General features: G+C 38.0%; 6 protein-coding genes and 1 long non-coding RNA gene across 39 annotated transcripts; 4 read left to right on the forward strand and 3 right to left on the reverse strand.

The window, feature by feature from the left end:
• Positions 1–12210: 12210 nt before the first annotated feature.
• USP33 (ubiquitin specific peptidase 33) lies at positions 12211–61001 on the reverse strand. Of its 4 annotated transcripts, none has more exons than XM_065673622.1 (25): positions 60470–60933; positions 50248–50311; positions 49710–49815; positions 48615–48668; positions 46474–46536; positions 43906–44058; positions 41540–41639; positions 38873–38942; positions 37051–37164; positions 36242–36320; positions 33789–34209; positions 33229–33369; positions 32021–32133; positions 31228–31400; positions 31022–31116; positions 30417–30450; positions 29556–29601; positions 28641–28821; positions 27287–27413; positions 25101–25270; positions 23564–23645; positions 20773–20881; positions 16738–16840; positions 15913–15981; positions 12211–13423 (listed from the first exon to the last, which is right to left on the reverse strand). In XM_065673622.1, coding segments are annotated over exons 2-25 (2763 nt in total). In that variant the 5' UTR covers positions 50250–50311; positions 60470–60933; the 3' UTR covers positions 12211–13265. The 4 variants fall into 4 exon arrangements, with proteins under 4 accessions (XP_065529694.1, XP_065529693.1, XP_065529695.1 ...); XM_065673621.1 differs by having other exon boundaries at positions 60460–60933; XM_065673623.1 differs by having other exon boundaries at positions 31022–31092; positions 60460–60931.
• MIGA1 (mitoguardin 1) lies at positions 60821–102914 on the forward strand. 4 transcript variants are annotated; one of them, XM_065673627.1, is made up of 16 exons: positions 60821–60884; positions 61975–62145; positions 64813–64990; positions 65533–65669; positions 65928–66054; positions 66518–66654; positions 67385–67508; positions 84466–84566; positions 94306–94424; positions 94608–94680; positions 94978–95064; positions 95188–95286; positions 95622–95756; positions 97189–97242; positions 99330–99446; positions 99804–102914. In XM_065673627.1, exons 2-16 carry the CDS (start codon positions 62047–62049, stop codon positions 100020–100022), a joined length of 1806 nt encoding a protein of 601 aa, XP_065529699.1. In that variant the 5' UTR covers positions 60821–60884; positions 61975–62046; the 3' UTR covers positions 100023–102914. The 4 variants fall into 4 exon arrangements, with proteins under 4 accessions (XP_065529699.1, XP_065529698.1, XP_065529697.1 ...); XM_065673626.1 differs by lacking the exon at positions 60821–60884 and adding an exon at positions 60904–61105; XM_065673625.1 differs by lacking the exon at positions 60821–60884 and adding an exon at positions 60904–61039.
• A 1600-nt stretch (positions 102915–104514) lies between these two features.
• Positions 104515–128512, forward strand: NEXN (nexilin F-actin binding protein). 10 transcript variants are annotated; one of them, XM_065673639.1, is made up of 14 exons: positions 104519–104634; positions 112325–112406; positions 113572–113763; positions 113905–113983; positions 114066–114214; positions 115577–115618; positions 116710–116904; positions 116983–117156; positions 119216–119401; positions 123853–124053; positions 125355–125576; positions 126636–126821; positions 127257–127617; positions 127717–128512. In XM_065673639.1, exons 2-14 carry the CDS (start codon positions 112380–112382, stop codon positions 127728–127730), a joined length of 2028 nt encoding a protein of 675 aa, XP_065529711.1. In that variant the 5' UTR covers positions 104519–104634; positions 112325–112379; the 3' UTR covers positions 127731–128512. The 10 variants fall into 10 exon arrangements, with proteins under 10 accessions (XP_065529715.1, XP_065529720.1, XP_065529711.1 ...); XM_065673642.1 differs by having other exon boundaries at positions 123856–124053; XM_065673641.1 differs by having other exon boundaries at positions 112329–112406.
• On the reverse strand, positions 117986–154548 carry FUBP1 (far upstream element binding protein 1). 13 transcript variants are annotated; one of them, XR_010611428.1, is made up of 23 exons: positions 154340–154548; positions 153004–153094; positions 151984–152046; positions 151091–151129; positions 150698–150737; positions 149772–149821; positions 149607–149678; positions 149279–149336; positions 147632–147794; positions 147434–147532; positions 147241–147342; positions 146477–146579; positions 146292–146392; positions 145644–145785; positions 144266–144426; positions 143108–143262; positions 142941–143020; positions 140081–140209; positions 139405–139479; positions 134206–134351; positions 132512–132609; positions 131597–131644; positions 129025–130659 (listed from the first exon to the last, which is right to left on the reverse strand). XR_010611428.1 is itself a non-coding variant. In XM_065673631.1 (22 exons), exons 1-22 carry the CDS (start codon positions 154451–154453, stop codon positions 130654–130656), a joined length of 2037 nt encoding a protein of 678 aa, XP_065529703.1. In that variant the 5' UTR covers positions 154454–154548; the 3' UTR covers positions 129025–130653. The 13 variants fall into 13 exon arrangements, 8 of the variants coding, with proteins under 8 accessions (XP_065529704.1, XP_065529703.1, XP_065529705.1 ...); XR_010611427.1 differs by lacking the exon at positions 132512–132609 and adding an exon at positions 117986–118675 and having other exon boundaries at positions 130520–131644; XR_010611425.1 differs by lacking the exon at positions 132512–132609 and adding an exon at positions 118591–118675 and having other exon boundaries at positions 129156–131644.
• A 258-nt stretch (positions 154549–154806) lies between these two features.
• DNAJB4 (DnaJ heat shock protein family (Hsp40) member B4) lies at positions 154807–179630 on the forward strand. 3 transcript variants are annotated; one of them, XM_065673650.1, is made up of 5 exons: positions 154811–154912; positions 162100–162209; positions 172038–172323; positions 175060–175634; positions 177126–179630. In XM_065673650.1, the coding sequence occupies exons 3-5, from the start codon at positions 172113–172115 to the stop codon at positions 177357–177359; spliced, it is 1020 nt and encodes a 339-aa protein (XP_065529722.1). In that variant the 5' UTR covers positions 154811–154912; positions 162100–162209; positions 172038–172112; the 3' UTR covers positions 177360–179630. The 3 variants fall into 3 exon arrangements, with proteins under 3 accessions (XP_065529721.1, XP_065529722.1, XP_065529723.1); XM_065673649.1 differs by lacking the exon at positions 162100–162209 and having other exon boundaries at positions 154807–154912; XM_065673651.1 differs by lacking the exons at positions 154811–154912; positions 162100–162209 and adding an exon at positions 168805–169005.
• A 7197-nt stretch (positions 179631–186827) lies between these two features.
• Positions 186828–213643, forward strand: GIPC2 (GIPC PDZ domain containing family member 2). Of its 4 annotated transcripts, none has more exons than XM_065673654.1 (7): positions 187161–187225; positions 189079–189162; positions 195388–195573; positions 199528–199708; positions 202729–202838; positions 203577–203658; positions 212125–213643. In XM_065673654.1, exons 2-7 carry the CDS (start codon positions 189127–189129, stop codon positions 212277–212279), a joined length of 750 nt encoding a protein of 249 aa, XP_065529726.1. In that variant the 5' UTR covers positions 187161–187225; positions 189079–189126; the 3' UTR covers positions 212280–213643. The 4 variants fall into 4 exon arrangements, with proteins under 4 accessions (XP_065529725.1, XP_065529726.1, XP_065529727.1 ...); XM_065673655.1 differs by lacking the exon at positions 189079–189162 and adding an exon at positions 192226–192296 and having other exon boundaries at positions 187204–187225; XM_065673653.1 differs by lacking the exon at positions 189079–189162 and having other exon boundaries at positions 186828–187225.
• Positions 213644–222634: 8991 nt separating this feature from the next.
• Positions 222635–223498, reverse strand: LOC136011608 (uncharacterized). The gene is made up of 2 exons (XR_010611430.1): positions 223417–223498; positions 222635–222729 (listed from the first exon to the last, which is right to left on the reverse strand). It is a non-coding gene; the product is annotated as an uncharacterized LOC136011608 (long non-coding RNA).
• Between the last annotated feature and the right edge of the window lie 63657 nt (positions 223499–287155).

A 287155-nucleotide genomic window follows, 5' to 3' on the forward strand; every position in this document is an offset into this window, starting at 1 on the left:
CAGCGTCCTGCTGACTGGAAGCGCTGCTTGCCCGTTCCTGCGCGGCTGCGGCTGCTCCTACAGCCCTACGGGTTTGTGCCACCGCGGCGGGGTTGGACTCCCGGACAATTCCCGGCGCGCTCCCAGCAGCGCCTCAGGCACAGGGTCCGCGGGCACTCCGCCCCTTCGGACTTCGGCTAAGAATTAGCTAGTCGGGCTTTCCAATGTGTTATTTTGGTGCCGCCCGGGTCTGTGCTAATAGCAATGTGATTAACATGAGTTAACACACCCAGCCCGCGCTAACAGATAGTTACCTCTGCACTGCGGAGGGGAACGCTGTGTATCTCTTACTATCCTGGTAACCTCTCGTTGTTTTTGTTCCTCACACTGACGCACCAGTTATAATGCATTTTGAAGAGCTTCGCGTAGCCAAGAAACACAAAAGACTAAAGTTTCCTGTTAAATGCTTGTGAAATTCAAGGAGATTTCCACTCAGAACAATCAACAACTTGCCAAGTTGCTAGAAAATCCTAGGCTAAAACAGTTTTTTGTAACACGATGAAGACCAAGTACTAAGGAATATTCTCAACTGCGTCTAAAAGGAGTTACTGACTGTATGGTAATTCAACCGATTGATACATTTATAAAGAAAGCAGATTTAATAAAGTCCTAATTGCTCAAATTGGAAGTCTAGTCATACAGACACTCTCAATGCCAGAGTCTGCAGGAAAACCTCAGTAGTTTTTCCACTTTCCCAAGCAGTTCTCTCTTTTCCCCGCATCTTGCTGACTTGGACGTCTTCTGCGATCAGAGTCAAAACAACTGAAATCCCACAAGAGGGGGAAGGAAATTTTTGTTCTTGAATCTGTGCCACTGTTCTCATGCAGTCAGTCCTCTGTCAGTGTGCCCGGATCTGAATGAGGAATGATGCTTTTTGCAGGAGCACCTGTAAGCACTAAAATGCTGGGAATCACAATCCATTTAGAAATACATTCATTTAGCTGAACAGCTGCAGTGGCTGAAGATACCACTGCGTTTCAGACAAGGGATAGTGCTTTCACAGTAAAACCAAGGGTTCTTCTTGGCTGCTTCAGTGCAAAAACAATGGTTTCTTACATTTTTAGGTTTATTTCCAAATTCCCAAGGCTGTTTAAAGGTGCAATGGAGCAACAGAGCTGACCTAACCCGATAGCCTCCTGACAGGAGCCAGAACTCTTTCCCCCCATCTTTCCTACCCCACAGTCCCTGAGCCCGCTCACCTACACACAGTAAAAACCAGTCAGACTTCTGAAACTACCAATAAACTGTTCGTGTTCCTGGTGCGCTAGAAAATAAGCTGCATTGGCTCATTGTGGAGACCGACAAGAGAGCCAGCATGTGAGATGGAGGTGATGGAGCTTTGCCAGGAGAAGGGAGGAACAGGACAATCCTCTTTTGGCAGCAGTAACCTTTTGGCAACATTATTAAACCCCTGGAACTATATTGTCTAACCACACCCTGCACCAGGATTTGCCTTGAATTCACTAAGGAGAACTTAGATACTATGTTCTGCCATCTTGCCTCAGAAGCAATGATGTGTAGTTACGGGATGATAACAAAGTGCAACTGTTGTTAATGGTGTGGTGTTTCAGGCAATGGCTCCTGCTAATGAAAGGGATACTCCCGGGGCCCTTGCCCCACCTCTAGGTGTCCCCTGCTTTTCCCTGGGTTGCATCCAGCCATTGTGTATCTACAGGGCAGTTTGGCTCAGCTAACCTTGCAGGGGAGCATTAACACTGCAAAGAAGGAAGTAAAAACAGTAGTCCATGTGTAGTAAGGTCTGAGTTCAAGCACGTTTACTACAACCTCCACCCAAGAGAATTTACATTTAAACCCGGAGAAAACAGCTTTGTTTTAAGCTGGCTGGGGCTCTACATCCACTCTTTTGTCTCCACAGTTCAAAATCTCTTTTTCATCCACTCATGCTATGCTGCAGCCCCTTCTCCATAGTATCTGATAGCAGCTTTTTAATAATTCCTAAGTATAAAGGAATATGCTTCTGCCTAGCAGCACCACATTGCTTTCTCCAGTATATTTTCACTTGAGTCAGTCTTCCTTACTGCTTACACTCTACCCAAACCACATTCCTAAATCTCATAGCTGCAGTTCCCTCTGTGCTATAGCACCTATCTTGTACCAGTAACAGGTAGTTGTATTTATTGTGGGCAGCCTTGAGTATTACTCATAGGGCACTAACAGTTTCTCTGACCTCGTTAATGCTGGTAGCAAAACAAACCCCAAACCACCCACTATTCTGATCAAAGAAAATTGGTCTTAATGACAGCTTTTCATCACGTTACAATGAGACAAGCTAAAAACACTGCATCAGTTCCCCTCCCCCAAGTCAGTATTTTCTACAAAATCAGGAGCTGAGATGCTTTATATCCCTCCACATCACTGAAACCTCAGCTCATGTTTGTGCATGGAGAACTGCCCAAAACCACGAAATCCAGCTTCATGAAGCTGTTGGATGGCTTATGCTTTCACTGGCAGCATCATGTTTCTACCTATATCAATCCATAATCACCCAGTTGCTTCTCCTGTTATTAAATGTGTTTTGTTGTTTTCTTTTTCTGACCAAAGATTAACACAACTCAGCACAATTGAGATGTTAATCCTAAAGACAATCTAGGTTAGTTCTGTGACAGCTACTCCGGTATCATTATACCATGCCCCAAGAACAGCATTAGCAAGCTATCACTGCTTGCTACCCAACGCTGCAGTTAAAACAGGGCTTATGTTCTTGGCTACAGCTCTAGATCCACAGTGGCTCAAGAAAAGGGCATGCAGGGCCAGGAAGATTATAGATGAATTCATCTCCAGAGTTCAGCTCAGGCTCACGTTTTCCGACTCAGGGGAAGCGGTATTGGACGAGCTGGTTGTGTGGAATTACTCGAGTGGCTGCACAATAAGGCCTGACAAGAGCAAAGAGAATTTTCTTCAAGCCAGATTCGGTTCAATAGGGTCAAACTTCCAAACCTAATAAACCATTCTGGACTGGATGCAAGTTGGCTCAGTACAACACTCAAAACTCTCTGCACTAATTACCATCTCAATAATTGTTTGTAGGTATTTTGTTAGTGGTGCTTTGGATCTTGTATTTACATATTTCTGAAAGAAAAAAAGAAAAAGCATTTGCATTCTTGAGAAGAAAATTCCAACAACAGCTAGCTACACAAAATAACTTAAGATTATAAAAGAGAAGATTTTCTTGAGCTAAAAGATAAAGTTAAGACCATTTTTTGCTTAAATGCGCATCCTTAGCACAAAATCCTGTCATGTTTTGTTACAGGTCCTCTGTTTTGCTGCTCAGTTCTGCCTCTCTACTGCCTGGAAAGCCCTAATTATTTTTTTTTCTTTTACTTCTTTTTATTTTCTTTCATGCTGCCATATGTAAATAGCAACTATGAGAAACACTAGATTTCCCTTAAGATCATCATCAGTAACAATGCATTTTCAGTGGTTTTACCTAGATTTCCCTTAAGATCATCATCAGTAACAAAGCATTTTCAGTGGTTTTACCTGAAGCAAAATGCTTTAGATGAACAATTTTGTTTTGTGTTTAAATGTGAAAAAGAAAAAACCCAAAAAATTCTGCCTGAAGACATCCCGTACTGACTCACCAAGGTGTGGCTTCAGTAGCCAGTTTGCATCAGATTTACAGGCTATTTGCCACAGCTTTTATTAAAATTTACAATACTATCAATTCAGTTATATAGTAACAAAACACATGTTTTTAATAATATTTCCACTACTTCAAATACTACTTGGACAAAGACTTCACAGTAGTTATGGAAGTTGGCATGTAAAATATAATTATTTAAAAAATACTAAAATCATTATCGACAAATGCAGTTGTGGTGAATTTGATACAATCATATGTGTGCAATTGAATACCTAATATCTGATCAAAGTAAGTCCACTCCAGGCAGAAGCTTGGAATGTCTGGTTTTATGAAACTTTTTTTTGGTGGGACAAGGTTGGAGGGAAATCAAACTTTTAGCTCCATTAAACAGAAAGATGATTTAGGTGTCTTGCAACCCGCACAGACTACTGTAGAGTGGACGGTAGTTCTGAAAGATGTGTTGTTGAAAAAGCAAGTTGCCAATTACAACAGTTAAACTAATAACTTCCTAAGTGTGTTTGTTTCCATTTTATACCTGTGTGTTTAGAGTAGGGGCAATCTAATCCAGACTGCTCTAAAAAGTTGTGGTTAAGTACATCTGAAACTTACCTTTAATTAGATTATATTCAATACAGTGCACAACCACTCCTAGCATGTGGCATATTCCCATTTAAGTGGCTTTTTCTGGTTTCAGTAGAGGCTTCAAAGTCAGGTAGATATGAAATGATAGCTAGACTGGAGTGCATTATAAAAAAAAAAATATTCCAGATTGGAACTCATTAAACATAAAAGTATAGCAGTAGGGAAGCTCCTTGGTTTTCAGAATGTACTTCATTTTTAATACTTAAGTGAGGTTTTATATTTCAAAACTGAAATATTGGTGTCTAAAGTATTTTAATTAGCTATTTATGTATTTCAGTTACTTTGAGCATGCCGTTATTCTACTGTATAAACTTTGACTCAGACTTCAAGAAAACAGTCCAGGGACTTCCAGATTCTGCAATATTTCACGTACGTGAGACAGGGAAATTTTGATTAAATGGGATTAGAATGGGAGCTGGATCTATATGGGCACAGGGTGGTTTTGCCTAGGGCTACTGAAAAACCAAAGTCCGTATTACTACCTGCCTTACTGGAGTGTTCACATCAGCACTAACTTTAAGAGTTAGCTAGCTTCCTCTAGGAGTTTTACCCCTTAGAGATGTTATGGACACCTATCCAATCACTTTTATCTTTCCTATCACCTTTAGAAACTTCCCTTTGTTACTTGTATGGCACGCTCCAAGGTATTAGTGGTTCTCCGTTAATATTTTGAACTGTGTACAACCTACACAAAGATGTTAAGTCATGGAATATCCCCGTTAATGTTTTGACCACCTTGCACATTCCTTCAGGTCCTAGACTGCAATAATGAGCTCTGTTGTTATTCAAACTGAACAGCATGTAGTATGTGCAATGTAAACCAGAAAAACACAATTACAAGTTGAAAAAAGAAAAGAACCTGGCTCCTTTCTGCCTGGCCTTCAGACACATTTATTTTCTGAATAGGAAGGCTGTTTAAAAGGCAAGGCTAGGCTGTGATTAGGACTGTCTCACACAGGATGTGAAAGCTGTAATTTTTATTTAAACCCAACTGCCATCACACAGGAGCAGGCACCCACACCACTGACCATTTAAGAAGGAAACATCCATGTTCAAGGCTCAAAGTCAGAGCAGAGGGTTGGCACACTTCAGATATAGGAGTGCCATCAGGAGACATAACATCTTCTGGAGGAGGCATGCAGAACAGAAACCCAGACAGTACCTGTATCTTTTTCTAGCTACAGAAAGAGACGAGGAAGACTAGCCTCTGCACTCGAATAGGCAAAGTAAAGGTCACACATGAAGTTGAGATCGCTACTGATTTAGCTTAAGAGATAGACTTTCTCTAATACCCTACTTGGCTGGAAAGCAGTTCTACTACAAACAAATAAGGTAAGAGAGAAAACATTTCCCTTACTAAAAATTATTCGGAGAATGGGACACCACAGAACAGTTCATAGCTAAAAAAAATGTCTCATTTCTTGCTTTAACAGTTAAATTGTGAAGTCAGTCTAAATATAAACCCCCCAGTACTAGACTAGAAATTTAAATGAAAATATTGTTCAACTGAATTAATAGATGCCAATCAATTAGCATTTTGGCATGTATGAATGCATTTCTTGTGTAAAAGCAGAAAAAACTTCACGTAATCTTACTTCTCGTGCTAAAGAGAAGGTGTATGCACTGGTGGAAACAAACGTGCATTCACAGCATGAGCAAGTGCTGCATCTCTGTTCATTTGAGTTTGGCATTTTAACAGACACCCGGGGGGAAGGGGGGGGGGGGCGGGGGCAATGTATCACCATGGTTACCAGGACATCTTGTTTTAGCATGTACATTAAAAAACACACTGGACAGAATAAAATCAGTCACCTAGAAAAATACTAATTTCTGGGCAAAACTACTCATGAACAACCAAAATTAAAAGGTCTTGGCATCGTCCTGTGAGATAAGAGACAAAAATTGCTATTTTTGACAGCTGACTATTTTGAACTAAGGTGTTGGGTTTTTTTCTTTCTTGTCCCCTATTTTTCTCAACAAAATACTTCAAGATTTACATTCTCATGTGGTAAAAGTTACTCCAAAAGGAGATCTTACTAAAGCTCTTAATGTATAAATAAGTTCTTTGTGAGTTCCAAGTAGGAAAGGAGAAACATATCTGGAAATGAAATGTGCTCAACTTCATTTATATTATGAAAACACTTTGTGGATGGTGACTGCTTTATTTTCACACCTCCCACGCTGCTGAAGAAATGACTAGTAAAAAAAGTGATTTGAGGTTCACTAGCATTGTATAAAACCAGCATAAATAACCAGTGTATTCCTGTTACTCCAACTTTACTTTTTCACTGACAGTTCATTTCATAATGGTATATAACCAGTAAGCCAAGTACCAACTGTATTTCCTCATGTCCACTCATTTCAGTGACGAGAACTTGTATTTTATACCCTTTCAGCTAATTAACTCAATCTTGAACAAGTCAGAAAATTAAATTTCTTGCTTATTCATGTTATAAACATCCTATTTGAGTGATCAAGTTTCTATTACATTTTCTGAAATCCGTGCATATTCCCATCTATGACCTTTATAAAGAAACTTGTCATCAAGTTATTTGGCATGTACTATGACTAACAATCCATAAAACCTATCAGAAACATCAAGCAATATGTTTCTCACAAATAGACCTTTTTCTAGCTGGATGTCTCGGCTGACAAACATTTAGAAAAGTTTTGTGGCACAGTGAATAATACCAGGTCTCTATGGAAAACAGGAGTCTGCTATTGTAAGCAAGCATCTGTAACACTAAATGGATTATAAACAGATGACTTTATCTTACTGCATGCCAGTATTCACACTTTTTTATATGGAGAAACAGCCATGTCACCTTACTGAACAGCTGAAAGCTCGGCTGAAGCTATTCTTAAGACAAGTGACATGTTTTAAACAGATATATATATTACAGAATATATTCAAGAAAACAAGTTATACTTTTCACTGTTAGTGACACTTTTCACTGAACAAGGCTATTTTCTTCTCTGCTAATATTTTGAAGGGTAATATAAGCCAAGTTTGTTTTCAACCAGATAATTTCTGTGAAATAACACTGAAAGTGATGTCTTTCTTTGTGACACTTCAGAAATCTAGAACTCTTATTTTGCTTCCTGCTACTAATTGTCAGCTCTGGATGGCTTAAGTATAGAGGGAAGCCAGAAAAGCCATCTGTTTGGAAGAATGAAGAAGCCTAGTTGTTTTACTCATTTCCTGGGCAAAACGAAGAGCTGAAAGGTTTTCAGTGAGAAAACTGCTTAGACTGCACTAAGCCAGATGTATATACAGAATTCAAAAGGAATAAATGGAACAGAATTTTCTTAGTTCAGTATAAAATAGCTGTAAGGCAAATACGAAGAGACCTTTAAGCAGATAATCCGTAAGCTTCCCCGCAAATTTTCCACATCTCAGGTTTGCTTTTCCAAATGAACTTAAATGATAACAGGGTAATCTCTCAAAAAAACCCCAAAAGTTAGCAATATCATTATAAATAAATGCCTACAAGAATAACTTGAAAAAAACCTCATTGGCTTTAGCCCTTTTAAGAAAGCCTAGGGTATCTTGTGTTAGAAAAAAACAATCACTATATACTTTTTGAATCTGACAAGCAGGATTCTTATATAATGCATTAGCATAGCACATCAGATTACACCAGATTTATAAGATGGCATGCTTAACTTTTGCTCCACAAATGAAAATTGCTTCATCCACATGATGTATTTTATAGCCAAACACACTTCTAGCATTTTCTGCTGGTATCCCACTGTCAGTGGTACATACTGCTAACTCAACACATACTTACATGAAATTACCATGCTCTGAGGCTCGCTTTACCAAAATATGAGACTATACAAATTTACAAAAGGCTCTAAATATAAATTCTTCCAGATGTCACCGAGTGTTGCACTCTGTTGGAAAGATAGATTTCTAAGAATACATTATTATCTAGCCTCCAGAGTAATGAGTAACGTAGTAAGGAACTACTTGTATAGCTTGGTCAGAAGTTAACTCTTATCAACATAGCTGCCTTGATAGAACAGTAAGTATTCCCACATGATTCCCAAGCAAAGCTAAGCAGACTAGAACTTTCACATCAAATACAATATCATAGGTGAGAAGAAACAGGTCAATTAAATAAAAAATCCTAAATAAATTAGCTTCCAGGTAGTAGGTTTGCAAGTCATGGTGCCGTATCTGGACAGAGCAGTAGAATTCAAATGCAAGAGCTCTTTCCCACTGCCAGGGATCACAACAGCGGGTGTGGCTGTCTTCCCTTGAATTCAGATTTGGCAGATCTGTGGTGCCTCACCACAGACAGCTTACCCTACAGCAGTTTTTGTCAAACAGAGGATACCTTAAAACATGGTTTTAAGGATTCAGGCACCTCAAGAGCTGAACATGACAATGTCGTTCAAACAACATAAGCAGAGTTATGAAAATGGTTCTGAGTTTGTCTGATTATTAATGAAATTAGCTTTTTCATCTTCTCTTGATACAGCTTTTCAAACAGTCTATGAAGCTTCTAACTTTCACTCCATTACCAATGGGAAGGCTGACACCCATTACAGCACTCAGCTGAGTATCATTTATCTATCTGAAAACAAACCCCAGACTTTATCGGATATATCTACTTAAGATCACTATTCCAACATAGAGCCAAAAGAAATTACTGTAGTGCCTCCAGCCACAGTTCAATTAAGAGATTAGAGATACGGATTATATGCATTTCTCTCTATGTATATATAGGTATCTATCCCTAGTCACAGAACTAATTGAAATTATACTTGCAGAAACAGCATTCTGGATTACCCAAGCTAAACAATAAATTTGCAACACAGAATTGTCTTCACAACTTCCTTAATTTCCTAATGTTCCAGTCACACGAAAGGAAGAGTCAGACTTAAAGGAAAGGCCTTTAAGTCAGTAGAACTTTAACACAGGATAATTTTACAGCTAACAAGCAGATAATTTTATTTGCTTTATAAAGCAGATGGACTACTTAACTCTCACCACTAAACACCTTCTTTTACTAATGAGAAATTCAATAGCTCCTCCACTGATATTTTTGCCTCCAATTACAATGTTCAGCTACATCACATTGTCTGAAGCCCTATCCTTGATTTTAGAATCATAGAATAGTTAGGGTTGGAAAGGACCTCAAGATCATCTAGTTCCAACCCCCCTGCCATGGGCAGGGACACCTCACACTAAACCATCCCACACAAGGCTTCATCCAACCTGGCCTTGAACACCACCAGGGATGGAGCACTCACAACCTCCCTGGGCAACCCATTCCAGTGTCTCACCACCCTAACAGGAAAGAATTTCCTCCCTGTATCCAATCTAAACTTCCCTGTTTAAGTTTTAACTCATTACCCCTTGTCTTGTCACTACAAAATTTTGGGGGTTCAGATAAACAATTAGCTATACTACTTGCAAAAACACTTCAAAAAGTTAGAGAAAATAAGGCTTTGAGCTAGTAAGTTTCCCATACGCTGCCCCCCCCCCCCCCCCCCAGTTTTCTCCACAAGACGGAATTAAAAGTTACCATACTGAACAGCAGGCTTCTAACAGCTCAAATCAAGATTCCCAGGCCTAAAACAAGGACTCTATTAGATCTTTTCCTTCTGAAATGACAGCTTCCCTGGCACCCCAACACATTGCTGCGTTTCCTCAACTGGAAACAAATGAGCAAAGAATCCAAATAGTCTGGTGAAAGGCTTAAGGAAAAAAATAATTTCCACAGCCTCTTCCTGAGCTGCGAGACAGACAGCTCTTCAAAGGCCTCTCCTTTACCTATTCTCCAAATTGTTACCTTCCCTGCAGCATACACAAGCCATCCATCTGGAGTTTTCCCACACTGTCTTAGTTTAAAAGGCTAGTTCCATTTCTGTGGCATAAAAACCCTTGTAGAGCTCTCAAAGGACTAAAAGCAAGACAGTCATCCCTTTGGAATAGTCTGTCTTAAAAACAAACACATCTACTTAGCTTCTGCAAACTCAGGAGTTTTTTGTTGTTTTGTTGGGCTTTTTAAAGCAAGACAACCAACTGTAGTATGAAAGTGCCTTTTACCACTGTGACAGAGGCATTTCGCAAACTATGTGCTTCATGGTTTGAGATTGTGCCTGACTATGGATTCCCAGACACCCAGTGGAAAAGACTGACAAAACTGCTAGAAGATTTCTAGATTTCTAATAGGCTGTGTAAACCCAGCACAGGTCACCGATGCTAAAGCTGAGGCAAATATCCCTACTCCTCTAGGAAAAATTGTTCACTGTTATCCAGCAATTATGTCCACACTGGTGGTCTTGGACCTTCACTGTTCTTTTAAGCAAGAGAACAACTTTTGTTTTCAACACTGAGTCTTGTTACTCTATCTCACCGAAATAACCTCAACTTGTATTTATCATCATATAGCATCCAAAATAGGGAACTGTACAGATGAGATTTCACAACAAACCCAGCACCAAGTAGAGCAGAATAATTACCTCCTGTGCCTCACATCTGATGCTTTTGTTACTACCACCCAGAACAGGTTTTGTTTTGGTTATCACTGGATTTTAACTCAGTCTGATCTGCTATAATATCCAGAATACTTAGCACAGAACTGCTTCGTTCCCTTGACAAGCTGATGTCCCTAACATTCAATCCATTTTTCTCTGGCAAGTTTTACAGGGGCAGTCTGTTCCACCATCCAGATTATTAATGAAAACATTCAATACATCGTTAAATCTGATCACCATACAGTGCTTTAACCAATAAAGTATTTTCCAAGTTTCCAATTAAGAACAGCATGTAAGAAAAATTCTTCCTAAAGCATGCAGACCTATTCACTGTTACTTAGATTTAATATGTTAGAGAACCTTAAGAATAACTTAAATGAGATAAAACCTCAGCAAAAAATCAAAACAAAAACACCCCAAACCAAAAAAAAACCAAACCCAAACCAATAAACATCCCCCCAATAAACATCCCCCCCAAAAACCCCACAACAAAACAAACAAAACAAAAACAAAACCAAAAAAAACACCCCACAACAGAAAAAAAAACAAACACCAAAGCAAAAAACCCCAAACAACACAGAGTTAAAATCAGACCGTACAAACCCAGGTTTAGTTTAGTCACTCTAATACCAAAAAAGAACCAAAAAATTTATTACAGTTAGAGCAGCCTTCCAACAGGCCAATGCTGGCAAGTTACTATTGACTGATGATAAGGCAAGTTACCCTCACCTTAGTCAGTAAGACAAGTGTGCAGTAGTAACTGATGAGTTTACCTTACATACAGGGGTAATTTGGTATTAAATTTCAAGTGTCTTATCTACTAATATAAAATTGTCCAAATGCATTGTCAGACATTTACACCTATGTACATGAAAGGCTTCTCAGCTGCAATGCCCAGTGACTTCCCATGGAATGTAAAGAACGCTTACATAAAAATTCAGAAACTTAACTGGTTGGCCAAGAGTTACCTGCAATAGTTTAAAATTGAAAAATGTTTTCCCTATGTTCCAGCCATATAATCATTGACTTTATATTGCTGTCCACTTACCCCTCTTATTTGCACTGCTGTATTCTTAGGTCTAGTTCTTCTCAGGTAGACTGAGGAAAATACTGGGATATACATTCAGACAGAACCGATTCCTCAGTACAGTGCACGTTAGAGGACACTTTCTCTAGGACTTTTGTAGGTGGCTTTTTAACCAGAATGGTTTTAAGTGCTTTACAAAGTTAAAACCAATTTGGTTTCCTACTAGATAGAAAATTATCCAGAAGAATGTTATGTCAGCATTTTCTTACTTTGGAGCTAGAACTCACATCACACATAAAGGGGCCAAGAAATAGTTTTATGGGTGTGGGAGCAGTACCACAGCATTAGTTCAACAGTTTCTGTATTGATGTAATAAATGGAAAATGTTTAAGAAAGCTTCCCCTCCTCCTCTTCCACAGTTTCATTTATTTTCTTTTTTTCTCTTTTTATTGATCCAGCCTTGAATAATGCTGCTTATCTGGTAACAATATCAGGCAAAAACAAGAACAAGTGCCATTCCGCATTCCATTTTGAATCATTCCGTTAAGTTTTGCAATATATACATTTTATCCAGCTTCTGACATTATAGGTCATCATGCCAAGGAAAATTTTAACAATACAATAAAAGCCTTCAAATGGAACTGTTTATGAATGTAATTCAAGAGACCAGACAATTTAATTTCTGAAATTTATATCACTCATGTCCATAATCTTTTTACATTTCACACTTCATGCTCTCAAACATTACCCTAGAGAACACTAAATCTTTTTGTCACATATACTATTAAAGATGCTAGCCAGGTTCATAGAGTTACAGAAGACTATAATAAGATGTAAAATTTAGTAGGTAATAAGTTACGACATTAGCTGACTAAAACAATATTCAATCTACACTAATGTTTGATTCATTCAAATACAATAAGTATTTGGATATTATACACTACTTATTTCATATACTTAACAGTGCAAAATAAGTAAGATTTTTTTTCCTGAGCATTTAGGAGATTAATATCCTTTATCATTGGTTGCAATCAATTTCAAATACACTTCCCATACACTTAGGTTTGTCAAGACTGTATAATTAAGACAGGCAAAAGTTTGTAGGTATCAGAAGCCAATCAGAAATGAAAAGGGTTACTGAACATCTCTAGGATTTGTCCCCATTTTTTGAGTCTAGGGATATTACAGGACTTTGACTTATACCAAAAAGTTCTGAAATTACAATTTTTTTTCCATTGACCAAACACTCCAAAATGTACAAACCACATGCCTTCCAAAACAGAGAAACAGCCTCTTATTTAAACAAATTGTAATACATATTTCAACTTACTATTCTGTAGTTAATGTAATGCCCAGTGAGCTGTGCCTCCAACAGATATAAGAGAATAAACTTTTGGGAATGCATTTTGGGCATTTTGTAAGGAAGCTGGATTCCTTACAAGTTGATCTTTTTCTCAGTAGCTACAGACCACGAGTTTCTAATTCAATCTTCTCCTCTGTTTGCAAGATATCAGGTTCTACTGGAGGAACAAGTGGTCTAAGTATAATCTCTGGACCTCCACCATAGATTGACTGAAGGAAATTCCATGTTTCTTCGGATATTTGTCCAGAATCTGCACCTGAAAACATTTAAAAAAAATGTGATTACTATTTAAAACAATTATTTCACTGAAGTCCATAATAGATGCAAAAAAAAAAAAAACCCAAAAAACCCCACAAACAACAAAAAACCCCCCACCAGAGTCAAATTTAAAACCCTAAGCTGAATTTGTGCTTTATTTTGCACCAACTGCAAAAACCAATGACATATTTGGTGTTAATTTTGTACTGTGATTCTTACAACTACCTGCTCTAAGTTACCCAGTATTTAACATAAATCAAGCATAAAGCACATGAAGGTTCTATGATAAATACTTGGTATTTATCAGTCAAGCTGGCAAGTGGTATGGGTACACAGGAAACAACAATTCATATTAATATAAGAATATGCACTCCCAGTAATTACACAGTAAAGTACAATGACTCAAGCTTCCTGTTTTACCAAATAAATTTATATTGATGGTAAAGAAGAAATGTGCAAGAACCGCAGTGAAATTACCAGAACCCCTGACAGAAACCACTACTAGGACATTACCAGCCCTACTAATGGTCCTTCTATATAGCATTGATGGGTCAGCCTGATGTGTTTTCATTCACTGTTTAAAGTCATTGAACCAAAGAATCATAGAATAGTTTGGTTTGGAAAGGTCTTTAAAGATCACCTAGCTCCAGCCCCCTGCCATGGGCAGTGACACCTTCCAGTAGACCAGGTAGCCCAAAGCCCTGTCTAATCTGTCCTTGAACACTGTCATAGATAGGCCATCCACCGCTTCTCTGGACAGCTTGTGCCAGTGCCTTGCCACTCTCACAGGGAAGAATTTCTTTAAAAATACCTAAATCCACCTTCTTTCAGTTTAAAACCAAGTCTTTAAAAAAGTCTTTGCTCATGATTCCATTCCTCTGGCTGGAGGTCCCTCTCCTGTCTCAAGTCAGCATCCAACCATCATTTCTAATTTCCTGGAACATTTTATAGTGGCAAAAGGCAAGGGAGCATCAGCATGTCGCCCCTTTTGGTTTTCACACACGAATCTGGTCTGAGACAGTTACACAGCTGAAGTGATTTCTTCACACTAACCTAAGCAGAGGACAAATTTCTATTCTAGCAGAATAAACCCCCTCTTCTTTAAGCAACAAATTAAAAACCTGTGCTGGAGCAAGTTTCCCCCCAATATCTTTAATCAGAAACGATTAATCTGTCTTGTTAAGGGTACAAAGAGCTGCACATTCGATTACCTACATGAACTCAGCTATGTAACACTTCATCTGAAAGTCATGATGCAAATCCTATACCAGTACTCATGACATTATGCCTCAGTTTTACTCATTTATGTTCAGGTTCTCAGAAAACAATTCCCATCTCTGCAGACACAGGAGTAGATTATCAACGTTCCAGGTCTTCTAACCATCAGGTTTAACTGAAATAATGCACTGGGACAGGACCATGGGATCACAGAAGTAATACTGTACACTATTCAGTGGTACACCCACCTCATTTTTCATGACTTAAGAGACAAATTTTCCTCAGCCTATATGCCTTAATTTCTACCCAAGTTTTAATCTGAACCAATGTAGCTGAGGGTAAGTCAACAACTGGCTAATGTGTTATCTATTATTAATTCCAAAATTATTTTTTTAATATGTCAGTCATATGTTTTATACCTTGTATTTGAATTCTACATTAGCATTGAAATCATTAAAATGTACTGCAAAACTCATCAGTGCAAGAACCCTTTTAAATGAGCTCCTGACATTTCAGAATGGTGAGGTTTATGCAGGGCCTAGTGGCCTCCAGTGAACTGCCAATAGTAGGTCCACTGTATGCAGAGGCATTAAATTGGGAAAAAAAAAAATCCAGTTAAATAAATGTTAATCTTAATAAAGCTATTTTTTATTTTAAGCTGAGCTACAATAAATTTAAATATTCACAGAAAGTCTACATCTTCATAAAGCAGGCCATGTTAGAATTTCTCTGTACCGATTAATTTTAAATGAATAGTATTAAGCATCTGACTGCAAAAAAATAACAAATCTGTATCTTTGCATGCTAGAGGAGTTTTTGCAATATATAGTGGAAAACAACTTGCAGGAAAATGAGCAACAGCATCTTACTGAGGTTTATTTCCCACTGTGAGAGAAGTAGCTCTCAACTCAAATTATGTTAAGATTCAAATAACTACAGATATATGACAGTCTAAAAGCCAAGAATCTCGCAATTTACATTGAGAGAATCCAAATCAAACCAAGCTATACAAAGCCAAAGCATGCTTTTGCCATTCTGTAGTTACTCTGCACCTTCTTTCACACTCTCATCTGCATTTGGATTAGTTTATTATAGATATTAATTATCTATTTAAAGAATAAGCTGATCCCCCCCAAATGAGTACAACATAGATTCACTAGGAATTGCCATTTTACAATAACAGTTAAAAAAAGAATTTATCATAAATTTCCCAAACTTCAGCAAATACATCACAAAGACCCCAGAGCTGCAGCAATACTGGACACCTACCTGGTTTTAGGACAGCATTTCCACATTTTGTTAGTGCAATCTTAGCATTATCAATAGGACCAGGAGGATCTAGTGTGACACAAAGATGATTAAAATTGGGAGAGCTGAAAACAAACAGCCGGTTGGAGGCTCTATTTTCAAATGGAAAGAAAAACAGCTTGTTTGTTTACGACTTGTTCTTATACTGCTTAACAGTATGTTCCACGTTGTTAAAAGTGAGTCAGGATGTTAATTAAGAGCAAGTTTTTCAAAGCATTCATTTTACTAAGTCTTAAGCAATGTAAACCACAAATTAATCCTAATTCTTACCCCTAGCAAAGTCTTCCTAGAACAGTCAGACAAGACTGTAGAACATTTTATCAGTGTTTCTATTTCAGAAGTTTAGAGGCACTTAAATTAGGCTAAAAAGATTTTATTACAGTAGTTAGTCAGTTATCTATGAGTTTAGATTGTGAGCAAGGTCACATCCAGAAGCTACAGTATTACCTGTCAATTTGCACACCAAAATCCACCCCTCCGTGTACTTACATCTAATTTTCCTGCTGTGCTAACAGCCAAACCCCTGTGAACAAGCAACATTCCTTCCACAACTACCTCGTTATCCATTCTTATGTATTATTTGACTATATTCTGTAATTTGGTTCATGGATATATTTGTAATCTATACAACTATTGTCTTAGATGTTTAAGAACTTTCACTGCCTTCTCTATCTGTTCTTCCTACAGCCTTCTAGCCAAGCAAAACCAATTTATTTCAACAGTACCACTACATGACAACAAAAAAAATAAAGGATTACCGGTATGTTGAAATGGAGCACAACTTACCACTGTCTTTACCCTTTACAAATCCTTCCCATTCTCTGAACCAGTGCATACTGATGCAGTAAAATGTTGATGGAGATTCTTCTTCCTGGAATGCTCTATTAAGCTGAAAGGAGAAAGAATCTATGTTTTTCTGCCTTTCCCTCCTCTCCCCCTTTAAACTACTGAATTATTTTAATCACTGTAATTATTAACAGCATAATGTTACATTCCTACAGACCATTTTAAAGAACTACTGACCATCAGAACAGTAAATATCTAGTGAATTCCCGAGGTGAGATTTTGATGTAGTGGTAGCCTTTGTATTAGAAGTTTATTTATTTTTTCCTGAAAATGGCAGTTTTTAAGTTAAGCACAAGTGCTTATCCCCATTAAGCACTACTGGATAATTACAGTGGAGGCTGAACTTTGAAGTAGCTGAAGCAAGCAGCCAACTTATTTCTTTTAAATTAAAAGAGTCTTTTGAAAGATTTGGTCCATAATTTTATGGAAGGTTCTTTGTGTGATGACCTATATCTTCATCTATGCTTATTTTTTCCTTAATACATTGACCAGATGCCGGTATGATTTCAGGCAAGGCACTCACTCACACACTGGGACTTTTCTTTGCTTTGGTTTAAAAAGCATGGGGGAACAAAAACAAAAAAACCCCAAACACCCCAAGCCCCAGAATCACATCCTGGTTTTCTGAGTTTTTGTTGCACAGCAATGTAAGTGAAATTATAAATTCCCAAACAATACCTAAGTCTCAGTTGTATTTAACTAATTTTCATTCTATCATTGTAAAAAAAAAAAAAACAACAAACTAATTTTCATTCTATCATTGAAAAAAAAAAAAAGTAATATTTTTTATAATTAAGATTTTAGGATTTTATTAAAAACCTGAATTAAAAATCAATTTAATCCTAATTAAAAATTAAGACTTTTAACATTTTATTCTTTTTCAGAGACTACAGATCTTTTCACAATGTTATTAAGAAACATGCAAAAAGTCATTTAAGCCTTTAAAGCCACTATCTTTTAGCTCTGTAATAGTACAGCTATACTTCCCCCTTGAAGCCATGAACCTAAAGCATCAATACAACCCCTTAAGGATTCAGATAGAATAAGTTCTGCAATCACTCCCTAACAACCTTAATACAGGATAATAGAAATTTCTGTCTGTAACAATACTTACACAACAGTGCACATACAATCATTGTTTATACTGAAAAGATGTTGATCATTAAAACACGAGGCTGACTCCATGTTGTTAATAATAATAATTACTATCCAGTGGTAAACCAGTCTAGAGAAAAGTCAATTACTGAGAAGCTCAAATAGCAGTTAAAACCTGGAAATGCTGACACAATCTCTGAAGTACAATTAAAGCACAGAGAGAACTAAAAGAATAGCTGCAATTTTGTTTTTCCTCCCTCTCAATAACTGAGGTAGCATAAACAGGACTCCAACCTCTCTGCATTCATTTTCACTGAAAACTTGAAAACACAGTTTTGTTTAAGAATTACAAATTACTAGTTATTTTACCAGACTCACGCATATAAACTCTTAACTCACAGAAAATATACTAGCTGCTTGATATTAATTTTACAGTTGTATTAGAACATGCAGGTATTTACTTCACACTGAATTATTTATGTTTGTTTACATATGTAATGATATTTTTGAAATTAGAACTAAAGATTATAATCAATGTTTTGCTGGCACAGCATTATTGCATTTAAACCTTATCAGACTGCACAGAACAAATCACTGGCAGTGTATAAAGAAAAACTGATCATGTGGCTGCACCGTTTCTATACTATAAAAAAAAGCAATTTAAGAAACAAAATATTTTCTCTAAGTACATTTCCATATAAAGTTATCTGAGATATGACAAGAATCCTTGGATGGATAAGGAGCTGATGATGAAAATTCAAAGGAAAAAAGAGGCTTATAAAAAGTGGAAGCAAGGACAGGCAGCCTGGGTAGAGTACAGGGATGTTGTCTGGGAAGCTAGGGACCAGGTTAGGAAGGCTAAGGCCCAGTTAGAATTAAACCTAGCCAGGGATGTTAAGGATAACAGGAAGGGATTCTACAGGTAAGTAGCAAACAAAAAACAGACTAGGGACAACATAGGCCCCCTGAGGAAGCTTTCGGGAGAACTGGTTACACAGGATTTGGAGAAGGCTGAGGTTCTGAATAACTTCTTTGCCTCGGTCTTCACTGGCAAAGGCTCTGACTGCACCACCCTGTTCTTAGAAGGTAGACACAGGGACTGTGAGAATGAAGACCTTGGGTCCACTGTAGGAGAGGATCTGGTTCGAGACCATCTTCAAAATCTGAACGCGCACAAGTCCGTGGGACCTGATGGAATCCATCCGCGAGTCCTGAGGGAGCTGGCGAATGAAGTTGCTAAGCCACTGGCCATCATGTTTGAAAAATCATGGCAGTCAGGTGAAGTTCCCGATGACTGGAAAAAGGGAAATATAACCCCCATTTTCAAGAAGGGGAAAATGGAAGACCCAGGGAATTACAGACCAGTCAGTCTCACCTTTGTGCCTGGCAAAATCTTGGAGCACATTCTCCTGGAAGGCATGCTAAGGCACATGAAAAACAACAAGGTGCTTGGTGACAGCCAGCATGGCTTCACTAAGGGGAAATCCTGCCTGACCAATTTGGTGGCCTTCTATGATGGGACTACAGAATTGATGGACAAGGGTAAAGCAGTTGATGTCATCTACCTGGACTTGGGCAAAGCGTTTGACACTGTCCCACACCACATCCTTCTCTCTAAATTGGAGAGATATCAATTTGATGGATGGACCACTCAGTGGATGAAGAACTGGCTGGATGGCTGCACACAAAGAGTTGTGGTCAATGGCTCGATGTCCGGCTGGAGACCAGTAACGAGTGGTGTCCCTCAGGGATCGGTGTTGGGACCAATCTTGTTCAACATCTTAGTCGCTGACATGGACAGTGGGATTGAGTGCGCCCTCAGCAAGTTTGCCGATGACACCAAGCTGTGTGGTCCGGTTGATATGCTGGAGGGAAGGGATGCCATCCAGAGGGACCTTGACACGCTTGTAAGGTGGGCTGATGCCAACCTTATGAAGTTCAACCACGACAAGTGCAAGGTCCTACACCTGGGTCAGAGCAATCCCAGGCACGGCTACAGACTGGGCAAAGAAGAGATTCAGAGCAGCCATGCAGAGAAGGACTTGGGGGTGTTGGTCGATGAGAAAATGAACATGAGCCGGCAGTGTGCGCTCGCAGCCCAGAAAGCCAACCGTATCCTGGGCTGCATCAAAAGGAGCGTGACCAGCAGGTCAAAAGAGGTGATCCTGCCCCTCTACTCTGCTCTTGTGAGACCTCACTTTTGGAGTATTGTGTGCAGTTCTGGTGTCCTCAACATAAAAAGGGCATGGAACTGTTGGAACAAGTCCAGAGGAGGGCCATGAGGATGATCAGGGGACTGGAGCACCTCCCATATGAAGACAGGCTGAGGAAGTTGGGGCTGTTCAGCCTGGAGAAGAGAAGGCTGCGTGGAGACCTCATAGCAGCCTTCCAGTGTCTGAAGGGGGCCTATAGGGATGCTGGGCAGGGACTCTTCGTCAGGGACTGTAGTGACAGGACAAGGGGTAATGGGTTGAAACTTAAACAGGGGAAGTTTAGATTGGATATAAGGAGGAAATTCTTTCCTGTTAGGGTGGTGAGACACTAGAATGGGTTGCTCAGGGAGCTTGTGAGTGCTCCATCCCTGGCAGTCAAGGCCAGGTTGGATGAAGCCTTGGGTGGGATGGTTTAGTGTGAGATGTCCCTGCCCATGGCAGGGGGGTTGGAACTAGATGATCTTGAGGTCCTTTCCAACCCTAACTATTCTATGATTCTATATTACTGTTACCAACAGGAAAGAAGGGATTCTAAATAGGTATACAGACATATAATGAAGTCCATTCATTTCAGGGATCACCTATGCACTTCTCATAACCCTTTGGGTCAACTCATGAGTATCAGGTGATGTCAAAAAGCAGAATGAATAAGTGTTTACTTTTTTACCCGAATAAACATTTCCAATTCATTTTTCCTTCTTTTTTCAATTCTTTCAGCCTCTATTTGGCAGGTGTGACAAACATACAGATGGTTAACAGCTGGTCCTCCTCCATACCTGCAGTACATGTAAAAATACATTAACCTTGTGCAAAATACCATGTGAAAAGATCATGCATCTGTAGACAGAGCAAGTGTTTTCTTATAATATCTAACATAAGTCTGATCAATGCCAGTCACACTGCTATTTGATCCATAAATACTATAATTTATTTTCCTAGTAATATTTTGTACTCTATGCTAAGACATAACCATCTCCCAAGTCCCAACTGCCTACAGCCGGTAGAAACCATCCCAAACTACTGTATCACATACTTCAAAAGGTGTTACTAGGGGAAGAATATGACAGTGAGCAAGTATTCTGTTTTATATACACCCTGTGTGATTTTATTAAAGGCCTCCAAGAAACAACTTACGGAAATGTTCCAGCCAGTTTTATTTTAAGCATGTTCCTCCATTCCACTGCAGGCTCATCAGTTCACTCCCTCCCTGACACCAGCCTCTAAACTTGCTTATTGTTTTGTTCTTAAAAAGTTATTCTCCACGACCCTCCCATCCATATTTTCCATGTGTGAAACAAGGAAAATGCATGGAAGTCTGTAGGTACACTGTTACTGAGAAGCACAAGAGATAATATACATATGTAGATGTGTGTGTGTGTGTATAGATATATCATTATGAACACAGGCATCATTTACTAGCCCGGAAACTACAAGCCTGATAAAGAAAATATTCTTGTATGACTAGCAGCCTTAAGAGATGCATTTACCACAACAGAAAGGTCACATATTGAGATAAGGATATTCTAGGTTCTACTTCCTAGTTGCATCATTATTTTTGAGAGACCTGGGGTCTCTTCCGGTTTTGTTTCCCTTCCAAAACTTCCTATTTTGTTCCAAAAATCTTACTTTAAATGAGATAAAAGAGAGTGCTCTTAAGCATTTACATTTAAGCATCTCAACATTTATTATGTGGCTTTCTCAAGTGCAACATGAATTAAAGTTCAAAATATGAAAGTCTATGTCTTAAATAAGAGTGAAAAACAACTGTGGTTACTTTGTGAATAAATTGAAGAAAAATCTGCCATGGAAGGCATTACTTCCCCCTCCTCCCCGCCCCCCCACTTTTAGACTTTGTGTTTGTCAGTCCATAAAAATAATTTGGGATGCTATTTTTCCGACCCCCAACCCCTAACAAACACAGAAGTGTTATATTTTAACTGAAAATTAAAGCATTATTTCAGTACAACAGCACTTGTACATACAAGTTTTTTTGGTATGTATTCAATCCTCCCAACTTAAAGGCATGTTTTATAAAATGGTCAACCAACACTTAAATTGCATCTCTGAATATGACACTTTGTCTTTGAACAGCAGTGATCATTTCATAGCTTTTTAGTTGAAATAGATCAAGTATGGATTATACTATATTATCCCAAAGCAACTTTGACCCCAAAGTATTCGGAAATCGATAGGAGCAGTGCCACATGAGCAGCAAAATAAACATGTTTCGGACATCAATTGGCAATTGGCATTTTAGATGAATATCTCCTTTTTCATAACATTATCTCAACAAAAGACAGCTTCCATGATATTTGGCTTCCTCACCCTAAATTCTTACCCACTGCAACCATGATATTCTCCCATAATTCCCAGATAACAGCAAGACAAAAAGCAAAACATGGGTGCTTCACAGCTACTTTGTGTTAAAGGGTGCATATGCCAGTCAGGAAGCCAGACAGAGCACATTTAGCAACAATTCATTCCTCTACCTAATAGGAACCTATCACCTCTGGGACTTCAGCTATCTACTGAACTATTCTATCTAACTATTGAACTATCTATTCTAACTATTGAAGTTGGTTGAAGTTGGACATCTTGTCAAAAAAGTTCAGAAAGAAGGAAAAACAATTAGAAGTTTAAAACCATTTTTCTTCAGCTTCAACAAATCTTCCTGAATACAGAAAACAAATACTGCCTTTGTCAGTTGGAATTCAGTACATCTACGAAAGTAGAAATAGGCTGGAAATAGAATTGTTCTATTTTTCACTTGTGTCTATTGAAACTTTAAAAAAAAAAAAAAAAGCCCAACTCTTCAGCTATATTGCTTAGGTGGCAGGAAATTAACAGCTAAAAATATTTAATGCAAGTGCAGTAGAGTCCTTAAGGTCATCAGCAAAGCTCTTCTACATCTTTTTGTTACTTTAAAAGGAGACACATCTTTTAAGAATCCCTCCTTTATAAGTAAGCACTTAAGCCTGACCTAGATTAAAAAGCACTGAGTAGTTATAAGGAACACTTAGATATAAGTTATTTTGAAGCAGCACTGGCAGCTGAGGCTATGGATTCAAAGCCAACATAAAAGAAAAGCTGTCTCCAGCCAACAAGAGAACAGGAAGCTGATACAGAGAAGTCTTTCAAAATACCTCTTCAAAGTGTACTTTTGCTGACCTACTTTGTGTCATTCAGTACATACCATACTTTTTATTGGTTTAATGCTCAAGTATTCTCACAGTAACACACTACTTTGTGTGGACTTTTAGCATAACTTTGCAAAAGCAAATTACATACATCGCCTGCTTGAAATCCCTTCACTTAGTTCTGTGCCTAGAATACTTTTTTTAATTTTTTTGTTCCCCTTTTCCTGATCCACTAAGTCTGAAGTCTGATGTTGCTGCTTGACACATACTTCCATGCAGATCATACCACTGGATTTTTGCCAGTTACAGAATAAACCTTACCTGCTGTACAGATTATCCCATATATTTTGAGGTAGCATTACAACTAAGTCCTCTATGAAGTTAGCTTTGTGTGGAGGAACACCTGCAGAAGCAACAACAAATGAAACAAAAACAAAAAACAAAACAAAACAAAACAAAAACCACAAAGAGAAGACAAAATAAACAGAAGAAAAAAAAAAGAAAAAAGGGAAAAAAAAAGAAAAACAGGAAAAAAAAACCTTGCATATTTTATTCAGGACATGGAGGGAGAAGACTATGTTAGAGGTTAGAGGAATTAAAAATATAACCTTTCAATGAATTCAGAGTAATCATGTGAAGCAAGTTCTACCACAGTATAATCTATTACTGTATTTAAAGACACCACTCTAATTTTAGTCTTTCATGAGGCTGAGAAGTTTATAAAAAGCAGAGGCAAACTACATGAAAGATTAAAGGGCTAGAGGCCTTCTTAGATACCAATTGCAAAATGCTTCTTAAGGTATACAATTAAAATGTTAACGAGGGATTAAATATTTTGTTTATGCCTGCAAACACATTAGCAAATGGTCTATTCAAAATTCACTTATTTGCTGTAGACCCTTTTGAATTACTTCAAGCAACACTAATGCTTGTAAGTAGGGAAATTTTGAGGAAGACAGAGGGGCTTCCACGATCAGATACATTGAGTTGAAGCACACAGTAAGCAGGAATGCTTTGAAAAAGGTAAAAATCTAGTCTTTTGGGCACTTGTACAACAAAAGTCATCTGCTGTAACCCTGTAAAAGGAAAGCCACAGCCACAAGGGCTCACATGTACACCCCCCTCTGCACATTGTTACTGGGCACAATATTCTTACGTAAAAAGTTTGTTTCAGCAATAGCAGCAGCACCTCTAACTGCTGATCTAACACAGCTGTATTTTTTATTAGAAAACAGGTGTAAGAACACCACAGTAATGATTTCCCAGAACGTTAGCACTCAAATATGGATAGTTCCCCAATGTTTTGCTTAACGCAGTTCTCTCATTTTTATTAACATTTAGCACAAAGTAAAATTTTTATGCTCCCACACTGAATATACAGGAATACTACTCTATTTTTACACTGCTATGCACTGGCTACTCTGCATCATACCAATTTCCTGTTCCATAGCTTTCAAACTTTCTTGTTGCTTCTAGTGTGCAGCTGCAAATAAGATTTAGATTGGCAGAACAAAGTATCAAGGATGATGATAAAGTTACATGATTTTTGAAAATTGGATACATATGTTTAGGAAGCAAGTAGATAAACTGTTCCTCTTTAAGAATCAAGAAAGCTTATAAACAAAATCAATGTGCAGGGAAAAGAGGAAAAAAAACCAGGAGATCTTCACATGGTATAATTTTCAACTAGTCAGCTACTAAAATGACAGAAATCATTGACTTAGAAGTTACAGTTTTAATTTACCTAAGAAGTTACAGAAGTTAGTTATAATACAAATTTACTACACTCGAATTCCTTTAATTAAAACAAGTGCACATCCCTGCACAGCTACAAGTCGCATGACAGTTACAGTCTCACCTCCGTGCATACAGAGAAAGTCATTATTTGAAATTGGTCCTGGCTCTGCAAAAGTCTTGAATTTATTTAACCACTGTCTGGAAACATAGAACTGCAGAAGGCTTGGTTCCATCACATTCAGTAGGCTTGATATTCTCCGTCTCTCTCTCTGTGCTTCTTCACTGCTCTTTCTATTACCAAAATAGAAATCATTAAACAAATATATACCCTTGTGTACAATACAGATAATTTACTTTGTGAAAACTGTACTTTTAAGTAAATTACCTGGGCCATGGCTATACGTCAAAGTTTGGTAGTATGAAGCAGTTGACTTAGCCTGTGAAATAACTTGCACCTTTTATGAACAGCCTGAGCCACCATCTAAATGTGTGGTAGGAACCTGGACCGTCACATTAGGGAGCAGTGTGTCACAAGAGTCAGAACAGTTCGTACACAGTGGGAAGGGCAGCAAAGACTACTTGCTCTGTTAAAGGTGTGCTTGTCCTTGGCACACCTTATGCTTGCAAGGCAACCTTTGCCTGCTTAGATCAACAACAAAGACCCCTGGCAGTTCCCATGTAACCTAGCAGCCTGAGAAAGCAAATAGTTTGTAACAGACAGCTGGCTATACTGCAGAGGTGATTACTACCACAGGAGGAGGAGATAAGGCTCTGCTCACCTCCCATTTCCTCTGTATCTTTTGCGATAAAAGCTTTGCAAGCTGGTCCTTGGGCAGATGTTCCTTACTTGCCTTATGAAGTCAGGCTGAACAGTAACTAGACTGGGTAATCCCCCTACTTTTCCTGTATCCCCCTATTTTTCTCATTGAGACTGTTGCTGCTGTCCAACTGAAAGTATCTCTGCTCTCTTGGTTTTAGATTGAATAATCTCTCTTCTCCAAAAGCAAGTTTGAACAATTCGTTCCCTGTCCATGGCAGGGGGGTTGGAACTAGATGATCTTAAGGTCCTTTCCAACCCTAACTATTCTATGATTCTATGATTCCATCCTCCAAAACCCCGACCCAAAACTTGACTCAGCATCACACAAAAGCTGGACCATGTCAGTTAACTTACGGTGTCAGTTACCTCAAATAGCTGACAGAAAAGCTTCAGGTAGACCTAATGGCCATAGCAACAGGACTATTTATAGTATAGCAAAACAAGACTAAAAGAGTAGGAAAAAAAAATTTGCCATAAACCCAATTAAAATACATTACCCATTTAAATTCAGAATAAAATTCTATAACAAAAGCCTTTCCAGCTGTTAATGTAAAAATTTATACATTATCTCCAATAAGCATTCTAAAAACGTGCTGAAAGAACATCTATTTTGTGTGTGTGGCAGTATTTTGTGGGTATATTCTTTTTTTAAAAACCAAGTTTTATGAATGCTGTTCTTTTATTATTTAAATGTTTGCCCACAATCAGGTACAGTGTTCTTCCTTGGCAATACAGCATGACTTCCACATTCCTTTCAAAAGGCCTGCTGACCCAGACTCACAGGCTTAGCTCAGACAGTGGCAGGTACAAGTGTTCCTAATGAAAGTTAAACCAGAACACATCTCATTTCTCGTGCAACAATGACACAATCTGTTTTGCAGTAAACTTGTAGAAATTTGATCTTTGTACAAGATCCTTAGAATCTGAAAACTGAATTGTTTTTATTATTTCAAGTACAAAAAATTCCTTAGACTGAAGATGATAATAACATGACTTCTCGTCTTTCATTTCAACTTTCAGGAAAGTCTAGCCTCTAAATTCCTTGAAATTAAATTACAACACAGTAAAACATCTGTTGATCTACATCCCATCTGCTAAAGACTTTCCACTCTTCCCTTTAGAGCTCTAAGAGTCTGTGTGCAAAACCTACCATTGTGCAGCATTCTTTTCCTCTGACTAAAAAGGAGGTAATTAGTGGCTAATTCTAACAGTTGTTGAAAGTTCTCTTTCTAGTCATCTTACTACACTTTATTTATGCAGATTTAATTTTCATTTCAAGTTCCATACATGCTTTAGCAGTGACAGAGCAAGTGTTAAAAACGCAACTGAAGGATTCAGTCTTTCTCCAGCATAGGTTGTTCTGGTTGGGGAAACTCTTCCACTATAATTCTTTTTTGTGACAGCCAATTTCTGAAAGCTGCCCAACTGCTTTAAAGTTATTTACATACCTGACCTACATAGGCATGATTGTACTTTCAATTACTTACCTGTAGAAGAGAACATAAGCTTCTGCATTTTGCACTGTGGATTCTGATACTTCTGTGACACTCTGGTCATCAAATTCATACCACAAATTATTTAAATTGTTGCGACAATAAGCTATATAATGTCCACCTGGAGTGTAAGAAGCAAGATTTATTAAAGTGTCCAGTGCTGCCCATTTTACTGTGCAACACATGAAAAGGAAGTAAGTGCAAAAAAACCCCCACAATTCTTAAATGGGAGAAACATCAAATCGTTAGCAGACATGATCTGGATAGTAAGTTCTCCCAAACTCTGGATCATTTCCCACTTCCCCTCCTGAATTTCCATCAGCTAGTGGCAAACTGAACACCGTTTTCAGCCTATTCTTAAACTTTTCCAGCAGCTTGATGTTGAATGCACTCTTGAACTATGAAACTCGAATCAGAGTAAGAATGACTGAACAATTTACCCTAATCAGTTTTCACAATGAACTCTTTTCAAACCTTTCTAATGGAAATTAGCATAGATGTGTAATGGCTACATAATATCAATATGAAGACTATCCATAATATAGTTTCAATTATTACTATTTCTAAAACACATATTCAACTGCCAACAAATAAATAATCAGATGTCTACTAAAGTGATTATGAAAAGCATCACCCAGCAAGTACTGAATAGAAAATGAAAAAGCATCCAGAAAAGTGGAAACAACTTCATCTGAACAATGGACACCTCAAGTTTGGACAATATGAGGTGGTGGGTAACCTCTATAAAATTCTATGAAGTTTCTGACTTCAAACTTATCTTTGTCCTATTTTCCAAATCTAGACAGAAACAAGCTTGACATAAAGCAGTAAGATGTTTATTCAGATACTCATCACTAGCCATGAACAGCAGATACTGCCTGGTTTGGGGTTAATCGGCAGTGATCAACCAAAAGAACAACTTTTAAAACAATTACTGGCATCTTTATGGTGAACTCTTTCCAAAAAAGTAAGTCATACAAAGCATTAAAACTGTAGACAAACAGCACCTATGCAGAACAGCTGATCAATTGATCATCTGCTGGCATGTAACATTATTTGTACATTTATATTGTTCACTTACAATGGTATATATAGTTTACTTAACTTAATATTGCAGGATCTGTTAATTTTTTTCCACCTACAATATTATTTCAGTATGCCATGCAATTTCAAAGATGCGTCAACTCTTTAAGAACAAGCCATCTCATGGTTCAAGGTAAAAATCACAGCATTTATCCTTCACAGTATAATAACCAATGCTTATCTATTTACTCTTCAGTATATGAATAATCTTAAACAGAAGGGCTGATGTGAATATCAGAGACAGAACAATGAACCTCATACTTACTGCTGGCAGTTCCATGATGGCAGATGACAGACAGAAGATCATAGGTCACAATTTGAGCTGGACTGTCCTTTGCAAGGAAAGGCTGAAGATCAAGGCCTTCCAAGGGAAAGGACACATGGGTCCCAATTTTAGTGGAAAACATAAGTTCATGTCTAAATCTTTTCAGATGAATGCACAGTATCTGTAAGAAGGATCGACAGATTCACTCAAGAACTTTACATGGTACTAACTGACATATAATAACTGCACTGTGCATGCCACATTTTCCTTTTATCATCCCAAAAAGATCACTTTACTCTATGGCGTGAGGCAACCATCACAAGCTCTGTGTTCCATAGATTTTATTTATTTTTTTTAAATCAACCGTGGCTCAAGGAGTTACAAATGCATTTGTAATTATCTAAGACTTATCTTACTAACAGTATAAAAAAACCCCAGTCCTGAACTTACGCTGATTCAGCAATGAGCAACATACCTTTTATCTTCTTCAATGCACCTATTGCACAATCTTGTCATGAGGGACATTAATTCTTCCTGATTGTTGCACCCATCAACTCATGTTTTGACGCGCAAGATTGGATTACTTTTAAAACGTGAAGTTACAAGCATTACTTATGGAAAGCATTCCCATTCTGGCTGTGGTATTTAAGTTCTACAGTATAAATAAGCTCTGCAGGCTGACAGTTATAACATAGTAAAGTTAGAATAATGGGGTTTTACTTTTCATGTACAAGGTTCACTTTCTTACAGGGTGAATCATCAAACGTTGCTCAGCTTTTTAAAACAAATGCCGATAAGAGGATACACTTTCATCATGTAATATTATAAACATGACTTACTTCATGCAATTCATTAGTCTTACCACATTCCTAATCATGCAGAAAGAGTGTTTTAAAGTGCATGTAGTAACAGTACCTCAGGAAATTTTTGCACCTTGCAGAATTTCACTCCATTTCTTAACCTAAGCAAAGGAGAAAAACAAACAAACAACAAAACAACCAATACTTAGTTCTGAAAAGGTTTTTGTCTTTTTTTTATTGCGCTAGTCAGCAAGTCAAAACTGAGCATTACACATTAGTAAACACAAAATATTTCTGGAATGTAGACTAGACATGGAGTAGCCAAAAAAATGCAAACAAGGATGCTTTAGAAGACGAGAAAATCTGTACTGCTGAAAAATTCAAAGCAGCAAGTATAGACAGTCAAGCTCCATCCAGCTAACAATTTCTCTTAGCATAAAGGAAAGAACTTTAAGCTTTGTTAAGCTGATTATTCAGCAAAATAGAAAAAAAAAGCAGCTAAGTTTATTTTTAAGAAGCGATCTACAGCAGATCACCAGTTACATAGCAAGCAATAAAACTCCTTTTCCATAAAGGGCAACGAGCTATCTACAGACCACTTCTTTTTCTCTGTTCTTTAAGGCCACAATGTATTTATTTGTGACACACTGAAGGACCTACTGCACATCAGTGAAAACCTACTAGTTATATAGAGGGCTAAAAGCATTTTTTTCAATCAAAAACGATTTAGAAAGGTCTAAAATTATAAGGAACATGAAAAAGAACAAAACACAATTTGACTGCAATTTGGTACGCTGAGTCAGTGCTTCCTGACTCCTGCACCTTTGTAATAGCAAAATTCTGACAGTCAGAACACAAGGTAGTGTTGAAAGATTTATAGCACTATGACATATCCAGCAGAAATAAATACCTCTTGACTAACAAAAGCATTAGAGCACTCAAATTAAGACAAGTTAAAACAAAGGTAAAAGCTTACTTTTTACATCTTCCACAGCTGTACATGTTATCACCTGCAAATATCATGGAGAAGACAAACAGCCATTATTCTCTTAAATCCAAACAGCTATCCTTCAAGCACATACACTTGATATATAAAAGTCTCAGGAGAATTTATCTTTAAGTTGCATTGAATATTTAAGCCGTGAGAGTGTTGACATAGCAAGTAAATAGAAAGGTTCTTTGGTTTTATGCTTGCCACTATGAAGCAGTACAGCATAACGTGAAGAGATGAGGATACATAATTAAAAAAGAGAAGAATTTCACTAGGTCAAATTAAGTATTAATATAATGGGGTTTGAAATTTTTATGACCCTTCAGTTGATACCACTTCATTAAACCGAATTCAGATTTACTTGAAGTTTCTAAAGCAGCTTTCCTGGGCATTTCTTGCCTCAAATATTCCGTTGAACAAGAAGCTTACCTTTTTAAAATGAGTGATCCCGTAAGAGCAAGGAATGACTGTATTACAGTCTAACAGGTGGCCTTTGCTTAATTGCGTGAAGCGAAGAAGATATTAATCATCTTAGTATGATTAGAGGAAAAAATATCAGAAGAAACATGTTCATGTAATTGACCTCTTACCCTTGAGCTCATCTCTGGCGAAAAAGGCAGCAAGACAATCTTGTAAGGTTACAACTGGACCCCAAAACCAGCTAGGAACACATGAGACAACAAACCTGAAACATCATTGATAGAAAAGAAAGAAAAACAACAAATGTTCTGCCAGAAGAGCAGAAACTGGAATTTCAAAATAGATTAAAAAATAAAGCAAGGTAAATATTACTTACCTTTTGAAATATTCCATAAAGAAAGCTATCCATCCCTGGGGGGCATATGCTTCTCCACATGACCCAGCCTTGACTAGAGATGTCTGATGACTTGCAGAATGGAGTTTAGCAAGATCTTCCTTACCTGGAATAGGCAAGGACAGATCCTGAAAGGTCTCCAGGGTTACAGACAGCTAAAGAAGAAAACAAATGAAACAAAAGAGAGTTAAGACTGAAGAGAAACTGAATTAAACTGACTACTGTAAAGTTCACCAGTAACTACTAAGTCACTGTGTAGTTGAAAATTCCACTAGGTTGCAAGTTAATTATAAATAAGGAGACATAAGAATTAATTTCTAAAAGAGGAAGAAAAATTAACATTTTAGAGTGAACTTGCACACTGTTATCACTGAAACTCTTCAAGTCATAATTAATTATTTGTCTTCCTAGTAGTCACAAAAAGCACTATGAGTTTTGCCTCAGGCTCTTGTTATACAAGCTAGTTTCAGAAAGCTTCGTCCCCTTGTTTTGACAGTATCTTACTTTGGTATTATCTTAACCTAATGTAACTGGACCTGCTGCAAAAGAAACTCAGCTATGCATTTTCTTGCTCCCATCCTGGATTTTAGTGATCACATTTGCTTTTGAGCTCCTATTACCATTTGAGTAAAGAAGTATGAAACAACTGAAACTTCTGAGGATATCTTTCACAAAAGAATAAAGTTACCAGAGCCTCACTGTATTCATAAAGCTTAAGTATTTGTACTGAGGAAAAAAAACATGTTAAAAAATAGAACTTCCCCTTCTTACTCACCCGATCACAAGTCAGGCACTGTACTGAACTTATTATAGTCCCATCAAATATATCAGAGATAACACTCCTGTACTTCTTGCGCTTCTTCCTTTTTGGCGATGATACAGTTGCAACTATAAAATGACAAATATTAAATGCTGAAAGTAAATCAAGATAAAGTGGGTTCCAATTTCCTTCAACTTTGCATAATATAATTAGAGATCACACATATTTAGGACTTGATTTTGAACCAAGCCCTATTTTCTGTTTACTAAATATTTCTTAGAAATTACACAAGCAGATTACTGCTAGTACCAGGCAATTCACGTAGGTTCCTCAAGCGGTTTATAGTGGAAAAATATAGGAAAATTTTGCCTAAGTTTAAGTAAGACTTAAACTGCCAGTCTTGAAATCTACAGCCTCCTGCTACGAGATTCATCTTGGCAGGAATCCCCCAAGGTATAAACTTTAAATGTCACATTCTGACATTTCATTTGATCACATCTTCCCACAAGTTTTAACCATGTTGGGATGAAAACCACATACACAAGCTTATTGTATCACAACACTGGTGACAGTGACAGGATTGAAATAGACCTAACTACTAGAGTCCAGCCTAACAGCAGCTTATTAAAAAGTAAGAAGAAAACCCCAACTCCAAGCATAACATGCGCACCCCCTCCCCACCCAAATCCACTATTAATTAGGGAAACACACCAAAGCAGTCTCTCAGGCTCTATAAACTACCAGCATGGTATGCTACAATGAAGACCACAAAACCTCTTTTGGAGACTGAATACTACCCAGGAGATAACTGAAAAGTCTTGTAGGAGTCAAAGTCTGTCAAAATGCTAACAGCCAGTAACAAGCAGTGAGCCATGGAAATAGTGACAGGAAATTGAATTATCTTTCTAACTAACTTCTCATACATTTCACCTCTTTCCAAACTAGAGCAGTTGAGAAAGTTTTCTCAAAATACTATTCCATCTTCACAGAGCAGAGGCAGATACTGTTCAAGCATGCTTTGAAAGAATCAGAATTCTACAGAAGGAAGTCTTATTGCATGTCCAGTTTACATAATGGTCCCTTCTCCCCAGTAGAGATAGAGGATTAAAAAAAATACTGAAGAAAAAACACTGCATTGGTACACAAGACACCAGAAACAACAAAATGAAAACTGCAATACAGAGCAATTCAGTACTAGGGGGGAGAAAATAAAGAGCCTATACCTTTTTTGTGGACTTGTGCCAGTGAAGAGCATGATGAGAATGATTTTGGTGGACTGCTTGATAAGCGAGTGTTCATCCCTTCATTTGATGATGGGGTTTGTGCTGCAGATATATCATTCATGTGTACATCATTGATGTATTCTGCAATTAATATTTGCATTATTTCATAAATTCTACCAAAAATTTAATGCAGAATGAACAGACACAATAGTCATGCAATTAATTTAACCACACTGTCAGGTCACAGGACATTTAGGAATGCAGCACCATTTCAAGTCACATATGTTTTTAATTGAGAACAAAATCCAAACCCCCCATTATCTTCTGGGTTATCTGAAACCTTACCCAGTATAAATATTTAGTTTTTCAAGGAAATTCAAGTTGAATTCAGAACACTTGAACTGAAAAGTAAATAAGGGAGGTGCATTGCCTGAAGTCAATCAACCTACCCTATTTGACCTGTACCTCTCTACACTATTTGTTCTACAACTCTTTTCCACTCACATAGATATTCCAGCTAAGAATTTGACTATTTCAATTGCACATTAGTAACGTATTACCTGAGAATCTGCTGTGTATCTGTACTTTGACAGTTCCTTGATTATTTAAAAATTCAGTGGTCTCTGAAGCAGTATTTGTGTCTTTTTCAAAGTCTTCTATAGAATTTGCTCGTTTAAGCTTGCTGCTTGATATTTTTTCTTTCTGCCAGTCTTTGGATGTGACTGAGTTGTTATCATCATCCTGAATTAGCATAGTTGTCTCTGCAGGATCCTCTAAGACAGGTTTGAAAATAGTGTCATTTTCTGTTTTATCACAGGTACCACAGGATTCACAGGGCTGAAAGCCTACATCTGACTGGCTCTTGTCTTCTTCCATACTGTCTTCAACACTTGTAGGCTGGACATCTTCCAGTTCTATAACTGGTTCTTTAAGTTCTTCGTGAAGCAAATCCATTAGGCAACGCAAAAATTCTTGTGCATCCTAGGATTTTAAACAAGTTTTATGATATTATTCCATTATGTTTGGAAGAAATTAAAGTCATATCAGGAAAAGATACAGGTAACTAAACCAAAAGCTGCAGCTGGCTTGTTAGAGAAGAGTAAGTTAAATGTCTCTGTCTCAGGTCTGAAGTTCAAAAGAAATTTCATTTCCAGATCATGTTTGTTTCCTGTGTCCATTTCCTGCATGTAATCTTATGAGTTTCCTCCAAAACACTTCTATTCCCAAAAAGCTTATTTCAACAAGTGTAACTCAAGCAACTACCAACACTGTGGTGAGACCCCAGCTCTGCTGGTTATGGAATAATGTTTTCAGGACAGTTTTTTTTAAAACCTCATGCAGCATCTTCAGGCAAAGCAATCTGAGCCTTGTTTTCACTGGGAATGGCAGGACTTTATTAAGAAGTGTTATGTTGTACTTATCCTGTCTTTCCAGTAGTATCACACTGGCAACAAGATTTTAATTCTTCTCAAGCCTGGACAAGACTCCCCCGCTATCAGTATTTCCCCAAAAAGCTGTGAAGATTTACTACAAGTCTAATCTGTGTTTTGAAGTATCTTAAGAGGCACCAAATTTCAACAATCCACATAGCAGCTTGGTTCCTGGCACTAGAGAATATCTAATAAAACAAGCGTGGGAGAAAACAATAGCCTCTCCTTGGCAACTACTACTGCTTCTGTTTTCTTCCATTTTCCTTTCTGTATTTTGGTTGTTCATAAAAATAATTTCTGCTGCTCAATATCACCATCCAACACACCAATTACTAAGCTCACAACTGCAGACTAGAAAACATTCTTTTTCTCAAAAACTAGAACTATCAGATTCAGTTTTGGGTTTTGAGTAATGAAAAAAAACCCCACAAAAAACCCTAATATGCCTATTTGCTAGTAATACTTTTACACCAAAAAAGAGACTCAAACCTTAAGACACAGCTTAACTGATAAACATTCTCCACTGAGCAAAAGAATTCCTTTTTCTGTCTGAAGATTGGATTTGGCTGCCCAACTGGCTGCCCAATTTGTGGGGCTGGGCAACAGGAGAATGTTGGTCATGAAAGACTTGCTTTGTTTTAATTGTTGCCATGAAACATACTAAACATACAAGTGAAGTGTGATCCAGGCAGAACCTAAAAGGGTTTCTCACTAAGTGCTGCTCTGCATGGAAAAACATATTCTCAGTGTTCAAAGCTGTGAGAACCAAGTTTCCATACAGCTTCTCTTCAGTTATCAGGATTGATTTTCTGCTTTTCCAGAAATTTACATGGCTCTTCAGAAGCCCAAGAGTAAACTAAGTCCCACTGAGATTACTATTTAAACATTTACTTTACAGCTACATGCAGTATTTGAACATTAAAATGTATTCTAATCCTCCGCTTCACAAATATGAAACATGCTAGCAGAATTCCTTTGAATAACAGCAGATTCCTGGAAGATCTTAGTAAGCTTTTCTAATTAGAGGGTTTAAATTATTCCTCTGGCCAAAAAGCTTTTAACAAAGTACTGCAAAATGTATGAATAGAGCAAGATACTGAAGGATAATTGAAGAATGCCTTTACTATATAATAATCCGTATCTATTTAGCAAGTTGCAGACCCGAGTTCGTACAATACTGCTTACGAAACACAGAGCAGTGCATTTGTTTTTTTAAAAGATAATAAATGAAAACTGGATACTGTGTACTTAGATTTAAAAGAAGCCATAACTGGTAACAAATATTAAATATCTATTATATCTTTTTTTTTTTTTTATTTTTAAACACCTTTATTTTGTTTTCTGGGACATAAATTATTCTCAGAAGCTGAAGGCCTTTAAAGAATTTGATATCAATGAACATAAAACCTGACTTAACTGCTGCTGGTTCCATTTTCCATTTCAGATGATTTACATTTGAAGCATATAAAGCTTATGTTGCTATTGCTTTTAACAAATATAGGAAGCATGGTATCTCAAGCATTAGATTTCAAAATAAGAGAGAATTTTACAGCTTAGGCAGATTTTAAATCAGAAGGTTTTACCTGTTGAGAGTAGCCTCGAAATGTAGGATTAACAGTTTTAATTCCTTGAAATAAACCAGTAGGAACAACAGAACCAGGTCTAAAGAAATAAAAAGTTTTAAATAAGTATAAATAAAAAAGCATATGGGATCATAAGTTTGCCTGCAACTCAACTGTAACATGTATAACACCAGTAGTATTAATCTTAACCAATATAGTACTGGTATTGAATTATTAACTATACTCTTAAAAAAAAAACAAACACAAAAAAACCTGTCCTCTAACAGAAATAGAGACTATATCAAGCCTTTTAGGCCACATTTCTTACTAGAGAATTAGGTGACAGATCAGGCATACACTTGGCACTATGCACAATTACTGTTTCTCCATCTTTGTACTTATATTTTGAAGTATTTTCTTAGGCAGAGATAACAGAAATTCCATATAAAGAAATATGAAAAACTGATAAAACATTGAGACAGAATGAAGAACACAGAGATAAAGTAGTTGAACATTTTAGATGTATTTCTGGTACATATAAACATTTTTTGAAAGCTTAATACTACTTTGCATAGTGTTTATCATCTACTTCTTGTTAGAACTTCCTTACTAGGAGAATGTACATCAATTATTTGTACTATCTTTGGCAGCTATGGAAACAAACAGGTAATAAGGAGCGTTTTAATCCTGCAATTTAGTCTCTCCTTCCTTAATTTATAAGAGTAATTCGGTGATACAGAATAAAAATTAGAACCCTGGGAAGGATGCATTAATCTGTCCTGACTCTGGAGTTTATTTATAACCATTTAAACCCCAAAAGGATACAATACCTGCTTTTGTGCCAGAGTTCTGTCATCAGCTTGAGGTAACTTTTACAAATTGCTGGTTTCTTATCTGTCCGGGCTAAGCCTCCACAGTCAAGAAAAAAGTGTGTCAAAGGTGGACTGATTAAAAAGAAGAAAATAGGGTGGGGGGTTTTCAGGTTGTTAAAATACAAGATGAAATCTGCATTTCACATAAGATTATTGGGGAAAAAAAAAATACTACTGTAATTGAACAATTCTGTTTCCTACATCCTTAAATGTTACAACCAAACATTTCCCAGTAGGACAACTTCAGCAATACAGCAACACTGTTCCTCAAACACATACTGACATCTATTAGAGCACCAGAACTGTGGGATTCAAATGCAAGGTGATTTTCCCTGTCTACTCTGCCCTCATGAAAACCCCACCTGAAGTACTGTGTTCAGCTCTGAGGCCCTCAACATAACCAGGATGTGGACTTGTTAGAATGAATCCAGAGGACAGCCACAAAGATAATGAGTGGGCTGGAGCACCTCTCCCAGGAATACAGGCAGAGAGAGCTGGGGTTGTTTAGCCTGGAGAACAGACAGCTCCAGGGAGACCTCAAAGCAGCCCTTCCTTTACCTAAAGAGGATCTACAAGAAAGCTGGAGAGGGATGTTTTTTTTACAAGAGCATATAGAGATCAGACAAGCAGGAATGGTTTAAAATTGAAAGAGGGTAGATTTAGATTAGATATTTGGAAGAAGTTCTTCCCTGTGAGGGTGATGAGACACTGGCACAGGTTGCCCAGAGAAGCTGTGGCTGCCCCACCCCTGGCAGTGCTCAAGGCCAGGCTGGATGGGGCATTGAGCAACCCGGTCTAGTGGAAGGTGACCCTGCCCATGGCAGGAACATGCAATCAGATGAGCTTTAGGGACCTTTCCAACCCAAACTGTTCCTTGATTCTATGATGATTCTATGTTTGTAGGTCAGTAATTTATACTTAAATGACTTATCCGTTTTCTTCATACAGTTTTGCCAACTCACATACCCTCTCCATTCCCTTCAATCCCCTTTTGAAGTCACAGTGCATCAAATAGATTGGACCTATTTTCATCCAAGAAAAAATTTCCCAGAATAACTGCAAAATTTGGAATTTCTCAACTAAGTAACTTCCTCATTCTTAGATGCCTTGTCTACTTTTTTTACCTTCTAAAGAGATTTTCTTTAGTTCTCATCTCCCTCAACTAAGGATCTCAGTGAGGTCTACTTAGCCCTGGGTCCTGTCATGGATTTCAGCCAAAAGCAGATGCACAAAGTATTTATGATATATATTCAAGTGTATTTCTAGTGTTTTTATATCTTCAGCTTTTGTAGATTTCTCCTTCATGAACTTGTCTGGTACCCTCATGGATGACAAGATTTTGCATTCTAGCAGTTCCTGAGATGATTTACCACAGAGTGTCCCAAATGTATTGTTTGTAAGGACTGAATTTGGAGCTTTTGATCTTAACATGTCTCTCTTTTTTTTAATTAGGATTTATGTTTATGCATTTTCTTTGATTTCTTCTCTAACAGAAAAGAAAACCCAAGCTTTTACCAGATTTTCTTATTTGTAGAACTGCATATATTTTTTATTTAGAACAGTGAAGAACTATAATGAAACAGGGAAAAAGCTGAGCAACCCATATGCCATAATGCTTTTTTTTCCCCATCAGTCAGTAACACAATAGTACGATATGACTGAGATTTAACAAATACATGGGCTCTTCCGTAATAGTGCAGCCCTTCAAATTCATTAAGTCCATCCTTACCAAATGCATGAGTAAGCAAATATAAAATACATTTACAATAATTTTCCTTACCAGTTGGAAAGAGCTTGTAAAGCTGCATTCATGTAACAAGTGTTTCCAATATTTTTTAATCCTGTTAGACCTGAGAAACAGAATGAACATTCAGCAAGTCTGTTAATCCAATACATGTTAAGGAAAACACTTCCTAGAAAATATGTACTAATTAAAATACTTGTGTAACACTTCTGATGGCAATTATAATGCAGAGTTGTAACTAAAAGAAACACAGGACTCCTAAAGGAATATTAATCTAAATAGAATTAGTAATTAAGTGCTTTGATTTTGGCTGACTAAAGCACTTCAGACAAGTAGATTATATTTCATTTTACTAACTTTTGATGTTTTATGACAGCTGCAGATTGCAATTTGAAACTCTTATCAATATTTATGTTTTACTTGAACTTAATGATTTACCTGAACTTAATAATTTACCTGTTGAATAAAATTGTTGCTATGCTTTATTTGTAGCCATACTACCAAGAGCTTCTCAAGATTTAATTCTCCTGTCTCTAGTTCATGTGAGCAGTCAGATTAGTAAACATTCAAAACCTACTCAGCATGTGATTATTCCAGAATCAGAATTACCTAGAATCAGTCTTTTTCTATGCCAATTACATATGCGTACTCTGAAACACAGACTGCTCAGTTTAGCCTTTCCCACAGAATTTATTTTCAAGCCCAGATTGTTTACTTTCTTTACTGATACACTCATGTAGTTTTTCCACACACGTAAAAGATACAATTCATGTATATTCTTGCAGTGATTATGGAGTCATGGAAAACACTCTCTAAATATTTGAGGAGAGACTATTTAAACAAGTCATAATTATTACATGATCTCAACTTAAAAAAATGACACTGAAATACTTGCTATTTGTAGCTACAGAGGTGTTTAAATAATCTAAAATAATTACAAATTTCATACAAATTTCATACAAAATTGCTTTTGTATGAAAAAATGTTACATTTATAAGCAAAGAATCAACAAGACTGGAAAACAATATATTCAGCAGTCAACACCACTGGCTCTATTCAATCCTTGAAGTATAGGACCTACCCCAACCATTTGAGTCCGTGGCAGAAAAATAAAACATTGTAAGACAAATTATATGTATAAAACAGTTTGATCACTTCAGCTGAATTTTCTAAAATTGAAGATTTTAGAATCTTCAAATTAATCAATCTTCATTTTCAAACTTAAAAATGAAGTTTTAAAAGATTCTTCTATCTGTCTGAATGGAAATATAGTCCTGCTTCCTACATTTGAACTTGCATTACGCCCCTTCTGATTTCCGCTACAAAAACGATGGTCATTCTTACTGAAACTGGAAAGTAAGAACAGTTACAGGATTTTTTTATTTTACTTAACAGCAGAAGATATATCAGAAGCACACTCTCACTGCAGTTCTCCAGCCTGCTGTGCTGCAAGTAAAGATTTTTCTTGCAGAAGTATATTCTAATGTTTGCTTCATAAAAAGCATTTCAAAACAATTTCTAAAAACAAAGTTAAAATGGAGCTAAAGAATTTTTTTCCTTTAATTTGAAGTATGTATTAACACAGTCTCACCTATATTACTGGAACTTCGATGCAATTCTACTTGCAAATTACTTTTATACAAGTTACATTCCCGAAAAGATTAATAGGACAAGAAGATACACAAATAAGCACACTGGCAGGAGAAACTAACTAGGAATAAAACACATGGTTTAATGATCCAAGAGCAGATGGCAAATAAGTGGGGTGGTGACATATTGAGAAAGACCGTGCCAGATAACAGAAGGGGCAAAGTAGTTTTTTTCTGGCCAATGCCAGCAGGTTTAGGAGAGGTAAAGCTGGTAATAGAGCTTTAGGTAGTAAAGGAGAAATGAGATCCATTGCTGTGGTTTAACCACAGCCAGCTATTAAGCACCACACAGCTGTCCGCTTATTCCCCCATAGTAGGATAGGGGAGAAAATCATAACACTAAAAATGAGAACACTTGTAGGCTGAGATAAAAATAGTTCAATAGGTTACACAAATGCACATATACTTTAAAAAAAAAAAATCAATAAAAATCTGAGATTTATAAGAAATAATAATTATTATGTTCTCTTATGAATTAAGAAATTAAGGCTTCACTGCTCAGGGTTTCATCCACTCTCGTTTTCATCTTTACAACAGTTTAATATTAGGGTAGGGTAACATTTTATACCAGGAAGTTTGGCAGTGCATAAAATCCACCACTGAAAGGAAAAGGGGAAAAAAACCCAAACCCACAAATCCAAAACAAAACACCAAAAAAACCCCCCAAAACAACCAAATAAAAAATCCAAGAAACCCATACCAGGATACTACAGTCTCAGAAAAGGGTTAGCAAAATGCAGGACAGCATTCAAATCAAGAACCTTTTAGGACAAGAGAAAACATTTTATATGTTTTATAAAATAAAAATACTTTTTAAAAAACTACTTTCACCAGTGTGGCTAGAACACCAGCTACACTGAAAATTACTCCAACGTGCATTTTTGTTTTGTTGCTGCTTGCCCAGGTGCACTGCACTTATCACCGCACCCCCTGTTCCGAAGGTAAGTGAAGATTGCTTCCACTTAGAAAAGAGTTAATATATAACTGGAGAAAAGACTAGGAGACATATAAACACAAGAAAGGTCAATAAAGCACTGGATTTTGCTTTTATTACCTCTAGTCTTTAACTCATCTTCTTCCACTTCTATATCCAAGTCATCAAATACAGCTGCTAGTGGAATCTTCAGTGTGGGATTACTAAGTATTTTAAAATCCTTATGAGGAAGAAAAAAAAAAAGTATATTTACTTGCATTTATCAATTTTCCTCTTCATTAAAGCTCACATATAATTTCATCAACAAATCTAGGAGCTGAAAGTTATGTGAACGCATTTTGAAATCTCCCTGCACATAAATAATAGGATTTCACAGCTATCCTGAGAAAGTTTACTAAAGAAAACCACACATTTTTGTTTTCAGATTAGCAGTGACAACACTGCATGATTTTATGCCAACAGCTGAAGAGTCAAAACAAAGCAAATTATAGTATTTCTTTCCCTTCAATTACATACAATAAGCCAGCACTGAAAAGCTAATACAGCAATCATCACATAAAAGTCAGTGTATATGATTTTGATGTGCCACCAGATGGCTCACTACATTTAAGGAAGACAAATGAAAGCACTTGAAGCAAAATGTACAAATAGAAGAACAAAGTATTAGGCAGGCAGACATCTACTGCATGATAAGCTCTTTGTAAGCACATCAATAAAATTTCTAAACAAAACGTTTGACAGACTTTATAAGTTCTACTGAGTTTTTTCTGTATATTATACCCATTTCCTTTGAAGATTGGAACACGTTAAGTATAACAGAAGTTCAGACTTCTGAAGGCAGCTTTATATCAAGTCACCAGAAATTCTGGACAACAGATATTAAAAAAAAATAATATTCTAATGGAACTATTCCAAATGAGCTGGTGGCATTTTATGAGAAAATTATCAGATAACATTCATATTAAATACTAAACTTAAAAGTGAAAATGTTAAAGGATGCCCCTTCTACACACATTGAAAACCTGCCCATCTTTCTGTCCAGCCCTAGTCTGTTCATTATGGTACCTCTTCCATAGCTCAAGCAAAGCAATTTTAGAAATATTGTACTCACACTTGTGTCAGTTTTAAGTGTTACCTGCCATTCTTCTATAAGTCCATTAAATATGCGATAAAGAAATAACACATTTTTTCCAGATTATTTGCATTATGACATTTACACTTAAGAAATTGCAGCCTAACTATCTCCGTGACAGCACTTTCCTACAAAATAAACTACCAGAGTGAACAGTATCAATGCTAGTAAAGACTAGGGGAACTAGAAGGTAACAAAATAACAAGCCAAACCTAAACATTGTTGAAATTGGAGAACAAGATAAGCAAACAGCATATTTCAAAGCACTCTGTGTAAGTCTGCTTTGCTAAATTTTTTTCCTTTAACTTGTCTCCAATACTACCTAATCCTTTATTCATTATTTTACTCATCAGTTACCATGTTAAATGTTAATAAATGTGTAGTTAGGAACAGCTAAGCATTTTTTATAAAGTCTTGTCTTTGATGCCATAATCATCTAAAACAGTACAATCTTAAGCCTGTGTTTTAACTAATTTGAACACCCCTGACACTGGACGTATTTTCCTTCTTGGCACTGTTCTAGTGCCACAGAACACTAATAGCATTCTCCTAATTTCTAGCTTGATACCTATTTTTCCACATGTATCTAACACAATATATTTGTCATTCTATATCGAAATTACACACACATACAGAATATACACAGGTTTCTACTGCCTTCTTAGTAAATTCTTGCATAGTAGTTAAATTCCTAACTATTCAGGAGTGTTTGTGTATAACACTGCACCAGAAAAACTCTCCCACACACATATACATACACAAAAATCAACACCTTTTCAGTAATTTCTCAAAACTAAAGAATAGACATGTTTAAACCTCAGAAACTAAGCCACAGGAATCCCTTTAGAGTGTCTTATAAGACTAGCTGAATCAGATTAACAATTAGCATATATTTCACTAAAAATACTCTTGGTTGTATGAATGAATTTGTATCTTAGGCAAGTATCCATAGACACGTATGAAAGCATTTTGTTGCTCCTTGAAAGTTAGCCAGCAATTACTGTAGTGACCTCTGGAAATAACATTTTCAAGAGGTGGAAATGAGAAAGCACAGGTGAACTGTTCCTATCTTGTGACCTTAATTTTAACCCTATGCTTTTTCTGTACCTTACAGTTTAATGTAGATTACAAATTATTAGAAAATAAGATGAAAAAAGCATTTTTAGGAAGTATGCAGTACACAGAGACAGAACATAGAAGCTGGACACTGTCTTTTTAAAGAAATTTTATGAAAATAGAAATTAATAGAAGTTCATCCACAAGAAAGGAGAAAAAGTCAGTTTCTCATTTGGGGGAAGACACAATGCTTAATGCAAAGCTACAGGTGCTTCTGTTTCACTGGATTAAAAAATACCTGCACACTATTTTCTTGTGCTTGGTGAGACAGTCTTGCATTTGGTAGAGGAGAATGAGATCCTAATTTTCTATCCAGGAATACTTCCTTACTACAGGCATAACACCAAACACGGAGTGTAGTAAGGTTGACAGTTAGACAGTGTTTTGTCTCCTAAAACAGAACAAAAATCAAAACTTTGATTCAGAAATTTAGAATAATTAAATACTGATACATGCAAGCTAGAATGGAAGTATTAAAATTCTACATCTTTCAACAATGAAACAAATGTTAGAATATTAAAAACCAGCAATCACTGAAATTGTAGCACAAACTCTCCAACACTCATTTTTAGTACAAGTCACTAATTAGCAAACCACAGTCAGAATTTAGAGCCATTGTCATATCTGACATGCCTCTGTGTAATTACAAAAATAAGAAGAAAGCCTATTGTCAGAAGCGTTACAATTCACAACAAACCAGTTTTCCAGGAATGTCTCCTACTGGTCATAACAGCAGCTGCCTCCTCTATAATAAGGGCAGTATTTGTTTCTACAGGTTCGTTGTAGAAAATCCAAGCTATTTAACAATCAATCAGAACAATAAGGTAAGAATCTTAGTTGAGTTCCAGTACCAGGTGTTCATATCGAAACATATGTTCTAGACTCAGTTATCTGTTGACAGCTTCACACTGTGAAGCAATGTAAAAATTTGACAGATGGGAGAATATTTTTATTGTTCTAATTTTCACCTTTCTTTTTTTAACCTCTTTGCTTACTGTAAGACTGTATACTCAGTTGCTATGATTCTCCAAGTATTTCTATCAATCCTTCCTGTATTTCTTCTTTATATATCAGCACCAGCCAGATTTAAAGACAATGAGGGATTTGCTAGAAATTAGGAAAATATTGCAACTGCTGCAGGATGCCCAAATTCCTCCTCCCCTCATTTTATACGGCCTTGTACAAGAACAGTATTTTTAATATAAACTGTGGGCTACAATTTCATTAAGTAGCCCTCCCCCCACTTAAAACCATCACATTACATCAATATCTCAGACAATTTTGATAATGAGAATATGCTTGATTCTGCAGCTTCAGCTGCATAAATAATTACAAGTCTTCAGAGCAACAGCTTATTAATTTTCTTGAAGTGGGCAGAATGAACTGGTTCATGTCAACCTTTTTTTCTCTCAGTGAGTTTATTGAGCTGTTCACTGGGGGGTGAGGCAACCCAGAAGAGGGCTCACTATTCAGAAATTAAGTAACAGGATAATCAAGAAAAGGATGTCATCAAGAAAACTGCTCAAGCCCTTTCTTACCTGGCAAGTAAGTAACATTCTAAAACAGCACATAAAACAGGAATAAAATACTGTAGAAAGCCAAGAGGTATAAAATCATCAGCAAGAAAATCAGGGACCATCTGTTCTACAACTGAACTACAAGCAGCTCATATATGTATCTATTGTAAAAGCCTTAGAACTGTAATTCAGCTTAAACAGTTGGCTAAAAAAAAAAAAAAAAGAAAAAGATATTATTTAGATAGATTTATATTAATGCGCTATTGATTTGTAGAAAAATGTACTCCTCTCAAGGCCCTGCCTGGGGAAAAATCAGGAGTGGTGGTAAAATGCAGACATAAAACATATTTCTGGTAAACCCCTGATATATACCATTTGTTCATTTTCATATTCAAGGGGGGGAGTGTTGGCATTTTTAGGGACCAAAAATTTCTCAGTGTGGAACCTCAGACGTATTTTCCAACCAACAAACTGTAAGTAGAAGTAAGAATTTCATTTAATTGGAAAGTCAGCAATTGTGAAATGACACATTAATAAAACTGCCATCCTTTTGTCCTCAGTGTATTTATCAAGAGAGAATGATACATCTCCTTTGCTTCATTTTGGCAAATGTTTCGCTTGTACATGTGTGTGCACAGAACAGACAGCGAGTTTAACACCCAAACAGATGCACTCAAGCTGTCCAACCTTGCCAGAATTTGACACGCTAGGGAACTTAGTGCACACACTCCACTGCTTCCACCAAGCTGGATCAAAAAAATTAGGGAATAGCAGGAAAGGACATGCCTGGCTCAGTCTAAAGTTTCTTCATCTGTAGCCACTGGAAAAGGGAACATAATGCAGAAACAAAGCACCTGTTTCTGGTAATTTATACTTCATTACATCTGTTCAGCTCTTATCTTCATTAATCCAACTGCCTTCTATCAGGCAGCCACAACTGTAAAAAGTTAGACTGGAGTGAAATACTTCATACAAGTGGAAGTACTCAAGAAATCTTTTGCCTATGCATCTTGAAAATCATCACTAATTGTTGTTGCTCTTTTAATTTTCACCATGTTCTTTTACAGAGTACAATGTCAGAATTACATAATAACGCAGCTGCAAAAAAGCCTGTAAACTCGCATGCTCCTACATTAGCAAGACCTGCTTTTATAGATGAACAACATTCGTAACAAATCAAGCTTCCAGTTACATTAACACAGGTTACTGACTTTACCAAAATGAGTAAAAAAGTTCTCCAACTCTACTTCACTGCTTCAAGTAACTGTATTACTAACTAATGTACATACCTGGGAATGGGTAGTACTGTGATCAACATAGGATTCACCACAGCCAACATATGTACATCTGTTCTGTTGAGTAAGACATGAGGAAATACACAGAATTAAAAAGTGTTGTCAGACAGGTTTACAGAATAGGAATATACTGCCAAACCCTTTAAAAAACTCATTCATATTTCAAACTTGCAGAGTCCTATACAAACCAAGAGGCATGCACACTAAGTGTTAAATATCACCTAAAGCAACTAAGAATGCTGCAAGATTTAACTCAACTCCTCTCACTGGTGGGCGGTGTTAGATGTTTAATGTGTTTGGAATACAATTTTTTGCCCATTTTGATATATTTATTAAAGTCAACACATATTTGTTACAATTCATGATTTGACAGAGATAAGTTACAGAAAATAAGTTAGCCCAGTGTCTAAAATACTGAACTGCAACAGCCTCAAACATGACACATTCACACAAACATGCCTGTATGCCCCTATCTGCAGTGCCTATATTTTCAAAGTATTAATTCATAATTTATTAGTTTTTTCACCTTTAGGTATGTTTGCAGCACTATATGGTTAAATACTTACTACATTCTAATTATAACGTGCAAAATAAATGTTGATTTTAATTGTGCTAATTGCAAAATATATTTGGCTGAGTTGAGTGTGGAATCTTGCAGCTGCCAATCTTCAAGCAATTTTCATTAATTCCTCATTTGCATGAGTCAAGACAATCAGATATGAGGGTACAGCATGTTATCTATATAATTAAGCATGTTAATTTATACAATCAAATAGCAGCTGAACACAGTCAATTTTCTATATTAAATAATCACAGATATTTGTTAAGTTACAGATAATTAACATGCTGGGATCTCACCATGTTTTTCTACTGACAAAGGTGAAGACAAGATGGCAATTCATCCAAGAGGAGATACATCACAGCATGACACTAAGTGTCCTACTGCAATTACAAAACTCTCCTATGGAAATGTTGGTATTAAACTGAGTTTTTCAGTAACAGTTTAAGGGCTCTAAGTGAGAAATACAAAATATGTTTTAAGCTTCACACTGTTTCCCCACCTGTCAGGTTGATGCGTCCCTGAACACCTCTTCCTACTCCCAAGAGAGTTATTGTATGTAATTAAAAACTTCAAAACATCTAAGAAATACACATTAAACACTGGTTCTTTCCTCTTTCATTTCTATGTCTCATTGATAAAAGCAGCAATATAATCTGATCTCTTAACTCTTACCATACTCCACTAAAAGGAAACTAATGAAGTAGATTTTTAAAAATCCTCATGCATACACCTAAAGGTTGGCATCTCAGCCTAGAAATCTTCATGACACGACTTAGACAGTAGTTGCCAATATATTAAGTCAATCCTATGAGAGCAGAATTTCAGTCTCTGGAAACAGCTGTATGTCTGAAGAACTCATGAGACATTTACGAAATAAATTAGCTACATATTTTCCCGTTGGTATCAGATCAATCAGAAGCAACATTTTCAGAGCTGTTTTTTTTTTTTTTTAATACACTGAAAACTACATGTTTTGTAGACAGTGAGAAGCGTAAGACAAAAGCTTATTTCAATAAGAACTAAAGAACTATATCCATTGTAAAGACTGTAAAAAAAAAAAGCATACAAAGTTTGAAGAATGTTTATATAAACGACAAATTTTAAAATAATGTGGGTTTGTTTTGCTTAAGAATACAAAAGTCAGAATGTATTTTTATGCTAAAAAAAAAAATCAACATTTATTGCTAGATATTATTATTACAAATGCTAAGAGACTTACAGAAAAACTCTGTACACTAAACTTTGTTTCAGAATAATATCTTATTCTTAAGATCTACATACATGGAGAAAAGAGTAAATATATTCTTCCGGTTTTTAAAGAGCTAAAAAATATCGTAACTCAGGAAGAAACCTTAAAGGTTACTCAATATTGTTAAACTACAAGAAATAGGTACCTGACAGAGGGTACATAATTTCAAAAATAAAGAACTGCATAACAGGTTTTGCTTTAAAATAATAACTTGAAGAAACTAAAGAACTTCATTATAGTTGTTTTCTTTAAAAAAAAAAAAAGCTATCAACTTTATCTACAGATTACTAGAAAAGGATCCTACTATAGAAAAGGATAACTTACCTCTAAGCACGCCCAAAGGTTGGGTCCTCTGACTTTACAGTCCTGACAAGTGCCCTAGTAAAGTTACACACACAAGCAAAGTATTATGTAATTTACTTTCACTAGTAAGCCACAACTTCTAGACAAAACAAGAAAAAACACTGAAAGCTCAGTACCAGTTGAATAATTCAAAGACAAAACAAATGATGTATTGATAGCCAGAACAATTTTTGGGTTGCTTCATAATCCTAAAATGAGCACATTTTTCTACTAACAACTTAGATCTGAGTTTTTATTTTAAACCCAAAATTGTTCTTCTGAATAAAGCATAAACATATATCATGCCACATTATTATAAAGAAAAATAAAATAAGAAAAAATCAAAACTGGTCTTTCCCATAAATTTTTTATAAAAAGAAATGGCAGTGATAGAACTTGTAACAACTGCATATTTCTGTTTGCAGAAAGTCGACATTACCTGCAAAGCTTTACAAAAAAGATGCAACATTAGAGAAATGCTATACCCCTCGGCAGCAAATTCACTATTACACTTTTCAGATAAAGAAATTTAACGCCATGGACACCTCCCAGCTACTAAAATGGGTTACAAGATCTTTAATTGTTCCATTTATTAATACTAGTTGGAAACCAAGAGTTCAAGGAGGGGCAGTTTCTCAAACTGTGGCTCCTCCATCAAAAAGTGAACTGCTGTCCAACAAAACTTAAGCATAAATTTCTTTGTTAGAGTTTGTACTTGGAGCCAATTCAGTTATACTATATTACATTAACATTCCAAATAACTGATACGTCAGTGTCTGAAAATAAAGCTCATCTTGCTGTTATGCTAACTCTTTTAACTAATAATTTCATTAAAATATTACTTGCTCTGGAAAACACTGCTGGGACAGATAAGTACCAAAAAATATTTTTTCAGTTTTATCAAGACCATAATTCTTCCTGCACTTCATTTAAACCTTGCTATTCTAGTAGAGAATATTTTCTCAATGGTTAACACTTAAATGCATCTTATAACTAATAATACATGACAAGATATGTAGCTAAAATATATGACCAGAGTTAACTGTGTTAGGAAGAAAGTAAGCTGCTATAACTCACATGAGATTTCTGTATCAACTCCTCTTTTGTTATTTCACCAACTGATTCCAAGTGTGGGCAATTGCCACTGGGTGATGACATTTTAGAAGCTGTATTTTCTATGATCCTGTAGACAGGATTTGCAAGAGCAGAGAAACACTTGTCAACAGAAGAAAGAATGGGAAAAACCCAATCCTTACAGTTGGCAGCAATATTTGATATCTAACATGCAACATACACATAACTTTTAAAAGAATGCACCTTTCTAAAGTAAGTTAGTATAAATAACTTCATTAACAGTAAGATAATCCAATAGTTGAAATTAAACACAGCTGACTTCTAAATCCCCAGAGTGGAGCAAAGCTGGTTTGGATTAATTATTTAACTTCCTGAGATCTTATGCAACGCTCCTGAAGGGTGCTGAAGCTGTGAGGGCTAAAATGCACTACTTGTTTGTCAAAGGAGAAGGAAACTTTATCTTGCTTTTATTTATTTACAAAGGCACATTCTATACCCAGGTATATGATATACCAAAAGCAAACTGAAACTTGCAACTCACATGTAGCACTGAACACTGGGTGAGCTCTTCTTTTGTTTGAGTTCTCTCTCTCCATACAAGGCCTCTGAGGCAGACAAAGAAACTTATCAGAAAAAGAATGCTAAATACAGTCAATTTGTCATTACCATTTTGATAGTTGCACAGAAAGCCATGACGCTCTACAGAAAGAAAACACAGAACTCAGTAACATTGTCTTTGCATAAATACTCCAATTGCCACATGCAGATAAGAACCTTCCAAGAACTTTGTTCGTTTTATCACTTAATTACTATTGATATCTCAACCTCTCTAAATCCCAAGAAATCTTGAGCTTTCTTTGATCAATTATTATCTGCCCAATCTATCATTCTTTTATCAGGACTTGCACCTAAACTTCTATCCTAACTTAGTGAAGCACACTCCGTGATCTATTTATAGCCTTCAGCACCATTATCAGCACCCCTTTCCACTTCACCTGCTTGCTTTGGCAGGTTTAGGTTTGCTCTTTCCACTGTATGACCAATAACACCCTTGATTATTAAGTAACATGGGGCTTTGACAGCATGTGGGAAACCAAACTTAGCCTACTAGATAACTAGGACACACTTCCCAGTAAACTTTCAATCTATCTTTGACTTGGTCTTTGCTTTCATTGCCTTGCAATAAGACAGCTTTGAATCAAGAGTCATTTCAGTTCCCTCTGGTCATCAAATGGGGATGTTTATATATGTGCATGTATATGTATAAATAGTCTACATTATTCCTATAAACATTCCTTTACAAATAATATAGAAGTATTGTGTATTATTTGTATAGGAGTAATATAAAATATTTTTTATAATTTATTATAGATATGCATGTATATAACTGCATCTATATACTTAAATATATTTTATTTATATATTAAAAATATATATATCATCTTGTGCATTATACAGAAATATATATATACTCAATTATGTGTGTGTATCTTTCAGTGTTTTTGAATATCATGTTGACAGCTGTTCAATAAAATATTAAAGAACTTATCTCACAAGACTGGAAATATTACAGTAAATTAATAATTCAGTATTCTTTTCAAGATGAAGTCTAAATTCTCTTCCTGGACCAGTGGTATGACATTTAGAAAGCATTACTCAAATATATGCTGCAGATGGAGAAGTATTTCCTCAGTTCAGTGTCCATGTGTAATCTATGTGAAAGACACTTCAAATATAAAAACTACTTTTTTTCAGGCCAAACCTCCTCAACCTCAGTCACATCAGCATGTTGCTCTGCACTGTAAAGCTCCTTTTCAGAACAGAAATGGAAACATTAATGCATGCTTCTTTTTTCACATTTTGCAAGGCCTGTTAAAACATTAAATATGTACAAGGGAGTTTCAAATAAAGCCCTGACAACCTTGAAAGAAATTCAGTGTGCATTAATGCTGATTTAACACAAGGGCTTTAAAAAGACTTGTACAATGGATTAGGAAAGCTTTAGGCTTACTTCTTTTTTCCATGTAAGAAGCTTTCTGACTGCATTATTCCAAGTACTACAAAGCAATGAATGAAGACTTTACCTCATGCTACCAGATTTGTATTTAATAGCTACTTTTCACACCTGGAACTACACAAATCCAGACCTGCAGTGCTGAACAAACCCAGCCCCAGGACTTCTGCCCATAGCAGGTTCTGTTTATTGGTGCAGTCTGCATCTCACTTCTCATAATAATGATGAGAAAGACCAAAACATGATGAAACTCATGCCGCACAGATGTGGTCCCTATCCCTGTCCATATGGCAGAACATCCTTTGTAGAAGTCTACTTAATGTTACTGATTCTTTATATGTTATTACATTGGCAAAGCTGAATGGCCTTTCACTTTCTATTAACAGAATTTTTACACACTTCCTTCCACCCTGTAAGCGACCATGATAGCTCAGTGTACTGCCATGACCTTGGCAGCTTAATATACTTCGCTGTGGTAACACATTTTGTAAAACTTCATATTAAAGCCTTAAACTGTATAATTAATTTCAAAACCATGATTCATCCTTCATCTCTGAAAGTCCTAGCAAGCCCAGAGTAAGCCCCTCCCTTGCTCACTGCCCTTCCTTCATTTCACCACTTCCTACTCTATCTCAAAAAGATTGCTTATCTTCCTCTACCCATGTATCTCATTATCACATTCTCTTTTTCACAGGCTTCTGCATTGCGCTGACCTCATCCTAAAGTTGCTTCTTCACACATGCAGTAATTAAAAATAATCTACTTATGTAGTTTCTCTTACATTCCATTTTAGACTCCTCTTCTGAAGCTGGAGCATAACCCCATTTCATGCCCCCAGTGATACGTGATAGTTTGCACTGGTAAAGTACCTAGATACCTCATATGAACAGCTCTACTGCGTCAGATGAAAGGTCTATTTAGCCCAATATCCTATTTCTGCCACGGACCAAAAGAAGACATCCTGTTCGAGAAGGACAGGGAATTGCTTGAAGGAGTCCAGCGCAGAGCCACAAAGATGATTAAGGCAGTGGAACATCTCCCTTATGAGGAGAGGCTGAGGGAGCTGGGTCTCTTTAGCTTGGAGAAGAGGAGACTGAGGGGTGACCTCATCAATGTTTACAAATATGTAAAGGGTAGGTGTCAGGATGATGGAGCTAGGCTTTTTTCAGTGATATCCAGTGATAGGACAAGGGGCAATGGGTGTAAACTGGAGCATAGGAAGTTCCACGTTAACATCAGGAAGAACTTTTTTACTGTAAGAGTGACAGAGCACTGGAACAGGTTGCCCAGGGGTGTTGTGGAGTCTCCTACACTGGAGATATTCAAGGCCCGCCTGGACAAGTTCCTGTGTGATGTACTGTAGGTTACCCAGCTCTTGCGGAGGGGTTGGACTAGATGATCTTTTGAGGTCCCTTCCAACCCTTGGGATTCTGTGATTCTGTGAAGAATAAATATTTTACAAGAATAAATAATTTCCCTGAGTACTTGGCAGTTCTGAGGCTTCCTGAACCAAAAGTTTTTATATTACAGAGAAAGCCTTTGGAAAGGATCTATATCAGTGATTTCAGCCTTTCTCACATTGCAGAACTCTAAGAATTCCTGTCTCAATAACAATTTTCTAGACAGCAATCATGTGTCCAGTGGTCACTTCAGAAGCATTCTGTGGTCTCACAGGAACCTTAGAAAAAAATCACAAGCTGAAAACCATGGACCTGCATTATACAGGATACAAGAAATACTCTTGTTTCACTGTGAGGCTAACAATGAAGTAAAACTTGACTGGGATTAGAACTCAAGTTTTCACACTAACGATTCATTATCGTATTCATGCAATAAGCTTCTCATCAAATGCTTCCCATATATCTGGGAGAGAACTCTACAATCTATTGCCAGCCTCTTCATTGTCTCCACTGAAAGGTTTGTTTCAGCCCACATAACTCAATGCATCATACTACATCATTCAACTATAACAGATATTCATACTACATATATATAATACATACTACATAATATGCAGTATTACTATACATACTATATATAATATATATACTATATTACTAGAATACTACATTACATAATATGTACTATTACTACATACATACACATAATACATACTACATATTCAACTTCAAAATAAGGACTTCTAGCACATTTTTGCTTACCGCATGCCTACACAGTAATATTTCAAAGGAAAAAAAAAGCCAAAAACACCCCTGTAACTCTTATCTTGAACTTCAGTTTGGGGGAGGGGGAACGGGGGAGGGGATTGTTCCTGTTTATTCTCTCATTCACCAAGAAAAAAAAACCAATTTGTCCCCAGAGAAATGTGAACCGTAATTTAAAGCATCATAGAATAATAGAATAGTTAGGGTTGGAAAGCTGGAAAGGACCTTAAGATCATCAAGTTCCAACCCCCTGCCATGGGCAGGGACATCACACTCTAAACCATATCACCAAGGTCCAACCTGGCCTTGAACACCACCAGGGATAAAGCATTCACAGCTTCCTTGGGCAACCCATTCCAGGGCTTCACCACCCTCACAGTGAGAGATCTTCTTCCTTATATCCAATCTAAACTCCTGTTTAACATTTAACCAGTTACCCCTTGCCCTTTCACTGTAGTCTCTATTTAAGAGTCCCCTCCCCAGCATCGTTCCAGGCCCCCTTCAGATTCTGGAAGGCTGCTATGAGGTCTCCACGCAGCCTTCTCTTCTCCAGGCTGAACAGCCCAAACTTTCTCAGCCTGTCTTCATACAGGAGGTGCTCCAGTCCCCTGATCAGCCTCGTGGCCCTCCTCTGGACTCGTTCCAACAGTTCCGTGTCCTTTTTATGTTGAGGACACGACAACTGCACACAATACTCCAAAAGAGAGGTCTCACGAGAGCAGAGTAGGGGGGCAAGATCACCTCCTTCGACCTGCTGGTCACGCTCCTTTTGATGCAGCCCAGGATACGGTTGGCTTTCTGCGCTGTGAGAACACACTGAAGCTGGCTCGTGTCCATTTTCTCATCGACCAACACCCCCAAGTCCTTCTCCACAGGGCCACTCTGAATCTCTTCTCTGCCAAACCTGTAGTTGTGCCTGGGATTGCTCCGACCCAGGAGTAGGACCTTGCACTTGGCATGGTTAAACTTCATAAGAGTGGCATCAGCCCACCTCACAAGCGTGTCAAGGTGCCTCTGGGTGGCATTCCTTCCCTCCAGCGTATCAACCGAACCACACAGCTTGGTGTCATCAGCAAACTTGCTGAGGGAGCACTCAATCCCACTGTCCATGTCACTGACAAAGATGTTGAACAAGACTGGTCCCAACACCAATCCCTGAGGGACACCACTCGTTACTGGTCTCCAGCAGGACATTGAGCCTTTGACCACAACTCTTTGTGTGAGGCCATCCAGCCAGTTCTTTATCCACCAAGTGGTCCTCCCATCAAATTGATGTCTCTCCAATTTAGAGACAAGGATGTTGTGTGGGACAATGTCAAACATTTTGCACAAGTCCAGGTAGATGACGTCAACTGCTCTACTCCGTCCATCATTTCCATAGCCCCATCATAGAAGGCCACCAAATTGGTCAGGCAGGATTTCCCCTTAGTGAAGCCATGCTGGCTGTCACCAAGCACCTTGTTTTTCACATGCCTTAGCATGCCTTCCAGGAGAATGTGCTCCAAGATTTTGCCAGGCACAGAGGTGAGACTGACTTGTCTGTAGTTCCCCGAGTCATCCATTTTCCCCTTCCTGAAAACTGGGGTTATATTTCCCTTTTTCCAGTCATCAGGAACCTCACCTGACTGCCATGATTTTTCAAACATGATGGACAGTGGCTTAGGAACTTCATTCACCAGCTCCATCAGGACTCACAAATGGATTTCTCCATTTCTCATGGACATGTGTACATTCAGGTTCTTAAGATGGTCTCAAACCAGATCCTCTCCTACAGTGGACCCAAGGTCTTAATTCTCACAGTGCCTGCATCTGTCTTCCACGACTTGGGCGGCGTGCTCATAGCATTTGCCAGTGAAGACCGAGGCAAAGAAGTCATTAAGAACCTCAGCCTTCTCCAAATCCAGGGCAGCCAGTTGTCCTGATAGCTTCTGGAGAGGGCCCACATTGTTCCTAGTCTTTCTTTTTTTTGCTACATACCTACAGAATCCCTTCCTGTTATCCTTAACGTCCCTAGCCAAGTTTAATTCCAACTGGGCCTTAGCTTTCCTAACCTGGTCCCTAGATTTCCGGACAACATCCCTGTTTTCTTCCCAGGCTGCCTGTCCTTGCTTCCACCTTTTATAAACCTATTTTTCCCCTCTTAAGTTTCCTCAGCAGCTCCTTCTCCATCCAAGGAGGTCTCCTGGCCCTCCTGCTCACTTCCTTCTAGTCAGGATGCAACACTCCTGAGCTGCAGTAGGTGATCCTTGAATATCAACCAGCAGTATTGGGTACCCCTGCCCTCTACGGCTATATCCCATGGAACCTTACTAAGCAGGGTCCTGAAGAGGCCGAAGTCTGCTCTCTTGAAGTTCATGGCGGTGAGATTGCTGCATGCTCTTCTCACTGTCCTGAGGATCTCAAACCCAACCATCTCATGATCGCTACAACCAAGGCTGCCCTGGAGTGTTACATTTCCAACCAGCCCCTCGCTGTTGGTGAGCAGGAGGTCAAGCAGGGCACCTCTCGTTGTCGGCTCCTCTATCACTTGCAGAAGGAATTTGTCTTCCACACAGTTGAGGAACCTCCTGGATTGCTCATGCCAGGCTGCATCATCCCTCCAACAGATATCAGGGTGGTTGAGGTCTCCCATAAGGACAAGGGCCTGCGAGCATGAGGCTGTTCCTGTCTATCTATACAGCGCTTCATCCACAGAGTCCTCTTGATCAGGTGCTCTGTAACAGGTCCTCACAGTAATGTCTCCCATCACTGTTCTCCCTTTAACCCTGACCCACAAAACCTGTCCCCAGACAGAGTTCCATACTCTCCAGCCTATCCCTAACATAAAGGGCAACTCCCCCTCCCCATCTGCTGGGCCTGTCTTTTCTAAAGAGCCTGTAACCTCCAACACTCTAGTCATAGGAGCCATCCCACCATGTTTCTGTGATACCTATTATATCATATCCCCATAGGCACACATCTCTAATTCCTCTTGTTTGTTCCCCATACTATGGCATTTGCATAGAGGCATCTGAGCTGAGCTCGAAATGAAGCCGGCTCATTGGCTGGAGCGGCTAAAATATCTCTGCATTGCTCCAAGCATTTATTATAGGTGCTGGCAACTAACTGGGAGTGTTGGGATGGAATGATGTACCCCTCCCCCAACACATCTAGTTTAAAGCTTTCTTGACCTGCCTGGCAGGCCTCCTACCAAAACCTCTCTTCCCCTTCATTGTCAGACCAGCTCCATCAGCCCCCAGTACACCTGGCCTCCCAAATTGAGTCCCATGTTCTAGATACCCAAAACCCTGACTACAGCACCACCATTCTAACTATTTATTAACATGCCAAAAACACCTAAGCTTTTTAAGGTCCTCCCCTTTATCCTGGAGAATTGATGAAAAGACTATTTGAGCACCAGAGCCCCTAACCACCTCTCCCAGGGTTCTGTAGTTAATGTTCTTCGCGCTACTGCTGTCTAGTCAGTAGCACCCACATGGACGACTAGAAGTGAGTAATCGTCAGTGGGACTTACTAGATCAGGCAGCCTCTCTGCAACATCCCTGATCCAAGCCCGTGGTAAGCAACACACCTCCCTTAAGACTGGGTCAGGCCAAAAGATGGGTGCCTCTGTGCCTTTCAAAGTAGAGTCCCCTGGTACTACGACCCAACACTTCTTCCTAGCAGCACCAGTAGTGACCTTCTTTACCAGTGCATCAGCCACTTATTCAATGATGCGAGTGTGTTTCCTCATTAGCTCCCTGCAGAACTGCAAAGCTGTTCTGGGTGGGGACATCAGATTTAGGAGGAAGCCCCTTGCCTTTAATTGTCCTCTTCCTCCTTCTTTTGTTGGTTTTTTTTTTTGTTTGTTTGGTTTTTTTGGGTGTTTTTTTTTTTTTTTGTTACTAGTTCCCAGCTTCCTGGGTTAACGGCCTCCTTCTTTCCTGCATGAGCTATGATGGACACTTGAGACCCCCGCACAGTCTGGCCCTGTAGCAAACAGTCCTGCTTCTTCTCAGCTTCCCTGGCATCTTTGAGCCTATTGACAGCGTCCCGCAGCTCAGTCCCTGCTGCACGAGGGCCTCCACCGAGCTCACCGAGTGCAGCCCTGCCCATCGCGCACCCTCCCCTCACCAGACCAGTGCAGGCACCCTCTGCACCCCGAGCGCTGCACTGCAGCCTCCCCTCTCATCGGCTCTGTCTGGGTGCCTACGCTGGCCACCACGGGGCAGCCAGAGCAGAGCTCCCGGCCCTGGCCATGAGGCGAGTGTTCACCATCCCGCTCGCCCGCCTGCACAAACCGCTGCACCACGTCTGCACCCCGTGCTCCCTGGGGCGGGTTTTTACCCACTCAGGGCTGGTGCCGCTGCTCCTGGCTCCGCCCCCTGTGAGTCCCCGCTCGCGTCACGGAGCTGCCGGCTCCGGAGCAAGTCCTGTCGAGGGCTTGAGGCTCCCTCGGTGGCTCCTCCTGCTCCGAGTTGAGGCTCCTGGGCGCTGAGCTTCCCCCTGCTCAGGTGCTGAAGGCGTCCTCCCTTGAGCTACTCACCTCGGCAACGGAGGTGATCAGCAACCTAAATTATTACTCAGCAGAATTCCACAGCAGAGACTTACGTGATGCACACCACAGAAGACCTACCATCCATGCAGAAAAATCCCATTAAACACTAAAAGAATTCAACTGATCTTGCAAATGGTATTAGGCTCTTACAGGGAGCATAATATTTCCTAAAGAAGCATAACAGATTTTAAGTTATCTGCCTAGTTACAGTAATTAAAATTTCAACAACTGTTGAAATAGACAAGTATGTATCCTTATTCCACTGATATCTCTAATATGAAGCCATTTTAACAGACCTTTTTTTTAGTTCAGTAAGCAAATGCTGGTAGATTATTTTAAGAATAAAAGGATTATTGTGAAGGATTATTGTGAAAGCAGCAATTACTTGAAGCAGTAATTGTATCTTCATTACAGGCTTTTATTATTTTGTCTGTACGAGTCTGAATAACAGCATATCAAACCAATAAACTAAGTTCAGGATTATTTGCACTCAAAGTTATTTTACAAGCTATGCACTGGAAAAAATTAACAACTATATTCATTTTATGGCAACAAAGTCGTAGTGACACAGAGGTGCAATGTTGTTACTTGGAATACTAAAGAGCTCTGGAACTTCAGTAAGTACTTATCATATAGACATTCTTCACAATTCAGATAAAACCCACCAGCACTTACTCCATACTGTACATGCCCATTGAAGATACACCCTCAGACCTACCTATTCAGATTTTTAAGCTGTACGTTTTCCTACCAATTTTCTGAAGAACTGTGTTGCTCTTTAAAAACTTTACTGGATTGACAATTTATTACAGAAATTAGTTCTGCTTAACAATGCACATGAGTAATACTTTTGCCAAACTTGAGAACAGTCTTCTTAGGTTAAGAAATAGAATCATAGAATAGTTACAGTTGGAAAGGACCTTAAGATCATCTAGTTCCAATACCCCCACCCCCACCCCCCAAAAAAATATATAATATTAAGGTTAATTTCACATACTAAATTCTTTGGCATTCTGTTAATCAGTAGGTGGTTTTGATCTTCATCTCTCATCCCTCCCTATTCCTATCTTTTTTAAGTCTATCAACTCTAAACAAGAGTATCATATTTAAAAGACAGCACCAATCTGGTAGGAAGCTTATTTTGTCTATTTAGAATAAAACCTGGTATTTCCCAGTAAACGACAAAAGCAGGCTCAGCAAGCTGGTGAAAGACACCTGGTCCTTCTCTTCAGGCACCAACAGCTATCCACTGAAGCAAGACACAATTTTTTTAAGTGGCTTTCATTAGAGGGTTTTGGGGTGGTTTTGCCTGTCACAAAATAGTTTCCAGAAGAACAGGATATACAAAAAATACTGAAGTTAAAGCTATGTTCTCTTACAGGGTTAAACATTTTTCAATTTATACTGCCTTTCAGAGCATACAGACTGTCCATTCGTGTTTTTCTTCCACGACTTTAAACCCCAACTCTAAAACCCATTAGCTGACCTTTATGGCCGTAAGAGGATTTTTCCTAACCCAGGCTCGCAGGCGAAGTCCACAGTGATTTTCCACTGAGTGCTATACCAGACTTTTTTCTCCAATCTATTTCATCCCTCGTACATGGTGATCTAACCGTGTAGATACCTCACGGAAGGGCGCAGATTACAAGTAAACTACTGGTTTTCGGAACTGCAACCTTGAAGCCGCACGGCTTCGGCTTTAGCAGGTATTTGTAGAGGTCAGCTCCGGGCTCTCCGGCCTCTGCAGGCTAGCGGGAGGTCATGTCTGCCGACCCGCTGACCCGGAGCGGGCATCCCGAGCACCACCGATCCACCGCCCCGCGGTCCACCAAGGTAGGCAGCCCAGACGGCCGCGCACCTCCCCGGCCCCCGCCCAGCCCTCCGGGAGCGCGGCGGCCCGGCCGCTGAGAGGACTCCCGCCGGCGGCGGCCATCACCGTGCCAACAAGCCCAGAGGGCCGAGCGGAGCCCGCTGCGCTCCTGTTCCCCTCACGGACACCGGACGCGACCCGCGTTCCCCACCGCCAGCAGGACTTACCCCCTCTTACCGGAGTAGCCGGGAGAACGCACTGTGCGTGGAGCCCGGAGCTAAGACGGGCCGCGGCTAGCTCCGCGGCTCGCTCCGATGCCGAGCCGCCTCCGGGAGCAGCGCTCCGCCGCCAGGTACGCGGCAGTGCAGAAAGCCGCCGTGGTAGAGAAACTGCGCGCCCAGGCTATGGCTCTGCCAGTACCTCCTCACAGGGAGGACCAGACAGACACCAGCCGCAGCAACGCCAGGACGCGCCCCGCACAAAGATGGCTGCGCGCAGCGTCTCCGCCGCTCATATGAGCATTGCCCCGCACAAAGATGGCGGAGTTAGCCTCTCACCCCGCTTTACTCGGTCGTCCGCAGGAGGAGATTGCCCTGTGTAAAGATGGCCGACGCGCACTCCTAACGGAGTGGGTCACCCTCACGTGGCAGCGGTAAGGGCTGCCTCTCGGTCGACCTCAGCCGCTCCTCGGTAGCCCGGAAGCAGATCGCCGGCCGGTCTCTGAGCAGCTGCTGGTGCGGGCAGGGAGGGAGCCGCCCGCGGGGGGCCGTGGCTGCTGCCTGCGGCCCCTGCCCCGGCGCTCGGCAGGTAACCTAGGGCGGCAACTGTGGGGCGGGACTCGGCTCACGGAAGGGCGCGCCCGCCTGTGCCTCGGTGAGAGCGGGGGTTACGGGCCGCGCGGGGCTGGCATCTCGGCTGTGTCCGTCGCCAGCCCGAGGCGCCGCAAGGCTTGGGCGCCCCTACCGCGGTGCCGGGGCTGCAGGGCCTGGGGAGGGGCCGGGCAGAGGTGGCTTTGCCCACAGTGGGACCAGCTGCAGGAGCGGGGTCCGCTATGTCTCTGCGCCCGGCCGGGCCGTGGTTCTTGTCCCGCGGCGGGGAGAGGCTCCTGTCCCGCAGGAAGCAGCTCCGGGCAGCGCAGCCTGGCAGGGTCGGCGGAACGGACATAGCCCGTGGGCAAGGCTGCCGGGGCTCTCGGCGTGCGGGCCCGCCCTCTGCTTTCAGCTCGCTCCGTGCCACGGTTGCGGTCGTGTACGTTACGGACAAAAGCGTAGCATCAGGGAGTAAGGGCGAATGGTCCCTGTTAACGGGGAGATTATGTCAGGGTGTAGTATTTGTTCCTCATTGTGTCTGCAAGCAAAAGGAGTCTTTTGAATGAGGTAAACTTCAGGATGCTCTCAAATCTTTTAACTCCCTTAGCTGGCAAAAGGTTCTTCCAACAGTAGTGAAATGGGATTGTTGTCATGTATGGATTTAGAGAATATAAGAAGTGAGCTTCCAGCTGATAAAAGCAGGCTGAGTTCTCTGTAGATCCTGGTTATACATGCACAGGTGTCTGCACAGAGCAGTGTGAAGGAATGGGGCCTAAACTGAATCAGCAAATTCACTGTCTCCTCATGAAGCACAAATCTCTAGTCAGAAACATCAAACAAGTCATATACATGTTATTTAAGAGATCTGAACTTGTAGAAGAAAGCTATCTGAGCTTTTATTGCATAATTTAGTATATATCCTTTATTTGACAGAGTATTCTGGAGACCACCTGTGACTGTTTTCAAGACAGTGCCACTTAATGAGGTTATGGGAGAGAAGGAGCCATGTCAGAAGAAGCTGTTACTGAGGCACGATTTTCTCTGAAGACGGTAGCCTTACGGGTATTTCATCTTCCCCTTTCTTGGTATCATTCTCTCAACCAGGTAATATATATTATTGAAATATTGTTACTTTTGATGTACATTTAGAAGTTTAATACCTTTAATTGTAATGTTATACTTGCTCTTCTGAGCCTTGTGTGAGTTAGATTTGTACAGAATACATTGATTTTTAGTTTATTTAGAGCATTGAACTGAAGCAGGGTTTTTTTTTCTTTTTCTGCTAATAAACACTTAGTGCATCATCATACATTAGACTGAGGAGGTTGCTTTATCTTCAATGTCAATGTGTCTTCATTTTGCAACAGCACAATAGCTCTCATCAAATCAAATGCCAAAATGCTCAATTTGTCTTTTTTTTTTTTTTGTAGAAGCTTTTAGATATTTAAAAGCTAAACATAACTATCATTAAATATTGAATAATAGTATTGAGTGTGGTCTGAAATACTTTGTAGGTTGCCAGTGGCACACGTCAAATTAATCTGAATGGTAAGTGGCACATTACTGTGTTTATTTGACTTACAGAAAGAGCTTCTTCAAATAAAATGCTAAGGCTCTACTAATCATAGTATTTCCTTTTACAGACGGCCATGAAGCGACTTATTCTTATTTTCTTTCATTGATATTACAGGCTAGTTTTCACTAGCAGCATGAAATGCAGTAACTCAAGTCTAGGTGATGAAGAGTACCTTATGAGCTTAGTTTAAGGCTGACAAAAGCTGTAAGTATTGTGAAGCTGATACTTCTTGTCTGCAGGGAATTATAAAATTTGTCCCTAGAGCACCTTCATGTCAAAGGCAGAGAGGAGGAGCTGTAAGTTGTGTAGTAGAGGTTCAAAGAGAGGTGTTAGTTGCCCATGTGATAGGCAGCTATGTGTATGCCTAACCACATACGTGATAAACAACAGACTGAAATGTCAGAATTACTTGACGAAATATTAAGTCTTCAGTCATATCCCTCATTTCTTGAGGAGTGAACCACATTCTGATGCCATAATACACGGGATGAAAAAAAAAGTTTCTAGCTGCTTATACAGAATATGATTCAGTAGATTTTTTTCTATTCTTTGTATGATGAATCATTGCCAAAGTAACTAAAAGAAAAAAATGTTTATGATTAGGAATGCCAATAATAACTTTTAAAATAGCTATTAGCAGGTCCTAATAAACTTCTGCCTTTAAAACCCATGTCTTTAATCTGACTATTTAATTTTTATTGCAGTAGATGCTTGTAAGCAACAGCTATGTCATTTTTCAGATTTGCATGTAAATGCCTTTCAGAATTTTACATGCATATAAAACCACAATGAGAGTCTCAGCTGCATCTGATAATTTTCTCATTTTTCTGTTTTTACTTTAAAATTCTCACTGCAAGATCACAGATTTCTTTTTTTACATTGCAGCATATTCATGCCCTTTCTAAATATCATGTGCAACTCCGTTATGAGCATCTATTAGCTTTCCTCTACTTAGAGGTTTTCATTTCACTGTTAATTTATTCATGAACATGTTTTTAGGCACAAATTAAAAAAGAATCCATTTGCAGTTCTATGAAACTTTAGTTCTAGCATTTAATTCTATGAACTTTGAAGTTTTAATCTTAGTTATTTGGTTATTAACTCTTTTCTGTGTTTGTGCTGCGTGTGAGGGGTTTCCTTGCAGAGTACAGTGCTAGGTTTTTCAGCCTCAGTAAAGATACAGTACCACTAAGGACAGGGCTCTCAAGTAGTTTTGGCTTGTTGATTGCGAGCTCCATGCGGAGCAAAACTTTCAGTGCTTCTTTTAAATTACACAACTCTGATAGTATTAATCAATTGCACAGCAACTGGTGACTGCCAGAGTGCAGTGGTACTCTGTGTGGCCAGGTCTCCTCTTGTATGAGGAAACATGTTTCAGAAACACCATATTAGCCCCAAGGACTGTTCTCTCCCAGCAGTCTGTTTCTCAAGCAGCATGGATTTCCTAAAGATTTTGGGAATGTGGACTCTCATTTCCAGTTAAATGGCTCTTTTCTTGGTTTTATAACTTGTAACTTTGAATTTTATAAACTTTGTTAATGGCTTTTCATTCCAGTTGCTCATATATGTGGTTCTATATTTACTAATTTAAATGTCTGTAAACCCATGACTGATCTATATCCAAAATAAAATGTAAGAAATAATAAAAGACAAAAAAGCTTCAGAGAAATGTCTTTAAGTACATGATCTTCCCAAATTGAAACACCATGCAAATATTAGCTTTTGTATCTTTACTCTTTTACAGTGCAAGTGATAGCCTGGTTGTGAAGGATGAGTTTCTTCTCAATACTTTTTTTGCTGTCAGAGAATTAATTGAAGCCCTGTATTGTCCTGACATTGAAAATAAATCAATTAAATTTAAAAAAAACATAAATCTGAAAGTTACTTACTTAGATCCCTGTAGTTGCATGGATTTACACCTTATAGTTTTTGGTGCTGCAGTATGACTCTCAGGGCAGCCACTCGCTTTGTCGTGCCAGCCCCTTTGTAAACCCTGTCACCTACTGGCCATCACAAATTTTGAGGAGCAGTTAGTTGTGTCCTTACTCAGTTGCTTCACAGTCTGTGTGAGAGCAGCATCTCTTGTCTCCCTCAGATGAGCTATAGCCTATGTTGAACACTGCCAAGGGAGAGTAGGAAGAAGGTTGGGAATTAAGGGGCATGTACTTCTAATGAAGTCACACTCTTTTTTTCAGCTAAAGCTCTCACCTGGGTTAAAGAAGCTTTTCACGGTAACAGCAGTGAGTGCGATATCTGTTATTTTTCTGGCCCATCACTTTAAAAGAAGACGTGGAAAGAAAAACAAGAAAGTGCCAGCATGGGAACCAAGTCATCTGGTACTAGAGTGTACTAAAGCAGCTGCATCAGAAAAAGGTACATGAAGGAACGCGCAAGTATTCTTTTTTTCTTGGAGGGGAGGAAAAGGGGCGTGAGGGGAGCGGTGTGCATAACTCTGTAGTAGTAAAACAAACTATTTTCATTTAATGATGAGTAGGTTTGAATTGTTAAAGTAGAAAATGTGCAAATTAGGAGCAAAATTACAGGGTCTTAAAGTAAGCTGGTCTTGTTCTCAAAGGTGAAGCTTTAGTCATGAATTTGAATTAAAACTTCTTCTATTGGTAGTGTATTAACAGTCCAGTTTGCCATCTTGTGGATATACCTCAATACTGAGAAAAGCAAATTTAATTTTTTACAAGATGGGAAAATAAATGTGCTCAAATGCATGGTTATTGTTACAGATATTGACTGTTGTAATTTATAGTTTCTCACGTAGAAGTGTAAATAAAAGAATAATTGTTGCTTGCTTCTAAACTGTATTTTGTTGAAAAGAGTAAATGCAATTCTTAATCAATCTTGCTAATGAAAAATATGTTATTTTGAGTTTGCAGCAGCTTTAACATCAGTGTATCTCTTAGGTTCTAGTTGTTCCAGTAGTCGGCAAAACTTGACCCTTTCTCTGAGCTCTGTGAAGGAAAAAGGATCTCAGTCTTGTATCTATGCAAATGGAGGGCTTTTCAGTAAATGCTCTGGTTCAGTTCAAAGCCTGGCCTCGGTAAGCAAAAGCGTTTTAAGGTTCTTCAATGTCTACTAACCTGCACTGAGTATGTACCTAATGGTTTCACTGGGCTGAAACAACTTTCTTGAGCATGCTATGCAGGTGACTAGAGATGGTGAGAAGGCCATTGTACTTACTAGTTAATAAAAACAGCTTCTAGGCAGGTAGCTTGGATATACTGTGCTCTGGCAGGAATGTAGTTTTAAGGACATTCCGTGCAACATCATTTCAAATTTTGTTCATTTTCTTTTTAAGGTTCAGAGTGCCACTTCTTGTCACAGTTGTGCTTGTGGCAATTCGAATTCCTGGGATAAAGCAGATGAAGATGATATTAAGCTTGTCAATATTCCAGTGACCACACCTGAAAATTTGTACTTGATGGGTAAATCATAATAAGAATATTTATTATCTACTAACAGTGAATATAAACTATTTCCTGGGTTTATGGCAAAGTGACACACATTATTAGTGTGGTATCCTTTCACAGTATCCTGTTGGCATGTGTTTAAGAACACTTTCATAAAATAATTATATCTTACTGGATCTAGAGAATAGATACTGTTTTATTCCTGTATTTGTACTAGTAATCCATCCAATTATTTTAAAAATAAATAGGAAAAATACATTGAATGTTGTTGCTTTACTTGTAAACTCCTTTGTCTTATTAAAAAGGCAGTTATATTTTTTCATTTATTTTTTAGACTGGAAATCAGTGTTGTTTTGAAAGCTTACATCTCTGCTATAATCATGCTTATTAGCTACAAAGTTTCCTAATGCTCTAAAATGCGCATACATATGGAAGCTGTGTTGTTTGATGGAACGGAGGTATTTGTAATCTTCCCTAGGTATGGAGCTTTTTGAAGAAGCACTGCGTCGGTGGGAGCAGGCACTAACTTTCCGTAACAGGCAAGTTGAAGATGAAGCAAGTTGTGGTTCCATTAAGTTGGGAGCAGGAGATGCAATTGCAGAAGAAAGTGTAGAAGTGAGTATACTCAATCTATAATCTACTGCTGCTGCCCTAACAATTCGTTCCACTTTGTTACCTGAATCTTTTCAGCTTCTGATTCAATTACCGATACTGAGAACGGATTAAAATTAGTGGTATTGCATTTAAAGGAAATCTGGTTTTGTTCCTTTTGATTTCTTTGGTTGGTTATTTGGAGGAGGGTGGGGGGAGAGAATTAGCATTATTTATTTTTTGGCAATCGCTGTTGCATCAGTGTTTGCTTCTGGATGGTATTAACAAGCTACCAAGTATACTAGTTTTCTCCACAAAACCCCTTGGGTCATCCCTTTGTTTTATGGCTATGTGAGAAGATATCTGCTTAGCAAAGATAAAGGTCTTGGCAAAGATGATCAATTTATGTGTAGTCACAAATGATATGCATGAACTTTATTTATATTACTTTGTTCTTATGAACAAAATGCTAAAAATGCTTTGAAATAAGTGTACACCTGTGTGGCTTTCGTTATTTCTAGTGCATTAAACATCACAGGTAAAGTATTTTAAAATTTAGACGTTATTTCTATTGAACTAAGTAATACAAATGTATGTTTCAAAAAGTGTGTATATTTTGGATGTTGAAGTATTCATCTGTGCCAGTGGCACAGTCTGATCTTTAGAGGCTTAATAGTCTTAGATTTTACAAAGGAATTTTACAGGCTGTAAACAAATAGGAAATATTCTAATGTCTGTGTCTGTGCACTTGCAGGATATCATTAGTGCTGAATTCATCCATAAGCTCGAATCCCTTCTTCAAAGAGCTTACCGTCTTCAGGAGGAGTTTGAAGCCACCCTTGGGGTCTCTGATCCTGCTTCTCTAGCTAATGATATTGGTGAGTACTCCTATTTTTCATTTTTATTGGTTGTAATAATAACTCTTGGGGGGGGGAGAGTCAATGAAATATTGAGTCATCAGAATTTATCGGTAAATGAAGAGAAAAAAAATCAGGGTCTTTACATTATTAGGTAATGTTTGATGCAGTGCTTCTATTTTAGATAAGAATGAATTGAGAGAAAATATTTTTCTTTGTGGCTTGTCAGTATACTTGAGAATTTTCATAATACTTCTCAACTTTCTGAAGGTTGTGACCTGGGTATTTAAATATTAATGCAGTAAGAATATATAACCTTTGAACTGTCAGACTGTATGTACGTACTTTTTTTGTTTGTCATAATTTTTTACAAAAAAAACAACCCCAAAATCAAACCAGAAAGAGTTTGTCTAAAGCTCTTATCCCTAGTGATTGAAATGTATCACAGTTAGGAGCGACTAAAACCAGGATTTTAAATGGCAAGTATGATGAATGATTGCTACAAGACATGCTGATTAAGTACAGATAGTTTGATTATTTTTATTTAGAAAATTGTTTTAAGGTGTTCTTAAAGACTGATACTATTATGCTCTTTCATAATTCAAGATCAAGCATCTGATCTCAAATAACTGTCGGACTTTACAGGCAGAATGTGTTCTGGGGTTAGTTTTAGTCAGTAGTTTTGTTTGTTAGGCTTCAACTTGACTGGCACGAGGTGGCAGCACTCTCATCTTGTAGCCCTCATGTTATCCTGAAATTCCTAAATACAGCTCTAAGTAAGGTAGGAATTAAATTCAGGTCAGAGCTGGCTTTCTGCTTCCAAGCACTGTGGAGCTTGGAAGATTTAATACAGAGGATGGTTTTGTTCGAAACAAACAAATGTTCGAAAAACATTTCATCACTCAAAATTTCTCAGATAATTTACTTTCCTGTAGGATATGTCACTGAGTGTAGGGTATGAATGTTTGAAGTAGGATGTTTTTGAGATTGACAGTTTTTCGGTAGCTGTCCTGAGAGAGAGATGAAAGTACAATTAGGAGAATCCTAGGGGTTGTCGTATCGGTCTGTTCCCTTCCCCCTTGTTTTTTGATTTTTTTTTTTTTTTGTGTGTATTTGGTAACCTAGTTAAAGAAAATGAAAGCTGCTGTCAAGAGACTTTCTGTTGCTAACCCAAAATGTATATGTTCACATGTAATACTTACTTTGTTTCACTTTCTTTTATTTAAAGCTTTGTATTACTCTTTTAGGAAGTATCCTAGTAGTAACTCTGATCACCTTTTTTCCTTTTTGTGTGTGTTCACACATGTGCATGTGTTAGCAACAGTAATGGAAGGATTCAAGAGTCACAAAAATAAGAAAGTCCAAGAGAATTATGAAATCTCAGTGGGCAAATGAAATAGTACTACATTCTTTACTAAGAAATTTTGAAAAATACAAATGACGGTTCTGAGCAGAAACAGAACTGAAGGTGCCTCTGCTCTGTAGGAATGAATATAATTTGTTGCAAAAGAGGCAGCAGCAGCAGCATCTACTAAATCAGAATCAGTAGTCCTGGGTGATTTGTGCCTTAGAGAAGCTAGATAAAGAAAGTAAGAAATCCATCGTTTACTACTTACTGCTCTTGGAAAGTAGAAAATATTCCAAATTGCTAATTTAGTTACAAATCATAAAAAAAAAAAAAAAAAAAACCCAAACAAACAAACCAAAAAAAACACACAAAAAAAACCCAACCAAAAAAAACCAAACCCCTCAACCAAACAAACAAAAACCAACAACTCCAGAACTCCAACAGCCAAGTTAAGCATTGTGCCTGTGAAATAAAGAGAGTTGTTAATTTGCTATGAGTACTGCCAGTTGATAAAGTTTTATGGTAGATAGTTTTTCTTGGACTGTAGGTTTTTGAGAGAGCTACAGTTTGTGGGATTATTATAATAATTGGCTCACTGACATGAACATTTGTTTATACTTCTGTTTACTGTTAAGTGAAGGGTTTGCTTCCTTAGAGGGGAGATGTTTGGTCAAAGGCTGTAATTTTATCAGCTATGTAGTTGATGATAAAGTAGAGCTGGAAATTGATAGAAAAAATTCATTTAGGGCATTAGAAGCACTGAATTTATGAAAAGGCAAGGTAAATAATACTGATCTGAATTATCTGTTTAAATTGTTACAGTCAAATCACATTTGAATCCAGACTAGTACAGATTGTACATAGAGTTGAGAGATCTTGAAAGAAAAATAATAAAGAAACACTCTTGGGATGTGTTAGGAAAATTATGTATTGCAATCAGTCTGTGTTCTCAGCACATTGCTGTAGAAAAAAGACAGTTGCTAATCCTTGGCTTTGTGTAAAGGACAACATCACCATAGAGGCAGAGATACAGTTGTGGGTTTTTGTGGCTTTAAAATGCTGTGTCCAGTTCTATTTGTATTCCAGAAGATATGGAAATACTAGACGGCTCAAAACAAGCCATAAAAATGATCCTTGTTTTGGAAAAACTTAAACATGGTTTGATTGCCTATGACTAGCTCTTTACTGAAGAAAATACTGAGAGGTGACTTACTTGTTTTGATTAGTTACTTACACATGGAAAAGGTATGTGGTGCTGGGGGATTTGTAGACCTTGTTAAAGTTATAACTAGATCCGGTTTCTGGTTGTTCTAGTGTCACAAGTTGAGTGCTGAAGTAAGTTGCCTCTGAACTGTGTTGAGGGTATTTCAGTGTTTTAGACAGGTTTTGGTTTTTTTTTTTTGGTTTTTTTTTTTAATGTTTTTGTTCCTCTATGAGAAGAAGAGATGGACTTGAGGGTAAATTGTCATTGGGGTCTTTCTTGCATATCAGTGTTTCTCCTTAGTACTGCTATTTTTTCTTCTTCAGTGGGCCTTGGCGAGAGCAAGAAAAAGCGTTTGTTGTTCTTAATAGGTTCATAAGTCTTACAGCTTGTCATTAGAGTGCTTATGATGTTTTGCAGTGTTTTTTCAGTTAGACATGACAACACTAGTTTGTGGATTTTTCTTCCATTTTCTCCATCTGAAACACTTGTGGGTAGCCACAGCTGAAGGCACGGCTCTGACAGTTGGGCAAATGCTAAAGTGTTATCAAAAGATTTGCTACGTAAATGTCTGACTGGCACTTCTTATTCAGAAATCGGTCAGGAAAAAAACTTACAAAGGTAAAAATTTTCATCATTTTCTGGTTTTCAGCTATGTAAAGTCTGTCAGACTTCTGAGGCTCTTGAAAATACTCTCTCCTCTGCTTGTCCAGTAGTCACAGATGTTGCTCCCTCCTAACACTATTAAGTGTTATTCTTCCCTGGTCACCATTTCTCTCTGCCTAATCAGATTAAGATCTTAGTGCTGCCATTGATCAATCATACCACAAACTAGCTTTCACTTTATGATCCCACTTACTAATTGAAGTTCGTTGCCAAGATAAACAATTTGCCGAACAGCTTTGAGAAACAGCCTTTGGGAGGAGACTATGGTAACATGCTACATGGGAGAGTCAGGAATGAGTTACCTTATGTGTTGTGGTCTAATTTAGCTTTTGTTTTATTCTTCTGTAAATTAGTACTTCCAAATGCTTTTTTATTTCCTAGTTATATGTAAAGTAAATATTTTCTTTTCTTGATATTTCTAAATATTCAACTTTTAGCAGTGCAGAAGATGCTGGTATTAATAAATACCTTTTTACCCTGTGGGTATAATTCTATTAATAGTAATAATAATGATTATTTGCAATTGTTTTTATTATTTCAACTCTGTAACCTATTGTGGTATCATAAACAATGAATACAGCCCTGGAAAAGAACATTAAATAGGTGAAATAGTGGAACAAAGTTGTGCTCATTGTTGTTGCATTCTCCACTGGACTTTCAGAATTATATAAACCAGCAAGTTAAAATAGGATTTCTATAGCAGAAATATTTCTGGACATGAAATTAAAATAAATATGTAGGGCTGCTGGGTTTTTTTATGCTGCGAAACAACATGGGAAACCTAAGAAACAGGCTTTCCTGAGGCAGGCATAAGCTGGTAGGATCAGGAAGGAGGCAATTGGTAGAAAACCGTGAAACAAATAATATTCATCTTACTATTTCTGAGGGGTTAGAGGGTTAAAAGCTCCCAATACTTTCTGTAGTCTCTCCTTGAAAAAAATTCTCCTTTTTTTTTTCTTCTTTTTAGATCTTTTCTAGCAGACCGAAATGTTAGTCGAGCTAACTTGTGAGGAATGCAGAGTTAGGACAGAAACAATTGCTTTACTTACAAGCAGAATTGCAGGTCAGAGGGGAAAATTCTCAAATTGTAGGGCTCCTTTTCAGTACTGAATTCCTAATACATCGTATTATTATATTATTTTCTACTGCAAAAAGGAATGCTGGCACTCAAACTAATGGTGATTTGTGTACACTGGCCCTTACACTTTTTGGTAATAATAGTAAAACACATGCATTGATAACATTTTTATTTAGAAATATTTACTTTTTATTTTATCTTAATTATACAATTTAAAACAAATGAATTGTTTGGGCTACTGCGGTAAAAGATCTCTCACAAAGGTCTGTGTTGTTGGACGCCTTTGTTGGAAGGTTTGTCTGTTTCTTTTTTTAATTTTCTTCTCACACTCAGAGATATGCCTGGCATTTTGGAGAGAATATGCACAGCCTTTAACCTAGTGACAGAACTCTTTGGAGAACATATTTGTATATTAGAAACCTTTTCTCCAGCTGCTTCTAAAAGGAAGAAAAATCTTTGCATAATCAATGAAATTATTGAAAGCTCATTTTTATGTACTTTATTAGACAGACTTTTAGAATGTTTTACTGTCCATGGACGAATATCTGGGGCCTTTCCTTCCTGCCTCTGAAATGTAATATACTCAAACTAAAATTTTTTCATGAACATTTTATTTGGTTATGCACAAGAAGTGTTTGTGCTTCTAATTGCCAGGCTCCAATGAGAAGGTGAGCAATTCATAATAATTCAGATAGGTATGCTCTAGTAGTACATACTATAAAATAATTTCAAAGTCACATAACTTTTTATGATAGCTTGATAAATTTTGCTTGCTTTGTGATCTTTGAAGATAAATGTGCATTAAATGATTTCTTCATTTCTTAGAGAAGGGCAAAACATTTTTCTAGTGGCTGAAACAGAATTAAAATCAAAACAAAAGGAAACAATAACTTTTTCTCTAAGTGTGGAAATAAATTCATCCCAAGAAATGCTCTCATAAAGGAAAGAAAACAATATTACTAAGCCTGAGGAAAAGTCCAGGAAAATTACCCCAATTCTATTTTTAAAAAGTCAATATGTATTTTGAACATGATTTAGCTATTACAGTTTGTGGAAGTTCAGTAACTGCAGAAGCTTACTGCATTTTACTGTGAGGCGTCTTGCAACTTATTGCCACAATCCCTTATTTTTGGCTTACCATAGATACTCAAAGGGTAGATATTTGAACTGGATAGTATGTCTTCTATAAATAATATTTAAGACTTTCTTATAAAGGCATATTTGTCCAATATTAGTAGCACTTCCTTTCTAAATTGTCTTCAGCAAAATTCTTTACTGAAAAGCATCTATGCAATGTTGGATAGTTGAGTTAAGACTGGTAGTTAAAAGGTCAATTTAAAACTGTAAATAAAAATATATCTGCAAATGTTGTGTCTATGAAAAGATTATAATGCTTGGCTTTCTAAGTCATAATCTCTAATTTTGTCAATACAATACCAAACCCACAAAATAGCTTTGCGTGGACCTGCAGTTAAGTTACTTGTACTGAAACAGATTAGTATTTGATGATCTGTATTTTTATGTTGGTATTTGATAAACTGGAGTGTATGTTTTTGTCTAGTTTAAATGCTGATGCTTAGGTGCCATTTCATTGTGAAGCAGATTAGTTGATATCTTTTCAGCAGGGCTCAAGATAATCTATTTCACTGTGCACAGAACCAGCACTGGAGAACTCAAGGTTGCTTATTGTGTGTTAGCTGTTGATAAAAATTTACAAAAGCACTTTTGATAAGATCAGAAAGAGAGTATGTTTCTGATTTGTGAGCACCCTTGTTTGTATTTGCCCAACAGCTTTCCTCTTGGATTCCACTGTGCAGGCTATTTATACACCTTTTTGCTTTTCCTTAAATGGCATCCCTGAAACCTATCTTCTTTCTGTCCACACCAAAACTCCTGTTTAAGCCCTTGTCTCTCTCACTTCTTGACTCATGCCATGTTCTCATGTCTTGCCTTGTCAATTTAAAACTTGCTTCTCTCACATGGACTTAACTGTTATGTATAAAAATCACCTTTGCTTATTTTACTGACCGGATTATTCCTTAAGCTGTTTCTCTCGCTCAGGAGCTTCTCTTAATATGAAATACTAGCTCGTTTTAGCTCTGAAGTAGCTTGCATGCTGTAATTCATAATTCATTGTGGCTCAATTCGGAATTGAGCCACAATCCACCTACTTGATTTAATTTCCCATACTGTGCAGTTAGCTGTTCCTGTACTTCCCTGCTTAATCTTCCTAACACAAAGTCCCTCTATTTCTCAACTGTTTCTGCTCATTCCTTACAACAGGTGAGCAGTCATCTCTCCCCATGTCTCTTGGTGTGAGCTTCCTTGTTCCACGTACTTACTTGGGCAAACTCTTCATTACTTCATCCCTCTTTTTCCTTTCTTCTCTGCCCATCAATTTTAAATCACTGATAAAAAGGGGGAAATATAATGAAGTTGATCCATTTCCTTACATGAGTGAGGAACATCTGCACAGCAGTTTATGCAGTTAGTGTCCCACAATACTACTCAAGTAGGACTAGGTAATGCATGCTTTTTATCTGTGTGCTTATCACTTAGCCCACAACAGTAAACACACAGGTTTAACACTATTTTAAAACATACAGTTTGAGTGTTCCTTTTGCATTTCTTTTGTTGGCCATTCTGATGGTTAGTTTTAGTCAGGAGCTTCTCGTTTTTTAAAAAACCTGCTAGAAAAAGTCCACATATTTCCACATATTTACCTTCTTTTAGTGTAAAGTAAAGGGATCATTTTCCACACATCTCAGGGCTTGATCTAATAACTTCTTGCCTTCATTTTGAACACTTTTCAAAAGTCATGTGTGGAATAAGTGGAAACATCCTCCCTTTTGCATGTTCTTATCATGGAATCATAGAATGGTTAGGGTTAGAAAGGACCTTAAGATGATTTTGTTCCAATCTGGTATATTCTTAACAAGTTACAGTTTACAAAACTTTTTTTCCTACTAAAAATGATGTATATATACTTAATTTCTATGTGTTTATGTATATTGTATTATACACTCACCTTCAATGTGTTTATATACATTGTGAGTATAAATGTTCCAGAGGCAGGAAAAGTTCATACCAGGCAGATGGCAAGTCAAGAGGGCACGGTAAGTGCTTATTTTCCTGGCTGAGTATCACAGCGTGAGGTTATATAAACTGATGATCAAGAACATGTTTTGGCCCATGGAACTAATTCCTGTTTTAGAGCTTCTACTAAAACAATTTATTCTTGCATTAAGGTCCGTTTTTGAGAGGCTTGACTGAAACATTCTTGGGCAAGATGAAGGTGGGAGAGCCAAAATAGGGTGGGGGAGATACAGACAGTAATAGTTTTGAGTTGGAGACTTCAAAGGTAATCAGCTCTCATAGCTTGGTAGTTTAACCTTGAAAGTGGAGAAATTGAGCTTTTCCAATTGCTTTTGAGTGCATTATCTCAATAGAATAATGACAGAATTGCATGAAATCAGCAAATGTAGGTCTATATACACAGCAGTTCCTTTATCAATTCAGTAATTCAGTTAGGACTAAAATAGATAAACTTCTTTCTGCAATTTATTTTCACAGGCTTAAAATGAAAACATTGTGTCTCTGTGCATGCATGCAAAAGCTAACTCTTCTTAACTGATGTGTCTGCTATGTTTAAATCTTGCTGCCATTTAAGTCAAAGGCTCTGACTCATCAGCCTGGCATAAATGGTCATAGTGTATCCACATAACACTGTCCAGCGATTACTGTTTACTGGGCTTGTTATTTAGCACTAGCCATACCCCATCCTTACAGCAATACACATTTATTCACCAGGCATATAGTTAATGGTTTAATTATTTACCCTATAGCTGGGAGGCTCGAGTAGCTTGTGAAAGCATTTTATTCCTAAAGGCCTTTTTGTATCGTAATTTTCTTAAACCCTAGTTTCAGCTTGAAATGTTTCAAAGTTGAAACCGTATGTGGAAGTAAATCAATTTTTGTGCAAAGTTACAGCAAAGGGTTCTGTGAAAAATAACAACAGAGGAAGTAAAATTCATTATTTTTGTGTCATTTTTCTCTCATGCATATGTTTATGCAGTTAATAAACCTGTTACAAAAAAAATACCTGGGTTTAAGATGTGCTTTATTTTGCTTTTGATGGCTCAAGCTAAACTTTTTAATAAATTACTGTCAACTCTCTTAATTCTTTGTGGCATATCTGGTCTGTGCACTGTGTCCCACCTTACCTAATAATCGCGCTTATAGCAAAGTGCTGTAGTGTAGCTGATTCAAGAGCACATGTCAATCACACCAGGCTTTATTCTGTCTACTGCTATTTAAAGCTGCCCTTGTTCTACATGCAGACATGCTGCAAGTATTTAAAGGTAAACATATAATTTCCAGAGAGCCTAAATTATGTGCATTCTGTATTATCCAAGCTTTGCTTTCTTTTACTTTAATTTATCACAGATAACCAATATATTGACTAGAAAGCAACTTTAACTACATTAGTTTGAGTAGCTGCTTAGCGGTATCAAGCTATCTTTCAGGATCAGGTTGTACTAACCGTTGCTTCCATTATAATTTGAGTATTAATACATGTAATTCAAATATTAATAAATACTAATGTATTTAGCAACCTTATAGTGTTATTAATTTGGGGGGTTTTAATGTAAGTTTAGTAACTGGTACTGTTTAGTAGGCTAAAAATCCAGAGGAAGAACTTTTCATTCAATACAACTTTATAAGGATTCTTATCTCTTTCTTTCCTGCTCTGGGGGGCAAGTGGAATGCAAGCAGGCCCCAATCAGTAGGGCACTTAAGATATTCTTTAAGTCTTATTGTTTAAAGTTAAGCATGTGTCTTGCTAATTTAGGTTCCTAAGCTGTATGCTGTGTGCAGCTGGGTTTGCAGAAGCTAGTCACATTCCTAAGAGTTTCACTGGAGTCTGCAGAATTCCATAGAACAGTTCTGCCCTGAAATTCAAGTGAAGACTATTATTATGCTGTCCATGCAGAGTTTGCCTATGTCAAATATGCTAGATGCTTCATTCTGAATACAGAATGCAAATGTTAGTCTAAATCAAATATATGTATTTGCATCTTTTGATCTTTTTTTTTTTTTTTTTATTGAGGGTCACCAGTTAAGTAGTTGTTCTGTCTATCTGTTAATTCCAGCGATAGAAAGGTATTGATCTTTTCTGATACTGTCTTCATACGTATAAGTGGAATTGCCAACTGGTAAGCAGTGTATGGTTGTTTTTATTAAAGGAAAAAAAAATGAATATATGCGTTCCTTTTGTCAGTCTGTCTCACATGCTTTGAAATGTCAACATCCCTGAAGGATAATAACACTGGCTAAAGAAAAACATTTCTAGCAATCTCGTATTTAAAATCTTACTTTGAAGAGAGCATGTTGGATGGTCCCATACCCTTGTGCTATATCCAGCAAAATAGTGTATATGCTGGCATACTGAACTGTTTACTCTTTCCTTCTTTTTTTAATATTAAAAAAAATAGGAAACTTTATAAAGCAGCAAGTTTAAGGAACAGAGCAACAGTTGCTGGCTCTTCTTGTCCTTTTTCATTACTGTATGTGTCTGATCTTCTGTGAATACACACATAGTGGGAAAACTTAAGAAGGTGGCAGTGAACTGCCTTGGAAAGAAGCAAGGGATACTGCTAGTAATACACTTGCCTCTACATCTTGCTTTAAGTACCCACTGATTTCAGTAGATGTGCACAGGTATAGTAGAACTGAAGCCAAAGAGATAAATTCACTTTTGAGACTCAAATCTGGTGAGAAGACTTCTGTAACCTGCTTGTGGAGGCCTCTGGCTTAGGAAGGGTGTTAAAGGAGCTAATTCTAGATTTATCAGCTTCAAAGTTAGCCTTGTGCTTCCTTCTCTTGTAAATATGACATTGCATTTTGAATCTGCTCTGCATCACAATGAGTTAACATACTGTCACACTGAATGTGGTTGAACAGACTATTCCATTGTCACTAGAAAGTGTCTGAGCAAAAATAGCGGTAGGTTGCCCTTGTTTTTAGGATGTGAAGAACTAAGAAAAGGCGGTGACGTTCAAATCTGATGACTAAGGTATCTGGCAGCCTTCATAGTGCCATGATATAAATCCCCAGTGGACAGTCTAAGTTTTAAAATAAGCAACACTGGAATTCAAACTAGACTTCGCTGTGGACAAAATAGATACGATGCTTTCTGAACTGAAGGAGAATGGAGTACCCCTGTGAAGAGGAAATGGTGACAGCTTTGTGTTGCACATTCAGGGACAGCTTTCACAGGTCACATTCTTTATAACAAACTGATATTTCTAGCCTTTTGCCAGTTTCTTTGCTTAAAAAAAAAAAAACTATCAGAATATATTCCAATTCAGTTATCAGATTTATGGAAGAGTTGTTTAACAGATTTAAATCTTGAAAGGATTATTTGGTTTATCACCATTCCAGAGTATCAAAGCTATATAATATTTCCTGGTAATCTTGAATTATTTAATGTAACTGCATCTATGGATTATAGGAAATATGCTTAAATTCTTTTAGTTGATTTTTACTTGGGGAGACTAAAATGATTACTGAGACACAAAAATTTTGTGCTGTCTTTACCTTTGCTGGATGAGAGCATTCAGTTTTCTTGATTTTACTGTTTTAGAATAAAAGAGCAATAGCCACTTTGTTGTGTTTTATACATCATGCAACGTGGTGCTCAGCAGATAATATAGCTTTATGGACAGACTCAGTATCTTGGGGGTCTGAAAATAGCTAAATTACTATAAACATTCCAGAAATCGCTGTTATTTCTTTCCAAAGTATGTGGAAATTCTCTTGAAGATTATAAGGTTATTTTAGGCAAGTTGCATGTTTTTCCAGATGACATATTTTGAAAATCATTACATCTCAGTTTTCAGGTGGATTTTATTGTTTATGTATGTAAACTTAATAGATTGTACTATTCAAATTTTATGTGTGTTCTCTACTTATTTATATTTAATCATGAAGAATTTATTGCTGTTATCTCTACACATGCTTTTATGTCGGCTTTTTATCAGCTGGACTCCTTTTGAATTAAGGATAACATCAAAGTAATAAATATAGAACACAGTGTGAATGAAGAACATCTTGTGTTTTGCATAATGATAATTAGGTGAGCATCCAGTGTCTTGGAAAATGGGCCTTTTTATTACCTGTGTTAGAGTATTGTAGTGGAAGGCTTTTAGTGGACTTATAGTGGATTATTAGTGGAATTTTTTTAGTGGATTATAGCTATGCTTGGAAGCAGTTATGAAGCTTGGTTGAGTCAGCTTTTACTGAGGAGGTGAGACTTGGCCTTCTATTTGCACAAAACCAGAAGATTATTCTCTGCATGAAAACTACTGCAGTATTTGCTAAGGATGTAATTTGAAGGCTCAGCGGTTAGCTTAGCTAAAGCTTGCTGTAAAGAATGTCTGTGAGTACTAGGAGGAAGATAAAATTGCAAATGATAAGTACTTGTTGCTGTCCTATACTCCGTTTCCCCTAGTTGTTCTTTTACGTTAGACTGCAGCTTTGGTTTCTGTGTTCCTAGTCAAATACTGCTGAGCAGAAGCTGTGTGCTCAGGAGAGACCTGCTGGAGGAGTGAGCACATATGGGCAGCCAGGCTGGATGATTGTACAGCACTGGAGTATCTGCTTGTGGGTTTGGTGGGGGAGTGTTGTTTTGTTTTTTTAAAGGAATCTATCACTTCAGTTTTCATCAGAATGATCTCAACAAAGACCCATGCAACATGTTTAACTCGTGATACATGCTGATGTACTGGTAGAGTGCAAGATTTATAGATATTTTAGATATATTTGAAAGATCCTAACCTGAAATAAATTTTTATGCTGAAGGCAATAATAGCTTTGTTTATACAAAGTGGGGTGAGATTCCTCCAGCTATAGGCACTTTCTTGAACCCAGGTATCTGTGTTACTGGAGAATGTAAACACATAATTTAACAATAGCTGTTAAACACAGAATGGTCTGTGTGGACTCCCCACTCCATTCTTTTTTATCCTGTAGCTGTACAACCCAGTCATCAGAAAGTGCTGTCTGAAGGTTGGGATTGTTTTATTTTTATAAACACAACCTACAGTAAATTCACTGGTTTCTAGGTGCATCCTGCCAGACTTCATGTAATACATTAGTAGCCATTTAGTAAGACTGAATATTCAGTCAACACTCTGAGTTATGATTATAACTATAAACAAATAAAGCTGCTTTTGGATGCTTCAGCAACAGTGATGACAAACCACTGTGCTGCTTGTGACTAGCTAGAAGACTGTGACACATTCCCTGGAAACTGAATTATGTAGTAATTCATACTTCTGTGCTCTCTGAACTTGCTTATTGTAATTCTTTTGTCTAGGTATGAAGCCACACATCTAAGGGGCCTGATTAGCACATAACACAGTTGCTGGCTGCATGGTAGCCTGGCAGAATACTGGGACCCTGCTGCTCTTGGGGTACCCTGACTTTTCATAAGTGCATTCCTTTGCACGGTTTTCTCTGCTTTGGAGTCAGTCAAGTCTCTTCTTTCTCATCTTCCTTTCCTGACTGTGATACATTACTGCCATGATGTTCCACTGAAATGTTGGGGCTGGAAAGAATAGGAAACCATGGCTTTAATGGTGGCACTCAGGACTAAATTCCTTAACTCCCAGGGAGTTCTTTGCCAGTGGGTAAGTGCTTTCCTTTTTTAACTGCTGCACATAAGTGCCAAACTCACTTGTGAACTCATGCCATGTTTCATTCAGGCATGGAGGGAAGATGATCTATAAACAGTTTTCAGAATTTTAAAACATAATGTGAAAGTAAATGCTTCCTAATTGAATGCTAAAAAGTTAATTGTGTGCAGTTCTATCTCTAAGGTCAGATTTTGCTCTAAGAGTTTAGAGGGTTAGTTTTATGGTCTGTTTTACCACACAAACCTACCAGGGCAAAGACAAATAAATATTCTAGATTAGTACTCTGTGAATAAATGTGGAAGTAGCTTCATTTTGGTTTGGTTTTGTTTTGCTTAGTTTGAAATAGATAGTTGCTTGCAAAATCTTATAAAGCTAGGATTAATTTCACAAGCTTTAGCAATGCACCATATTCTTCCATTTTTTCAATACCCTTCATCTAAGTTTAGAACTACATACGAATTTTAAGGCACCACCACCAAGAGTTCTAATAGCAATTACTGTTGTCAGTGTCACATTTGAAACTCTAATTCATCCACTTTACAAATATAAATGAACCCAAAATAAATCCCTGGCTTCTCAGATAAGTCAAGTTTATTTGAAGCTCACACACTCGCTAGTATTCTGTTCCTGAAGGTATTAGACAACATAAGAAGTAGGGATGACTGTAGGAGCAGTTGTAGCCTCTGGTGGGTGGGTTCTTCTCACAGCTGTTCATTCCAGAGTCTCATTGTGCTGCTCTCTCCTTTTTTTTTTCTGATGTTCTTGTGGCTAAGAATGTTCTCGGGGTACTCACATGGTATGTACTCCAGCCATAACTTCATTTTCAACCCTAACATTTCCATAATAGTGTGCTCTCTGCATAGTGTGGGTATCGATAAGCACCTGCTTGGCTAAGGGTATTTTAGGGCGATAGGATGGTGGTAGCCAGGAAGTCAAAAATAGCTGACAAGACTGTTGTGCTTTCTTTGGGGAGGCTGTGCATTGTATGCACTTATCACTTGCCAAAGGTGTTATTTCACTCAGCATTACCAATCTTTTTTAATCAAACTTTTCGTCATAACATGCAAATTTTGAGCCTTTTTTTTTTTTGTAGTAGTAGTAATAAGAATTTTCATTGAGTGAAAACACACATTTCATATTTGACTAACATGTTAAAAACATCTTATCTAGGTGACAATTTTAGGCCCATATTAGAAAACTTGGAATAATGACTTCTTCAGCAAATATAGCTGTACTCAAAATCTTATTATCTTGAGAGCTTCTTGTAATCCGTAGCCAGCTGAATGCAAACTCTACGAAAGACCCCCTGATTCTCTAGTGTTCTGGGCTGGAAACTCTGTGGTTCCTTCATTTGCACCAATTATTGGCTTACATATATGAAGAATAGATTTTAGTTTAGTAGCATTGTACCCACATCTATGTAATGAACCGCATAGCCCATGTTAAATAGTTCAGTGTCAGCTGGGGGATATGTTGTTGTCATTGAGCTGTAGAGTCACGTATAACAGCAGCACAGTCATTATCAGACAATACCCAAAGGCTTTGAGTCTTCAGTCCATGGAATTGTTGGGACTTCCCTGTAAGGGTGGTGGAGGTGTTCTTGGATTGTGAATAAATTGATCTGTGAGATTACTTCACAGCTGTGCTTTGTGTACATAGGGATTGGGTCCTTACCTTAACAATTTCATTGAAGACATTAGTAAGATCTTTAGAAGTATCATAGAATCATAGAATGATTTGGGTTGGGAAGGGCCTTAAAAATCATCTTGTTCCAACCCCCCTGCCACGGGCAGGGTCACCTTCCACTAGGCCAGGTTGGCCAAAGCTCCATCCAACCCGGCCTTGAACATTTCCAGGGATGGGGCATCCAGAATGTCCCTTGTAACATTGTCCAGTGCCTTACCACCCACACGGTAAAGAACTTCTTCCGACTAGACTGGACTGGACTGGACTGGACTGGAATGGTTAGGGTTGGAAAGGACCTTAAGATCATATAGTTACAAACCCCCTGCTATGGGCAGGGACACCTCCCACTAAGTAGGTAGTCTATGTCCCTCCTGTGCTGAGCACTCCACAGCTGGATGCAGTATACCAGGTGGGAACTCATGAGAGCAGAATAGAGGGGGAGCATCACCTGCCTTGAACTGCTGGCCATGCTTCTTTGGATGTGGCCCCTGAATTAAAATAAAGTAGTATGGTCCATGCTTTACTGCCATAGGAGTTCGTAATTTGCATTGCTACTTGTGACTGTAGCTGTTTACTTCTCATGAAGTGTTACACGTGCCTACAGACTGGGAGGATCAGGAAAATAATTTCTTTGGATTGCATTTGAACCAGGTGCTAGAGGGCTTTTGTTTTAATTGCGAATTTATTATGGAAAACAACTTATCCAAAAGGAGAGGTTCAGTGGAAAAATCTGCAACCAGGCTATACATCCCTGTACTACCCTCTGTTTAGCAGTATTATTGCAGTTTCAGCAACTGCTTCTGTGAAAAACTGCTGTTAGAAAAGCATTTAATATAAAATATGAAGTGGATTAATGCAAATTATGAGCCAGGAATAAGAAGGAAACATCATGTTACTCATGTGCTCTTACCAAACCTCAAGCAAATGCTTTACAAACCACAGTTCAGTTTTCTGTTCCAGCTTTTCAGATTCCAGTATGTGATTGTTTCTCAACCAATTTGGATGCTGCTGCACTTTTCCTCTTGGTTTTAAGAGGTCAAAAGAAAGAAGAAACTAAGAATGATCTGAAAAAATTAGACTTTCCTGTGAATACTGGTGAAGTTGTGATTACAAGTAGAAATCTGCCTAACTCAATCTAGTAAGGTTTTTGTGTAAACTTTTAGTAATTTTTTCCCTCAGTGAATTGTCTCAAAGACATATTTATTGTTATGTGCAGTTTTTGAGCTGTCATTCCAAGTCCGCAAGTAATAAAACCATAACAACCACCGAAATAATAGTTATGTGGATTTGTAGCATTTCAATTGATGAGTAAACCATTCCAGTATATTGGCATTTGGCCACTTTGCTATGTAATAGTGTTTCTTATGAAGTATTGCCATAGCAACAGATCTGGATGACACTGAGTAGCTGGTTGCTGCTGACTGTTGGAAATAAAGCAGACTTTTAGCAACACATGTGTAATGTCTGAAGGTAAAGGAACCCAAAATAAATGCCTGTGCTCTACTGAGAATGTATGGGGTACATCAAGCCAAAGTCTGACTTACTGAGTTATGAATTGAATCCTTCTGTGAAAGTGTTTCTGTACGGTAAAAACAAACTCATGTATGCTAGTAATATGTGCAACAGTTGAAATCTGAGAATAAAATAAAGGAAAACTGAGAGAAATTGTATTGCAGATGATTTTAAGCAAAAAATATCAGTTCCTTTAAAGGCTTTAAGACTTCTAGTACTATAGGAAATGCTTCTGGATGGGTAATTTCAATGGAAAAGCTTTTTGGGCAAAGAGGATACAGTGAAGATTAAAAACTTCACTTGCTCTCCTGAAAAACCAGCAAGTGAAAAAAGGCATGAGAAGCAGAAAATGCAATTAATTCAAATGAAGCTGAAACCTTTTTTTGATTAGTGGACTTTTGTTTAGAACTGTATTTCTTGGTTACTAAGACATTGAGTATTTGTTATGTAACACAGCCAGCTTAAAAATTTAACAGAGGGTTTAGATCAATATAGCGAAGTAATATCTTTAGATGCAGGGATTGTCACAAGTCTAGCAAAGGCAAAGCCTCTGGGGAAATATTTTTTCTCTCTCTGTTCATAAGTCCACTTCAGAGAGAGAAAAATACAGTCACTGTATGTATCTTTGCAGGTCATAGCAGAATTTACTCTCACAGTAGCATAATATCGTGCCTTCCAAATGAAGTACTTACATTAAAGTGTAGAAGAAACACACTTTCAAGATTGAAATTTAATTTTCTGATAGTCTAATAGTCAGTTTGTCTTTTTTTTTTTTTTTCATTCTAAAGATAAAAATACAGACATTACTGTAAAGGATAACATGGATGATTTCGGCCTTCGAGATACATTAAGCATTGCATCAACAGACTCCTTTGTTTCCACAGCTGAGGTAAGACTCTTAAAGATTGTTTCTTTAAAGTTTCATTGATCTGTTTGAACAGTAAATAGGCAAATTTATTTTTTTTTCCTAATTATTATAAGCAGAATATGTTTCTCTTATGGGGAAAACCAGAAATTTTCCTTGCTTAGCTGTAACCAGCTTCTGAGCAGTTTGAGTTACGAAGTTGGGATCAATTTGCCTTTTTTTCTTTCCCATTTTTCTTTTTTGCTTTGTGCACTGGCAGGATGTTTCCCCAGCTCCTTCTGAAAAGAAGTTGCTTTTGAAAAACAGATTTTCATGAGTGAAGAAGCACAATCAGTTGAGGCTATAGTAGTTCCTTTCACCATGAATTGCATTTTTCTATTCTCATTTTTTTCCAGCTGCTTTACCCTAACATAAGGATGTGTGAAGAACACTTTGTCATTTTTGGAGTTTGTTTTTTTCCCAAGAGGAAATAGTTAGAAATTGACAGCTACCTATTTTAGTAAGTGCCATGCACAATATAATACAGTAAATCGAACTTTCACTAATCTTAGATAAGACCACAAAGGATGCATAAAGAAATAATCTTGGATTACAGGGCATTGTCTATCAGCTGATATCTGCTGCAGCTCCCTTGAAGTATTTGAAAGAATTTTATATACAGCAACAAACTTATTTAAATGAGAAATATCTCATTTTATAGTCTCTCAGGAGCTGGAGTGATCTTGAATAGCACTCTTTTCCAAATTGCAGGAAAGGCAATTGGTCTCAATAGATACATTTTGTGTTAGATATTGCTTTCATATATGCACTACAACTAAGCTACTAAACTTAGTTGTAAGAAGAGATGTGCATACATGTTCTTTGCAATTACCGTTTTGGCTGTCTATTATATGGTTTGTTTTTTCCAAAACACAATTACCTTGATTTAGTAATTCACATTAACTTGTGATTATCTTAACTTAGTAATTCACATTAAGTTGTGATAGTATGCCTAGCATTCATTTCTAAGACTGTGTCTATAGAGACTGGTTACTCTTGCCTGTCATTTGGACAAGACCACAGTTCAAGCTTGCTTCAGCTCTTACCAGCTCTTGGGAGGAGTTGTAAGCAATTAGTTTGTACACTTGGTATCTTTTGTGTTTTCTTTTCCCCATGAACTTTCCTGGTGTTTTTGCAAGTACATGAAGATGAGAACAATCCATTATGCTCATTTGTGGGTTTTGGCTTAAAAAAAGACGAAATAAAAAACAAAGCCCAGAGTGTATCACCTCAGTATAATCACCATCCTGTCCCAAAGCTGAATTGTCTCAGTGTTTGATAAAGAAATGTTTGTGTCAAAATTGGCAACAGAATTGTATTTACATATCCTGAAAAATATTGTGCACATTTTGATACCTCAATGCCACTTCTGTCAACTCTTTCTTCCAGAGCAAAGTTATGAGGATTTTCTCTTTCTTTCCAGCTGTCACAGCCTTTGCCAATAGAACAAGCTCTCTGATCTCCTTTCTCAGATTTTATTGAAGAATCTATTAAAATTCTCAGCTGATAGGAGTCCTGAACATTAAGAAAGCTAAAAACAACTTGAAGTTTAGTGTTCAAACCAGAACACCAGCAAAATTTTGGATTAAATATGAATCACTAGGCTTAAACTACAGGGCCAGTTAGTTCTCAGGTAGTAGCTACTGAGGCATCGTTCTGTGGCACAGGTAAAATAAAGCTGTGAATTGGTCTTCTTTTATGAATATAGTGTTACATTGATGTAAAGTTTTTTCCATCCTCTGGGGGAGAAAATGCTTTGAGTTAGTACTGCAAATAACTGTGTCAATGAGAGAGTAATAACCACTTCCCAGTGTATTTCAGCTATTAGTAAAGAACAGTAATTGCTTTAATGTAACTGGATTAGAATTGACATACTAGATTTTTCTGTTCTAGACTTGATGACAGGTAGCTTCTTGCTTATCTACATCTTTCATTTTTATTCTTTCATTTGCAAAAAAGTGGAATGTTTCAGGCTAAGAGGTCTGAGGCTTTTTCAGCTGTGGATTTGTCTCAGCTCATGGACCAATAGGCAGTTGTTCTTCTACCCTGTGCTCCCTGATTGCAGTTACAATTTTAGTGATCTCCTGAACTGTTGTGTGCTGATAGAAATGTTTAGCGAAGTTTTTAAATCTGAAATTCATACCTGTGTGTATGCTGCCCTGTGATTTTGCCCTACGGGAATCATTAGTGATTTCGCATTCTGGGAAATTACAAAGTAGCAGCATTTTCTGTGGTCACATTGTCTTCCTTCTACATTGCATCCTATCCCCAGCAGCAGGGCTAAGACTCCGGTTTTTGAGACTGGAAGCCATATTCATGTTTCAGTGCTGACACACAGTCAAGTCAAATTTAGTTCACTGCCCTCAGGAAAGATAACAGCAAAGATACAGGGAAACCTAAAACAAGACAAGGATGTTTTGATGGAAATTAATAGGAATACAGCTTAGGAGGCAACAGGAATGTTGTCCTGTGTTATGTTAGGACAAAACATAGGAAGATGGCTTTCAAGAAGAGAACTATGCAAAACTGGGACAGTTGGCAGAGTTTAACTCACATGCCCTTTTGATGAGCTCTACAGGATAGCAGCAGGGTATTCCAAAACTTCATCTTGGCTATGGATAATAATCAAGAGGATTCTGAGGATCATTCACTTGATGACTTCTTAAACAGAATTGTGTCAGTTGGACACCTACAATACCCAGGTGTCTGCTGAATCCTTATAAAGATGAGCCAGGCATACAGTTGCCATCCCCAAGCCCAAACAGATTTGTTCCTGAGTACATTTGAGGCTCCTAGAAGCACAGCAAAAGGGATGGAAAGCACAACCATTTGCCCTAATTAACTTACTGATACCATATACTGTGATAAATAATTGTATTTTCTTCCCTATTTTAGGCCATCTGCCATCAACTTGTGTTTGAGGGTTAGTATTCTTTTCATATTCTTGCTATCTCATCCACTGTGTGATCAAAATAGCCACCACCTTTGGCGAGAATACAGCAGTGAGTGTGCCAGATAAAGGTCTCCACCCTCTCTTTCCTGGCTTCTTTTCCATCTTTCCAATAGAAGCTCTTTCCTGCTCACCCTGACAGTGAGCTTCATTGCTGCCTCTCCATTGTCAGTGCAGATGCATTTATCATGTCTTATTTTCATATCTTGACTAGAACTGAATCAGTAGTTCTATTATCAAATAAAATTTGCTTTCTTTATCAAAATGTTAACTCAGTCCAAAGTGAAGGAGATTTTTTGATTTGTGAATAAAGCCTTAGTTTCTCCATTTTTTACAAGTAATTCCTTTACTAAGGTTGTCTTTTTCTCAGTTCAAATCTATTAAAACAGTGCAGAAACAAGCAGGCTTTGGTAACAGGGAAAGAACACCAGTTTCCATATGCCTGTAATTATTTGGATATGGCACCAAAACCGTCAAAGTGTGTTATACCGAATTTTAGATTCAGAAAGTACTCAAAAATAACCCTGTTAATGAAAAGTAGGGTTACCCTTTTCCTGGTTTCCAGGTAGATGTTTTATTCCTTTCCTGAAATAGGGACCACGAGAGGGAGTAATGCAGGCAAGTAATAGTAGAGTGTGTTCCTACAGTATTTTTAAGTGAGATTTTTGGTGGTTTGGGGTTGTTTTTTTTTTTTTTTTGTATTTCACCACAAAAATCAGAGAGAAGCCTTGCTGTGTTCTGACTGCCCTCAGAATTGTGACCATGATCACTGACTGGATCTTCTCAGGACTTGCTGTTCTCATCCTGGTCACTTCCTCCATGTTCATGTCACCTGCCCAGTTTGACATGAATTATTGTCTTACCTTAGAAACAAATGAAGTACAGCAGTTCTGTAGTCGTAGCATGCCCTGGGATTGTAAGCAGCTCCTTATTGTAACAACTTTAATGAGGTATTGAGCTGCCTCATATTTATAGCCTTAAAACCTGTGAAGAGAGGAAAGAATTAATCCCAAATTCTTTCATTCTGCTAACAGTAATACTGCTTCTTTGAAAAAGCTGTACCTGAAGTGCTCCTAACCACTGCCTACTACTTTGGCCAAACTCAAAAGATTTTAGGGTGTCCGCTGAAGCTTGATATCCAGTAATAAAGCTTGTGCATATCATCATCAGAGACTTTCCACCTCCCAATAATGTCAGTGGTGTTAGAGGCAACAGAAAAGTTCTGCTCTGAGAAACGTCTCCCATTCCTATGTCCTGTCTAACAAATTCCTCAAACTTCATGCTTCATTTCTGTTGGATTTTGGGGTAGTTTTTCTATTATTTGTCTTGTGCATGCTTATAGATGTTACTGCTGTTGAAAGGATTCCATTATGGAGAAAAGTTTTCCAGGTGGCAATGAAGAGTGGTCAGTGGGAACCAGGTTCCTTTGATTCCACCAAGGACAGCTGTGCTTGCTTTCTGTATGGCTATGAATAGAACAACTTAGATCAACAAGTCATTAAGTGATGCTCTAAAAGCTTTACAATGAATAATAAAATTTAAAAATCTAGGGTTGATCCTGAAATCTTAGCTACGTATGGTATTTACATAGTATATTAAATGTTTTCATTTCTAGGACATGCAGGAGTTTCCTCTAATAACCACTGTGTTCCTATAGGCTGACTGCTCATACTGTACAGGTTTTATTTCTTAGAAAATATACGTAACATTTGTAACAAATCCCATGTATTAGCACTGAACTAATTGTTGTACCATGATACCTCCTTGTAGGCAATATGTAGGCAAGTGCCAGACACAGCACATATCCCAGGATTATTCCACGTGGCAAAGAGTAGTACCGCCGCTGATGCACACAACATAGTGAATTCACTTTCTTCATTATGCTTAAAATTAATAAAGTTGCAGTAATAATTCAGATAAAATAATGTTCTGGATGTGTGTTTTCCTCAAAAAAAAAGGTATCAGGTGTCTTGTAATATATACAAGTAATTATAGAAATTTGTGAAAATACATTAGCTTCCTTCCTGGTTTATTCCAGATAATAAGAATGCACCACTTTATCGTTGAAGTTTATCGAAGTACTGTCTCAAATGTTTTAGTTGGCAATCACCGTCACATGTTTGAATTCCTAGAACATGTTTCACACTCATTCTGCAGCTGATCATGTTTAAAAATATATATATATTTTAAAGGATATAAATGCCCAGAGAAAAGTGATCATCAGGCTCTTTAATATAGGATAAGCATAGTTTCTCAGAATGCAAGGAATGCTGACTGTGCCAGTAAATTGACCTTTTTATTAGTGGGAGCAAGGAAGAATTCCAAAAGGTCTAGCAATGTTTATTTTTGTTACATTCAAGTGGGTGGTTATTTTGGTAGCCAACAAGATCTTGATGCACAGCTGAGAATTTTTTCTATTTATTAATAAGCAGCTTGTGGGTGACAAATAAGGGTGCTGAGTCTGTTCATTAGACCAAAGCAGCCAGGGAATCCCAAGCTTTAAAACTATAGCAAGTTCAAGAGGTTTCATGCTTTACAACAGTGGTTGCAGCATCTCTTAACTAGCAGATGCAGCTGTAAAGCTGAGCTGCCCAGAGAAGACTGATCAGCATCTGAACAAAACCAGCCCATGTTGTAATCCTTGAAGACTGTTTTCCTTCACTGTGTGTAGAGGCACAAGTTATCACTACAAGCTTTGAAGTTTTGAAGATGTACATAGTATTTCAACATAATCACAGAATCACAGAATCCCAAGGGTTGGAAGGGACCTAAAAAGATCATCTAGTCCAACCCCCCTGCAAGAGCAGGGTAACCTACAGTACATCACACAGGAACTTGTCCAGGCGGGCCTTGAATATCTCCAGTGTAGGAGACTCCACAACCCCCCTGGGCAACCTGTTCCAGTGCTCTGTCACTCTTACAGTAAAGAAGTTCTTCCTGATGTTAACGTGGAACTTCCTATGCTCCAGTTTACACCCATTGCCCCTTGTCCTATCACTGGATATAATGAAGTTAGGTATCCACTGGATGTCATCATAAATGTCCCATGCAGTGGTCACCAGCTACTGCCTTTCTTGAGCCTAGAATGGATGGAAGTAAACCATTACAAGACTAGATTGCCAATATGGATAATTCATTTTTTCAGCTCTTCTTTGAAAGCATTTTCATATTCTTCTTCATGTATGACACTGAGGAAATAGCAGACATTTAGAGGCTGGCACATCAGGTCCATTATCACAAGCCTTTGTTACTTGCAGCTACCAGCACTTTTGGTAGCTATGCGTGGAGCCCTTTTTCATCCTTAGTGGTGTGTTAAGAATTTCAAAATGGTAGTGGCTGTGCAAAATGTTCGCTACAGAGTGGCAAGAAAGGACTCAAGGAGCTCTCAAGAGTCCGACTTACCTGTGGTGACAGGATGTGGGATGCTGGGGCTTTCTGCTAACTTCTGATAAATTCTGAACCGCTGTTGAGGAAAGTTATGTGGTTCATAGGGGAACACAGTGCAGCAAAAAGCACGTACTTGAATATATACTATGAAGGCATGCCGATTGGTACAAGGTCATTACAAGGAACCACCTCTTTCAAAATGTACCTTTCCACATTTTTTCTCAAAGGTAACAAGTCTTTGGAGGCTTTTTCAACAAAGAGTTAATTTTCCTTTTGATGTCAGCTTGAGAAGCTCTTATCTAGAAAATGTTGTATGCTCTGCATGTTGTTAAACACTTTATGTTAAACTCTGCTATGTTAGTAACATGGATGTGTGTTCTGAGCATTTTCAACTAATTTTGTTTTGAACCAGGATGCTTTTGTAGCAAGCTTTTGCCTTATTTCATCTCAAAGAGAATAGCCATTACTGAATGTTTGCAAAACCATTTAAAATATAATACTGTATGTTACATATATATATATACACTGTTTGTATCTACATATAAAATATTGATATATGATATATTTTTTAAATACTAGAAAGCATCAGAAGAAAATCCATGATGACTCCAGGAGCATTACGATGCAGCTTCAGAGCTTGTCTGGAAATCACCTTTTGTAGTTAAACTTAGAGGTCACTTTAGTTTCTGGTTTTCGGTTTGTTTTGTTGGGTTTTTTTCCTTTCCTCTTTTTGCATGCCCAAGTCAGTGATAGAGGAATTTGCACCCCCTTTCCAAATGTTGCTGGTTGGAACTAACTTCGCTGTGTAATCAAAACCTCAGTGGAAGAACAGTTATACCCTTCTCTGTTTAGTAGCCAGTTGATTTAACTGCTTTCTTCACTTGAGCTCAGTAATATGCATTTCAACAGTTACACAGTTACTTTATTTCATTTGCCAATATGAGAGGAAGTTTTAAAAAGAAAAAAAAAGGCTAGATATAATCAAGGGCCTCACTCAACTCTCAGGTATCAGATTCGATGCTAATCTGTAACCACAAAGGCTGCAATCGGGCATCTTCCTGTGCTAAAAATGTTAGCATTTTCAGCTTGCTGGCAGCAGATGAACATTAGCTGCATCTGACTGTGGAAATCACGAGTCCTAATTTAGTCACAGTCAGTTTGCCTAAATGTCTGAAGAAGGTGATTTGCCAAAAGTTCACTACAGAAAACAAATATAATCCCTTTTACCACAGAAATTATAACCTCCAAGAGAGGGACAGCTGTTTACAAAGTGCCTGTGTGTGCACAGCTGATTTCTTCTCATGCTTTGCAAGCGAAATAAGGTAAATAGAATGTTTTATGGCTTCTCTAATAGCCGGATCAGGTAAGAAATAAATTAATATCCTTACTTGTATTCTGGTTTGGTCTTTATTTTGGAAAATTTATATGTATTGTTACACAGTTTCCACTTTTTTAACCATAATGTAGAAAACCAAATTCTGGAGAAAATATTTTCCACTTTTTTTTATGTTTTTACCTGTTCTAACTACTGTACTATATATACGTGTGTGTATATATATGTGTGTGTTATATGTGTGTGTCTGTATAATGATTTCTTATATCTGAAAGAAATCAATACATTCCTGTTTCTTCCACTTGATTGAATTATTAATTCCTATATATTTCAATTAAAAGCTGAGTGGCTTCATTTGTTTAAATTTGTTTAAATAAATAAAGAACATCAATTTTCAGGTTGGCTTTTTTGAATCAGTAAATCCAAAACACAGTTTGTTGCTATGATTAATATTGTTAAATTGGGATAAAAACTTTGGTCTTCATAGTTGGAAATCTTTCGTAGGAATTCAGCTTATTCTACTCTATTCTTCTAAGCAAAACAACTGATAAACAAATACATACTTTCAAAATGGAAATACTTTCAAGCTAGATGAACTCTAAAAGCATACCTTACTCATTTAAGTATGATATTTTGCTGACCTTAAAGCTTTTATTCTCATCACTAGAGTCTCAATTTGAGAGCTCTGGAGAAATCTGTATAGGGATACAGATGTTATTTTTTCTTACCCAAGCAAATCAATTTAAAATGGGTCCTGACAATTTTATGAAAGGAATTGTATGTATTTGCACAAGTGATTCAAAATGTCTGGGCTGAAATCTCTGTAACACGTTCATGTGCTTAAATGTTTACATGGATGTAAGCAGGTACTGGCACTTGTTTATATTCTTCCCTTTAGCAGGCAAGCCTGCTTGGCTGAACTGCTGTTGCTGTAGTAGCCTCAATTAAAGTCTGTAGAGAAGACACACTGGAAGCACACTTATTAATATCTTTATGAAGTCTCATGCCAGCACTTGCCTGTATGTCCTCAGTGACAGGAAAAACTTTTCAGCATGTATTTATTTCAGAATTTCAATGGAAATTTAGCATCAACTTATATTTTTAATCTGATTTTTTTTAATATTTCTAAGATATAGGGTACCTGGTTTTATACAGGTCAATTACTGCGAGAATTTTATCTTACCAGGTCTTTCTAGGCTCTGTTGTGATAGCCTAGAAGCACAGGTTTGTTTCCCCCACGCAGGATATTTAAAACTAAAAAAGAGGGGGATGTTAAAAGTTAGAATCCATTTTCTGGTCATTAACTAAACTGAAAGATGAGAGACTTTTTTTTTTTTTTGATCCTTAATAATATGATGCCATGTTCGTAGTGGAAATTGTAGCTAGCCATTGTTTAGTGGATTAAATATGATATCTCGTAAACAGGAGTTCTCTATATTACTTACATGCTTTGATTTCGTAACCTGATTCTGTTTTTTTCTCGCTCTAAAAATGTCTGTGAGTTCACATTATTCTATCTTGTAACCACAGAATTAAAACTGATGAAAATGAACACATTTCTGAGAGCCTGTAGCAGGATGCTGAATGCTCGTGCTTCATACAATATGCTTTGGTAACTAGCAGACATATCTACTAGCGAGACAAAACCAGGAGTGGAAGGATGTTACTATTTCCATCTTCCTAGAGGTCTGCGTGGTTGTTCTGTACTTTGTGTCCTGACTTCTGGTGGGTTTTAGCAGCTTTGAGACCCATTAGATTTAACTGGGCAAATTAGAAATGCAACTAGGCAAATTAAAATCAGAACTAAGCTGCCTCCATTTAATTAATTAAACTTTTGAAACTTAAAACCTGAAACTGTAGGTTTCAGATTTTAAGTTAGGTAATAATTGTGGTGTTTCTCTTCTCTTTGCTGGTTGAGTGTTCCCCTTTTGTTTTAAGCAGATGCAGAAAAGGATATATCTTTCAGTAGAATATCAGGAAAACTTCTTTGCTTTACCTTTATGAAAGTTGTGTAAGCAAGCTCTTTAATGAACTTCAAAAATATTTTGTTTCAGCTTACAGAGCACAGAGAGATTCGTAATACATATGGTCTTGATTCCCTTTGCCATTGCCCATTGTATGAGGAAGCTATGCACTTAGCAGAAGAAGGCAAAATTTATTCACGAGTGTTAAGGTACTGATTTATGTCTACTTAATTATTTCTAAGAAAAGCAAGAATTAAATTTTAATGTACTATACAGAACTCATTTTTTAGAAGTTACTTGTACGAGGTATTTTTCTCTAGAATTAGACTTAGTTGAGTTTTCTTGTGCTTCTCTTTTTTCATGGCATTTGAAAACTTTTCTGTTTTATATAGGACTGAAATGTTTGAATGTCTAGGAGACAGTGACTTCCTTGCTAAGCTTCACTGTATTCGACAAGCTTTTCAGGTAAAGGAGAGTGATTTGTCTGTCTGTCTTCTTAAGCCTGAAGGATGTGGAGGTTATCAATGCAATTTTTATAACATATGCTGTAATTAATTATTTTATTGTTGCTATTACATTTCTGTCATTCTAAAATTTGCAGAGGAGTCCCAGTTTTATGATTAGCTTTGTAACCTTTGCACCAAAAGCTGATGAGGAATTGGCCTACTATACTAGAGGTTATATTAAATTTGATTGAAGTGCTTAAGGTCACTTAGTATAACCTGTGAATTAGTATGTCTGGTTTTTCTGAACCTTTTCTAGGTAATTCTTTCAGAGACAGCAAACAGAATATTTCTTGCTGAAAGTGGAAGAAAAATTTTGTCTGCTTTGATTGTGAAAGCACGAAAGGTAAAAGCCTTTTTTAACTAACGTTTTATTGTTAATGCAACTTCTACTAGAACTCACTTTCCAGTGAATATAAACCATGTCTTTTGTTAAGTTTGCTTGAAACTCACTGCTTTTGCTTTACAGAATCCAAAGAAATTTGAAGATGTGTTTGATGAAATGATATATTTTCTGGAACAAACAGATCACTGGGATAATACTGAAATGGAACTTGCTGCTACAGGAGTGAGTCTGAGTTTCTGAAAAGTGCATCTAAAAATAAGTAACATCTAAAAAAAATGAAAAACATCTAAAAATGAATTTTTACAGTTCAGAATGGTGGAAAAAGCAACTTTTTTATGTTTACATTGCTGATTTAGAGAAATGGCATCCACCACTGTAGTTTCGTACCAGATAACATGTAATATTTTATCTTCTCCTTTACTGACAAAGTATGTTTAATATTCGTTAAAAGCAATTATAAATCTGCGTGTTAATACAGAGTTAGAATGTGGTGCATGCTGAATTCCACTGCTGAAAGAGAAACTGGGTTACTTAGGTCATGTTCTGATTTAATATAGGTGAAAAACCTGAATTTTTATGATGTTGTTCTGGACTTCATATTAATGGATTCATTTGAAGATTTAGAAAATCCACCAATATCTATACAGAATGTAGTAAATAACCGCTGGCTAAATTCCTCTTTTAAAGAAACAGTAAGTATTTATGTATCATTTTCATAGTCACTATTCTATAGACATTACAACAAGTAGATGGTATGATAAATGTAACATTAGTGTGAGCATTCTGGTATAAAATTTCTGTATATACCAGAACTGTTCTTATGGCAATCTCTGCTTTATATTCGTAAAGCACATGTAGAAATGAGATTAAATCCAGTAGCTGCAGGAATCAGACTGTGTATGTTGTCTTGAGAATTAAATTAATAATAAAAGCATTAATTTTGAAGCAAGAAACTACATTGACCTTCACTGTGAAGTCTAGTGCAGCTTCCAATACAACTGAATAGGTACCTGAAGTATTCCTCAGAAAAAATAAGCAGGTTGTATTATCAGGTTATTCATAATAGCAGTTTAAAAGCTACAAATCTGAGCCCAAAATATATAAAATGATTGAATGTATTGGAAAAACACACTCATTTTTGCAGGACAAGCTATCTCTGAGGAAGTAGAATTTTAGAGGGGAAGTTTTTGTTAGCTGTATTAGAGGTATTAGAGGTTTTGATTCATATAGCAGAGATTTAGCAATAAGGCACAAAGTTGCAAGCACACAAAAGTACATTTATGAAATACAGGCATTCAAATGTTGATAACATTTCACACTTTCAGGTGCACCTATTTGCCAAAAAGATCTCACTCCTCTATTACAGGCGTACAGGCTACTGCCATGGTCAGCTAGTAGCGTAACCACTCTCATTTCACCCACTTATATCTGTAAACTGACATTTTTTCCTGTATTTATCTTTCAATTGAAATATTCCCTCTAAAGGAAAAAAGAGGAAACATGCATGTACTTATTTTTGTAATTATGTGATAACACTGTTTTGTAAGTAGTAAATTATCTTGCAGTACTGAAGGAGGATCAGATGAGAGGAAAAAGCCTAGTACTGATATCAGTATATTGTCTTGCACAGGTCCATATTTGGACAAAACTCCTTAGCTGAATCTGAAGCTATTGCAAGAATGTTTTTGCTAAAATGAAAAAGGACATTGCAATGTGTTTGCATGCTACTTAATATCTAAAATAGTTACTTATGTCTGAGTGCACGTTTGGGTATATGAGAGACTGGTCCTCAGTTGAACCCCGTGAATGTTCCTGATTGTTGCAACTAAAATCAGTCAAGGATGCCAAGTAATATTTGAATTAAATGAAAGAAAATGTTGCAAAATAAGATCTGAAAATAACAAATATGAACTACATATAATGTTGTTTCAGCTGATATTTTACAGTTTTAAACTTTGTTATCACAAGATTGAAACTGAGGAAATTAAAAATCCCCAAAGTATAGAAATGCAGTATTTTGCAGCTCACTTCTTTTTGAGATGAAAATAATTTCTTTTATAGTGAAGTTACACACAGTTTGGAGCGTGTTTGTGTGGGTTCTTTTATTTATTTATTTACATTTAGGCTGTGGCTTCAAGCTGTTGGTCAGTCCTGAAGCAAAAGAGACAGCAAGTGAAGGTAAGTTGCCTTGCAAATTATGCAGACCAAAGTTGCTGATCAGCTCCTAAGTATCTGAAGTTCTGTAGCTTTGGCAAAATAAATTACGTTATCAATTCTGAATCCTGTAGGCATGTTTGTTTAAACAAGAGGCTGTCAGTTCTAGTTTAGTTTGTGGAGTCCTAATGCCAGATTTTTAGCAACAAGTCTTAGCTGAAAGATTTTCAGGCTAGTTTAGGTCCAGTCAGCAATGGTGACAGTCACTTCTCTGACATATAGCCCCATACATGCACCTCAGATTTTTGCAGACCAAGGTCATTAATCTAGTATCTTGCCTGCTTACACTGGGATACCCAATCTCCCTGCATCATCTCCACAGCTAAATAAAATTCAGTCCTGTCCCTTTACCTACCTGAAGTACCATTTACCTTGCCAGTAGCAAGAACACTATTGCAGCCTCCCTCAGCCCCTTTCTGCATCCCAACTTCTCAGTGAAGGAACTCTGAATGTTTCGAAGTAGAACTCCTCTTTGCCAGCAGCGCCTCACTTCCATCTGTGGAGGATTTTATTAGACTTAGGAGGCCTATCTCGGTATTAGCCAGTCTAAAAACAGAGTTGAGGCTTGCTGCAGGACATCCATAACTACTAGAAGTGGTTTTGCATACAGCAGGTGAAGAATCTGCTCAAGTGATGGGCACTGACACCTTTCTCTGGTTCTAAGAATAGCTATTTGCATGACTCCTAACTGCTAAAGACATATTTCATCATAAAAAAAAGGTACTTCCAAGGGCAGTTGATATTTTGTAAAAGATCCTCAGCTACTGCTATATCTTGGGAATTTTATACATATATCTTTCAGCCTGGAGAAGAGAAGGCTGCGTGGAGACTTCATAGCAGCCTTCCAGTACCTGAAGGGGGCCTATAGTGATGCTGGGGAGGGACTCTTCATCAGGGACTGTAGTGACAGGACAAGGGGTAACGGGTTAAAACTTAAACAGGGGAAGTTTAGATTGGAGATAAGGAGGAAATTCTTTCCTGTTAGGGTGGTGAGGCACTGGAATGGGTTGCCCAGGGAGGTTGTGAGTGCTCCATCCCTGGCGGTGTTCAAGGCCAGGTTGGACGAAATCCAACGGATGGGATGGTTTAGTGTGAGGTGTCTCTGCCCATGGCAGGGGGGTTGGAACCAGATGATCTTGAGGTCCTTTCCAACCCTAACTATTCTATGATGCTATGATTCTATGATTAGTTTTATATAAAGGGATTATATCTCCAAAATAGATGTTATAGTAACCTATTACTTTCATCTCTATTTCAATGCACAGCTACCTTAGTCTGTAGTTCCTTTGTGTATTGAAGTCTCAATATTTATAAGTCTGTAAATGTGTGAGTAACTTTACTCCTTGGGACAAGTTTCATCAATGCTGCTGGAGATATTCAGAAGTGGATAAAGTAAAGCACCATGGAAGTCTTTGTAAGGGAGAGATTAATTGTCACAAGGAGTTTGATGAACTTAGATTGACTTACAGACAGTTCTTCATGTATTATTTTATGTTTTAATTTATGATAATTTTATTTTTACGATTTTATAAATATGTAAAATAAACTGTACATCCATACGTGAGACATGAATTTATAGTATATTTTCCGAGTACCTGTAGGTTGTAAAGGTAACAACAGGATGGACATTCACAGATATTTTGTGGTCTTCTGTAGACTTTAAAATGGATTCTTACAAGGGGTAATTTTTTTCATTCAAAACTGTGCAGTTTGCTTACTTTTTTGCAAGTTTCAGCTATGCATAGGGTATAGGGGCTCAAACAGGAATAAGTGACTATAATTATCTGTCATATGGGAGCCAGAGTAGAGTGTTTATGATGGTTTTGGGCTTATGCCTATTAATCTTCAAATATTTAAAGTACTTTGTACCACTGAAATAAAAATCTTTTCTACCAAAAATCATGCCTCTTGTTTGGTACAATTGCCCTATAACTTAAAGGTTACCACAGCCCTGAAGTAGTAGGCATTTTAGGCTTTTCTGAAGACTTAATTCATAGAGACTTGTGCTATATTTACTGTGTAACTTTTATCTGTAATTTTTACATCACCAGGTGCCTGATGGATTTTTTGCACATTTCTACGCTATATGTGAACATATCAGCCCTGTTTTGGCATGGGGCTTTTTGGGTCCTAGAAACTCCCTTTATGACCTATGCTGCTTCTTCAAGGTTTGCAACTTTTTTTTTTAATTACCATTTATCTTAATTAAAAAATAAATAAATCTTCCAGATTAAAAGAAATGAGGATCCTACTTGTAGGCATTTTGTGTTTTCCAAAACACTTTGTGTTTTCCCAAGATTAAGACTAACTGTAAGAAACCATGAAAATAAACGTTATAAGATTGATACTTTTTAAGCCTAGAACTGCTTTGTAAAGTCTATTTTAATGCACTTCTATTTTAGCACCAGAAGAATACATAAATGGATGGGTTTAGGAAATGTGTAAAGGAAATAGCATTGCATACTTTTTTCCTTCTTGTAAGTGAATACAAATTTCTCCGTTTTTTTTTTCCCCCCCCTCACTAGGATCAAGTGCTTTTCTTCCTCAAAGACATTTTTGATTTTGAAAAGGTGAGATACTCAACTATGGAGAGTTTGGCTGAAGATCTTATGCAATTATTAATCCGACACACTGAACTTTTAATGGCCTATCTTGGAGCAGATTCACTGAGACATGTCAATGCTTGTGCAAGTGGTCCTGGGCATGTCGTAACCACTGGTCTCTTAGAAGCTAAAGTACAGTAAGCTTAAAATCATTGACAAATGAAATGGAGTGTTCCTGATATACTCCTTCCCACCTTTCTCTCTAACACCGAAGTTACCATTGCTGTTACTGAGCAAGCATCTGAAAATGTATCATGTTGCTAAGTATGGAAAAGGACTCAGGGAGGTTAAATGTACATCTGTGAAAAGAACTGGTGAGCGTATTGTTGTATATACCTAAATTAAATTTGCAGCTCCACTGACACTGTATTTATACTTAATGTATCCCAAAGCTTTTTTCTGTAATATTTGGGTAAAGTTTATTTATGAAATACTGTACTTTTGCACAAATAATTTGTAAGTGAAGCTGATGAAGTTGTTTCTTTAAGGGCTTATAGTGCAGAATGCTAATTACAGAGTCCCCAAATCATTGTGTGTCTAGATCTAGAAAGTGTTTTGACTGGGGTATGCGCAGTCTCTAATTCATGTGACACATGCAATAAACTAATCACACTCACAAAACTGAATGTGTTGCCACTGGCCTGAAATTAGATTTGTTGTGGGTGTTAAGCAGTCATTTTGTACTACAGTGTAATGGAGGGATGCAGGTGCCGTTAGGGCAGGAATGACTTCCAGTATGCATTTTTCACTTTATTTTGTTTTAAAACAGCCAAACATCATGAAGGTGTTTGAAAGCACTTATTTATATTCAAAAAGCTGTGGTAGCTTCACCAGTTAATTTAAAACTTTTCCTTTTTCTGCAACTGTTACTACTTTATATTTTGGTGTTAAACAAACGCCATTCTCAGTTCATATGTAGCATTTCAAAATATATTTTTAAATAAGGATGTCTGATGAGATTTGTTAATCATGAATCAGAATTGAAGGCAGTGTTTTATAGTTAAAAGCATTTCCATCTTCCTCCCTTCCTTGTAGGAAGTCAGGTGTCTTATTTAAGAGGAAGTGTAAGCAGCTGTGGCTATGTATGTGCAGTGTAAAACTGTGGCTCGGAATATGGAACCCTGAACTTTAGGTAGGAGCACAGCACAGTAAGAAGGCATGTGGGAATTTGCAGTAACGCTTTTTCCTGTGCTAGAGGTAATAAATAATGATGATCTATAATCTTTGAATGTCTGTAAACTGAAACAATATATCGTAGTTAGCTTATGCTCTTTAACTACCTTTGCATATGCTTTGCCGTAGAAAGCCAGCCCACAAGTCTATCCTGTGTCAAGTAATGAAGAGTAAGTAATAATAAAGTATTCAGATGCTTAAGAAGCATGTTGTTAAAATGGAGCATATTGAAACACGCTTTGATTGGAAACATTCAGACTTTTGTTTGAGCACAACCCAAAAAGATGATATTTGGAAAGGAGGGTCTATGTAATTCCGTAGAGTTCACTGCAGCCGACACATTTTCATCATTCTTGTATGTATCAAATGAATATAACAAAAGAGCAAAATGTCGGCTGCAGTTTGTTTCTTCACAAAGTGCGTCTTCAGTACAGAATGTGAAGTTTTCTGACCCATCTCACTTAGCTTACGCACACTTACCTGCTCAAAAGTATCTGTATTTTAGCAGCATTTTGCTAGTCTATGAATGAATTTATATGGAACAGTAAAGTGTCTCATTGGGTTCAGAATCAATAGGAATAGCTGGAAATAGTGGTGGAGTAAGTGGCATATTCTACAGCAAATGTACTACCTGGAGGTTGCAAGCTGTCAAAGGAAACTGTATGCTGTGGTTTGTCTGTTCTAATAAAATTATATGAAGAAAATTACACCTTAACATTCATCACAGAAAACCAGAAATGCACTTTTCCACAGAACTACATAGTTAATTGAGAATTTTTTGTATTATTTATATAAAGCTCATGAAGAAAGTGCAAGTGTTGCACATGAGATTAGAAATGTTTCCAGGTGATTTAAAAGTCCATCTTCTGTTGAAACTGAAAGGATTTTCTTAAACAGAAGAATGAAAAAGGTCCGATGGAACACCAGAATGTCAAAAAGTGGGTAAGGACCTGACAACATCTGGCTTAAATAGACTTATCCTTTTAAAAAAGGAGCACTTCCATGCAGTCATGGAGCTCCAAAGTCCATTGAATCAGGTTGGAAATGGAAATGATGTATTTCCCATCCAAAATAAGAGTTACGGTATCTGGTTGCTGCAGGGTGCCACCAACAAATACTTCGTTAGGAAACAGTTAAAGAAAAAAGAAATAGGGAAAGGGAGGAAAGGAGAGAGGAAGAGGGAAATGCACAGGTATGCATGGGCAGGCTTTTATCTCCTCTGAGTCTTTTTGGACCTTTTCCCAAAAAGCGTTTATATGTTCTACCCTTCCTAATGCCAGAGACAGCTATAAATTCAAATGGGGGAAGGCTGCCTCTTTGTAACACAGAACTAGAATCAGTTCTCCTATAAATCCAGGTTTGTACACCGCTGAGGGAAGGGGTGTGAAGAATGTCTGTTGATAACCAGCCATATGGCTCAAGCAAAGTCCTCCACCTTTGAAAATGCAAGTGCCAGAGCTGCACCAATGCAGTGGCACCAGGATGCAATTGTACTGCAGAGAATTCATGATCAAAATCAGAATTTAGTTTATAATCTCTGAATTTTTAAGTAGTGTTGAATGCCCCTTTCTCTGCTAATAAGAGTCATCCTCTTCTGCTATAGCTGTGCTCCTACGATCAGAAATGAATGTTGAATGTGTTGATTATACAAGAATCAAGTATTTATATAATTTGTAATTTAGTTGTAAAAATAATCTCACTTTAAATGTGTTCTTGATTATTATACTTCATTTTTGTAGTCTTTGGTTTCATCAAACAAAACATGTCAATTCGAGTGTCAGTTAAGCGTGTTTGTGAACTTTCTATTGCCAAAATGAACTGCTGCTGTGTGTATTGAATAAAAGGTTTCAGTGAAACAACTGTTGCTCGTACAACTGCTTCTACAACTTGAACTGTTTAAACTGCATCAGAAATCAGCCTGTGTGGTTTTTCTTCTGTGAAATGGTCCACAGCATTGATAAGTTTTCATCACATAGGCCAGTGATTCACCAAAAAGCCAAGTTTTGCTGCTTCTAGTTTTGCAAGTCAGAAAGTGAGATTAAGCCAGAGACCTTAATCTCCTGGGCGAACAAACCCTGGACTCAGGCTGGCTGTCATAGGCTGACAGTGGTTGCCGGTTGGCGCCATCCCTGCCTGTGGTACTAACCAGGCTGGTTTCACTGCATCTGTCTTTCTGTGCCAGCTGGTTGTTTCTTCCCTTGGGTTTGGGGAATGGGCTTTCTCAGGATTATTTCCAAACCCAAGGGTTACAGTGAGCTCCAGTCATGGAGTAAGATTTCCATGGTGGGGTAATATAAATGGAGAACACGGTGTCTAATGCTTACTGCTGTAGAATTGTAGAATCATAGAATGGTTTGGGTTGGAAAGGACCTTAAGATCATCAAGTTCCAACCCCTCTGCCATGGGCAGGGATGCCTCACTCTATACCATGTCTTCCAAGGCTCTTTCCTACCTGGCCTTGAACACTACTTAGGATGGAGCATTTAACACTTCTTTGGGCAACCCATTCCAGTGTCTCACCACTCTCACAGTGAGAGAACTTCTTCCTTATTTCCTTACATCTAACCTGAGCTTCCCCTGTTTAAGTTTGAGCCTGTTACCCCTTGTCCTGTCACTAGAGTCCCTAATGAAGAGTCCCTCCCCAGCATCCCTGTAGGCCCCCCTCAGATACTGGAAGGCTGCTATGAGGTCCCCACGCAGCCTTCTCTTCTCCAGACTGAACAGCCCCAACTTCCTCAACCTATCTTCATACGGGAGGTGCTCCAGTCCCCTGATCATCCTCGAGGCCCTCCTCTGGACTTGATCCAACAGTTCCATGTCCTTTTTATGTTGAGGACACCAGAATGACGTGATGCCCTCAGAAGGGCAATGTGTATCTGCTTTGATCTGCCCAACTTTATGTGTAACCTGTGTTCATCTGCTGAAAACTTACTTTACTGAGAGTGGGAAGCCCAACACTTAACTGAAACCTTGCACCTTTGCCTCAGAAATACGGGTACGGCTCTTTTGAGGGTGGCACTGTGGGACAGTTCCTGCACTGTCCTTCAAACGACAAACACATTTCGTGTTTTAATTCTGATGGCTGTTGCTCAGAGTTTGTAAAGCTTAAAGCCGTGTGGTTGTCATCCTAATAATCCATCTGGAAGTTAGGCTCCAGCATGATAGACACAGTACAAGTGGGACAGGAAGAGGAAAGTTCTGCACTGGAGACTTTGCAGTTGTACGTGTAGGAAACAAGTCATCTTTGAGCAGGAAAAGGAATGTATTCTGATGTAATAAAGTCATGTTTCTGCCTCTAAAGTTTCCAGAGAAAGGCTGTTTCAAAGCAGACAGGCTCTCCCTCTCGCCCGTCTGGCACTAGCTAGATTCCTCTCCGCTCCATCAGCTAACTGTCACATTACTATTATTAGTCGATTGCTCTCCATGTGCCATAGACGACCCAGGACCAGGCCACCGGGGGTATAAAGCCTGCCCGCCGGCAGGGCAGGGCAGGGCAGGACACCGCGGCGGGGGAGCGCTCTCGGCGCGGATCGCGCCTCTCGCCAGCTCCGGCTCGCGGCCGAGCCTGCGGCGGCTGCAGGTACGTGCTGACGGCCGGCCGCGGGGGACGGGGCGCTGCCGCCGCCCGAGGCGGTGATCCCCGGGGACGCGGCCCGGGAGCAGCCGCGGCCGGGTCAGCTCTGTTCTAATAGCGGGCTGCGGGGCTGCGGGTCCCGGCTCGGCCGCTGCCCTGCGGCACGGACCTTGCGGCCAGGGGCGCGCTAGCCGGGAGCGGCCTCCGTGCCCCGGTCGTTCATAGCTCCGCGGTGCTTCCAGCCCAAAATGAGCCTGTTGGCCCGGCGGCTGCCCGCGGCGGGGGGAGCGGGGTGGCGCGGCCGGGCTGTGCGGTGCCCCCCACCGCGGCGAGGGGCCGGCCATGGCGAGCCGCGCCGCGGGGCCGGGCCGGGGCCGAGCGGGGCCGGGAGCTGGGGCAGGGCAGGAGGGGACGGGACGGGACGGGACGGGACGGGACAGCTGCCTCTGCGCGGGGCTCGCCTGGAATGCGGGCGCGGGCCGCGCGTCGCGACTTTTATGGAAACTTGCCTCGCCGGAGCGGCGGCCGCAGCCAAGGGGCGCTCCGCAGCCGCCAGCCCGCCCGCAGGCAGCCCGCCGAGCCGCAGCGGCGGGGCAGCGCTCGCAGGTAAGAGCGGCTCCGCCGGCCGCGCCGGGGAGCAGGGCTGGGGCGGGCTGCCCGCCCCGCGTCGCTCCCTGAAGAGCCCAGCCCGGCCCGCACCGCTCCTCGCTGTGCGGCGGCGCGCATTGGCCGGACCCGCCGCTGGCGGCCGGGCCGAGCCGAGCGGCAGCCCCGAGGTGCCTCGGGAGAAGCGGCCGCAGCGGGCGGGGGCCGCCGGCAAGGCCCCCTCGGTCGGGGCGGCCGCCCGGGGCAGCGCCGGGCTGAGGGGCAGCCGCAGCCCCCTGCGGGCGGTAACGGGATGCGCCGAGCCGCGCTTGCGGCGCCGCCAGCCCCGGGGCGGGGGGACCCTCACGGCCGTTGTGGGGGGGGGGGGGGCCGGGGCTCGGCGCCGCGGCCGCTGCGGGCGGCTCGGAGCTGAGGTGAATGGAAACGACCGCAGGGGGGGCTTGTGCCGGGCAGCGCTGCGGAGCCGAGCGGCGGCGGCGGGGAGCGCCCGGGCCGCGGTAACGCTGCGTGCGAGGGGCCGGGGGAGCGGGGCTGCCTCCCGGGGCCGTGCGCTTAATAAAAGTCGGCGTGAACCGCCGTTTGCTGGTGAACCGCGTCTGCGCCGAAAGGGGCTCAGCTTTGGCGGTGGGGTCTTCCGCGGCGAAGGCGTGCGGATGCGTCTGTGGGTTCTGCTCCGTACTGAGGTGGTGACTGCGGGACAGCGTGGCTGGGGAGAAAGTACTGGCTCTCTGTGGCAGCTTACAAACTATGTATTTACTTGTGTTAGGTAAACAGGGCTTGTGCTGACACAAGGAACAGCTGCGGGACCGTGTTTAATGAAACGAGTTAGTAATTTGGAAACCAGACAAGGCGCTACTCAAACCTCCGCGCTCAGGTCCTAAAGAGACCTCAGATCTCTCTGTCCATTGAAATGAAATTGTAAAATAGCAGTTAGGCTTTCCAGAGGGCCACGCGTATTAAGGAACATACAGAAGCATGAGAGTATGTCCAGTGGATGCAGAAGCACAGCCTGGTGAAATACAAGAACTGGTCAGATGGTTTAAGACGTGCCTAAGAAATACCCTCTGTAAGTGCATTTGGAATGTTTCAAATGAGTAGTTTCCTCAGCGGAAGAAGTCAAACAACCTGTCATTTGCCATGCTTGGATATTCACCTTTGAAACTCCTTTGACAAGGAACAGTGCCATGGTGAGCCCTCTAGAAGCTATGGGGGAACAAAGAGGAAGGCTAAGGGCAGTGGAAGAGCGGTTTGGGAAGCAACAGTAGAGTGACCCTCTGCTGTGCACCAAAGGCAGCCATACCCGCTCACATGAAGGTGTTACACACGGTCTGGCTCTTGCAGGCATCAGCATTACCAGGAGAGTGGGGCTGGTCAGGTGGAAGCAGCTCCAGGAAGCCAGGAGACGGCTCCTTTGTGGCAGAAGCACAGCGCAGGCACAGTGACCACCACAGCGTGCAGTCTGAGCTGACCGTGGGGATTTCGGAGAAGAGGCAGATAGGCTGTGTCCTGCCATTGCAGAAGGGAGGAGGCAGGCTGCAGTAGCTCTTCGTGTCCAGCATTTTATCCCACATTTCAGTACCCTGGTTCCTGCAGCCCTGTCAGTGGACAGGAGATGAGCTCAAATCACACCGCTTCCCTTCAGCCGCTGTGACGCAGCGGGGGATGGAGGAGCTGTGGCACGGGGCAGAACGCTGCTTTTCTTGGAGACCTCAGTGCACAATTTACTGTCACCCATGATTAGGATCAGTGGATATCTTGGAATGTGGTATCTTGGGCCAGAAGATCTCAGCAGGGCTTCCCTATAACCGAGCAGTGTTTCAGCCCCACTATGTTTGCTCTGGAGCCTATGTACCCCATAATAGTACCTGAAGAGAGTGAGAAATTAACAAACAGACCTTTTCTACAGAGAAAGATGATACAATTTTTTAACAGAGCAGTTGGACTGCCCGGCTCTGTACATTAAAAGTATTTCTAGTCATATAAACATAGACAAAATCCTTAATAATGAATGCATTTTAACAATGACATCATACCTGCAAGAACTATTCTGAGACTCTCAATAAATATTGAAGGGAAATAAAATTAAAGATTGAAGAAAATATTGTGCATAGAATTGAATTATGTGGGCCAGTGCTTGGTAAGCAGTCTAGTCTGTAACTAGAAAGACTTAATGAAGGGAATACAAGCGAGTGGAGGTAGCTTTGTATCTTGTGCTTTACAAGACGTGAAGTTTAGGCAGCTGGTGTTAGTTGTCCTCACTCCTTGGCTTCAGTGGAGCTGACGGTTCATGCTGGTTCAGAATCTTCCCTCATGCGTGATAATTTTAGTATCTACTTTAGTATCTGTAATTTAGTACAACAACTGTTGGTGTCATTCCAGACCAGTTACGGTAAGGACATAAATGATGGACATGGCTCTCTTTCCCCTCCTCCTCCCAGTTCTGCTTAATATTTTCTTAAACACTTTAACACAGCAGGCTGTGTTTTCCTCTCCTGAGTGTTTTGGCTGCAAGTAGTGAGTTTCCAGCTCTCACAATATGGTTTTCTTATATAATGGAGTCTTCCCTGCAAGTAGATTGCAAAGAGGAGACAGATGGTAAACGTAACTTAGGCTGTGCTGCGAAGGGCTTATTTATAACTCACAGTAGCTATAGGACAGCAGGGGGGCCTCCCGAAAGGAGAAACCGCAGAGGAACTGGACTTTATTTAAAGTCCTGACTTCGCACTCCTATTGTAAAGGGTAGTATTCAGGAAAATGCTGGTATTTTTCCATGTCTTGTGTGAGGATGTTAATCATCCTACTGAAAATCAGGAACTTCCATGATTTCTAACAAAGGGGGATTTTATTATTAATGGGAGGAGGTTTTGTCTGATTAAAGCTGTACAATGGTTTTTGATCAGCTGAGGACTCTGACCTCCTTTCAGAATGGAAATAATTCAATTTAAGGATACGGATTTGGGGACCTGTGCATCATCGAACGGTCTGTCCCCTTCATGGTTTTCTTTGTTTGATTATTTTGCCTGCAGTAAGGTTTGAGGAAGTCTGCGTGAAAAGTTGAAGAAGTGCTATGACCATAACTCATCAAGACCTGTTGAAAGTGACAGCTCACTCGTTTACAGCAAACAAATAAGATGCTTGAAACCAGTCTGTTTTCTTTTGCAGGGTATTTCTAATCTGTTGCCCGGTTTTCTGCATGTTGCTGGTTTTGTGTTAAATTTTCACTTGAAACGTCTTAGAGCTCACTCTCTGTGTTACAACCAGCTGAGTCATTTGAGTAATGTCATTTTCTCTTCCACTCAGTTTCCGAGGTAGGACCATTGGTCAAAGGATTGGAGTTTAAACTTCTCTTCTAGGAAAAAATCTCACTGTAGACCTCTCTTGAAAGTCAAACTGCAGCCTTTTACTTTCAGTATTAACATTATAACCCCAGACTAACACTTCCTGAGATATTTCATTTCATTATGGGGAAGGTGAAATATGGGGAAGATAAAAAATAAGGACTAGTGTCAGGCGAATGTTAGAGTGCTGAGACAGGCAAAGAAGAGCCTAGTAACAAGCTGAATTAATTCTGTGATCGTGGGTATGTCTGACATTGTAATCTGGGATTTTTCTGGGTGGGAGCAGTCAGTGAGGAGCTCTTACAGCTTTTACTGGGGTATGTTGATCTCAGGAAATTAAAAGAAAATATGAGAATGAATCGTCAGACTGGACAGCTTCATAATAGGACAGATCTCTTTTGAAGTTAAGTACATATACAAATAAACTCTTGTTGCCTCTAAGAGTAAGCATTATTTGTATTAGATGGGAAAATCTGTACTAGAAACCACGAATATACATGTATGCAACTTAAAAATACAACTAGTTCATCTCAAAAGGGAATTAGTCAGTCAGGGTTTCTTGGGATGGAAAATTTATGACCACATACTTCAGGCAAAGGTATTGGTAGATGATGAAGGCCCTGTTCTTTCATGACTGGTAGGTGTCAGGACGTGGCTTAGCCATTTCAGTTCTCTCAGCAGCAACAAATTGACTGTGTGGATCCTCTTCTAATGCTAAGTCAGATACATAACAGGCTCAACCTGCTTTTGTTGGTCCTGAAGCAGTGATCCTTGCCTCAGGACCCAAGCCAAATCTGAAGGAGTACTTCTTCTTTTCATGAAGATTCTGGATTGTCTGTTGGAAATCACTCATCTGCCTTGAAAGGTGCCTGGGGCAGGGTCCTGCTGCTGCTCAAGGTTGACCAAAGTGCAAACATGGGTGGTGCCATGTTCAGTAATGCCCTATTGCTTTATATCCGTATCTTTTAGCATCAAAGGTGGAGGTAGAGTGACTTGCAGATGCAAAGTGTCTTAGAGCCAGCTGGCAAACCTTCAAGCATATTAAGAGGTAGTGGTGCCAAAGACCTGGAAAGTAGCCTAAAGTAATAGCAGTTATGGCAGTATTCCAAAAGGCAGAAATGTATCAGCCATCTCTATGGCACACAACCTGTTGGACTGGCACACTTTTGGGAGTTCAGACAGCAGGAATTTGCAAAGAAAATTTCTTGCAACATTTGCACTTTTAAAGAAGCTTTCAGATTCGTTGTGTGAAGGGGGGGGTCTCGCTGCTGCCAGCGATCTTGGTGACACTGTCAAGGGGTTCAGGGAGTTGGAGCTATCAGAAGGGTTCAAGACAAAGTTGATCCAAAAGCTCAAAAGCTAAATTGTGTTCTTCAGCTCTTTATCTTCTTCCTACAGTAAATTGCACATAATAAGCAAATCAGACTTTAGAATAGTAATTTTTTACATTACTTTAAGATGAAGTCATATAGACACAGGGTATGTTCTAGTGAAGGTTAGCAGCAAACTCCACTTGAGGTGTTTAGGTGAAATGGAATTCCTTGTGAAAGATGAACTTTGGGGCTTACTTTTCTGCTCCAGCCCTGTATGAAGGCTGGAAAGTCTCTATGTCCCTGGCTACTTCAGTGCATGAATTGTACTAGCGCCTGATGTTCCTTTGTCTTCTGATGGGTTTGTGCAGTAAATCTCTTATTCAGCTTCTGCATTTTAAGTATAAGGCTATGGGCTCTCAAGCCACATGTAGTGAAGAAAAACTTAAAGAAGAATAGCAAAAGAAGAGAACAGAAAAGAACTTCTCTAAGACCTGCTTAGAAAAATGAAGAGGTCAAAAGGTTTTAACTAGTTTTAAGGTTATATTGAGCAGTGGAGATTTTGCTTACACACATGAATTAAGCTAAAGTTTACAAAGTGCAAACCCAACTGCACAGTATACAGATGCATGTTAAAGTGTGTAGGGACCTTGAGCCCACAAGGATGCTAGTTAAGTTATTTGCCTTTCTTAGACTCATAACTTTCTTCCTGCAATTAATTGCACGTAAGCAGATGTACAATTATCTGTCTTTCTAGACACAACAGGTTTTTAACATGCTATTGCTAGTCTGAAAGTCTAAATAAGAGCTAACACTTAGTAATTTTATGTTCATGTGTTCGTAAGTGATGAACTGTAATGTCTTGGATTCCTGTCAGTCTAGAAATTAGCTATTTGTCACTCTGGTTTGGGGGGAATGACTTTTTGTACTCGTTTGTTGAAAAGGAACATCCAAGTTTTACAGAACATCTCTGTTGAAGCTGAATTTGAAGAGTTTGAAATTTATAAGCCAGGGCAGGGACTGGTAGCTAAATGCTCCTGTTTTATATGTTGCTACTCCTTTCGTTTGGAAAAACATCCCAAGGTATCTAAGAATCTCATTCAATCTGTACAGCTACAGCAGCACGAGTAGCATTTATGATGTTGGTGCTTTTGAAGAGCTTATATGAAAATAACTTTTAATGATAATTATTTTTAACACCACATAAAAATTACAATGTTTGTGATCAAGAATTAGAGAATGTAACGGCCAAGGCCTGTTAAGAACTTAACTTTCCAGATCATGAGATGCCCTGACTTCAGTTCCTCTAAACCACAAGTGAGAAGTTCCTTCCTGTAGCAAGCTACTTTTCTAGCCTTTTTACTTTGAGCCCTTGAGTTTGTTTGTCTGCACCCAGAGCCGTGGGCGACATGGTTTATAGTGTGAGGTGTCCCTGCCCCTGGCAGGGGGTTGGAACTAGATGATCTTAAGGTCCTTTCCAACCCTAACCTGTTCTATGTTTGGCACACTGACTTTTTAGGCTTGCCTGGGACTCAGGGCATTGGTACAGTACAATGACAGCAATGATTTCCCTCATCCCACAGTCTCTCATGATCTAAAAAAACCCGGGGGAAGGCAAAAGGCTTGTCCTGACCCTTAAGTGCCTTTCTGTTGGGTTCCTAAGAAAAACAGCATAATTTAAAATCTGTAACACTTTTCTCTTTAAAAATGCGGTGCCATTTCCAGCCCACAATTAAATGATACAAATTCTTTAAGGTATGTATGTGGCTCACCTAATTGATTTCATAGTTTTTAGCACTAGTGTTTCCTAGAGTAGCCCTAGGAGAAAAGAAAGCATTATTCTGTATTCCCATATTGGGTGAAGAGAGGTGCCAGCCTGGCTGGGAGTCAAGCAAGAGCATTCACCCAGGCGGGAGATCCATCTGCATCTCTGATATCCAGGTAGGTTCCCCCAGCCATGGGCCATCTTTCCTCCTGCCAGCTGTACAAAGGCAAAGCAGCATCTCCAGGAGGCCGTGGGGGTTTTGGCCTGAGCACTCTGCAAACGTCGTGGAACCTGAGCTCACTGGCTCACAAGTCAAACTGGAGTGGAGCGGCAGAGGTGCAGAGCACATTCCTTTCTGCTAGCATGAGCACTGAGAAGAGTTTTGCAACACATCAGCCAGGGCAGCCAGAGCTTGGCTCAAAGTCTCCTTTATAAAAAAGAATAACTGGAAATTAAAACCCAGTATCTAAGATATGTAGCATGCGTAGAGAATCATAAGCTTGTTCTTTTAATTACTGTTGCACACTTAGAACCTATTCATGTCTTCAGAAGCCTCAAAGGACCAAATGAAATTGTGATACATTGGTTTCAGCCTGTGCAAACTTATTTACTGGAAGATGGTTAAAGCATCATTTAAAAGGAAAAGAAAGGAATATAACTTCAACTGTTTCTTTCAGGTAGAAACCCAAAGCAATCTTAAACAAACTAGGTGCAGAACACAATACAGTAGCCATGAATGACATTGCACAGAAAACTGAGGTATGTACCAATTTTAAAGTAATTGAAGTAATGTAGTAATTTACAGCTAATGCTTGCAAAAAGAGTAATTATATGCAATTGTAAAAGACAATTATACTGGAAATCTGCTGGTATTGCTGTTATTTTAAGATAATGGAAGGGCACTTGGATGTCACTTAATGAGACTGTCTGATTTGATGGAATCTGTGAAATATATTCTTAATGCTATTAAAAAACATAAAGGAGAAAGGCAAAAGAAAGGTAACACAATATTAAGATACTTTAAACGTTGGGGGGAAATTCTGGGCACATTCACATGTAATGCTAAATTGTAAACATTAGGCTACTGAGCAACAGGAACAAAACCTATCGGTTTAGATGGAAAATATGAAGCATGGAATGTTTTCGGCCGTTTATTTCAGCACTGTTATATTGAGAACATTCCTGGAGTCATTACAGTAAGAAGAGAGAAAAATTCACAGTAGTTCTGAAAAGTGGGAACTTCGCTTACTGAACTTCTTCTATTTGGGCATGTGCAGGATAAGCATTGGCAAAGAAGCGTCCATTAGCTGTCTCAGTGTCAGAGTCCTGCAAGTCCAGTGATCTTGGCACTTTACAACATAAAAGTGATGGATTTCCAAGTTTCTCTAAATATTTGAAGAAAAAGTATATAATGCATTGGAAATTTTAAATTAACAAGTACCACTATTTATTTCAAAACCATATGGCTGTTGAAATGTTTCAGAAGAAAACGTACATACTCTACCATATGTCTGTCTTTATAACTGTTTTAAATATTAGGGGTAGAGAGGCTTTTCAGTGACTGCTTATGATCAAAACCAGCAGTATAAATCTGTATTTGAATACAGATTCAGATACATGGTAACTGAAAATGTACCTTCACAAAGTTCATATGCTTAATTATTTAGCTGTTCATTACAGTTACTTACAGCCTAAGATTAATACAAGGCTAAATGTTGTTTTGGGATTTTCAGTATTTATTACCGTTTATGAATGAATAAAACCCTGCTTAACTGATGACAGCTAGTGGCACAAAGTCCATAATTCCAAATGCACTTCTGTTTTACGTTTTTACATTCTTCCTAATCCAAACTATCAGAATATTTCTGTCCATCTGTTTCAATTTTCTTTTTCTTATCTTCATTTCTTCTTTATCTTCACCAAGATTCTGCTTTCTTCATCTAAACCCGTCCAAAAGTCCTATGTGCCCAAGCTTCACAAGGGGGATGTAAAGGATAAATTTGAAGCTATGCAGAAAGCAAGGGAAGAAAGAAATCAAAGGAGATCTAGAGATGAAAAGCAAAGAAGAAAAGAACAATATATTAGAGAGAGAGAATGGAACAGGAGAAAGCAGGAGGTTATTTTCTTTGCAAATACTTTGTGTTGTTTTAATATTCAATATTATATGTGAAAATATTTTCACATTATTTTTAGACAGTAATATCAGAATTTTATTTAAGGTCTAAAGACAATTTACTTTCTGTGTTTCATCAACTAGATGAAGGAACTGCTTGGATCTGATGAAGATGATGATGCAAAATCTAAAATTGAAAAAGGTTATGTTCCAAAGCTGATAGGTAAGAGAGACCTGCCTTTAAAGGCCACATAATTCACTAGATACGTGATGTAACTACTGAACTGTGCATTTCATATTCACAGGAACAGTTAAAGGCAAATTTGCAGAAATGGAGAAGCAAAGGCAAGAAGAAGAAAGAAAAAGAATGGAAGAAGAAAGAAAGCGCAGAATTGAACAAGATATGATTGAGAAAAGAAAAATCCAAAGAGAATTAGCAAAAAAGGCGCAGGAGGTATGGTCACCTGCTCACAACGGTCGGGACATAACTGTAAACAGTCACCACAAGAAAAAAAGTTGTCTTGATCAGAAAGATCCAATCTTGAGATTTCTGCTAGCAGTGATTTACACAGAGATGTTCAATGGGATGGAAGGGGGGGATAATATTCAGAGAATCTTCATCTTCGCTTCTTTACAGTAACTATTTTTTAAAGCACTAAATTTGAGTTACAGATGAAACCAGGCAGGCAGAAACCCGATAGGAACGAGAATCAGGCACAAATTTTGGTGTCACAGGCATACAAGGGCTTATAGAATTTTCTAAACTAATTTGAAAATGTTTCTTGTATTTTACCAGTCCTTAGACAAATTTTGCTCATGCGTCAGCGAGTACAGTTCAGTGACAGATGAACTAACGCAAGCAATAGGAAAATTGTACTGGCAGGCAAAAATGAGGAGGTACTAATGCACTACAAATCATAAATCATGAAGATCCAGATCATGTTTTACTTGTTCGCCAGTTTGTGAATTTTTATTGCGTATCTATGTATACATGAAGAGAATCCAATTTTTGTTAATGCTGAGAAAGTAAATCTTGCCTTTTGTAGAAGTTTGCATTGGGGTATCCTATTTAATTCCTTTTGTAAATTTTCCTCAGTGCTGTGAATACTGCTGTGAGTGAGCATCTAAATGATAGACTATAACCATAAGCAGATTTTTATTTAACCAAAAGACAGCAGTTCTTAATTTGGCTTTGGTTTCGTTGTAAGAAAAGAAAGAGGGTTACAGGAGGAGCCAGTTTCCAAGAAAGACTTGGACAGTATTTTCTACTAAGACTTTTAACATTGCTTACACTGTACTTTTAACTGGCAATATCTCTAGCATATATTTAATCTAGTCTGTAAGGCAGAAGTACATATGCAGAATTTTAGAAAGTATGTTAGGTTTAGACACTAACATGCAAAGAGCATATAAAGCGAAGACAGTAGGCTTTTTGCAGGAGCTGGGGGGATGACAACATGCCTTGGATCAGTAATAATCGATGAGCTTGCTTTAGCTTTTTTCCTTCTTACACAATTTTGGAATGCTTAAATGAAGAATGGACATCGAAAGTACCCTTCTAAGAAATCTTAACAGTTCACCACCAAAGAGTTAAGAATGCTTTAGCTTACTTTCTGTGTGATGTTTTATGTTCCCTGTTCCTCAACAAGCTAACCTATGTGAAGTACTCCAACAAACGTTCAATCATGATCATCTCTATGAATTTAAGTGCTACATATGTATCACTGGTGATACAAAAAGAATTTCCAGTTCTGTGTTTGCAAATCTAAGGCAAAGAGCCAAAGTAATGTAATCATATGAAATTCTCATTTAATAGATTGATGACTTTAACAATACGGGAACTGAATCAGCAGCTGAGGTAATCAGATTTTTTTAAGAAATGTTCACCTACATTTTTATTCACTTTGTGTTATTATTGTAATTTGGGCTGGGAAAACGGCACACAAATACCTAACTGAAATCCAACCAAGGAGCTAACAAATTGTTGAAGTATATGGAATCGTGTCTGCTTTAAGTCAATTTATTTCAGTTTGAAATAGAGTCTGCACTGTGAATACTTTGTGATTAGTTAAAAACATCTAAAATGTAAATATATTCAAAGCTACCAGAGGGAATCTGAGGTATACTGGCAGGGATACTCCAAGTCCTCTGGCTTTGGAAAGTACCATCTTAAAAGCTCTTTGCCTTAAACCTGAAATTAAAAGGGGATCCTGTCCATATACAGGTGCTCGAACACCTCAGTTAACATTTTTTTTCTTTTCAATTGACTAATTTACTGTATGTGTTTGGATTTTAAGTCTTGTAAATGTTTGCTTTGAAAAGCTAGGTCCAAATGTCCTACTGTCTTTCACTAACACAAGAAAATCACATTCGTACAACAGCTTTGGGGAAGAAAAAAAAACCCCTGTTAGTTTTAAGTTCAATATCCCTGTCAATCATGGTATTTGGGGGGGGGGGGGGCGGGGCAGGAAAGGGTAAAATGTATTTGGCAAGTAAGTTGTGAAAATAGCATTGTAGCAGCAACATCCTTCAGAAAAAATTACTCTGCCTGACAAATTACATATTGGCCTCCAGAACTACTAGCTTACTCCAACCACAGTGTTTCCTTTACATATTAAATGTAAGGCTGGAAGTAGACTGTGGCTACAATTGTGATATAATCAAAATTCCACCTGTTCTTCTGCAAACTATGAATACTGTTAACGAAAATATGTAGAGATCAAGGAGTTTGCCAGCAGTTATGTTTAAAATGTAATGCAGTCTTGATACTCTTCAGGAATTTCAAGAAAACTAGCGACTGTGACAGGCAAATGGGTTTATTCTTGTGGTTAACACTCAATACAAGTAATTCTTTTGGAAGGTATGGTGCACACAGGTGAAAAAAGTTTTAGTAAAAAATGAGTCTGAAGTCAAGCTTTATGAAAATTAAATAAATATCTTTTTGGACAGGAAGGGGATGAATCACTACTGGTGACAGTAGTGCCTGTAAAACCCACCAAAACACCTGGGAAGATGAAAATAAACTTTGAGAACACAGGAAAGGAGAGAGCAGAACAAAGAGAGAGACAGGATGAAGAAATGAAGCTAAAATATGAGGAACAAACCCCATCCCTTAAGGAAAGCAAGTGCCTTTCAAATGTCATGGTAAACCACTCATCTAAAAATATGTAAGAAATAAATATCTGTTATTTAAGATATAACAATTTTATTTTCCTTATACAGGGTGAAAATGAAGACAACAAAACTCCAGAGTCTCTGTCCCCTGGTAAGCTGAAAGTGACATTTGAAGAACTTGAAAGACAAAGACAGGAGAATCAAAGGCGGCAAGCAGAGGAAGAAGCAAGACAGCGTTTAGAAGAGGAAAGACGTGCCTTTGAGGAAGCTAGGCAGCGAATGGTAAATGCATGCTTTGTTCATGTAGTTACACAATTTTTACATTAGGATATGCTTTTACATTCTTTATCTGATTCTTCTTTTTTCTTACTCTTTACTATATTGCAGGTTTTAAGAGTCTAAAAATATATTTCTGAAAGATGTATTTTTGACCTTAGCTCTAACTCAGTAACCACGAGATAACACTTGACATTCTTTTAGTAAATCCACGAAATTCATGTGTTTTAAGTCTGCCAGCAACCTTAGCAGGTTTTATGTCTACACTTTGTAGTACCCCAAGCAGTAGACCCTCAAGAAGATAACCAGTTGTCTGTTTTGTTTGTAACTAATGCTTCAACTGTGTCAGTAACCAGTTTTTATGAAGACATTCCGCAGTAACAGAATACTATTTCTTATTCCCATATTTACTTATGATAAATACATCCATTACAACCTTGCTCTTATGAAGCAAGGTAAAAAAGACAGTCGGCTCTCTTGTATGTACCAGCATGAACAACAGTGTACCAGAAATTACTAGATTAAGCCCCAAGTTGTCAGAAATGTAGCCTACAGATCCTGTTTTATATTGCTTGCAAAACTGCCTCTATATGTGTTCTATATCATAAACCACACTTATTTTAGATCAATTATAAACAGATCTCGCTATAGTTTGTTCTTTGATTATACCAAGAGTTACGTACTTAGTCTTAATGTAAGATATACCAGGTAGTTTGTTCTGTATTTCCTCACTTCACTATATTCCAAAAGCATTTTTAAAGTTCTGTATTTAAATATCTTTCCCGTGTACAATTATGATCGTTATGACTTGGTTGTAATTCACATACAAAGAAGATGAATGAGAAAAGAGATTTTATTCTTTCATTACATCTTTGAAAATATTATTTTTACAAATTTGCAAACTTAAACAGAGTATAATAACTATGATTGAACATTCTTGGATAAACAGCTCAAGATCACTATGCTGACTACATTTAAAAAACATTCTAGACGTTTATATTCTCAAAAAAAGAAAAAAATATAATCAAACCACAGAACCTTGAGAAAGCTGAAACTCTGAAATTCCCAACTTGTCCAAATAGAGAGAGTTCTAGGTTTAGGTAGGTACCTAAATTGTAGTTTACTCTTCCACCCCCACCTCGAATAAATCATTTAACCATTCCACACCAATAACCTTGACAATGTCAATAATGCACTTGTTTATTTGGGGTTGGACAGGGGATGCTGGTGAAAGAGATCAGGGAAAAAAATGAAGAAGAGAGAACTTAATAAAGTTGCTGGCTGTTCTTACTGAAGTTTTGTTCATGTCTCCCACTGTATCTGCATTTATTAGCAAGTAATATAATTTACAACTTCTGTACTCCAAAAGAAATCCAAGATGTCTTCTGAAGATGGTTCAGTCTTTTGTTCTTGATTGCAGTTTGCAAACCACAGCCTTCTTTCTGCAGATAAGTGTTATTGGAGACAAGCAATAGTGAAGAGATCAGAGTATCTCAGTTCCCTTTTTTCAGTGATGATTAAATGTCTAAAAAAAAAAGAAAAAAGAAAAAAAATTTCAGTCTGGGGTAATAGCAAAGTGTTAATTGATTTAGTTTTGCTATAAAACTCTACAGCATTTTTTTAACTGGTAACTGCAATGGTGAAAACAATTTATATGCAAACAAAAAGACTTGACAGCATAAAGGTCTATTAAAGAGGTGTAAAGAAAAGTGATTTAGAGTAAATTATCCATCCCAAGACTGTAAAATACATACTTAATTGTTCAGCCTTTTCATTATAACACATTATTCTTTGAATTAAACACTCAACAGATTTTTAGGAATTACAGAAGCTACATATAGGTTACCAAAATGTTTCTTTTCTCCTTCCCCTGGCTAAAACCAAGACTAAAATATTTCTTACGGGAACCAAACTCTCAATATACACACCCCCCACACCCCCCCCCGGAGAAAAGTATAATTATGAAAGGTCAGAAAAGACTGAATGAAATATCTATTTACTATAAAGAATATTGTCATGTTTGGGTAAAGTCCTTTCTATTTATTCCTCTCCCTTTTCTCTGAAGATAAATGAAGGTGATGATGAAGAATCTGAAAATTCCGTTAAAGAATTCCGTCCTGGTAAACTCAGACTCAGTTTTGAGGAGATAGAAAGACAGAGGAGAGAAGAGGAAAAGAGGAAAGCAGAAGAAGATGCAAGACGACGCATTGAAGAAGAAAAAAGAGCATTTGCTGAAGCAAGGAGGAACATGGTATGGCATTTGTGTTTAGTATATAATTTAGTTTTTACCTAAGTAACTCTAAAGCGGCTCTATGGAAAAGCTCTAACTACAGTTAAGAATGCATGTTTCAACTCTTCAGTAATTAGTTTACCTCAGTACTTACTACAAGGTGGTGGGGTAAACTAATCGAGTTCGTTTACCAAAAATCACAGAAAAATCCTTCCTCACAGCAAGCCTAGAAAGGATTTCAAATAATTTAGTCAAAACCAGATATCGTGTCCAATGGGTATGATTATGGTAAATACAACAAATTTAGAAAGCAGACTGTTTTCACAAGTAGGGTTTGGTTTTTTTTTGGGAAAAGCAATTCCTCTTACTTCCCCAAATTTATCTCTGTGCCTTTATAGGGTAGCCACCAATGAGCTCTTACTAGCTAAAGCCTAATTAATGGCATAGTAGAGAAATGCCCACTGCAAGTACGAATTTTCTAGACATCTGTGGTCCTTTGGGAAGGAAAAATTAAGAGGCTGAAGTCAGCTGATACTTCTATTGTATTTTGTTGCTTATTCAGAGAAACAAAAAACCCCTAACTTGTAGCATTTACCATTAGAACAATTTGTAATATGGATCTTCCTTAAACACATTCAGATTTCTGTGATATGCAATGACTTCTAAAATTTGGGTTAAGATTCCACTGAAGAAAAATTTTCAGGGATCTAAGACTGAGATACTGGCACCAGCTAAAGCAGAGAAGGATGCCCAATTTCAGAAAGTGGCAACATTATTATTCTAAGAAATAACGAGCATGGAGTTTTTCACTGTATTCTTCATGCCTATTCCAACAACTTCAAGTTGTTGAAGACTTTTGGATATAAGCCAGTTACTTACTGGTGGTGGTTAAGAAACACAGTATTAAATTACACAAATACCACCTAAACCCAAGTATTTGCTTCAAAAGGAAGGGCAAGACCCACCATACAGAACTGTGGAATAAACCAGTCATCTGGCAGTGTCTTCCTACATTCCTCTCTGTGGTTTTATTGGAAAAGATCAGCTGCCTAACTAGCAGCATTTTCTTCATCACTCAAAGCAATGCTTGTGAGACAAAACTTTATATGATTATACTGGACTTCTGCCATTCAATGACATTATGAAAAGCCAGCAGACAAAGAAAAAAGAAAAGCAAAGAAAGAATGTGTCATCCTCTGTTTTCTTCCTGCTTTCTTGAGAACCTCTTTTTTCTGCCTCCATGTAGCAAGAACCTAAGCTCAAGTGTCCAGTCAAGAAAAATATCACCGATTAAACAGGGTTTAATCTGTTAGATGCAACAGAGTCTATGACTGCACTCTAACTGCAGACAGTGAAAATGCTCAGTGATTTAAGAAATTAACTGAAAACGTATTTTTACATTTTCATGTTTGAAGTTTTCTGTTAATCAGCATCTTGAATATGAACAGTGTGTTACTTATAACAAAAAAATGTAAGACCATGCTTTCCCTATTTTCCACAGCTACACACTGTAGCAGCAATACAGATTTAAACATTTTAAGAACATATTAGTAATCTCTTTCAGAAGTAGCAAAATATCACACAATTTTTATTTAAGCATTTAAATTACGTAGTTATAGAACCTTTTTCATGTTGATTCATTTTAGATTTGAAAGTGTACACACATAGAAGTAGCAATACTGTTACTGGAAAACCAACCACCACCTCCTTTCAGAAAGATCTCCCTCTTTCATGTTTAGTTTTTCTGCATTCATACTTCCATGCTTCCCACCACCAAGGCGATCACTTTCAGACTGAAGCATTCATCTTTCACCCCTGACAGTCTGTTAGAGAATGCATAAAGAATCTGTCTTAGCACAGATAAAAAAAATATTCTTTTTTTTTGGCAGTCACTGTTTCCAACTGCAAATTTGTTGACTGCTGCAAACTGTGGTTGGTACAGGACCATTCCTCACTGCCATCTGTTCCCACTTCACAAAATACAGCTAAATATTTATTGAACCAACAACAAGGAGCTTGTACATCACAAAATTCAGCTGATTTTTTTTCCTCCTTTTTTAACCAGGAATAAGTTGGGTTGATGCCTTTTTGTAACTCAGTGATTCAAAAATACAGAGCAGACAGCTGCTAGTGTTTGCTCACATACACAGCTTTTTAACGCTTACGCATACATGCATTGGTAAATTTTGAATTAATGCTTCTCCTGCCCACCTAGGTTCCATATCTCCTTGAAGTGATAAGCACATGAGCTAATGCATTGTAACAAGAGACAATTTAGCTGTGATTAGCCTCCAAAAGCTACAGGGCTATGCACTGTTTTCATTAAAGGAAATAGTTAACAGCTTTGTTTTCTCGACTCCATTTCTCCATAATGCAATTGCAACAAATCTGCTCATATTATGCAAAACAAATGAAGAATGGAAGGAATGGGGGCTGAAGTCCAACTGTAAGCTTACTCAGAGGGAAAAACTGAAGGACATCTATAGTGAATAGCAGCAGTATTTGAGTGGGATTGAGGCAAAAAAAACGACCTGTAAAAAGTAAAAAAAGATATGGGCAAAACAGGTCAAGACAGACATACAAACTGAGATGGCACAAAGAGCAGTGAAAGGTGTTAAGTTACAATGGCAGTAAGTAGCAATAAGGAGAAAAAGGAGTGCCAAAGAATATTTCTTTTAGAAAAAGCTTGTTTCTTTATAAAGCTAGTCAATACACTTTCCCGAATAAAAGATTTGCTCCTTTAATTCCTTCTAGCATTTGACTGATGACTGCTGGTGGGAATGCCTACAGTTTAAGGAATGTTGGGCTCTTCCATATTTGTAACAAGGCTTTTCAAGCATGCACTGATTAAATAGTGCCAAAAGCTACATCACCATGCAGTTCTGGATCAGCATCTGACCTAATACAGTCATAGAATGTTTTGGGCTGGAAGGACCTTAATGGTGATCTAGTTCCAACCCCCCTGCCACAGGCAGAGACACCTTCCACTAGACCAGGCTGCTCAAAGCCCAGTCTAACCTGGCCTTGAACACTGCCAGCAATGGGGCATCCACAGATTCTCTGGGCAACCTGTTCCAATGCTTCACCTCCATGATTTATGTCACAATTTACACACTCTCAAGCTCATGATTTACACAGTCAAGTTATACAGGCCCAGATATCCAGAGTTTTCCTTCAGGAGTTCTCCTTCAGGAGAACTCAGGTAGAACTAGAAAAAGAAGTATCAACCAGAGCTACATTTCCGTTTTTCCTCTTATTTGATTCTTGACTTGGGATTTTTTTTTATTTTTTAATTTTGTATTTGAAGAGCTATTATTAACATCTCCCAGTGTCTTTTTTGGGTTCACACTTCTCTTTGGACTTGCTTCCGGAAACTGTATCCCAACACCTTATAACTAGCTATTTAGTTCGAGCAAATGCAAGACTTAATGCAACCCAAGCTTTGCTTTCCAGAGACAGCAAATTAGAAAGATGGCAGAGCCCCAGACAAGAAATTACATTATTCTTGGAAAATGCAGAGAAAAAGACCCCACAACGTTGCATCAAAGAACGTGACATGAACACAGTAAACTGAAAAATCTCACATTTATCCACAGAACATTTCTGCCGAGTCAATCTCTGTTAATAAATTTACATAGTTACATGTGCAAACATACATTTATATATGTTTTATCAAGAAGTTAACTTTGCTGCTTAAACTTAAGAGACTGTCATGCTCGCTGGCCATTTTTGTAGCAAAGTTTCCTGTTTTGGTAAAACTTTGTTTCAACAAATTCAGTCTGATAAAAGTATTTTTTCTTACACTTCCTGCTTTTCAAAGTAGTTAAATTCATCTTTCCTAAGCCCTACCATCTTACAAATTAGCTACAAAATAAGCAACTTGCTCAGGAATGACTATGAAAGCCTAACCTTTCCTGAGAAAGGACAGAAACGAGAAAACCCTTGCTGTTGGTTTGTACAAACCAATGAACTGGAAACGCAACTTTGTATAATCAATTTGTGCACAAGAAGACTTTCTTGTAGAAAATTCTGTTCAGTTCTGGTTACTGGGAATAACAGTATTGCTTAAGCACAGGAATTTAATCCGGTTTGCTTAAGAAAAGATTACATGTACTTCAGTGTTAAGAGCGGTGACACTGAAACACAAGCACTTTGTGTAATGATAGTCTGGGAAGTACATGGGAACAGTTTCAGGTCCCAAAGCTGCATTAAGGGGACATCCTCTCATCACCTTGCAAAAAGACTGCATTTTAATAATCACCTTCACCCTCATTATGAAAGTGTAGCATTGTAATAAGACCTAAAGTCAAATACCATTCCTGCAAACACACTCCCTCCCAAAACATTAGAGGAATACCCACATTGCATTTTACTGTGGCAGATGTGGCAAAATACTGTTTTCCTTATGTACTAGAGTGCCTGAGCACTGCTGTGATTTCACCACAGGTATCATTAATGCTCTCAATTTCCAGCAGGTGCTGGATGATGAATCACCAGCAATGTTTAAAACGTTTTCTCAAGAATCTCTTGTACCTGGTAAACTGGAAATTAATTTTGAGGAGTTGCTGAGACAAAAAATGGAAGACGAAAAGAGACGCACAGAAGAGGAGCGTAGGCAAAAGTTGGAAATGGAGAAGCAAGAATTTCAGCAGTTGAGACAAGAAATGGGAGAGGTTTGTATATCAAACGATATGCTATGCATATTCTGAATAAAAGTAAATAGATAATTTCAGTTATTAAAATCTTAACGTTTAGGAATGTAACTGAATATTCCCTTAGAAGCAATTTTAAATCAGTACTTCTAGCATTATATGAAAAGAATGAAAAATAGAAAAACATATATATCTTATGCAACATTTTAAAAATATTTTTATCACTAGTCTACCAGGAAAATGCTTTTATCCCTTGCCACCCCAAAAGTAAAAACACCATTTCGAACTTGTTATTTTACAGTCACTTCTGAAAATTCTACAGCATTACTAAAGCTATTATGTAATATTTGCAATAACAGAAGAGCAGAAACATCTAGTTCCTAAATGAAAATACAAACTTGAAATTAAGAAAGAGCAAAATTCTTGCTTTTCCTCAAGGGAATGCGATGTTAACTAATTAGGAAAGATTAGAGTGGCCTCAACTTATTTCTAGTCAGTGTATCAAGGGTCTGAAGACTGTCACACTTGATCTTAAAAATCACACAAAATTTGCTTTGCATACCAGATGTTTAAAACATCACGTTCATGAACTTTACACTTCAATTTGGTTGTGGGTGGCAATTTTTTATTATTCTCTTTTGAATGTTAGAGGACTACATTTTTGTTAAGCTAAGCTAAGCTAGTGAGTAATAAAGGCTCCAGCTTACATTGGAGCCTTTATGCACCTAAACTTTCAAAGTAAATTTCATATTACATGCTGGGGAAGAAGGGAGAGACAGGGTCCTCCAACTAAAATGCATATACATCTTAACTGTCAGTCAGAGGTCATAAAAGGAGGGTGTAAAATAGCAACAATATCAGCTTCAGACAGGGTTTGACTACAAGATCCAGAACTGACATTTCTTTTCCAGCCACAACATAGTGAAATCTCATTTGCTTTTTACTGAATTAACAAAGTAGCTGTATTTTAGAAAGTTATTTCATATCATATTGCAAGTAAGACAGAGAGGTAAATTTTTGATCCAAGATAACTAAGTTCTTTGTATTGCTAGGTGTCCAGTTTTCTGAGTCTGTGAAAGGCAGTTTATTGAAAGCAATTTCAAACAAAGGGTACATTTAAGCAAGATACTGTAAAATCTGTATCTGGTTTAGAGAATCACAAAGGAACAACAAAAAAAAACATATAGAGAAAGTGTCTATGCTGATTTCAAATAATTAAGAAAACTGTTCAAGTGTATTAAGTTACACCTATCTGGGGGAGAACAGGTAGTAAAAATACCTATGGCATTTTTCATCTTAATCGTTCTGCAATTTCTGAACAGCTGGAAGAAGAATGTGAAACTTTCGAGCTAAGCAAAGAATATGAAGAATTAATAAAGCTAAAAAGAAGTGGTTCTATTCAGGCAAAGAACTTAAAAAGCAAATTTGAAAAAATAGGACAGCTGTCTCAAGAAGAAATACAGAAGAAGATTGAAGAAGAGCGAGCAAAGAGAAGGGCGATGGATGAAGAAATAAGAGAAAGGGAAGCTGAAAAATTTCAAGAGGTAAATAGCATTCTCTTTATGTTAATGATGTACTTAATTTGCACACTGATAATCCAGGAGTTGACAGTGCTGCTGCTTTGAAAGTTTGCCACATTTCCAAAATTATTTTCTCCCTTCCTGTTCCCACCTCAGCATCCCTGATGGAAACAGCACTAGTTTATTATCTGGTCAAGCAGACATCTGTTTTCTGCTCAAAGTCCTCAATTCAGCATATTAACAACCTAAAACCTGCCAGCCTGAGGGTTTGGAATATTCATATTTGAGAATTACTCTGTTAATCATCACTAATTGCTTCTCCTACTGAACTCTAATTCATTCTCTACTGTATGAATTAAAACCAAAACACAAAAAACAATACCATTTGAAGATCAAGTCTTGCAATCTTTACTCATTTCTCAGGATAGAGCAGAAAAGGAAGTCTACTTATCTATGCCTCAGACTGGAATCTCTGGCATTTTTCAGAGGGGAAGAACACAAAATTAAGCTATCAGTCTAAGCAATAAATCAACCCAAAGCTCTGTGACCCAAAACACTAATGTCAGCTTTCATGACTATCACAAGGCAGTGCACAAAACTTTTTACAGCAGCAAGCTTGATCTGAGCCTCATTCTGAGGTTCCCATTCACAGAGGTCAGTCACTTCAGTATCAACTCAACACCTACCTTTTATTCTTGAGCTTTTAATGACTGACACTGTAATGATTTTTCTATAAGGTCAACCTGTGTTAGCTGTTAAAGCTACCCCAAACATTATGGCATAAAACTCAAGTCACTAAGGATTTACCATTGCCACATGACAGTATTCAACTTTCATATGAAAATAAATCCTTAGGAGTACTTTTCTACCCAACATTTTTGAAATTATTTTGCCAGTATTTTGCTCTGTTTCTGGGATAAGCTATTAAGAGACTTGATCTCAAACCGAACATCAAACCTCTGAGAAAAACAGGACTCTGCATGGCTTTGTTCAGTTAAGAACTACTGCTCTACAAAACTCAAATTTATTATTACACATATTTAAAAGGTAATAAGTCCTATTTTTTAATTTCCCCTTCAAAAGGATGATGAGGTAGATGTGAGACCAGCTAAGAAATCTGAAGCTCCATTTACTCACAAAGTAAACATGAAGGCCCGTTTTGAGCAAATGGCAAGAGCCAGGGAAGAAGAGGAACAGAGAAGAATTGAAGAACAGAAGTTACTACGCATGCAGTTTGAACAGAAAGAAATTGATGCCGCATTACAGAAGGTACAAAGTGCCTTTTCCTCAGTCCTAAGTGTCATTTAACTTAGCTTCTGATTACCACTGATGGCAACACTGCCAGGGGTATAAAAGGAACATTATGCTGTTTTAACAGCTGCTGTGAACTGCTGCAATAATGTAAAATTGCTTTTGGTGTTTTCACATATTCTTGACACGTTCAGAGATACAATGAACTCTTCTTGCAGTATCCTCTGAATAGTCTGAAAATGGGATTTCTTTCTTTTATGCTTATATTTTGCCATAAAATTACAGCCTCGCTTGTTCCGTATCTAGATTAAGTGCATTATGGTATCTAGTGGGATAGGTGGTCATTTCACCTTCTCAGAAATGTGGTAACTTTCTGTAATCAAATATGTTATCACTGGCAGGCATACTGCTATTGCCACTTTAAATGTTCTAAATGAACTTATTTTAAAACAGAAAAGGGAAGAGGAAGAAGAAGAGGAGGGAAGCATTATTAATGGTTCTACTTGTGAAGATGAGGAGGATCAAGCTAGATCTGGAGCACCCTGGTTCAAGAAGTCACTCAAAAACACATCGGTTGTTGATGGCGAGCCAGTGAGATTTACAGTTAAAATTACTGGAGAACCAAAACCTGAAGTTACATGGTGGTTTGAGGGAGAAATGTTGCAGGACTCTGAGGACTATCAATATATAGAAAGAGGAGAAACCTATTGCCTTTACTTGCCAGAAACCTTCCCAGAAGATGAAGGGGAATATATGTGTAAAGCAGTCAACAACAGAGGCACATCTGCTAGCACTTGTATTCTTACCATTGAAAGTAAGAGTTAGCATTTTCATTTGCTTCATTCTCATTCTTCTTGCACCTTTCCTATTACGGAATCTAATTATCTGTTTCTCTTACCCTTTTCTTTTCTAGCTGATGACTACTAATGCTCTGCTTTAGCTGGAATCTTTCTTCCCCTCAAAACTTTCTTACTACATCATCTCTTTCTCTGATGGGGCCAACTAAAGAAAGCAAGGATATGCATTGTCATTCCTGCATCAGATAAGAATAACCTTCAGTTGTGAGAGTGTCCAGGTTCCTTGCTCAGTACAGAAATTGGTATTAAAAGACTAAAAAGAAGGAATCAGTGTATGAATGATGAACTAAAGAAAAAAAGCTAAATTTTTATAGTGCTCCCACATTTGAAGACCAACTGTTGTGTAATAGTATAAAGCTAAGTACACAATCTGGAAACTTGTGTAGCAGTGTAAATCTTTTGGTATATTTTGCATGAACACGGAATATTTAAGCTGTTTATCTCAGAGGCACTGAACTGGCCAAAGGAAATACTTGTTGATGATTTTCAAAAACTCGAGTGTACTATTTTTAAAGAATAAAAGATTACGTAACTGCTCGCTTTTGTTGTTTTGTTTTAAAGAGCATTGGTTATTTTAAAATGGGCTTCCTTGTTGATGCCACTGACAATCCAAAACTAAAAACAGTAAAACAGTCTCAGTAAGGCTTGTAGTAGTCTTCACAGTACCAACATTTGCTTGTAAAACTGCTAATGTTTTCATTGCTTAAATAATACAGGAACAGTTGGTGACAGCTATGGCAGGCTCATATTTTAAGTTGATGGGAAGCAAGCTTTAAGAAAATTATTTTCAAAAAGTGCCTAACTTCTCAATCTTTGTTCTTTCTTAATGCAATAAATTGCTGCATCTCTAAACATTGTCTTCTTAAGGCTACTGTTCTTTCTTTCTAAGACCTCTTGACATCAACACTAATGTCATTCAGCTAACACCATCTGAGTTTTTCAGCTTCAGCTTCTGTAGGAGTAATTTTATGAATAGTCACATTTTAAATTAAAGAACATGTGTATAAGCCTTAACAGAAAGACAAGGTAGCTGCAGCAAATTAGATTTATGCAGTTGTTTCAGAAAGAAATCTTCCTGTGGTTGAATCTGCTGACTGCTCTTTGTACAGTCACCTATTGAAAATTCCTCTTTTGCATCAACAGAAATTACAAATTCAGAAATGTCTTGGAAAAAAAAAACAAAGGGTAATAAGCTGCATGATGTTCTGAATAAATATTTATCCTACTAGCCATATATTTTATTTCATTTCATGTGGGTGTTGTTCACAGAAGTACTAGTTAATGCCAGAATCTTTACTCTGAAACTGTTATCTTAAACTAACAAAGGCAAGAATGGGAGCATAAAAAACACAAAAACATTGCTATTATTATCCATCAGTTTACATTTATTGAGAAATAAACATACAAAAACCATAATACAGTTAACGTGTAACCCATATTACATACAATGTCAATGCAAGCTCAAAACCACATTTTTGTAAAGCATTCAATTTACCTCAGTCCAAGCTGCATCTCCCTAAGACACTGTTCCCATCACAGTTGCCTTTTAAAGCCAATCTTCTTTTTACACACGGGTAGTTTCTGCAGAGAACACTTTTCTCAGGACGAAAAGGCATTTCACATGCACGCAAGAGAAATATTTGTGCATACATAAGAGTTTTATAAGCTATTACTAGGGAAGAGGGAATCCTGTCAACTGTATGCTTTCTGAAAAGCCCAGACCTCCCTTTCCTCCCCCCTCTTCCAGAAAAAAAAGCAAAATAAAAAGCTTCTAGCATGCAATGGAATAACTTAAAACATTACTTTAGAAGAGAACAGGGGAGAAACAATTTCTATCATCCCGTAAAACACCACTAGCAAAAGGACAAAATACTTGAAGATAGGCTGAGGTTGTGCAAGTGAATAATGATCCTCTCTGCCTGGACAACTTAAACTAGAAGACTTATGATAAAGCTAGACTGAAGATTATCCACCTGACATTTTATTTCATTTCCTATTAAAGTACAGGCTACAGAAAGTGATACGAAAACACTTTTACTACTTTGAACATTATATTTTCCTTTTTAAACTTTCTGTACTCTTCACATTCTAAACCTGTGTGACTCTTAAGGGTGGGGAGGAAAAGCAGGAAACATTTAGACACCTTCTGGACAAGTTAATTACATTTCTAAGGAAGGCCAGTCATGTTTTTGGATCAGGATAGCTCCAATAATCTGTTCCTGTTCTCCAAGAACCATGAGCTTGGAGACAAACTTGAAAAGTAAACACTATGCTTAGCAAGAACACCATGCTGCGTAAGCTCAGCAGTGAGAAAGCTGCAAGTCAGTACACCTCAAATGCTACACACACAAGAACATCTCACTTTCCACACACTAGCAACATCCAGCTGGCATTTTCTTATCTCCTCCCCCGTCTAAATTTAAAATTGAAAGACTGTTCAAGATATTTTAGAACAACAGTTGAAGAAAAAAGTATCATGTAAAAGGAAGTAAATAAGTGACTTGCCCCAACACTAAATTCACAGTATCAAAATCCAAATGGTACACACCTAACCTTTTCTCACGCCAAAAATGAAGTTACATATTAAACTACAGATGAAATATTGGCTTGAGAAATTGAAGCACAACTGGTTTTAGTTCAAAAATTCAGTATATCTAAGCTTGACTGTTTAGAAGAATATAAATTAAAATAGATGGTTTATATTATTAAATCACAGTTTAAAAAACTTAACAGATTATGGAACATTTATGGTCAAACAGTAATACCTTAAAGAATGAAAAGTGATCAGAACAAAAATTATACCCTACACCATTATGTATGGGATACATTTCAAATCTGTTATGTTTTTGCCAATTTTACCTTCTACATGGAGCCCTTCTATGGTCCATGCTCATCGGCTCACCAATGGCATACACTCAAAGGATTCCTCTTTACTGGTAGTAACTATCTCAGGACCTGATTCTATGAGCTATGATTTGGTGCTTGCAGCATCTTCAGCACTGTGTGTGAAAATGAAGGCAGTATTTTTGAATATTTTTCTTTGATGTACAGATAAGCAGGACTTTTGCAAAAGCAGCACATTTCAGAAACAGAATAATCAACAAAAAGCCCAAACAGATGCTGCTTTACATTAAGCTAAAAAAAAAAACCAACAAAAAACACCCCAAAAAACCAACCCCAACCAACCAAAAAACCCCAACAAGACCCAAACCAAAAGCCTGTACCAGACCATCTATAAGACATACAAACATCTTAAACTATCAAAATATACAGCAATTCGGTTAAAGTATCAAGAAACAGGATACACTGACTGCTATATAGATAAAATATTATTTCCTGTTAACATTTAATTGGTGCACATGCTTTTTCATTTAAAATATACTAATCTCTGAAACTCCAAAATTTGTTTTCCTATCATGTCAAGTATGAATAAGCAAACTAAGTTATCTAAAAATTCCACTAACACACTATAACTGTTAAGACAAGTTATCAAGTTCAGTGATAACAACAAAATGCAATAGTCTTCATATTTAGGTCTCACGAGTTTATGTGGGAATAGTGCCCTATTATAAAAAGCATTCGTGAAGGCTGTTGACGTTTCTAACCAAAGCAATTCCTGCATATTTTAAAGATTTGAGTCTTTAATTGCAACAATTACCTATTTGAGGAACAATAACAAAAATTACTTATTCTGATCAAGTTTAATGCAATCTACTAATCTTGTCTAAAAAAAAAAAATAAAGAAAAAATTACATATTTACCTAGAAATATAAACAGTTGTTTAAAAAAGACTTTCCACTGAAATGGAACCGTGAGTAACAATGCATTTGGGGAAGCAGCAGACTGCTTTTCAATACACAACCACAAAGATCTCACAGGGACAACATTAATGTACTGAAATATATTAATTTATATACTTCCTTAGGTTGTGCTTACCTGTTGCTTTTTTGCAGCAGAACCTAAGGTGGAAGGTCTGGGAAGGCACTGTGAAGTATAAATAATTGCACTGTTTGCAATTAATAAAGATTTTATACCTTAAATGAATCAAAATCAACAGCCTCCATTTCGTGAATGATAAAAGAATTCAGTGAATTTAATTCTGCTCAGCTTAGTACATAATAAATGCACCAATCTATAAGGTTATCTACAAAATACCATGCAAAATATCTGAACTATTAAACTTCATAACCTACACTAAAGATAGCAAATGCTGTCCTAGCCTTTTTTAAGCTACTAGAATAATTGCTTATTTTAAAATGGATAAAAAGAATTCCTTCTATTTCTACAGCACAATACATACATTGCTAATTACTAGAATAACTACTTCAGTTTTCAAGCCTTAACTTCTGTGCAGCCACCCTAAAAAAAACTTATTCTCAAAGCAACAATACGGTGTTCCAAAAGATAAAGCAATTTAACAGTTACAGAATTATTTAAAACATACCTACATCACTACGTATCTGCCAACTAGCTGAAGGCAAAGACAACTTCTGTCTAACAACTGGTTCCAAAGACTTGAATGTTATGATATGCATACTTTAAAATACTGAACAATACACCTGTCTCAGGAGTACTAATAAAAAAAAAACTATTACTCAGATACAAGGAAACACAATTTTCTTTCACTATTGCTGAACGGTTCAGGAATACTTACCCAAAAGCTCATATTATGTGTATGTGCATATATATACGCAAACCTATGTTTCTGAATTAAGAAGTAATTACGGTTTCCTAAGATATCAGCACTGTATTCCAACGTAATAGTCACACAAGTATGGCATTTTCATTATGTGGAACATTGACAAAAAGATACTGTTGCAGTTCATCAATTTGTCATTCTGATGTACTTACAGTGCAATGCTCCTTGAAGGAACAATCAAGGATGATACACAGCACAGTCCTTCTCACCCCTATAGAGCTAGTTCTATACTGGCTGGATCAAACCTGCACTTCAACAGACAATGGCAAGACAGACTGTATTGCATGTAGTCTAATATATGCAAAGAGCCAATAAATATGCAAAGAGCAAACATAAGATTTCAAGAGAATCAGATTTTTAGTATGAGCATTAGAGCAATAAGAAGTTTCAAGTATATATAAAAATATTCAGTTGATTCAAATGCTTGAGTATTTACAAAACCAAGTTATTTGCTCTGCAGGAAGTTCTCAACCACTCCCCATAACTCAAACAAAACAGCGTTTTAAGGACAGATGCAATTCTTGTAACTACTATGCATACCACATTGACTTTTCTACACTGAATTTTGAAGTGGACTACTTTAAACTGAAAGCTTAAGCACATTACACTTAAAATAACTTTCATAACTAGTCTGAAAAAATCCATAAAATAGTTATGCAGGAACAGTTTTGAAGTATTCCATTAAGAACAAAAATTACGTTATAGCAGCTGCACAGGTCTGAAACAGTGGTCATGTATAAAAGGAAATTTCACTGTTAATGCAATGGAAGTATGCCAAAAAAAAAAAAAAAATCACTGTCTTAAACACATGCAGTTTTACTCAAATAGAAAGAAAATTAAGGTATCAAGATTACTGGTGCTAGGCAGCAAATACAATGAATGAAAGAGATCCTCCACCTACAACTATTCTGCAAGACGGGAAAAACGTGTCAATGACAAGTTTTTAAACTCAACAAGATTTTATGGGTTGGGGAAAAAATAAACTCATTTGTGTACAGGTACCTTGATTCAGCATTGCAAAACAATCCTATAATTCTTTATATACCCACATATCCAACTTACCGACACAGGAGGTTTCATATTATTTATTGTAAAGCACAAAACAGGCATTTTAAAAGTGATAAAGTATACATTGAAAAAGTACATTTATATCACAAAGCATTGACCACATAATTGCAAATACATTTGCTGGAATGTGTACATCTACACTAATACTAAAAACAAACCATTTTTCATTTCTACACAGAAATATTACCTCCTATCAGTAGTGATAGATATTTTGTACATTTTCAAAAACACTATTTTTTTTTAACCAAACAAAATTAAGATCTTCATCAAGGCGTCTGCATCCATACATTTAACAAAGGTTTTTTCCCCCACACAATGAAGCAAATACTGTATTGTCCACTTCTTATTATTGGCCCTGTGCAGAAGAGATACATAAGAGATACACAAAAAGTTAAAGAAAATCCTTTAAATCGAGCTAACTCAGGAGTGAAGCCTTTAAGAAAGAAAAATTGGTTAATGTAAATGGTGGTGGCTTCTTGCATGGTTTTCAAAACCCTGGGAGGAAAAAGTTTTTCTTAAAAAAACAACAACAAAACCCCAACAAAAACCGAAACACAACCAAAAAACCAAACCCCAAAACATAATCACCAAACACATGGATAGATACAGAATTTGAGTAATCAGGTAAACAAAGTAATCTATTAATTATTCTGATAGTTACTTCGCTAGAAAAAAAGATGCATACTCCAAAGATAACAAAGCAGGAGACATGCAAAAATATATAACCACTGAAACAGAAGCCAGCCAAAAAAAACCAAAAACCACTTAAACTTTATACCTGTGGTGCTGGAGGATGTTGTGGCATTCCCTGTGGACTTGTCTGGGCGTAATATGCTGCCTGTTGCCTGTAGTACTCAGCCCACGCTGCACTGTAATCCGGCTGACCACCCGGCGGAGCCCCTGCAGGGGCAGGAACTGCTTGACCTACAAGTAATTAAAATGATGCAGCTTGGTTGTTGCAATAGAAATGAGAAAATTTCAAAGTCTCATTGCCTAGCAAACATCACCTAGCTTCTTGCAATATTCCTCTTCAGCTTCAGAATAATCTTATGGCTGTTTTGTTGTTTTTTTTTTTTTTTTTTTCCACCTAAACACTCATTCTATTATTTTAATGCAATAATGATTCCCATGTAAAGCAAAATTAAATAACTGTGAGGACAATTTTTTCCACCTCTTGACTGGCATTCCAGAGCAGAAGTCTTTGCCGACTTAAACTGAACAACCAGCAGCAATTAAATTAAAATACAGATCAATTAAAATATAGATCAACAGGCAAGATTACTTTTTGTAATCCATCTAGACTGACCTTATCTTGTTGTACAGAATATATTACTAAATTCACCAGATGCCATTACTCCAATTCATTACCCCAATTGTGGCCTCCTTAATGCAACTGCTAGGTTACTGCAGATTACATTTTTCAGAGAGCATTTGTTTTTGTAAACATTTACTCCACCGAAGAATACAGTCCTGAAACTTCTCCAACCTTCATTCAAGTTCTAATTCTCTAGAAATAACATGTATACATATAAGTCACTTTCCCAGACTTACAGCTGAGAACTACCAGTCCCCTCCAACAAATACAACTTGCAGCTTTAAAACTTTATAAACAACTATTACTACTGTGATATGACATTTTCGTATTTACATTCTTAATGTTTTTTTTTCAAATCAAAGTTTTACAGTCAGAAACCCCACCTTCTCCATAAGTTTCTTCTAGGATACTAAAAAAAATCGTAAAAAATAAAAAACACTACAAAACCAACCACAGCATCCAATTACACTATATCAAGAAAAAATGCAAGCCTGCACCCTGTACAGTTCCATGTACCCCTCATCTTTTATCCTGCTATCACGAGAAAGCTTCCACACAATGATGGCTTAAAGTTTTCAATCCCACCTGAACCCAACTCACCATTTATTTGGACAGAAGACCACTAATTCTGGGGAACATGTATCAAAGGTTTCAATTAACTGTTTTCTAGGGTATCAGATAGAAGGTTGATTTGTTTTTTATAAAATACCTTTACAGAGAAAATTCGTATGAAGAATACTAGGTATCTGCACTCTTACACACGTGTATTCTTTCAATCCTCTCAAAAACATTGTGACCAGAGAATTGGAACGGTTGGCAACTCTTCCATTTTCCAACTGTCTATACAACTTACAGTTTTCCCACTGTAAAAAAACCCTCTCCATCATTTCTGAGGTTATACAGTAAAGCAATTAGCTTCTTTAAATTTTAAGAGCTGAAATAACATTTTACAATTTACCACACTTATAATTTATACTTTTGAACAATTATTTTAACCAGAATGACTTTAATATGGTTACAAATTATCCCAGGACACATTATGAATGTGAGGTAATAATTCTATTTACAAATTATTTAGCTATGTCATAACTGTCAGCACAGCTAAATGTGCCAGGACATTTTTTTGGTGTATTATGACCAAATAATCTTCTGGCATTCAAGAAGGTAGTACTGAAATTTGAGTAACAAACCAAATATAAGCTTGACGTCTACTCAAAAATGTCAAACTGGACTTCTCTTCTGAAACAGGTTAATAACGATTCAAAATATTTTAGCTGCATCATTCCCCTACTAAGTACTGCAAGTAATTCTGAAATTACTCATGGAGTTCAGCAGTTTAGCCAGACCAGTGTACAGAATTACACTGAAACAGTAAATGTTCATTAATATCCAGATACAACTGGAACATCAACGAACAAGACTGATGTACTACACACAAAAGAAGTACCTCCTCATTAAGGAAGGCTAAGAAAGAAAATGCTGATGTTTCTACATGGTTTCCACTACTCAAATCATCAAGGGTGATGTTAGTAAGAGAAAACTTTTCTTTGTTCTTTCACCTGCTACAGTGCTGAGGAATCATTAAAGAACAGTTCCACTGTTTTATTATGTAATTCCTCCATTATAAATCAAGCTCACAATACATCAGAATGGCTTTAAATGATAAATATACAAACTACTATAGTGACATATCGATCATTTACTAAACTACAACTTCATGTTTCAAGGGAGCTGTTATCCTTGGGAGATTTTTAGGGCTCAGTTACGCAAATCTGTTTCAGCTCACAAGGAAAACTAAAAATACTATGTCTCCAACTCAGGTTAACAGCATCTATTATGTCTTCAACCCCCAAATTATTCTGTTACCGCGTAATACTCAAGGGAAATTACAAACAAAATTTTCTGAATTTATCAAGTAGGGTACCAAGCAAATAGATAGTCTGGACCACCTACAAGATCCATGTACAGCAACCTAGCAGTGTATATGAATATGTTTACTAGCTTTCAGTTTTATTTTTAATTGTATTTGCTACTCAGCAAGTCTAGGACCAAAATATCAGTCTGAAAAAGGGGATGGATCTTACCACCGTATTTTTGAGTTGGGAAACAGGTTATTTTCCAGTCACTGTTTTGTATACTGTAAAAAACTGGAAAGTGTTTTTTGTCAATAGCAAAGTCATACTGTATCAGTAGGACACCACTCTGGAACCAGTATTATGGTTTAATGGTAATATTCAGAGGTGGCTTTAGTTTACAACTCACTCAATACTTAAAAAAACATGCAAAAATCCTGAGCACCAACTGCAGTATCAGATCCAGCTCAGTACTGTCACCCTCATAAGCTTGCCACATGCACTATGGAAAGTTTTCTTCAGCAGCAAAACTAAAACTGCTTGGGCACAGCATGTTCCAAGCTTTACTTCAGTTCCCCATAACAGCTGCTTGTGTAATTATCTGTGCTGTGAAAAATCTGAAAGAAAAGTCAGCGAGTGACTTGTAATTCTTACCTTCCCCTTTTTATATTAATAGGGACGTAAGTTAATGGGGACAGAAGCATTACAGTAAGTACAGGAGGAAGCACAAACAGCAGCGACTGCATCTCAGAGCCTGTAGACCACACAAACTCGCTGACAGCCAGCCTTCCTGTTCCATCAGATTTTGTACTACTTAATGCTGTTAAGGAGGTGGGGAAAAACACCATTTAGCACTAACTCAGTTCTAGATGAATTCTCTGCCCTTCAACCTCACTGAGTCAGTTATTTCTAAGTGGATCTTAAGAGAAATGTTATCTTCCTTATCAAGATTTTCAACATACTGATGAATCAAAAAGTTCACATAAAACTTTTGGGATGGAAAGGACCTTAAGGATCAAACCCCCTGCCGTGGGCAGGGACACCTTCCACTGGACCGGGTTGCTCAAAACCCCATTCAACCTGGCCTTGAACACTGCCAGGGGTGGGGCATCCACAGCTTCTCTGAACAACTCATTCCAGCACCTCACCACCATTATGTCATGATTTACACGCTCGAGCTCATGATTTATAGAGTCAAGTTATAATGGTCCAGACATCGAGAGTTCTCCTTCAGGAAAGAACTCAATCTGAACTAGAAAGGGGAAAAATCAAAACTCCATTTCTGTTTTTCCTCTTATTTGATTGCTGACTTAGGCTTTTTTATAATTTTGCATTTGAAGAGCTATTACTAACATCTCCCAATGTCTTTTTTGGGTTCACACTCCTCTTTGGACTTGCTCCCAGAAACTGTATCCCAACACCTTGTAACTAGCTATATAGTTCAAGCAAATGCAAGACTAGTGCAATTCGCTTTGCTTTCCAGAGACAGCAAATCAGAAAGATGGCAGAGCACCTGCCAACAAATTATATCATTCTTAAAAAAGCAGAAAAAACCCTCTCACAACTTTGCATTGAAAAATATGAGATGAACTAACACTTAAATGGGCAAGGGGAGGGCGGAAAAAAAGGAAAAGGCCCATCACATCTTAAAAAAAATCATGTGTCTGGGAGTTCTACTGCAGTTTTCTTAGTCCAATACACAATTCTCCAAGTATACCATCATTACATATGTTTCATTCCACCACTTTTGCTGTGCCAAAATAAAGAAGAATAAAGGCAGTTATGTCTTCACAAATAATTTGACATCAACCTGGTAGAAGGCTGGCAAGAGCAGTTAAATGCATTATTAATCTTAGCTCCAAATGCTTAATATTCCATGAGAAAATAGTGTGCAGTTGGAAGAGGACAACTCACCAAACCTCCCATGCAAACAAGGAAACAAAAAATCCAAACCAGATGCTGCTACATGTCTGGTCAAACAGAGATACCAGAGAAAGCACTGGCATGTGCAAGCCCACTAGTCCTCAGTATACAAATCTACATCAACGACAACATCCATGGGAGAACACTGTGGACAAAACACTGACCTGGAAGACATTACCATGATTTGTAAGATAACAGAACCTTCTGCCAATGCATCATGACCATTTAATTTTTCCTTATTCTGACAAAAACAACTTAACAAGCAAATACGTTTCAGTTTCATAAGCCAGTTCAAGCAAAGTATTTTGAAAAAGCTAGCAACAACATATAACCTGCAGTTTAAACACAGATTTTAAGTACTGCAAAACAAATACTATTTAAAAAAAGGGCATGATGTAAATGAAAGCTAGTTACGATGCTTTCATTACCTAGAACACAGAAAGCAAATTACAAGAAAAAAAGTATTTATTTACGTTATAAGCATTAGGAAACAACTATCAAACAGCTTCATGAAGTATACCAAAGTTGAACTCCAGAACTTATGAAATGTACTTTACATATAAACTTAAAAACACTCAGATTGAAGTACTTAAAAGATGTTGTTTCCCAATGACCAAATATAGCCAACTCACTAGGTATGAACTATTTTTTGCAAGTTGGTAACCAGCATGAATACAAGTAAATGCCTTAAGCACAACACAAAATTTTAAGTCTGTTTTTCTGCAGGTTTCAGGGCCCTTAGCAATATTTGTGGATTGCACATTTTTATTTTCTGTGGTTAAAAAAACCCCAAATGAACGAAACAACAACCCTTCTTATCAAACATGATACACAAGTCTTCTAAAACATTCTACCATACGACAACAGAAAACACCTGCACACATACCCATCTTTTTGTAGTACTCCTCCCAGGCCTTGGTATAGTCAACCTGCCCTGCTGGTGCTGGATTTGGCTGATCTCCTGAATTACATTAAAAATAGTCAAAATAAAACTACTAGGTTTTGTTTCATGCGTAGAACATTTTACAAATCATGAAATGAAATTTTCAGTAACAATCCCAAATAACATAGCCCAAATCTGACACTGTAAGCCGATGTGGTACAAACTATTACAAATATGAACTATTTGTAAAAGACACCAAAGAAACAAAGAAATGTTTAAAACATTTAGCATGTTTTCAAAATTCAGGAAATGCAGATCACTCACAGTACAAAGTACTACCTAAAATTTAAGTGGTAAGCCTTAACCAGGTGTAACAATTATACTAATACAACTTATACCATAATTGTAACTGTCCTAAAACCACTAATGTGATGCAACTGTTTAAGGAAATGACAATCAACAGTTTGGCTCATTTCATTTTTACTTATGACTGCACTACATTGACATTAGGTCAGCCCAAATAGCAGCAAAATTCTCCCTGGAGTTAAGTTACAAGACAAACACAAGAAAACAGACTCCTTTGCAATGAATTTACCCTATATATGAAGACAACAACAAAAAATAATAAGGTGTCTACACTCCCACAAATGAGAAACATATCCATTTTACTAACAGCTACCTTGTCCATTAGTTTGGGTTGTAGCTGGTCCACCAGGAGGGGCTGCAGGTGGTGGCTGTGCTTGCTGCTGATAGTAGTGAGCATAATAAGCTGCCCACGCTGCTGAATTGGGATCTGTTCCTGGCTTACCTATGAAAACATAACATAACCATTTATAAAAAGTAGCATGAATGGAATGCGATCATCAGAGCTCCTATTTCCAAGGAAAATCCATCTAAACCAAATAACCACCTACATCCTGTGAGTATCTCTTCATTCTAGTAAAAACTTCCATGTTTCAAACAAGTGTATTGTACACAGTGTACTGTTACAGGACTGATAAGAAAATTGTTTTAAAACCCTTACTACTACAATGCCATTTATTAATTCTTTAGCATGACAAACAGCATCAGACTTTCAAGTTCATAGTCAATGTACTAAATGGTATCAACAAAGAATCATTCTAGCACCAAACAATTTCAGTGGTTTTACTTTCGTCATAACATCACATTAATGACACTGGCACAGGTGCAGGAGGGATGCCAAATGCATGTTTCTGAAACAGAAGAATACAGATCTTACTAGGTATTTGCAATGTGTGTCAGTTTTAAGGTAACAGTAAAATACAGAAACACATAGTATTTTAAGAACCTGAATCCCCATACACGGCTATAAAGCATCACTGTTTGCTTACAGCTTTTTAGTATAACAAATAGTAAAACATCTTCTCCTGCTATCTCCATGCTTCCCTTACTTTTATCTATATCTAGGTAGGCCAACGATGCTGTTTCCTAAAGCCTTATTTCTGTTTTTCACATACAACCTTTAGGAATGGCTTATTCTTATTGAATCACAAAGACTGATTACATTACCAGACTGGCAATCCACAAAAACTGTAAGTCTACTATTGGAGAATGTAGGTTTTATAATACAAACAACATCCTTTAACATTATTTGTATCCTTACAAGGATAAAAGTATCTGCAAATAAATGCAGCCAACTGAGGAAAGAACTTCACTTAAGGACAGAGACATAACTGACACTGTAAAATGGGAATAGAAGTGTATTCACTCCAAACACAAAACAGGTTAAGACAGTGACTACTAGAAGATAAAGAACTCCCCATAAAAAGGGCATCAAGGAGATGGAACACACAACACATTTCTTGTAATATTTCTCTTAGCATTAAAGCCAGATATAACCACTTAAAAAGCACACATTAGTACCAGCATACAGGAAACAATGTTAACACACTGTTTGCTTTTTAAATTGCACTGCTTCCATCAACAATAATGCATTTAAACTATGTTCTAAGGTTACCTGCAAATATCAAATAAGCCATTGCTCCGTTCCCCCCCTCATTCCCCTTAGTAGCTACTTCTCTAGAGCAGAAGAACACAGAGCTGGATTCATTAAATTTCCAAAGAAATATGACTGTAGTAACTAGCTCCACTTTCACGTGACAAGAGGTAAGCATGGTTCTGGAGAAAGCACTTCTGAAAAAAATACTAAAATAACCCATTTGTTACACCGAAATGAACAACTAAGTGGAAAACTGTATAAAGCTCATCCAAAGAAATGCTAGTTGAAAGAAACAACAACTTGAAAAGCACAGAAGAAAATGTCATTAGATTTTTTTTAAGAGGAATATTTATACAAAAACCACTCATAAAATCACCATTAAGATGACATCAAGGTATTTCCCATTTTTACAGATCTTTATGTAGGTAAATTAAAAAAAAACCCCACAAAAACCCAAACAAAAAACAACAGTATGAAAAAGGCTGTAATGTTTTGGAATGGTTTTAGATTAAACGACACTTTTGGTACACTAAGACTTCAAGTCAAGTCACTTTGAATCATTCTACTTTTAAGTAATACAACAGACATTTTCAAATACTGAACTGAATATTCATGCAGATCAACCTTTTATAAAAGTCTGGGAACTGAAACCAGAGATGGCTCTTTGCTTAGAAATGCTATATAAAAGACTTGGATACGAACAGAACTCTCTATATATTGTAACATGCCCCAAAGCCCTCCCTTTCTTACCTATGGAACTTGTGTCAGTATCAACAGCTATCAGAAATATTTATTCCCTTTATAGCAAAAATAAAATTGACATCTTCTGGCTGAAGTGATGAAGACCAAACTCTACCTCAAACAAATGAGGTACAAGTGACTCAAGCATCTAGCCTTACCATGCCTTCCTTGACTGCAGTTCCGTTTCCCCATATGCTCTAGTCCAACCAAAGGATGTAACTTAAAGAAAAGAAGGATACTACAACTTCGGGAAGTTGTAATTAAATAAAAACTCCCAGTCTTGACAAAGATAAACAGAAATAGAAGAAACAGATTCTACAAAGATGGGCTTCAGAAGAAAATACAAAACTGTTATGAGCAAAAGCTTAAAATACACAATCCTAACTAGTATTAACAGAAATTTTATCCCTCAAAAAGGACTGAACAGACTAAACTTGTATCAGACTCTAAAAAGCAAACCTCATAGAGGTCAACAAAACCTAGAAATATATAATATAGCATAAATTGTGCAAAGTCAGGATCAGTGAGATTGTAAAGGGCACTTAAAATAAAATACAAAGTCATTGACCATTAAAGAAAATATCCTCATTAAAGACCTTAATGTTTAGTGAAGAAGCACATCCCAACTTTAACAACTGAATTTCAATGTCTCATAAGCAACATGTGGCATGTAAAACACACATAAACTAACAATCAGCGAAGAAAAGCTTGAAGAATAGGAGCTTTTTCAGATTTACCAGTGTAGCACAAATGAATTGTGAAATGTACATATACGTAAGGACAAAAATGTATATACTTTAGTGTATCCATGCTACAGCGTAACTGTGACATTTCTTACCTGGATCTGGTGGGTTTGGTGGCTGCCAGTGTGGGTAAGCATTTCCCCATCCTTGTGGAGCGTATGGAGCTGGAGGACCACTATAAAAGATCAAGTCACACATATACACTGAAAGCCAATTCCAGGGTCACCTTGTAAAAAAGGAAGCTAGCTGAAGCAGTACTTACTGAGGTGCAGGGCCTGGAGGCCCTGGATTATAAGGAGCTGGGTTATATGGTCCCATGGGAGCACCAGGACCTGGTGGCCCAGGAGGTCCATGTGGGCCAGGAACAACACCATGGGGTCCATGTGGAACAGGTGGACCCAATGGATTTACTGGACCCTGTAACAAGAGTAGCACATAGATGAAAACAAGAGGTTTTCCAGCAGTTTATGATAAACTTGAACATTAAGAGTATAATTTAAGAGATTTAAGATGGTTTTTAAATAAAACCATTTTCCCGGGGAAATCAGTCTTCCTGATTAATTAGGTTTATGGCTAGTTAAAGAGTTAAAACCAGCCATGGCAGTAACAGCAACTAAAAAACTGCATTTATTTCAATTCTTTCTTGAGGAAACCAAGAGTTAACAAATAAACATTGATTCTTCCACAAACCTAAACAAAACTATCAGGGTTTTAAAATAAACTGATACATGTAAATCTGGTTAATCTTGCTAATTAAATCTGTTTGTAAGATCAGGTACAAAAAATAGGCAGTAAATATGGTTACATGCATACACAAAACTGTAGTCAAACTGAAGTATGTAAACTTAGATTAAAACTCTACCTGAACATACTGAGACTGAAAAACTAAACACATAGCTTAGTAGCTTTAAGAGTATCAAGTGTATCTTTGAAGTCACCAGATTTTTTCATTATGCACCAAGTGGGTATCTTCAAGAACACATCATTAAAATGCACACTGCATTACACTGAAGAAATCCACTGTTTCTTCCATATCAAGTTATTGCTTCCTTTGGTACATCAAGTTACATTTGCATTACTTCAAAACCAGATTACCATTATTACTATCATCAATGAAGATAGGCTGATAGGAAGTTGGGGCTGTTCAGCCTGGAGAAGAGAAGGCTGTGTGGAGACCTCATAGCAGCCTTCCAGTACCTGAAGGGGGCCTACAGGGACGCTGGGTAGGGACTCTTCGTCAGGGACTGTAGTGACAGGACAAGGGGTAATGGGTTAAAACTTAAACAGGGGAAGTTTAATTCTAATTTATTACTTGATTAAATAATTTTGAAGTGAAATGGAAGAAAAGTCTCCACAAAGGAGACTTGCCTCCTATTCTGTTTAGTTATGATAGTAAACCAAAATATAGTTAAATACTCACTCCAATCTTTTCTTCTATGAGTTGTCGTGCATAATCTATTTGCTGTGGTGTTCCACGGATAGTAAACATCTTCATGTTTGGATCCGCATTAGGTGGAGGATTTCTTTGAAGTTCTATTCTAGCACCAGACTGCTGGCTTATACTTTTAATGGTTTCACCACCTACAATGCAACATACAGCTTTTATGACATGCATTAAAGCAAAAATACTAAGATTCAACTCAGAGAAAGTCACATGCATGGATACTGAAGCTAAAGAAATGAAAAGGCACCTTTTCTTACAAACCATACAAGAACATCCAAACACTTTTAAAAGCGCCTTTTCAGTCTAGTATAGAGCTTTCATTGTAATAAACTAGTAAAAAGAAACTACTTTTTTTAAAGACAACACTATTGTTACTGAGAAAGAACAGCAAAGAACCCCTACAATATGTCTTTTTCATTCATGTAAAGATGGAAGATTAGACATGAATATCAATCAATACCCGACAATTATCAGAAAATATGACCTTAAAGCCCATCCTCCCTATAAGCAGTAGGAAAGCACACATGACAAAAACCACCTAGAAACTGACCAGATGGTGAAGTACAAATATTCTGCAGTGCACTTTACCCAGAAAGTTAAAGTCCCTTAAAGTCCTCCTCTTACAGGAGCCTGAGAAGTTACTTCTATCATTAGTAAGCACAAAGTTCCCCAAACAGGGATCATTTTGCATTTAAAACGAAAATACCCCAACAACAACAACATCAGTCAACCTTCCAAGTCAAGAACTGAACTGTGTCAGCCTATCTACTGTGTCTGGAAAAGACATTACAAACTGAAGACTAAGATAACTCACGTGTTCCATATGTAATAAGCATACAGTAAATTGTTTTTTAAAATTGTTTTAAAATAAAATTCTTTGAGAAGTAACTGCTTTAATAAACACACAACTAAGAAGCTGTTCTAGGATCCCATAGTAGATCTTCACTAGAATACAAGAAAAGTAGTTTTAAGAGTGAGATACAGAGGAGTAAGATAAGTAGTTTTAAGAGTGAGATGCAGTAACACTAAGCTAATCAAACAGTATCAAAAGCAAGTTAATTAGATCATCTAAGAATCTATCAAATGCTACCAATGCAACTCAGCACTTATTACTTTAAAAAGTTACATAAATTTATTGGGTCTTGGTTTTTAAGTACTGAGGTATGGGTTTCAGTGAGGAAAATGTGAAAAGGGTATTATGAGTGTTATGATTTAGCAGTATTGTGTTGCTCTACTACATATGAAACTATTTCCCAAGGCCTCTCTTGAAACCTTTCTCTAGTACCACTATCTGTACAAATAGAAAAGCTGAGAGTTGTTTTAACTACATATAGTTATGTGTAAGATATATTGCCTTTGCCAATTATTAATCCAGTTTTGCCAGTGGGAACAATAAAATTGAATTCCTGTAATCCACCAGGAGGGCCCATGTTCCAGTTGCCTTGGCCTCTACCCCTTCCTCGACCACCAGGTCCTGGGCCACCAGGGTTACCAGCCTAAAAAGAAAAAGCAACAAATTAGCATGTTCTATAAAAAGCACTGCAAACAAATTGTTAAGAAAAAAAATATTCACTACTCATAGATCTGAATGAAAGATGACAAAGGAAAGGATACAGAAGCAAGTAGGAAGCTTCACATGTACAAAGACATAATTTCTGCCTTCATTAAATGCAGCAGTGAGGCCCATCTAACAATAAGCATTTAAAAACACTGATCACAACCAAAGGTTAATAGTATATAGGCTATTAATACAAGATAACAGAAGCAACAGCTCTAAAACCAGTCAAATCAAGAGCTGCCATGAGTCTGAATCAATATTGTCATCCTGACACCTGCAAAACTGTAACTATAAAAGCAAACATCCATATTCCAGACTCAACTTTGAAGCAGATTCAAATGACACCATTGAATTATCTTCTTTAGTTATACCCTCATTTTTAAATTTATGTCTTTCAAGAAGTCAGGCAGGAGATTTTAAACAGCAAACAATGTATTACTCAACCTGAACACTTCGAAGGAGATCTGTAATAATTTCTGCAGCATGCTGACATCTGTCAGGAGGCCCTGTGATTTGGGCTATCCTATCTGGAGTTGTTCCATCATCTGGAATAAAAATGAACTGTTCCAGTATATGTAATCCAGTAAATTTACACTCAATTCACATAAATTTATGGATTTATTACAAACCTGGCTTGAACTGGATCCTAACACCAGCATCATTTTGTATCTTTTTTATCATCTCTCCATTTCTTCCAATTACAATACCTACAGCAAACCGTGGTATTGGAACCTTAGGAAAAAAAAAACAAATTCAAGCTATCGATGATGCAAATATTCCTGCCAAATTAACAAAATTAAAGGGTCACATATTAGATTGGTAAACTAGGGCCAGCTCTATTCTACTTTTTAAAGTATATTTTTATTTTTTTTTAGTATCAAGTCACAAGCTTAGCAAAAATTGGATGAAAATATCAGAAAGAGCCTATGCACAAGTTCTTATAGTGGCAGCAATTCCTTTGATGGTGGGTATTATACTTCCCACAATCAAAGAACAAAAGTTCTAACATGGCTAAAATGCAGATTCTAGCAGATGAAGCTTCCAGCGTCACTTCTGATCAACAGTTACATGTTTATGACTTTCAGAATAAGTGGACTTAAATACTCTTTTTAAAGGCCAAACTCCAACTTCTGTAACATTATATATTTGGCTATAAAACTTATCTCTTATTTGATGAAAACATCCAGCTAGTTGGAACTGTTCAGAACTGCTGGGAATGTAAAGTGAATGCTGCATGGCATCTAAAGTTGCAATTTCAGCAATGAACAAGTAATACTTACGTGCCACAACCACTTTTGGAATCTGGTTAAAAGCTTTCAGTGGTATTACCCAGCTTTACATTTTAATGTTAACATCTCAAAATACAGTGAACAAGTTTTTCAACCATGCTTACGTCTATCCCTTCATTTCCTCCTATTCTTGACCCATATTCGTTGCGCACCTCTCTAAAGCCACCTTGATCACGAATTAACTCCAGCACCATTTCCTTGGCTTGCTAAAAGAAGAATGAAAGTTTGTTTAGGTACTTTATTTAGGCAACATCAGAATGGATTTAAAAATGCTCTGAATTCTGAAGGACTCCTTACCTGAACTTTATAAGGGTCTCCAGTTATCCTAAGGGGCTTGTCTGCACCAGTATTCTGTGGACCATCTTGAATCATGACCATTTTGACACCTGCCCGCTCCTATTTCACAAAAGGGAGGTCAATACCCACTTAAATCCAGATTAGAGACTATATCACATTTTTAAAAGACGATATATACATACACACACACATACATACCTGTAACTGTTTAATCGTCTCTCCACCTTTTCCAATAACTAATCCTGCTTTACTTGCTGGAATCATAATTTCTTGGACCGCATTTCCAGGTCCATCACTATGGTGAAAGCCAGGTGCAGGTCTTCCCTTTTCAACTATCTGATCAAGTAATCTTTTTGCTGATCTGTGAAGGAATATATACATTTATAAATACACTTACTCCTGTAAGTGTCACTTGCTCACACCCATTCTGCTTGGAAATTTTTATTTTCTTAATTTGCAAAGTTTCTGAAGAAATATAATCACTATCACTAAGAAATATGAGGCAAACTCAGCAAATCTGTAAGAATAACTTAGGAAATTAACTGCAAGATTAATGTGGTAGATCTAAAACTAACCCAGTGTCAGAATACAAAATGTGTTTACCAAACACACCACCATCCCTGAATACAGTTACACTGATCAAACCTTAATTCAGAAGATGGAAATGTTGTCCTTTAAAATATTTGTAAAGTCTTAATTAGAAGATTAATAATTGTTACAGTTTACCTTTTTAGCGCATTTTTAAAAAGAAAAAAAAACCAGAGAAAACATTTTTTAACTCTGCTTAATTTCAGTAGTAATTTATGTAACTTCTAATTTGACAGCAATTTTTCTTTAATGTACCAACAGCCATTCTTAAGGCAGATCTAGTCTATATTAAGTTTTATAAAAAGAAAAAAAACCAAACCCTACACTGTTTAAACCTAGGTTTAACACCAAGTACTCTGATAGCTACTACTTGATTCAGCATGCAAAGCAAGCCCATATGTACTTGTAGCCATTACCAGAATATTGAACAATAGTAAGTATATATTCATCACATGGGAGTTGCTATCAGAGTAAAATTGTGACTACAGTATTAACATCAGTTAAAAATCCTTTCCTGCAATATGTGAGTGGAATAAACTGTAATTAGAAAAAAAAAAACAACTCCTGTAATGAATGATTTCATGAATGCTTGGCTGCAACATAAGATGACAATACCATGCTACTTTCCCAAGGAAAAACACAAAGCTGCAGACCTTACCTACAAAACCGAACTGGGAGCAGCTAACATAAATGAGGTAATACCAAATACACTACTACACTTAAGAACTTTCCCAGCATAGCCAGGATAAGGTGGTCTTTAAGTGGCTATATGACTTCTGTGCCAGTAAAAAACACAAATCAAACAGAACACTTTCATTGTTACAATCCTTTTCCCTGAACACAGGAAGGCAAAAGTTAACTTTGCTGACAGGCATTAGAGACAGCACTTACAATAATTTTTGTTATACATTAATTTACACAAAAGCCATTTAGGAATTCCCATGGGTTGGGCTCTGAGTAACTCCTACTCTGACACATTACTAATTTTCCCACATTTTCCCCGTGTATTATCTACAAGGTTTGGACTGGGAAAAGTTGGAGGTTTCATATATTTGTCTTAAAATTCCAAGTATGCTGAGGGCCTTTTTTCTTATGTATACATTTAATTGTCCCCATACTGCCTCTTAAATAGAAAAAAAAAAGAAAAAAATACTGCGCTATGAACATATTATCTAGATATAACATTTTGATAATAAAAAAATATATTTAAGTGCATTGTACAGTTAAATATGAACACACAAAATTTATTTTACTTACTGAACAGACTCTGGTGTTCCAGTTAGCATACACGATCTTTCAGGCAGACCTCCACTATCTACAGCCATAAAATAAAACAAAGTTCTCAGTAAAGTCAGAAAGAGGTTATGACATCAAACATAAGATACGAACTACTGGATTTTCACAGAATAATTAATGTATCACAATAATTTTGCATTTCTTTAAACCATGACAACTACCATTAGCACAAAAAAAATTAAAATACACCTTTAATGAAGGTTCAGGCAATTAGAAGCAATGACCAGCTTTCTGAACTTTCTACCAAAAAAACCCCACTAAAAGAAAGAATAAAACCACTAATAGTTACCAGGTGCAATCTGTATTTTACAGCCAGACTCTTGCTGTATGCGTGAGATCTGCTCTCCACCTCTGCCAATTACTTAAGAGAAAGAAAATATCAAAAGATTATTTGTATTAACAGCATCTGCTAACATTTCTTATTATACTACACCACCACATCCATACTACTTACTGAATCCAACCATCCCATCTGGAACTTTGTACTCTTCTGTCATCACAGACCTACGGATAATGTTAAATCAAATAAAAGACACTGACCATTCAGAGACCAAACTGGCATTAAATTTATATATATCCTCCCATTAAACTAATGAAACCTACTGCCCCCACTATCATCCTGGCTTTCACATCTTGCATCCACTTTGAAAGTTGTTATGCAAGCACAATACTACGTAAAGTGACAATAAATAAAAGTGACCATGAACAGTTCAAGTGTAATATGAATCCGTTTTCCTTCATCCTATTTACTATTAAAAGATACGAGGTACAAAAAGGTAATGTAGCATTTTAAGTTTCATCTGTATATTCATCTAAATATGCTGAAAATACACAATTTCAGCATCTCGTATATCGAAGCCAAAAGCCAAAGCATGATAATAATAGTTGGATATGGTTGTTTAGGGAAGAAATAACTCAAGAAAACTACTATGCTGTAGCAAATGTGAGAAATATGCTGTGTCAAGTCAGAACCCCCCCCCTTTTTTTTTTCTTTTTTGTTGAATTCCATTGCCTTCCTTTTTGTTTAAGGGATAGTGTCAACCCCCTTTCCCTTCAGATCTGCTTCTAACTTCAGGTTATGCTCAAGTAGTAAAAACCAGCAAGGCATTTCCCTTTTACTAAACTTGATGTACAGCCTAAGCTGCAAAGAGAAAGAGACAACAATATAGATGCATTTTAAGTGTTCGGCTCGGGACTTGCGAAACTAGATTACAACAAATCACACAACTAGAGAGTAATTCTTTATGCAATTATGCTACTTTCCAGGTAAGCTCTCATTGATACCACCTGAAAATTAATGAAAATAAAAAAAAAATTCCTGCAACTGCTTTATTTCAGTGAAGAGGAAAACTCTACATAATATGTAACGTAAACTCTTACCTTTGTTGTTGATGCATTGGTGGTAGCTGATTTCCAAAAGCTATAAACAAATATCACTAAAATTAAATTCAAACTAGTGGTACAATTTACAACTAAGCTTCCCCTTCGATAATAAAAATTATCTGGGTCAACTTTTGTCCGGCTTGACTTTTAAGAACTGTTATCAGGAGTTTTAAAAATGGCTAAAACCATTCTCAACTGCTGCTAACTACACTGTCAATTTTATAAAGCAGACTCGCACTGCTTCAAGAAAATAAGACACAACCCCCCAGCCATACATTTGGTACTACTGATTCAAGCATCACCTACCAGAACACCATTCCAGATTCTTGTTTTGACAATGTTACAATTGCTTATTCCCCCCCCACCCCCACCAAAATAAAAATTACTTACAGTCATTCTGAGGAGCAACTTTCTTAGCATCTGGTTGATCTGAAAAATTAAGATGTTTTTGAATTTTTTTTTGCTAAAAAGTCCAAGAAGTGTTTACACCTTTTAGTGTGAACTGTAACTTTCCACAGTGTTTTAGTCCCCCTTTCATTTTTTTCCCTTTCATTTTTTTCCTCCAATTTCAGGGAGTTGATCATCTGAACAGAAGAATCTCACGAACACTCAGCACTTGGTTAGTATAGCTGAAAAGATGTTAGGTTTTTCCATATTATCTACTCAAGTAGTTTAACAAAAGGCAGTTTTCAGAACACACTGTAGATTGCTCGTAGATACCCAGTCACTGAAACTTAACTAAGACAAGGAACAAAGTTTAGCTGTTGGTTGCTCAAGCTAATGATGCTTCTATAGTTAAAAAAAGAAAAAGAGAAAAAATAAATCAAACCCATACAAAAATCAACAATGATTTAAAGGAAAAAAAAAACCAAAACCACAAAAATCTCTGACAACGACCACAAATCTATATCAAACATCAGAAAATACAACAGTATCACATGGCAATGCAATCTCAATGTCAATATGAAATTTCTATCCAAATATCAAGCATTTCATAGCATAAAACTTCAAAAAAAAGCAGATTCAAAGCAACTACATCATCACCATCCAAATCCTTTCTGTACAGTAAAGGAATGAAAGGCATAATTAACCTCTTCCTGAAAAGATAAGACTTTGGATGCTTCTTTCCCACCCCAAAATAAAGGTTATATGAACCATCATAATTTATGTGTGGCGAAAACTCAAGACTCATATTCCAAGAAATATTTGTGTCAATCCAGAAAGATCCACTAGTTTATGTCATGTTTACATACTAAACACAGGTAATAAATAAAAATTCCTGCCTTTAAAAGGAGAGGGCATTCCCTCCCAGTGTGTTGTACTGCTCGGACTTGTCCAAGAGCCATCTACACATAAAATAAAAAGAATACATTACATATATCATCTGAAGCATCATTAGCTCATTTTTGTATATTGAAAATCTCACTGTTAATAGAAAAAAAAACTTCATTACACATGAATTCCTGATATTAAGCCCTAGTTACATTCTGTAGACTGAGTTTCAATCCTCTTAAAGGAAAAAAAGTCATTGCTCTTTTGTGAGACCTAGGAGAACATTGCAACAAATTCAGAGATTTCTTTCCACAATTTAGCCAGGATTCTGTGTGTATACTAAACGTAACAAACCCCGTTAAGTTCAAACTGACTGCTTAGTAAGAGACAGAAGACCACACACACATTTCAAGGGAAAACTTTACTGCAGTATAAGGAAATCCAAAACGCCGCAAAAAGATTTAAATATGATCTTATCAGGGTTCACACATGCTACAGGCGTAAATATTAAGACTAAGCAAAAGTGTCTGCAAGATAGAAAATACACTTTCCTGTCTTTTTTTAAAGTCCTATGCTTTTACAATGAAATGCATTAACAGTTTTATTTGAAACTGCAATAATAAAGTATACAAAACAATCAAATTAAATGAGTGAGCACTTCTTACTCCAATGGTAATTTACAAGCTGTAATCAGCCCTACACAACTACAAAAGACTCAGCTTCTCAACCATGCGTTTATCTGCCCCCCCTCCCCAGCATATGTTTTCCTCTTTACAATGTTTAAACCACGTTAAAAATATTTTATAACAGGGTTACATTCACTTCAGGTTAGAGCCTGATGGTGTAAAACTATTTCCCCATTAAAGCGAAAATGAAAAAGCATGTAATGATCTACAAAGGGAACAAGATGTTTTTATGCTGTGCTATGGGAAAACAAACAAATAACAACCCACAAACAAAAACACCACCTACAGTTTTTCTAGCACCATGGCCATACTCAACAGCAAAATCCAGCAGTAACAAGTGCATACCTCCATCCTCAAGAGGTCTTTTCTGTCCTCCATAACCGTAGTCGTTTGAATTCATTGATGTGCCAGCATCTCCTCCAATTTTTGCTGCAATCTAAACAAAAGGCAGATGTTGTGTGTGGGGGGGGAAACTAAAAATCCATCAATAAGCCCTCATTTATTCCAGGTCTTCCAAAAGATTTTGATCAATTTATACAATACACACTAAAATGACTCAAAATAAGCACAAGGCTGGTGCTCGGAACAGTTTTGCTCACATAAATTATATTTTATAGTTTCTTCAACGAGACTTGTGCTCAAACTTCAACAGGAAACCTTCCTACATTTTCTCCATCGGCTGGCGAAGAAGGGAAAAAAAAAAAACAAAACCAACAAAGCAAACCCCCCCCCACGGCAGGGGGGTTGGAAATACATAATCTTAAGTCCTTTCCAACCCTATTCTATGATTCTCAAAACCAACTACCTTTCAAATAGCAGAAACTTTTTTCCTGAAAAGGGTTTTCCTTTTCTACCCATTATTCCTGGAAAAAACCCCAATCAAACCCACTGCTAGAACTACTCCAAATAGCAGCAGTCCCGATAACACTGTGCCTTCAACTACTGCCAAAACCGCGACCGGTTATTACCAGACAGGGTGAGAATTTTACCCGAGAAATCATGAAACCATCGCCTGTGGTGCAAAAGCTAAAAACTGAACACCGGGATAAAGAACTTCCTACCTACAAGACGGCCCTGGCCGCCTTCGCTCCGCAGGCCGCAGCCCTTCCCAACCGGTTTGAGCAGGTTAGCGGGCACCGAGGGCGCCCCAGGGAACACAATGCGGGCCGCGGGAGGAACCGCCTTCCGTCCCGCTGCCCGTCAGCCACCCACGAGGCCCGGCACGGAGCCGGGAGCCCGATAAGCCGCCGCGCCGCCAGCAGAGATTTCGCCTCCCCGCCTGCAGCAGGGATCACAAGGCACCGCACCCCTCACCCCGCCGCTCCGCGAAGGCGCTGATCGCTTCAGGCCTAGGCACTGCGAGCGCCCAGTCCGCCAGCGGGCAATGGCGGAGTGCTGGGAACCAGGGACTGACTAAAAAGGCTTTTCACCGCCCGGGGAGGGCGGGCGGACGGCGCGGGCGGTCGCCGCGGCGTGAGCGGAGGGGGGCGAGGGGAAAAGACGGGACAAAGCTCGCCCCATTCCACACCGCAGACACATATCGGCGGAGAAGCCCCGCTCCGCAGGTCTCCACAGAGCACAGCCCGCTAACTCCTCCCGCGGCTGAGGCGCCGCGGCCTGCTCAGCGGCTGCCTCCAGGCCGCGGGGGCCCATTGATCTGGTAGAGCCGAGTTACACACACCTGCCTAGCTCTCTGCAGTGCGTCTTTAAAGGCATCGTTCACTCCTCCACCTCCACCGCCGCCTCCCCCGGGCGCGCCTGAAGCAGGCGGAGGCACTGTAGAGTAGTCCGCCATACTCGCTCGGCTACCGCTTCCTGCTCCGCTCGCTGCTTGCCAAGAAAGAAAGAAAATGGCGGCGGGCGGGAGCCTTTCACATTCCTGCGCGGCATCGTGCTCGGGGGGGGGCGGGGGGAGGGGAAAACTCGCTTAACCTCGCGAGATTTCATTGGCGAGATTTCACCAGCGTGCGGGAGAAAGGCGAAGAAGCCTCGCGGCGTTTCGAGGCTTTGCGGGGGTGGGGCAGCTCGCGATGTTTCCATGGCGGCAAGAGCCGTTAGGCACACCCGGTGATAGGGCTGCGAGCATCACGTGGTGTGGGGAAGGCGGATCTTAGAGCCCCGAGGAGGGAGCTATGGGCAGATCTCGCGTGATTTGGTTTCGAGCCGGTGGTGCGCCAGTGGGAGTCGCGGTCGGGGTGTGGAGGCTGCCGGGAGCGAGCTTAGCCCGGGGGCCGTTTGAGGCAGCGTCTGTCAGGTGAGTGGTGAGGGCGGTCAGGGAAGGGGCCTGAGGGCAGCCGGCAGCGCTGCGGATGTGGCTTGGCTGCCTGCCTGGCTGCGTTAGATTGTGCCTGGGGAGGTGTTCTGGTAGCTGTATTCCGTCCCAGCCGGTTTCTGGGCTTGCTGAGGACCGGGTGAGGAAGGTAGCTGCTCTGAGCGGACCGGTAAGTCGGGCCCTTGCTTTGCTTTAGCAAGGTGTTTTCTTGCGGAGGGGGCTGTTCTTAATGCGTGCTATTGCATGGCCGCCGTTCAGTGTCAGCGCACCCACTGTGTGACGCGGGACATCTAGGAAAAATAATGCAAGCTCCATTTCAGGAAAGAAATCTCGGTGTCTGGTGATGGAGGCTTGGCGGTGGCTGGAGAGGTGAGGGGTGCCTCGTCAGGCTCCCGCTTAGAGGCTGGGCGGCACAGCTTGCGCCTGGGGCCGTGCGGCCCGTTCCCTCTTCCGTGCTCCTTGCGGTGCCCTGCCCGTTGTGTCACTTGGGCGCGGCCCGGCGCTGGATTCCGGCGGCTTTTCGTTGCTTCCACCGCCCCGTGGAACGAAGCAATTTGGTTTTATATCCGTTCACTTTTTAGGAAGCTTTACTTGCCGCCTCCTGCAGCGTCCAGGATTGTGTATTTCTTGTTGAAATTAGTCCTGGTTACTATACGGTTGTTGTAATTAGGAGGTATTTTTTTCTTTGTTTATTTGTGTTTTATTGTTTTGTTGCTTTTTGTCTTTTTTTTTTTCTCTCGGCTGCACAACCACAAGCTTAAATGAAAAATGAGAGCTCGTAATGCTTTAATCTGGGCCTTGTTTGGGTCCTCTGGCGTGCTGTGCTGTTATGCTGAATATAGATGACAGTGTTGTAAAGACTTCACATCTAGATAAGGTCATAGAATATCTACTTAGCTGTTATAGCAGTAGAGACGTGATAATACTGAAGGGAAACTAAGCTGTATAACTGCTTTCTATACTGTTCTGAGAGGATGCTTTGCATTTAAAAATATATTTATATGCATTGAACTGTAGTTTTTTCGTTGGCTCTTTCATTATATAAATATTTAGATTTTTTTTAACGATATGTGCTTTTAAGATGAAGAGTGGGACGTCTCTTCTAACTTAAATGAGTCTGTGCTTGTTGTCAGTTTAAATAAAACAGCTGTCGTTTTGGACTTTGTCTAGTCTTGGGCTCTACGCAGAGAGGGAGCAACTCTGTTGGAGTTACATGTGAAAGTGCATCCTGCTGTCTTCTCTTTTGCTAGCCTTGTAGCTCCATGTTGCTTTGAGAAATCCTGTTTTCTTGCTGGTCCCTTCAATTCTGGCTGTTTATAAATGGATCATCTTAGTAAGACTAAGTGCTGCTGCTAAGGTCAGATTATACTGCAGTTTCTGCCCAGATAACTCCACCAGAGGAAGCTGAGAACATGTGCTAGGTTTTTTTTTTTTTTCCTTCTGTAAAACTTCTGAAGTAATATAGCTCAAAAGGGTTTTAAGATAAATATATTCCACAAAATCAGAATTTGTACATGCTTTTAGGCAGATTGCTGTATATAATTAGAGCTAGGTGCAATTTGCTGCTGTGATACTTTGGCAGAAAAAGACTGTTCAGAAGAATTATCATATACCTTCCATTAATGTAGCTGTGTTAGCTGGGGAGGGCAGAGGGGAAGCAAAAATAGGTTTGGAAAGTGGGAACTTACTTTTTATGCATAACTCCACTATTCCTAAGCAACACTTTGACCTTGAACTATTTTTTTCATTTCCTTTGTTACTGAGAATTTGTCTATATATACCAGCCATGCCATGCAAATCAGTAAGTTGAGCAATAGTTGTCTGAGGCACTGAAGCGAATACTGGCTAATTCATAAAAGGCTATGCCTCTTATGGCTCTTACTAAATGTGGAGGGCCTATGTTCTTTGCTTCTTATTTTTATGAAATGGGCAAGTGATTCTTTGTTAAGTTCTGTGAGAAGGGCTTTAACTGTATAATATTGCTATTTTTAAGCCGTTAGAATACTTACGGCTAATACAAACACTCTTGGATGGGACTACAAGCATTCTAGTTGCATTTGTAAACAACTGATAAGTGAATGTCAGTTTTGAATTTCTCAGCTTTTTACCACAGCATGAGGTGATGCTTAATTTGAAAGCTGAGATGTTTAGTATATATATGATTTTTGAAGTTACTGTATTTCTTGGTCCTTCAGATAGAACATCAAACTTAGGAAATTACAGAGGAGTAAGATCTTAAATCTGCATAAAGTCCTTATTTTTACTGTTCCTAATCTAATGACCTTTATCAACAATGGAAGACTTACTTCTGTCTGTATTTCCCATGATGGCACTTAGAAACTATCTGCTAGAAACCTGTATCTCTTAAGCACTCTTCATTTCCTTTTATTAAATGATACTTCGGTAGGGAAAATTATCCCTATGGGAGTAATTCCTTCTTTTTAATATCTTAATGGAGTGGGGTGAAGATCTAACCCCTTAACACTGAGTGCTAACTGCAGTATTTTTTCAAGTGCATTGCTGACTGGTAACAGCAGCACATACTAGGTTATTCTGCTTTTTTTACGTGCAAAAATTACTCATTGCCTGCTTTCTGAAATCTGCCTTCTAAGAAATTAGATGTGGTGTACTGGTAAGCAGACATTTGCACTGTGCTGCTAGAGCATGAGAACTTTGGTTTTGCTGTGTAAAATAAGCCTCACTTGTACAGTAACTTCCCCTTACTAAAGAGGAACGTATAGTAGTCTACCACTTTCAGAATTTTATTAATTAGTGAAAGACATAAGAGGTAAGAGAGTGTGGAATTTTAAAATGTCTTTCAGTATTTCTTTTAGAGGTTGGAGGAAGGTGTCTCCCTTAACTGAACTTGTCAGAAAATGACATCTGTCATGGTTTACAGGCCACAGTTGTTGGGTTTTATTCAGTAATCATTGGACTAGAGCATTCTTGTAGATACGATTACTGAGAAACAGGTACTTTAAATGACAAATCCAACAAGTCAGAAAACTATATAGTGCGGATTGGCATAGACTTAAGTAATGGATAGTTTGGGGGGAGGTTAACAACACTAAAACATAAGCAAAAAACCCCCACATTCATGTGGTTTTGAATTGGTTTTAATCAAATATTGTGTGTGCAAAGGAATCCTTACTTCTACGAAAAGTTAGTCTGGGTATTTTAAATTTTTTAAATTGGCTTGTTTCAGGTATTGCAAAAGCATAAATTTGGAAGTGTAGAACTGACACAAATCCTCCGCATAAACCAAGACACTTCAGTGCATGGTCACATTTAGTTCTGTGGTTGTTTTTGTGTTTTTGTTGGGTTTTGTGTGTGGGGTTTTTTTTTTTGTTTTTGTTGTTGTGTTTAGTTTTTTTGTTTTATTGTTTTGGTGGTGGTGTATATTATTTTTTTCCCGTGTTCTTGTTTTTCTTCCTCTTTAACAATTAACTTCAGCTTTGATCTCTGGTGATCAGAACAGAGGGTAAGGTAGTCCCGAAAGAAGTGGTTTGCTAGGGCAGGTAAGGAGACTTCTCACAGGGTCATAAACCATTTCTTGTCAAGTTGCCTCTGCAACTCTCTGGGTGCCATGTTTTGTTTACCTTTGCCTCAGCACATTAAACACCTCTATGGGAAAAGTGATTATGGTCTTTATCAGAGAAGGATAACCGTTGTGATAGCTTTACATCTGCCTGCTTCTGCTTTCTGCAAGTCATTGCTGGTGTAAGGAAATTGGTAGTTGTTTACTGATGATTTCATCACTTTGGGAGACTTAAATCAAACAATTTAGGTCCTGACAGTCAGTTCATGCTCCTGCACTGGCAAAGGCTGTCCAGGATCTGCAACGTTATTAGTAGAAAAACTCCCTTATGTAACTACTAAGAAAAGATTCAGCATGTTCTCTATATCCAAATAGCTGTTGATCTGTCATGAGCTTTCATATTTACCACATGTGCACTGAAGAAGTAATTACAAATTTCAGATTTACAATTTGGATGTGAAAGAGAATGTATTGATAGAAAAACCATAATATTAAGCATAACTTAAACTGTCTACAAGACCTATATAATGCTCATAAGTAAGTTCTCTTTTGAGAGAGATGGGGTTCAAGTGGAACAGTTCTTAGGACTGAAATAATATTACTGTGCAGAATTCACCAACTTAGATCACCTACACAGGGTGATCTAAGTGATGGCCTGTTGTCTTCCTACCTAGTCAGCAAATACTCCTATTGTACTTCCTTCTAGACAGATGTAGAGGCATGGTTTGTTACTGAGGAATTGGAGGGGGTAGGAAAAAGTATGTGTGAGAAGGTGGGAATGTTGAAGAGGAGGGGCAGCTTGCTCTGCTGCAGCTGCTGTCACATCTGCCTTCACTCAGTGATGATAATGCAGCTTTTTCCTTGGCTTCTGGGAGAAGAGCAAGAGTGAATTTGCTCTCTAAGCCCATATCTGGTCCCCTCTGTACCAATTTTCATGTAGTAAGTTTCAAAAATCTTGAGAGATTTGCAGTCCTGGCTTACATTTAGTCATGCTGCACTTAGCAAAAGTTTTACTGTATTAAGTATTTGAAGAAAAGCTGTAGAAATACTGTAGATTGCTTAGAGCATTTGTCTTGCGCATTTTACTCTTGTGAATCTTGTGTATTTTGATTTAAAGCTAGAATTGGGTTGGAGCTGCTGAAAGGAAATATAATAGTAAAACTTTAAAGGAAAGAAGGGGGATTTGCCCTAAGGGTGCTGTTGATGTCTACCAGCAAATTTGATTCTGGGCTTGAGGACAGTTGAGCAGTAAAAGGCTGATGTGACTAGGGTTTTGACTAGCTGACAGAAGGCTATTAAATTTCATTAGGTGTGTCAGAAATACCGAAGGGTAGACCTGAGGATGTGCACGTCTTCCTTAAATACTGCTGAAATATGCAATGAGGCAGTGTGGATCACCATATAGAAAGAATGTAGTGCAAAAGGCAGCTGGATAATATGAGTCAGCATGATAATGTGGTCATCAGTGTTCAGATTCTGACTTGTTCATGGGGGGTGGGGTGGGGGTGGATGTTTTTGTGTGGATGTCATGGGAAAGAAAACTTTGAGAGCTCAGAGAATTTGTTTGCTGTTGACATTTGCAAACTCCTCCCAGATGGTGGGAAGAAAAAGTGTGAAAGGCCTCACTTTAAATTGGTTGATGGAGCTAAGGCGTTGAAGTTGCATATGAATGAGAATTAAGAAAGGCAGAGATGGGGACTGGGAAAGGGAGAACAAATACTGGTGTAGTAGCTGTAGAGGTTAGAATGTATCCCTCTGTCAACAGAGCGCTGAAAATTGTGCCTACAAGTTGTTAATAAGCCCTATAAATACATATTTTTGTTAAATTAGGCAGTAATGTTCAGAATTAGGCAGAATGTTTAGAAGGGAAAAACTTGATTACTTTATAGATTGGTGTACTTCCTAATTACATAGGCCTGATCCCTACTAGTATTCTTTCTGATGCTGTTTAATTATATCTAACAATTGTATTTGTTAATTTGCGAGTCAGAGCACCTTATTTTTAACATAACTGTGCATGTATCAGTGTAAAAAAAAAAAAAAAATGCATAGAAAGGTAAATGTCTCCCGAGGGTGTGAGGAAGGAAGGAAAAACTGAAGGGTTGGTTTTGAAGTTTTAAATTACTAATCCATTCAGTCCATAAAACTGTGATTATGACTGAAAATACCCTTAAACTTTGTTGGTAGGGTTACATACATGTTCTGTGGAAAAGAATTGTTTGTAGTGAAGTTTGTGAATGTGCAAGGATATTTTTCTTTAATAAATAGATATCCAAAGACAGCTTAGAGAATGCTGTAGTCTGACTGCCCCTTCAGTATCAGGTGATTAATAGTATCTTTGTGTAATAATTAAAAGCCCAGTTTTATTTAAAAATAAGCCCTCCGTTACAATGCTGCATTGACTTGGAAAGGGAATGTTTCTTGTGGATGTTATGATAAGGCTTGATGTGAGTGAAGAGCAAGAAAACAGGAGGTTCCATAAGATCAGCTTAAACAGAAGACCGTACACCTGTAAACCTTTTGACTATGGATAAGTATTTCCTGTAGAGAATATAAAGAAACCTGATTTAAGCTGTGGGTGAAACATTCGAAAGAGTAAAGAGCAACTATTTTGGCTTTTATTACAGAACATTCTTAAAAACATAACTAGGGCTGCCTTTATTTCTGTCTCCTGTAGGTGAACAGAAGCACATTCTTACTGATACATGTTCTCCTTTCAGATTAAACAGTTGTTCTGACATCTTTTCCAATTCTTGTCTTTATGCAGCAGTTAAGCGTGTGTGTTTTCAGCCTTGCATGTGAAATTAGCTGCGTGAATCAGCAGCTGGGTGGGATTTCGACGAGCACACTCCGGAAAAAGCATTGAGTGTGACCGTCTACTTTTGCTTATGTAAGAACAGTGTGATCACATGTCCACAGCAAAAATGTGTGCAGTTCCTTATTTGGTAATGAACTAATAACTTTCATCTTATTGGAGTATGATGACAATTAAAAACAATACAGTGTAGCTGAGTCACTTTTCCAAGTGAATTTACTTGTTTTTGCAGTTGGGTCTCTGCATCAAGACTGATAACATAGCTCTTTTTTTTTTTTTTTCTGGTGGGGGGAACCATCAGGTAGAGTGTGGATAGGAGTTCTGCAGACATCTTCAGTCTACCCTTCACGCTCTTACATGTGATCCATAACTGTGATCAGCATCATGTTTATTCATATTTTTCTCTTAGCTGTTCTGTTTGCTGATAGTTTTGCAATTGTGTCAGAAAACAAGGAGGAAAAAATAACTTCCAGACATAACTTCTCTGTTCCTTAATTATGGAACATGACTGAAGTAGTGATAAAACCCTAGATGAACGTATCGGTCTTCAGTTTAAACCTGTTGAGCATCTTCACTAGTAGGAAAATATTTCTGTAATGTATTATGTTCCATTAGTGAATGTTCCAAACTGGCAGTGTGTTGGGGCTGGTATTATTTTTTTTAAATAGAATGATTCCAAATGCTTAGTGATAGGCTGAGAACCACTGGAAAGAAAGACTTCGGGTTCAGAGCAGGTCATATCTGAGCTGTGCAAATGCCAGCTTCCCAGAGATTTTTAGCAAGAGCTAAACTGTAAGGACTGTCTCTATTCTACAGGTGACCTGAATGCTCTGTGGCTGCTGCTTTCCTGAGACAGCGGGTTGTTAGGGAAGAAACCCCTTAAGGATTCCCTTGTTGTGAATGAAGGGATTGCTACCGTAGTTAAGGTAAACACCAGTAAATTGTTAGAGGTGTCACCCTCCCTAATCTACAGGTGAAAGGCCAAAAGAGGAGCTGTTGTATGCTACTTCCACTGAAATACTGTATTAAACAGCCTGCCTGTCTTAATGTTTCCTGAGTGATAAGGTAACTGTGATAACTAATTTTATGTAGGGTATTGAAATTAATGCCATTTAAAATGCCTTTAAAAAAAAATTCTGTTCCAGTTTCTTGAAGGAGAGTCAGCAAGGGTTATTGTGGAAACTAACACTATTTTTCCATTGTCCTTTTCCTGTTAATCAGTACATACCACTATTATTAGGTCACAGAAGTTCTTCTACACCAGGATTCATTTGGTGGTAGAACTGGTAGGGAGCCAACCCTAGTTCCCAGGGTCTGAGCTGGTTTGCCTTCTGTCCAGTCTCAGCTAGCCCAGAGCGAACATTACTTCGGTTTGTGCCAGCTGGCTCTGGTCTGTGGGATGGAGAATATAGGACTGCAGGAGTAGTGTATGAGTTTGCTATTCTGTCTCTGTGCTTTTAGGGGAGATTTTAGCCCCTTCTGTGCTTCAGGAGTGGGGCTGAATCCAGTGAATGCTATGTCGAATTAAGCATCACTTTTACTGAAAACAGGAATATTGGAAACATCTTTATACGTGTTACTAAGTGCCTGTTATAAAAAAGTCTGTTTATTGTAAATGACACCTCTCTATGTCACTTAGATGGAAAACAGTACAGGTATATTTAATATTTATTGCTTATTTTCCAAGGTTTGTATAGTAAACAAAATCTGCAGGTAGGAGAATGAGGGCAGAGGTCTACAGGTCCTTTTTATGTACTTGTTTTATAGGAACAGATCAAGAGGTGGCAGGGGGGAAAGAGGAGGCAATGTGGTTGCAAGTGGTACCCTGGATTGTAATTTCAAGTTAGTTTTTAAGTAACATGCCTGTAGTGTATGTACATTAAAAAGCCCCAACAAACCAACAACCCTAACAAAACAAACCCCCCCCCCAAAAAAAAAAAACACACCCCAAAACCAAAAAAGCCACAACTGGAAAAAAAAAATACAACTGAAAAAAAAACCCAAACTGGAAAAAGCAAAGCAAAAAGCTCCCACCAACCCTCCTGGCAGTATTTTCTTTTTTTTCTTTACATATGCAAAACAATACTCCCAATTTTATGGCAAGGAAGTGTGTTAGAATAAAGAGTACTCAAACACTTCCCTTTTAAGATGTTGGGTGGAGAAGACCTCTAGCACTTGGCTGAACCCATATATTTGGACAGCACCTGTGTGTCTCCGAGGTTGACTACATAGTGCCAGTGCCCACATTTTAAGCTTCTGTGTTAGAAAGTGTTCATTCTGTCCAACGTGGAAGTGGCTCAATTACATTACATTGAGATTTTAATGAATCTAATGAAGGTGCTCATCTTGATATCTCTGAACTGGTTGTCCATAAAGTGGTTTGTTTAGCCCACTAATTTGCATTTGAAAGTGGCCCTAAGTAGATGCTTCAGGGAAAGTTAGAATAAAAGAATCACATAGCTGTCTTTTCCCCCTTCCTAGGCTTCCACATATTTGCAGCTCAGGGACCTGGCTTCTCTGTCGAGAAACAGTGAATCTCTTCTATACTTTTTCAGAGTCCCACTGAAACTGTTTTTGAGTTTTGAGTGTCCTTTAGCAGGTAATTCTCTGGCTTGTAGAACTTCCTAATTTTATTGTTGAAACTGGCTTCTGCTAGTTTCACATGGTGGCTCTGGCTTAGATGGGAGTAGAACATGAACAATTCATGTCTCCTCCTCCTGTCTCCATCATTTGTAGACCTTGTGATTTCTGTCTTTACAGACTGAAGAGCTCAGGCTTCCTCACTTGTTTCTCACGTGGGAGCATTTGCATATCTTTGATTATTTTTTTTTTATGGTTCTTTCCTGAACATGTTTAAAAAACCCCCAACATATACTTGGTTTTGGGAAGCTGAGGGGAACAGAACTGCACCAGGTTATGTTGTAGCTGTACTGTACTGTTCATATGATATTATAATGTTTTCTGTTTTGTTCTCAGTTACTTACCTACTACTTCCTGGCACTTCTTTGGCTTCTTTTGCTGGCTATCAAGCAATCTTGTTTGCTTTTTCACACTAATCAAAATTAGTCAACAATTTTTTTACCTTTTATAAACAATATCTACTTTGTTATGTGGTATATTATTCGTGGTGAGAACACAGTGTAACATGGAAGCCTGGGGCATATGTATAAAGCATATGTATGACCAATAAAATACTCCTGTGTGACAATATTTAAAACATATTCAGTGTCTGAGTATGTTAGCACCTGAGAATCTGAAAGACGTGCATTGTATGTTGTACAGCAGTATGTTGTTTCTTAAAACAATTACTGGGAAGGCTATAAAACTTAATGCATTCAAATAAAAAGCAACTAGTCTTGGTGGGACAAAGGAGTCGGAAACCTGACTGGTACAGTGTGATAAATACCTGATTAAGTCTGATTCTTTATTTGCATATGGGTTGTTTCAGGACAGAATTCCTTGAGTCCTTGATAAAGTCGTGAGTATGACAGCAGTCAGAGCCAAAAGTAGTTAGGCCAAAAATCCAGATTTATATGTCAAATTGGAAGGAGGAACTTTGACTACTCTGTTTTTCTGATTTTTTTTGCCCCAAGCTGGTATCTTAATAGTAAATTGTGCAAAACTCGTCAAAGTAGAATGATTTCTTAGAGGAAAAGGAACTTAAGCTTCCTTATGATTTTTTTTTTGTAGTAGCAGTGAGAAGATATTTCTCCTTACCAACACAGTACACCTCTCCATATAGAGGTTTACAAAAGTGTGTGGCAGCAGTGTTGTTTACTACTTGAAGTTTGTGATAGTGTGGTAAATAGACATAGTAATATGAGGGAACCTGTTAAATGTTTTGCATGATTGTCATTTTTCCTGGTTGGCCAATCAACGTGATTTGATGAAGAGTCCTTTACAGAAATTTACGTGGGTGGGAACTGGACACTGAATCTAAGTAAGGAATAGAAAAACATTTGTGGAATCTGTCTATTCTTTCAGAAGAGGGAAGCCTTAATCTGTAGAAGAAAATAGTTTGTGTCTGTGTTGCTTTGTGTGACCATACTTCAGATATTCCCTTTTTATTTTTTCCCCCAAAGTGCAGTCTGGTACTTGACTGAAGTAGTTAATCACACTATTGTGAAATAAGGGGGAAATTAGTTGTATTGTCATTGACATGTTACATCATAACTGAGTCCTAAGAACTATGCCTGCTTGCAAGAACATGTTCATTCTGTCTCAGCAGTGGAAAGTTAAATCTGGAAAATTCTTCCAAGTGTATTTTTTTTTCTTCCACTACAGTAGTGATTATGACTTAGTAGACAAGAATTGGGTATGAGAAAGCAATTCTTTGTTAATGACATATTAGTTTGCTATGTGATGATAAGGGATCAGTGTGTATGTGTTGTTAGTGTCCTTGTTGTGTTTTTGAAGATAGTTGTGACTGTTTGTAATGTTACTTGGTATTTAGATAGATTTATTTTTTCTTTTTCTAGCATTGTCTGTATCAGAAATACTCAATTTCTGAAGAGAAGAACCCAACCCAGCAACTTAATATATAATAAACGATAGTAAATTTTAATGTGAAAGTATGATGGGCATTTTCAGTTGCACATAATGTTTCTAGTTCTTCATCTATTGTTACAAAAGTAACAAGAAAAAACTGGTAAAAAGAATTGCTAGTGCCTGCTCTCTTGTCATGTTTTTTTCCAAATAAAATTGGAGGGTGCATGAATCACAGGCTTAAAAATTCATTTTGAAAGTTCAGAAGTGGTAACATTATATCTCTGGGTCATAGTAGTATGCATTTTGAGATATAACACTTGAACTTGAGCTATAAATTAATGTCAGCTCTGGAATGTATAGTTAAAGTAGGCTTTTGCACGAAAGACCTTAAAAACCTTTCCTTTGGCTTGCTGGCAGAAGCATAACTTTATGATATTCCAGGAATATAATAAACATTATTTTGAAGCAGAACCAATACTATCAATATAAAATATTTTTGTTGATGCTAGGACTGGTATAACTTAAATATAATGAATTTAGTTGTCTTAAATAACTTTGTATCATGCAGTTCCATTTAACATCTCTTCCTGAACCAAAAATAATCAGACCGGTTCTTTCCAGACAATGCTATCGACTTTTTAAATATGGAAAGTATAGTAGGTATGTGTCCTAGGAAGTAGTGTTTCACAGTGACTTAGGTATCTCTCTAATAGAAGGCAGATATTTTTGTAAAGCATGACTATACCTATCCCACTACATTTCTTCCTTTTTAATCTGTGAGGAAATCGGAAGCCAGCAAGTCTTTTTAATGCAAGTTTCTGTTGTCAGTGAATTGCATTAAATTGTGCTGTTGCATGTGCCCTAGGAAAAAAATTATGATTTATGTAATACGTAGACTAGTGGATGCTTCAGGGTGCATTTCATATTGAATCTGTTACAAGTAGAGTGTCGCCAAGGCACAATGTATGCAATAGGAAAATATTAAATCATTGTAGGGTTACTCAAGAATGCTCCTTAACAAAGTTAGTGTCACTGTCTATTGTAACTTTATAATTCCATTATTATTTAAGTTTTTGTGGTATTTCACTTTATGATTATTTATATGTAAAATCAGCCCTAGAATCCTTATGTACAATGAACTTCTTACTTCTATCACAGTAGCAGTATGTTTCTACAGAGAACGAGTACGAACTTGATAAATCTGGATAGTTACTTGGGTATGAAGTGTGTGACTCAATTAAGCCTTTTTTTTTTAGGGCTGTTGGCTGATTAGAAAGGATTCTTAGACTCTGCAGGTCTCACTTAGCACTTTTGTTAGCTGTAAAAAACATTTCTACTATTTGTTGCTTCTGTTGTAAACTCTAGAATTTATTTCTAATTATGAAACTAGTTACTGAACACTTCTGTAGTGAAAGTAATGAATTAATAAATGGGGTTTGCTTGTGCAAGGGCTAATACACAAACCAAAAGTATAAACATAGCTCATTTAACAGCTACATACAGGTGAAGATGGTGGGGAGAAAAGTCACTATCAAATTCTTTTTCTGTGGGAAAATAACGGATGGTCTTATAGTAAATTTTGTGTATGGATGTGCTTTTTTCAAATTATTGTAGGGGGAGTGTAAATTTATTCTATTCATCAGTGTGGGTTGGCAAATATTATGATGCTTAATTGTGGAAGAGCTTTCCTGGGGAGGGATTTGGCTCCTCTGCCTTGACATTTATGTGCACATGTGTATTTATAGTTGTGATCTGTCTGGAATTTGCCTTTGTGGTTTTGTTTGCTCTTTAACTTGCTCAGTGATCTAGTCCTGTCTTTTTCAGTTTTGATTCGGAGGTTTAATAGTTGGGAAAAGCATAAGAAATGGCTTAATTTGTAGGAAATAGTGAACATTTTTATTCAACTTAATACATTTCAGGGAATAATGGTACTGTCCTGCTTAGAAGCTTTTCCTTAAAAAAAAAAAAGTATACTGGTGTTAATTTATGATTAATCTAGAATTTCAGTTCAGTGTAACTGTTATTGTGAATGTTTCCTTAATTTAAGCTCTTATGAAGGCCTCTTTAAAGAGAGCAATGAATTCAGAGTTAATGCTAACGATGCAACGCTTCTAAGACCTGGAAGTGGTATGACCTTGCTCCCACTGTTCTGCCAAAGTTATGATGTGTAGCACTTGTCCATATGTATGTGAGTTAAAGTACAGTTGTTCAGAGTGAATAATTAGATATCTTAAGGCCACAGTTATTTCACTGAAATACTAACTCAAGTGAAATGCTGAATGTGAGTAGTCAAACTCAGTTTTGGAAGTGAAGGTGAACTATCAAAGGAACAAGTTATGGCTTCCTAGCATGTATTTCATACACATTTTTAAATTAAAAAAGGAATTCTTGTATTCAAAAAGTGAAACTTTCTTGGTTTGGATCAAAGAAAATGGAAAATCCTCTAGATAAAAGTGGGCTTAAGTTACGCAAGTTCTGTACCCCTTCAAAATTCTATTAATTCTTTAGTAAATTGTCTACTTGGCTTTTTAGTAATTTGTTACAGTTGAAGACACTTCCCCCCCCCCCCGATGACTTTAAAAAGCTTGAACTGAAATTCCCATTTTATGTATTTGGATTTTAATTTGGACTGTAACAAATAACATCAGTGTAAGGAAGCGTGGAACAAATGCAGGCTGCTGACTTTCTCAGTGCCTAAGAAGAGTACTATGACAGTATTCTGAAGTTGGTAGGGGACACTTGCTCGGCATTTAAGCAGAAAATAAAAATCTTATTGAGACATATTGGAAGTGGAATTGTTTCAATCTGTGAGAGTTTAAGTGCTTCAAATTCTAGGTGCTTATGGTAACATACAGGGAAGATAAGACTATAGCAATAAAAGTAAGGGGGTTTTGGTGGTGGTGGTAGTAGGCTTGTTTTCCTAAGCTGTTTTGGTTTCTGTTTCTCTGCTTACTTGAAGGGTCTGCAGTGCCAGAAGTCCTTGTTGTGGAGAGTACATGAAGGATTTTCCTTTCTTTCCTCTGAAGAGGAATGTGAGATAAGATGGCAGAATGGACAAAAAAGTATTGCAGAGATCAGATGTTTAGAGATCTCAAAATCTACAGCTGTGATTCATTATCTGTCCTTGAAATTGCTCTAATACTAGGAAGATTGGAAGATGTAAAAACTTATCACAGTAACCAAATGGATTTCAGTGTCTTAAGATGTCATGGTATGACTGGATGTACCCAAATGGTAATTAGTGCCATCATTAGATGTTCATCTTGTGCATGCTAGTCTTGTAACAATAATAATTTAAAAAAGTGTTCACTCCTTCTAAGGGAGATAGATCTCTCCTATTACAAATTGGTTAAAGAACTTAATAAGCATGTGAGAGCAACTGCAGCCTACATGTATTTCCAAAAGTTCTCTGATTATGTGAGAAAAGAAAGGTTTCAGCATGGAAAAAAAGGAACATGTTTTGTGGAAGGCGGTGCTCTAGTTATCCTGTCAACTCTTAGAGTGAAATTCTAGGCTGAATTCATTCTGACGTAAAGATCCCCTTCAGAGTAGGAAAGTAGAAGTAATGTAGTCATTGCTGTACCTCTTGCTCAAAATCCTAACTTCATTTTGGGAGAGTAACTTATCTAATTAGGGGTATAACTTGGCACTGATGCCAGAATAGCATGTTCCTCTCTGTAGGGAGAGAAAGGATGCCTTAGCAGTTGCTCACTGTGATTGATTGTCAGAATGTCCCAGTGTAATTTTTTTTTATTACCAGAATTTGTAAGTTTTAACATTCAAGGAAAACAAACTTGATTTAGAGACGAAATCCTGATCATTGTGTCTTTTAATGAAAAAGGGAGTGCTAAGCTTTGCTAATTGCAGCTCCTTCAGTATCCTTTTGATACTTAAAAGGAGACATCAGTATTAAATATGATATTCTCAATTGGGAAAACTTCATATGCCTTGTTTTTATTAAACTAGTGTATGCACCCTCTGCCATTTCCATTGACCAGAGGTTTTAAAACCCATGACAAATACAATCCTGAAACTAGTCTTAGTTACTGCTGTTCTGACAATTCCATTATATGACAACACAGTGACCCAAATGTCATGGGGTCCTTCTCAGACACTCGCTGGTGGGAGTATTTCAAGTGATGCAAGTCATAATCCCACTAGATGTTGCTCAAACCATAGTATGGGAGCATAGGTGAGCTTAACTCCTTTCTCTGCTAGTTTTGTAAGAGAATTTAAGGCTGCTGTAAATCTTACACTATCAATAGTGATGATGTTTGCTTCCTGTTGTAGTTCAGAGTATAGTAACTGCTGGGTTTGGATAGTGATTTGTCCTTGACAACCATTTCCAGAGCACAGTAAGGTTAAAACTGCCCACTAACACATGTAAGTAAAGTAGCTTCCTAGGGAGTGGTACATAAAAACATCTGAAGCCCGGTTTTAATTCAAGCTGCTGTACCTACTCCTTTTCAAAACTCTATAGCGTTGAAAATGCTGAATTTCAGATGCAAGTCTGTGAGAATTTATCTGATCTACTAATTATGAATTAACAAAAGCAGCCCTTTCCAAAGAAAGATTATAAGGGTGATTAGTAAAAGACTAGCTTTATTCTGTGTGGAGCTGAGCAACAACTTTGTCCTTTAGCTGTAAAGATTGATTCTGTAACCGTGTATCTCCCAGTGTTCCAAAAATGCAAGTAAGTCCTGAGAGATTTGTTGGCAAGTGCGGCCTATTCCCTCTTTCAGTACCCTTTGGCCTCCATATATTTGAAATAATAACTACAGTTATGCAAAAGTTCTTGCTTTCTCAAATATTGTGATATAATCTCATCTTTATTCTGTCTTCATTAAAAAAATAATACAAATTAAACAATTCCTGGATACATTGAAGAAATCTAGTTAATTCTATTGCAGAAATAGAAAAGGATAGGATGTAAGGAATAGGGGGGGGTGACAATGTCAGCCCCCTTTTAAGTTAGAGTATATTCTGGAAAACAAATTTTAATGTTCCCAGAATCAGAAGGATAGTGTTCACTTGAGTTTGATGGTCCCTTGGCTGCTATATGCTGGCTTTCTTAAACTTTTTTATCACTAAAAGGCATGAAGTTGAACTTAATTGTCTTAACACAAGTAACTTCATAATTGAGCCCTGAAATGTCTTTGTACAGCTAACTTCTAGATATGACCAAAATGGTGCATTTTAATAGTTTGTTCCAGGGAGGGGTGTTTCTACAGTCTCATCAATCTTGAAGTTTATTGCCATACTGACAAATAGTGATAATTTCTTGACCTATAACTCTCAAAGAAGATCCAAAAGAAGTCTTGCAGGCTGAAGCTTCCATACCATTCTCTCTGCATAAGAAATACTTCATTGCACTATGTAGTGTAAAACAGATGCATAGAAACTAGGTATTTTTCTGTTGCTGACATCCAATTAGATGAAAGTTACCTGCTTGATGTATTGTCATACTTGTATAATAGTCTTGATACTACCTCTTGTGTAGAAGGAGGTCAGGGCCTGCTGCAGTTGAATGGCTTGAGTTGTGGTAAAGTGAATGGTGTTTTCTTCTCAAATTTGATTTCTTACTGCTTAATTATATATGGCTGCAGTCAACTGTGGTGGAGGGTGGCTTAATTTTATTTTAAAAGAAATTAAGTCATGCTTTCTGAAGCTTTGTAGTTAACTTTGGTGCAAAATACTCTGTAGCCTTTGCTGGAAAGAATACAAATCCATGTTGATATGCTTAGAAAACAGTTACATGTACAGCTGTCTCTATAGAAACAGTGAAGTAAAATGCTATAATTAATTTATATGGGTGATGGTATTACTGTTGGGGGAATTGTCTTCAGAGTGGATTGGATTCAGCCCTAGTGGTGCAAGGCAGTTATCACTCTGTTAAACCTTTTAACTTTCTAGTTGTTTGAGAAGGGAGGAAATAGAAGCTCAGCATTTTCTCTGTGTGTGTGCATGCATGCGTATGTGTGAGAGAGTGAGTGAAAGCTGTGCTGACTGTTCAGCTGGGGCAGTCGGGGAAATGACGTCCTGTATTATTTGTTGTTCTAGAAAGAGCGGAGACACGTACTGTAGATGGGAGGGCTCTAAAGAGGGCTGTGTCTTGTCCAGTGTGTATAATTATTTATAAATGAGCAAAGGGGGAAGGAATGAAATACAGAGAAGCTGTTTAGTGTTTAACATATTAGAGAGTGTTGATTTATAACAGTTCTGTTTGTTTCTATTCCAAATTTGATTTTTGTTTTTTCCTTCTCTAGCATCTCTCTGTTGCTAAGACACTGGACACTGCTTTTTCTATAGCAAGGAAAATCTGAATTTCTCCAGCACTCAAGATGGGGAAAGATTATTATTCTATCCTGGGAATTGAAAAGGGAGCTTCTGAAGAGGATATCAAAAAGGCTTACAGAAAACAAGCCCTTAAATGGCATCCAGATAAGAACAAGTCACCTCATGCAGAGGAAAAATTCAAGGAGATTGCAGAAGCTTATGAAGTGCTGAGTGATCCCAAAAAGAGAGATATTTATGATCAGTTTGGAGAGGAAGGTATGTATGTGTCTGTTATACTCTGATCAGTCACTTTCATTATGTTAAATGAAGCAAAATGTGTTCATTTTTAGGCAGTGCATTTGAACTGCTTGGAGCTTTAACTCATTAGCTTTTTAAATGTAAAATGGATTCAGAGTTTTAGTGCTGATATAGTTTTATTTTTGAATGTTTTTTGTTTCTTTTTTTAAGTCCCAGACACTTGACAGACAGAAAAGTTAATGAATTGAAAAAGTTAGTATGACCCACAAGTAGCTTTCTGGGATCACTTACTGCTGTCTTCCCTTGTCATAGCACTTTCCGAGGTGCAGTTGAAAGAGATACGTTAATTTCTTACATTTTTTGCTAAAGGGTAATCTGCTTGATCTAGGTAGGGTAGTCCTGAGCAGAAGCCCAGGTGTCCAGTCTGCAGTTGTCCTTGGATCCTTGCCTAGAGAGGAAAGAATTTGGCTGATGTCATGAAATACCAGAACAACTTTTTAGCTTTAATTGTAAACAGTGATAACATGCCAAGAGAATGAGGCCTCAGAAATGTCATATTTATCCTAAAATGGATATCTGGAGAGGATGACTTTTTTTTTTGTTGTTGTTTTGACCAATGTGACTTTCAGTCTTACGATTGAGCAACAGAGGAAGTTATTAACATCTCTCTCCTTAAATGTGTGGAATCAGAAACTCCACATGAAATAATTACTTCTGTTGTGCCAAGTAGGTCCCCTCACTCCTTGCCATTTGCTCAAGGCCGTGTTTGTTAATATAAAGGAGGACACTTAAATAGCAGTACTTTGGGGAAAATTGTGGGTTCTTATGAATACATAATAATTTGGTCCTCTGTCATCCAGAGGCTTTAATATAATTAACATCCATAAATCCATGTAGAAGACCTTCAGTTTCTACAGAAGATGCATAGAGAAGAGGAGCTTTTTTTTTTGTCCTTTGTTCCAGTGCATGGGTTCAAAGGTTTAGTGCTGTTACTGAAACATCCTAGGAAAAAAGCATTTATGTAGATACCAGAGGTCTTATTGTTGCTTCTTGAGTCTTTTGCCTTCTTCACTTTTTCCTTCTCACCCCCTGCCTCTTTTCAGTGTATCATCATATACCTGTTTACTTTTTTGCATAAGAAGTGCAGCAGCTCATCCTAACTAATTTCCTAAAATAGCACTTTAGTCACTTTTACCAAAGAGCTTGAAGTAAAGCATACAAAGCATTGCAGCCTTTGGCATCCTAGTGTTGCATACTTGAAGACAGAGATTCAAAATGTAGATTTCTGTTTATTTGGGACATAATATTAAACTGAAGTATCAATTTTTGAGTGGTGAATCTGGAAATACCTACTGAGCCTCATTTGTTCTCAGCTCTTCAATTTCGGTATAACTGAAAGTTGTGAGGGAAAGGCAGTGGGTGGGGTGGGAGGAAGGAGGAAACATCAGTATTTTTACAGCCGGGAACTTGATGTGCCTTCAGTACCTTTGACCTAGGTATTCCAGGAAGTGTCCTTCTACTATCACATATTGAATCCACTGATCTGCTTGTTTTACATTAACTGTACTGTGACAGAAGGATGTACTATATGTTGCTAAGTGCTTTTAATACTGTCTGGTATTGAGATGGGGAAAGTATTCTTATCCTAACGTCTTGGTTGCTGTTGTTAACTACTATTGAGCTTAAGCACAGAAGGTCTAAAACACCAAAAAAAACCCCAAACCAAACCCCTTTTCCAAATTTAGGGAATCTGTGCCTCGCTAGTGTAAGTGTTCAGATTTTTATGGCTATGGAAGCAGGATAGCAGCTGTAGTACTAAGCTGTGTAAGACTGGGAAAAAAAACCACTCAAACCAAACCAGGCAAACATTGTAAATTTAGAAATAAAAGTATCTATTAAGAAGACTTTCAGCCTCTCATCATAAGGGTTTGAGAAAGTATCCAGAAATGGTCAGTGCAGGAGAACACTAACTATTAGGAGGAAATACTTAGAGAACACCTGTTGGGAAAGAGGCATTTAGGAAAATTAATTTTTAGCTGGGTTTGGAATGAGAGAGCAGGAAATGCAAAGGACTGTCCAGTAAGAATTGTGAGGGAATCATTATCTGGAGGAAATGGAATGTAAATCTCTCCTTGTAGAAGATAGAAAAGAAAGAACAAAGCTATTTGAGAACATTGATTGTTTTGCACAGAGACAGTGACAGTATGTGCAAGATTTTTGTATCCAAATGGTTCTTAGGAACTTCAAGCTATTGTGATTTGTGGCTGCTTTAGTATTGACATGTTTTCACTCAAACTGAAAGGAAAAGAGGTAAAGCTAATTAACACAGTTAAAGCTGAGCTGCAGAGACTATGGATAATATTGCATATGATACTGCATAATTTTCCCCAGGAGTCATCTTGAAGAGAGATGCAACTTACAACAGATTTTGCAGAACAAGAAAAGATCAAGTTTTCTGTTTTAAGATGCTAGTTCTTTGAATGACTGGCTTCAGTCATATGGAAAAGAAGTTGAGGTTTGGAATACTTGTTCTTCTGAAGTAGGGGTCATTCTAGAACTTCAGACTTTGTGGCTGTTCAAGCTATTGAGTTACTAGCTGGTACTGCATAATCTATTGGTGAGTCCTTGTTGAAAAGACCTTTTACTCTACTGCAAAGACCTTTTTGACTCATCAGTTCCAGCATCATTACACTCTACAATAGGAAAGCTTATGCTGATATTAGATTTGTTTTTAACTTTGTTTATTTGTCTTAGGTTTGAAAGGAGGAGCTGGAGGATCTGATGGACAGGGTGGTACCTTCCGGTACTCCTTCCATGGTGACCCACATGCTACCTTTGCAGCTTTCTTTGGTGGCACAAATCCTTTTGAGATCTTTTTTGGAAGGAGGATGCCTGGTGGCAGAGACACTGAAGACATGGAGGTGGATGGTGATCCATTTGGATCTTTCACTAGTTTTAGTATGAATGGTTTTCCAAGGGAAAGAAATACAGTTGGGAGTCAGTTACGTCGTAAACAAGATCCCCCTGTAATCCATGAACTAAAAGTGTCATTGGAAGAGATCTATCACGGCTGCACAAAAAGGATGAGGATTTCACGTAAAAGGCTTAACCCAGATGGTAGAAGTGTCCGAACAGAGGACAAAATTCTTACTATTGAGATAAAAAGAGGATGGAAAGAAGGTACCAAAATCACTTTTCCAAAAGAAGGCGATGAAACACCTAACACAATTCCAGCTGATATTGTTTTTATCATTAAAGATAAACCACACTCTCACTTCAAGAGAGATGGATCAAATATTATCTATCCTGTTAAGATCAGCTTAAGGGAGGTAAGTTTCTCTTTTGGTAGAACTCCAAATATTTAAACCTGTTACAGTATGATACTGTGGCAGCAGTAAACTTATGGTGGGGTTGTGGGTTTTCTTATTTTAATAGTTTCACTCTAGTAATGTCACTGTGGCAACAGAGCACACTTATTTATAGTGGAAGCAATAACTTTTGATAAAATATCTGAAATAACAAACACAAACACAGTTAACAAGTACATCTAATATAGTGTGCTCTTTACTGCTGTGATATGATTGCTGCTTCTTTACAACAAAGTAGAAATGTCTTAAATACTTTCACTGCCAACAAATTCTAAGTCTGCCTTTTTATGTCATGAGTTATTTCAGTGTGATTTCAAAGTACATGGAGATTGATTTCATGAGGATAAATTATCGTGAACAGGTGTTATAGGAGCTATATATAACAACAAAAATGGTATAGCTTTTTTCTATATTCTGTTCCAAGTCAAAACACATTGACTTTTAAAAGGAAAAATCAGGAATACAACTGAGCAGAGCTCTTAACAGCAAGCCCTGATACATTCACTATTTAAAAGATATTGTAGCTGAGTGTGTGTAATGTGTTTTTATTTCTTAATTAGCATTAGGTGGAGAAATAAACTCCTGTTTGCATTATAAACTCTTTGTGTACATGATGAGCTCCCTTAAATGATTCTTAAATAAAAATCACCTATCTTAAATAAAAATCACTTGAGCTCCCTTAAATGATTCTTAAATAAAAATCACCTAAAAAAGATGGAGTAAAGATAGAGTTTAATGTTGATGTGGATAATATAGTACCTTCATAGATAACAGTGAGTCTAAATAGGCTTTTATGTAAATTGGACATTATCAGTATGGACTAAGCGTGCTGAATCAGGTGATGCTCAAGGAATTGGAATGTTACCAAATCCCAGAAATGAAAGCAAGCTATTGGAATAAGCAGGAGGAGGTCTGTAATGTTTTAATTTTGATGCACTAAAATAGTTGTTTGCTTTTCTTTGAGCATTGCAAATGCTCTCTTAAGACAGCTGCAAAATTCAATGCCTCTGCTTACATACACTTGTTCTGCAATGTTATATAGCATAGGTTGATACTGTATTAGAGTAAACCCTTGGACAATGCAAACACACAAGAAATGGAATGGAACTCTTTCCAATGGGAACTGAGAAGCTGGGCATCTGTAGAGAAGTATGAGTGAAGAGTTCACTCTATCTCAACTACTTTCTTACTTGATAATGTCTTGAAGGGTGTATAAGCTCATTACCACTCAGTGGCCATTGCATAAGATTAGTAAAATCTGTGATATTCGGTGGCAAATTGAAGCTTCCCATTTTTGAGAGGAGCACTGTATTTGAATCTTGACATCTCAGTAGTGTACAGTGGAAATACTGTTTACAATGCTAGTCTTTGCTAAATAAGTTAAATTCAGTTGTAGTTACAAATAAAGTTCTAACCAATTTTTTTTCTTGTCATGATCCAATTTTTCTTTAGGCTTTGTGTGGCAGCTCTATCAATGTGCCAACGATAGAAGGAAGAACCATACCTATGACAGTAAATGAAGTTGTAAAGCCTGGGATGAGAAGAAGAATTATAGGATATGGTTTGCCATTTCCCAAAAATCCTGACCAACGTGGAGACTTAATTATAGAGTTTGAAGTCATCTTCCCAGATAACATTTCTCCAGCATCAAAAGAAGTACTTAGGCGAAATCTTCCAGTTTCATAAAACGAAGACTGCGTATGCCAGCAGTTTAAATAGGACACTGGAAATGCTGAGGACTGGCAAGTCTGTGCTTCAAAAGTGCAATCTGTAACAACTAGTGGAATATTTTGTTTTTTTGTTTTGTGGGATGGGTGGGGGGGAAGTACTGTAACGCTGCATGAGAAGAAAAGGGTTAAGTGCAAGTCATACAGGTGATTTCTGCAGTAAAATGTACAGGGAAAACCATTCATTTATTTTACATCTTCCTAATCAGAAAAGTTTATTCATTATTTTGCCTAATGTAAAATGCAGTCAGTTTTTACAAAGTCAGCACATCTTTCTGATACAATACTTGAACCTCCAAGTATTTCTTATATCCCTACATTATCTAGAACATTACCCATTTATACAGAAATTGGAGATAGTAGTAGAAATAAATATTTTAAAGAGCAAAACATGAAAAATACCATTTTTGTATGTTGCCTTCCACTGCACAAAGCATAGGCTGGGAAAATCAGCTTGGACTCCTGAACCACCCCTAGTGGAATTAAATAGTTTTCCTTACTGCCCCAGAACCTGTGAGATATTACAAGTCTAGCAGAGGGCATGTGGCTTAAGGAGCAGGAGTAGCTGTTAGCTATGGATAGTTCCTCAGCCTTTGGGCAGAACATCAAGAAGAGATTCTACAAGTACATAAACAGCAAATGGTGGGCCTGCTGTCAAATGGGGTAGGGAAGATGTGGTACTCGGTGCCTTCTTTGCATTAGTCTCTACCAGTAAAACAAGCCTTTGTGGGTGCCAGGCCCCTGAGACTAGAAGGGAAGTCTGGAACATCGGTGTGGTAGTAGGACCAGAATAGTGTGCATTTAAACTGGAAGTCTATGAACCTGAGAGGTTGCATCACTAACTGTTAAGGAAGCTGGCCAATGCCATTGCAAGGCCACTCTTAATTATCTGTGAATGGTCATGGCGATTGGGATATCTTCCAGTAGATTGGAAAATAAAGAAAATATCACTTCTATCTTCAAGAAAAACAAGAAAGAAGATTTGGGGAGCTACAGGCTAATCAGCTTCACCTTAATCATTGGGAAGGTGATGAAGAAATCCTCTTGGAAAGCATTTCCAAAGACATGAAGGACAAGAAGGTGATCAGGAGTAGTCAACATAGATTTACAAAGGGGAAATCATGTTTGACCAACCTTATTGTCTTTGACAGAGACAACTAGCTTTGTAGATGATGGGAGAACAGTTCGTGTTGTTTACCTGACTAATACAGTCAGGTTTAACAGTGCAAGTGCAAAGTGAGGTAGGTTAAGGACTGGCCAAATGAGTGGGCACAGGGGGGTTATAATTAGCAGCACAAAGTCCATTTGGAGTCAAGTCAGTAATGGTGTGCCCTGTGACTTAATAGTGGGATCACTACTGTTCAACACCTTCATTAATGACCTGGATTATGGGATGGGGTGCATCCCTCAGCAAGTTTGCAAACCATATAAAATTGGAAGGAGTAGGTGGTAACACCAGATGATGTACTTTCAAAGTGACCTCATTGGGCTGGAGAACTGGACAGAGGATTCTCACAAAGTTAAACATGGGGGATTGCAAAGTCTCGCTCCCTGAGGAACAACCCAAAGCACTAGTACAACCTGTGAGCTGACTGGCTGGAAAGCAGCTTTGCTGAGAAAGACCTTGTGGTTCTGGTGGACAACCGACTCTGAGCCACCAGTGCACCCTTATGGCAATAAAGGCCAGAGCTTTGGTAGCAGGCTGAGGGAGATGATCCTTTCTCTACTCTTGGCACTGATGAGGATGCATCTGGAGTGCTGTGTCCTGTTCTGGGCTCCCCAGTACAAAAAAGATAGAAACTTACTGGAGGAAGTCTAGCACAAGGCTGTGTATGAGAAGCTGGGAAAGCTGGAGCTCTTCAGCTTGAGAAAGAAAAGACCTGGGGGGAGATCTTACAACTGCATATAAATGTGTAGTGGGAGGCAGTGAAGATGGAGGAGCTAGGCTCTTCTCAGAAGCTCTCAGTAACAGGACTAAGAGGCAGTGGACATGAGTTAAAACATGGATTCCATCTGAACACAAAGAAACAGCTTTTTATGTGAGGGTGGTCAAATACTAGAACAAGTTGACCAGAAAGGTTGAGGAGTCAACCCTGGAGATACTCAAAACCTGACTGGCCATGATCCTGGGCAGCCTGCTGTAGCTGACCATGCTTGAGCAGGAGGGGTCTCAGACTACATGATCACAAGAGGTTCCTTCTAACCTAAATGATTCTATGGACTTGGACTTAGCACTTTGCAATAGACAGTGCTATAGGACACATTCTGCAAACCAGGCTTAGCCCAAAGATGGATAGAAAGATGCACAAAGAACATTGTAAAAGCATTTGGCTAGCGCAGGTATTTAAAGATCATGCTGATCCCAAGTATATATTGTTTTCAAAGGCTGAACTTTACTTCCGTGAAGAAGAAGGAAAAGCCCAAGTCCTAGCTAAAGGACAGCTTGCTTACTACACAAAGTGGGGTGGGGGTTGCCCATGAACTTTAATATGTTTGAATTGAGTCTTTTGAATACAAATAGGAGTTATTTGTATTTAGAGTTAAAAGATGCATAGGGAAATGGAGAGCCTGCCATAATAGTCTAGTTTTATAATACAGTAATAGGGCTGGTTCCCTTGATTGTGGTATGATTTTGGTTGAAAGAAGTGCTTTGCGGGCGTGCTTTTATTATCTGAGTTTAAAATCATAATACAGTATTTTAACAACACATTCAAGGTTTTGGGGTTTTTTTGGTCGTGGTCTTTTTTTCCTTCTTTTTTTTTCCTTCATAGGAAAATATGTAGGATTTTCTGTCAGCCTTTTCTCTGTGGAAATATACTAGTTACCTGCTCTGTTAGGTAGCTTGAGAAATAGCAGCATTATATTCATATGTGATTTTTATGTCAGAAAGTAAATCATATGGAAGCTGGGATTTAATTTTTACAATAACTTTAATGAGCACAAGAATAATCCCATTTCTGTTACTCAAAGGAATAGCACTTCTGGGAGATACTGTTCGAATCAATATTTCCACTGCAGATCTCTTCATACAGTGTCAGCTAGCTGTAGCCTTACATCTATAAGGAACTAAATTGCTGGAGCAGTATCACAAAGGAAAAAAAAATTGCTGCTTAGTGCTTACGCTTATTGTTAACATTATATATTGTTTGTTCAAAAAATTCCCATTTCAGTATGTTCCGTATTGCATTTCTTATGTGGTTTTTAAGTAAAAGATGTAAAGTTGTTTTTTAACTCTCTTTTGTTATGATGGCAGATGCTATAAGCTACACAACTTTAAAAGCATATCATCCTAAATTACCTGTTTGTCAGTTTAAAAGCTAATGGAATTGAGCATTTTGTAATCCAGGGTCTTGTAACCATAGTCCAACTTGTAAAAAAAAAAAAAAAAGTTACAGCAACTAGGACTATTTTTTGTAACCATCTTCAGGTAAGAGGATTAGTATTAAATTGAGGAATTGCAGTATCTTGTGTATTTAGAGGTGTATATATATATGTATAGCAAACTAAACTTTTTCAACTGTTTTCATGCACAAAATACAGAAGTATAAGACTGGTATGAAATGGTTGTATTTCTTTTCTTTTGGAGAAGTAATGAAGTATATGTTTCAGAAAATAGTGTGGGAGAATTAATATCTATCTAATCCAGGATTCACAAAAATCAGTATTTTTCTAATCAAAAAATGTGCTTAAAAGCTATGTTTTAAACCTACATGATTATTAAATAAAGGCTACTTGGGAGAAGGAGGCAAATAGTCACCTACTGTATCTCTAACTACGGAAATAAAATGGACATTCATAAAGTTGGGACAAGAAGGGTATTTTGATCTCCTGAAAGCTTCTTAGGTGCCATAGAAAGTAAAAGTTACTTTGGAAGAGTTAATTCAACAAGTCTATGAAAACCTCTACTTCTAAAGAACCTTCTTTAATTTCTCAGCATAAAACTTTAGGATAACCTCAAGCTGTTGGAAGAGTAGAGCAAGCTACATTACAGCTGTTTTTCTTTTCTGCCATAGAGCATCAGTATGTAATTGCTCCAGGGCAGGCTTTCTGATGTCATGAGCCTATTAGTATTCCACTCTTACACTGAGCCTCTTTTGTATTGTTGATGCTGAAAACTTGTTGAAGCCAGTTTGTAGAGTGTGAAACAGATGTGGTTTTAGGTTTGTGTGAGTTCCAACCTGTTTACTTTGTTATGGAATTGGCAGATTCTAATTGTGTTAGAATCTGTTCTAACTACCTTCATCCCATAACTTTGTGTGTAGTCATTTCTGTTTGCTTCTCATAGAGTGGAAGTTTTCCTTCATTTGTATGTCCTCTTCTGGTATGTCCCTTTTTTCAATGTGACCTTCAGTCCAAACCTCACTAACAGTGCTGAAGATTAGCAATATGTGTTATGATGGTCAGTCAAATGAGATTATCACTGTTCTAATTCCAATTGTACCTTGAATACTAAAGACCTAAAGCACCCTTTCTTCAAAGGAAAGGTCTATTGGCTTGTTTAAAGGCCTTAGCTAAACTGTGCACAGGTATCAGTGTGCCATGAAATTCTTGACATGGCATAGTTTTGCTTAGAGATTGGAGGAGACTGGTTTTCTTGGCTGGATATTCTGCTATTAGTTGAGGGTTAGGTTTTTTTGGAGGGCCTGTTCCAGAATAAATCAGCAATTTGGAAGGGGAGTTATATTTGACCAAGAATCAGTTCTGCTTCTTGGTAAGTGCCACTAACCGTATGCTTGCATCAACTAAAGCTCACCTATTAATGAGTCATGCTTTGTGTTGTTTTTTTTTTTTTTTTTCCTTGAGACATACTGGGTGCAGCTGGCTGGCTTTTAGTTTCTGTTGAGAGAAGAAAGCAACAATGGTGTCTAAACCTTATTTTCCTTGGCCTTTAGTTAAGGCTGTATGATCTGAGTCATATTTACATCTTTTCCTATTCTTAGCCTGTAGCACTTGAATCTTTCAAAATTTAGTCCTGGAAAACCCCCAAATCTTCAAGCCCTTAAGATACTTTGCCCCTCCTCAATGACTTCATCTCACTAATGTGAGATGTCTCACACAGCTCTCTGAATCACATTTTATCTGGGGTGCTACTGAGCTAAAGGAGTGAGTGAAGTCTGCAGCCTTTGTAAGGGCTTTGCTTTGTTCATAGACAATGATTTCAAAAAGTGCTAGGCTGGTTAATCATGTCTCCCATCCTGTCCTGACTGTGTTATTTCACTGCTTTAGTCACTCGTATCTTGATGACTACCTGTGTGTCTGGCTGACAGGATTCTCTAGTAGCAAGTATTTCATAGGTAAGGATTTGAGAGAATGATGTGCGTGACTGAATGGTATCTGTAGAACTGGATGGCAGAAAGAGTGGAATGCACAGAGGAAGGGAGAGACACTAAACTCAGATTATTGTGGAGAACAGAAGTACATTTGTAAAAGATCTGATCAGTCACGAATTTGAAAAGCACTCCTGTCAGATCCAGAGTAACTTCCTCTGACTTCAGTATCAGTCCCATAGGGATCCACTTAGAGTTGTAGTAGTTATGGTAGCTCTTCTGCTGACAGATTCTCCTGGCCCCCTTTATTAGTTTATATAGTTGATGAAGCTTCTGAGAAGCTCTGGAGATGACTAGCCAACTGACAAACTAAATGCATTCCATTCCTTTCTACCATGTGCATTTTACATGCCAATCTGATTCTCTGATAACATGCTTTGAGGATTACCCTGAAGGGTTTAGTCCACTAGTGAAATTTGCTATGATTTAGGGTAAAATTCTGTGCTTGAATTCATATGCTGGACCTAAAAAATACATGACATGGACCTATTACTGTAAATACTAAGAGACAGCTTCTACAGAGCAAATCCTATAGAGCCAGGGCATTCATTTAAGTCACTAGCATGCAAACTGCACAAACTGCAGTACGAGTTGCCTCATGAAGTGTGGGATCTCAGCTCTTCACTTGTCAAATTGCTCAGCCATGGACTTTTATTAGATGGCATGATTTGTTTCCTTCAGGCTCCTCCAGTTAATTGTTCTCTTATTTAAAGAGTGAAAGTAGAGGTGTACTGTTGTTCCCCTTGGGTACCGAAGGTGTACTTGTTTTTTTTTCCTCTGGAATTACTGGCTGACCCAAGGGAGGAACTATATAACAACAATCTTGTTAGTCATGCCTGATTGCTTTATCAAGGACAAATTATTATCTTCACACTCCTGCTGCCCTATGTAATTAAAAAAAATTCTACATCCCTTACCCAGTCACTCCTGTAATACTATGTAGCATTTCCCTAAGTACTTCATTGCATTGTCAAAAAAAGAGCCTCAACTGCTTGTATTTATATCCAAAGAAAGGCTGATTAACTAGGTTCCATGAGAAGCAGCCCTTGCCAGAAAAGCTGTGGCCAAGTGTAATAAGGACCTAAAACCACTTCTGAGAATAATTGAGGAAAGACACGTATTCTTGTTTTCCTAGTTGTTGTGGTTTAAGCTTAGCTGGTAACTCAGAGCCATGCAGCTGCTTGCTCACTTTCCCCCATTCTTCCGCCTTCTGCTCCTGGAGGAATGGGGAGGAGAATCGAAAGAATGTAAATCTGATGGGTTGAGATAAGAACAGTCCAGTCACTATGGTATAACACAAAGCTACTACTGCTGCCACCAGTAGTAATAAGGGAAATAACAAGGGGAGAGAATATAAAACTAAAAGGGGGAAAATGAAAACAAACACAAGTGATGCACAATACAATTGCTCATCACCTGCTGACTGATACCCAGCCTGACCCAAGCAGTGGTACAGGGCCTCTCAGGTAACTGCCCCCAGTTACAGCACTGGCCAATGAGGTACTGCGGTATGGAATACCCCTTTGGCTAGTTCAGGTCAGGTGTCCTGTCTTTGCTTACTCCCAGCTTCTTGTGTTCCTTCTCACTGGTAGAGCATGAGAGACTGAAAAAGGCCTTGAAATGTAAGCATTACTTATCAACAACTAAAAACATTGGTGTTACCAGCGTTTTCAGGCTAAAGTCAAAAACACAGCACTGCATCATCTACTAAGAAGAAGAATTGCTACAGCTGAACCCAGGAGACTCATATACCAAGAAACTGATTTTATAAGTAATAAGAAGGATAAAATCCTCTTCTGTCCCTATAGAGTCACAATTCCAAAATAGAAGTCAGTTTTTGTTGGGGCGTTTTTTGTTTGTTTGAGGGTTTTCTTGTGGTTTGTTTTTTTTTTTTTTTTGTTTAGTACATGGTTTATTTTTTTTCTTTCCCAAACAACAGTGGATTTCCCAAGGCCAATAGTAGATTATTTACATTTTTTTTTTATTTAAATGCATAACTCTCCAACAGTGTCACTTACAAAAAGAGAAGTTTAAGTAATATTTGGATACTAACTCCTGAATTGCTGGAGGCTTACTTGGATTAATGATCTAATTTTCTTGTGTGTTAATTAATGTTGGCAGATATTTCCATAGTGGGTATACAATCAAGGAAGCCTGAAAGCAGGACTGGTGGAGAAATTGTCTTGTGTCCATGACAGGTGTATGTGCAATGTTATCTTCCTCTTATTTGGTCAGCTCTGTTGGTCTCATAATTTTTTTTCTTTCCATAGTTAAAAGCTGATGCTGTTGCTCTAAGCTGTCAGTGGGATCAGCATCATTCTTGTACTTCAGCTGTCTTCTTCCATGTGAAACACAGAAACATTAACATTTTCATTGAAGAAAGTTTTGCAACAGATACCCAAATTAGTGTTATGTCAATATCTGTGAGTTTTTTAAATAAAAAAATATGCACAACCTATGCCACTGTATGCAAATTTCCTTGTTTTCATTTGTATTAACTAAATTGTTAACATCAGTAATGACTGTGAACAGTACTTACTGGTTTTTAAACATTGATTCAGTTACCTTTTCAGAAGATAAAATCACAGAATCTGCCAGGTTGGAAAAGACCTTTAAGATCATCCAGATAAGGAATTAGTTTATTCAAATATCTTTTCAGAAAATGAGGAATGGGTAGGTAGAGATCAAGATTAGTAGAGACAAGACATAAATACTTGTAGATGTCACCAGTTCCTTTGTAATACCTCTTACTAAGTGGAGAAAGGCATGTTTTAAAAGCATTTGCCCATTTAAAACTGCAAAACAGCAAAAAACCCTAAGTACCTGAGTGAATATGAACTGTTTGGTATTGTTATTTGATCTATCTCATTTAGTATCACTGCATTCTCATTCAATTTATGCCAGTGTGCTGTCTGAATGCATTCCAATAATGGGGGAAAAGAACACACAGTTCTCCAAAGTTCAGGAAAAATCTTCAGTTTAAGTTTTCTGTTTTTTTTAACAGAACTGGACAGTCAACTCTTAAAGTGTGATGCTAAGTTTATTCTGTGATTTCTTGTGGGCTTTTTTTGGATTTTTTTCTGGGTTTTTTTTGGTTTTTTTTTTATTGGTGGAAATGACTGGAAAATTAATAACCTTGAATCTAGTTGTCTTTGATCAGAATTGGGTAAAGGTTAGGCATTGTTGAGTATTCAGTTAAATCCACCACATGATACCTGGAAAGACTGAAATCTAACTGGGTTCAAACTTTGTTTTTTCCCCACAACATGAGCAGTTGAAAAATTGTACATATTTTTTGAGATGCTGTAGGTACTCTGATTAGCTATGCTGCTTTTGACTCCAGGCTGCTTCCTAATTATCTTCTCTGTGCCTACCTGGTTTGACTCCATGAGCTGAATCCATTTTTTTTTTGTCTCCCCAGTGGTTTGTTTTTATTCTGAGAGTCAGAAGATGGGGTAAGGCAGTGCTGGCTCTCTCTGCAGCTTTATAGCAGATTCCTTTAGACATGCTGGATTTCACCTCATGAAATTTCCACTCTTCACATCTTGAGTGGCTTCAGTACACCAGTGAAAACGGGGCAATTGCACTGAAGTGAATGTAGTTACAGTTAGGCACAGATGTGCACACCTACCTCGTTTTATAGAATACATTTCTCTATTGCCTGGTAAAAAAGGAAATATTTTAAATCTCCTCAGTGTTAGCAAATGCGCTTTCCAAATATTTATATGGTAAATCTCAGTATTTCAAATCTGTTGTCCATTTCATTAGGAAGCCTCTTAAAATTTTGCTTATAGTCATTGCAGAGATGTTTTTGGGAAGAGATGTTTTTGGCCAGAAAACGGACCATACCAGTCGTTAGCAAACCCCATGTAGGCTAGTTCAGCGTGCTCTTAACTTCGTTAGCAGAAACCCCTGGCATCCTTCCTCACCAGTACCGCGGACAGGCGCGATTATTCATATGAACATATGAAGAGCCGTGTTCCTCTGCTGCGGTCGTGGGAGCACTGGGTGTACGGCCCCCTGGGCCGAGGCTGCCGAGGCGGAGCACGGTCCGGGCAGAGCCCCGGGGCGCTGGGGGACGAGCGGGCTGCGGCGGAGGCGCTGCCTTCCTCCGGCTTCCGCCGGGGCGGGGCGGCCGGCGGGCCCAGGCCTCACCTGGCTGCGGCATGGCCGTGCGGGGCAGGGGCGGCGCCGGGGGCAGAGTCCAGCGCGGGTGGCCGGCGGTGGCGGCAGGAGGCTGCTACAGGCGCGGAAGATGCCGCTGGGGCTGAGGAGCAAGAAGAAGGACAAGTCCAAGGAGACTTTCAAGCTGGTGGAGAGCGAGGCTGTGGCCCCGGCCCCCGCGGCTCCGGCGCCGGCCCCGGCTCCGAGCGCGTCGCGGCTGCAGTTCCACACGCAGCTAGCGCACGGCAGCCCCACGGGCCGCGTGGCGGGGTTCGGCAGCGCCCGCGAGCTGTACGCGAAGATCGGCGAGGCGTTCGGCATCGACCCTGCGCAGGTACGGACGGGAGCCGCGCAGCGCAGGGGGCCGGCTGCGATCGGAGCGTGTTGGGGGGGCCGGCGGCGAGCTCCGCCGGCCGGAGCGGGCCTCGGAGGACGCGGAGAGGGGCGGGTGTGTGTGTGTGTGTGTTGGTTCTGTGGCTGCCACTACCCTGGGCTTCTTGCATATGATTGTGGACGTGGATGTTTTCTGTTACCGCGTGAGGAAGGGTATAAGCATAACTGCATTTAACTTTTACACGGAAAAACAACGGGCCTTTTAACCAAAATACCTCTAGCGTCTTGTTTAACCTCTTGCCAGCCTGCTGTTTAAAGCAACTCTTAAGGGGCAAACCATTGGTTAAGTGGAATAATTATTTCCAGCTTAGGAATTACCGACTGCAGTCATCCGTCCCACTTAAAAAAAACCAACCCAAAAATAAAGTCAGTGGGTCGGTCCATGAGGGTAGGTACCCGGGATGTAGATACCCACCCCAGTGGCAGGTATAAAAGCTTTCAATCTGACTGCATTTTAAAATTCCAGTGGAATGTGATGCTTGGAAAGTTTTCTGCTTTACCAGACTGCTTAAATGAGGTTATTTAAATCTCTAACAAGAGTTTTTTAACCCTGCTGCCTGTTTGATCTTTGTTTTTTTCAGAGCCAAGTTTTAGACGTTTGTTTGGATAATGAATCATTTGTGTTTGTAAATGCATTGTTTTCTCTCAGCTAAAAGGTAGTGGCCATAGCAAGTTCTTCCTACATGGTTCGAGGAACCTTAACCTCTGAGTGGCAAATAGCGGCAGAGTGCTAGCATTTGGTTATACCTGCATGTGGCTGTACTGCTTTACCTGTTTTCTCCTTTAAAGTAGTAAAGACTGCTGATACAGACTTTGTTCGGAGGGTTTGCTACAGCCTGACCTAGCAGCATTTCAAACAGAACATGGTAAAAGAAAAGTGGCAGCGGCACTGGGTACAGTTTAACCACGCACTGTTGCATTAAGTAATTAAGAAGTACCAGTACTGTGGCCAGCCAGTGCACCTACATCCCAGACCTTCACAGCTGCTTTCTGACCTTCTGCTTCTCTGTTTTCTTTCCATACAGAGCTGCTGTTCCCCTTTTGTTCTGTTCCATCTCCAGTTGTACCTTTTCCTCTCAACTTCTCATAATTGCCAGATTATCTTCTATTTTAGTTTTTCTCCTTTCATTGTTGAACTTCTGTTACTGATCTTTGGGCTCCATCGACTTGACAAAGAATAGTGTTCACCAGGAAATTCAATTTTGTATGAATGGTGTGCTCCCATTTCTAGAGGTATAATCTAACACCTTGAAAGCTTTTAGAGGAAAGCACCACATGTTTTATAGGCATCTGTTGCTAGCCTTGTGCTTAACTAGGTAAGTTTCTTCTTTTCTCCTTTTTTTTCTACTGGCCTATTCCTATTTTTTTTTAATGTGGTTTATTGGTAAAAATGGAATTTTTGCTGAAGGCACCAAACTTAAAATCTTTTACTAAAGAGATTCAGTTGGCTTTAAGAAACTAAGTTGTACAAAATGGAAATAGTAATCAGAAATACTTGCTGGTGTAATGGGTGGCACTGCAGAGTTAAGAATGTGAGCCAGAGGGGCCAGGTAACAAAATTTTGTCTAGACAAGATAAAATACGATAGATCAGTGAATGGCAAGGGGTGACATGGAATGTGAGTTTATTACCAAGTGATGAGTTTGCTGGAAGTAAGGATAGACTAGATATTTTAAATGGTATTATCTATTCATTAAAGCTGCCTTTGAACAGACAGTCTGGTGTAAAGAATAATGGCAGAAGCTACACCTCATCAAACTGAAAGATACTGAGATACTCAAATGCCATTTGTAGGTGTTGTCTGTCTAGAAGAGTTTCTGTGACCCAGCTACGCTGAAGCCTATGGGCAGTGTGATACCTGAATGCCTTTGGAAACAGGTACTATCACAGAGATCTCTGTCCTGTAGTGACCCAGGTGGAAAACAGGGAGGGGGAAGTTGACGGGAAGAGTTCAGTGTAGAGAAAGCATTTGGATAACTGTTGCAGAAGTGAATACATTTAATATGATATCTGAGTTTATTGCAGTGTAGGCAAGGGTATGGATTCTTGGATAAGTTCCTACTCAACTGTTTCAGTATGGTTCAGGATAAGCCATACTTGTAATCTCTCACTTCTCCTTTTGACTCCACGTGGTTACAGCACCTCATTTCCTCTTTGTATCACATCTCACGGGACCAGCTGAGTTTAGCTTCTGTTAGAGAATCCTTTCCAGGATCTGTGATTGACTGCGAACAGTGACAGAGAGAAGCTTGTATAAAACAGTTATTTGTTGGACAGACAATGACAAAATCTTCTGTGCAAACCTGGATCATGAGTAGCGCAGAATGGGGGCACAACAAGACAGGTGTAGCTTCAAAAGGGATGCTCCTTCACTCCTATGATACTTGCGAGGCATCTATGAAGAAGTGAGGCTTTCAGCAGCTTTCTCAGGCTTTTCCTGTACTCATCCTTTCTTGCCCAGGCATTTTATTCTTCATCCGTCTTCCTAGGTGAATATATATCTTAGTTATCCCTTTTGAACCTGGCATTCAGCCTGCATTTCTGCCTACCTCTCTTGATTTTTACCATGACCAGCATTTCTTCTTTTCTTGGTCCAACATGAATGCCCATTCTTCAGGGAGGAGTAATGAAGATGGCTTCTAGCAATGGGTTGCTTGTATTATTAGTAGGAGTGCTGTTTGAGGTAGATTGCATTTTTTGATTGCTTTAACTTGATTTCTTCAACAGGGTTTCAATGAGGAAACACAGAACGAAAAATAATAATGAAAAAAATAGATGTAGTTCTTAACTGACAGCACAACCCACCACAATAGGTTTATGTTTCTACTTGCATAAATAATACAGATATCTCCTGTTTTGTTTGTTTGTTTGTGTTTTTAATAGAGGATGAAGTAGGAAAAGTAGTTGGAAAAAGTATTTGTGTGTCGTCTTGGCCATTTAGGGTTACTATTCCACTGTGACATTTGAGAAAGGTAGCAGGGAATGTTATGTTCCCTGTAAGGGTTAAAGTACTAAGTGCAGCCTGTATGATAAATAAATGAGCACTGACCAAAGGACAATGTGGGTTTGTTAAAGCATTTCGTAGTGGTGTGCTCCTATGAGAGCACATGGTAGGGCTTTAAAGTATTCAGAGTTGCTAATCAGGCACTGGGAACACTGATATTAAATTTCAGCTGTAGCAGGGCTGTTTCTTGATGAGGTGAGAAGGGAATAGTAAGCTATATGAACTTTCGATTTGTGTACCCATGACCTGCATTTCTGATTGTTCTGTTTGCTTTGGAAGGTCAAGTATGGTGGGGCTGCTGAGGTCAGTTGAATGCTTAGAGGGTGTGTCTGTCAAGAGCCTGTGGAGGTTGGAGTTTCTTTCATGGTGGAAGGAAGGAGTTTTGCTTCATAAGGGGAATACAAGAAAAGGGAGACCTTCCCAGGAGCACCAAGGGCAGAAATTCAACTCCCTTTGTCTGTTCCAGTAACAAGAGTTCGGCTGCTGAGCGTGTGTCTGGGCTGTTCCGTGGGCCTTGCCCCCTCATGTATACAGTTAAGTATACTGTGAGGCTGTGCCACATTAAGCTGTCATAGAAGTATTTGATTTAAGCCTGTTCAATTTAAACTTTTATGGAAGAATACTGAAAAATAAGCCGCTGCTGAAACTTAGGTTTCTGAATAAAAGTGACCTTATAACAAGAAAATAATCGGAAGTGTATTTTAGGAGGTTAGAGAAATGGGTCAGCTTGTGAAATCCTCATCCTCATCACCAGAATGTTCGAAGTTTTAGAGTACATGCTTATCACTTGAAACAAATGGTTCACAATCTCGCCTGCAGTTTGAATGCTTTAAATGAGCAAACTTTACACTCCCTACAAACCACCTCCTCCCAGCTCTATGGCAACAATTGTTTGCTTGCTGTTCCCCTAAGCAGTGCTTAAATTTCACCTCTGTATTATGTGTGATGCTTGCTGTATTAATGATCTGGTTTTCAAATACTTTTAAACTGTGTGGAAGAAGTTACACTGTAACTCTTGGTTTAAAAGAAAAGAACAATAAAACACGGAATGCCTATTTTGTAGTACTTTGAATGTATTTGGGGAGGCAAAGTTGCATACCTGAAAGAGTACCAAAAGCACACTGGAACCTGGATGACTTGGTTACTCTTCCTGTTGCTACAGCTAATCAAGGCTCCCTCATTTTCCTCAGAGAGGATAAAGTGAGTAAGGTATCTGGAAAATGCGTTGGTGGTTTCTTGATATAATGACATCTATGTATAGTCAATGCTCAGAAGTAAAATTCCCATTATCCCATCTCTTAAATAAAATGGTCATGATTGCCTCTGTACAGTTATGAGATCTACTGATTTTAAAAGCACTTTCAATAGCTTCTGAGTATGTCATCTATCAGTCAACTTATTTTTGAGTTCTTCTAAAGGCGTCAGCTTAAAATGGAAGATGAGAAAGTAATCAATATATAGGATATGCGATATGGTACTACATAGGTACTTTATATAACACAGTGTGACCCTCTTTTTCCTCACTAATATGGTTTCTTTATATAACACACAATGTAACCCTGTTTTTAGTGGCTAATGTGGTCTCTGCCTATTGAAAACACTGAGGCAGAGAATAATCTGTTAGTAATCTTATCTGAGAAATCTGTTTTATAAGGTTGTGCATAAGCCCCTGGTCCCTGCCAGCCAAATGGAATTTCCTTGTTCTGTGTAACACACACAATAACACTCTCAGTTTAGGAGGTATCCTAGATACTTCGTGACTGATGTAACAGGTATGATTTGTAATATCTTGCTAAAGTTGACATGAAATGTCACAGCACTGGTATGCTTAGTTAAAGAGCAAATGCGTAAGAAGGTTGAAGGTAAGAAGAGAGGGAAAAGACTTAATGAAAATTGCACATTGATTTTTATTTTTCCTTTCTTCATTTCTGGGTAAGAAAATTACTATTAAAAATGTACCAGACTTTGAGTGAATGGAAGATGTTCTATAGTACCTGCTGTTGAGTATGTAAGTATATAAACTGTTATTAGTTACCTGTATTAAACTTATGTACAATCTATGAAAAAATATCATTTTTGTATTGACAGGTCTCAGTCATGTACAAATAAAGCTGTGCTGTAACTGATAGATGGTGTGATGGTATATTATCCTGCATAGGTACATCTTTAGCATATTACTCTTTGCATATATCTGTTCTGAGAAAAAGCAGATGATAAAGAATGATACAAGTTTTATTTTTGACTGGCTGATGCTTTCTCAGCCTTGTGGTTAGCACATAACTGACTCACAGAAAATTCTGCAGACTTACAGGCTGTGGTAGGAATGCCATCCAGATGAAGGTCTAAAAAGAGAAACTCTGGATCGAGTTTCTAAATATCAGATTTCTGCTCTGTTGCCAATTTTATCTATTCAAAGGTGTGACAGTAGTTAGTGAATGATTGTCTGTTTGACAAGGTCAGATGAAGGATGCTAATGTCTAAAATGTAAAGATACAGTGCTTGTTGTTCATTGTAAAAACAAGAACTGAGCTGCAGTTGTCACCTAAGTTATGTAGCTTGACAGAGAGCTGTAAATATGCATATGTGAACTTTATATAGTCTCTTTGAATTGAACCTTCTTGGTTAAAAGAAAATGCTGCTGATTAGAGATTATTATTATTTATAAAATGAAATGAAATTTTCTACTTAAGCCCAGCTGAATTTCTCTAGGTGATGTTACTGCTTGAGTGTGGGTTAACTGAAAATCTTTGCATTACTTTGCATTCTCTTTGGAGAGAATAAAACTAGTATCTGTTAATGGTGTGCTGTTCTCTCATTGTTAACATAAGGTATTAGATTGAAGTGGATGTTTGATGGATTATATGAGATAAGCAATTAGACTTTTGGTTTTTTTTTTTTTTTTAAATAAACACTAAAGAAGCCCCCCTCCCCCCGCCAAGAAACACCATCTCAGTACTAAACTTTCATTTTTTAAAACCCCATAGTTACAGAATCCAAATTCTGGGAAGCTTCAGAAACTTAAATGCTCTCTGTGAAATACATTAGGAAAAGCTTTCACCCTTCATTTGACCTGGAATAGATTTGAATAGGTTGGTGACTTTTGTTTCCATTTCTCTTCTGTCATCTGGTAATGTGGGAAGGAAGGAAAAGGCATTTGAAGTGTTCTGGTGTGGAAAACCCTCAAACTCTTACAAGCATGGTGAGGGAAGCCAGGAAAGTGGGAGGGGACCCTCCTTTTCCAGTGAAGCATCAGAAGGGGTTGATAGGCTGCAGGCACACGTTTGTGCCTGGGTTTTGGGGCAGCTGCCTGGCTTGCTGCTCCCAGGGAATGCCACTGGAGCAGTAGCAAAGGTGAAGGGCACAGCGACATCCTGTTGCTGTTTTTTATCTCACATGCTAGGCTGACTTCCCACTGTGTGCTGCTTTTCATGTGTGGGCACTGCTTTATCCAGTGGTTAATTTGGAGCTGCTGTGGGCTGCAACAGGGTCCAAGGTGTGCTCTGAAGGAAAATAACACCCAGCAGATACAGGCAGGAGGTAAAAAGGTATTTACTTCTCTCTCTTGTCCTGTATGAGCTATGTGCATATTGCTGTCAGGAGAGCCATTGTTGGTTTGCAGTTGTGGCTTTGTTACCTGTGCTGGAGGGCCAGGTAGGGTGGCAAGTCTCCCCCTCTTCCCTTGCTTCCAGCTGCATGTGGAAAGTGGTCTTTAGAGGTGCTCTTTGCCTCAGTGAAGTAGATTTTAAGGATTCTTCTTTTCTCTTAGAACATAGTTTCTCCATTTTGGCTCTTGCCCTGTGCTCCCCAGTGCTGCCCAGGAGGAGGCTGTGTGGGCAGGTGTAGTTACTCCAGCTTTAGAGTCCTTTGAACTCTACTGAACTAGGCTGTTCAGTAGAGCCTGTCTCAGAGCAGAAAGCCCAAAGCCTGCTCAGACTGGCAAAATTACTCTGTGCAGCACAGTGGTGGGCCAAACCATCATCTCTGCCTCTGAGCAATACTGCTGGGTTAGTATCATCCTGCCTATGCCCAGGACAATAAACCTCCCTGCCAATGAACCACTAGCATAAATGCAGGGAGAAAAAAGTTTGTAACACCCAGTGCTGAAGGGAAATCCCTCAGAAAGGCCAATTTACAAAGAACCAATTTGCCCTTTTTCTAAAGACTGGCTTTTACTAAGGTGGAACAGAGATGCCCCACTCATGCTGAAGGAAGGGCAGGAAACTAAGCAAACCCATTGGAGACTGTGTTCTGAGCTAGTGGAGGAAACACATAGAATGACGGGATGGTTTGGGTTGGAAAGGACCTGAAGATCATCAAGATCCAACCCCATGCCCCCTCACCCTAGAGCATGTCACCCAGGACTCCATCCAACCTGGCCTTGGGCACCGCCAGGGATGGAGCATTCACAACTTCCTTGGGCAACCCATTCCAGTGCCTCACCACCCTTACAGTAAAGAACTTCCTTATATCCAATCTAAATTTCCCCTCTTTTAGTTTTAACCCGTTACCCCTTGTTCTATCGCTATAGTCCCTAATGAAGAGTCCGTCTCCAGCACCCTTGTAGGCCCCCTTCAGATGGAGCAGTATAAAACATTTCATGCTGTCTCATGACCCTTTTGTTTTGAAGTGCTCTCTTTTTTTTTCCTTTCATGAAACTGTTTTCAATCAAATATGTCATAAAGCAGTCCCTAGTGAATCCTCTGGGATTGGAGGTGGGTAAGCAAGGAAGCAAAAGATGGTGGTGGCTCTTTGGTTTGATTGCTCTAACCTCTGGAACAAGCTGTCGGCTCTCGCTCAAGTTGCCCGTGTCAGAGTTGGTGTGCTGAGACGAGCCGTTAGAGGCTGCTCACACAGACACGTCTCTATACATTGCTGCCTGCCAGCTTTTATCGCCAGAGTTTGAGCTATCGTTGTGTTCTTTCATGTGCCTGGATGGAGACTATCACCTCGCCTGGGGCAGCTAGAGGAGGAGAGTTGTCATCATTTCAACTATGGATCTGTTAGAGAGGCCAGAGCTATGGTCTCCTTTTTCCTTCCCATCAAGCTCACCAAACCTGGTACGCTGTTAAACTTGATGTCTTTGCTTTTCTCCTGCACAGATCATGTTTTGCACTTTGAACACTCATAAAGCTGATATGGACAAGCTCTTAGGTGCACAAATTGGCCTTGAAGATTTCATATTTGCCCACGTAAAAGGACAACGAAAAGAAGTCGAAGTTCTTAAAACTGATGATGTGCTTGGGCTTACCATTACAGACAATGGAACTGGTTGTGCATTTATAAAGGTAAATTTAATTACCAGTAAAGTATTTTGTTCTATAGAAGCTTCTGTTACTTTAGCAGTTTAATTATTGGTTTAATGATGTTTTAGAACTACAAAGTCTTTTATCATCATATATATGGTAAGTAAAAAAGTTGGCTTTTCTTTAGGTACATAATTCAAAATTAGTTCAGCTATTTCTGTACTACATGTCATTCAAAATCAGTTCGTTTGTTGATTGCTTCTGTACCATATATCAGCTTTAAAATGTGGCCATTGTGTTTTCCAATCTACCCTGAGGTGGTAGGTGTTAAATACTGCTTGCACCTGCCCCCTCCTTTTTTTAAGTGATTTCCTGATGTCATTTATGGGGTGCTTATAGAACTTGTGTCACTCGTGATTATGAGATCATGTTCTTTCAGTCTTCATGACTGTTCACAGGGCAGAAGCCTTTGTGCTCTGTAAGAATAAGTGCAAGTGTAGGGCTTTTTCAGCTTTCCAGTACTTTTGCCTTAGATATGTAGGGTGAATTAAAAGGTGCTGAGGGTATGAATTGACGCATTTACCACAAGTAATGTGAGTAGCAAATATGGGCAATAAAATATACTAATTGTAATTGCTTTCCTCCTCATCTTCTATATGACCTCCAGATAGTATGTTTTGAGACAAGTAGAGGCTGAGGAAATGATGCTACCCTTCTTGCTAGACTAGGTCTGAGGAACTGTAATTGCGTTTTCTGCCTTTTTTGGATGCTTTGCTCTAATCTACCCCAATTATTCATTATTAGTGAGACATTGGCGATTAATTATTGCTGTCCCAGTCGCTGTTCTCACTGCTGTTGTAAACAGAGCTTATTGTACAGAGAGGTAGTATTCTCTATACATTCCTTAGCTGCCATACATATAAAACAAGATGTGGTTTAGGAATAAGTTTCCTTATCTTTGCTGTGGGAAAATGTGTTTGAGATCATGCTTCAGAAAGTCAAAATGAAGTGGAGGTTTCAGTAATCATTTTGGCAAAATCATACCCTTGTTTCTATGTTTCTAGACACAGAACTCTGTATTCATACTGGTAGCGCCCATGCAGCATCTAACATTTAGTCACACTGCTGCTTATGTGGCATTTTAAAAGAAGGCATTGAAAGCGGTGCTTCAGTGATTAAAGTTCACGTGTGCAGCACTGTACAGTGTTACTTTCTCTGTGCTTGGTTGCTAATATGTAGAGAGAGAACAGCCATCACATAGGCTACTGCATAATTGCAGCAGGCTGGAAAATCCCCACCACATTAGCAAGACAAGTTGTAACTTCTAGTAAAACTTATATAAAGCTTGTCTGAACAAAGATACCATTGTCCTTTGTACTGGTCTAATAATAAGCAGTATAACGACAATGGTGCACTCTTTGTGGGAATGCATTAGTTTAGAGGGGTATCTAGGAGTTTACTTTGTTGCTGCTGCATACTTAGCTAATGGATTTTTAAAAGCAGCATAGGAAATACATATGCAAAAGTAAAAGCTGCATCTTTTTTATACTTGGTTGTCTGGGTAAAAGAATAAGCAGAGATGGCCTCTAAAGTTCAATAGAATTCTCCTTGTTTATGTTTTCTTTCCTTGAAAAATTGTTACTATGTTCCATTATTAATTAACAATATTAAATTTGCCTACCTGTGGGTTGTTGGAAGGTGTTATAGGCTGTAGTAATTTTATTGTATTTTTAGTAACAGTGTAGTTTGTAGGTTTTTTAAACCTGATACTGAACTGCAGGTTGTTTTCCCATGAAATCTAATGTTTTGCTTTACAAAGAACAAAACTTGGTCTCATTTAAAAAAATTCTTTTCTGGGTACGTGGTCAGATGGGAAAGATGTGTTAGAGGATCAAATTAGCCATTCAAAGAATAACAGTAGAACTTGAAGCATGACTGACTGGTGTATGAGAAGACTATAAAATGGCGTGGTGCAACTAATTTTAGGTATTGCATAGGAAATATAGATCCTAGCATTTAAATGGACCGTAGAGCACTTGAAATATATCAATCACATCTTAATTACTGTGACAATGTAGCTTGGCTGTCTCTGATGAGTTAACTTGGAGTGATGATAAAAAAATGGAGTCAGATGAGAAAAACCGTTTGATATGACACGGAAACATAGCCAGTGAATATTACTTAAACAGTTTTGGTGTTAGGATCCAAGTGAAGAAAAAAAGCTAAATGAAAATTAATTCAATGTGTAGACTAAACATTATTTGAAGTGTGGCGAGCTCACTTTTGAATCTTGGCCACTGGTAACAGAAATGCTTTGGAGACCTCCTTTCAGGTCTGTGTACGATGCCCCCACCTCTTCATCATGAAGCTTCTTTCTGGTTTTTAATCTAGGTTACAAAGAGTTAAACTCAGCCTGAAGCTAAAAAATGTTGCAGTAAATTATAGGACACTGAGCAGTATCACACTTCCCACTGGCTCTCTCAGATGGAGGCACGTATGTGGGCTCAGACGTGCACAGAAACTAGAAGCAGGTTTCTGAGATAGTTACGCAGCTAGGCTAGGTGTTACAGTAGTGGGTGGTAATACGTTTATCTCCCTTGTCTCACTTCACTCAGAATAAGCCTGAACGACATCAGGCTTTATTAAAAGTTATGTTATTCACAAAGATATTAGAATGAAATTCTTATCTCTAAAAAATATAACATAATCTACTGTGTCATAGCTTTTCTATTAAATAGCCATAAGATAATGGGTTACATGACTTGGGCACATGATAAACTTGACAGCATATAACAACAGTAAACGCTGAAATTTTAAATGTCCTTTAAATGACTTGGTAAATCATAAAATCATAGAATGGTTTGGAAAGGACTTCAAGATTGTCTAGTTCCAACCCTCTTGCACGGGGCAGTGACACCTTACCCTAGACCATGTCACCCAAAGCTCTATACAACCTGACCTTTTTTTTTCACTTTTTAAACTCCACAGAAACTACAGATATTAATTTGTTGTTTTGTGACCTTTAGACCATCAGTATATGTATTCCATGAGATGGCATTTAGGAGAATTTCTCATTCTTTGTTGATATTTCAGAGGAAAGACTTTAATATGCAGCTGTCATATCACTACAGATGGGTCTTATAAAGACTAGCACTTTATAGTATGTCATTTTTAGTATATCACACACGTGGTTTTATGTCTCTGGACCACACTTAAGAAAAATTACATTCCTGTGCCAGCCTGGAGACCTCATAGTAGCCTTTCTGTATGTGAAGGGAGCCTACAATTAGGTTGGAGAGGGACTCTTCATCAGGGACTGTAGTGATAAGACAAGGGGGAATGGGTTTAAACTTAAACAGGGAAAGTTCAGGTTAGATATAAGGAAGACGTTCTTTACTGTGAGGGTGGTGAGGCACTGGACTGGGTTGCCCAAGGAAGTTGTAAATGCTCCATCCATGGTGGTCAAGGCCAGGTTGGACAGAGCCTTGGGTGACATGGTTTGTGACATGGTTTAGTGCACGGTGTCCCTGCCCATGGCAGGGCCATGGAACTGGATGATCTTAAGGTCCTTTCCAACACAAACCATTCCATGATTCTATGATGTATGATTTTGAAATAAAAAAAAATCCAAAACTCAACATTCACATTACTGATGTGTTTGAATTGATTTTTTAAGCACAAAAATAGCTGCTTATTCAAAAGCCTTAACTTGGAAAGTATGAAGTATGACTGCATTTTTGTTTCCTGTCGATTTTGTATTTTATGCTTATTAAAATACTTTTCTTGAAAAATAATACTTTCAAAAATATGTTTTTTGAAAATCTTATAGACAAAATGTACTGCTGGTACAATAAGCTCAACGGTATTGGTGTTGTTACTGACATTATTGAAACTCTGTGTTGTCACCTCTTTATCTTTTAAAGAAATGTTTCTTTGATATATATATATGTATTTTATATATATATATGAATATATATATTCTTTTTTTGCCAACAGAGAATCAAAGAAGGTAGCCTTATGGACCAAACCAAAATTATCTGTGTGGGTGATCACATAGAGACTATAAATGGAAAAAATGTGTCAGATTGTCGGCATTATGAAGTTGCTAAAATGCTAAAAGATCTGGAGAAAGGTCAGATGTTTAAGCTGCAGTTGATAGAGCCTATGAAAGCATTTGGTGAGTGACCTGACTGTCCACCTTGTTCACTGAATATTGAAATCCCAACATTGCATTGCGTAGTAAGTTTGTTTTCAGATAGCAGCCAGGTGTCCACCCAAGGTAACATAACTGCTATGAAGAAGTACATTTGTTTTCTTTGAAGGGGAAAATTTAGGTGTGGATTTTCTTCCATCTCATTTTCTCTGGCACTCATCCTGGTGTGGGCTGCCTCAGTCTCAGTTGCTTGACTCCTTTGCTGCTACATGATGATGGAAAATAAGCACAGCATTTGTTTCATAGACACAATTTTAAAGCATGGATCACTTCACTAATGTGCTGATCCTCGACCCTCCTTTTTTCCTTTATTGATAGATAATCCTTGTTCATCTGTGTATCAGGTTTTTCTATTTTTGTACTCTTTACTGGGAACTGCACGCTCTAATGCAGAAGGATGCAGCAGAAAACACTGGGATTCCCTAAAGCGCCTCCTTTGCTGCATATCTTCCTGCTCTCCCTCGCCCCAAGTTTTGTGTGCATCTCTAATCAATCATACAGCAGGTATACTCAGAATTGAAAGAAAGTTGTATGACAAAGCTGTGTCTTTACCTACCACCTGCATGCTATGAGAAAGTGATACTTACCTAGGAGAAGTGCATACCTACTGCTAATCTTTAAGTATATTTTATCAAAATGACCCTCTTTGTCACAGCAACAAAAGTTTGAAATGTTTGGTTTTAAAATCTTTTTTTTTTTTACCTACGAGTTTACAACTGCTGTCATACACCAGTCTTGACACTTGGTGTCAGAATAGCAGCAGAAATTGAAAATGAAAGAAACGTGAAGGTTTCTTTTTGCTTTCGGTGCTTCTATGAAGAATGAAGATTATGAGTTAATCTCTAATGTGTTTGGATATAAGTTGATACTCCTGTTAAGTAAATGTGTATGTAATACGTTGCACTAAGGCAGTATTACATATGTATAGTATTTCAATTAGTAATATAGGAATACCTTTTAAATATGGGTCTATAATTTGTATTCAATGCTAAATGTTCCGTAGTCTGTTTGTAAAGACCAGGGTAAATCAGCATTTGATTGATGACTTTAGACATTATTTAATAGTAATTACTTTAATCAGGTGATTAAGATACCTTTTAGTCTGCTTGTGATGCAGAGAAAGAGATCTGCTAAGTCGCTGGCAATACGTTTTATCTGACTTTGAATTAAGAGGCAATCAGAGATTTTTGGGCTTATTTTTACCCTACAGAAATTAATTTACAAGCTGCAGTGCCCAACAGGTTAGAATATCCCTCCTCTAGCTAGGTGCAGTTAGCCTTTACAAATTTATTTAAGATAGCGGTCAAGCTGCAGCATGCTGAGAATAGCCCCAGAGGAGATGGCAAACAAGGTCTAGATCCTGATGGACGAGTAGGTGCCAAATTCCTGTTAGTTTCAACACAAGTTTGTAAGGGTATAGAAATAAGAGACAAGCCTCCATATGAAATTACCAACTTTATTTTTCTTCCTTTCATCAGAATGTGAAATGAGTATAATTTACTGGTTAGATGTTTTTCAACCATGTGCGCACAGGCTGCCTCAACTGCTCTAGGCAAGGCTTGTAGCACAGAATTAAGGACTTGTCTGAATAAAACTGGTCTTTACCAGTCACAAGCTGGCCCTCTGCGAGTTGGTGAAAAGTTAATAGAAACAAAGTAAAGGCAGCATAATACAAACTTGAAATTTTAATTGCAAAAATAGTTTCTGTGATGGCCAGAGAGCTTTGATCTGAAGTGTCACAGATAAAAATCATGTCCGGTCATGAGTTTTAATGTACTAATGGTTACTGAAGTAGAAAAAAATCAGTGTTGTATCAGGAATTACTTTTGGAAACAAATCTAGCAGAAATTATGACAGTCTTAAGGATGTTTTAAACCATCCTCGAAACAATAAAAGGATTAAGAAAAAGTGATCCTAAGTAAATACATTAAGAGATTGTGCCATATCTATTTGTTAAAATAAAAACAATTAAAAATTACTTTCCAAGGCTTGTTCAGTAGAATAATCTGGATTTTTGACTACTTACACAAGAATAACGAGTTGGAATCTACCTGGGCAAAGTTAATATAGCATGTTAAAATATTGCCTTCAAGGAGAGCTTTTTGGAAGGGCTGGCTGTTAAATGGAGGACTGATCTTGTAGAGAAAACAGCACAATTAAAACCATTTATGAAATATTTATCTCTAGATTAACTGTGTAACTCCTATGTCAGTAAGTAGATTAAAGCCTTGCCACTCTTAAATGAAAAATTATGTCCTAGAACAAGAAAGCCAAATATAAAATGATTCCATACTTAACTGGGGTGCCCTTACCCAAGATTAAACAAGGAAAGCTGAATTCAGATAAAGAAAACTTTGGGTGAAGCTAGATATTCTTGGTAGAGTTCTATCAGGTGTGCAGTCAGGACCTCTGTGAAACCAGTGGAAAAACTCCTGCAGATCTGTGTATGGACATGTCATACATTTGACATAAATCAAATTGTTAGCTCACTGCAGTATGGCTCACCATGACATGTTTAGCAGTAGCATTTGCACCATTGCATCAGTGAAAAATGGAAATGTTGCAATGCCAAACCTGGTACATAGTCTGCCTGTGAAGACCAGGATAAATCAGCATTTGGCTGATAACTTCAGCTGTTATCTAATATAAATACTTCTACTCTTCTGGAGAATACAGAAATAAAATTACTCAAAGTGCATGTATGAAGTTGAGTGCAGTAGGCCTGCGTAGATATATTGGTCAATGGAGGTCTTAGCATCAGTCAAGAGGGTATCATAGTCTGAAGACAAGAAATAGTCAGTGAAGCTATACTTGGAACACAGTTAATTTATAATTAAATTATGACATACATCTAGATCTTGATTAGAATAAAAAGTGAAGGTAATGTCATTGCCAAAGCAGGTACATTGTATTCTGATACACTATGTACTTAGTTTTGTTTCGTATTCTTTTCTTTTTGTTGTTGTTACTTGTTTTGTCTTCAGAAAAGCTGGAACCAAGGTCCAAGGGAGGAACTGTGCAAGCAGCTAAAATCTCCAGAGGGAGAGAAACACTTCGGCTGAGAAGCAAAGGCCCTGCTACTGTGGAGGAAATGGTATGGTTATCTTGGGATCCTTCAATAGTTTAATCATCTAGCACCTGATTTATTCTTCCCCAAGACTGATAAACTAAAGTAGGAAGAAAAAATCCAGATGTTGCAAAGCTTGTAGGACTCAAGAAGACAACTGCTTTCTGCGGGGAGAAATTCTTGTATAAAGTTAAGACTAGCAGGGATAGGATGAGGCTGAGGAATCTGGAAACAGAGAGCCTGTATTTAGATGTCATGTTTTATGTGGATGAATTTAAGATTAGACCAAGGAGTGCTGAAGAACAGGGGAGAGGGGGAAAAGGGGAGGGCACTGTTGAAGAGTTGGTTTCATTTCTGACACTGCAAAGTGTGCTGTGCTGGTGTAAATGTTTTTGTTAGGAGAGGCTAATAACCTACATTGACATGAATGTGTGGAAAACGAGGTTTAGGGTTTGGAAGAAGAAATGTTATTTATTCTGGGTTCCTCTAAAACTAGTGAGGATTTCATGTAGATCTGTATTGCCAGGAGACATAAGGTTCCTGTTTACTTTGAATGTGAGAGCTGTGTGGCGTGACATTAGGAGGAAGGCTCAGGTTTGTGATAAGAGGGAAAGAGAGTGGAATAACATGTTTTACTTGTAGGTTTTGTAAGTCTAGGTAGCTAGGTTGGGACTAAAGATAATCAGTGGTTAACTGCTGGTTAGTTTGAAATCTGTATGTATCTAATCATACTTTTGCTCTTTTTCTGCCTTTATTTTGACAAAGCCAACTGAAGTTGAAGAAAAAGCAATTAAAAAAGTGGATGAGCTTCTTGAAACATACATGGGGATAAGAGATATTGAATTAGGTGAGTTTTTAACAGACATATTGCTACAAGATTAAGTAATTTCTCATTTTCTGTTGCCTAAAATTTATTGAGTATTTTAGTCTCTGGATGAAAGCGAAGCGAAGTTTGTCCAGCATGTGGTCTCAAAAGCTTGCCCATGTTTCTGCACGTGTGTGTCTGATAAAAGAATCTCTCACTGCAAGCCTTATGATGTAATTGATTAATCCTCTAGTCTTCATGCACATTGTCTACACACTATTGCATGAATTATTTAGTTGTTTGCCACTGTCATCACTGTATTCTTTCTCACATACATTTTCTAGTGGAGCTTGCATGTGAAATATTTAAGGATTGTTAAGGATAAGCATGTCTATTTGCTTTTTTGCTCTCTTGCCCCTTGGCTTAGACACATCAAAGTTGATCGCTGAAGAATCTGAGATCTTCATCAGTGAAAGGGCAACTATTTAGCAAGGGAACTGGCAAAGTAATTGCACAAATTTATCAAGTTCTCTAAAGCCTGCTTTCTGAAGAACGTGGAAAATTTCCCAGAATATTTACTAGCTATCACAGTCATCAATTCATAATGAAAGAAGCTCTTCAACCCCAGTGTCATAAATCCTTAAAACTGCACCAAACTTGTCCTTGAAGCTGTAGCTTCTGTCCCTTAATCTAACAACAACTAAATGGAAACTTCTGTTTGCATGAAAGAAGCTGAAGCCTAGTTGAATACGAATTGCTGCTGCAGCCAGCTGTGGTTGCTGTAGTCCTCATACAATCTTGTGGAACTGCTAATACTGAGACAAAGAAGGTGTTTATTGTTATGGTAATACTTAAAAAAAAATCAGCCAAGACTTAGGAAAGGATAAACTAAATGGAAAGTGGTCTTGAAAAGAGAGCTTTTATGAGAAAGAAGTGGAGGAGGCAAAGCAGAAGAAAAAATGGGTTTGGCATGAAACTAAGGGCAAAGCAGGAGGGTTGGACAGGCAGCAGTTAGCACAGAGGAATGAGAAAAATAGGAGATTATGTGAGTAGCTGAAAGTCCTTTGTTGACTGCTCCTACCGGCAAGCATCTGATTGACAGCTTCTAATAGCTTTCTCACAGGAAAAACTGTAGGTAAAGTATTATTTGTACCCCAGCCTGAGGTAGAAGTGGGCTTCTTGGCATAGAAGAGAGAGTGGAGCACCCAAAACTTTGGAATTCTGTTTTGTAAGTAGTATCTAAACTTTCAAATTCCCAGAAAACTAAAAATTCTCCAGAAGTCTGTTCCTGGCAACTCTAATACTTGATGCCCCTGCCATGTAATATGCTCCTGAGAGCCCTGTGTGGTGCTGACACTCTGTTTAGGTTAGGGAGGATCCCATGTCCTATTCCACTCTGTCTTTGGCTCAGGGTTCAAAGCTCCATGTTGCATGCCTGTCATTCCTCTGGGAGCTGTTTTTGTCCTGCAGCTGTTGCAGTCCCAGCTCAAGCCAGGCTTCAGGAGACTCCTGCCCTTGCAGGTTATTTCCAAGGTCCCCAGGCTCCTAGCCCTATAGGAATAAGCAGCTGTAGGTGTTCTGGTTTTGGTGTCCAGAACTGCGAGATCCTAGGCCTAGAGCGTGGTTTCTTGGGATGCTGATGTGTGCTGTGCTCTGCTCTGGGACAGAGAAGCAAGTTACTGTGGGAACTGGTGTTCCCTGTGGTTTTGGCTCAGTACTGTAACAGGATGGCTCTTGCACAGTAGACTGAGGAGTTCAGCTTTCCTCTCATATGGTTGTGATGATTGCCAAGCACCTGGTAGAGCTTTCCTATGAACTCCTGGATATTTTTTTCTTCTTCTTTTTTTTTTTTTTCTTTTTTTTTTTCCCCTAAGAGATCTAACATTCTTCATCTTTCAGTATGTAGTTTGGAAGATTTCAAAGAATGCCTTAAAAGAATACTCAGAGAAGGAAGAGGCCTGTGTCCTCTGAGATACTCTTTTCTTCCCAAACTGGGTTGATGTTTTGCCCTTTACCTCTTCCTTCTCTTCCTCCCAAAACCGGAGTGAAACAAAGAGAAACTGTCAGGAATCAAAGACTACAGGGTTCCTGTAGCTTTAGTTTGCACCTTTGAAGCCATTTCCGAAAAATCAAATGGTAGAGTGGAGGGCCAATGGTGATATCAACAACAAAAAGTTTTATCATTTTTAAATAATTAAACAGCCCTAGGACTCTTTAGGAAAGCTGAGCTAATCACCTGTCACAAATCTGTTCAATTAACACATGTCAGTTTTTCATATACTGGATATGATCAGTCACCCATGAAAATGAAATATGAGGAAAGGATTCATTCAGAGAATGCCAATCACCACTCAGCTAGAAATTTCACTCATTACTCAAGCCAGATTAGTTGAAAATGCAAGTCATCACAATGCACAGCTGACAAGTGATTAAGATCTCAATCATTGCTCACTCCCATGCAGTTCTGTTTGTCAGAAGCTTTGGATGTCAGTTAATATTGCTCTTTCATCTCCATTAAAATGACACTTCCATGGTGTGATTGAATTCTAAAACAGTGCCCCAGTTTTAAGCCAGAAGTTCAAAAGAAAGGAAAGAAAAATAATGTAAAATTACAGACAGAATTAAAGATGAGATAAAGCCCTTAATTTTTCTGTAGTTAAGTGTCTTGACAGTTTCAAGAATGGCTGACTAAATCTACACATAAATTCCTAAATTGGAGCAAAATGCTTGGAAATCATTTAATGGAAATGCATGCACTTTTTTTTTTTCCCGGAATGGTTTTGTATTTTCAGAGATCTAAATGCTGTCTAGATTTACATATCTGCCTTTTGAATGCACTGTTACCTCTTTACCTCTTCAGTCTACTGAAAACTGGACTTAATCTGCAGAAGAGATTCTGGGAGTTTATTACTCAGCCATTTATGGACATACTAGAAATTGGGCCAAGGCTTGACTTCAGGCTTCTTTAAAGCAAATGTGCCATCGAGAGACAATTCAAGTTATTTTAAATCCTGCCAGTGCTTTCTGGTAAAGGAACATGAACAGTTGATTAATAGAAGTGACTTGGGAAGAACTGCAAATGAAAAGCCTGGTGTCTTTTTTTTTTTTTTTTTTTAAATCAGTGAGGCTTGAATTATTATGAACTGTGTTTGATCCCAAAGATTCTGGGTGGGAGGAAGTCTGGATTTACGGGATCCAACCTCAGAATGCTACCGATAAAAAAAATGAAAGCAAAAAGGGCTTCCTGTCCAACTTTTTTCTTTCAGCATCTTTTGGCTAGCTCTTCATCCACCGATGTTTTGTTCTATTTTTATGCATTTGGATGTTATTTACTTTTTTTTTGTTCCCTATAATATTGCCAGACAGTAAATGTCTTGGCATATTCTTCATCTCTGTTTAAAAGAATTTCAAATCTACTTTTCTACTCTTTATTCTTTATACTTACTGTCTAGTCAAAATGCCCTAACAGGTTTAAACTTTTTGTCACCCAAGCTGCTTCTCTTGGTTCATTACTAATCCAAACCCAGCAGTATTGGATAGATGATTTTATCTTGAAATGCTTTGACTAAAATGATACTTTCCCTGAACCTGTTGTTTTCAGCTCTTATATTTTCCTTTCTCAAAGGATTTTATTGTATACACTCTGGGGTATTTTGTTTATGACTGTTAATTTACTCTGGGAGAATAATGTGAGTTTTGTGAAAAAGGTGGCAAGTCTGGTTAAACAAGAAAACTTATCCACTTCAAGAATTAATACTTACTAAAAGAAACAAGAAAGGGTATTTCTAATGGTTCCTTGAGTGCCAGATCTGACAACGTGCAACATGAAACTAAACCCAAGTACTGTTATACACTGGAAACTGCAAGGATATGCTTCATTTTCTGTCATGTAAGGAAGCTGAATGTGAATTTTAGCTCTTTTAGGCCAGAATAATAATGCTTGTTACCTTTTGATGAAGGCAAAGCTTCTGATTAGCTCTACAGCTAAATAAATACTGAAGTTTCCATTAGGGCTTCTGAAAAAGTTTCTTTAGAAGTTACAGAGTAGGATGCAGGTAGCAAAACTACTATGTAAGGCAGGCAATAACAGTGGCAGGCAGGTTGTAGCTTTCGTGGCTTGTTGTAAATGTGCCCATCAAAAATGAAAATAAGGATGTTGTGAAAGACCTTGGAGGTTAAAGTGACTAGGTTAAAAAAGGCAGTACAGTACTTTGTTCATATTCTAGGAAGCCTGATACTGAGCTTCACAGTTGAGAAGATTCCTAATTTTTCTCACCACTTTTAAGTTTGCTGAACTTTTCACATTTTATGTAAAAATTTATCAGGTATTAGCATTGCCTGAAGTGATATTTAAAATCCCAAATAATCTGAAAACAACTGGGGCTATCTGGAGTGTGGAAAAAAATTCCTGTAATCACTTATTGTGCAGCTGTTACAAGAAGCATTGTGGGAAAGGGAGGGGAGTAAAGTCAGTTTGGCATGTGGAGCTGTCGCCCTCTGAGAACCAGTAAAGTTTTCTTCAAGTTGGCCGGTGCTAAATGCCTTGGCAATCAGTAGTTTTGATTTGCCTTGGGAATTACTCATTGCAAATGTCATTGTGTAAACATGCATGTTCTGAACAGCTGTGGCTCCCAGGGGATGCCAGCCCCTGTCTGTGTTTACTGCATGGTGAAATAAAAACATGTACACTGGGTGATGGAGAAGACTGGCCAGCTTTAGTGCGTCTGTATGTGTGAAACCAGTGAAGCAGGGATCAGCTTTGCACGTTTGTATATATCAGTGGGACAATTTGTGGGTGAAGATCAGGAAGGATGGCTTGCATCTAGCGACAGCTTTGCTGTACGGTAATAGAGCTCTGCTGGCACTAGAGGTCAGCACCATGCTGTGGAAAACGTGCAGCCCAGCACGAAGATCCTGCAATCCTTTCGTGGAAGCGCTTTTCATCGGATGAATCGGGGAAGGAGAATGTGCCTTAATAAATACGGTACATTAAGTGTACCCTGGTAGTGCTGATTACCGTTCTTCAATACATCGAATCGTAGAATTATAGAGTAGTTTGAGTTGGATGACCTTCAAAGGCCATCTAGTACAACCCCACTGCAATGAGCAGGGACACCTTCAATTAGACTAGGTTGCCCAGATCACATCCAGCCTGGTCTTGCATGCCTCCAGGTGAAAACACTTATTTGAAGCTTTTGGCGGTGCTATTCTGACTCCTGCTTGATTGGCTTGAAAGTTTTCTTGGTTATCTAGTAGATTTTGTTTTCAGGTGTGGTACATCTCTACTGAACTATTTACAAGGTTCTATTTCATAATTTGGGAAGCTCAATCTTTAAAGAAGGCTGTGTTTGAAGTAACAGTTTCTGTTAATGAGAGAGTTTTACTGTGTAATTTTGAGGTTTCAGCTAGAGCAGTTGGACTGTAAAATAATCTTGTGTTGTTTTATCACTGCTCTCTGTGTCATGGCTCTTCCATGTATCTTGACCAATTTATCTTAAAACTGGCTAAATTCCTTGCTCCCACTCATTCTGCTGGAGCACTTGGCTGTTGATGGCAACGTTTTTTTAATATCTTGAGTAACTAAATCTAGATCTGTTTGCTCATGTGTCCCCTTGAGCAGCTTTTCTGCCGAAAACCCTCTCTCAGTGTCTGTATAGAATCATAGAATCATAGAATGGTTAGGGTTGGAAAGGACCTTAAGATCATCTAGTTCCACCCCCCCTGCCATGGGTAGGGACACCTCACACTAAACCATGTCACCCAAGGCTCTGTCCAACCTGTAGAGTAACTTCATATCTGAGTTCATATCCAGGAATCTGTGAACTTAAAATTACACCCTTCACCTTATTACCTCCAGGGTTGCTCCTCTCTACCTTCTTATGCCATGGTGTCAGGGGATACAAGGTGGCACTGATAGGTCAGATATTTGTCTTCTGCTTGTCAGAACAAGAGTCCCGTTAATGCCTGTTTCCCATCCAGACTTCTCTGAGTCACCATATCAGGAACTTAACAGGGGATACAGAAAGAGTCAGTGCGACATGGATAGGGTTTCTTCTGGCAGGCAAACAGGTCTTGAGAGTCCTTGAGCACCACTTGTGATGCCCTGAAGCTGGGTTACACTTGAGCTGTCTTGATCACAGCAGTTTGTTTGTCAAGATTTACGTAAATTTTCCTTGGACTGTTTTGTGTAGCTTGGCACACTGCAGTCCTCTTTGACGCCTCACTTCTGAAAGTACTTTGGACCAAAACATCAGCTTTCTTCAGATTTACCGTCACTGATGTCTACAATGTGGAATATGGTTCAAGTCTGTTCATAGCTTGTTAGAAGTTTGCGTAACAGCAAACACTATTTGCCAGAAGTTCATAACTGTCAATAAATTTGAGCTGAGTTTCAGGTTAACAAAATAATATTAAATAAGTTTAATGAAACCTCAGAGCAGGGGAAGTTTCGTTTCCTTTTTATCAGAGGGATTTTACCATGTTGATACAACACGGTGCGTGCAGTAGATGGCAGACTACTGTCCCATTGAGGATAGTCTCTGTGGCTTCAGAACTTCCTTCCCTTTCTCAGGCACTGTAATACATGTTTTTCACTCTGATATCCCACTGAGAAAAGGCTAGGAGCTATAAAATCTTTCAGTGTGACACTTGAATTTGATATGTTCATGAACAAAGTGGTGGTTACTTGATATATAACAATAGATGGAGGATATATTGCAGCTTAAGGCAGGTATGTAAAGTAATCACAAAATGAAGCAGACTTTGAGGGCTTCATCTGTTGTACAATACTGTTATTTCTTATGAATATGAGCAGAGTCTGTGGGGTTGATATACAGCTCAGAAAATAAACTGCATTCAGCAGTGCTATTTGTGCCAAGTCTGTTTTACAGTCTGCTGCATGCCTCAAATGCACCTGCTGGTAATATTTCTCCTGGTATAGCTTAACCAGGAGAAACTCTCCGTGCTGTCACTTTTCATCCTTCAGGGAGGTGCAAGAGATTTGCTCTAATATCTCTGGGTTGCCAGCATCCAGTGTGTTTTTGGATAGATCTGTAATTTGTTCTAGAATACTAGGATCTGTGCAGTGGCTAAAGGTGAGGGATGAGCGCAGCAGCTAAGGACTGAATCCTAACAGCAACCTCCTTGTAGGTAATTCCAAGTCTAAAACTTCATGAATTCTGAGACTTGGGTGTTAAATAAGAGGAAATGCTGGGCAGCATGGGTATGCAAGATACCACAGTCTACTTCTGTTGTATCAGGCCTCTCTAACTTTCCTGGGTACCAAGATGTTCCTGGTCCTTGGTGGCTCTGGTTTGTTGTGCACAGCAGCAAGGTCTTTCCCTTGTTTTTGCACAATTTGAACCACCTGTCTGAGACTTCCAGAAATAATTTTGATCTTTTTCACTTCTTAGTGGCATAAGCACAGATATTCCCAGCCTTGAGGGTGCTGGGAAAAGCAAATTAAAAATTCCATTTTTTTTCAGAGCTGGAGGTAATAATAACTGAAGCAAACTTACACACTGAAGTTAGTTTATCTTTAGTTTGCATGGTACGGGGAAAAAAAATGTAGATCCAAGCAGAAGAATAATGTGGCTCACAATAGATGCCTCAATCTCTTTACTGCCTGGAGGTGTATTTTGGCTTAAAAAAATAAGCTAATTAAAATAAAGCTGAAAATTTAAGCAAATCTGAGGTCAAATGGTAGTTGCAAACATATTGTGCCCGATACCTAACAAACCAGATACTGATTTTCTCTATATTTTACACAGCACAGTTGAGCCTGGTATGTTAATTCTTGTTTCCTAAAATAGGGTATTCAGGTGTCTCTAAGCCCATTTATCATATCCTTTCTAAATGCAGGTCATGTTCAATATTTAAACCTTTAAACTCATAAAACATGGTTTGCTGCTAGCAAGCCCATACTAGCTTGGAGCATATATCTGTTATGCAGGTTTTATGTTGTTTTCCTTGTTCAAACCTATGCCTTTTGGCTTTCGGTGAAGAACTTATCTACCTTAAACTCTGACTTGCTGAGAAGTTTTCTTTCTTGTCTAGCGAAGAGCATTCAGGTTTTCCTTTTGATCTTCTGGTTTAGATCAGCAAGCTCATATCAAACTCACTGAAGTTAGTGGTGACTGGGTCTGGTTATTGCAGGATAGTGTTTAACCTGGTTTTTAGACCCATGCTTCATGTGTCTTCAGCAGTGAATACAGAATATAATTGAATGAGATTAAAATGAAAGTCTATTGAATTAGAAGTTAAACCTGCCAAGCAAACAGAGGAATGTATAATGAGCACTCCAAGGAGGCTCTCCTGTTTATCAGATTAGAATGTTGATACTTGGGGGGGGGTGTGTGTTAGTACATGAATCCTAAATCCAGTACTTAAGCTTTACATCTCCCTAAGCTGATCTCTACCTGGTTTTGAAAATAGCTAACATATATTGCCAAGATAGTTTTTTAATGTCTGTCACTTTCATAATAATTACATTGTTTTGTTGCTTTTTAGCTGCAACAATGGTGGAAGCTGGAAGAGACAAGAAAAACCCCGATGAATTTGCAGTGGCATTGGATGAAACTCTTGGAGACTTTGCATTTCCAGATGAGTTTGTCTTTGATGTATGGGGAGCAATAGGTGATGCTAAGCAAGGACGACTGGAATGAGAACTGTGCAGTTTATCAGTCCCTAGTTGAAACTACAAAATGATTTTCGAATATGTACATCAGAATTTTAATACTTTTATTGATATGAATCCAGGGTGCTCTGTTTAAGTGTTCATATCTGAGTCTTCTAAGGAAGGTTTCTAATAGAAATATGAAGATAACCCCAAAGTTCTTACAACTGCACATTTAAACCAAACAATTTGCATCTACAAGTCACTGTGAGGGGTGCATCAAGAAGCTATATTTATACAGACCTTCTATGAAAATTAGGTATTTTTTATTGTACATACACTTTGATATCAATATTCTGAAGAGTGTTAGACATATGCAACAAAGAATTTGGATTGGTTTATAAACTTAGAGAATCATTTAGGTTGGAAAAGACGTTAAAGATCATCAAGTTAAAGTGTTACCCGAGGACTGCCATCTCACCAAACCATGTCACTAAGGGCCTCAACTTGTTGAAAGACTACCTAGCTACGTGCTGCAATCCCCTGGTCTTCTGTTGTCCTTATGTATACATGTGCACAAAGAGCTGTGGAGCAATGATTTGGCCTGAACGTAGTCTGTTCTGTAGACAGAGCTGGGAAGAAGCTGCCCTGTTTCTAAGGAACCTGAGTTCAGGAGAAAAATATTCCTCTGAAACATGAGAACTGAGATCTTTGAATGAAAAAGACTTGCTTTCATTTGAGTCATAATAATGTCTAGTCTGGGTATTGCTGAGATGAGGAAATACAGTAAAAATGCTTAAACCAGGAAGCTGCTGCTTTTTCAGATGCCATATTATTGCAATAGGAACTGCATAGGAAGAAACAAATGTTAAATTTAGGTTCTGTTCATGTATTTGAATAATACTTGTGATCTGGCACTGAAGACTACAGTGTATGACTAAGTGCTTCATTGCGTATGCTAAATTATTTGCTTAGATCCTATGGAGTTCCCCTCTGGTCTGGGTTGTTTGGGTTTTTTTCAATGTGGCAACATAGGAGAGACCTGGCTGGTGTTCAGACCTGGAAGATGTAACAAACAGCCTCATTTTGGATGAAAACTCTTGCCTAAACCCTGCAGAATACATTAAACTAATCTGAGATAGTAGGATTTCCAATTATTTTGTACATGAACATTTAACTGATAATGCATTACTAGTAAATCTCTGATTATTGAAAATGAAATTGAAATTGGATGTGGGGCCTGACCTGGGAAAGTGTCATAGCTTTTTAGTGTTTTTTTATTTGCACAAACAGATGAAATAATTATTACAAAAATTTTTCTAAATCACTACCTGATTACTTTTTTTCTGAGGAAAATGCCTTTCACTGTCTTGCAGAGGTCTCTTTGAAATAAAGATCATACCAATAAGTTTACATGTTCTATGTCGATGACTTTTTTTTTTTTTTAATCTAAAGCCATGACACTCTAAACTATAATTGAGAGAGCAGGTCCTCATTCTCTTTGTTATTTAGGAAGGATCCTGAAGTCCACATCAGTCTTTTGCACGTTACAATAAGTGAATGTTTTTTTCTAGTAATGAAATAGTGCGTGAAGTCTTATAAATACTGTTCAGTGGTCTTTTGATGGGGATAATGTCTGATTTTATAAAGGCTGTTGTGAATATTTTACTCTTGTACCTCTGATTTAAGGACAAGTTTTCACATAATACAGATATTCCTTTTTATGAGATGAAACACAGTGGTATGGAGGTCATAAATTTTAGTGTGTTGAAGAAGTTCAAAGTTGTCAAAATTTCTCTTAATTGCACTAGTGCCTCATCATCAGTGTGGGATGAAATCTGTATGTGTATTCAAAAAGCTGTGATCGCTATCAATTTCTATACATAGAAATGGATATGAAAATTTAGGCTATTCTCAAGTTACGAGAAATAGAGATAATTTTTCAAGAAAATCTGAATTTTAGTAAAACTTGAAAATAAAAGAAGCTTTGTAAGGAGGTAGTTATATACATCCCATTGTTCAGTTGGGACCTTGAGAATGTTTATTTTGAGAAAGGAGTGTAATTTTAGGATAGAGAGCACAAGGTAGGTAGCATTTCTCTGTACGTCATAGCTGCAAGCCTGAGCCCACAATCTTCTGTTGCAGTTGAGCACACTGTTATCTTGCACACAGGGTTACTTTAACTAATGTACTCTTGGTAATGAAGAATTAAAGTACTGTAGGCCATGTCATTTATTCTTTAAACTTATTTTAGATGAAAAGGAAAAATTAAATGTCAAGAATTCCCAGTCAGTTTCAGATTGTTTTATATAAAACTCAAACATTAAATTTTGTGGAGATGGTTATGTACAGTAATGTTAGTAACCAACATGCTGCTGCTTATAAAATCAATGAAAGTTAAGAATTCCGTCTTAAACGGTGAAAGACAATGTACTATGGAGGAGTACTATAAAATAGTATATGCAATGTAACCTATAGCAGATAACCCCTCGTGTTTTGGATGCTCATTTTATTTTGAGAAATTAACGTTGTTTAATCAATTTATCCTCAGAGGATAATTTGTCTCATTACACTCATAAAATAGCAAGATAAAAATAATCTCTGAAGCTCTAATTCTGCACAGAGCTGTCTCTTTTTATAGTGGCCTATCTTTTTTGTAGTTTATTTCAGAACTAAAATTTAAATAGCAATTCCAATTTTACTCGCATTTACGGCAATAAAGTATGTCAATATATCTTAGTAATTTTTTTGAGTTCTCATTTATGCATACACTATTTCCAGCACATAAGACATAATGGTACCACTACCCAATTTAGTAGATTATTTGCATTTTCCAGCTATGCATGAATAAATTGTCACATGAAAATCACACTACCTTATACAGTATGATAAATAAGTCTCGCTCTTTGTAATTATTTCTGTAGTAAATTAATATTGTTTTACTAATGAAATACAGCCTGCAGTTCCCTTTAAAACCTAGTCAGTAATAACACTAAAGCCTTGCATGCTTTGTAGGGTGAAAATGTCATAAAATGTCACTAAAAACCCTTCCAAATTCATTTGAAGTACTAGTTCAAGTTAATAAAAGTGCTGATCTATAGTAGAACTAGTGGTGTAGTACAGGTGGAGGATAATGTTGGTGAATAGTCCTCTCAGGATCTGAGGTCCAAGGTAGTAACTCAGCCTGAATGCTATTCTAAAAGTAACTGATTCCTTATTCTTGTAATTTGGTGCACAGTTTGCAGAGGGCTGGCAGGTATATGAGATTGGTCGTGCCTTTACTTCCAGACTTACTGCTATATTCAAGATGATGGAAAAGACACCACTATTTTTCTCTGTAAGCAATAGTCTTTAGATGCAACAAGGGGATTTAATGAAATCTGGTGTTCATAAAGTTCTGAGCTCGTAATCTTAAAAATATGATGAGGGATGAATATTTCACACTTTTAAAGGAACTAATTTTGCAAATTACAGTTATATCTTTTGCGACACCTTTAGTATGCCAGATGTTACTTCAGTTAAATCTGATTTTATGCAACCCTATTCAGTCTTTGTCATATACAGTCTTTGTTCAAATAGCCATTAATATAATCAGTGTATTTGTGAAAATCTTGTCTGCTATTCAGATTTGCACTTTGATTTGAATAATGCATATATTCTTATTTCTGTATATGATTTTCTTCACAATTTGTCTTTCCTCCTTTTTTGAGCTAGAAGTAATATAAAGCTTTGAAAATCTTGTTCTTTGTATTTGAGAATGAAATATCAATCTTAAAGTTAAGCTAAATTATATTGTTTTGTTAAGAAAAAGCTATCAGGCAAAATGTAAAGCAGGGTATAAATTTTTTAAAGTGCCGTCTGTGATGACAAAAAAAACAAGTTGTAGATTTTTTTTCCTGCTTTTTAATGTGAAGTTCTGCTCCTTTTCAAATTGTGTATTGTTTTTCATGAAAACAGCTCTGAGAATTTCTGTTCCAAAGTCTGAATATTGTAGTAAAATGATATGTTGCTGTTAGTTTTCTTTCTGCCAGGATATATTTCAGAACAATTAGAAGTCAGGGTGTTGACTCTTCACCCTTTTGAAATCAGATGCATGTTTGGCATGCACTTCAGAACTCAACTGTAGCAATAAGAACTTAATCTGAATTTTATATTCAGTATTGTTTTATTTTCCAATTCCCTGACTCCCTGTGTTTGTAAGGCATTTTGCCTTCAGATGTTATACTTTGGAAAATCTGTGATTTAGTTTATGAAAATATGAACAAATGTACAGGCTTGGAAATCAGAGATAGGGGAAATCCTCTGCATTTCCTGAAGATACTTATAAATAGTAACAGTCTTTCTTTAAAGAATATGCAGCCTGCAGTACTGGCTTCATCCTAAGAAAAAGTATATTCAGTGTGTTTATATCCAGGGAATGACAAGAAGATGATCAAGATTGAGATAGCAAAAATGTAAAGCAATAAAAAAATATATTTTAAGTGAAACACATGCACTGGCTTTAAATAGAACAACACAAGGTCTGTAGATTGAACAGAAGCAACCTCCTGATGTTTTTAGGCTGCCCTATCTCTCAACTGCTGTTGCTTTTAAACAGAGGTCATGAAGAGCTTTTTCACTTTTCTTCAAATAATGGCAGTCCTTACCTAAATCGCTGTTGCTGTGTGAAAGCTCTTTCAGAAAAATGCAGCTGTTGGTTTTGTAGCTGAGTCATTAGTCTATGGGGTTCTCACAGTTCCCTGAGAACTAATGCAGATTTTTCAAGTTGTCACAAACTTAATTTTACTGTATAGATTTGAAAGAGGAAAAAATAAGGGAGAAATACACGTATCTACTTTTCTTTGAAATCAGAGGGTATCTGACAGTTCCACTTCTTAGAGTCCTTTCTGCAGTACTACTGCAGTACTTCTGCAGTGATCTCTGTGTAGAATCCTGAAAAGTAACAGAAAAGGTGATACCTGGTAAAATCTTTTGTCTGAAAATCTTGCCAAAACAATCACCATGTAGTAAAATGCTTTGTAAATTATTAGGAAATCATCGCTGTGGAAAGAGTAACTGCTATTCAAAAGCTTGAAAGGTAACCCCAGCTTATGGCATAAGGTAGAAATTTTCCAAGACCTCAGATGAAGAACATGACTGACCATGGAAACAAAGCCAAATATTTCTTCCCAAATCTTTGTTTTACTTCCTTTAATCTTGCTATTCTAGTTGTATTTGCTGAATGTGGTCTCTGGTTAGTGGTACATAAATCTATGTGCAAAGCAAACCAGTTCATACAGGGCAGACAGGATAGTGGATCAGAAAAGTAGTGAGCTGCTTAGCATAAGATAGTATGTGATAGCCTTGCAGTTGTGAGGATAACCATTTGTTGGTACACACTGTTGTGAGGAACTGGTTCTATCTTCCCTCTCAGTTTCCTATCATACTCACCAGACTGGCTGGGGTATAAATGAATGAGTAAAGATGTGAGAGCACTGGCTAGATACGTTAATTTCTAATCTTTCCAACTGCTAAGTCTGTGGTTTGGGCTAGAGATGGTTCAAAGTAAATCCCTGACACAGGATTAGTGTGGATGTTGGGTACTTGGCCCCAGTGATTTTGGTCAGCAGAAGTGCTTCCGTGGTTCCTTGACTGCTTGTCAAAGTGCACCCACTACCCTGGCCTATTAATGTTTACTAGGAATGTGGGCTCATGAACGTAGCATATAAATTTAATGCCTAATGAGTTTTGTAAGTCTGGGTGCTTTATCTTGGAAATTACCTGCATTTTTTCTCTTTGGAGGAAGATAGATTTGTCTGAACCTAAAGCTTACAAATAACAGTCTCCAAAGCTTTTCTGTTGTATTTCTGTAGCCATTGCACATCTGAAGTTTTCACGGAGGCAAAGAGAATATAAACAAGATTCATTATAATATCTAAGTTTTTGATTACTAAATATGCTTTATATTGACTTCTTCTATCCTGTCTTCTTTTGTGATAAGTAGTTAAATATTTTATTATTAATGTTTCTTGTTGAAGCATTAATTAACCACATAAAAGAAAAGGCATTTGAATTTCAGATGAGCTCTAATTGCAGAAACATATTGCATGGCAGTACTTGGCAATACCTAAGAATACAAGTGTCTGCTTACTAAAAAGAACATTTTATTAAGTATTCAAAAATCTTTTTCTGTGTGGGTGTTTTTCTTTTTTGTTTGTTTTATAAGGACATAGGTTCATAGAATGGTGAACAGCCAGGAAGGGAAACTTCTAGGTTAGTGGAAAAAGCTGTTAATAGCAGGCTTTCAGTTGCGAGTTATGCTTGTAACACAAATGATCTAATAACAATTTGTCTAATCCTTTCACTTGACAACTCTTCCAGTAAAGGCACCAATTTGTACTTCATACATATAAACTCTCTGTGGCTTGAAATGGGAAGGAAAGCATGGTAAATCCATTGCAAGTCCTGTTTTCCAGGCTTAAGTGTTGAAACCAGTTAGCCTTTTTAAGTATATCAAGGTAAGCTTAATTTTTAATTATCAGGTACAGAAACTGATGAACACAATGACATAAATTTCAGGTAAGAATACCTGAAATGCACAGTCAGTGTGTGTCATGTTCATGTTGCCAGCATGAACAAACTAATGAACAAATTCTAATTGTAGTACTGCAAACTGAGAGGTTGACCTTGTCCTATATGTTGACAGGACAAAATAGCATGTTCTTTCATGATTCTTTCATGACAGGACAGATTCATGAAGCTCAGCTCACATTAGTGGTTTGGATTATACTGTCCAAGGTAGCTAAAGTGTTGCCTACGAGGGAAACAACTCTATTCTTGACTTGTGCTAATCATCAAGATATTGAGCTAGAGTTTACCAGAAGACTTTCTCAAGAATTGATCTCAGGATAAAGAATAGGCTTAGGTTAATGAGATTGCTGATGACACAAACTGGGCAAGACAACATGACTAAAAAGAATAGTAGGGTATTATCCAAGAAGATGGCCTTTAAAACTTGACTAATAGAATTTTAATAGTTTAAAATGAAAGGTTGTAACTTCAGGGACTAATAACTGAGGGAGTTCTTCATTTGCGATGATAGATGAAAAATACCTTGGTGCACTAGTCATTCATAGAATGAATGTAAGCCACCAGAGAGCTGCATCTGGGGAAAAAATGACTGTGGTGTGCATCACAGGGAGGAAATCCAGGAGAAGCTGGGAGGTATTGTTGCTATCCAAGGCAATAGTGAGATTTTTATCCGCAACAGTGTGCTCAGTTCAGGCTCCTTCTGTTTGCTTAAACATTGAACAGATGAAAAAAAAGGCCTGATAAGGTGATCATGGGAATCTTTAAAGATGAAACTAAAGAACCTGCATTCCTTTGAACAGTAAAAACGATAAAGTGTGTTAGGATGGTTAGGTGTGTATTATGTGACCATGAACTGCCTTCAGTCTGGAAACACTAAGGAGGATTTCTAACCACAAATGGAACAGCACAGTGAAAGAGTATGGGGACAAAATACATGCTGATTTTAGGGCAGAACTTTAACCTTTATGAATAGAGGTTATATATTTGCTGGAGTGCAGCAAGCAAGATTCCCTAGTAGGTTCCTTCCAGTCCCAGGAATAGTTTTGTCTGCGTTGCATTACCAGGTGTTTTGAACTTTCCCAGGCTCATTTCAGCGTGGACACATTTGGAAAACACAAGATTATAAACTGTCTTTTTAAAACTGCAGTGAAAGAACTTGCCTTTTGGGCTCAAGTACAGTGCTGAAGTCTGCAGAAGGTCTCTCAGCAGAGTAGGTGATTTTGGATGTTGCTGCTCCAAAAGTGTGGAAGGAGGTGGATAAACCAAGGCTTTCCTACTGCATGCCGAAAGAAGGGGAGCAGTGTCTGCAAAGGGAAGGAGATAGAGTCATAGAATCATAGAACAGCTAGGGTTGGAAAAGACCTTAAGTTCATCTAGTTCCGACCCCCCTGCCATGGACAGGGACGCCTCTCACTAAACCATGTCACCAAAGGCTTCGTCCAACTTGGCCTTGAACACTGCCAGGGATGGAGCATTCACAGCTTCCCTGGGCAACCCATTCCAGTGCCTCACCACCCTAACAGGAAAGAACTTCTTCCTTATATCTAAACTTCTCCTGTTTAAGTTTTAACCCATTACCCCTTGTCCTGTCACTACAGTCCCTAATGAAGAGTCCATCCCCAGCATCCTTATAGGCCCCCTTCATATACTGGAAGGCTGCTCTGAGGTCCCCACACAGCCTTCTCTTCTCCAGGCTGAACAGCCCCAGCTTCCTCAGCCTGTCTTCATACGGGAGGTGCTCCAGTCCCCTGATCATCCTCGCGGCCCTCCTCTGGACTTGTTCCAGCAGTTCCATGTCCTTTTTATGTTGAGAACAGCAGAACTGTACACAATACTCCAAGTGAGGTCTCACAATGTCTCTGGAGTGTTAAACTCGCTACTGTTGCTGGGGCTTGGGATGAACCACTTTCAGTAACAGCTACTGGTCCTATTTACTTTTCCTTTGGTGTTAGCAGCTGGATCCCAGTTTTTGTGTATAGTCATTTTGTTGTCCTAGACCTGTACTTAAAGCTGGCACTACAACTTTTGAGTGTGGAGAAGGAGCCTGGCAATGTTTCATCTGATCCCCAGGAACAGCTGAGAGAAGCTCTGTTCTTCAGCAGTAGGCACTGAATTGCCTGGAACATATGAGGGGAAGGAGCTATGTTTTGCTCAGCTTCTATCTGTGATTGAGTGAAGAAAGGATATAGACAACATAGTGTCCATTGGTTATGTTGCAGGCTGTTGCTCAGGACACTATTTTCTCCATTTGTCTAGATTTCTAGTCCCTAGTAAGTAAAGTAGGACATTTGTACCCTGCTAAACTCACTACACTATGTTCTTCCTCTGTATTTCTGGCCTTTCAAATTTGTGGTTAGTCTCTTGAATGATCAGGGGAAAAGGAATTAGTAAATAGCTTTGGTTGTAATCTGTATTCAGCTCTGTGTTGAACATCCATTATTTTTATGGCTGCAATAAAATGAATAGCAGTGTAACAGCTGCCTTGGGTTTTCAATTAAATGCATTAATACATATGCAAGAAAATAGCCTGTCTCAATAGTATTTATAGGGAAGAGAATATTTTTCAAGATTTGTTGCAAATCATTCTTATGTCCTATTTATACGGTATTTGGAAATGAGAGAGCAGAGTTGCAGGCATACTGCTTTATTACTTGCAGGTGGAATGTGTGGTAATCAGCTTGGCCACTTTGCAATATTTCTTAATGTCGACAATTTTTATTGCATAAAAAAATGGCTGTGTAAGCTCAATGAACAAGCCTGTAGCCACTGCTGGTTTTAGTAAGGAGGTGGTTAATGTTCACAGAAGGGCCTGAATGCGTATATACAGCTCTGCTGCGTTATTTTTAAAAGAAATGTTGAGGGCATGAGTGAAGTGTGTAAATTCCTGGTTTATTTCGATGGTTTCAGGGCAGGGGTTAGTTGCTTTACTCATTGTTTCCAAACTGCTGTCTCCAACACGCCTTATTTTCTTCATCTTTCCTCCTTGTCAGAATCACGCCTTTGACAGTTTTGTTTGCTTACAGCTTGCATTCTTCTCCTTTGTGCTTCTAAGCTTGCCAAAAAACACTGAACAATGAGGGAGTCACTTTGTCCACCCAGCTCAAATTTTGTCAGACTTTGCACTACAGCTCATTTTTCTATTCTTTCCAGCCATATCTTGCATTTGGAGCCTTACTGTTCCTGCCAGTGGGTATGAAAGAATGGTATTATCACACTTATTACAGATGTTATTCCTTGTATGTGAACTGCCTAGTATCTATCAGTATTTCTACTACAACAAACACAACAGCAAAAGTTATCTTGATATTGGAGAGTGGAAGTTGCCTGATTAAAAAAATATAATCAGCATCCTTCTATATTATCTGCTTCAGCTTTAAGGCAAGTAGGAGTTTGAGAAGTTTTATTAAAACTTCATATCCAGAATAAGTAATAAGTCCTAATCGTAAAAAAGCCAGCTAGGATTACTGTGAGACAGGCAGTATAATTCAGTCATTTTACTCTCAGCACTAAACTCCTTTTATTGAATCATTTTACACAGAAAGAATTGAATCTTCTGTTGCTGAGAATATTTGAATAAATGAGTGAATAAAATAATCTCAAACCATTTGGACTGTGAACTCCCATGATCATGGAATACCAGGTTGGAAGGGACTTCAAGGATCATCTGGCCCAAACTTCACACATCCAAGATTTCTTGGCTTTCCTGTTAACCAAGTTGTTGTTTTCTAGTTTACATAGAAACAGAGGTGGGTAACAGAAATTTATTATAATTAATTAGGATTTCATACTGTTTCTTTATGCATCTTCTGAAATCGTTATCTTCTTAAATCTCACCATATAGAACAAATTGCCAAAAAATTAAGCTAGGCTGGAGTGTTGAATTATTGCAAGAAATCCTCGTCTGTCACAAGTAGTTCTCATAACAGTACCTGCAAAAATCATCGCAGAAAGTACTTTAGAATCCATGGCAACTGGCTCAACAGCATTAGAAAAACAAACTGAAATTATTTATACCTGATAGTGCCACTGTGCAGATAGAAAACAGGTCCTGTGATACATTTAAGTGGACAGAAGATGCAGGTATTATGGATTTGAGAAGTTTATTTTCTACAGCCCATCAACATGAATTATTTAAAAGGGGGTGGTCAAGGAAGCAGAAAAATATTTCTATTTAAACACTTCAATTTATGGAACAGGAATGTATTTACTTTATGTGGCAAAGGAATTTTTTATTGTTCGTAGTGTAGTAAACCAGGACTTTCATATCACATTTCCACTACCTGAGGAAGTACATAAATCTACTCTCAAGCCTCTGTCCTGAAAAGCATATAATCTAAGCCAAGACTAGCTATGTATGGACAAAAGCATAGTGTATAATAACTAGCGAACTGAAAACTTGAAATTAACAGTAAATTTTTCCAAATGCCACAGGAATGAAGTTTTCAACATTTTGCCTGTGTCTCACAGAACACGCTGGACATGCGGAGCTGCATGACTCAGACCTACCTTCACCCTGAGTGGCCCTAGACTCTTTTTTCCCCCCCCTGTTCTGAATGATCAAAACTTAATGTGATTTACAAGGAAAAAAACCCCATTATATTTGCTTACAAACATACTGGAACAAAGAAATCAGCTCTGCTTTGACAGAGTTCATGGAGATGCAGGTAAAATAATTCTCCTGGAAAACATGGAATGACACTTCCTTCTCTGTCAAGATTAAAACAACCTTTTCAGCAGTTCCTGCTTTGTGTCTTTTCCCTCAGATTACTTCCAGCCAGCTTCTTGCAATTATCTCCTCATTATGTTCATGTGGGATGGGAGTTTAAAAGATGACATCACTCAGCCACACATTGTGATATGTATGAGTAATCAGTAGTTAACAATGCAACAATTGATTCCTCTGTGGCATTTTATTTGTCACTTAAAAATATTCCTTTGATTCACAGAGTAACTCATACCCTGCAGGAAAAAATCTCAGCTCATTAGAGCTGATCTGCAGTTATCACTTGGCTAATATCTCCACTGACGTTGCTGAGCCTCATTTATTTTAACCTTGACCTGGTATCTCACCTCTTTTTTTCCACAGTTGAATATCTGCCTTGCTTCCTGGTAGAGCAAAAAAGTAAAACAATATTGTTAAAAGTGAATTAGAAACAAACAAAATAAATAAAAAAGCTGACCTTTCTTTTTTCAACAACCCTGTATGACAAAGTACAAAAATGGCTAAAATAAGGTATGCCAGTGTATGAATGTTTCCTCTGAGCTTTAGTCTCACTGCAAGAGGCATCAGTGCCTTCCACAGTGTCCTGATTTGCACTTACTTGCCTTTCCTAAAGACCTGCTCCGAGTTTCTCTGTGGATTTATTTTCTTTAAGAGTTCATGCTCACAAGAGTGAAACTTTTTCACCTCTCTACCTCAATCTATTTTAAATGTAGGTGATGAAACTGAAAAGCCGATGACATCTGGTTTTCTGCAGGAAACAAAAATAAAACCCTGAGTCTTCTATAGTAGGATGATCTGCACAATAGAGACCTTTTGGGGGACTTTTTTTCTTTTTTTCACAAGGAAACTTCCAGATGATGTGGTTTCATCTCTCATGTGGCCTGAAAATCATGAGGTAGCATCTTATGTCCTCGACCAGAGCATCTGAGGAAAGGTGCTGTTGTGCAGGTGTGGTATATGCGCAGCAGCACTCTGAAGTTCTTCGGTGATTCCTGTGTTTTGGTCAATTCAAGCAGTTTCTCTTGCAAGCATCTTAGAGGAGTGGCAAGGAGGGGAAGATTCTGATAAAAATATTGAATGTATTTAATTCTTCTTGATGTTTTTGAAGTGAAAATGTTAATGTGGCAAAACCAGGGTGAATGTTGGGCATCTGCATCCATGCGGGGTTTCTGCCTAGGTTTCCTGCTTGGAGCATGGTGCTGGACAAAGGAGCATGCAGCTAAATCACTGTTCATGCGGTGAGTCTGTTGCATCTGGCAAGAACCAACAGCCAGCTGAGGAAGCCATCAGAGTGTGGTAGGGGTAGAGAGAAGGATTGTGTCTTGCTTGCTACTCACCAGCACAACAAAACTGCATGTAGGGAACGCAAACAGGGACTAGGCAGCTAAGGCAGTACTCGATGTGAAAATGCTGGGATGCTGGCAAACACCGTTCTGGGATGGATTGCCTCAGGGCAGTGATGGTAATGGTGAACTCCAGAAGATGAAGGTGAACTCCTTCTGCCACTGGAGTGACCAGCTTGCACAGCTTGTGCTTGCTCCTGAAGGAGGGCAGGAGCTGAGGTGCCTGCTCACCTGCTTACCTGCAGTGAGGTGCCTGCTCACTCCTGCTTACCAGGAGTGCTTGCTGATGGAGGTTGTGGGAAAGGCTGAGGTACTCTTCTTTTTTCCTGGTGCAGTCTGCTCTCTGGCAGTGCCTCAAGGCAGCAGAGGAACCGAATTTTTCAACTGAAGTTCAAAATACATTTTTTGGTGTGGTGGGGCATGCTTTCTCATCCACCTCATCATTGAATGAATGCACCAGCCGTCAAATATTTTACATGCTGTGTAAAAATGCATCATTTAACACTGGGTTATGTATATTCACACCCCATACAAATTTACCCTGTAAAATATTTTCTCTATTAAATCTTAAAGCCCTTTTCTATAGTAAATATTACTGTGCAATATCATTATTCTACACATCATGCAGCTGAGGCAGTGGTTGAGTAAATTGCCTACTAACAATCTCACAGATGCAGACTGAGAGGCAGAGCCACTTTTACTCTAAGCAGGTAAAACATGGATTTTTACTACCAAGTTATTAATATATTGCTATAAATCGAAAACCAAAATGACTTATAAATGGATTATAAATGTGAAGGCAGCAGGATATTTAAGATACATGCAGATAATTACTGTGTACCATAACTGAAATTCCCCATATTCCTAAGTGGCAGCACCTCTTTAGCAGCACATCTGAAACATACTGAAGTGCTGCAATACACCCTATGTGAAATGAGACTGGTTGAGATGGTTAAGGGTGAGCTAGATTTATTCTTTTGATAAACCTGGTCTGATAAAGATTTTATTTTTAAGCAGAAACATCTGATTTGTCAAAATCAAAATTTTTCTAAGCTCATTTATTGCAGTTTGGCAGCTGCAAATATTCTGTTTATGCTGGGAGTCATGCACTCCTTCAGCCAGTAAACAGCCAATCACTTCATTGCAAGGTGCACAGTCAAGCTGATGAAATAAATACTGCATTACTTGTAAAAAGCAGAATAGCTCAATGTACTTAGAAGTCCTAATGACTAAAGATGTGCACTTAACTGAAGTGGTAAAATAAGGTTCATTTCCCTAATCATTATCATGAAAAAGAGGGTCTGAAGGCAGGTTGGTCATATCCTCGGCACATACCCCCTAGCACACTGGTGGAATATGTGATTGTCTCCTGTATGCGATCTTGGTGTTTTTTTTCAATTTAGAATAGAAATACTATTATAATTTTTATTTTCTTCTTTTTTTTCTGGACATAGTTTCATACCCAGCTCTTGTTATAAAGCCATGTGAGCGGACTATGCGGGCAAAAGCCCAGGAGCATATCAGGATATCTTCCGAGAAAAAGCTTTGGGAACATGCTGCAGCCAGAGGCTGGGGCCCAGACCACTGACAAAGGAAAATGAAAATAGGAGAAAGATTAGAAAGATATGAAGTACCAAAAGCACAAAGGATAATTAGAAAAATATGGTCTGGAAAAAGGACAATCTGCCAAATGTGTGAAATGAAATCACACACAAATTTAATACCAGGGCTGGATAAACTGAACAGCTGCCATACAGAGTAATATGTATTAGACTCTGAGAGAGAAATGTTTGTAAAAAGGTGGGGTTTTTTATTACAGCAAAGAACTTGCCAGAAGGTAAAGGAAAAAGAAACTGAAAAAAAAGACCATTTTTCCAATTCAGTTTGTTTGAATGCTCGACTTAATGGAAGGACCATCAAGGATCCAGTCAGAGTAATAAAACGTCTTTCAGTCTTTTTTGAAAGTTGGGAAATTGTAGCCTGTTGCATAACACCCGGTAATTCCTGCAGCCATCCCATAATTTCTATCTGAAATGTCTGGATAGTTATATAAAGGGTTTCAGGAGATGAAGGATCTACTGTGTTGCCAGGTAAGGAGATTTAATGGGTCAGCTCTCTTCAATTAAAAAGATACGTGTTTGTTTATAGTCATTAGTCGATAAATTTCTCTGTCAAAGTGGTATTTATATCCCTGAAGAGTTAAAGTGAATGGATCTCGTCTCCTCTTGCGATGGCTGGGATTGGGAAAAATGACTGATGCTCATTCTGAATCTTTCCCTTTATACCCCCTGGCAGTGAGGAAAACGTGAGGGTGAAATTGGTGCTCTGCCTCTGCGGGGTGCCTACTGGGAGAGTCCATAAAGTAGCATGCTCACATACAGTGTTGCTTAGCTATTGCACAGCTTCCTTGTGATCCGGAGACTCTTCTGCTAGAGGATGTATGTCCTGATGTACATTTTGATGTGATCATTTCAAAGCCACAAGTGTTCTGTTTCTGTGGATATGGACTCTCCCTGTCCTCACAAAAAATACTCAGACATATGCATATCCCTGTTATTTTTGTTCAAAGACTATATATGTAAAAGCTGAAAATTATTTAAAAAACTGAAGATTTTAAATGTTTTGAAATCTTTTAAATATTTTCTCTCAGAATCAACACTTAAAGAATTTAAGGAACATAAAAATATTATTAGAGCTTTATTTCTGTTCCACAGAATTATTTCCATTACTTAATGAAGAGTGTTTTAGGTCTTAATGTTTGCCAGGTGTTAAAATTATGTTGTGGACATCTTACAAGACAATGAGTATATGTGAAACCTAATTTAAATGGTAGTGGAGAGTCTGTTCGTGTTCCAGGCATTTTAATGTGCAGAAATATCCGATTACTTAGAATCATAGAATCATAGAACAGTTAGGGTTGGAAAGGACCTTAAGATCACCAAGTTCCAACCGCCCTGCCATGGGCAGGGACACCTCACACTAAACCATGTCACCCAAGGCTTTGTCCGACCTGGCCTTGAACACTGCCAGGGATGGAGCATTCACAGCTTCCCTGGGCAACCCATTCCAGTGCCTCACCACCCTCACAGTAAAGAATTTCTTCCTTATATCCAATCTAAACTTCCCCTGTTTAAGTTTTAACCCGTTACCCCTTGTCCTGTCACTACAGTCCCTGACGAAGAGTCCCTCCCCAGCATCCCTATAAGCCCCCTTCATACACTGGAAGGCTGCTATGAGGTCTCCACGCAGCCTTCTCTTCTCCAGGCTGAACAGCCCTAACTTCCTTAGCCTGTCTTCATACGGGAGGTGCTCCAGTCCCCTGCTCATCCTCGTGGCCCTCCTCTGGACTTGTTCCAACAGTTCCATGTCCTTTTTATGTTGAGGACACCAGAACTGCACACAATACTCCAGGTGAGGTCTCACAAGAGCAGAGGGGCAGGATCACCTCCTTCGACCTGCTGGTCACGCTCCTTTTGATGCAGCCTAGGATACGGTTGGCTTTCTGGGCTGCGAGCACACACTGAAGCCGGGTCATGTTAAGTTTCTTATCGACCAACACTCCCAAGCCCTTCTCCACAGGGCTGCTCTGAATCTCTTCTCTGCCCATTCTTAAACCTATTTTATATTCTTCCTTTATTTTAAATATGATAAATCTTACATTTTATATTTTTAATTTTCAATCTTTTTTCTTTTTTTAAGGTATATCAATAGGCAAAATTGCATATAGCTACATTAGCAGGAGTGCAACTTTAACAGTGTGTAAACTGACCATTAATTAAATGGAATGACTGGGTATTTAGATATCTCATAAATACAGCAGAACTATGTTCTTTGTGCTAATTCATTAATCAGAGCACATTTGATACTCTGGACTAAGTAAGCTAAATTGAGATTTAGTGTTTAATTAACAAAAATGCCAGCCAGATACTTCAGTTTCTTTCCAAATTCTTCCTCTCACGTCCTCATAAATTTTCTCCTATTTGCAGAAATATGTTTCAGTTGACTACTACATTTTAAAGACTGCAATTCTGAAGACAAAGCTTGATGAGCTCATGCTTTAGTTAATTATTTGTTTTGGCTTTATCTTTAGCAAATACTTTGCAGCAGTTTCCAAATAATGTGTCAGTACTGCATTGTCAGGACAATAAATTTTGCTTTAGGAAACATGAGATTCAAGAATTGTATAGGATACTGCTTTCAGTCATAAATTACACTCCTATGACCGTTATACTCATCAGAGATATTTCCAACCCTCTGAACTTTCCCTTTGGCTGGGGTTACACCAAAACATCCAGGAAAGGACTGGGAGAAATGTGTTTTCCACAGCCATAACATGTCAAAGCCTGCTGCCTTCCCTGCTCCTTCCTGCTCCCTTGCCCTGTTCATCAGAAGCTTCCCTCTTCTCCTGAGCATGCTGCTGGGCCCCTGGGTGCAGAGATATGAAGCTGCAGGTCTGACCTGGAGTGGCATCAGCAAACATAAGACATGCTTCACAAGTAACTTTTGGTGTATTCCTTGCTTTTGTTGTGCAGCAGATTTACATCCCTACATCTGACCAAGGGACAACTAATTGATGTAATATAGGCAACCTCTTCTGCAGGGGCAAAAGGAGAAATCAGCACAGCATGGAATCCCCGTTTCATGAAGAGCTGGATGGTTGCTTGCAGTGTCTGCTTGGCAGCAAGTTACTGCCAGCAAGTGGCTGTGTGAGTCCAAAGATGCTTCTTAATCATCAGTTCTAAGATTTCAGGAGTGATAATAAATAATGAACAGAGGTTACACAAAGATTGAAGTACGGTGAACACTTCAGAGGGGGGTGTTTGGGATGATGTGGTCTGTTTGATGACATGGTTTTATCCTTGGGTGGCTTTCCTGAGAAGACTCTTCAAAGCGCACCATGACGTCTGCTCCCAGATATAGGGTGATGTGTATGTGGCTGTACAGCCAGGCCTATTGCTAACTTACAGCTAAATAATGACTGCATTTTGCTATGGGAATAGCCAAGCAGTATGTGTTTTAATATGGTTAGAGCTAAAAATCTATCCACTGGAAATAAAAGAGGGAAGTGTTTTTTCTATAAGGGAAGGCTGTCTTGGAAAAGGACTCTGGGGGAGAGGGAGCTCTCAGTGCAACATTATAAAAGTGATTTTTTTCTGTCTGAACAGAGGAATAAGAAATTGTTCAACCTGTAATTGCCCACAGTACAATGGTTACCAGAGTATCACACACAGGTCTGGAAGTTTATTAGTCAAGGAGGTCTAAGAGAGGAACTCTGAGATTTGGAAACCTTTCTTTGCAGTGGGATCCTGCAAAGTTTATTAATGAGATAATAAAGCAGCAGCTTGACTGTATGTGAAGCAGAGATCTGATAACAGCAGCTCTTCTGTCTGGCTGGCAGAGGTATAATGAGATCCATGCAATTAAATTTAAGTCTAGGCGATTTAGATTCCAAGCAGGCATAATCTTAAACAGTGTGAGCAGTTTGCAGTGGAATGATTTAATAAAGGTTGTAATAAATTCACCCTTATTGAACATTTTAAAAAATGAACTGGATGGTTTTCTGCAGGAAATGCTCCAATTCAAACAAGATGTATACATAAAAGTCTTATGGCCCAGTTTATTCGGAAGGTCAGGCTGGAAGATTATAATAATTCATTTTATCCTTCTGTTGAGAAACAAATTGTTCAATAGTTGGTCTGTGCGCTTTCATCATGTGAAAGGATTATTTCTTTAGAGACCCAAAGTGTATCAATTTAACAGAGGGCTCTCAAATCCTCTTTTGTGATTTTGGCTTTTGCACTAAGAGGAATGGTGGCCCTAACTCTTCTGTTTTTATTTCACTGAATTGGTTAATGAGGCTACGAGCTGATAATGTGTTTAATGTTGCTCATATATCTTGAGCCAGTATGAGGCAATAATGAAAAAGGACATTGCTGGTTTCATTTTGCAATTTTAAAAATCCACATCAGTGGGATTATTGTGCTTTTGACTTGAGGCAATACAAACATAGCTTCATATAGCTGATTTCTGAGTAATGGTAACTGCTAGTCTGTGAGCTCTTCTGCACAAGCTCCCTCCAGGTACTGCTCATAGGGAAAGGATAGGTTGCTGCTGTTGGTTATCTATCAGAATGCAAATGTACACAGTAGTTCACCCTTCTGAATGCATTGCTGCTCCTCTCTGCATGGTTTCTCTGCTCTGTTGGAATATAAACCCTAGGCTGTTACAAGAAAAAAGCTATGCCGTCACACAGTTCAAATGAACATATGAAGAGATATGATATGAAGAGAAACTTCCTGAAAACTGTGAAAACCATGGCAAATTTGGAAAAGAGATAGTTATGCTAAATAAATGTTAAAACCAATTTAATCAGATAAATATCATTTAGAAGAGGTTAACTAATGTTAAAAAATAAATAATTTACTTACTTGGAATATTATTCATTTGATACTCCAAGCACAGTATAGTGTGATTGCTAAAGATTAACATTATCCTGTGTTGGCTTAGGAACTAATATTTAATCTTAATTACTCTCACTCATTTGCATATTCCTAGATTTTCTGTGTTAAGACGTGTTTCAGCGTGCAGGAGACATTGCTGCCCCCTAAATAGAGGCAGACTGCTAACCCTGGGTGCTGACATACCTAGAGCAGGTTGTGTGACAGCATTCTTCATTAACATTTCCTCCAGCATCTCTTAGCTTCATTTTCTTGAACTGTGTTGAAAGATCGGCCGTATGGTGTTCATTCATGTTCAGTCTAACACTGAGCTGCCTAGTTCCTCTGGATGTCCTCTATCAATGCTGGAGTACCCACCTGCCCCTTAATTTCTTTTCTGTCCTAATTAAGCAATAGAAGCAATTGCTGTGTATATTGGAATAACAAAAATACGATATTGATCTGATTGTTTCCATTTTATTTGACATGAAATACATACAGATTTCTGAAATCATTGTTATACTAGCTGCTTGTAAATCCATGACCTATAAGGGCTACAGAGCATGAGTGCCTGAAGAGGTATGTTTTTCATGAGTTTAGTATAATGCTGCCTGGTTTGATCTAACTGTTCGTTTCACCATAAATTCACAGTTTTCTCTGAGAACCAAATTCATGCACATGCTGTAGGCTTGCAATATTTGCAGTTGCTAGCAATGAGAAAGTTTTTATTGAATGATTTATTTCTATTTAGGTAATCTTTAGCGCCTTTTGAAAAGAAATGTTGAATTATTCATGACTATCTGTTTACTTTTCTCAGAACTTTAGAGATTGGCAAATATCTGAGAAGAGAGAGTCTGCCTTCCATTCTTCTATTTAAAAGGTTTAGGAACTCCTACTCAGCAGATCAAGGAGGAACTGAAGACCCTTTAGTTTGATCACAGAGAAAACAGAGACTTGCTAGTCTAGTTGTGATAAAACACACAGAAAAACTTTTCATGAGAGAAGAATAAAGTTAATCATAGTCAATTCAGATTCAAAGAAATTTCCTATTGGCAGTTTTGAGGTTAGTTAACCACTTAAGACATGAAAAATATTGTGGATTCTCCCATCTACATTTGAAAATCAAGACTGGATTTTAAAACCAGTGTTTTGAAAATAAAAAATATTCTGGGTTAAACAAGAAGTGCAGAAATGTCTTCTTGTCTCTTTGCAACTGGTCCCTGGGTTTATTTAGCAGAGTTATAGAAGTTTTATATGGATCTTTTGAACCTTCTTCAAACTGATTTCATAATGAAAAGCAGCAGGAATCCTAACTTGGATTTCTAGAAATATATTCAGTTTATTTTAATTGTGGTTCATGTAAATTAGTTAATAAATCCAATGGGTAATAATCTTTTTTAATATTGCATGTACATCTTAAGGTAATTATGTGGCAATAAGAAGGAAAAAAACAATTCCTGACCTCTTACAGCAATCTTTAAAGTCAATAAAAATGACTATATGCCTCGACAGTGAGTTGAGGCAATCTGAAACATGGATTGAACATCACTAATTTTAGAAGGCAAAGTGTTCTGGAATTAGACTGGATCAGCATGTCTGAGTTACCGTCTTAATGGCATCGAACTGTAGGATCTGCCACTTGGCCCTTTGCTTGTTAAGTATGATTGTCATACATGTGGTTTGTTAGAAATACTTAATATTTGCTGATTTCATTTAAGCTAGCTCCAAGTGAAAACAAATGTTATCATGAAAAGCACAGCAGTTAGAGGTGAATTTAATAAAAGCTGTTAGACATTAAAACAAACAAAAGAAAACATGGGAAGATGAAAGAGGTCACTAAAATTGCTCCCAGTAACTTGTTCACACATTGTCAAGGAATGTTGGTTTTCATTTATGTTTCTTAGAGATCATAATCTTTTCTTGATTGTTCTAGTTGAAGCAGGCCAGTGACAATATTTAAGTCCTGCACATGGATCCTTTTCAGACTTCACACCTCTGATAGGGGAAAAATAAAATAATTGAAGAAAATTTCACTATATTAATTGCAGATTTACGCAGTGCTGAAAAATTATTTCAATCTGTAACCAGGTAATGTCCAAAACAGAACAGAAAAACTTCTATTTTAGTATGATGTTTCAAGCAGATTTCCCTTCTGGCATCAGACGCATGATTTCTTAAAGGTTTATTCCATTCTTTTTTTAACACCTCATCACCCACCTTGATTTTCAAGTACATGAAAGCACTGAAAATGAATTTTGAAGAGGCTATAAGGGTAGCTTATGGAAAGTTAAGTGTAGACAAAAAGCTTTGAAAAGAATTCTGGTGCATCAAGGAGATGCAGAAATTAGTCTTTAAAAATTAAAATAGAGTCTCTTAAAATTACTCTTAGCATTTTTTTTTTAATGGATTCTTTTTTTCTGAAGAAATATTTTTTTATATTAGAAAGCGGCTCATTTTCTGCAGGAAAAACTGTTGGATTTATTTTTTTCTCAACTTTTAAGAAAGAAAAAAAAGGAGAGTCTAGCTCACTATTGATTAGAGATGTTGACAAGGGAAAAGTAGGAATCCTTACTTATTTCCTAGGACTATTTATAAATTTTAAATTGGACACCCATTAGATAAAATAATTAAAACAACATCCAAGCAAAGTCAGAGGAAATGTGTGATGAACAAACCACTCCTTCCGTGCAGATTCGTTTTGACACCAGGATGAGCAACATTTTTTTCTTTGCTGAATAAAACCAGAAACAGTCTCAGGGTGACTTCCATAATTCTTACAACATCTGTAGAAGTCTTGTCTTAAAATAGTCCTCCACCAGCTGTTAGTCTGTCTTTTCTGAGTAACACAATGAACAGCTTTTCTTTCCCTCTCAACAACAGCGTATTTCATTGCAGAGCAAGACAGCTTTCTTCTGGTTTGTTGTTACATCAGGGTCTCAGAGGCCTTTTGTTAAGGAGTTTTGTTCTCCTAAGTGGTTATAGCCGACTGACTCTGTATCCTCCATGCCTGTTTGAAATTTAGTTCTCTTAGGCGGTGTTAAATTCTGTGTCCCTGTGCTTTGTCATGTCTTTGCCAATGCATTGCATGTTATGGAAAAATAGCAGAAAACCACATGCCCTTATTTGTTTACATTTTCCATTCTTTCCATTTCAAGGAAAGTAGGAATTATGTTTTGAAATGGGAGATTCACAGGAATAATCATTCCAATTAGGCAATAATATTGAATTATAGCGTCATATCCTTTTAAATACAGCATAAAAATTGCTAGTATATACTAAACTGCCTATCTTTGAAGCTTCCTTGGTCATCTTACAGCTCTTACAATTCTTGGTTCCCTCTTCTAATGGTGCTACATATTTATGTAGCAACAAAGTCAAATAAATCAGACCTTCCTATTCAGTCAGGTGTGCAAATATACTTTACCTGTCTGAAGAACAAAGGAAATACTTATTTATAATATAAATAAAGTGACATAGAGAGGTGGATAGGCTGAGTCATTACAATTATCAGGAAGAACATTTATAAATGGAGGGATATAAATTGAGGGATATAAAATTTCATTTTATGGGTCTGTGAGGCTCTCTTGCCTGCACTGAACGGGCTTTACTTCTACGGGATTTTTATCGGTGTGTTTCTTATTTTTTAGCAGAGACTTGGCAAAGCCACATTATTTTTGTTCATTGCTTCAGTGCTTTTAAATTATTTTTGCTACCAGAAAAAATGAAAAGCATCCTCTTTGCACTGTGGGTTATAATCTCTTTTTATGTAGATATGGTTTTGAAACTTTTCCAAGGAAACACAGGGCCATGAAAATCCCCAAGTTGTTACTCAGGTAAGGTCTCATTGCTAATTAGTCAAGTTAAATGGCTGTCGTATCAAGCCCTCTAGACAATATGAATTGACAGGAAACATCTGTGTAAGCATGACTTGGCAGGGTATTCATTTCATATCTGTCTTTTTTCTTTTTTTCCCCATACAGATGCAGTAAAAAATGATTATCATGAGATGAAATCATTTACTTGGAAGAGCCAAGCTCTCCATTTGGCTGTCTTCACAGTGCCTCTGTGTCTTCCTCCTGCAGCATCCTGCGGGCAGCTCTAGCATGCAGAACCTAGTGTGCTCACCCTGGCAGCTCCCTGTCAGCACTGGCTCCCCCTCTTCAGTGGGTTGAGGTGGGACCATTCAAGATGATGCTCAAGGATCAAGAGCCCAAGGTCCCTCATGAAATTCTTTTCCTATTCTTCAGGATAAGGCAGTTGGTAGATATCACAGAATTTGCTGCTGAACTTGAGAATGTGCGGACTGTTCTTGCATGGATGGGGAGGAGCTCTGCAAGATGAAGGCTGTGACAGCCTTTCTTTTTGTGGTGCTTAGTAGTGTAGTTAATGTTGGCTTGAAGAAGAACATACTTACTATCACAATCTTGAGAAAGAAAAGTGAGATCTGCCATTCAGACTCGTCATAGTCCAGATTAAAAATCTCTAATTTGATAGAAATGTTGGGACCTGAATAGTCTGAGAATGCTTTGGATAACTGTTTAATATCTCCCAGCCTTAGTGGATCTTTTTCTTCCCTGCTGGAGCTGTGTTCATTACAACCCATCACACTTCAGACCCTGAGAAAAGCTTTCAACAGCCCACTGGCCTGCCCTGATACCTCTTGACTGAAAAGAACACTGCTTGCCATGGGCAAGCACAGTCCTGCAACATTCTTCTAGCCCCATTTAGCTCTCATTTACAGTCGATGGGCTGATTAGTCAATATCAGATCAGTAACCAACAGAGCTGCTGACTGTTTAGAACAAAACACATTTTTCTTGTTTTGTTTCCCCCCATCCTTCCCCGACCTCTGCCCCAGTACTGCAATGGCAGATGGCAGAATTACCTCTGATTTTATTCCTGCAAGAGCAGAACATACCCAGAAATTATTGTCTAATATACTTCCAAGTTGTAATTTTCCCAGTTACATTTTCTTGCTTTATTCTATTCCCTTGATTTATTGATAATCTTTTAGAACTGAAAGTAAAATTCAGATATGGTTACCTTGGGAACCTCTACTGCAAAAGGCAAATGAGCTGTTTACCTTCCCAAAAGAACCAACTTCTTTCATTGCTTCACCTTCCATGACCAGTGGGAAGATCAGAACTTGGTAGGTGGCATAACTTTCTGAAGGCTTATTTTTTTTTTTTGGTTACAAATGCTTAACGTAATAGTATTTGATTGCTTCTGCTAAGCCTTTTATGTGAAAAGTAAGATGGATCTCAAAATGATGGATGGAAACAGGGTCTAATGTGCTTTTTCAGGAGACAAATGCGTTGCTGCTTCATCGTCGCTCACTCTGGCTCCACTTTCTGCATCATTTGATCAGCTGGGCTGTTCTCAGCCAGAAGCCCTAGATCAACAAATGGCTATTGACTCCCTTCCTGCCTTGTCAGGCTTTGTCTTTAAAGGCTACAAAGATTTATATGTTGAAGGTACAAAGCCTTGTTCAACGTATAGCTGCATTTGAGCACTGGGAAAAGAAAGAAAGGAAATTCAAAATCTCGATTGAAAAGTGCCTGGTTTCTGTTCTATCGCAGGGCCATTTGGTCTGCCTGAAAAACGCTTGTTGAACTTCGCCTGATAATTCAGACCTGTCACTTTTATGTCAGAAGAGAAGTAGCCCTCAGGCCACAGACAAAACTGATGATGTTACTCCTGTGCACTGAATTGCATTGGGAAGGCAGCTCTTATACATTTCTTTTAGAAACCGGATAATATGGTTCCTCTTCCAGAAATGTGCTGTAATAGATCACCAGCATAGTAACAGCATAGATGTCACCTTTAATTTAATTCCCCAAATACTCTGATGGTGGGGCTTTCCCCCCCCCCCCTTTTGTTTTTAAAAAATAATTTCTTAGTTTAATTTTGAGTTGCTTTGTTGCTTAAATTCCTCTTTTTCAAAATGCACGAAATCACTTTGCAGATCTGGCTTTTGCTGTTTAACTTTTCCGCTTTCCTTTCTTAAAGTGTCTGTCATTGTAAAATGACATGTCTCTTTTAGACTGCAGTAAAGGTTATTTCATGAAACATTTGAAGGCCTCATAATCAAGTAAAGTCATGAACTAAGATATTTGAAAAAATATGTATAAAACATAACACTGAAGAAATTCTGACAGAAGAATTATCCATCCTGTGCAGTGCATGAGGTCAAGTAAAAACCCCATAGTTAAAGCTTGTATCATAATACAGAAGCTTCATTAGGCAACCTTGAATCTGGCATTTCTTAATTTTTGAAAGTTTGCCATTGCAACTTCAGTAATATTTTTTCTCTGTGTGTAGCTCATCTACTCCTGTCACCTAACAAGGAAGTTAAGTATGGTACAACAGATGTTTATCCTGAATGAAGTTCAAGGTTTTTTCCAGTAAGTCTAAGTGAAGCAAAGAATTAATTTACAATAACATCCAGTATAAAATACTTGTGTCTATGTTTTTCTTTCTCACATCTACACTTTGTCTGGAAAGAGCTCTTAGCTAAGTTCTGTCTTGATGTTTCTGTTAGCAAACCTGAAGATTAAATGTAAACTAACCTGTCTGAATTCTCAGCTGAATAAATTGTTGTGTGTCCATTTTGAAGTTAAGGTGGAGAATCTGCATGATATCTGAAAGTTTCATACTTTTCTGTTGTCTAATCCAAACAAAATATTTGGACACTGTCTTGTCTGAGTTGTTTGGTAGCTGTATTAGTAATGTCATACGCGGAAGTATGAGAAGGGGTAAAGGGCTAGGGCAAGGGGTGGGTTTATGCAAGTCATGTCATGCAAGGTTGTTTCCAGAGACAAAAATCAATTCAGCACATCACTAGGATTGAGTTGCTTCTGAAAACAAGTGGCTTCATGCAGGCTGTATCCCAGAATTCTGCACAGTTTTATTACTTTGCACTTCTGTAATATGAACTAAATTTTTCACTTAATTTCTAAACTTACCCATTTGTTTCTGAAATACCATAAGTTAGTGTGTTAAGAAAAACTGTTTAATTTACTTCATAAAATACACAGAAAGAAGTCTTTTTCTTTACCTACAGTTGAAAACCCAAACCTCCCAGCCTGTACTGGTAGCCCTATGAGAAAATGACTTGGACAGGTTTATAAATTCTAGCAATCTTGGTCCAGAAAGAACAGTTTCCCTAAGTTTAGGCTGTTCTTTCACTAATGCCCCAGACATTTTTGTCCTGCTAGTTTGGAGCCTCCAGACTCCAAAAATTTCCCAATTCATCTGTTGTTTTTCTTTAATTACATACAGCTTTTTATTTTGACTTGGAAAACTACTTAGTACAACCATGTGTTTTGTATTAATCCATTTTCTTTTCCACTCACAAGCTGTGGAGAAGTGGTGCAGGGACTGGTGAAATTGAGTAAAATAAGTTCGAGTCTTTCCATAGGTTTTAAGGAATTTGGGCTGTCCCATTGTCATTCAAAAAATTGAAGCTAATTTTGTGCATATATCCTTAAATTTGGCTATTTCCTTTTGAGGAAGAACAATGATTTTTTTTAAGCTGTGTACCTAATGAGGTGTCTACCACTATACCAAATACTTCTAGTAGTTGGTTTAATAAAATGGCTAAGCTGTTGCGTGTTCTTTCTTTATCTCTTTCCATCCTCTTGAGGGATAATATCTATAGTTTTTTAATCTAACTTTGCTAAGTATTTTCTAGAGAATACGAGTTAGAGATGTATACTTTGCACTGGAGTGGGGAATGGAGGTTTGTGACAGCCTTTGTTTCCAGGTATAGATTTGCCTTAGGAAAGGGTCATTTATTCCTAAGGAATGTGTTAAAATGAGGAGCTGGAGAAATATTTTTTCAAAGCTGTCCAGTCATCTTTTAATTGTGCTATTTTGGGAAACTGAGTGTCTTGTGTCAAAGAGTTCAGGTCTAGAATTTGTCTTTCTGTTCTATGACAAATGAGCGTAGATTGTGAAGAATAGGTTTGTATTGCTTCAGTTGTTGAGAAGACCAGCTGCAGTGTCCTGTAGTAGCTAGAGTTTGCTAACAGCTATGGCTTTATGCCCAAATGAATTGCATTGTTTGAATCCATTTAGGATGTGACTAAGGGACTTAATACTTAGGCATGGTCATAATTCATGAAGATGGAATAGTTACGTTAGCTATACTGAAGGGGTGAATGTGGTTGTTGAGAAAGACAAAAATAAAAGTACAGATGCAACTGCAGCTGGAAGCAAGGTATAAATTAAATATACAGAGCTAATGCATTGAAAGGAAATGGACAGTCTCTTTTCGTTGAATTACTTTTGCATCTCAGTTTCATTTTGCAGCACATTTTCACCCCCAAATACAAATCTAGCTCTGGACTTTAATTTTTTTTTCAGCCTGAACTCTAAGATGATTTGCAGGCCAGGAACCACATTCTGCTTGGAGATTAAATACTGTGAAGAGAAAATAGTAGCATCTTCCCTTAGTTTGCTTTGAGTTGTACTTTCTAACTATATGCTCTCTTTCTCCTAACCCTAACCTTAGGCTTCTCTACAGGAAAGGCATAGTGATTCTAGTTCTTCCCTAGCACACAGGAGAAACTGGCATGCTAAGGTTCTCATCTACTATTTCTCAAATAAATCTGCTAAACTAGACCTAAAAAATAGCAAAGATATATCTAGAAGGATAAAAGGTACCTAAGACAACCACTGACACATTTCTGTTATTTTAATGCAGGTTTTAAAATTATTTTGAAACCCAAGAGAAGTCAGAGCTAAAAGATGTACAAGAGAGTATGTCGTGGTTTAAACCCAACCACAAACCTTGTTCACTCACTCCCCCCCCCCACTTCTTGCCCTCCCCCTGCTCCTGGAGGGACGGAGAGGAGAATCGAAAAGAATGCAACTCCCACGGGTTGAGATAAGAACAGTTTAGTAACTAAGGTATAACACAAACCACTGCTGCTACCACCAATGATACTAATGATAGAGGAAATAACAAGAGGAAAGAATACAACACCTCAACACCAGCCGACCAATAACTTGCCCAACCCCACCCGACCGAGCACCAACCAATACCTCATCCAACCCTGCAGTTCCTCTAGCCCTTCCGGGGTAACTCTCCGTTACCTCCTGGCCATGACGTGCTGTGGTATGGAATACCTCTTTGGCTAGCTTGGGTCAGGTGTCCTGTCTCTGCTTCCTCCCGGCCTCCCCTCCTCCCTGGCAGAGCATGAGGTTCAGAAAGTCCTTGGTCAGACCAAACATTTGTATTATCAGCTCTGTTCCCAGGCCTAAAGTCAAAACACAGTGGTGCACCAGTTACTAAGAAGGAGAAAAATAACTGATACTGCTCAACCCAGGACAGAGTACTAATCCTATGAAAGAACAGCTGGTTGTCCTTTAGCATGGTGACAACAGACAGGAAGAAATCTAATAGCACAAAGCAAAAGTTTTGTACTTCATTGTCCTCTATAAGGTGCGAATAGCCAGACATACTCACGGCAGAAGAAAAGGAAAACCTGACTATTCTTCACTCACAAAGTTACTCAACCAAGAATGTAATACAGCTATGAAAAAGCAAAAGTCTTTCTTGGAAAGGGAAGTGTTACTGATGAAGGCAAGGAAATATTCAAGTTGTACATGTCAGTTAATACATAATAAGAGTATCTGCTGCTTTTATAATTGTTGCTTAAGAAAGATTCATTCAGACTGGGACTGGATTACGGGAAAAAAGATAATTGATGAGTTATACTAGAAAACTTCAAGTTGTTTAGATAGCGAGTGAGGATGAAGCGGGGATATGACTTCTCTGTTCAAGTATTTCGGAACAGTTTGAGTTCCAGCATCGGAGAACAGCTGAAACTAAATAAAAAAAGTAGTCCATGCAGGAAGAAATAGTTGAAGCCTTCTCCTGGGCACAGAGATGGTGAGAGTCAGATAATCAACAATGAGACATTAACTGAGGTTCCAGAGCAGGAATATGGGGACCAACTGTAGAGACAGTTTATGAACAGGATTATGCTATGTGATTATCTGTTTACAGCAGGGACTACAGATGCTCTGTCAGTAGAGCTGAATAAAATGAAAATAATCCAGAAATAAACAAAACTTTCCAATGAGTTAGAAGGAAAAGGTGGTTTTGATTATACAAAGAAACTTAATTTTATGCGAACTGTTTCTACTGAGCTTGTTTTTGAGGCATGAAACTAGGTTTCTAGCTTTGCCAATTATATCCTACTTGATGGTTTATACGATGCCTATTTCACTATTACTTAGGAATAACACTATGAAATGAAACTAAATACCTATTTTAAAATGCTGTTACATCTTGAGGAAAGTTGTATAAATACTAGGTATTACAATTATTATCAATCCTGACTTTTAGGGAATCTCTGTCTGTGGGATTTTTTGTAGCTTACTGACCAAGCTGTATTTTTAGTCCTACTCTGAAATACACCTTATATTGTAACTTATTGTAAACATGCTTATTCTGTCTTGCATGCAGTCTCTTGCTCTCTAAAAGCAATGGAAATTTTACTGAGGTCATTAAGTTGTTTTTCCGCTGTTCATACATCCACAAGTTTGATGGACAATATTGTCCAGGTCCAAAACTGTGTGGAGCTTAATGCAATGGGTCTGGAAGAGTTGATACAGTGGCTGAATGTCCAAGAAGAAAGTTTTGCTTTGTACAGCATACCAGCTCGTAGCTGCAGCACAGGTCAGACAGCAGCTCTAGCTCTGTGATATGAAAATCATGTCTGTGTTGTGGAGCAATCAGGTGGTCTGTACCTACAGCTAGAAAAGCTGTGCTATACATAATGGCAAATCTGTTAGTAGAGGAGGTAAGGAGGCATCATTATTAAGACATTAAAACTACAGCAACAAATACATGCCATTTTTAGCATTGGTGGATATTATTCTGTCTTTGTATCATTTGCTACGCTTTGCTGCTTGCAAAGGTGCTTCAGTACTATGTACTTTACAGCTGGGTGAAGCCTGGAAGAGAGAACTGACAGAGAGGAGGTAATAGTCCTTTGGTCCTTTCAATAGGTAGAGGAAACAAGCTTTTTTCCTCAGTGAAGGGGTTTTAATCCTATTTTTAGCTGATGTGAATCAATATAAATAATCAATGTCTTGCACTTCCAAGGCCTCAAAAACCCTCTTTTTACAGCTGAATAACCGAAGCTGTCAAGTTTCCATTATCTGCCAAAGACCAAGCTGAAATTGAGGTGTAGTATCTTGGTTTCCTGGCTGTCAGCTGAATCTACTCTCTAATGAAATTATTCCAATTGGAAAAGATCTCTACAAGACAGATGCTAAAAACAGAGTGTCTGAAGATAGTTCCTGAGATAAAGAGAAACTGGACTGTGGTCCCTTCATAGGAAAAGGTCAGAAGATGGAAAGTAAATATGAAGTCACAGAATTATTTAACACTTGAACATCTAAAATTATTATTTTCCTTTCCACTTAGGTTATGAATATTTTTTGCTAGTGCTGCTTGCTATAACTTTTGACTTATCTGACAGCTCCTGACAAAAATTTCCTCAGTTCGAAGTAAGTGGTTTTCAAGTGTTATGAATGTGCTAAAAGGTGCATTTTCTTGATTTCTACCTCTATAACAATTTTGTCTGTTTGTAACCAAGTGAAAAAAACTTATTCACGGAATCAAGAACTAAGTGAAAGAAGGTTTGAAGATGAAATTTTTGCTAATAAATTTAACTTGCTTTTTGAATCTTTTCTCCTCGTAGTGTTCATGTAACAGTATTCTGTTTATTCTTGTCATGTAAAATTTCTAATGTGTTTTCTCTCAAACTAAATAAATGATCATTCAAAGGAAGGAGAAAATTCAAGATGTGTTCCTGCTGCCTTTTAGGTAAAACTCTGCAAAGTTTTTTGGTTACCTTCTGCTTAGTTTTTGTTTTGGAGACAAGAACTGTCCGATCTATATCTACCTACATGTTCCAGTGTGCTGTATTTGAGTCTGCACTCAGCTGAGAGGAAAGCCTGTCCTCTGCTATCTGAGGTACTGTCTCTAATGACCCTTTTAGTTGTATTTTAGAGTTTTGCTTTTTCATTTGGCAAAAGCAAGCCTTGGAGCTTTCCTTTGACATTGGGTTTTTTTGATGTTTTTTATTTCATATCCTCACAAACTTCCAAGTTCCTCGTGTTTTTGTGGGCTGTTTTACTTCACAACAATGCTGTTCTGCAGCAACTTTTAATTCTTGATAGAATTCCAAGCATTTAAATTTTTAGCATATGTGTTCTGCCATACAAGGCTGATCAATAAACTACCTTGTCAATGAAGATATAAGGCAGTTTTGCAAAGAGCTGTCATAAAGTTCAACTTGGTTAAAATTGTTGAGATGTTTTAAACCACAGTTTATATGCACTAATATCAAATACCTTTATAATTAGGCAGCCAGTTAGGAAAAGGGCTGCACTGGTAAAGGACATTCCATTTTGAAAAGGAAAAAAGAAAAAGGCTTTCTTCTTTGTTCTTTTAGGCTGCTTAGGTTTGATCTGGGCTCTTATTCAAAAGGAATCATAAAACATCTGGCCGGTTGACATGAGTGCCCATAGTTCTGAAATCTGAAATATCAGTTCTAGCCTGAGATGTCATAACAGTAGAGGAGTACTGGCATTGTTTTGTGGCTGTATTACCATGATCTCATGGTGCGATAATTCTCCCTTCTCATACCAGGAAAGGCCCCATTAGGATGACTGAGAGCGGAATACTATGAGTGAGAGGGTGGAAACAATCTGGGGAGGTCCTTGTGTGTGTCTGACAGAGCTCTATCAGGACAGTAATGTCAGGATCATGTGGGTCACATAATTAAAACACTAACAGAGCCAACAGGTGTGTGTGTGTTAGTCTTTCCAGTCCTAAGCACAATTGCTTCCCGGTCTTTATATAGGAAAATAATTTATTTGCAAGATGAATATTAGCAGCAGTTAATGCATTGCTCAGTAAATAGCCTGGAGGATCCTGGATGAGTCATGGCTGTCCAGCAGCATAACTAATGCATAAAACTTCTCTACCATTCACAGCTCTGGCACTATCCACATTTTTTTTTAAACTTCAAGAGTAATGAGAAGAATTCTTATAAACAAATTATTTACTCAATTTCCTACATACTCCTTCTGTAGTAGAGATCAAGTGAATACAGTGTGTCCTTGCTTCTCCAGCCAGATCACTTTGTAGATTTGGTACCTGTTTTCTTGCATGTACCATTCTTCCCCTTTTTCTCATCCATACGTAGTCTTCAGAATTAAATCTGGTTTGTCAGTGCTGTCTCCTAGGGTGTTCAGTATTTAGGTGATTCTTAGGTAGGTCTGTGACTAGCTCATGGTAGTTAGTCAATGAAGCAGTATTGAGATTTCCATGATGATGATGAAATTGAGAGTCCTGCCTCATTTTTTGCTTTTGCATTAGTTGACGCAGTAGATGTTGACCGAGTTAGTGGGTAAGGCAATGATAAATAAGTATTGAAAGTATTTTAATGCAAAGTACATTCCCAGACAGTATTCCTGATTATGATTGGAATAATTCTATATATGGCTATTGATAATTAAAAATATTCCCAAACCAAAACCAAACCTAAATACCCCTCTGAACAGGAGCATGGGGCCCCTTGGTGAGATCCTTAAGATGGCATTTTTTAGTGGTGTTGTCCTCAATGTTGAATAGATCAGTTTTACAGGAGCACTCTTGTTGGCTGCTTGTTAACATAGTTACATTTTATGCTTTGAAATTATGGCTAGCTGAACTGACTTATCTGCACTTGCAGTTTTATTATAAAATATGACCCTGTATGCATTTATATTGTCTTTTCATAGTATTAGCAACAAAAGGGACACTGGGCAACATTAATCAAAAGAGCAGATATAAGCTTAGGTGTGAGGCTGGATCTGCTGATTGTGAAATTGGAAGAGAATTTTTCTAAGCAGGAGGATTTGGCTTCATCTAGACAAGATGGCCAATGCCCTTCACCAGATTTAAAATCTTAATTTGGTAATATGAAACATAATATATGGTGTAAAAAAAGCTATTTTGGCAAATTATCTGTTCTTTTGGTTTTTTTAATTATTATTTAACTCCTTCAGGAAGAGAGATCCAATAAATTATTTAATTGTACAAAACCAGCCGTCATGTAGCCTATAGAGAAGCTGGCTCTACTGCAATCTATTGGTTAAGATATTGAAAAAAGTACCACATTATTTCCAGTAACATTATTTTTTTATCCACAGGATGGTGGTGATGGTCATAGTAGAAACGAGGGATATGGCACAGTAGAATATGAGTGTTGTTAGATATTGAAAGTTTGAGAGAGACAAAACTGTAACTAGAGTTGATCAGTTTTGTCTTCTATTTCCTCTTAAAAAAATGTTATTTGGAAAACTTATGTGAAACTTTTTTCCTGAAAATATGCCACTCCTCTTTTATGTCGGCGAGAGGTGTATTTATTACAAATACTGTAAACTGTAGGCAGTCACAGCATGGCTTAGTTCTGTTCCATGATTTTAAAATCATGAAGTTTTCTTAACCTTGAAGAAGCATTAACTGCTTTTCATACAACATACATACCTTCCTAAGTTGAATGAAATGTAGGAATTTCCCAGCTAGAACTGATTGGACACTTAAACTGGCATGATGAATGCTTGCACATAACTTCTGCACTGCAATGTGCTGGATTCCTGAGGAAGAAGTTGAGCTCTGGCTAAAAGGAGAGAAAAATCGTCTCAGGAAAAAGGTGGAAAGTGGTCACTTAATGCAAGTAAAATGCAATCAAGGATGAAGTAGTAGAAGCAAGTGTCTGACACTGTCACTGAATTTTATCACTTTTACTGAATTATATACCATGAGCTAGAGGGGACAAAGAGGCTGCTTCAGAATATAGGTAGCCTGTCGCATTTGTGAAGTGTTCAATTACAAACTGATTACAAGGAAGAAATTCTAGACATTGTTTATGGTTTACCTCAAACTGTTTCTTCTTTTCAGTTTTCTCTTTTTAACATGAGCCATTTCTTTTATGCAGAGAGAGACTCTCCAAATTATTCTGTATTTCTTGCTCTTATTTGCATAAAAGCATGAACAGTGCCATTAACTTTAAAAGGACAGTCATGTCAAATTAAGCACATCTATTTCAGAAGGAGACCCAGTTACCAATTTTTATCATGGCTCTAATCCATACAATTGAATACAAGTACAATCGAGCACAGGTACATTATCACAGAATCTGTGCTAATGGATAAACATGGATTACACCTAAAATACAGGACAACTCTAGAATGGTTTAAGAATGAATTCTTACCTTTTTTATTTAAGTCAACAAAGTAATGGTGCATGTCAACACATGTGTTTGGTTTGGATACATCTTCCATGCTGGACCACCCCACATTCTTCCTTAAGAGCCAACAATGAATGATCTCACCATATGACTTCCCAAACGGTCCTAATTAAGGACTTTTCCTGCCAGGTGCTCAGCATGCTGTCCTCCTATTGCTTTCAGTTGTGGTTGAGGGCGTGCTGCATTCTTTGCCATACAACCCTATTGTTTACAAGTTTAACTTAGCATTGCCAAAAGGAATACGACATCAGAAAATAAATAGTACTGAGGATTACTTTGAGGATCCCCTGAATTAGCTGGGTTTTTTAAATTTTTTTCTTGGGAATATCAAGCCTACATCTGGAAGATATCAGTGTGACATATAAATACTGTCTGACCACTAATTTCACAGAGCAGTTGTTGTACAAAATTTGTGGGAAATCCGTTTTATGTTAAAGGAATAAGGATCTAAAGTCTCCTACTGACTTGAGAGCTCTTTGCAGCAGTAACAAACTCAGCTTTCCTTCTTGTAACATGACCCAACCTCTGTTTCAAAACTCAGCATTGTGGCCAATTAATTACTGTGTAGTTTCCTGATAAAGCCTCAAATAGGCTAATCCTAGGATATAATACCATACATGGTTATTCTGACAGCTTCCTTTGTTCCTGAAAGCTGCAGTACCTGCCTTTTACTTTCTTTTAAGAAAAAAACAGGTCAGAAATGTGAAATATAGTAAGTTGTTGATTTTTTTTTTTTTTACATTAAATTGTGTATGTGAGGCATGTATGAATGAAGAAAGAGCCATGTTTTCAGCTTCAAATTTTCAGCAAGACAATAACTTTCAGAAAGTAATCACAAGGGAAAATCTTTCCTCTTATTCTCTGGGGACCTAGTCTGCATCCAGAGAACCTTGTAGGACAGAGATAGGTAAGAGAGAGGAGAGAGAAAGGCTTTCTGGTATTCATGCTCAAGTGTGTCAGAGTCCAGTGCTTAGGAAATCTCCTCCCTGCGGCTGTGGGTAAGCCAGGATGGGCTGGAGAAGGGGTCAGCAAAACTGAGGGCTGTGGTAAAATGAGAGTTGCAGATTCACAGGTGGATTATTCCTTCCATTGTCGAGTATCTCCTTAGGGAAGATACCTTCTATCTCTTTAGTGACTGTGGAAGATAGAGCTATTCTATTTCCCTACTCAAGGAAAAATATCTTTTCTTGAAGAAAAATACAGTAGAAAAGCAGATATTCTGAAACCTCTGGTTTCTATATATTCTTGTTGGGTTTTACAATCAGGATTCTGGTTTTGTGTTTCCAAAATGTCATGAGGGGAGTTACCTATTTCAAAGGCAGCTTGTGACACCCACCAAAATCTAACTAGGGCTGACATAGCACTGGTAAGAAAGAGAAATGACTTTTTTTTTTTTATTTTTTTTCTTTGTGTGTGAGTCTTTAAATGTAAGAGAATGCATTTCAGAGGGAAAAAAAGACTTGTTCTCCCCTTAGTGAGTGGTTATTGCTACAAAGCTGCTCTGTAAAACAGATATTTGGATTTCCATCTGGTTTTGTAAGTGCCAGCCCTCTTTGGTTCAAGGGTTTGAATTTCTTTAGAGTGATGCTATTAAGCATGATGGGGTGCTTTTTCCCCAGATAGTACGGAAGAACAGTACATCACTTAAAAGACATCTCTCTTCTGGGGTTCATGTGAAACTGTATCTACTCAACCAGCTGATTTTGTCCAGAGCATCTACAAAGCATCTACTAATCCTTCAGGACTTTAGCTTTTTTTTTGTTAAGATTTATCTTTTATCCTTTTGCCATGAACTGTGATTAAGCCAATTTAAATGGTCTTGAGGTAATATGAAATGCTTTGAAGAATGAACTTGCAGGAAGTGATGTTTCCTGCGGTGTAAATGCAGCCTTAATTATTTTGTACAGTTCATTTGCCATAGCAGAGGGATGTTAGGAAGTGCAGGACTGCTTGAGATCCTGTTGTTTTGGCTGTGATGTTGAACAGCAAAATCCTTGAACAACAGAGTTAATTAAAGATCTGATAATGCTTCTGAAATATCATGGTGCCAGTCCTTCATCTCCAGTGGTTACTGGTAGACATCTGTAAAATCACTAAAGAGAAACTAATACCCTATATTTAAAATTCAAGCTGTACTTACAAAAACATGTCTATATGCTTACCTTTTACTTTAGCACAGTGAATGTTAGCTGCATTATACCTGCCCTACAGGTATGTGCAAATTCAGATGCTAAGACATAGCAGATATGTACTATTTTCTTGCAACTTGCTTAAGGATTTTGCTAAGAAAGCTCTTTCATGACTTTCAGTGTTTCAGATTCAAAGCTTCTTCACCTGTTAACCTTTGAAGCCATGATTGGTGTTGTAAAATAGGTAATTCACTTTTCATCCCTGTTTAACCCAGGCTAGAGTAACAGTGCTCTGCGATTCAGTACAGGCTGGTATCAGCCCTGGCTACTGCAGTCCTTGTTAATAAGTCCTTGTTAAACCATCCCAACGAGGAAAAAAAAGTGGTTGGCTTCTCTAAGGAGGTTTGTTCCATTGCTCCAAGTCATTCCCATTTTGTACAGTTAAAAATTGTGTTACCCAAAGAATTGATCCATCTTCTGATATATCAAGCTGTGATTAAGTGAGCATGATGATGGTTTTGTGAATGTCTTAATAAAATATGCAAAGTAAGTTCATTTTAAATGCTCAGACCAAAGCATAACTGTGTATTGAAGATAACAGAGTGGCCATGCTGCAGAACTGCCACAAAGCAAAAGGTCAATTTGCAAGGCCAGATTTATAAGATGTAATAAATTTCTAACAAGTTGTCGTGGTTTAAACCGATCCACACAGCTCGTCCACTCACTCCCCCCTTTCTTGCCCCCACCCCTGCTCCTGGAGGGACAGAGAGGAGAATCGAAAAGAATGCAACTCCCACGGGTTGAGATAAGAACAGTTTAGTAACCAAGGTATAACACAAATCACTACTGCCACCGCCAATGATAATAATGATAGAGGAAATAACAAGAGGAAAGAATACAACACCTCAACACCAGCCAACCAATAACTCGCCCCACTCCCCCCAGCCAAGCACCGACCGATACCTTGTCCAACCCTGCAGTGCACCAGCCCTTCTGGGGTAACTCTCCGTTACATCCTGGGCATGCCGTGCTGTGGTATGGAATACCTCTTTGGTCAGTTTGGGTCAGGTGTCCTGTCTCTGCTTCCTCCCAGCTTCCCCTCCTTCCTGGCAGAGCATGAGACTCAGAAAGTCCTTGGCCAGACCAAACATTTGAGCAGCAATTAAAAAACATCAGCATTATCAGCACTATTCCCAGGCCAAAAAATCAAAACACAGCACTGCGCTAGCTACTAAGAAGGAGAAAAATAACTGCTACTGCTGAACCCAGGACACAAGTGAATATAAAATCAGTTCTAGCTAGTGAAGACAGCAGTGAATAGATAACACTGTAAAATCCAAAGTTTAACAACGAGAAAAATGAAAGAATGTTTGTAGTGGCTCTCTATCACTGGATTACCAGAACAGTTGTTATATACCATTTTCATGTCACTGAGTAGTAAGCTTCACACAACAATGGAGTTACAGCAGAGGTGCCTGGTCTCTGTGAGTACCTCTGAGCAAGGTAAATTATTAAAATTACTGTGATGAGAACTTTTTTCTTCTTCTTCTTTTTTTTTTTTTTTTTTTACCCAAGACCTTAGAAAAAAGCCTTAGTAAAACCTGCTCTCCCCCCCTCCCTGCCCCCTCAGTTGGAATTTACTTCATAGCTTCTTTAATCTTGAGGTCTGCTTTAGAAAGAAAATACATTGCTGAAAGAAGGTAGAAGAGTTATTATTGAGATGTAGCTTTTTCAGACTAAACTCTGCATTTTAAAAATTAATTTAAATTCATAATTAAGATACATTTCTGGACTTACACTCTGAAGCCAACATAGAGAATTTCAATGAGTGAGCCAAGGTTTCTATCAGTTACGACCTCAGTGATACTGCAACTTTCCTACTGTAAAACCCAGATGTTATCTAAGGTGATAAATGCATCTGAGTGGGAGGGAAAGATTAAAGTTGTCTGGTGAAGAGCAGCTGAACTAAAATGTTGAGTAATTAAATGGGTAACACCTGACTTCCTGGGATGAGGTATAGTGATGCATATTCTTAACCACCATGTAATCTGAGAAGAACAGTAATGTTGGAACTTTATCTAGTCCAAGAGTTATTGTGAGAGGGAGAGCACTGCTGTGGTCTGGTGCCTGTGAGAGTGTGCGTTTAGCTCCAAGAAGCTGTGACTGGCCCATTGTTACAAGTACTGTGTATGCACATAAAATCTTTAAGGTCCAGTAAAGCATTTCTGGAAAGTTTTCCCCTAGAGCCTTTCAGCTTAAAACAGTGGTTTATGATCATGATTCCACTTTCTTTGAAATCAGTGGTAGTATTTCTGGTAATTTCATGGCCTCTTGGAAACCAATCCAAAGTTCACTTGCATGTTGTCCTGCTGCAGTACACTCATATCTAAACTCTGCTGAAGGAGAGTGTATAAAGCCAGTGGTTTTATAAAGAACTGCTTAGGATTTCGAAGAACAATGATGTTATGTCAAATACCTACTTTTTTCACACATCTGAATCACAGAATCACAGAAGAGTTACCTGGTCTGCAGTGTACTGATTTGGGGGAAGTCTCCTTGCACAAACATATTCAGCATTTCATACTGCCAAGTGAGGATTGCTGGCTTTTATCTGGGAGAAGCTTGACTGAGCATTCTTACTGAGCCAGCTGGTACAGGGGAATATCATGTGTATTTTATGGGGAATATCATGTATATTTTATGATCTGTTAGGGAATACAGATGAGTCCCCACAGAAGTTTGTCTTCCTAAAATGGGGCTGAGGTGGAATCCAGGTGCCTACTTTAGAGCCCTTCAGGTGTTTATATCTACGTCTTTTAATTTTCTCCTTTCACATATTTATTGATCAAGCAGGAGGCATTGACCACTCTACACATTTCTGATGACCATAATTTCTGCAACCAAGTTGTTTGATTAGCCACAGATAAAGTAGCACTGTTTCTCCTCCAGGGTATGAAACTCAGCGTGTAACATGTGGAGTAACTTCAGGGCATGTTTCCAAGAGACCTTGGCTGCACCAAGTGCAGGACATTACTGATGTGTCCTGGAATCTGATTTAGGGCAGCTTTTGGGAGAATTTACTAAAGCTGATGTCTGATAGAAAACTGAGTCTGTGTACAGGCAGTATGTGCCTCGTATGCTGTTCTCAGACCAGAGGTCACCTCTGCCTTCTCCTGCTGCACGTCCTGTTCCTCTTGTCCTCCTCAGTGTGTGACGTGTGACGGTATCTGATTTCTAAAACCAACTTCTTCATGATCGCTGCCTCCTGGCTGTGTCTTGTCCTCAGTCATAGTGTTGAAGGAGAAATACAGGTGTTCTGAAAGGAGATGAATGCATCTACATATCCTTATTCTGCATTCCAAAGGTCTGAGTCTTTGAGCTCTTAATACCCTCAGTTCCTAGGAATTCCTTTCCTTTGAGTGGATATTTTTCTATCCAGCTTATGTGGGGGGAGTTTTTCTGAAGGATCTTTCCTGGAACTCCTCCTGGCTACACATGAAGACAGTTTCACAGTTTGGTGGTTGTTTTGGATCCACTCTGATAGGCCTAATTTTTTCCATGCTTGTGGAAGGAGCTTTGACAGATAACTTGGGGGACAGTGTCCTAAAGTCTTATTTTATGCATTATGAACTTAATTTAGGAAAGCATCATGATTACTTTTGACTGTGTCTTAAAATGAATATGTACTTAATGCTTTGATGGAGAAAGCTCATGAAAGCATGTATTAGCTATAGTTAGACCTGGTTTGGTCTCCTCATTTGCTGTGTTTATTTTCTATTTTTGGGCTTGGGTGGGCACTGTTTTGTTACCTCTGCCCCTGTGTTGAGAAACGTGCTGTGCACACATAAAGCCATCTATCCCTTGCATTCCTACATCTCTGTGGCCACAGAGAGAATGCTTAGGTATCACAGGTGCTAAGAGTGCAATAATGAGAGCCCCAAAATGCTGGAATAGGCAGTAAGATATCAGATAAACAATTACTCTTGGTGACAGTATCAGCTGTTAGTTTTTGTTTATGAAAAAATTGAGAAACTGGGAAACGTGAATCTTGGCTACATGGTTGAGTAAGGAAAACCATTAGCGTATAGTTAATTCAAATGAAGAAGAAGTTTTATTACTAATATTATTTAAAATATTATCAGACTCCAGTTTTAGGAACTTAATAAACTCTGAAAAAAGATTGAATGATACTGCAATGATTACTGCAATGATTAATTGCATACTTCTGTCTGGATCAGGCCTGCAGACGTGATCTGTGTATTCTGGAAGTTTGCATTTAACTCCATTGAGGGAAAACACTTCTGAAACATTTAGTTTCTTTTCAACAATAAAGCTCTTATATGGAGAAATACATGTTGCCTATTTTTATACTGTATTCTACTTTTACTGTTATACTGTTGTTTATTATAAGTTGTTCAGCCTGCAGCTATGTTATCAGAATTACAAAAATGTAGTGAATTTTACTTGCTTTCTCTTTAGCTTGTCCATCACTCTCCCTATCCCTTCATCTCCAATACATCTCCATCTGGCATTGCAAACAGATAGGAGGAGGGGAATGATGCTGAAACAACTCACTTTCCTAGTAAGGTTATCACATTTTTCAGTTCTGAGAAGAGCTTTCTTCTAGTAGAAGTTTATTTGATCTTGAAGAAACTGAGAGATGGTTTGTGATGCATTTGTTCATTAAGGCTTTCAGTTTCAGTAATATAACTGATTTTTCACAGGTGTGTATAAAACCAAATATTTGAAGAGAAAATAAACATGAGCCGGCAGTGTGCGCTCGCAGCCCAGAAAGCCAGCCCTATCCTGGGCTGCATCAAAAGGAGTGTGACCAGCAGGTCAAAGGAGGTGATCCTGCCCCTCTACTCTGCTCTCAAGAGACCTCACCTGGAGTATTGTGTGCAGTTCTGGTGTCCTCAACATAAAAAGGACATGGAACTGTTGGAACAAGTCCAGAGGAGGCCACGAGGATGATCAGGGGACTGGAGCACCTCCCGTATGAAGACAGGCTGAGAAAGTTGGGGCTGTTCATCCTGGAGAAGAGAAGGCTGCGTGGAGACCTCATAGCAGCCTTCTAGTACCTGAAGGGGGCCTATAGGGATGCTGGGGAGGGACTCTTCATTAGGGACTGTAGTGACAGGACAAGGGGTAGCATGTTGAAACTTAAACAGGGGAAGTTTAGATTGGATATAAAGAAGAAGTTCTTTACTGTAAGGGTAGTGAGGCACTGAAATGGGTTGCCCAGAGAAGTAATGAATGCTCCATCCCTGGTGGTGTTCAAGGCCAGGTTGGACAAAGCCTTGGGTGACATGGTTTAGTGTGAGGTGTCCCTGCCCATGGCAGGGGGTTGGAACTGGATGATCTTGAGGTCCTTTCCAACCCTAACTGTTCTATGATTCTATGATTCTATAAGATGGAGCTACTCCAGGAAACTTTGAATTCATGATTTAAAGGGTGGTATGTGTCAATAACAGGGCTTCAGTTGTGTTTTCCAGCTTGGAATTTTAAATATCATTGCTCTGATCCATTGTGATACAGAGGCTAGGGTAGCTGAAAATGTCTTGCTAAAATTACAAGTGATACCAGCAAGGGACATAAATATTTTTGTAGATCTGGACTAGTTTTTTGGCTTCTTAGAAAGGTTTGCGGGTCAGCTTCCCAGCTCCTGCGCCCTCAGCCTTCAGTTCAGTGATATTCAGGGCTTTTTAGTTCAGCTCAGCTGTGTGAACTTGGATCAGTTACAATGGGAAAATTCTTGTTAAAGAATGAGATAAAACCATGCAAAGAAAGAAAAGTAAAAATTTGCAAGTGCAATTTTGGAGATATCATAGACAGCAGGTTAAGGATTCAAGAGGAAAAGATCAGACATGAAAATGCAATACAACTTATTTTTAAGAAGAAGGAAGAATTCTCTGCTTTCTTCCCTTTTAGGAAAAAACAAGAGAACGAGAGCAATGATTCTGCAACCTGGAGGATCAGTCCATCCTAAGGGAAGTCAATGACCTGTTCTTCCCCGCCTGGCAGTGTTTGCTGAGCTGTCAGTGATTCTACTATGTGTCTTCTCTGGGACAGTGAATGTATTGATAACCACTAATACTTAACTGTGCATCTAATTAGTGCTAGCTGTGGACTCAGTACATTAGTCAATATGCAATTATTTTTGTACCCTTACAGCATAGAATTCCTTTTTTGCAAGAATGACATGCAAACCTTAAAATTTGTCCAAGTGACACAGAGAAGCAACATTACTGCAGCAACAGCTGAGAACAAAATAATAGATGATTAGCCTAAACTATCTAATTTAACTGGACGTACTGAAGAAAGGTTTGTGTTTTGTGTGAGCACTCTGTCAGATTTTCAGTGGAGATGATGAACTCCAACAGAGGGAGATTAATGGCTGAAGAAGGTGCAGGGTTGTATCTTGAAGCAGTTGCTTGTTTTGCTGTTTTCATCATCACTGTCTTACAAGTATGTAGTTGTCCTCAAAAACTCTTACTAGATTAATGTGTTTAGTTATTATTCATACATTTTCTTGGGTTTCGCTTGCTTTTGTTTATACTGATTCTGTAATAATTTAGGTTTTGAATGTGCTAAACTGAACTGGAAAAAGACTGGAAAATGTTAATCTGCAAGAAGTGTTTATCTACAGATTGCATTGGGGAAGTAAAATGTATAAATTATAACTGCTCTAGTTACAGTCTTTTGGTGTAAGTTTGGAAAGGGTGACTACAAAAAGCAATAGCTTAGAAGCATCTGCCATGGTATAAAATGGCCAGATAATCACCACACTTACTAGCTAGACCTTTTCAAGGGGATTGTGTGAAAGCTTCTCACCTGTGTGCTAATTTAGCTGGTTTTGCTTAAATTCACATTCAGCCTTTAAAGTTTAGCTGAAGGTTGTTTAGGTTGTGGTGTGTTCACCTGACTTGATGTTGTAGGTCAGGATGTACTAGGTGGGGAATTTAGTTGGGGTAATATTCTTGACTGTTTTAACCAACTTCATAGACAGATGTTTGACTGTTTCTTTTTTTGTTTGTGTTTTGGTTTATGTTGTTTAAGCATTGACTACAGAAATATGTTTTAATTGTACTTATGCATGTGTAATGTATGTGTCTATACAAAGCTATTGGACATTTATTTGAATTGATACAAATACTTCTATATTAATTTATGGATTTATGTACAAAGTATATTGTTTCACAACCAGTCATGATTAAAATGTCTCCACATGTGAGTTGAATCCATTTAATGGAATGGGTTGATGAAAGACATATTCATGATAAGTAATGTGAATAAGGGTGTGAATTTTACAGCTCAAATACTGGCTGCTTATAATGGAGTCAAAATGTAATTTTGAATGTTCATAACTAGACTCTGAGGATGCTATTTGTCTCAGCTGGAGTACATGGTTTGGATAGGTCACCATTTAAAAACTGAATTCACAGAGTATTTATTAAGTCTGTGAAGAATGCAGTATGTCTTTCTATTGGTACTTTTGAAATGCCCTAGGAGAAACATACTACATCTATCACACTGCATCTCCATGGAAAAGTTAAAAGATATAAAATTACTTGCTGGTAACATGTTGTAATAGCCAAATGTTTTTGGTTTTATATTGTAATCATATTGGTAAGGTAAGAATCTTTTCTTTCTCAGAAACACATGAATGGAAAAGAAGTGAAAGCAAATTCTCAGCTGTAGAAGTAAGGCTTTATGATGCAGATTTACAGTGTCAAGCCCATGCTTTCAAAAATCGGATCATTGGCTCATAAAATTATATTGGGAATATTGTCTCTAATTTCCAAAAGCAAGACATTATCTAGAATATCCCTTTTTACCTTGTCATTAAAGCTCATTTTTTCACTAAGTGCTAAAACAGTTTTATAGCCATCCAGTGTTCCTCTAAATCCCTAATCCTGCAAATATTTTGTGCGTGTTTAACCTCAGGCATATAAGGAGTTGATTTTAATAGCTTTGAGGTAAGTGAGTTTGTAAACACTTCTACAGGTTTGGTTTGGTTTGTGATTATTATTTCTTTTTAACATTTTTTTTTTTTCATGGGGATGGAAAAGTAGGAAAGACTTCAACTAAAAAAACCAACTTACTGAAGCAGGTGAAGAATCGTGGTTTTATTGCGCTGAGATACTGTAAGACTTAAGTCTTACTGCTGCACACTGGGTATTTTATCCAAGGTATACCCTGAAGACTTAGGGATGACTTTGAAGTCTTTTTATTCTCTTTGGCAGCAGCTGTTCTTGAAACTTTCACTTTATGTAGCTTACTAAAGCACTGATATGCCTTTACTCATCTCTCTATGGTGCCTTACAGAGGTTAATTACACAAAAAATTGTGCCATGCACAAAATAAGAGTTGGAGCTCCTTTTGAGGTTAGGCTATGAGTAGCAGTAAGTTAGAGATGGGATTCTTTGTATTGCATATCCTAACCACCTTATTTTACTCTTTCAGGATTTTCTTCTGCTAAAAAGCAGAACATACACATAGATGTAAATAGCCTATTTTCATATCTATGCATGTTGAATCAAGAGGCGATGGTCTCTTTTCATTGCTTGAGTTTGTTATTGGTTGCAGTTATTTATCTTTGCATTTATCCATATTTGTGTCAATAGTTCAGTCTTAGAGAAGACATATGGAGAAGTCAGCAAGATATCATAGAATTACATTTTCCTTTGTTAGGTTTTCTGGGTATTCAATAGAAAATTAGTGCCAGGCATTTTGCTACTTTGTGTCAAGGACAGGAATCTGGAACAAAATTATTAACAAGTTATCATGCTGGCTTATCCTTTTGCAGTCTTAAGACTCTAGTGATTATCTTGAAGGTCAAGCCATAAAGGAAAAAGAGAGACAACATGCAGGGCATTGTCTTTCTGTATTAAAGGGGGAATTCTACCACAGCTGTTGTTGCAGTGAGTGGATAAACAGCAATGTAAATAATTGTACTCTTTAAGACAGAATCTAAATAACAGTGTCAGTCATCACTGGAGGTGCCTGTGAATCAAGAAAATCAAAGAAGTGAGGGAGAGTGACCCTTTCTGTAGACTCCCTCAGCCATATATGGAAAACATTTTGCTCTTTATAGTCTGTGCAGCTTAAAAAACTTGACATACCCCTGTTTTTCTTTCAAATCTCCATGCTGGAAGAGACCGAATCTCCCGCTGCATGGTTAGTTGGGGGAGCAACTAAAATTAGGGGTGAATATGTAATTACCCTCTACTTAATTCTCTGCTTCTTGTATGGCTTCATAACAGTCACATTCCTCAAAAGAGGGATGGAAACCTTGGCTTTGTTTCCATGTGGTAATGATGAGGCTGCTGAGCCATGAGCATGACTTTTGTGTAGAGCTGGAAAAGTGTCCCACCACTGACTGTCTGCTGTCCCTGCACTCATGCTCCAGCTGCCTGGATTACACAGAAATACTCGATTTACTTTCCCAAGCCTTTTGCCAAAGTTTTTTTAAAACTTTGCTTCAAGAGAATGCCCTCACGTTACCTTAACAACAGTTGAATTCAGATGTAAGTCCTTGTTTTAAAATGCTATTTTGAATAAAAGGTTTTTGCTGCCTGTTTTTATTCTTCCTTCTTCACTTAATTAGCCATTATGGCCTTCATTTTGCAAAGTGCTTATGCAAACTGTGTGAAGATGGAAAAAGTAATTTGAAGCTTTCAGAACAGTTCTGTGTAAGGATTTTGTTGGTACTTTGGAAATATCAAATAATTTCTTCTTGTTTTTTCAAAGAGCTTTTAAAAAATATGTACTCAATTTGTTCCAGTACTTCACATTTTTCCCTAGAGAAAGTTTCCACTGATTTAAGTGGCAATTTCTCTTGAGAAAAGAATATAGTTGCAATTCTTTATTTTGTTCCTTTTGGTGATTATACTGAGTTGAAATATTTTTTTTTCCAGTTCCTGTGGAATTCATTGGTTGCTGCTTTCTATAACTCATTCAAAGACCTTGTTCCTTGCTTGCATAGGTTTAATGCCATGCTGTTATTTTTATTGTTTGAGAGAGGTACTATTTTAATCTATCTTGACTGCTGTCTAGACTTCCAGTCTGTGGTAATAAATATATTCTGTCAATATTCCATGTACCATCTGATGTTTCATTTTAACCTGCTTCTGACTTTATTTAAACCTATTATTACATCATGCTAGATATCTAGCTTTACAGGTGAAGCTCTCAACTGATGAAAGTTAGTGTAATTTCAGAGGTTTTCTTAATAATAGTCTTTGTTTGAAAATATCCTGCATGAAAAGATTGTGCAGGATTGGAAAGTACACTTCCATAATGCAAGCAACTTAAAAAAACCAGTATGAAGTACTATTTGAATTACTGGCTTGCCTGTTCTGCATATGTATAGTGTATCCTGCTACTGTTGATACCGGAAAACGTATATAGTACAGGACCAAGCATCCAATAAAATAAGAAGGCTATATTTATTCTTTCTCTTGACTAAAGGGAATTGAACTAAGAACTTTCCAGGAAAAAGCTCCAACAAAGTCAGTTTTTTCTATAAAGATAAGGTACTTTTTTGGGGAAAAGAAAAATAGAAAAAAAGATAAGATTCATGTAGCAAAGAATCATGAATTATAGTTAATGGTTAAGTTACCGCCTGGTAGTGGGAGACATGGGCACAGGTTACTGTTCCTAAAAACATCCCTACTTCCTTCAATTTACAAGTTTTTCTGAAACTCTCTACTGTTAATAAACCCATCTCACCATTTAACTTTCCACCCTGATCAGGAATTTCACAGATTCTTTGAATTGTTACAGTTTTGTAAGATTCACAGTTATTTACAGTTTGGTCTTGAATGTTACGAATAGTTTTCTTCAGAGTGTGTGTGGGAAGAGACCCTAGCTAAGATGTGTCAAAATGTTTCAGTATTTATTGGGTTTGAAATGACATACTCTTTGAAAAATTGCAAAGCGTAATAGTGTCTTAAGCACAAGAAAAAGAAACACTCTGATCAGAATTAAATGTTTTCATTAACCGCAAATTTTTTATCAGACTGATTCTAAAAAAAAAAAAAGCTTTTTTCTCTTTGCTTTAGCCAGTGAACCAAAAAATCTGTTATTTTCATAACTTTTTTATAGTATTGCTAAATTTGAAACCTTGATAATTCTGCAATTGTATAGTGTAAATTTACATACTTAGTTTGATAGTCCCATAGTCCCATGTTGCTAAATAATCAATGATTAGTTTTGTTAAATGGCCATTGTTATGCATTTCTGTTTAAAAGTCATCACTTATGCTAAACGCGTTTCCTTCTGCTGCTATGGAGGAAGGCAGTCTTATTGTAGTTATTTCTGCTAGCAAAATTTCAACAACAATATCACATGTTAAAATAATTCTGTGATATAAGGTTGGTGACCTTAATATACGGTGGGCCATATCTGAAGAATGGTATATCCCAGAGTGGAGTGAAACGCAGGGAAATTCATATTTTAATAATTTTGTGCAAAAATAGATCTTAATGTCTGGGTTTCTCCTGGTGCAGATATGCAAGGTAAGGGCTGACTGCAAATTCAGAACCATCTCTTTTATATCAAAGTATTGGCTTTTTAAATTTTAAATTAATTTTAAACATTAATTACTGTTCATCTCATGAAAGGAGCTGTTGAGTCTTCTGATTAGGAGCCCTGTCTCTTTTAACTAAGATGTCCTCATTAATGTTGAAAAAATTAAAATGTTAAATGATGTATTAATGATGAACACAACCAAATGAGAGGAAGTTATTTCCAGCATTTTGTTTTTATTTCAGTAGGACAGAAAGCAAAATCAAACCGCTGCACCTGAATCTACTTCACACCAAGTATGAGAGATTTAGTTCTAGGCATTGTACGTCTATTTCAATGATATTTTGAAATTACCTTGATTCCATGGATTGTTTTTTATTTTATTTGTGTTTGGTAGGATCAAGTAAGAATATATTTATGCAAAGGAAATATTTGTATATATGCCTATATGTGTATGGACATATCGATATATATTAAAAAATTATAAAAGCCTGAGTCAAGCATAGAAATTGGAAAATCTTGTACACTGGCAATGAAAAGTATTGGAGAAATCAAAGAAGGTGGTTCTGGTATTAAAACATTGGACTAGAAATTAGGAGGTAGTTAAAATGGAGGGTTATGCTTCTTTCAAATTAATTGATATTTAAGTTGTAAACTCTCCTAGTGATCTCTTGATCTGTGCATGTATTTTACCTACTGCAACAGAAGATGTGAAGTGTGGTTGGTCTTGCATTCATGCACTGTCTGGGAACATGCTAATTTGTGAAGGTCAAAACTCTGCCAGAGGGCATGATAGGAATTCAACAGTATGAGTGTGGATGAGGGCTTAATCCTCTTCCCTGACTGGTTTTATTTATTGGTATTGAAGCAGTCAGAGAGCTGTGCCGAAATTAAAGCTTCAAAATGCTGTCATAAGATGGTAAGTATTAATACAACTAAAAATGCTCTGTGCTTTTATTTTAATATGAGGGTGGTCTTAATTTTCTGATCTTCGTCAGTTTTCCAAAAATAATCTTTAGAAAGAAAAATAAATATGTGTAATATACTTCATTATATGTAATGATCAAATAATCCTTAGTACCTGTGTTACTATACAGAAGATACTGGCCTTTCTTGTATTATTCAACCACTGCATTTTTTATAGTATGACAATTTTGTGAATAAGAAATATGTTGTGCATAGTCAAATTGTTATGTCAATATCCTTGAGGCTATGGTTTTACTTTAGCTAAGCACTTATCTTAAAAAGAAGCTATATATTATGTTCATAATTAAAATGTACTGATTTACTGTTAAAGACTGGGAAGAAAGCCAACTGAAACCTCTTAATTGCTTTTAATTATATTCTTAACATGAGTATGTTACCTAGTAGCTTTATTTTGCTGTTAGTGCAGAACTGGGTAGGGGTGGGACAGGAGGCGGGAAGAGAAGGTACTAGCTTGGAATTTGAATGATTTGCCAAGATCCCCAAAGGGTCTGAAATAAGAAAGGTTACAGAAAGAGGGATTGATAGAACAAGAAGAGCAGAACAAGATATCAAGCTATGAAATACAACTGCCAATAAAGCTTCCATAAAGGATTTTTTCCCATTGTTCATGGCATCAAAGGTGTCAAAGAGGTGCCTAAAATTTGCATAAAATGAGACGTTTTGAAGAAGAGGAGAGAGGAAGCAATTTGAGTGCCACAGAAATAATTGTTGAATTATTAATGAATTTGATGGCAAAATGAGGAAGAAGTAGGAATTGTGAGAGAACATAGAGATCACATTTAGTTTTTTGTGGGGGATGCTTTAAACTAATGATGAGGTATACTTTGAGTGTAGCTTCAAGGAGCTATTATAGTTAGGAATAAAGAAAAAAGTTATTGCAATATACAGTAATTTAAATATGACTCAACACAAAACAGGCGAAGCACATTGTTCACTATGTGGAGAAAAGGGAGGGACTGAGGAAAAAGTGCAAATGAGGCTTCAGGAATTACTGAAGAAACCTGGCATTCCAATAGTCATGTAGGATGTGTCCACTGAAATATTAGCAGGAGTGATCCTGACAACAGGAAATGGACGTTTGGAACTTCCTTGGTCTGAGAAAGAAAACAGCTGGTCAAAATCCATAGAGTTCCCACAGTTTCTGTCCTTTGTCAGAATCCAGATCTGTAAAGGCTTTTTGATTTTATTTTTTCTCACTGGAATTTCAGGTGGAGATGCCTGGCTACAGGTTACGGTCTACACTGAGGGAGTTTCAGTAGACACAGACAACATGCTTATCAGGAATGCTGGCAACTGGCAAACAGTAGAATTATTCAAAATAATATCATTACAAAGAATTTGCTATGTAATGTAGTTTAATCCATGGGGAACACAGAGATTTTGGTTGGAGCCTTTAAAGCTGGCTTAACTGTCTACTATGACATGCGAATTCTATTTATAGTTTAGTATGAACTACTGTGTCAGAATGTTTTCAATGAAATGAGTAGGTGGACATATTTTCTTCTTAATTAAATTTTTTCCAAAGTCAGATCACAATGTCACTATTGTTGAAAAGATCTTCTAGGCTTACAAAATAGTGAAATTAAGCTGAACCCATTTTGAATCACTTGGGGTTTGCTGTGTATAGAACTAAACTGTGTACAGCTCATTAAAAATATGCAGTAACTTATAGTGTCCTTATCTTGTAGTTTCAAATCTCTGACCATATTGAAAGTTGCACTTCTGAAATGTGAATTTCTGTTACACAACCTACTGCCTAACTTACACTGGGAAACAGAAGAATTGTATGAACTTCTGAAAAGGAGCAACACCAGTTTTCATTTACTGGTATGAAGAAAGAAATGGAAATGGTGGCAAAAATGTGGCAAATCAGCTGAACTGGACCATTCAAGTCATCATTTACACTGGTTTTGTCAGAGATAAAATAAATTTGAGGGTAGCAAGAATCACAAGATATGTCTCTGTTTCTATAGTAGGTGTGGATTTTCCCAGACATGGGTGAGTATTGTAGAGTACTGCTGTGTAAGAGTAGAAAGAGTATGGACGCCATAATTTTTTGTCTGCTCTGAAGAGTATCTGTGTGAAAAGGATACATGATTTTTCTACTTGCTGTGACCATTGCCAGTCACAGATGCTTATTTTAAGGAACAAGTGAGGTTTTTAGTGTGCTTAACCTCTATCAGCCTTACAGAACCAATCCCACTCTGGTTTGTGGAACAGCTCCCATAGTGCTGCTCGCTCCTGAAAAGGCTTACTCATTGATTTTTTTTTTTGGATACCACAGTAATTGCACTGACTTTATGTTCTCCCACATGTACTACTGAGTTATTGTACTGAGGGGTTCCACAGATCGTGGAGTTGCACTCAAGATCTAGATAAGCCAATAGCTATAGTCTTAGTAAATTCAGGGGGCTCTTGATAAGATTTAGTATTTATACTATTAAAACTTTAATATAGTGATGACATATGTGCTAAAGAACACATTAGTCTTTCAAGAATGTGAGCTGAGTTGACCCTTGTCTTTCAGTTCACTGACCAAAGAGCTGAGAAAATGCTGGATGACAGTGATGGGCTAAAAGGAAATGGCCATGTCTGACCAAAATGAAGCCAAGAAGGTGGTTTGAGTCATAGGCACATCTCTGAGTCACAGGGCCTCCCAGGGTGGTTGCTGGGATCATGCTAAAGTTTATGACCTTAAGCAAGCATTTTTTTCTGCAACTCATTGACCCAGTAGCTACAGAAGTTAATATTATTTAATATTTTCTAAGTGTTAGTTTTGCAGGGTTTTACAGACAATAACTTTATGTTTGTTTGGGAGAGGTGGGCACCGTGATGCGACAAGAATTTTCTGGCATCAAATGCAGATATTTCTGTAAAAGTTTTAAATGCTAAAAGAAATGTTTGTGTTTTTGAATAAGAGGAATGCTTTCCTTCTGTTAGGAGATGGAAATCTAATGTGGACATGAGATGTAATCTGATTTGTATCTAGACAAGCAAATTGTCCAGAGATTAAAAGAATCAGCTGCAAAGGTGAGGAATGAGTATGAAATGCTGAATGATATTGCTGGAAAGATGAAGTATATGTCTCATGTTATTCTGATGAAGGCATTCTCAGTTGTTGAATTCACTCCACCGTTTATATGTAGCTCCATTTGCTAATAAAGTTGTGTGTGGCTGTTAGGGCCCATTCCAGAAACCAGTGAAGTGCCTCCTAAAGATGCCTGCACTGGTAGCTGTTTAGCTGTTAATGGACTTCATGGAACATATATTAGCCTAGTGATTAACATCCCATCATTGTCCTTCTGTTACAGGAGGTGGCATCTGTGTGAAGCAAATGTCTCTCTTACCATCCTTCTCCCAGAGACATTATAAAGTAGTAAAACTACACCTGTTCTATTTCCAGAATATAATTTGCAGGTGGAAGCTGAATCTGTACTTAGACTTGTTAATAAGACCAAAATGTGGTGTATAAAATCCCTATCTTTTGTTGACTTTGTGCCAAGTGTTGTGAAGCTGTCCAAAAGGACTAAGCTGCTCTTATCAGATGGTAGTTCTGGTCAGGGTCTGCAAACCTCTTTGATTTGCTGGCATCCACAGCTTGTGCATAAAATAAAATAGTGATATCTTATGTTTGGATAAGGCGATTCTCTTTTTTTCTACAACCAAAATACAGCCAACAAGTCCTTGTTGAGATACAACAGTAAACAACATGGTCATTTTCCCGTGTTCTTACTTATCCTGCAAATGCTTTCCTCCTTCGGGTTGTTAACAGGGATAATGTTAACACCTGGAGTATACCTGGGATCTGTTACAGGCAAAAAGGAAGGAGTACTCAATGGTGAGTCTGTTTCAGGCAGGGTAACCACAGAAGATCAGTCTGAGGAACAGTCTACCCAGTAAAACAATGCTGTGAGGTAAAAAGGCTTTGTGTATGCAAAGTATTTTAATCTAAATAGCATGGCTTACAAAATAGAGAGAGAGATGTGGTAACCCATGTTTTGCCACATGTCGGTACCAAGGTTATGGATTCAGTACTCTTGGAGAGATTATATTGTCTAGGAGTTGCCAGCACATGTTGATCTCTGTGACCACATCTTCAGGGATGTGACAGTTAGATTAAGCAATTCTAAGAAAGTCATGTTTTTCTGAGTAGTGATGAAGCTAATAGAATGGTTTGAATTTTTTTACATAGTGGATGATCTATTGCGGTTTGTTTCTGTGATTTCACATGGCTTGAATTATATTTCATTGCTGTGCGGGTTTTATACTAATACTTTGGAATGACTGCTTGGTGCCCATTTTTACTATAACGCGTGATTGAAGATCCAGTCAGTGGCTTTTTTCATTAATCATCATAGCACTCCATCTTATTTACGTCATTTTGAAGACACTTGTGACAAAATGTGCCAGTTGCCAACTGAATTAAGTGTCATGCTTTTGTGATCTGAGGTATTAGGCCAAACCCCACCTGATCCCTAGTCCCAGATTCACTATAAACACAAAACAGGTAGGGAGAATATAATTTTCTACTGCTCTGACCATGGACTAGCTTTGAAATAATGAAACAATCTGTACTCTCCTGTTCCAGAAAAACTGAGCTCTGTTTACTCTTGACACCATTGTGGGGTTCTAGCCACAGTAGGCAGGATAAACAAACACAAAGGGGTTGTTATTCTCCTTTTATGCATTTTTACTCAGTAAGAAAGAAACAATTTCTGTGAGACTGTTATGAGGAACTGGTTCTGAATCATTGTTTCAGATCCATGTCATTATTTACATTTTGGAAGTTAGCTTTGCAACCACAGGCTTGGCCATTTTTTTCTTTTAATGTTGTCACTCATGGTACAAAGGTCTCCAGGACATTGTCCCTTCTGTACACAATACCTACACTTTGATTCTACTCAAAAGGTGTAGTTAATATTCTGACTACCCTAATTCTTATCAAGGAATAAATGAGAAGATGGATTATTCTTCCTCTCCTTGAAAAGGCAGTCTATTCCCGATCTGTTTTTAAATGCCTATCAGTTCTTCTGTTTTATGTTCCACCTAAATTTCTTTTTACATCCAATTTTGTCTCATACCCAGTCCCTTCTAGAAATAAAAAAAAAAAAATTGCTTCTTTCGTTAGGTCTCTTCTTATTCTGAATTCCTGATTAGAATATATTTTAAGTCTGAGAAAAGGGATTTTAAAAAGCAAAATGAAAAGTCTGCATTTCTCCCCATAGCACCAATACTTTTCTCACATTCACTACTTTAAAATATATAAATATATTTCTATTTTTTTTTTCCTCATTTAAGGTTCATTTTACTCTGTGGGACAGGGCTACAGAACACAGTGTGTTTCTACTACCAGCTAAGTAGTATGTTAGTAATATATTAGAGAGCTATTTATAAAAATAATTTTAAATTAATATGGTTGATAAGAAGAAACAATGATTTATTTACCATAGAACAGTATTTGAAAATTGGGTAAAAATGCATTTTAAAATAAGATATTTATGATAAAATAAGGTGCTATCAAAATAATAATGCACACGGAGAAATATTTGAAATATATTTACGTATGTTAAAAATACATTTATATATGCTTGGGTTGTTCATTGCTACTTCACTAATCCTGTATTTGTCACAGGTAGAACAAACGCAATTTCCAGGGCTGGCACAGCCTCCCTGGCTTCTTGAATCCTTGTTCCCCTTCTGATACACATGCAGCCTGCTGCTTAAATTTAGACTAGACTTCAGACTTCATTTCGAATAGTGGTAAAGCTGTAAATCTGAAGTTTAAACTTATAAATTTGATTTATGATCTAACTCGAAAGGAACCATGCTGTAGACATCAAGGGCATCTCTACTCCTGCCTCTTCCTTTCTTGGTCCAGCTATGCCAGTGAAAGAACTCTCTGTCCTCCAACTCTTAATTCTTGATTCAAATTCTCTGCCAATTAAGCAGGTAATGTAGTTGCTCTCTTATCTTATTAAAGCAAACATACCAAGATAAGTCTAACCACTACTGATTTTACTTGACACTAATTACACAGCACCAAGAAGCAAGCTTCTCCCCCACTGCAAAACCCACTGCCTCAACAGACAGCTGGGGCAGCTCTCTCTCGTACAGGTCCAGCTGGATCTGAAATGAAGTATAAGCCCGTCTTTAGCTTCTTCCCTGGGCTGATTCTACAGTGGTTTGGTGCAGCCTTAACTATGCTGCTCAGCTATCTGCACTGCTTTTCTCCTCTGGTGTGATTAGGAGTAGGTGCTGCATGAGTTGGTGCAAGTGAAGAAATTTATGTCCAAAATTTGCTTAGCCTGTTTGGGTTGCCTTTCTTGAAAAAATAAATGGTCTTAGCATTTAGAGAAATATTGCAGGACCCATAGCACAGCACTGAAAGCTAAGAGAGATCATATCTCCTCAAGTTAAGAAAGAAAAACTCAAGCCCATAATAGATCACTGAAATGCAGTTGTTGGATTTCAGTTTGAAAAGATTCTGTAAAAGCTGATATCTTAATTGAAAATATTTTCTTCAAATGAAATGATGCTATAAGTACAGGATGCGGTATGTAATTAATTTCATTAACAAACATCCTGGCATTTACCCAGCTGTACTCAAAGCTGTTAGAACATGCTACAGAAATGTACTCTGTCCAAAACTGATTAAAAAAATGAATCTGAGGTTGGCTTCTACTGCTGGCAATCCTGGTTATAACAGAAGACTGATGCCTTGTCATTTAAAAATACAACAGAAGCTAAGAAAAAGAAGCTTTAACCAATCAGTCTGCATTTTAACACATCCTTAAGCTAGCAGAGGATTTCTATCCATCTTGTGGTTTTGGTTTGCTTTACTTGTTGTGTTCTGTGTTATTCACTAAAACACTGGTTTAAATCATCTGTTCCTGCAGAGAATTTCTGGATGCAGAATAATGTGAATAGCCAAGAAATCTGTAATTGTTCATCCCGCATAGTCTCTGGTTTTAATTCCTTTCTAAGGTCTGTCCAAATTGAAAAGTTTGGCTGTGAGCTTGTACTCATGAGGGAGAAGTCTTCATGAACTGAGAGTGGCCAGCAGTGCTCTATAATGCTGTAGGCATCCTGTCAGATATACTATACTTGTCCAAATAGTACTAGGAGCTGGAAGTTGGAGGATGCCATTATTATAGGTCCTCCTCTGGATCCTAAGCTGTAGATTTTTTACTCTTTCCTGCATGTGGATATCTCTGCAGGTGTCTGAGGTATATTCAGCTTGGTTGTGTCTAATTCTCCGGCCACTGTAGTAGTCAGCGCTGGTTTATTGTAATTGCGTGTACTAAGGCAGGGGCAGAATGTGGGGAGCCAGCCCTGAGGAAGAGCTTGGTGGTGCAGTATAGCAGCCTCCATCAATGGGAGACTGGTGCACACCGATCTTAGAGCAACCTGGACACTGTGACACAGTGGTTGGAAAAGATTAGCACAGGAAGCAAAACTTGGTTCCTTCTAGCAGATGAGTTTAAGGGGAGGCCTGCCAAGTGCTAGAGCAGTCTTTTCATCAGCTTAACAAAAAAGCTTAATCAATAACCACCAAGCATGAGTATGAGCAAGATGTGCTGACTGGCTGGAGAGGGTGCTGCAGGGCAGCTGGCCTTCATAGTGTGGTTTCCTGGAGTTGGAGATGGAAGATCTTTTTATTATTACTGCATACGGTACTGACTTATGTGTTTGAACTGAAATAATGAAAAATGAAGCAGAGGATGAACAACAGTTTCACGGTGTTATTTGCAATCTTTAACTGCCAGGAAATGGTAATACAGAAGATTGCTTTTTATTACAATTTTTTTCTGACTGAATTAGGAAATGTACAGAGAAAACTCAGGGTTTTAATTAATAATTTTAATACACTTTCTAAGTGCATATAGTGCTTTTTTCATTGCTCTTCTAGTTGCCTTTGTGACCTCAGTTACTGAGGAACCATCTCTAGGCAAACTTCATAAATAACCCTGCAGCATCTTTTCAAGACTATTTGGCTTTTATTTGCAGATGTCTGAGCAGATGCTGCAGAACAGTCTTGTATAGGTAGATATATATATATCTTTGCTTACTGTAAAGGTTGATAATGCACTATTGAAATTTTTGTCTGGGGCTCTACTGACAGTATTTTCATTGTTACTAGACTGCCCATTTTTCCGCTGTTGTCCTTTAAGAACGTGTAACAAGGGCTAATGTTATTTCATGACTTGATTTTGCAATTAACAAAAAGTTGAGTGACTATATGGATGGTCTGAATAAATAAAGTGGAAATGTGACCGTGTAGTACCTTTTTTTTCTGTACCCGCTACTCTGTTTTGTTTGCTGAGGGTTTGTTGGAGGTGATCTGGCACGTTCAGTTTTACAGTATTGAAGAGAGTTAGAGTATTAAACTTCTAAGCACGCTTTCCTTCGCATTACTAAGCTGACAATCAGTCTTTAGTGTCTTATTATACCAAACTTCTTGTCTTTTTTATATAAAAGCAAGGGACAATAATTTTGAAATTATTCAGTGATTTTTTTTTAAATATTTAAGCTTTTTAAGCAATTTAAAGTGACATCCTGTAGTAACATAATTGCATAAAATACTAAAATTGTAGGTATAAAACACTTCCAGCACCATATGCTTCTATTTCTTATTTGTCCACTAATGGCTAAAGTATAAATAGCCTATTTATATTACTTTTTTTTCATTTGAATACCTTTCCTTTAAATTCCTTTTAAAAATAAAGAATTTATCTTGCACAACTTATCATAATGTATGTTTGCAGATTACATACCGAGATATCTATCTGGATACCCTGAAAGGTAGCATAGGTGCTATAGCACAGCCCACTAACGTCTTCAGTAGTAACTAACTTCTAAGTGGATCCACAGATCATGAGGTGAACACAGACAGTGAATGCAGAAAGGACTGAACCTGCTCTTGTGGTTTATATAACACAAATAATATTTGGTGTTGGCAGATGGAATAGAGTGCTCAGGACTTAGTAATAAAGAAGAGCAGAACAGATAAGAGAACACTGAGTGTAGAGGGCATAGCTCTGTAACCGACACACAGTGTTTAGAAGATGAACAATATAACAAACTAATTATGTTTCAGTACAGACAGTGCCTGAACAGGAGATGTGGTCTGAGCCAAGCTCTTGGTACATGTGGCTCACACAGCCCAATTTACATCACACTTTTTCAGTGAGTAATTGAGCACCCCAGCCATAGGGCTGTTTAGATCTTTGATCATTTCCATGTGCAGTTACCATACACGTCCAATCTGAGAAAGTGTATGCTCTTTCCAGAGGTGCACATAATGAGGTATTTTTGCATTTGTTTACATGCAATTTAAAATCCAGTGGCAGTCACAGTTTGAAATGTAGCTGCTTGCCACCTTTTTAACATTCTTAAATGGAAGTTCTCAATTTGTTTTTGTCAGTTAAGAAGAATAGATTTTATTATATACTATAAATAGGATGCTATTTATATGGTATAAATGGAAATTAAAATAAAAATTTTAGATCAACTCAAAACATTAAAATAGTGTTCTGCAAAATAATACAATTGTTTTGCCTCTTTGACTCTTCTTAGAAAACTGCAGTAAGTTTCACATGACTGGAACATTACTTTTCTGTTCAATCATTGGTTTATCTTCAGAAATTGTCATAAAAACCTTACCTTTTCTTGCCCTTGGAAATTTTTCACCAAGAAACTGCCCAATAAAGCTTCATTTGAAGATTCACCTCTGATCTGTATGTGATGCCAACTGTCTTTAAGCTCTTGAGAACCATCTGTCTTTTTTAATAGTGTCTCATTACATTAACTTCCCTGTCTGTGGTTTTGGTTGACTTCTATGCAAGAACAGCAGCATTCTTTCCCTTTCCTTTTACTATGCATTAACTTCTGTCAGGTAATGGTGTGTTTTGGTTAAAAAAAAAAAAAAATATTTTTTCCTTTCCTTTGGTGTGCCCTGTAAGAAATTAATCCAGAAACCATGGAATTAAAATTGTTAAAATATGGTTCCTCTGAATATAATTAAACAATTGAAATAAAACACATTCTTAAATGACAGGAAGGAAAAATTTCCCTAAACTGTGGGAACAGGGAGCATATGAGTTACTAGAGGTTTGGCAGATTTTAACATGCATAGGAAGTTATTCAGAAAGATGAAAATGACATACCTAATAGAAGGTATCCTTAATGTGGACTTGCAACTGGATGGGAAATTGTTGTTTCAAGTCACCTAGTTCTTTTTTAGGTGGCTGAAGACTGCACAGAATCACTGGGCTAAATTTTTTTCTGGTACTGTGTATATAATAGAATGTAATATAGCTCTGAAACTGTATTAACATACTACATAAATTTAAATTGCAGTATCTGTAAATTTTTTTTCTGTGCACAGTGGTGTTTTTATACTCAAAATATGGCATAAAAATTGTCAAGAAAGAACTCAAGGTGTATTATAGAGAAGAAAAATGACACTCCTGGCAGACTATGCTTTATTTCCTGATTCCTCCTGAAATTTACCAGAATTTTGCTAGTGGCTTGACTGGGAGGAAGAGTCTTCCTCCTATGGAAAAGAATAAAGCATAGCTATAGGTTATATTTCTGTTACAAGATTGGCTTTAAATTTGTGACCATGAATTGTGGGCAGAAAGTTTCCTGGACAGTTGTTGTTTGGTCCAGAGCGTCAGGCACGTGTTGGGCATGTGTCTCAGGAGGCACTGAGTCACAGCTGAAAGGCTCCAAAGAAACTGGCTTTGCAAGTTCTCGCCTCTAGCTTGATCTGTGGATGAAGGTTGACACAGAGAGCCCTTTGTAGGAGCCTTTGCAGAAAGAGGACTGGATGAGATGTATTCCAGGAAGTAATTCCTTGCTGCTGATAATAGGTGTTCATCCTGAGCTTTTCCTCTGTCTCTGTTGATCCATCCACTTCATGTGCACAGGTGAAGTTTGCCCAGGATGGCTGTCTCTTTTTGGATTCTGTCTTCATGGTCGCTATCAAGGACAGACCTTAAACCCTACTTACAGCTCTGTCATATGGGTTACCAGTCCAATTGGCTGGCAGCATGGCATAGTGGGGTGAGCTGCACATGCCTAGGAACAGTTGTCTGGTGGGATCATTTAATGTACTTCAGTTTTGAGGATAATGATTTCTTGGAGGACTACAAAGGCTGAAAGAGATGATGAAGTGGTCATTTTGAAATCAGATTCTGTAGAAAGACCCTAAGCATAGCGAGGAGTTGGGAATCATTTAGGAAAATGTAGTTTACTCTTTCTTTAGTACATATTCTGATACCATGCTTCATAACTTGATCCATTTCCCCCATTTCCTTAGACAACTTTTGCACTGCAGGAACATGGCATGGTTGTATTTTAAGCAAAGAGATGAGAATTCCACACACACACATCGCATACCTCCATCTCCCTTGATGGAAGTTTGAATGGCTTAATTTTTATCACACTGACAAAGCTTTTCTTGCTGACATCAGTCATCTGACACTAGGGACACAACGGTAACCCTTCCTTTGGTGCCTGAGAATAAGCGAGAAATCACTGCATGAAACAGCTGGTTCTAAGTCAGGAGGCTCTTGTGAAATTATATACATTTCATGTGATCTGTATGTATCGTTTTACCTTCATGCGAGACACATTGCTGAAAGGGTGGAAGAAACTGTATAACGCAACTGTATTGTTAAGAAATCTCTGTTTCTTATGTCCTTGCCTAATAGCTTGCTACAGAAAAACTTATTTCCAACCAGTTATCCCCATATTGCCTTTAGGACTAACAGATAGGTTGAGAGTTTCTTCAGTTGATAGTAGATTTTGTGTGCTAACGTAATTAAATGCAGACAGAAGTCATTGTTAAAACAAATAAAGTCTTCAGCTAGGGCCCTGTACTCCCCTCTGTGGGAGAAGTTAAACAATGATGCACTCGTGGGGAAACAGACATTAGATTCAATGGAGCTATCTGCCAGAGCAGTCCCTTTCCAAATTGCTACCATTTCTCCACAGGAATTTCAGGACTTCTCCAGCTGTGATTTTTCTGGGTGCCCTTTTAAAGCTCTTAACCAAGATAACCAGAAAAACCCTTTGGCTCCTAGTTTTTGTAATAAATCATATGAGAATGGGGGCCATGCTGTTTAAAGCAAGGAAGAAAAGAATATTAAAAGAAAAAATGCAAAAAATTTTTGTTGTGAATCTCAAGGGATTTTTTCTTTTGTTGTTGAAGTTTTGGTTTTGCTCAATGGTTTTAAATAGTTGCTTGGTTTCCAGGCTTCAGAATCACAAAGAATACTCAGTAAGATTTCTTACATTTTCTATGTGGGGAATTCTTACTTGCATATACAGCATTTCCAATGGATTCATATTTGTGGGTTCTCAGTGTCTCTTCTGAGGAATGGATGACTTTATGTCCAAATTTTTTTGAATATCCTCCAGTCTGGAGTGTATTGAGTTTTTTAATCTACATGTATGTGATTAACTGGGATATCTGTTGACATGTTTCAATGTAATACTTGGGAATTTTCATTAAACTCAGTAGGATTGAGCTGTTCTGGAAACAAATCATAATTATTCATGCAGAGCACTCCAAAATTCAGATACTCAAATATGTGAGCTACTGAAATTTGGTGAGATTATTGAGTTTGAGACTGGCTAGAAGCAAGAACTATTAGAAATCTTGTAAAGGTTGTTGTCTGGATCAAGTGCACCCCCAGTAAGTTTGCAGATGGCACCAAGTTGGGTGTGAGTGTTGATCTGTTTGAGGGTAGGAAAGCTCTACAGAGGGATCTGGACAGGATGGATCAGTGGGCTGAGGTTAGTTGTGTGAAGTTCAAGAGGGCTAAATGCTGGGTCCTGCACTGGGGTCACAACTACTCCATGCAACCTACAAGCTTGGGGAAGAGTGGTTAGAAAGCTGCTCTGCAAAAAAAAGGAAGTAGAGTTTTTTCTATGGGTGTTGGAAAACACCGCTGGGTGTTAGACACCTAGGGTGTAGGGGTGTTGGACAGCAGCTGGTTGAATATGAGCCAGCAGTGTGCCCAGACAGCCAAGAAGGTCAACAGTATTCTGGCTTGTATCAGAAATAGTGTGGCCAGCAAAACTAGGGAAGTTATCGTTCCCCTATATTTGGCACTGGAGAGGCCCGTACCTCAAATACTCTGTTCAGTTTTGGGACCCTCACTACAAGAAAGACATTTTGTTGCTGGAGTGTGTGCAAAGTAGGACAACGAAGCTGGTGAAGGGTCTAAAGCACATCTTATGAGGAACAGCTGAGGGGACTGAGGTTGTTTAGCCTGGAGAAAAGGAAGCTCAGGGGAGACCTTATCGCCCTCTACAACTACCTGAAAGGAGGTTGTAGTGAGATAAGTGTCAGTCTCTTTTTTCCAAGTAACAAGCTATAGCATAGAAACAAATGCCTTCAAGTTGTGCCAGGGGAGGGTTAAACTGTATATTAGAAAAAATTTCTTAACGGAAAGGGTTGTTAAGTATTGGAACAGGCTGCCCAGGGAAGTGGTGGACTCACCACCGCTGGAAGTATTTAAAAGATGTGTAGATGTGGCACTTGAGGACATGGTTTAGTGGTGGACTTGGCAGTGTTGGGTTTGAGGTTGAACTCAATGATCTTAAAGTTTTTTTCCAACCTAAATGGTTCTATGATAACTTTTGCTCTTTGCTGCCTGTTTTTCACAGATACTTAGCACCTTTTTAAAAGACATCTCTACCCTGAATTGCATATCTCAAAGGACCTGAAATCTGAAGGCTGAGAAGCTTGAATTCAACAAATAAAAATTAATAAAATGTGAAACTGGGAAAAAGTCCTGAAATCCATTCTTGGCATGTGTGTTGCCTTTTTTTTAGCAAGTAAAATGTTCTCTACATGGTTTTCTTTGTTTATGTAGAAGAGAAGCATTGCCAAAGGAAATGCAGAAGGATTTGTTTAGAGAAAAAGCAGATCTCTAACTTAGCATGTAATCATGTGAATTACTAAATGCATAACAGGTTTATCTGGTGGAAGGTAAATGCATTGAACATCACTGTCTCAAAACACAGTCCCCATTGAAGTTCATGTGTGTGATACACCTAGAAGCAACAGAAACTAGAAATTTGCTTTGATATAAAAATGGTAGCTGATAACATGATGGCATTTGGAGCTATATTACCAACAAATGCCATACTGTTTTCTGCAGCTCTTGCTTTCTGGTATCTGCAAGGCTGAGTTCTCAGCTCTGCATCGTCACTGACTTCATCCAGAATCTCAAACAATGGGAAAGCAAAGAGAAACTCAGCAAGTTACTGCTGCTACCAGGGTGACAGCAGCAGAAGGGAAAGACAAAGCAAAGCAAAAAAAGCTGGTGGTAATAACAACGACATCTAACAACCATCTGACATAGTCTAGAGCCTGTCCTGCTCTGCTTGCCAGCATATTGATTTTAAACTCTGCATGGCACCCACATGCTACAGTGATGGGCAATAAACAAATAACATTGTTTTGTTCACAATGAAGATGACTCAGGATGATCAAGAAACAGAGAATGATTCATATGCAGCCTTCAGACCTCCATCAGCTGTAAGCTATCTTACTTACCCTCAGGAATTCAGTAACTGGAACAGGGAAACAGTTATTACTGTGTTACTGCTGTGCTTGGCTACTATACGTGAATTTACAACTGTTCCATGTTTAAGTAAATTGTTACTTACTCCTCAGGTGGCCGCAGTGAGGCTGTTGTGAGAAGTTGCATATACTAGGACATGTGTTGGTGGAAAGAATTCTTTTACCATTACAAGCCATGGAAGTGAGTGGCACGAGGCAAAGCAAATGAACTGCTGCTCATGAACTGTCTGGTGTCTCCTCTGCTACAGGTTTCTGAAGCAATGCCACCATGCTCTTTATCACCTGATATTTGAATTACCTTTACATAATTTTGTGCCTTTTTTTTTTTATTTCTTCCTAGTGGGTGACAGAACACACGGTCCTGAGCTATGCTCATTCTTCTCATTGCAAGAGATATGCAAAGTAAAAATAATGGCTCAGTTAGAAGTTATGATTGCCTTTTAATTGGTCTGTACTTCATGGCCATGAAAGAGCTCAGTTTACTGCTCCATCCTGTTCTTGCTGGGTATGGATGAAGTTTGTTGTCTTTTGCCTTTTCTCTGTTGTTCAAGCCTAACTCTCTAAACTTTTCAGCACATAAGAACACAAAGCTAATAAAACCCATCAGGTCTGTCACAAATTTTGTGTGATAATAGCACAACCTGGGGAACAGAGGCACAAAATAAGTAATGACTTGCATGGTAGAAAAATTACACAGATTATATTCTGAGATGCAGCCAGAAACTCCAGGTGTCCTGGTTCCTTTTCTTTATCTAAGAGGATTTGAGGGCAAGGTTCTATGAGTAAAAGAAAAATTTTACATGGCTATACTTCATTGTTTGAAAGCTCTTATTTTTCTCCTTTTATTACAGCTTGACAATTGTGATTAGAAGAAAATGTCTAATTTGAGAAGGCCAATTCAAGAATACAACTGCTGTCTGGCACCATCTTCTGTTCTGTGGAAACCTACACAACCATGAACAATCAACTTCAGCTTTGTGCAGCATGGGATGCAGATGGATGTTTTTGCTGAGTCTGGGATTTTGTTTACAAATGCTTCAACTCTAATAAATAATGAATAATAAAAAAAAAAATCCCTCACAGTCAGTATAAGCCATTTAACAAATATATTTGAATATCATATATATTTGTCTTGAGAGTAGACATGCTGAATTTTCCTGCTAGGTTTTAACTCCATTTTAACCTTTTCTGTTTCTTGGTTTTACTTGACCTCTGACTAGGGATTTTGTCTATGCAGTCTGAATGACTTTTTTTTTATTTTCGGCTGATTTTTTTCCATGTTTCTTAATGAGAAATGCTTCCTTCTGCTTCACCACTTTCATTTGTGCATTACAATAAAACAGTGCAGGAGGATTATGTTTGTCAAACAAAATGAAAAAAAAAATATTTAAAGGACAGTTATTCTTTCCAAACACTGATGGGTTTTTTTGCCTAGGTCCACAATAAGAGTTTGTAACTCTCTGAAGCTGGGCAATATAGAACTCTGTACTTTTTTACTGCCTTCTAATTCAGTTGTTTTATTACCATCACAAGATCCTTCACAAGATCCTTCATAGGGCACCTCAGTGTGCACCATTAGCTTCAGCTTACAGATAAAGGTATCAGTGTTAATTCTTCACCCCCATTCCCACATACAGAAAGTCCTGGCCACCAGGTTTCTGAGTAATGCAGCCAGTAGCAGCTGGCTTCTTTGCTTGCAGATGTGGTGGTCACTAAGATCCATAGAAATACTGTTTCTACCTGCAGCAAATGTTGGCTCTGTTTGTAGGTGACTTCTCCAGTGATTTGCAGGCTCCTGGAAACAAATTTGTGATACAGTATATGGGAGACAGCAGATATTTCCAGATGTGTAAGCCTTGGTAATATAATGTAATTTGCTTTTGATTAAATTTTAGAAGCTACTCTTTTTTTTTTTTTTGGTTTTTGTTTGTTTTGTTTTTTTTTCCTCCTGCAGTTTGGCACAACTGTTTCCCTCATTATCCATGAAATTTCAAAAGATGTGGGAGTATTTAATCTTGAGACAAACATGTCAATCAAATTCTGTATAAAACATATACTCTAATTTAATGTGGTTCAGATTACCAAGTAATAGTCAAAGTACAGAAATGTTGTATTTTAAAAATGGAATGTTTTCATTATCTCTGCTAGAAATACTACATTTGAGCGTGGGATATCCTAAAACCTTTAGCAGCAACCCACAATTAAAAGGGTTTATCTGAAATCCATTAAATGACCTGGAAATATTTCCTAATTGCCAAATGGCACTAATAACAGTTTGAAGTGTGTCAATTATTCCTCATTATGAACTGTTGCAATTGCTGTAGGACTGCGCGCAGCTGTCCAGAAAGCAGCCTCTTGACACAGCATGAGTGAAATTACGAATCATTATTTTCTCTGTTAGTATTGCTGTCTAAAGACCTGACTTGTAATGCAAAATATTCTCAGGAAAGATTATTTTATCCATGATTTGGAAAGGGTTATTTTAGAGCATATGACATTTATCTTCTTCATCTTTTTGTGTTCTGGACTCATCTCTAATTAGTCTGACCAACTTTGTCTATTGGCTGTTTTTTCTGGGATTCCACTACCATTCATCAGTGCTATTTATGCATGCCCACTTTCTGTTCGAAGAGTACATCCAAGGGTATACTGGAGACACACCAACATGCCTTCCAAATGGCAAATATTTTGACTAAATATGATTGGTGAATTTTTTCTTATAACAGGAGATTTATAAGTACATTATTTTCCATTTTTTTTTGTCAGTAGACAAATGGGAAAAGTGATTCTTGATACAAGGCAGAATCTGTCTGAGGTCTAATTTTATATCACAGCTATAAACATAATTCTTACCAAGTCCCATTTCCTAGAGTTTTCACTTGGTTTACAATTTTGACTTTATGCATGTGCTGAAGTATTTTGTTGTGTTTTCTGATCGATCTCCTGCCTTTCCATCATCAAACCCAGAGCAAACTTTCACTTTGGAAAGTAGCACCCATATAGTGAGAATCTAATCAACTATTGGCACAATAGTGTACAAAAATGAATATTTATCAAAGTCACCAGGTAGGTAGATGTTCAGTAACACTCTGTATGCTGTAAGACAAATACAAACAGTTTTTCCAATATCTTTTCAATGCATTTTTTAAAAATAGATGTACTTGCAAGTTCTTCATGTTTATTAAGTGTGCAAACTATGTGATTTGAGTTACAGTGTTTGCAGTCAGTTGGTATTAATTTTCTTTACACCGTGTTCCTTTAAGACTTTAGTAATTCTGCAAGATAATGCACCTTTCTTAACTAGCTGTTGACAGTACTTACCGAATCTGCACAGGCAAGTTTCCCAGTCAAATGATATATTCTGTGTAGGTTGGTTAGTCAGATCTACTAACCAGTATAAATAAAGGCAGCTCCGCCAAAAAGCCAGCTATACTTATTTTTCAGTCAAGATTTGGAGAAAATGGTTAGTACAGACATTAGATATCTGTGCCAGCTGATTTTTTGGGAATGTATGTGAACCTTCTTGGTTTGGTAATAATTACCAGTGATTGACTTCCTAATTTAAATTTATTTGGATATTGTCTTCCATTGATGTCTAATTGTTTAAAGTTGGTTGGTATACCACATATCTACAGCTTGAACCGACTTTGGATTCCATTTGCACAACAGCATTACTAGTCCTTCTGGGTCCTTGATGTGTCATGGCATTGCATTTAGGAGCTGGGGAAACAGTTCATATATCCAGAAGTAAAATTACATATGATCTGTGTCTTTTTTATGCTGCCTTCAGGGAAAGTGATGAAGAAACAGTTGTATCTCACAGAGAATGAGAGAAGTTTTTCACAAAATGGCTGGAGAAAGGTCAAATTTGTGACTATTGTATGTTGTGAAATGTACATTGTGAAACTAATGAAAAACTTACGAAATTGGTTTCTACTGAGTTAAGGAAACGCAGAATCTGGTCCATAGGGAGAAGAAATAAGTATGGAATATGAACAGTACAATAGTTTTATTTACATAAAGACTTACTAAACGAAGCTGTGTTATTTTAGCTGAGTCTGCCTGGTTTACTATCCAAACACAATACTTAATAATACACAATTGGCATCTGATCAGTACCACAGAAGTGGAATGCTGTTGTGCAATGTTCTGTCTTTGGAGCAGTTTCCTTTCTTGGTGCAGTACCATTAGGGTCTGATACACAGCGCTGAGAGAGAATGTACATGAGGGAGCAGTAGCCCCAAATCTGCTTTTGGAAGACATGGGACAGTCCTTTGCTGTAACAATAAAATCATGGTGCTTCTGAGTCTCTCTGTTCTCCTCCAGAGGCTGCTGCACTCTTTGGTTTGAGTTAGTCCAAAGGATTTGATCTGGGGTTGTTCAGAAGCCTTGAATTCCAGTAGCGCAGGATGCTTGGTCCCCTGATCCCCATCTTTGCCTTATGCTGTGTTGTGTTCCCACCCACAATACTGGACAGCTCCAAGGAGCCCAGCTCTGGCAGATGCATTGTAGTTCTGCAGGCACCCCTGGAAAAGGAGATGGAAGACCTTGCTTTGCTCAGAAACAAGTGGGAATGAATGTGATTGACTAATACAAAATTCTTAATCCTCTGACAGAAATTTTCTACCATATTCTCTTGTTTATTTTGCAGTTTTATTTCTTCATTTTCTTTCTTTCCTTTTACTCTCATAGAGTCATATTAATGGCATCCTTTAGACCCAGGGGTATTTGTGATATTCTGAATTTGTCAGTATAGTTTTCTTACAAGATTATGTCAAAAAATCCTGTCCTTTACTCAACTTGACGCAAGAAACAACCCTGACTCTGTGAGCTTTGCTCACTGTCACTCTGGAGGTTTCATTCCTATTTTTTTCAGACGTAACTGATTTCCAGTTCTTGATAAGCCTTCATCTTTTAAAAGATGGAGGGTTAAAAAAATAGAGAATTACTTGTTTGAAGTAATTATAATTCTGCTCAATTTAATTTGAGTAAATCATAGTTTACTCAAAAATATCTTAGAAGCTCAAAAGTAATTTGGTCATGACTGGGATACCTTTAGGAAGCAGCTGTCTGTTCAAGAATGTGCTAGGAAAGTACCACTAGATGAGACATGTTACTGTGCGTCACCATAATGCTGGTGCACAGAGTGAAGATCCAGACAACTGTTTGCCCTCCCAAGCTCCATTTTCTGCTATTTTTCTATTAACAGAGATGAGATATATATTTCAGGAGGATGTAGAACTAAGGGATTTTTTGTACTTTCAACTGTTACAGATGTTTTGATGTTCCTCTCCTCTCTTCCCTCTCACCTCCCGTATTTAGAGGTGTTTGCTTCAATGTTAACCAAATTTGTCAGTTGTTTCCTACTCATTTCTTTAAGCACAGGTGCATAACACTGCTGTCAAAAGGAAGAAATGTGGATTTTCACATGTTGTCTGAAAGAAGCCTGGCATTTGTATAATGGTTTTTTGGTCCTACATCATTGCATATCACTGGGGTTTCATTGCATGGCAAAACCACTTTGCTGATGCTTGTGGTTTACTCTCAGTAATATCTCATATAGGGAAAGCTTTCCACAAACCCTAAGTATTCTGAGGGGCATAAATGGAGTAATTTCTATTTCCATTTTTATTCTTGGCCGCCATATGACATGAGCAGTTTTGCTCTGGAATTCTACACTGTTGCAGGTTAGGTTATATTTTGAAGCTGCTTCTTATTTGTTTTAGGTCACTGGGAAAGAGTAAAACTGAAAAGAACCGTCTCCAGTATTCCAATCTACAAAGTCAGACATTGTTCTTAGAATATCCTTTATCTAAGAAGAAAGCTTCTACGAGGAACTCAAACTTTACAGGTTCAAATGCCCTTTGCAACAGAACTTCTCATATGAAATACATATAACTGATGCACACTTGTATTTGCTCTGTTATAAATGCAGGCAAATAAGCCAAAGTCTTCAAGGGCATCTATGTATTCTAGATGTAGAGGGAGGAAAAGAGGTGTGGAAGGAAGTGAACTAGTGCTCATGTGTCAGCTAAGAAGGTTATATTTTATCAGTCACTGGCAAGAAAATCATGAATAGTAGGAGACCAAAAAACACTGTCTATTTGCAGCAGTGCCTGTGTTTCTAGATCGTTATTTTTGGTCAAGCTGATATGAATATGGGAAATATTGAGAAGGATTAAGCTGTGGTTTTGTATGGTTTCTTTTGCTTTTTTTCTTTGTTTTAAAAAGTCCTGAGATGCGCTTGGGAGACCCAGAGCTTCTGCTGTATTTAATTGTATTAATATTAAATTTGTTATTAGAGAAAGTAATTGCCTAGAAAGAAACATATTTTCTGATCCTGGAAATTAAATATCAGTTTTGGGAAAGCTTTCAGAAAGATAGAAGAGAATTAATTGGTGATGGAAAAGACTTTTTAATGTCTTTGGAAGATATTTCCCTGCCTTTTACCCTGATTCCTCTAGGTCACTCTCTGTACCTTTGTTCCTTTTGGGATCCAGAGGCTGTTCCACAGGTACAGCCATTTTATTTGTACTTGCACACCATTGACTGTAGCATTGTTTGTCATTTCTGACCTGTGTGCCACAGGTTCCCTGTTAGTAACAAAAGGGTTTAGGTAATATACTGCATTTTATAGCTTCATGGATGAAATAAAAATGCCCTCATCAATTTGACTGTAAGCCTGGCAGGATACAGGTAACTTGTGTTTATGCACTACCAAACACAAGCATCTCCACTATTGATTAGATTAGTACCTTTGGGCACTAACTTAACATATGTATTTAACAACAGTAATTAAACTAATTCCATCTTATTCCAGGCACACCAAGTATTGAAACATTTCTGGTATTGATCAGTTTTTTTAAACTGCCCCATAATGATATAAATGGTTTTATGCACTGAAGTATGTTAACTTATTTGTCCTCCTCCTGATCTTGGGTGGAAAAGATATATCAGGTATCAGGTAGCCACATGTACCCACATTTAACTGAGTTCAATAATATCCCAGCTAGCTACTGGGATAGAAGTACCATGTACACATACCTTTCCAGGTGAATTAGAAATGCTGGATATATGGTAAATTATATGTTGTCAAAGTGGAAAACATTCTGCACCTTGAGCTTTGTGAAAACACATGTTCTATCTCCGTATTGTGAAATTCCAGTTGCAGATAGTGTGGACTAGAGGAATTATCACAGAATCTCAAGAAACCACAGCTTTGTTGCAATAATTTCTGTTTTTATGTCTTCTGCTGCTTATCAAAAGACTGCCAAGAAGGAGGAGGCTCTCATCTTGACTTCCTACAGATATTAGGAGAAGTAGTTTTCTGTATGTCTTTCCAAACACTTTCTGAAACACTCCAGCTGGCTAGATCATTTGTGAGCTATACTCATTCAGCTGCTAAATTGTTTGTGAACTGTATTCCTTGCATTGATTATGTTCTTGTCTCCTAAATAAAGAGCGGTCTGAGAAAGCTGGACCAGTGATAGGAGCTTGCAGTTTTAGTCATTGCTGATCATCTGATATAAAAGCAAAACTAATGAGGAGCATGTGCTTCCTCTCTTGCTAGCTTCTAAGTCTGCCCACACGTTATCAATTGAGTTGGGTGGATCAGAGCAGTCAGCATTCAAGACTTCTGAGAATTCAGGTCTGCGAGGGCACGTTAAGTCCCAAACATCAGAAGGACAGATTGGTAAATACTTCAGAAAATACAGCTATATATTTATGAAATTGTTTTACAAAGCAAAGAATGAAATGCAAAACCAAAGATCACAAGTTATGTAGTGATGAGTCGGTGATTTAAAAAAAAAATCTAAAATCTACTATTTTCAAGTGTCCTGAAATTCTGTTGCCTCAAGCAGGCATCCCTGTAGGTTCTTGTACAAATATACTAAATTTGCTTCTGAAACTTCAGTGATCATGGGGAAAATGTTCCTGGATTTGTATTTATCTAGAGAATTCACTTTATTACAACAAACTCACAAATGTCTTGAGAATACTTTATTCTTCTGTTTGATTTAGGAAACAACCTCTGATTGATGGCAATTATTGTAGAGTGTAACCAAAAGATGGCAGCAGTTCAATTTTTTTTTTCTACTAAGTGGACAAAAGACTGAGCTTATTTACTGTTTTATGAGTTCTACTGTGTTATTGGAAAGGAAGAATGCTATGGATGCTATTTCCTATTGGAAAAGAAGTGATTAAAATGATTTGAGAGGTAAAAAGTGCTTTGCAGTTTTTGTGTAAACATAACTTCAAACTTATTTTTTTTAAATTGCTATTGGTTGGACACTGCCTCTAGGATTGCAATGAGCAGAGAATAAACCACATTGAGAGGAGGCGTGTGTCAGATCGAGTAGCAGTGTGTTTGTTTAAACACTTTCATGGTGGACAATTCCCAGATGGGACTTCATCCTATAGCGGCAAAACAGACCGAAAGAGAATTAGCTTCCTAAAAAGTGAGGTAACGGATAGGGGACCAGAAAGACCGACTGGGACGTGTTTCCTTACCCTTTAACAGTGAACCTGTCATTATTTCTACTGTGCAATCTAAATGCCTGTTTGCTTCAACTTTCCTGGTGATGTTCATGAAGGAAATGATTAATGAAATGATCTTCACAGACCTTCTCAAAGCCATGTAAGGTCAGGTGAAAGATTTCTAGTTACTTCATTTGTTTCCAAACCAGCTGCAGTGTGGTGGCGTCCCCAAAGTGCCTGAAATTGTGCGATGTGCAAATATGAACCTTATGCTGGGTTTTGTATTACCAGTGCTGTCGAGGAGGCCGTAACTATAGAAAAGATACCTCTTTTGGTCAGTGGGGAAAGGGAAATAACTGTTTGGCTTACAGTGCAAAAAGATTCCCAAAGTACAAAACCAAAATAACCAAGCACTCAAACAGAAAAGCCTTTACTTCCTCCCAGCCCTCAGTATTTTCAAGTTCAAACACCTCACAAATCATAGCATATAACTATGTTTTCCAAAACATAAAAAAATAAAAGCTTAAAACTTTCTATGTTTTCCAAAACATACAAAATCCCTTAGGAAAAGGTTTCTCATAGCTTCACATTTCCTTACAGGAGATTGCTCAACAACTCTTAAGCAACATTTCCATTATGCACAAAGCAAAACCAAAAGCTTGTAGTGTTCCAGTGTTCATTCATTTGCTGCTGTAACTGAGTAAGGTTACTCCTTTGTAAGGCGAATATGAATTAAGAACATAATCCTGGTAACTGAACTTCACAGTTGTGAAGTGGCATTATCACCTTGTTAATGTTTTTCATATTCCTGGGCTGCATCCTGCCCCTCTACTCTGCTCTCGTGAGACCTCACCTGGAGTATTGTGTGCAGTTCTGGTGTCCTCAAAACAAAAAGGACGTGGAACTGTTGGAACAAATCCAGAGGAGGTCACGAGGATGATCAGGGGAGTGGAGCACCTCCCATATGAAGACAGGCTGAGAAAGTTGGGGCTGTTCATCCTGGAGAAGAGAAGGCTGCGTGGAGACCTCATAGCAGCCTTCCAGTACCTGAAGGGGGCCTATAGGGATGCTGGGGAGGGATTCTTCATTAGGGACTGTAGTGACAGGACAAGGGGTAGCATGTTGAAACTTAAACAGGGGAAGTTTAGATTGGATATAAGGAAGAAGTTCTTTACTGTAAGGGTAGTGAGGCACTGGAATTGGTTGCCCAAGGAAGTAACGAATGCTCCATCCCTGGTGGTGTTCAAGGCCAGCTTAGACAGAGCCTTGGGTGACATGGTTTAGTGTGAGGTGTCTCTGCCCATGGCAGGGGAGTTGGAACTACATGAACTTAAGGTCCTTTCCAACTCTAACTATTCTATGATTCTATATTTCAGCAGGACTAATATATTTCAGGACTAATGCCTGATATCCAACCAGTGTGGCACACCACTGCAGAAACACTTTGAGTAGTTGAAGACTGTCTTGACTGGGGGACATTTGTTCGTTTATTTTATATGATGAAACTCTCACTAGCATTTCCCTCTGACTTAGTATTTATTTTCCATAGCTCAAGGTTCCAGGCTGAAGATAGACATAGGGAATAAATAAAAGAAACAAGTACAATGTGTGATTCATATACTTTTGGCTTCAGAACAGAAGCAGTTTTCCCAAAGAAAGCAGGGTGAGTACAACTTGCTTTTTTCTACATAAGGTTTAAAGAGAAAGCCGACAGGTGAAAAAGACCTTAATAGCTGAAATGTGATGGAAAATCTGCCTGTGTTTTTTGCAACTGTCACCTTTTTTTATACCTTTTGATCTACCCTGATATTAGATAATTGTAATTTTACAACTCTGAATTGTTACTGAATTTTATTTCAGAAGTGGAAAAATGAGTTTATTCTTTGTACCAGCAAAATTAGGTTTAGCCTCCTGCAGTAATTCTAATTCTTTCTTCATACCCATGCTGTTATTTTTTAGGCAACTGCTATCTGTGGATGAGAAAGCATACCTTGTTTTATTCACAGGTCTTCAGCTTCACAGTCCTCTCAACTAGTGCAGTGCAGTTAGCGTCAAGCCTAATTTACAAGCCAGGAGAGGCTGACATCAGTGGGAGTTGTCTCACAAAGGAGCATACGATGTGACGCCAGAAGAGGTACATGAACAATCTGAGCTCTTTGTTAAATGAAAAAAATGTTGGTGTTTGTGGTGAATTAAACATCTGCATTTCACTTCAAGCATTGAACAATCTTTGAAAATGCAATTTCCCCTGTTTTTATTAAATTCAAGTCTGACAAAACTTGGCCATCAGAAGTACTTCTAAAAGGAGTGACCAGTAAAGAATGGTGTCTTTTATTCTATTGAAAAACCAGATGTACTAACCTTTTTCTTTTTTCTGGTGTCTCACATATATACCATTTGGTTCCATTACTGGTCTTTCCCACTGCATTCACTTTTTGTCTATGTGGTCATTAATTTATATGTTAAAATTCAAGGCTTCTCAAGGAAAAGTTGTTTAGTAAGAGGATCAGTCTCATAGTTAAGCTTAAAGATTGTTTCACTTTATTTTTTCAGGAAGAGTTTCAACATGGTTATCCAATTTTATTTCTTTTTCCCCCAAAAATGGGAAAAGTAAGACAATCTTTAGAAATTTAAATATTTTCTCAAAAACAGTTGAGAAAACCTGGACTATGACATTATTCTACACTAAGCCCCAGGAGAATTAAAAATGTGTATGATTTTTGTTTTTTTTGGTGAAGAATTTACTTCTCAAAATGTACTATTTCAGACAATACAAAATGAAGAAAAATATGTCCTAGAAAACTG

Source organism: Lathamus discolor, chromosome 3 (assembly GCF_037157495.1).
Source record: "Lathamus discolor isolate bLatDis1 chromosome 3, bLatDis1.hap1, whole genome shotgun sequence".
Classification (NCBI taxonomy): Eukaryota; Metazoa; Chordata; class Aves; order Psittaciformes; family Psittacidae; genus Lathamus; species Lathamus discolor.

Bases quoted from the DNA above. Each gene is read 5' to 3' on its own strand.
- USP33 (XM_065673622.1), bottom strand. The intron at 25,271-27,286 runs GTAAGTAATTGA...TTTTGGTAATAG, and splicing joins GCTTATGTTCTCTTCTACAG to AAAGAGCAGTGAAGAAGCAC. The intron at 15,982-16,737 runs GTAAGTTGTGCT...GTGTCACACTAG, and splicing joins TGTAAAGGGTAAAGACAGTG to ATCCTCCTGGTCCTATTGAT.
- MIGA1 (XM_065673627.1), top strand. From the start codon at position 62,047: ATGTCAGAAGAAGCTGTTACTGAGGCACGATTTTCTCTGAAGACGGTA. The intron at 95,065-95,187 runs GTAAAAGCCTTT...TTTGCTTTACAG, and splicing joins TGATTGTGAAAGCACGAAAG to AATCCAAAGAAATTTGAAGA. The intron at 97,243-99,329 runs GTAAGTTGCCTT...TTACATCACCAG, and splicing joins AAAAGAGACAGCAAGTGAAG to GTGCCTGATGGATTTTTTGC.
- NEXN (XM_065673639.1), top strand. From the start codon at position 112,380: ATGAATGACATTGCACAGAAAACTGAG. The intron at 112,407-113,571 runs GTATGTACCAAT...ATCTTCACCAAG, and splicing joins ACATTGCACAGAAAACTGAG to ATTCTGCTTTCTTCATCTAA. The intron at 113,764-113,904 runs GTTATTTTCTTT...TTCATCAACTAG, and splicing joins GGAACAGGAGAAAGCAGGAG to ATGAAGGAACTGCTTGGATC.
- FUBP1 (XM_065673630.1), bottom strand. From the start codon at position 154,453: ATGGCGGACTACTCTACAGTGCCTCCGCCTGCTTCAGGCGCGCCCGGG. The intron at 151,130-151,983 runs GCAGGAATTTTT...TTAATTTTTCAG, and splicing joins AATGCCCTCTCCTTTTAAAG to ATCAACCAGATGCTAAGAAA. The intron at 149,679-149,771 runs GTAAGTAGTATG...CTTTCTCTTAAG, and splicing joins AGATGGGATGGTTGGATTCA to TAATTGGCAGAGGTGGAGAG.
- DNAJB4 (XM_065673649.1), top strand. From the start codon at position 172,113: ATGGGGAAAGATTATTATTCTATCCTGGGAATTGAAAAGGGAGCTTCT. The intron at 172,324-175,059 runs GTATGTATGTGT...TATTTGTCTTAG, and splicing joins TGATCAGTTTGGAGAGGAAG to GTTTGAAAGGAGGAGCTGGA. The intron at 175,635-177,125 runs GTAAGTTTCTCT...ATTTTTCTTTAG, and splicing joins TTAAGATCAGCTTAAGGGAG to GCTTTGTGTGGCAGCTCTAT.
- GIPC2 (XM_065673653.1), top strand. From the start codon at position 186,983: ATGCCGCTGGGGCTGAGGAGCAAGAAGAAGGACAAGTCCAAGGAGACT. The intron at 202,839-203,576 runs GTATGGTTATCT...ATTTTGACAAAG, and splicing joins CTGCTACTGTGGAGGAAATG to CCAACTGAAGTTGAAGAAAA. The intron at 203,659-212,124 runs GTGAGTTTTTAA...GTTGCTTTTTAG, and splicing joins GATAAGAGATATTGAATTAG to CTGCAACAATGGTGGAAGCT.